The 288358-nt window shown below is 40.3% G+C and overlaps 3 protein-coding genes, 2 long non-coding RNA genes, 3 other non-coding genes and 4 pseudogenes across 16 annotated transcripts; 5 read left to right on the forward strand and 7 right to left on the reverse strand.

The window, feature by feature from the left end:
- Positions 1-11261: 11261 nt before the first annotated feature.
- Positions 11262-11364, reverse strand: LOC141569822 (U6 spliceosomal RNA). Its single transcript, XR_012493602.1, has one exon. It is a non-coding gene; the product is annotated as a U6 spliceosomal RNA (small nuclear RNA).
- Positions 11365-25483: 14119 nt separating this feature from the next.
- On the forward strand, positions 25484-121820 carry MAGED1 (MAGE family member D1). Of its 6 annotated transcripts, none has more exons than XM_074323382.1 (14): positions 25484-25606; positions 25713-26027; positions 115699-115772; positions 116478-117191; positions 117873-118541; positions 118671-118734; positions 118947-119026; positions 119195-119286; positions 119492-119571; positions 119663-119705; positions 119963-120025; positions 120667-120781; positions 121022-121407; positions 121611-121820. In XM_074323382.1, the coding sequence occupies exons 2-13, from the start codon at positions 25724-25726 to the stop codon at positions 121397-121399; spliced, it is 2676 nt and encodes an 891-aa protein (XP_074179483.1). In that variant the 5' UTR covers positions 25484-25606; positions 25713-25723; the 3' UTR covers positions 121400-121407; positions 121611-121820. The 6 variants fall into 6 exon arrangements, with proteins under 6 accessions (XP_074179483.1, XP_074179485.1, XP_074179484.1 ...); XM_074323384.1 differs by having other exon boundaries at positions 121022-121129; XM_074323383.1 differs by having other exon boundaries at positions 25599-26027.
- A 1006-nt stretch (positions 121821-122826) lies between these two features.
- Positions 122827-223594, reverse strand: LOC141569613 (uncharacterized). Of its 2 annotated transcripts, none has more exons than XR_012493302.1 (3): positions 221706-223594; positions 123243-123307; positions 122827-122893 (listed from the first exon to the last, which is right to left on the reverse strand). It is a non-coding gene; the product is annotated as an uncharacterized LOC141569613 (long non-coding RNA). The 2 variants fall into 2 exon arrangements; XR_012493303.1 differs by having other exon boundaries at positions 123243-123341.
- LOC109439103 (cold shock domain-containing protein E1) lies at positions 136293-139184 on the reverse strand (annotated as a pseudogene).
- LOC109442796 (nucleosome assembly protein 1-like 1) lies at positions 177447-178007 on the forward strand (annotated as a pseudogene).
- Positions 195677-196366, reverse strand: LOC141569665 (uncharacterized). Its single transcript, XR_012493400.1, has 2 exons — positions 196245-196366; positions 195677-196120 (listed from the first exon to the last, which is right to left on the reverse strand). It is a non-coding gene; the product is annotated as an uncharacterized LOC141569665 (long non-coding RNA).
- LOC141569664 (COP9 signalosome complex subunit 4-like) lies at positions 195982-198114 on the forward strand (annotated as a pseudogene).
- LOC141569795 (small nucleolar RNA SNORA11) lies at positions 203981-204108 on the reverse strand. Its single transcript, XR_012493590.1, has one exon. It is a non-coding gene; the product is annotated as a small nucleolar RNA SNORA11 (small nucleolar RNA).
- LOC141569706 (melanoma-associated antigen D4-like) lies at positions 205280-209807 on the reverse strand. Its single transcript, XM_074323990.1, has 8 exons — positions 209757-209807; positions 208605-208819; positions 207481-208314; positions 206899-207102; positions 206731-206794; positions 206428-206507; positions 205958-206047; positions 205280-205357 (listed from the first exon to the last, which is right to left on the reverse strand). Exons 2-8 carry the CDS (start codon positions 208809-208811, stop codon positions 205280-205282), a joined length of 1557 nt encoding a protein of 518 aa, XP_074180091.1. The 5' UTR covers positions 208812-208819; positions 209757-209807.
- LOC109439105 (melanoma-associated antigen D4) lies at positions 212690-227106 on the forward strand. Of its 3 annotated transcripts, XR_012493301.1 has the most exons (14): positions 212779-212908; positions 213851-214068; positions 214359-215192; positions 215572-215775; positions 215880-215943; positions 216167-216246; positions 216629-216720; positions 217333-217412; positions 217505-217547; positions 217958-218020; positions 218950-219064; positions 219402-219848; positions 226412-226538; positions 226663-227106. XR_012493301.1 is itself a non-coding variant. In XM_019719320.2 (13 exons), the coding sequence occupies exons 2-12, from the start codon at positions 213859-213861 to the stop codon at positions 219834-219836; spliced, it is 2220 nt and encodes a 739-aa protein (XP_019574879.2). In that variant the 5' UTR covers positions 212690-212908; positions 213851-213858; the 3' UTR covers positions 219837-219848; positions 220011-220216. The 3 variants fall into 3 exon arrangements, 2 of the variants coding, with proteins under 2 accessions (XP_019574879.2, XP_074179643.1); XM_019719320.2 differs by lacking the exons at positions 226412-226538; positions 226663-227106 and adding an exon at positions 220011-220216 and having other exon boundaries at positions 212690-212908; XM_074323542.1 differs by having other exon boundaries at positions 226412-227106.
- LOC141569794 (small nucleolar RNA SNORA11) lies at positions 218586-218715 on the forward strand. The gene has a single exon (XR_012493589.1). It is a non-coding gene; the product is annotated as a small nucleolar RNA SNORA11 (small nucleolar RNA).
- On the reverse strand, positions 224676-226801 carry LOC141569612 (COP9 signalosome complex subunit 4 pseudogene; annotated as a pseudogene).
- Positions 227107-288358: the final 61252 nt, after the last annotated feature.

A 288358-nucleotide genomic window follows, 5' to 3' on the forward strand; every position in this document is an offset into this window, starting at 1 on the left:
ATTTTGGTTGTTTCCATGTCTTGGCCACCGTAAACAAAGCTGCAATGAACATTGGAGCACATGTGTCTTTATGGATAAATGTTTTCAGATTTTTGGGGTAGATACCCAGGAGAGGGATTGCTGGGTCATATGGTAATTCTATTCGTAATTTTTTGAGGAACCTCCACACTGCCTTCCATAATGGCTGCACCAGTCTGCATTCCCACCAACAGTGTATGAGGGTTCCTTTTTTTCCACAGCCTCTCCAACACTTGTTACTATTTGTCTTGTTGAAGATAGCCATTCTGACTGGGGTGAGGTGATATCTCATTGTGGTTTCTATTTGCATTTCTCTGATGATTAGTGATGTCGAGCATTTTTTCATATGTCTATTTGCCATTTGTATGTCCTCTTTGAAGAAATGTCTCTTCAGGTCGTCTGCCCATTTTTCAACTGGGTTGTTGGTTTTTCTGTTGTTGAGTTTCATGAGTTCCTTGTATATTCTGGATATTAGCCTCTTATCGGAGGCACTGTTTGCAAAAATCTCCCATTCAGTTGATTGCCTCTTTATTTTATGGATGGTTTCTTTTGCTGTGTAGAAGCTTTTAAGTTTCATATAGTCCCATTCGTTTATTTTAGTTTTTACTTCCCTTGACTTTGGAGTCAAATTCATAAAATGCTTTTTGAACCCAAGGTCCTTAGGTTTAGTACCTATGTTTTCTTCCATGCAGTTTATTGTGTCAGATCATATGCTTAAGTCTTTGATCCATTTTGAATTAATTTTGGTACATGGTGACAGATAGCAGTCCAGTTTCATTCATTTGCACGTGGCCATCCAATTCTCCCAGCACCATTTTTGAAGAGGCTGTCTTTCCTCCATTGTATGTTTTTCGCTTCTTTGTCAAAAATTATCTGTCCATATTTATGTGGTTTTATTTCTGGGTTCTCAATTGTATTCCATTGGTCTATGTGTCTGTTTTTCTGCCAATACCATGCTGTTTTGCTTACTGGAGGTATCACACTCCCTGACTTTAGCTTGTACTACAGGGCTACAATTATCTCTCCATCTTGATTTCTTATTCCTCCTGATCCTCAGGCTACCTTCCACTCCCTCCCGACAGTCACTATTATGGTGAGCTATGCCTTTCCCAGCCAGTTTCTCCTCCATATTTCTAATCAATCCAGCCCACATTCCTATTCATGGAACAGCCTTGACAGCTTTGATGTTCTATTTCTGACCCTGTACGAAGGAAGTAGGGGGAGGGCTTGTGGGACAGTGATTATAAAGTCTGCAGGAGTGTACAGTCATGTCCTAGCCTTCACACTCACTCACTGCTCACTCACTGAGTCACCCAGAGTAGTTTCCATTCCTGCAAGTTCCATTCACAATAAGTGCCCTATACAGGTCTACCATTTTTACCTCTTATACCATATTTTTACTGTATCTTTTCATATTTTGATATGTTTAGATACACAAATACTTAACATTGTGCTATGATTGTCAATGGTATTCAGTACAGTAACATGCTGCACAGGTTTGTAGCCTAGGACCAATAGGCTGTACCATACAGCCTAGGTGTGCAATAAGTTCTACTATATACATTTGTGTAAATGTGCTCTATCATGTTTGAACGATGATTAAATCACCTAACGCCAAATATCTCAGAATGTATCCCTGCTGTTAAGCAATGCATGACTATATCTTCCAAGATAAAGAGGGCTGCCTGTAGAGCTCCACTATACAGAAGGTGAGACCTTTATTTGAAGGCTGTCGCCAGCCAGTGATGAGCTTGCAGAGAGGGACCTGAGTGGCATAAATATCACAACATCAATCTCCTACCCTCGGACGTCCATTCCAGAAAAAGAGTTCCAAACTTGCTTTGAAGGGTGGACTAGTAGCTGGTGTCAGCACATACCTTCCCAAGGGGAGTACTTCAAAGGTGACCGTAGTGATATTCAGCAATGAGGTATGTAGCACTTTTTCTAGGATGAGTTCACAAACTTAATTATCTGACCTCGTACACCACAAATATTATATAATCATTAAAAGAGTGAGTTAGAACTATACAAGTTGACTTGGAGACATTCATACAAGGTTATCATTACTTGTAATACACAAGGTACAGGGAAGTGTGATTAATATGATGCCATTTTAGTAGGAATGACAAAAACTGTATGTGTTTATATATGAGATCTGCCAATTAAGTTCGTGAACTCATCTTAGAAAAACTTCTACATGACTCATTGCTGAATATCACTACGGTCACCTTTGAAGTACTCCCCTTGGGAAGGTATGTGCTGACACCAGCTACTAGTCCACCCTTCAAAGCAATTTTGGAACTCTTTTTCTGGAATGGACGTCCGAGCTGTCGTTGTATTACCCTTGATGTCCTGAATGTCATCAAAATGTCTTCCTTTCAATATTTCCTTTATCTTTGGGTAAAGAAAGAAGTCACTGGGGGCCGGATCAGCTGAGTATGGAGAGTGTTCCAATGCAGTTATTTGTTTACTGTCTAAAAACTCCTTCACAGACAGTGCCCTGTGAGCTGGTGCATTGTCATGATGCAAGAGCCATGAATTGTTGGCAAAAAGTTCAGGTCGTTTAACTTTTTCACGCAGCCTTTTCAGCACTTTCAAATAGTAAACTTGGCTAACTGTTTGTCTGGTTGGTACACATTCATAATGAATAATCCCTCTGATATCAAAAAATAGGTTAGCAACATCGTTGCAACAAGTTCATGAACTTAATTGACAGACCTCGTAGATCAATGGAACAAAATAGAGAGCTCAGAATAGATTCACACAAATAAAGTCAAATAATCAACAAAAGTCCAAAGACAATTCAATGGAAAAAGTATAGTCTTCTCAACAAATGGCACTATAATAATTGGATGTCCATATGCAAAAAAAAAAAAAAAAATCTGGGCACAGACCTTACATCTTTCACAAAAATAAATTCAAAATGATCACAGACCTAAATGTAAAAGCAAAACTGTAAAACTTGGAAAAGATAACACAGGAGAAAATCTAGGTAACCTTGGGTTGGGTAATGACTTTTTAGATACAACACCACAGCTATCATTATAGTTAATTGTGAAAGAGTGAATGTTTTCCCTCTAATATCAGGAAAAAGATAAGAATGTCTGCTCTTGCCACTCTTTTCAACATTGTATTGGAAATTCTAGCCATGAAGATCAGGCAAGAAAAAAAAATATTGGAGTCCATGTTGGAGGAAGAACTAAAAGTTATCTCTGTTTGTAGATGGCATGGTACAATATGTTAAAAATCCTATGGTTCTCGCCTTTTTCTGTCTGGCTTATTTCGTTTAGCGTAATAATCTCAAGGTCCATCTATGTTGTCACAATGGCACTATTTCATCTTTTCTTACGGCAGAGTAATATTCCATTGTGTATATATACATCTATTGAAGAACACTTTGGTTGTTTCCAAGTCATGGCCACCATAAATAAAGCTGCAATGAACATCAGAGCACATATATCTTTATGGGTGAATATTTTCCAATTTTTTGAGTATATACCCAGGAGAGGGATTGCTGGGTTGTATGGTAATTATATTCTTAATTTTTTGAGGAACCTCCATACTGCCTTCCATAGCAGCCATATGATTTGACTGATATGTGGGAAATAAAACTGAAAGCAACAAAGGAACAAGACAAACAAATAAAGAAACAAAAACTCATAGGCACAGACAACAGTTTAGTGGTTACCAGAGGGTAAAGGGTGAGGAGGGGTGGTAGATAAGGGTAAAGGGGATCAAATATATGGTGACAAAAGGAGAACTGACTCTGGGTGGTGAAAACACAATGGGATTTATAGATGATGTAATACAGAATTGTACACCTGAAGTCTATGTAACTTTATTAACAATTGTCACCCCAATAAACTTTAATTAAAAAAACACACAAAATCAATTAGCAAAATTCAATTATATTTCTATACACTGACAATAAGCAATCTAAAAATGAAATTAAGAAAATAATTCCAAGTGTAATAGCATCAAGAAAGAATAAAATACTTGGAAGAAAATTTTGAAAAGTAGTGTAAGATCCAGCAATTGCCCTTCTTGATATTTACCTAAATGCATTGAAAATTTATGTCCACACAGAAACACTCACATGGTTTATAACAGTTTTATTCATAATTGTCAAAACTTGAAAGCAAACAAGATGTCCTTCAGTAGGTGAGTGGATAAATAAACTGTGGTATAGACAATTGAATATTATTCCACACTAAAAAGAAATGAGCTATGAAACCATGAAAAGACATGAAGGAATTTTAAATGGGTACTATAAGTGAAAGAAGCCTCCATGAAAAAGCTACAGACTGTATGATTCAACCAGTTGACATTTTGGAAAGGCAAAATTATGGAGACAATAAACATTTTCTGGTTGCCAAGGGTTGGGAAAAGGGAGGGATAAACAGGCAGAGCACAGAGAATTTTTAGGGCAGTGAAATTTTTCTGCATGATACTGTAATAGTGGATACATCTCAGTACACATTTGCGAAAACCCATAGATAGTACAACACCAAGAGTGAACACTACTGTAAACTAGAGAATATGAGTGATAATAATGTGTCAGTGTAGGTTCATCATTTGTAACAAATGTACCATTCTTTTGTGGGATGTTGATAATGGAGAGGCTGTGCATGTGTGGGAGTAGAGCTTGTATGGAAACTTCCTGTACTTTCTGCTCAATTTTGCTGTGAACTTAAAACTGCTCAAAAAATAAAGTCTATTTTTTGAAAAGTAGAGCAATACTTGTACATCAGAAACTACAAAACATTGTTGAAAGAAATTTAAGATTTAAATAAATTAAAAGGTGTTTCATGTTAATGAGCCAGAACACTAATTATTGTTAAGATGGCAATACTCCTTAAACTGATATACAGATTCAGTGTAATTCCTACCAAATTCTATCTGGTTCATAAAAAAGAAATTAATCCTAAAATTCATATATGACAAGCCGATTCTAAAATTCATATAGAAATGCAAGAGACAAAGAATAATCAAAATAATCTTGAAAAAGAACAAACTTGGAGAAGTCAGTCACACTATCTGATTTCAAAACTTACTAGAAAGCTGTAATAATCAAGAAAAAAGTTTCACTGGCATAAGAATAGACATATAGATCAATGGAATAGAATTGAGTCCAGAAATTAACCCTTTCACTTATGATCAATTGATTTTAACCAAGAAAAATCAATGAAGATAGAATAGCCTTTTCAACAAATGACAGGGACAACTGGATAGACACATACAAAAGAATGAATTGGAATACTACCTCATATCACATACAAAAATTAACTCAAAATTGATCTAAGGCTTAAGATCTAAAACTATAAAACTCTTAGAAGAAAACATTAGAGTAAATCTTTGTGACCTTATGTTAGGCAAAGACTTCTTACATATGACACGAAAGCACAAGCAAGAAAAGAAAAAAATAAGTTGGACTTTATCAAAATTAAAAACCTTTGTGCTTCAAAGGACAAAAATCAAGAAAATGAAAAGACAACTCAAAGAATATTTGCTAGTCATATATCCTACAATAGACACATCCAGAATATATAATGAATTCTTGTAACTGAATAGTAAAAAGACAAATATCTCAATTTTTTAAATGGCCAAAGAATTGAATAGACATTTTGCCAAAGAATTTATATGAATGACCAATAAGCACGTGAAAAGATGCTGAACATTATCAGACATTAAGGAAATGCAAATCAAAAGCACAATGAGATGCCACTTTACATGCACTAGGATGACTATAATAAAAAAGACATGCAATAACAATTGTTTATAAAGATGTGGAGGAATTAGAATCCTCATATATTACTAGTGGAAATAATAGTGCAGCCTCTTTTGAAGCAGTTTAGCAGTTCCTCAAAACTTGAAACATAGAGTTTTCATATGACCCAACAAGTCCACTCTTAGCCATCTACCAAAGGGAAATGAAAACATATGAGATCCAAACAAAAACTTGTGCATGAACATTCATAGCATCATTATCCATAGTGGTCAAAAGTTGTAACTGGCTCCAGTGTCCATCAGTTGATGAATGAATGGATGGATATGGCACATCCATTCAGTGGAATATTGCTCTCAGTAAAAAGGAATAAAGTACTGATACATACCGTAATGTGGATGAATTTTGAAAACATTATGCTGAGTGAAAGAAGCCAGTCACAAAAGGCCACATATTATGTGATTCTATTTGTCTGTAATGTTCAGCATAGGCAAATCTATAGGGACAGAAATTTGATTTGTGTTTGCTTAGGGAAGGGGTAAAGGATGGGAAGTGACTGCTAATGGGTGTGGGGCTTTTTTTCAGGGTGATTATAACATTCTAATATTAGATCGTAGTGATGAATGTACAACTCTGAATAATACAAAAACATTGAATTGTACACCTTAAATGGATGAAGTTTATAGTATGTGAATTATATGTCAATAAAGTTGCTTTAAAAAAGTGTTATTTATTGTCCACTAATTTGTAAAGACTTTTGAAAAACACTGGTAAACTGGTCTATTTGCGGGAGATTAAACAAAGAAAACCTCCACACTGCCTTCCATAACGGCTGCACCAGTCTGCATTCCCACCAACAGTGTATGAGGGAACAACTGTCACCCCAATAAATTTAATTAAAAAAAAAAAAAAAAAAAAGAAAACAATGGTAGTACAATATGGCAAGAGCTGTGACCACTGTGAATCTTGGTTTCCTCATTTTAAAGTAGAGGTAATTAAACATTTACCATGACATAAACATTAAATTAAATGATAAATATAAAACATCCAGCTGAGTGTCTGGCATTAATAGACAGTCCAGAAAAGGTTAACCTCATGTTACTTGTAACTTACTAGCTGTGTGACTACATAAAATTGACAGAAATTCTGTCTCAGTTGCCTCACCTCATCTCTACAAAATGTGTGTGTGTGGGGGGGTGGGGGAGGGCGGTTAATAACTGCCTTCCCTGAAGGAATGTACTGAGAATAAGAGATTTGTAGGATACAAAATGTCTGATTCTCTCTCCTACATTTTCACATTCTCCCCTTTACAGCCTCCTTCTCTTCATACTAAAAATGTATCCTAAATAACCTTCCCTTGCATCCTTTCTCTACCAAACTCTTCTCATTTTCTTTCAAATGAAGTACCAGCAAACAAAATAACCTTCCCTTCCTCACTCTTCGATTTAATTCAGTCTGGCTGCATTCCCTATGGGCCCCCAGCTGCCCCAACTGACACAGCTCTCAATAAGGTAACAAGGATGCCCCAATTAATGAATCCCAAAGGGCTCCTTTCTCAGTTCTCATCTGACCTTACCTCTTTATAGCATCAACACTCCCCCTCCTTTCTTTGTGTCTGTGATTCTACTTTTTTTTCTTGGTTACTTTACTATGCCTCTGAAATTTCTTTTTCTTTTTCTTCTTTTTTTAAATTTCTTTCTTAAGTTTATTGGGGTGACAATTGTTAGTAAAGTTACATAGATTTCAGGTGTACAGTTCTGTATTACATCCTCTATAAATCCCATTGTGTGTTCACCACCCAGAGTCAGTTGAAATTTCTTTTTCAATCTCCTAGTATTCTCTAAGTCCCATCCTTGTTCATCAGCTTTTTACATGCTGTCTTACATCCTTGGATGAATTCAGACTCACAGATTCATCTGGTACTGATAGTTGAGGTGAGTGCCAAATATACGGTGCAAAAGTAATTGTGGTTTTTGCAATTATTTTAACCTTTTAAACCACAATTACTTTTGTGCCAATCTAATATATATTTCTGGTCTGGAGCTAATTTCTGACAACCAGATTGAAATGTCAAACTGCTTCCTCTTCATCCTGGATGTTGTCATGAACACCTCAAACTCAGATCTCATCTCAATGCACTCTTCTCACCTGCAAATGTGTACACACTTCTATATTCAATTCTCCATTTAAAGTCACGAGCATTACTTAGTCACCCAACTCAGAAACTTTCCCATATCAAAGTCTGGATAAACCCAACTCTACAGTCTAGAAGCAGCCAGCTGCTGATAAAAAATCAAATGAATAGAGACACCAGTACTATCTACGATCATAGACATCAAACTCAACAGAGACAGTGTCCAGTAAATATACTAGATTTTCCCAATCAACTCTCTTTCCAATGGCCTGTAATGACCATTTCAAACTTAACAACTCCTCAAACACCTGATTTCCTTTCCTCTCACTCTCAGAAGCTGGCTATACCTCCTATTTTACTGAGTAAATAAAAGTCATCAGGAGGGACTATCTCAACCTCCTACTACCAAATCTGAAAAAGTACCTGCATCTACAGCCATAATGGTTGCCTTCCCTCTAGTTATGATAAACACGTCCCTGACCTGTTTCAGCCTATTTGACATTGTTCTTTGGTTGATTCTAAGGCACCTCAAAGTCAGCATGATATGATGTTTACTGTCCCACTCCCAACCTGTTCTTCCTCTGGTCTTAACAGATGTTATTACCATCTATCCAGCTGAGCCCTGAGAGTCATCTCTGACATCCTCTCCAACATTAAGTTCTGTTGATGTTAGCTTCTAAATATCTCTTAAGTCTCTCCACTTTTCTCCATCTCTACTACCATTATTCTAGCACAAGTGACCATAATGCCATACCTGAACTATTACGATATTCTCCTTATTGATCTACTCACATGATGCCCTACTTTCCCATCTGTCATTAATAGTGTTGACAGAATTTTCTGCAAAACTTATATCATAATCTAATTTAAAATTCTTGATTGCTCTTACTTATAGATGAAAACACCGAAATCCATAATGTGACCTATAAGCGCTACATGGCCCAATCACACAGGCCTTCTTTCTGTCTCTTAAGTTGGTCAAGGTCTCTCCCTTTCACCAGTGCCTTTATATATGCTGCTAATTCTGGAATGTTGTGCCTAGCATGATTTCCATCTCTGTTCCCTTTTCACCTAGTTAAAGTCTACTTTTTCTTTAAAGCAAGGTGTAAATCACTTTCCTTGGAGAAGTCTTCCCTGACCCCTCAGACTAGGTTACGTCACCCTGTTATAGGACTAAGTGCTTTTCCTTCATATCACATGCCACAATGAATGCACATAAAACACTTAGAACAGATCTTGACACACAACAAGCATTCAATCTATTTCACTATTATTATAATTTAAACATAATTGTGTCATTCTTTTAATTATTATTTCATTCATTTAATAAAATTAGAGCTGTTCTGGATGTTAGAGACAGAACAGTGACCAAAACAGATACAAATGTTAGTTTTGATTAATGTGTGTGTACCCTCCTGGCTGTAAGATAATGCAAGGGCAGAGACAGACACTGATTCCTTGCAGGTCATCAGAGCTTACCAGAGAGGCACTGCTAAATGTAGGCTGAAAGGGCATTGAGGGATCCATTCTAGAAGCCACCTTTTAAAGTAGGAACCTCATCTAGACAGGTGTCTATACTTCGGCCCATAGCTCAGAAAAGCCAGGTTCAGTGTGAATCCCTCCTTTCCTTATTGTTCCTCTTTGATGTGAATGAACTCTGTGAAGGAATCTGCTTTATAGAAGGGAATGTGGTGATGTCCCTGAGCTTGGTGACTACCCCTCAGGAATTACGTAAGAGTGGCCAGACAGAGAGAACTTCCAAGCGTCTGCCGCTCCCCACCCTCCTTGTCTCCAGACAAATCCTGTCCTCCATTCCAGATGCTAAATTTTATATATATATATATATATATATATATATATATATATATATATATATATACACATATATATGAGAGTGGCAGGTCACTGCTCCCAAACTCACCAGGGCTTGAGGGAAAGCTCAGCGACACCACTGGAAATGATGCCCCTCTTTCCCACCACCTCCATTTCAAAGAACTTCCAGTGTTCCTGTAGGATGCTGGGAGGTCTGGTTTTCTCAGTCTTCTTTTGGTTACCTCCTCAGATTTCTTAGAAAGCTAAAGTAGAGGAAGGACAGGCAAAATTAAAGGAATTTGGGAGTGAAGCTGAAATTCAAGAGAAATGATATGGATAATTGCAGTGATTAAGTGCATAGGCTTTGGTGTCACACTGGCATTAGCATCTTACCTTGCCACTTAGATGCAGTGTGTGGCTTTAGGCAAGTTATTTAACCTCTCCAAAAGCCCCTACTTTTTCATTTGTACAAAGAAGATAATACCTCTACCTTTGCATTGCTGTGCAGATTGAATGCCATATGTATGTAAAGCATTTGGCCCAATACCTGGCACCAGAGTAAAACCAGAGTAAATAAAATGTTGAAAATCTAAATTCGGCAAATTGTCTTTATAAATCACCCTTCTTTGAACTTACGTACCCCTCCAAAAAGTGCCTGTTCTCTCTCCCTTCCTCCATAGCAAGATGTCTTGAAAGAAATGGCTCTGTTATCATTATTCCACCCACTTCTTACCTCTCAGCCTACATGTGAGTTTCACTCCATCACTTCCTACAATATCATTCATTATTTATATAACCAATGACCTCTGCGTTCCTAAAGGCAATGAGAAATTTCCAATCTGCAATTCCCTGATATCTCCCCCCTCTGATACCCTGGAGCACTCTTCCTTCCTAGAAACAGTCTTTTCTTTTGACTTTAGTGTTACTAATTTCCCGGTGTTCTTCTTACCTTTTGTTGATTTATCTATCTCCTCTGTAAGGTCATCCTCTTCTACATAGGCCTCAAATATTTCAGTTTCCTGAGGCTTGGTTATAAGGTTTCTTATTATCACTCCATGTTCTCCCTAAGGCAATCCCAATCATACCCTCATTGTTAATCACCATCTATAAGCTACCAAGGACATTTATTTCTCAACACATGTGGTCAACAGAGCTCCAGACTAGAATAACCAACTTTCTATTCAATATATCCAATTGAGTATCTCAAAGGCACGTCAAACTCATTACCAAGGACAAATGCATGCTCTTCCTCCTAAATTTGGTTTCTTTCCAGTGTTATAATCTCTTTCAATTGTATCAGTCTATTCATTCACATGTGCCAGAAATCTATGCATCATCCTTGTCACCTCTTTTATTTTTTATTATTTTTAATTTTTAATTTTATTTTATTATTAGTTTCAGGTGTACAAAACAATGTAATAGTTAGACATTTACACCCCTCACAAAGTGACAACCCACTCCCCCTATCTACCACCTCTCCAACATCACACAGAGCAGCCACAGTACTATTGACCTGATTCCCTATGCTGTACTCCACACACCGTAGGGGGAAATATATATATTTCACTGTAAAAAAATATGGAGTGCTTCATGAATTTACGTGTCATCCTTGCGCAGGGGCCATGCTAATCTTCTCTGTATCATTCCAGTTTTAGTATTTGTGCTGCAGAAGCAAGCAACCTTGTCACCTCTTTTGCCCTTGACTTTCACATTGCCAAGTCCTATAAATTTTACTCTTAGATATTTACTAAAATTGCCCATGTCTTTCTAGCTCCACTACCACCATTGCTGTCCATGTTCTCAGCATTATCATACTTCAACTGGTTAAACTTTTTCCTAACTGGCCACTATCCACATTGACACTTGTTTCCCTCCAATCCATATTTTTTTCTAAACAATATTTTCATGTATATGTTAGAGTATGTCATATACATACCCTTCCATCTGGTTAAAACTCTCAAAATCTCCCCTTGCTATTAGGAGAAAACCAAAAAACTTTAACATGTCTGCATGATCTGATCTCTCTCTAAGGGTCAGGATTAGGTTTGGACAAGACAGGCACCAAGAATGCAAAGTGTAAGAGAATGTTCAAGAAGTAAGTGTCTCTTTTAATTTTGTAACACTGCTATCTCATCCTAGTCCCAGCCCAGCTATCCTTTCCTATCCACCATATTCATAATAATAACAGCTAACATCGAATGTTATTTGCAATCAGTTTTTATGGTCCTCTGTGCTTTATAGGCATTATGTTACTGAATTCTCATAAAACCTCTGTAAGACACTTTTAAATCATGACCCAGTATACAAATAAGATAAAAAAGAGTTCAGTAACTTCCTCCCTGTTACATAGCTAGTAAGCGAGAGAACTGAGAGCCAAATGCAGGTAGTCAGATTATACAAACCACACACGCAGCCAGTATACTTCTTTTCCTCTATATCTCACACCACTCTTCTACTTGTATTATGCACTCCAGTCATATAACCGCTTGTAAATTCCTGTTGAAATTACTCTAACCAAACGGTTCTTGCACATACTATACCAGGAGTCAAGACTGACAGGTTATTAATTAATGTTGCATTCATCCTTCAGATTTTAGCTTTAGTGCCACTCAATTGTCCCCCACCACCAAGTCTAGATTAGATTCATATTATCATAAACCCACAGGAAGTATGCTTCTTATCACAGCAATAAAGTTCTTTAAAATTATATATTCATTAATGAGATGTTGGATTTAATATTTCTTTATATGCTTACCTGTAAGCAAAGGAGAAATAGGACAGTGTGTGGCTTTTCTCCCCACTGCATTTCCTGTAACTAACACAGTGCTTGGCACATGGTAAATGTTTGATACGTATTTGCAGAATGAATGAATTAATTGTGGAGGCATTAGTGAGGTTGAGGAGGTTAGGAGAACAGTATTCTAGACAGAAAAAATACAGTATGTGCAAAGTCCCTGTGGCAGGAAAGAAATTGGCATGTTTGATAAACTGAAACAACAACTGATATTTGCCTTCCAGCCAAAAAGCACTAGGAATACACAGATAGTTAAATAACTGCGTTTCTTACTCCTTGCAGTGAATAAATGCACGGCATAGGCAACTGTGGTTGTGTTTCAGGAAGATCATATTAGAAAGAAACTATTATGGGATTTGAGTTTTGGTTGGATGATTTAGTTGTTCGTGTCCAAAGGGAGAACAACATTAACGGTGAGTAGCAAGCCATGCTACCAGCAACAGAGACCTCCTTGTAAGTGTCAGGCCAGTGCCCAGATGTCAGGCACTGCTTTTCTCTTCCATATGACTAAAGAACAGAGAGATTTTGGGGAAAGTGGCACAAGGATCCGAAGATGCAGGCAGGGCCAAGCCATGCAGGGGCTGGAAGACCATGTTAACAGAGTTGACCTTTAGGATACTAAAAGCAAAGGGAAACAGAGGAGTGATGTACTTAAATCTGTGTGTCAAGGACTGTGGAGGATCTGAGATTTTATGCTACTTGCAAGCTTACAAGGTAATTTGCCATAAATTGACAGATGCTGACAGAAGACGGAGGACTCCTGGGTGAGACACAAAGGACTTTGTTACTTGCAACAAAAGCAGTAGCCAGAGCACCATGTTGCACTGGTGGTACGTGTCCTCTAAGTCCCCTGGGACAATGAAGGTAGACTCATCTGGATGCCCGCACACGCAGAGGGTTGTGATGCAGGAGGGGAGCCCTGAGCTTGAGAGATTTGTGGCTTGGATAGTGAGCAGAAGCAATCTGCCCTTTATGGGAGGTGTTCCCACATCCCTCAGTATTGCTCAATACAAATTCAACCCGGAGAAACCTCCTGGGTAAGAGTAGTTAGGGCTTCGAATTCTTGGCTTATCCAGCAAAAACATGAACAAACACGCAGGGCCCAAAGTGAATTTCCTCTCCCGACACTGTGTATTTTTTAAAGGTCAACGTTTGGAGAACTGGTTCATTACATGGAGAAAACGAACACCGGATCATCGCATTATGAATTATTCTCATCAGCCTACAAACATGCTATAATTTCTCCCATGTTGAACCCCGCTTTCCCCTCCAGTTACTGCCCCACATTGTCACACTGTTAATGGGGGTGGGTAATGTAACACACCCTAGGAAACCTCCAGTGATAAAAGTGTGTAAAGGGATGGTGGCACTTTGACGAGTGAAAGAAGAGCCCCCAACCCCACGAGGAAGGAAGGACCGGTGGAGGAAAGTAGCACGGTGTTCTGGGCTGGCGACATGGAAGAAGCCTGGCACTGGTGCTCAATGGAAGCATGAGAACATCACCTCAAGAGGTGGTTTTGTGTGCAGACAGCGTGGGCCTGGTGTAAAGTGGACAGTACCCAGAAGAGAGGCGCGAACCCACCCACCAACGTGCAGGCTCCTCTTAGAGAAAGGCTCACCCTCCTTTTTCTATGGGCGATGGAGCTCCCTGACATACTTGGTTGCCGTGGGATCTGAGGTCCTTGCCAGCTTCTGTGAACCACCCGTGTCTCACCAGGACCAAGATGGATTCATAATGGTCAGAGGCTTTGTTCTGAACTTGCTGATATCATCTGCAGATGGGTGAACAGCTGGCATATTGGGGCTTTAGGGATGGACTGGAACACACTTCTTCATCAAAACTGTAAGAGGAAAACCCCTGTTTAATCTGTTGGAGTCCATGGTTCTATCTGTTGTGATGTTTATCTGTGTTCATGAGATACCTTTACACTATTTTAATGGAGTATTTAATAATTAGAAATCTGAGACAATATCTACTGATTGCTAATTGACAACATCCTAAAAAATACTGTCTCAATAATGATTTAGTACCTTAATATTCAGCTTGTAATGGTTAATTATATTGTGCCAGGTACAATGTTAAGCATTTAACATATAAAATCTCATTGAAGTTTCACCGGAAAAGCTATGACGGTTTTTCTAAATCTCTGTTTTACAGATGAGGAGACTGAAGCCCTAGTGAAGTTGAATAATGGCACACGGGGTCAGCTTTAAAGGCCTAACACTAGTGTAGTCCCACAGGGCCCATGCCGAGAACGGACCCCTAGGCTTGTGGGTTAATGTTGCCTTCTTGATATTCTTAACCGCTTTTCTTTGTGTTTTCGAAGTGTTGTCTGATGGGACAGTGCAGTATGTGCTGGGAACCTGGAGCCTCAGCTCTCCTCCTGTCCAGGCCCAGCAGGTCCCAGTCTCACTGGGACAGGTTCTCTGCTCCCCCAGGCCCCCGAGCCCACCCACCCACCCAGACTCCCCCTCTTCTCCTGTCAAAGTGACTGCTGCTGCACTCCACCCTGTGGCAGGAGCCTGAGTGTGGGTGCAGGAAGGGTCAGGGTTGAGAGTGCCAAGTCATGGAGTGAGCCACCTGGGCACCTGTGAGGACCTTCACGACATTAACCAGCAAAAACAAAACACTGTGACAGGTCAAAAGAAAGACTGTGGAAGGAAGGGGCGGAGGGAAGCTTTTCTCTGCTTTTTGAACGAGAAACCCCAGGTTTTCATTTTGCACTAGGACCCTCACTACATAGCAGAACCTGCATGGTGGACAGAGTCAAAAATTCCGATTGCTCATTTGTTTGTCTTGTTCTTTTGTTGTTTTTGGTTTATATACCACATATCAGTGAAATCACATGGTTCTCTGCTTTTTCTGTCTGACTTATTTTGCTTAGCATCATACTCTCAAGATCCATCCATGTTGTCACAAATGTTCCTATATCATCTTTTCTTACTAATAGTATTCCATTGTGTATATATACCACCACTTCTTTATCCATTCATCTATCAAAGGACATTTTGGTTGTTTCCATGTCTTGGCCACCATAAACAAAACTGCACTGAACATTGGAGCACACGTGTCTTTATGTATAAATGTTTTCAGACTTTTGGGTAGATACCCAGGAGAGGGATTGCTGGGTCATATGGTAATTCTATTCATAATTTTTGAGGAAACTCCACCCTGCCTTCCATAATATTGGTTGACTGAAGTCCATACCCTACCAATATGTTTCACACTGTCATTAGAAGAAAATTCCCTGAGTTAATACATGTTCAAAATTGTTTGCCTATTGCTTTCATACTTGAGCCACTGATTGGTTGTGTAAAAATATTGGCGGTCGCACATTCTTCCTTGACGATTCTGTAGGATTTGCTCCACCAATGTTTGGATTCTAAATCACAGAATTGCACTGATATCTGGTAAGACAAACCTGTGACATTAATATTTTGGTAAAAATATTTATAGCCAGTCCTGCATATTTATTTTTAAGAAATACATTTAAGAATCATGTGGGTAATTTCCACTTCCAGCTATGGCCATGGTGAAATAGCTTGTTTCAGTCCCATTATCTCATGGGAAAGAATTAAAATCTGGATAAAAGGAAAACTGTTCAGCTTGGAGTCATCAGGGAATTTCTTCTGTGTCCAGGACATCAGGGTAGAAGAATCTGAAGAGTAGGGAATCTCACTGAGAGGATTCCAACATTGTTGTGCTGCATTTTCCCTCAGGGAACTTGCTGAATCCTAAACTGCTCTGGGTGATTGGACTTCATACAAAGGCAGAACAACCACCCCACTGAGAGGCAGAGAAGGCAGCTCTTCAGAAAACGTATGGGGCTAGGGAAACAAAACTTGAGTCAGACTTACAAACCAGTCAATACTTGAGAAGTCAAGATCTTGGGAAAAAGATAAGCAGACAGAAGTGACACCGACATTGGGTAGATTTCTTTCTTGAGGCATTTGTCCAAACCTAAGTTGCTATAAGACATGTGACTAGAAAGCTAAGCAGGCAGCCGCTTTAAAAAAAAAAAAAAAAGTCTCAGCAGATTTCTCAGCAGTCCCATGGTGTAGTAGATGAGAAAACTGAGTTGGAACTCCCCAAAAGGAGGGCCCCCAGGAAACACCTCAAGCTGACATCCAGGACCCCTGGAGAGCTGCAACCTGGGGGAGGGAATCCCAGAGGCCATCCAAGCCTCAGAAAACCTGAAGCAGCCTGAGTAGGCTTAGTCCCTGACTGGAGTGACGGGACTGCACCTACACTAGCGGCCTGCCTGAGAGAGTGAAACTTCTGCGGAGGGGTAAGCATCATCCAGGGACATTTGACTGCATCTTAAACAATGCCTGACAATTAATTCAATCACCAGATGTATCGAAAACACAAGTTAAGAGAAGTAGAGAAAAGAAATTACCCAGAAGACCCAATATCGGAATGGTCAGACATGGGCAGTGAAATAATTAGGATTAATATGTTCAAGAATGTGGATGACAAAATTGAGATCTCATCAAAAAACTGGAATTTAAAAACCAGCCAATCACATGGATACACTGAAAATGGAAAACTGAAAAACACAATTCCCAACATTTAGAATTCACCATTTGCGTGTAACGACATATCAGAAGCAGCAGAATAGAGGGAAAGGGAGAGAAAGGATCCGGGAAAGGGCAAGAAAAAGGCTGACAGGTGTGTAGGGTTTGTCCCTAAGACCTCAGAGCTACAACTTCTGCATAGAAAGGACAACGGCAGGCGATGGTTTAAGTGACAGCTGATACCTATGGAGCCCTTGCTGTTTTCATGGTGGTAAAATATATGCAGCATGCAATTTGCCACGTTAGCCATTTGTAAGAATACAATCCAGTGGCATTAATTAGAGTCACAATATTGTGAAAGCATCACCACTATTTCCAAACCCTTTTCATTACCCGGAACAGAAACTCTGTACCCACTGAACCACTAACTCCCCCTCCCCACTCTCCCCTCTCACCCAGCCCCTGGTGTCCTGTAATCTACTTTCTGTCTCTATGAATTTACCTATTCTAGACATTTTCATACATGTGGAATCATCCAATATTTGTCCGTTTGTGACTGGGTTACTTCACTTAGCATAATGTTTTCAAGGTTAACCATCTTGTAGCATGTGTCCTAAAGTCACTTTAAAGGATAGAAATAATACGGTTTATGCTTCCATTTGGGTCCGTAAGAAAACATTGAAAACCAACTGTAGGCATGTGCATAGCTCTCTGTATACCCTTTCAGTCACATCTCTGATGTTTCAGGGGAATGTTGAGGCAAAGGTTAAGTAGGATTCCGCTCTCTTTTTTTCTTTTTTTAATTTTATTTTATTAAATTTATTGGGGTGACAATTGTTAGTAAAATTACATAGATTTCAGGTGCACAATTCTGTATTACATCATCTATAAATCCCATTGTGTGTTCATCACCCAGAGTCAGTACTCCTTCCATCACCATATATTCGATCCCCCTTACCCTCATCTACCACCCCTCACCCCCCGCCCCCCTTACCCTCTGGCAACCACTAAACTATTGTCTGTGTCTATGAGTTTCTGTTTCTCATTTGATAAGCCTTCCAAGTAAGAGATGTGATGTTTCAATAAATGAGTAGGTGAGATGCTCTGACTTCTACAAACAGGAGAGAGTTAAAAGGTTTTTCATCACAGACCATTTATTTTCCACTCAAGATTAAATTAAGTCAGGTAAGAAATCATCTACACTGATTTCTCAGACCTCTAATGGTGAAGTTTCTTTTATTAGTGGATGAATTATTTTGAGATCAGAACAGAGAAATTGTCACTCCTCTCCAACCGTCATCAAAGGAACTCAGCCATCTCAGGTCAGGGAGACAAAAAAAGAGGTGTTTCCAGGATCAGTCTCTGTGGACACAACCTGTTCACCGTTTCTCTCCCTTTAGGTGACCCCTCTTCTGATATACACCAAGATGATTGACAGCGGTAGCACCCAGCCACTCCATTACTTCTTAATCATTTGCGTATCTGAAGGGTTTGCTTCCTTTACTGCAAAACAGATTCTACAGCTATCAGGGAAGCATGAAACTATCAACAAGGTATAATAGAATTAACAAAGAAGGGACATTCTATTGTGTGTTCTGCTTCCTTACTCTTAACGCACCTGCAGTACCTACTGTGAGCAGACCTGTTTCTGCCTTGCAGTGCCTTGATTTTTAGGGAGAGTTTAGTAAGAGTACAGTAGGTTATCAGAAGAAATAGGAAATGTCACATGTCAACTGGTGAGTCTGCGGGATTATGATGTCTCAATCGTTGTTCACATGACATGTGAAAAAAATGATTAAAATTTAATGGTATGTTTTTAAACCATCCAAAGATTCAATCGTGAGTCGGTTGAATGATGGGAATCTCCCCCTCTTCTCGTGTTCTTCAGAACAGACTCACACAACGAGAACTGTCAGTCTATAAATAGTGTCTTACTACATGCATCTAGAAAATTAGGGGATAGGGAAGGTTCAACTGGAATGATCCACATCTGAAGCCACCCAACTCTAAAGGATGGACATTAAGGACTGCAGGGAAACGAGTCACAGAATTCTGGCATTGGGTAAAACACGGTAGCAATGCTGACATAATAAAAATCAGTTATTCACCTCTATAAAATGGCAACCTGTTATTGACATTAAGTGAAGTTATGGGGCACAAAAAAGGCCTTCTAGGAACTTTGTTTGATATTCTGGTCAGATCTGAATTGGGCTCCATAGGCGCTCATTGGACTAAATGCCCATCAGAGTCATTCTTTGTGAATAGATGATCAGACCTGCTGGCAACATGACAACATGGCAGCCACCTCTAAGTATCGTAAGATTCCCAAGTTTGACAGCTTCCCTAGTAGAGTGTAAGTCCTTGCACTCCTGTGTCAGTGCATGGCTGATTTCATGTGATCCCACTTTTCCTGTTTCGTTTGACTTTGCAGAATGGGCCACAGAGGTGGTGTGGCAGCAGTGTATTAATTTGTAAGGGCTGCCATAACCACAGACTGGGTGGCTTAAACAACAGAAATTTATTTCTCAAAGTTCTGGAGGCTGAGAGTCCAAGATTAAGGTGTCTGCAGGGTTGGTTGCCCCTGAGGCCTCTCTCCTTGGCTTGCGCATAGACACCCTCTTGCTGCCTCTTCCCATGGTCATCCCACGGTGCTCATTCACCCATGGTTTCTTTCTGTGTCCTAATCTCCTCTTATAAGAACACCAGTCAGATTGAATTAGGGCCTAACCTAACAACCTCATTTTAATTCAATTACATCTTTGAAGCCCAAATCTCAAATACAGTCATGTTCTGAAGTACTAGGGGTTAGGGCTTAGATATACAATTCATTTCATACAGGCAGGATCGTCTCTGAGCCACTCTGTCAGCCGCATGTCTTCCACCACCTCCCATCATCAGAGAAATGGCCAGAATTAAAATATGTAGGGTATCCTATGGACACGTGTCCCATTTGGGAGACCACCTCAGGGATGATGTAGATGCCTGATCTCTGCATTGTACACCTGAAGCTGAACAATAATGAATGCCAACTATAATATATATATATATATATATATATATATATATATATATATATATATATATGAAGCGGAGTACAGCATTAGGAATAGAGACAGTGGAAATGTAATGGCTCTGTGCGATGTCAGAGGGATACTGGATGGGGGGAGGGGGTTTCACACAGTGTGAGGGATATAAATGATAAAAGTCTAAGTATTGCTTTGTCTTGTGCACCTGAAACTAATAAAATTTAAAAAAAATGTGTTCCCTTCCTGTCATGAAATATGCCTAGCACTGTGCTGAGCAGATAGTAGACCTCTTTTCCTTCCCCTGTTTCTGTTTCCCATGGTAAATTTGGTAAGCTAGAGACAAGACTATCTATGATCCATGATAGAGGGAAAATAATGCACGGTGGAACCACTAATCTGAACTCTAAACAAGCCACCTCATTCCTCCTCTATGAGTCTCTGGTCCCTCATTCATAACGTGGAGATAATACCAGTTACTGCATCTATAGGATTTTTGTGAGGATTGAACGAGGTAACAGGTACAAAAGTGCCTGTAAACAGTATGTTGCTTAATCCTTGTAAATTTATTCCCTTTAGTTCATATTCAATCCTTACCTTTGACTGTTTTTTGACCCTGGAATCCTGCTTCTTATTCTCACTAGACTTATTGATTGCCAATCCAACAGCCTTTCCTACCAGTGTCCTACAGTAAGAAAAACTGACTTTGTTTTTAAAAGTACCATGTTCAGGATTCCCTCAATTCAGTCATGGCTATCCCATTCCACTTTGTCAGATTATGATTTTTCCAGCCTCCCATACACTTAATGGTGGCCATGAGACCTAGTTTTGCCCAATGAAGTGGATGGGGAATCTGTAGGGGTCTTCTCTGGAAGATTCTGTTTCTTGATAAATAGAACATACTATGTACAATCGAATATTATTCAGCCATGAGAAAGCAGGAAATCCTGCCATTTGTGACAGAAAGTTAGATATCTAGATTCTTCATCTAATTCAGTCTTCATATTTTGGCAAGAATGTCTCATGTCTCAGAGATAGTGTTGCATTAGTCTATCATAAAGCACATACTGTATGGATGTCCTTCTTTTTGTAATGGGAACAGATATCGGTGCTCATTACCTAGAGCATTTGAGTCATTTGAAGTTAAAATGGAGATGTTTTAATTCTATCTATCCTTCTTCATTTATTAGATGGAGTTATTCTCTGATGAGAAACTTCCCCCATCTACTATTTGATAACCAATGTAATAGTTCATATGCCAAACCCAGGATAATTGTTTCATTATTTGCCTCTGCTTACCTAATTTCAAAATAATGAATTAATTTCCTAGCATTTAATAATAGTGACCATGAGGTCTTTGTTCCTTTAGAACCACTATGGGCCACTATGGACTCTATATAGGGCATGTAACACAGTATTCTTAACCCTGTGTTCATTAGTCCCTTGATATTTTCCTGTTAGTCCCCTTTCAGCCTATCTGACACTACTATTCCTTAAACCAGGATGAAACTTAAAACTTTGCTTGTGCTCTAGCCACCCATTGATGCTAAGTGTATGTTGGAGGAAGAGGGGACTCTCAAAACCTGGGAGTATTATGTTTTCCAGTCTAAACTGCTTTCGTTAAATTGGATTTTTTTTTTTAAGGAGGGTTCAGCTCATAGTGGCCCATGCAGGGATTGAACTGGCAACCTTGGTGTTATTAGCAGCATGCTCTAACCAGCTGAGCTAATTGGCCACCCCAATTGGAATTCTTAAGAAAATAATTTTACTATTCCCTAAGACAGCCACCTCTCCCACACCCCAAAAGTGAATTCTAAATTTTCCCATTTCTCATTTTTCTTACTGCAATCCTCCCTCACAATCTCCACAGGGTCATCTCCTACTTTAGGAAGAAAACATAAGTCCTAAAAGAAATTCACAGAATGTCCTTTCTCTCTTAAATTCACCCATGTTTCCATTCTCTCCAGATAATCTAAGACTTTACCCTCTTCTCCCATTTGTGATTTAAACCTGCCAAATCTCCTTATACTCTCTTTAGTATATATAGATGCTACAAGCCAGTATGGCTTTAGCATTATATTCTGTGTTTGAACACCAAGTTTACTATTTATTAGCTATGTGACCTTAGATAATTCAGCCTCACTAAACATCCATTTCTTATCTGTAAAATAGAGTGATAAGATTACCTTCTTCACAAAATGGTATGGAAAATGAAATGAGAGAATTCATAGAAAATAATTGAAATGTAACCTATGCCTAAGAAACACTTAACAAAAGTGAGTTATTATCAGATAGATGCAGTTCAACTATGACATACTGCTAGAGAATATGGAGGGTTTATGAAAAAATGGTTTCTCTAATTATGTTGATGGTAGTCGTATTGAGACTACTATATGTGTAGGTGAGACAAATCAAATTAATATTTTATTTTCTAATGTTATCATTCCCTGTTGTCATTGAGAACCAGTATTCCTGGCTTGGTAGAAATGTATAAAATCGGTCTGATACATTTTGTCATACCAGATAATAAACCACCGAGGACAACTAGCATAGTCTCAAAACGATTCAGAACCCAACTTGAAGAGGCTTCCACTGGCCAATGATGGACCATCTTAACATCGATAAGTATAGTAAGGGGAATTGTTTAAAACACATCAAATATATGTAAATCCAATAATCCATAATTATTATTTTGAAATATCCTTATTTGTCATCTGCGAATGATTGTAGGCAACCAATCATTATTTTGAAAACTCTCAAATAGAGAGAAATAAGCACTTCTCTGCCTTTCCTTTACAACTTGTACTTCAAAGTAACAAAATTGTTGATGAAGGGAAATTGTTTTAAAGTAGTATTCTGGTTAATAAAGAAAGGAAGAATGACAAAGACAATATCACAGTTTTGCAATTCCTAATGATATGTGTCTACACAATTACCACTAATTACTGCTAACTGTAAAAGAAGTCACAACCTGACCTTATGTGCCTCTTTAAGTAAATACTCAAAATCCCCCTTGAAGAATTCTTGCTCAAAAAAATTGCACCTATATCTGATCAAGATCATAGATCCAATTATTGATACATAGGAAATACAGAGAAAAAAAGAAATATTCTAATCTATATCATAAGGATAGAATCAGCAAAGTCAAGAATGTAAAAAATTCTACAAGTCACACCATCCACTTTCTTCAATGAGTAAATGACATGAAAAAAGTGAACCTGTAGATTATGAGAGACTTAACAGTGTCAAAAAAGCTAGGCAAAATTGAACGGTAATATTTGAGCATACACTTATGTGCTAAAACTATACAGAAAATCATGGAAGTGATTACCATAAATGTTAAGATAGTGGTTACATTTAGGGATGGAGGGAGTGAGTTGTGATTGCGCAGGGTACAGAGAAGCCTTCTGGGTTGGCTGTCAAATTTCTAATTATTGATTTGGGTGGTGGATACAAGTGTGTTTCCCTTCTACGTCAATAAGCTATAATTTTGTTTTATGTGGTTTTCTGTATTTGTGCTACATTTTACAATAAAAATATTTTAAAGCGGAAAATTACTAAATTAAACAATAGCTCGATATTACCTACTTTTTTTTTTAAGGCTTTTGGTGAAGAGAATTCTCTTATGTACTGAATGAACTCTTTCAAAGTTCTAGGCTGATAAACTGGATACAATCACTCCATCACACAAACCAAAAAAGTTTTGTCCAAGGTTAGTCTCTGTGTACACAGCTTGGTCAATGTTTCTCTTTCTTGGGTGGACCTGCTTTTCCCCGAGCCCCAAGGAGGATGGCTTGTGAGGACATCCACTCACTATTTCTCATTTTTCCTCTAATTTCTAGAAGTGAAGCATCTTCTGTTCTTTAACAGAGTAGTCATGCTAATATTCTCGTGGTCAATGCAATTGGCCCAGACAAAGGAAACTTCCCAGGTCTTTCCTGCTTCCTTGCTATTACTAACCTTATGTAAATACAACTGCCTAAACCTGGACAAGTTCCCCCAGAGACATTTTAGTAAACCTATCCTAGGTTTACAGAATGCCCAAGAAAGGCTCCAACACATTTGTGGAGTATTGTCCAAAGATCTCCATTCAACCTTTCAGTTCTTCCTAGTCATTGTGACTAGGTGTGCACATTCTCTTTATGCGACAACAAATAATTAAGCCATTACCTGAGGCAAAAAGAATGAAGTGATTTGGTATCTAATGGCTTGGGAACGGCAAAGAGCTAGTAAAATAGTGCCAGCCCCAGAATGAAGCCATCAAGGATCCAAGTATGTTAGATATAGGACATTTTTTTTCTATCCCTAAAGTCTGGAGAACACAATTCTTAAGTCATAATTCAGTTACTAATTTTTATAATATTTTGACTTGGATTTATTTAGTATCCAACTCTATGAGTTCATCTTGTACTAGCAAATTGTATTTTCCCAGTATCCTTTTTCTTTTTCTTTTTCAGTTTGACCTACATTAAGATAATTTACAAACTAGCTCTTTCAGACTTTGGCCCAAGAGTTACAAACTCTTTCTGAGACTGAGATTCTATTGGTTAAGGTCTTATGTATTTTGTCCATTTCAGTGCTCTTAATTGGTTTAATTAGGCTGACACCCATAGCCCCATGCCATTGCCATTAACTGAGGAAGGTTCCAACATGACACTGATTGTTTCTTAGAGCAAACACATTACCAGCAGTGAGTGGGGTTCCAGGCCCCTAGAATGAGTCAGGAAAGCCTGTGGACGTAGGGTGTACTCTGAGGAGGTGCTGGCGAGTAGGGCAGGTACTCCCAGAATACAGCTGGTCAGAAGAATAAAAGTGATCTGAGTCCAGTGCCTGTCTATGTGATGCCATTGTCCAGGCACCAGCACAAATGCTGTAGGTTGGGCAGCTTCACTGGGACAAGGTTCTCCTTGGGAATTCCTTCCATGCAGGCAGCCAGAGTGCTGAACATGAAAAGATGTTACAACCCAATTCTTACACCGTAGAAGCCATCAGCAAACGTTACAGGCTTATGGGGGTTCACTGAAAAAGGGAAAATCAAAAAGACCTCTGGGTTTCAAATTAATGAGTGATCCAAAGTTGCATTTCCTAGGGTCAGATACATCTTCATGTATTTCATGAGGATGAAATACATCTTCATGATGTATGTCTTCCTTTGGTTGTTGGGTTTCTAGGTAGTTAACCCATATCTTGACTCTATTTGTTCAGTGGGATTTTTCATTTTTACTTGAATCTCTGAGCAGAATTGTAAGTCAGGTGTGCCTGTCTAGGCTTAATCTTTAAATTGTGGTAAAACTGCTGTCCCAGATCATGTGAACAAAATAACTATAAATTTTCATTTTGAAAATTATACTTTTAGACTTAGCCCAAGACTGAGAACTAAGGAGGCCGGGTGTACGGAAGGCAGTGAGGGGTCAATCCACCCCCGGCGCTGGGTCGGCTGTGGAGGAGTCGGAAGTGGTTGGGGTTTGGGGGAGGAGATCCGCTCACACACAAGAGGAGAGGCTTGAGCCGCCATATCTGCTGCCGCCGCCGCAGCTGCGAATGCAGTGTCGGGACTTAGCTGCCTCTGAGCTGCCACTAAGGTTCGTGTCGCTACCCCTAGGCCCTGCGCGCTTGCTGCCTTCCCCCTGTCGGCAGAGCCCGCTCTTTCTGTCCTGCTGACCCCGCTCCCTCCCCGCCACCCATCAGGTCCTCAGACCATGGATACGGGCAGCAGCAGCAGCAGCGACTCGGCGCCCGACTGCTGGGACCAGGTGGACATGGAAGCCCTGGGTTCAGACCCAAGCGGGGAACGAGCGTTCTCGGCGGGGGCCGAGGCCCAGCGTGAGCACCTCAGCTCGGCCTTCAGCCGTCAGCTCAACGTCAACGCCAAACCCTTCGTGCCTAATGTACATGCCGCGGAGTTTGTACCATCCTTCCTGCGGGGCCAGGCCCAGCCGCAGACCCCCGGGGCCGACACCACCAGCATCGAGGAAACCTGCGCCAGCGCGGGGGACCCTCAAGGTAAAAGGCTGGGACGGGGGGCACCTGTGGAACATTCCAAAGAGGAACAGATAGTGTTGCATGAAGGTTCCAATTCAGCCGTTAACATGGAACTTTCAGAACCTGTTGTAGAGAACGGAGAGGTGGAGATGGTCCTAGAGGAGTCGTGGGAGCACAATAAAGAAGTAAGTGAAGCTGAGCCAGGGGGTAGTTCCTTAGGAGATTCAGGGCCTCCAGAAGAAAGTGGCCAGGAAATGATGGAGAAAGAGGTAATGAGAAAATCTAAGTCTGTGGCCGTACCCTCAGGTGCTTCTAAGAAAGAACATGTAAATGTGGTATTCATTGGGCACGTAGATGCTGGCAAGTCAACCATTGGAGGACAGATAATGTTTTTGACAGGAATGGTTGACAAAAGAACACTTGAGAAATATGAAAGAGAAGCTAAAGAAAAAAACAGAGAAACTTGGTATTTGTCCTGGGCCTTAGATACAAATCAGGAAGAACGAGACAAGGGTAAAACAGTAGAAGTGGGTCGTGCCTACTTTGAAACAGAAAAGAAACATTTCACAATTTTAGATGCCCCTGGCCACAAGAGTTTTGTCCCAAATATGATTGGTGGTGCTTCTCAAGCTGATTTGGCTGTACTGGTCATTTCTGCCAGGAAAGGAGAGTTTGAAACTGGCTTTGAAAAAGGTGGACAGACAAGAGAACATGCCATGTTGGCAAAAACAGCAGGGGTAAAATATTTAATAGTGCTAATTAATAAGATGGATGATCCCACAGTAAATTGGAGCAGCGAGAGATATGAAGAATGTAAAGAAAAACTGATGCCCTTTTTGAAAAGAGTCGGCTTCAGTCCCAAAAAGGACATTCACTTTATGCCCTGCTCAGGGCTGACCGGGGCAAATATTAAAGAGCAGTCAGATTTCTGCCCTTGGTACACTGGGTTACCATTTATTCCGTATTTGGATAATATGCCAAACTTCAACAGATCAATTGATGGACCAATTAGACTGCCAATTGTGGATAAGTACAAGGATATGGGCATTGTGGTCCTGGGAAAGCTGGAATCAGGATCCATTTTTAAAGGCCAGCAGCTTGTGATGATGCCAAACAAGCACAATGTGGAAGTTCTTGGAATTCTTTCTGATGATGCTGAGACTGATTATGTAGCCCCAGGTGAAAACCTTAAAATCAGACTAAAGGGAATTGAAGAAGAAGAGATTCTTCCAGGATTCATACTTTGTGACCCTACTAATCTTTGCCATTCTGGACGCACATTTGATGTTCAGATAGTGATTATTGAGCACAAGTCCATCATCTGCCCAGGTTATAATGCAGTGCTGCACATTCATACTTGTATTGAGGAAGTTGAAATAACAGCCTTAATCTCCTTGATTGACAAAAAATCCGGAGAAAAAAGTAAGACCCGGCCCCGCTTCGTGAAACAAGATCAAGTGTGCATTGCCCGTTTAAGGACAGCAGGAACTATCTGCCTTGAGACATTCAAAGATTTTCCTCAGATGGGTCGTTTTATTTTAAGAGATGAGGGTAAGACCATTGCAATTGGAAAAGTTCTGAAGCTGGTCCCAGAGAAGGACTAAGCAGTTTTCTTGATACCCTGCACAATACTGTGAGAATTGACTACAAAAGTTCACCACCTTCTCCTATTTACTGGCCATTGACAGACTTTTCTCCATATTTTGCAAAGAGAAATTTCACAGCAAAAATCCGTGTTTTGTCAGCTTTCTCATGTTGAGATCTTAGTTATGCCACTAATGAACTTACCCACAAGTTTCCTCTTCCTATACCATTCTGCTTCCTTGGACAGAATCAGTAATAGCTTTGTAAGTGATGTGTATGTAATTGTCTGTAACAATGAAAAATTAATATATTTTTTAATTTTTCATTTCCCTTATATTTAGACAACCCTTATTCACACAGACCAGAGTGTGTCAGTGTGTGTGTAAATGTTAAAAAGACAACTAACGTGAATAAAATGTTCCATTTGAAACTCTTGTCAGTTTTTGAAATTCTTTTGAATACTTTGAAAATTTATGTATAATACTCTTCAATTAGGTTTTTTACTTTCTGAAGTAAATGAAAACATTTTATTGAGCTTTTAAAAACACCACTCATTGTTTTAAATCAGGCATTTACAAACAATGTACATGTTTGTATTAAGGAAAAAATTTAATTTTGAAAACAATTTAGTTTAGGGCTCTCTCCAATGATCGTTGTTTTCTGTGTCCAAGTCAATAAAGGAGCTCTTCTGCTTCCCCACTTAACACACCCCTTTATTTTGTTGACCTTAAGACTTGGGATGTGGGACACAACACAATAAGGGGCATGACCACTGAGGAAATAATAGGGCTGCAAGTCGTTTACTGAAAAGTAAGGGTTAGTGAGGGTCCTGAGCTGGGAAACGTGACCATTCCGCCCTTCTTCAGTGCTTGGGGGTTAGTAGGAAAGATGGAAGGTCATTTTGGCAATCAGATCACAACCCACATTTTGGGTCAGAGATAATGGACTTGTCTCTGAATAGCATATTGAAAACACCAACTGTGTATACTGAGATACTTTTATTGCCAGGAGAGTAGCCTTACAACCTGCATAACTATCAACAGCTGCAAGAACTTTTAGTCTTGGTAAGTGGGTAGTGGCCCAATGGAAACAGCTGCCGAATGGTGGGCAAAGCCAATTCCTCACACTCATGGGCTGGTTGAACAGGGGTAGAGACTGTTGCCAGAACGTCTGCAGGGGTAGAGAATGTTGCCAGAACGTCTGCAGTGTCCTCTTCGCCATGGTCCCTTTGCCCATGTGATTTCAGGACGTCTAACCTGTCTTAGATAGCCACTGGTCTTGTCAGAGCATCAGTAGAATGATTCTGTGAATCATCCATCACAGATATGTAGGGTACCCACATGGAAAATGAGGAGTTTTCTTTGGTCATATGTCAGCTAACCTAATCCACAGGGATGTGCCTTATATTGTCTTGGACCCAGTCCTTTAATAATTAGAATGTCAGTGGCAAGAGTTTCATCTTTCTTTTAGTGTTCCTTCTCTTGCCTCTGTGCTCTAAACTTGGTACAAAATACAGGCCAATCCAGTGTTTGCTAAAAGTTTTGCCCTGGAAGCCACTTTTTAAAACATGCATTTCTGATGCTGTATCAGTCTCATTGTTTGGCAATTTTAGTAATTTACCAATGGGATTATTGTGGATACCTTCCACTAATGGGCCAAAGCCACAAGGCAGGACTGAATTCTTTTTTTCTCCATCCAATTTGGATAATTTCCCATAAAAAAACTGGCTCCTAAATGTCTTTTTCATTAGCCAGTTGTATAGCAATTTCTCTACCAGGAGCTGTATTTAAAATTTTTCAGAGCAGGACATAAATCTTTGTAAATAGATTTTAGAAATCAATTCTTTTCAGTGAGAAGCTGATTATTCAGGTGGTAGGAGATGCCACATTGGCTCTTTAGAAAAGTAGATATAAACTAATGGTAGCATTTTTTCTAACTTCCTGAGTACCTTCCTTTATAGTTCTTAATGTGTGGTGGTGTTCTCCAAATACTGCAAATAGGGGTCATTCACAAGCACAGTACTAGTTTCCTCAGGGCATACAAAGTAGTGTCCCTTCAGAGGTCCCCTATTTCCTCCAATTCAGACCAATTTAACTGAACTGTCATTCATCCCAAATTCCTGGCAACCAACATAACGTAGACTCTCCTGGCTGCATGCTGTAAAATACATTATGAATTTCCTACTTCAAGCTTTCTTAACACAGTTAAGTGTTTGCCCATTGGCTCTTGGCAACTTGTCTCCTAAGGTTCTTTTATTTCTCTGGTCATTATGGGAGAAATCTGAGGAGATTTAGGGAAAGGGGCCAACTTGTTCTGTTCTTCAGCGACGACCCAAGAAGGAAAGAAAGGGGAAAGTTCGGTCTGGGTAGACGCTACAGACCTCCACATTGCTCACTCTGAGTAGCTTTCTCTGGTACCCAGTAAAAATTGCCAGTGCTTTTAATATCCACTATGGTTAATGTTCCTATCTTTCAAAGACAAATCCTTTCTCAAAATAGACCCTCCCTTCACAATATCATAATTCTGGTTTACTACAATGCAAGAACCTTCTGTTTTAAAAGTACTTGCAAACATTTTATAGTACAAATACTCAACTCACTCATTTTAGTTAAAATTAACTGTTTAACAGCAGGGAGATGATTAGTTACCACTTATTTCATGGCCATTAAAGAAGAAACTATCCAACAAGCACAGAAATTCTGCCAAAACTTGAGCGTTTGAATATGTTCACATTGATCCAGTGCCTGTTTTATGTTCAGTATGGTTCTTTCTATATTTTCTGTTAAGACTATTGGCATATTTCCATTTGTCCTAGTTTTCAGTTACAATATTTACTCATGGTTGGCCACTGGGGGGAAGAAAAATTTGACCCGAGGTTCCTAACCAGGGACACCACTAAGTCCATGGAGTGGGAAGAGAGGACTTGCCTTAGAATTCTGGAGAGGCGTTTTTCAAAACCCCCGTGTGTGTGTTTTTTAATGTTCACCAGATCACCAAAATCAACAAGGGAAAGGGGGCAGAAAAAGAGAGACAACCTACTGTGTGAATTTGCCGTGGAGGAGGAAAAAATGCTTTGTTTACATGCAAGAGGGCTTACAATTTTACACTATAGCCTGTAGAATATTGACTATTGGCTTCCCTCACAGGTCTATCCTGAATTCAACAATGCCAGATTGTTTGAGAAGAAATTTGTCTGAATTCTAGGGGGATTCTCTTTTCCTTCACTTATCCTTTAAAAAAATTGTACAGGTTTTGTTGTTGTTTTTAAGTCAGGGGATGAAAGTTTCGGGGTCTAAGAATCAGACATCAATCAAAAGAGGTTTGCAAAGCCCCTTATTTTCTACTCAGATTAACATCAAACAATCAGAATTTATACACACATATAATTTTCAGACATTTCTCAGCTTTCTAGTGAAGATTATTCTCTGAAAGCTGAACTTCTCCAAAAGTACAAGCAGAGAATATTGAGACCTGCCCCCAGTTTTAGCATGAGAAAACACAAAAAATTTGTCCAAGATTAGGCTGCTATGTGCATAACCATGTCACTGTATCTTTTTCTTGTTAACATTTTTTATTAGTTTCAGGAGTACAAAACAATGTAATAGTTAGACATTTATCATTTATATCCCTCACACAGTGATAACCCCCTCCCCCATCTACTGTACCCCTCTGACATCGCATACAGCTATTACATTTCCACTGCCTCTATTCCTAGTGCTGTACTCCGCTTCTTATAACTACATATACATATAAACTTGACGTTGACATTCATTATTGTTCAGCTTCAGCTGTACAGTGCAGTGATCAGGCATCTACATCATGTCTGAGGTGGTCTCCCTAATGAGACAACTGTCACTGAATCTTGCACTTGATATTGTATCCAATATGTATCCATTTATTTCTCTTTCACATTTAGGACAAGGCTTCTTCTAGTCTCTAACAGAGACTTAATTATCTCCTCTTGAGACTACTTTTACTAGCACTACTATGGTTTATCAGTGACTTTGGCTACACCAATAAGTTTACAGAAGAAAAAGACATTGTCACATGGCAAATGACGAACCAAAGACCCAATGGCTTCTGCAGATTGAGCAGACAGTCCCTGGATTAAAGGTTAATGTTTGATTTCTACTTTTGTATTTCTTTTTGCACCCTGCTTTAATTGATGCTTAGTAACATATATTTAGCTTTCTAAACTGCACTAGTTTATTTTTTCCAATTTGGTAGGGGATAAATGAATAGGTGAAATAAAATATGTTGATACACTTTTGAACTTCTAAAGGCTTAGCTCCTGAGTGATGCTAATGACAGAAAGCACCATTCCACCAATATTTTTCAATACATGCTAAACCAAAAAGAACTCTGGTCTGAAAGAGTAGATGAGCTGCAAGCATATGTTTCACACAGTTCAGAAGGCAACACAGAGGGTTTAAAGGGCAGAAGATACAGCTAAGGAGGCTCTAACCTTAATGGATGGGTGATTCAGGATGGATGAGAGGTGGCTTCACAAGCTCCTGGTGGTGAGTAAAACGTTGCAGTGACCAAAAGTTAATATAATTCAAGAAGAACTGTTTGCCTTTATGCATAGCACAGTATTCAAGATGTGGAGGGAAGTTGAGGGCATGAGAAAAGTCATACTGCTTTCATACCAGAATCTGAGTGGGCCTGCAGGTGGCCAGGGGACGAATACACATTAAACTCATCTGTAAGACAAAGGTCAGAACTGCTGGAAATACTGGCAGCATGGCAGCCAACTCTGAGGATGGTGACATTGCCAGCTTCACAGACCCCCAGGTATGGGTGTGAAGCTTCACACTATCTACCGATGCCTGAGTTAATGGGATCCCAGATAACACATATGACTGAGTGTGCAGACTAGTAACAGCTACAATGAAGGGAAGTTCTGCTCTTGGCCACCCTGGTGCCCCAAACTCTGCTAGAAGATCCCATCGTCAGAGAAGTGGCCAGAATCAAAATATGTCCCATTCCTGACATGGAATATGTCTAGCATTGTGCTGAGCAAATAGTGGACCTATTGTTCTTCCCCTGTTTATGTTTCAGATAGTGATCTTGGTAAGCCAAAGAAGGACTATAACCCATGACAGAGGAGTAAAGTAATGCACTGTAAAACCACTAATCAGAACCCTAAACAAGCCACCTCATCGCTCCTCTCTGAGTCTCTGGTTCCTCATGCATAACGTGGAGATAACGCCAGTTACCTCGTTTATAGGATTGTTGTGAGGACTGAACATGGTAGCAAATTCAAACGTGCCTTGAAACAGTATGTGGCTCAATCCTTGTGAGTTTACTCCCTTTCGTGCATATTCAGTTTTTACCCTTGACTGTGTTTTTGACCCTAGAAGATCTGCTGCTTCTCACTGGTCATTTTGATTGGTGACCCAACAGCATTTCTTACCAATTTCCTATGGTAAGAGAAACTGAGCATTTTAAAAAATATGTATGTCTGGTTTGGTGGGGAGGGGTGGACCTCAGGATTTCCCCAATGCAATTATGGCTATCCCATTGCCCTTTGTCAGATGATGGTTTTTCCAGCTTCCCCTATACCTGAAGGGGCCATGTGGCCCAGTTCTTCCCAATGAGATGTACAGGAAATGTGTTACGGACTTCTGCTATAGAAAAGGCTGTTTCTTAATAAGAAGAATAGATGTGAGAGAAGAGGATGATGGTACTTGGAATATGCTAGAGATGGCTGGAGCTGTTGCAGCCATGTAGAGACAAGCATGTGGTCATAGAGTCAACCTGCTGAAAATTGAGCGGGAAGATGGGAGCTGTGGTATTCTTGTGGCATCTTTGAGCACCTGAACCAGTGCAAGTACTTCCAGACTTCTTATCACAGTTAAAAAAAAAAAAAAAAGTAAGGCCCTGTTTGTTTATACTATTGTCTCTAAACATTAACTGCATAATAAACTCATTTGAAAGTAGCTTTTAGAAATACAAATGCCCCAGCTACATACCCAAAAATTCTGATTAATTAGCGTATATTGTGGCTTTGGACATTAAAAAAAAAACTTTCTGTTATAGTGTCAGACAAATGGCAAAATGTAATATTATAAAGAGCCCATGTAGATCTCACACAGCTTCAACAATTAGGAACTCTTTGTCAATCTTATTTCTTCTATACTCCCACCCACTTCTCTTCACCCACAGATTATTTGGAAGCTAGTACTAAACATCATATCACTTAATAAAAGATTATTGCCATTTGTATCTCTAAAAGACATAGACACTTTACAAATGTAAGTGCAATAACATTATCACATGTAAAAAATAATTACAATTCCTAAATATCTTCAAATATTATTCCCAGTTTTAATTTTCCAATTTTGTCATAATTTTTTTTGAAATTGATTTTCAACTCAAGATCCAGTTTATACACATGCATTATAATTTGTAAGTATGCTTATTAAGTCTTTTTGAAAATTGAGATGTTCCTACTCCATTCAATATTAGTAGAGATCAGGGACTATACTGCATTCATCTCTCCATCCACAGTGGCTAGCAGAGGGGCTAGAACAAAGTAGGTATTTATTAAATGTGTTGAATGAAGTAGTAAAGTATAGTAGTACCATATTGTGTTGATTTCTTTTAAAAATATATTATTGTGCCTGTCCCTACCTCAAATGTTTCATTCTCTGAAGGGATGGAGTGGGCATGATTCATACATTGTGCAGCAAATATTTATTTGGAGTGTGCTATGTGACCCACAGTATAGATAGGATAGAAAAATCTGTGCCCCTGTAAAGTGTGTATTTCAGTGGGGAGAGATATATTAAAGAAAATAAGAATTAAATATGAGCAGAGGAATACTGAGTACTGAGAAGGAAATTAAAGCAGTATAACAATGAATATGACAGAGATTTTAGCTGTGGTTAGACATGTCTGTACCTTTTAAGAAGCCTGAACTAAATGAAAGATGGATTGTAAAAGATGACATTTTTGAATATTTATTGAATAAATGAGTGCTATTGATTGCCAAGAGAATCTTATAACTCTGGCTCTGTACCAGCCTCCACATGAAAGCACCCCTCTCTATTTCTGTGTGCCAAGCTCCTCTCTTTTTATCCCCCTAAGGTGCCCACAAAAAGTCTGCCTGGGAAAAACTGGACCTCATTCTACATAATCAATAAGGTATAGCTCCTGGATATATATCAATTTTTACAGCTAGACAATAGAAAAATACCTTCTCAATCACATAAGGATTATTCATAAAACTTTATCACATGCTAGGTCACATAAAAAGTGTCATCAAATTAAATAAAGTAGAAATAACACAACCAGCATTTTTTCCCCACAATGCAATGAAGGTAAATTAAAAACGAGTATTTCCATCAGAAAAATTTTAAAACTCTGTTAAGGGCAGTAGAGTCACACAGCAAAATCAGGTTGATCCCACAAAAATCTCTCTTACTACTCTTGAGTGAACAGGAAAATACAAACCAAAATTGCAGCATTGAAAATATAAAACAATGATAATGGAAACCTTACATGTTGGAAATTTAGTAGTCAAATATTTATATAAATAAAATTTAAAATAAAATTAGTGGAGTTTCCAGAAAAATGGCGGCGTGAGGTGAGCCTCTGTAAAGCTTCCCTGGAATTTAAAATGAATCGAACAACAAAAACTCCACAAAGGACTCCCTGCACAGCAGACAGGCAAGACGAAGAGGCCCACTACCGACTGAAATGACCTACTGGTGGGAGATTCGTGCGAGTGAGGGGGCAGACGAGCTCAGTGCTCCGAGCTCTCTGCTTCCCGGAACTACTGCGGCTGCGGGAGAGGGAAGAACTCGGACTGCTAGGGCTCCGCTTATGGCTCACAGGGCTGAGGGTGCAGCATAAAACACGGCTGAACCCAACGCTCACTGAGGGAAGACTGAGGGAAGACTGAGGGAAGAAGGCTGAAAATGGTGGTTTAAGCCCTCACTGCCGAGCAGAGAACGGAGCCTTAGGCACTGAGACTAGCTGACCCCTCCCTACCCTCCCAGAGCTTGCCCCGCCCCACCTGCCCGGTGCTAGAAACAGAACAGTAGCAGTGTCAAAGCAAAAGAACAGAATATTTGCTGTTCTGAGAACTGTGGACGGCAGACACAAATTCGCAACCCAACTAGTTCCGGCAAAGGGGAGAGAGCTGTGGAAGCAGGATCGGCTGTGGTGGTGGTCACAGCCATTGATCTGGGCCACCTCTCACAACTCACCCTGCCCCTGGCCCCACCTATCTGGGCGGATCCCTGCAGGAGTAAACAGAACTGCTGAAACATACGGGCTCTGAATCAGGAGCTGGAAGAGCTTTGGAACATCAAAAGCTCTCCGCATACCCACCTGGACACTGCGCCGAGTGACCTAGACGAACTATTAACAAAGGAGAAGCCCGTCTCCCAGAGAATCCTCCCATTGTGTGAGAAGCTGCAATAGTGCAGAGAAAAAATACCACTACCATGTGGGAGAAGAAAAATAAGCTGCAGTTGGAGAAATAATAAAACATTCTACCAACAAGTACTGGAAAACAAAAGAAAGACCGCTTCCTATCAACCTGTTGCAGAAGCCACTCCTATAGATGTCTAGGAAGAGAAATAGTAAACCAGTAATCGCCATGAATAACCAAGGCAACAAGATAGCTCAGAAAGAAAGTGAAAAATCTCCAGAGAAGGCACTTAAAGATACAGAAATATGTGACTTAAATGACAGAGAATTCAAGATTGCAGTTCTGAAAAAACTCAACGAGATACAAGAAAACACAGATAGGCAGTTAAATAAACTTAGAAACACAATCAAAGAACAGCATGAGCATTTTACGAAAGAGAATGAAATTTTAAAAAAGAACCAAATAGAATTTCTGGAGATTAAGAACTCAATAGAAGAAATTAAGAATGAAATAACCAGCTTAGGTAGTAGAGTTGACCAGATGGAGGAAAGAATCAGTGACATCGAAGATAGAAACCTGGAAATTACACACATGGAAGAAGAAAGAGACTTGAGACTTAAAAGAAATGAAAGAACTCTACAAGAACTTTCTGACTCCATCAGAAAGAGCAATATAAGAATAATGGGCATACCAGAAGGAGAAGAAAGAGAAAAGGAACAGAGAATATATTCAAACAAATTGTCGATGAGAACTTCCCAAATTTGTGGACAGAACTGGACCCTCGAATCCAAGAAGCAAATAGAACACCTAATTACCTCAATCCCAACAGGCCTTCTCCAAGGCACATTGTATTGAAGCTGTCTAAAATCAACGACAAAGAAAGAATCCTCAAGGCAGCCAGGGAAAAGAAGACGGTAACTTACAAAGGAAAGCCCATTAGATTATCATCAGATTTTTCAGCAGAAACTCTACAAGCCAGGAGGGAGTGGAACCAAATATTCAAACTATTGAAAGAGAGAAATCATGAGCCAAGAATAATATATCCAGCAAAGATATCCTTTAGATATGAAGGAGGAATAAAGACCTTTCCAGACATACAGAAGCTGAGGGAATTTTCTAATACACGACCTGCACTACAAGAAATACTAAAGGAGGCTATTCGACCACCATCAACAGGGACAATTTGTGGCAACCAAAACTAAAAAGGGGAGAGTAAAGGCCTGAACCGAATATGGGAATGGAGAAAGTAAGCATGCTGAAGATAATGGAACACTCTAAATATCAAAATTTCATTTGCATAAACTTAAGGGTAACCACTCAAAAAAATGCAGAATTGAAACATACACTGAATAAAAGAAGAAACAGAGGGAAACATCATAAAATACCACCACAGAGAAATAATAGACAACAACAAAAAGGCAAAGAAACAATGGAGACACAGCCTTACCAGAAAACTAAAGATAGAATGACAGGAAATCCTCACATATCAATAATCACCCTAAATGTAAATGGACTGAACTCACCAATAAAAATGCACAGAGTAGCAGATTGGATCAAAAAACTAAACCCAACCATATGCTGTCTCCAAGAGACACATCTCAGCTACAAGGACAAGCATAGACTCAAAGTGAAAGGGTGGAAATTGACACTCCAAGCAAATGGTACCCAGAGAAAATCAGGTGTAGCCATAATGATATCAGATGAAACAGACTTCAAGGTGAAAAAGATAACAAGAGACAAAGATGGACATTTCATAATGGTGAAGGGACTGTACAACAAGAAGACATAACAGTCATCAATATTTATGCCCCCAATCAGGGAGCACCGAAATACACCAAGCAACTACTAACAGAACTAAAGGGAGAAATTGACCAAAACACAATTATACTAGGGGACTTAAATACATCATTGACAGCTATGGATAGATCATCCAAACAGAAAATAAATAACGAAATAGTAGCCCTAAATGACACATTAGATGAAATGGACATAATTGACATTTATAGAGCACTTCATCCTAAAACATCAGACTATACATTCTTTTCTAGTGTACATGGAACATTCTCAAGGATAGACCATATATTGGGACATAAAATCAGTCTCAACAAATTTAAGAAGATTGAAATCATACCATGCATATTCTCTGATCACAAGGCTTTGAAATTGATATCAACTGCAAAAAGAAAGCAGGAAAATAAACAAATACATGGAGATTAAACAACATACTTTTAAAGAAGGACTGGGTCAAAGAAGAAATTAGAGGAGAGATCAAAAGATACATAGAAACAAATGACAATGAAAATACATCCTACCAAAATTTTTGGGATGCAGCAAAACAGTTTTAAGAGGGAAATTTATCTCATTACAGGCCTATCTCAAGAAACAAGAAAACTCCCAAATAAATAACCTCATGTTACACCTTAAAGAACTAGAAAAAGAAGAAGTAAAACCAAGGTCAGCAGAAGAAAGGAAATAACAAAAATTAGAGCAGAACTAAATGAAATAGAGAACAAAAAGACAATAGAAAAAATTAATGTGACAAAGAGCTGGTTCTTTGAGAAGATTAACAAAATTGACAAACCCTTGGCTAGACTTACTAAGATAAAAAGAGAGAAGACACTGATTAACAAAATCAGAAACGAAAAAGGGGAAGTTATCACGGACACCACAGAAATACAAAGGATCATCCAAGAATACTATGAAGGACTATATGCCACCAAATTCAACAACCTAGAAGAAATGGACAAGTTCTTAGAAACATATAGCCTTCCAAGGCTGAACCATGAAGAACTGGAAAATCTAAACAGACCGATCACCAGTAACGAAATTGAATCAGTCATCCAAAACCTTCCCAAAAGCAAAAGTCCGGGACCAGATGGCTTCACTAGTGAATTCTACCAAACCTTCAAAGAGGATCTAATACCAATCCTGCTCAAACTCTTCCAAAAAATTGAAGAAGAGACAGTACTCCCTAACTCACTTTATGAGGCCAACATTACCCTGATACCAAAACCTGGTAAGGACAGCACAAAAAAAAAAAATACAGACCAATATCTCTGATGAATACTGATGCAAAAATCCTAAATAAAATTCTAGCAAATCGAATACAACAATACATTTAAAAGATTATTCATCACGACCAAGTGGGGTTCATCCCCGGGCACAAGGATGGTTCAACATCCAAGAATCCATCAATGTGATACATCACATAAACAAAATAAAGGACAAAAATCATATGATTATATCAATTGATGCAGAAAAGCATTTGACAAGATACAACATCCATTTATGATTAAAACACTTAATAAAATGGGTATAGAAGGAAAATACCTTAACATAATAAAGGCCATATATGACAAGCCCTCTGCTAATCTCATAATTAATGGAGAAAACTGAAGCCCTTTGCTCTACGTTCAGGAACACGACAGGGATGTCCCCTATCACCTCTGCTTTTCAACATAGTGTTGGAAGTCCTTGCCAGAGCAATCAGGCAAGAGAAAGAAATAAAAGGCATCCAAATTGGGAATGAAGAAGTTAAATTATCACTCTTTGCAGATGACATGATGCTATATATAGAAAACCCTAAAGACTCCACCAAAAAGCTATTAGAAACAATCAACGAATACAGTAAAGTTGCCGGCTACAAAATCAACGTACAAAAGTCCATTGCTTTCCTATATACTAACAATGAAATCTCAGAAAAAGAAATACAAAAAACAATTCCTTTTGCAGTTGCAGCAAAAAGAATAAAATACCTAGGAATAAACTTAACCAAGGATGTGAAAGACCTATATGCTGAAAACTATAAGACATTTTTGAAAGAAATTGAAGAAGACACAAAGAAATGGAAAGACATTCCGTGCTCATGGATTGGAAGAATCAACATAGTTAAAATGGCCATATTACCCAAAGCAATATAGAGATTCAATGCAATCCCCATCAAATTCCAATGGCATATTTTAAAGAAATAGAACAAAAAATCATCAGATTTGTTTGGAACCACAAAAGACCCGAATAGCCAAAGCAATCTTAAGAAAAAGAACAATAATGGAGGTATCACACTTCCTGACTTTGGCTTGTACTACAGGGCTACAATAATCAAAACAGCATGGTATTGGCAGAAAAACAGACACATAGACCAATGGAATAGAATTGAGAACCCAGAAATAAAACCACATAAATATGGACAGATAATTTTTGACAAAGAAGCTAAAAACATACAATGGAGCAAAGACAGCCTCTTCAATAAATGGTGCTGGGAGAATTGATAGCCACGTGCAAAAGAATGAAACTGGACTGCGCTTTGTCACCATGTACCAAAGTTAATTCAAAATGGATCAAAGACTTAAGCATAAGACCTGACACAATAAACTGCATAGAAGAAAACATAGGTACTAAACTTATGGATCTTGGGTTCAAAGAGCATTTTATGAATTTGACTCCAAAGGCAATGGAAGTAAAAGCTAAAATAAACGAATGGGACTATATGAAACTTAAAAGCTTCTGCACAGCAAAAGAAACCATTGACAAAATAAAGAGGCCACCAACTGAATGGGAGAAGATTTTTGCAAACAGTGCCTCCGATAAGGGGCTAGTATCCAGAATATACAAGGAACTCATGCAACTCAACAACAAAAACAAACAACCCAATTGAAAAATGGGCAGAGGACTTGAAGAGACATTTCTCCAAAGAGGACATACAAATGGCAAATAGACATATGAAAAATGCTCAACATCACTAATCATCAGAGAAATGCAAATCAAAACCACAATGAGATATCACCTCACCCCAGTCAGAATGGCTATCATCAACAAGACAAATAGTAACAAATGTTGGAGAGGCTGTGGAGAAAAGGAACCCTCATACACTGTTGGTGGGAATGCAGACTGGTGCAGCCATTATGGAAGGCAGTGTGGAGGTTCCTCAAAAATTACGAATAGAATTGCCATATGACCCAGCAATCCTTCTCCTGGGTATCTACCCAAAAATCTGAAAACATTTATCCATAAAGACACGTGTGCTCCAATGTTCATTGCAGCTTTGTTTACGGTGGCCAAGACATGGAAACAACCAAAATGTCCTTCGATAGATGGATATATAAAGAAGTTGTGGTATATATGCACAATGGAATACTATTCGGCGGTTAGAAAAGATGATATAGGAACATTTGTGACAACATGGATGGATCTTGAGAGTGTAATGCTGAGCGAAATAAGTCAGACAGAAAAAGCAGAGAACCATGTGATTTCACTGATATGTGGTATATAAACCAAAAACAACAAAAGAACAAGACAAACAAATGAGAAACAGAAACTCATAGACACAGACAATAGTTCAGTGGTTACCAGAGGGTAAGGGGGTGGGGGGTTGGAGATGAGGGTAAGGGGGATCAAATATATGGTGATGGAAGTAAAACTGACTCTGTGTGGTGAACACACAATGGGATTTATAGATGATATAATACAGAATTGTACACCTGAAATCTACGTAATTTTACTAACAATTGTCACCCCAATAAATTAAAAAATAAATTATAAAAAACAACAACCAGTGAGCCCAAGGTTCAGTCCCTCATGTTGTTGTGCAATTATCACCCAAGGCTCAACTACAAGAAGAGGGCACACACAACCCACACAAAGGACACACCTGGAGCGTGTGGCTCAGGTGACCAGAAAGACGGCACCACTGAGCCCCACAGCACACCTACTACGTAAGGCCACTCTACTAAAACTGGGAGACATAGCAGTCCTACCTAACATATTGAAACAAACACAGGGAGGAAGCCAAAATGGGGAGACAAAGAAACATGTCCCTAATGAAAGAACAGAACAAAGCTCCACAAAAAGAACTAAAAGAAATGGACATAAGCAATCTATCTGATGCAGAGTTCCAAATATTGGCTATAGGAATGCTCAAGGATTTCATAAAAATGGAGATGGAATCCTTGAAAACCATAAGAAAGAACGAGTTAGAAATAAAGGATGCAGTAATGGAAATGAAGAATATATTACAGGGAATCAACAGTAGATTAGATGAATAAGAGGATCCAACCAGCGATGCAGAATATAAGGTAGCAGGGAACACACAACCAGAACAGCAAAAAGAAAACAGAATCCAAAAAATTGAGGAGCGTTTAAGGGCCTCCAGGACAATATCAAGCATACCAACATTTGCATTATAGGGGTACCAGAAGGAGAAGAGAGAGAGCAAGGAATTGAAAACCTTTTTGAGGAAATAATGACAGAAAACTTCCCTAACCTGGTGAAGGAAATGGACATATAAGTCCGGGAAGCACAGAGAGTCCCAAACAGATAAAACCAAAGAGGCCAACACCAAGACACATCATAATTAAAATGCCAAAGTTAAATACAAAGACAGAATCTTAAAAGCAGCAAGAGAAAAGCAGTTAGTTACCTACAAGGGAGCCCCTCCCCCCCATAAGACTGTCAACTGATTTCTTACCAGAATCCTTGCGGGCAAGAAGGGAGTGGCAGGAAATAGTCCAAGTGGTGAAAAGCAATGACATACAACCAAGATTGCTCTACCCAGCAAGGCTGTCATTTAGAATTGAAGGACAGATAAGAAGCTTCCCAGACAAGAAAAAGCTGAAGGAGTTCATCACCACCAAACCAGTATTACAAGGACTGTTAGAGGGACTTCTCTAAGATGGGAGGGGGGTTAAGGATGGGTGAAAGGGGAAGGGATTAAGAAGAACAAATTGGGTGTTATACAGTAGTCATGGGGATGTAGGGTATAGCATAAGGAATATAGCTAACAATATTGTAATAACTAGGTATGGTGCCAGATAGGTACTAGATCTATCAGGGTGATGATAGATGGAATGGGGATGGGGGCAGGGTGAAAAGGTGACGTCATTAAGAATACAAATTGGTAGTTAATACAGTATATGGGGAATATTATCAACACTGTTGTAAAGATCATGTAAGGTGCCAGATGGGCACTGGACTTATCAGGGGGATCACGTCATAGACTGTGTAGATGCCTGACCAATGCACTATACACCTGAAGACCTGAAGTAGAATAATATTGAATGTCAACTCTAATTAAATATATAGGTATATATAGTCGCAGAATGTGGAGTACAGCATAGGGAAGATAGTCAATGGTATTGTAACAGCTATATAAGATGTCAGAGGGGTAATAGCTTGTGGGTTGGGTTATCACTTTATGAGGGGGTCTAAATGTCTAACAATTACGTTGCTTTGTATGCCTGAAACTAATAAAACAAAAGAGAAATTTAAACTATTTTTATGAATGGCTGTAACATTGATACCGAAACCTGATAAAGACAGTATAATAAAAGAAAGTTATAGAACAATTTCCATTATGAATATTGATGCAAAGCTCCTAAATTTAACATCAGTGGACAGAATCTAACACCACATTAAGAAAATAATACAGCATGAACAAGTGGGTTTCATTCTAGACAATCAGGGATGATTCAATAATTAAGAAATCTATTAATATAATACATGTTATGATAGAGCTAAGGAGAAAAATCATATGAAAATCTCTAGAAATCCTGAAAAAGAATTCAATGAAATTCAACACTCATTAAAAAAAAAAATCGTAACAAAACAAAATGAAAAAAAAGCTCAACAAAATAGGAAATCATGGGTGCCTTCTATGTATGCACACATATACTTTATATAATATTTGTGTGGGTTTCTAGAGGTCTAGATACAGAAACACATACACACACAAAACTGTCATATATATATATATATATATATATATATATATATATATATATATATATATATATATATATTTAAATTTCTAATGGGAAACAAAGAGGCATTCCTACTAAGGTCAAGAACAAGGAAATGTTGTCCATGCTCTGACTATTCAAACTTGTCGTGGGAATATTAGCCAACACAATTAGAAAACAAACACTATAAAAAAATAATTATAGGTATAAGCATTGAAAAAAATTGAATCTCTATTTGTAGATTATATATTTTACTTGAATAAGTTGAGAAATACAGTGGTAAGACTAACACAAACAATAAACGATTTTGTAAATTTAAGAGGATATGAACTGGTATACAAAAAAATATATATATATAATAACCATAAACAAGATATTATGGAAGAGAGAATCTCATTTATAATAGCAACAAATAAGATAACATTCTTAGGAATAAACTTGACAAGAAATGTGGAAAAGCTATATGAGGAAAAGTTTAAAGACTCCTGAAAGCTATAAAAAGTAAGGAAATATTTTCTGGCCTTGGATGAGAAGGCTCAATAACATTAAGATATATTCGGTTCACAAATTTAATGCATTCTTAATATAAAACATGTACTAGCAAGTTGTTTTCTATTTCCTAGAGGAAGACAGGTTAATTCTCAAGTTCCTTTGGAAAAAAAAAAAAACAAACTACACAAGATAGCTATAATACACTATGAAAAAATATATAGCATTCCATGAGGCGAGACTAACCTAACCAGGAATAAAACATACTATAAAGTCTTAATAATTCAAACCATGTAGTACCGGCACTTAAATGAAACAGAATAGAGAGATTTGAAATACACCCATGTACATATTGAAACTTAATATACAATATAGGTGACATTACATATGACTAGGGAAAAATAAACATTTTAATAAACATTGCTGGGACTGGATAACCATTTAATAAAAGATAAAATTCAATCCATAATTCACATCATAAAAAATACAATGTCCAACTGGTTTAGAGAGGTGTATGTAGAAGTGAAGCTCTTCAATACTAGAAGAGAATACAAGTAGATTCTCTAATAATCTAAGAGTGTGGAAAGGACTTCTGTCCAGGAATCAAAATCCAAACACAAAGGAAAATTGACAAATGATCTACTTACAAATAAAGAAGAGGGAATATTTTGGTCTGGCAAAGCACAAAAACAAAAAGACAAGCAAATAAAAATTAAATAACCAATCTGGAAAGCATATTTTCAAAATATATAAAAGATGAAAAGCTAATGTCCCAATTAAATGCAAAGTAATGTTTAAAGTCAAGTAAAAAAGACCATAAATCCATTACATAAAATGGCAAAAACCTAAACAAATAGTTTCTAAAAAGACATGAATTGTCCTTAAATATATGAAAAGATGATCATATCTACTTATAGTAACTGAAAGCTAAATTAAAACCACTTTGAAAAACCATTTGTCACCTATCAGATTGTTTGTTCTCTGTTCCTATCTGTTGTGATTCATGCACCATTATCTCATGCATTGATTATTTTAGGATTATACATTGAATAATAAGCTAGTACTAATCAAGCTACCTACAAAGACAAGTAGAGCCTTGTAGATAGAAAGTTCTCAATAAGCTCTAGCTATCTTTATTCTAGTTCATTCCAATCATGAATAATATATGATCCGCATGCTCCTCCAGCATTGGGGAGCAATTGGTGTGCTCCATGCAGTACACCATTATACAAATAATCTATATGCTCATATACCTGCTAACAATAATAAAAATTCCAGAAATAATCCTTTTCCAATTATGGAGGCAAATAACTTATAGGATGGTGAATATCTTTGGGAAAATATTTCTGTTGGCTCTATTTTCTCATTCTGATCTAACAAAGGAGATGATGCTGGCTGCTGAGGAAAAGCTGCCTTTGGTGTGTCAAGTCTGAACAAGATTTGGTCAAGTGCATGAGTTACCATGGCAACAACACAATCAGGATGCATCATCTCCCTTAGCAACTGCATTGAGGGGGCCTAGCGTCTGAGTAAAACGTTTTTCTCACCGTCAGGCCTTGTTTGAATCCTCGTCTACAGCTACACCCTCATCTACAGTTGTAAGGATGCAAAGAGGCCACAAAGAACCATGAAGGCTGGAATTATAAGTCACTTCTGTAGCTTCATCATTTCTCAGACACCATTGCTCACCACTATCACCTAAGGTATGGGAGAGCAACATCAGTCCGGGCTGAAATGCCCGATAGCCAAATGTGGGAATAGCTCACTCAGAAAATAGCCTAACTTTTGGGATTAAACAGGAAAAATATAAGTCCACTCAAGGCAATGCCCATTACCTGCAATGTCCACACCATACTGTGGGAAGTTACTCATCCAATGTTTCCAGTGCTAGATGAGGATGGAACTACAAAACCAACCCTGACACTATTATCCTGTTGCTTTCAAACTAATTCACACAAAATTCACGTGGGAAATACGAAGAACTCTGAAAACTGGGATCACTAGTCACTCAGTCTTGTTCATTTTCTACCACTATCCACAATTGCTACTAAAAAAAATTGAATTGCCTGATAGCCAAGTGCTGGAGTAGCCCACCCAGAAAGTAATCTAATTCAGGAGTTAAAAGGCAGAAAGTATCTCTACACATTAACATAATAGCCAACCAATTCCTGTGTATATCTTAGTAATCCTTGTGTAGATATTACTGTGTTCTCTCAGAGTAATGGGATAAATTCAAGGGGTTGTCTAATTCCCCTACATTTAATTCAACACTTCTTATACAGCAGCCTGTATTCAAGTAATCATGGGTACAAATGTTTTACACATCCTGGACTTTGTATGCTTCCTAATGTTCTAATGACCTTTTGCAGAGCTCTTTTCACAATGACACAGAAGAGGTAGTTCTTAGCCCCATGTTAGAAATCAGAAAATTGATGTTTGGGGAAAAGGAGGGCTGGTCACCAAAGGGTCTTTGATATGACCAAGGCACAAACACTCAGCTCTCAAAATGCACACTCATGATTGGAAAAACCATTGAGATGAAGAAGCAGAGTAAAGACCCTTGGTGATTTATTGACAAACTACTTTCATAGGAGTGCTGAAACAATGATAAGGAGGAGATGTGTTGGGGAAAGAGGAAATTTGAGCTGTGTAAGTTTCTGGGAAGTAGAGCAGTAGCAGCTGATGGCACAGATGAGCACGGTGTAAAGAGTATTGAGTGAGAATTAATGGTAATGTGGGGAAATAGATTTTTTAAGCCACAATGTAACCAAATCCATGAGCTTGGTTGAGGTAACTCGTCCCCCTAAACAAGTAGAAAGATCCAATGAAGGAGACTAAGTCTTAATTTTTCTGTCTCCAAACATAGTGATACTTGAATAACACCAAAGACAGTAAAAGGTTTCACACATCTGGTGAAAGGATGGGCACAGTAATATAATGTTACAATAAAACAATTAAGTATGATGTCAATATGCCTCACTCTGTTATTTGACATACTTCAGCACACATTTACTAAACACCTGCTTTGTACTCTCCCCTGTGTAGGCAGGTTCAGATTATGAGTCTGTACCATATAGGGACAAATTGAGTGTCAATAAGAATAATAACTAAAATGGATTAAAACATCATTATTGGGTCCATAGTAGCTTTAAAGAAACAAAGACCTCATAGTCACCATTATTAAATCCTAGGAAATTAATTCATTATTTTGAAATTGAGTAAGCAGAAGCAAATAATGAAGCAATTATCCTGGGCTTGGCCTATGAATGATAAAATTGGTTACCGAATAGTGGATGAGGGAAGTTTCTCATCAAAGAAGAATTCCACCTAATAAATGAAGACGAATAGATAGAATTAAAACATCTCAATTTTAAGCCTTAAAATGACACAAGCGCTTTAGGCAATGAACACCAATATCTGCTCCCATTACAAAAAGAAGGACATCCATACAGTATGTGCTTTCTAATGGACTAATGCAACACTATCTCTGAGATATTCTTGCCAAAATACGAAGACTGAGTCAAAAGAAGACTCTAGATCTAAACCCCAAATTACAAGAAAGACAGGAGACAGAGGAGTGTGTTAAATGATGCCAATGAAATGAAATTAACAAATCCTACACATGGATAACTCTATAAAACAAATGATTCACTTCTCACAAGAAGAGAGAGAGAGAGAGAGAGAGAGAGAGAGAGAGAGAGAGAGAGAGAGAGAGAGAGAGAGAGAGAGAGAGAGAGAGAGAGAGAGAGAGAGAGAGAGAGAGAGAGAGAGAGAGGAAGAGAGAGAGAGAATTTTACAAAGAATTAATAGATATTTTGAGAAATTGCAATGCATGAGACTAACTGGGATCCAGAGTTGAAGAAAACAAAGTGAAAAATATTACCATTTACGAGAGAGTAAGGGAAACTTTATCTGTGAATGAATATTGAAGATATTAAATTATTAATTATTGTTTAGGCATAATAATGGCATATTACACTACTAAAGTAGTATTTTCAAGGCATCTTTATCTTTGAGAGTTATATTCTGATATATGTGCTGATAAAATGTCTGGGATTTTCCTGAAAAAAACCTGGAGGGGTAGAAGTAGTTAGTAGATGTAGATAAAAGAAAATTGACAAAGAGTTCATGATTGTTGAAGTTGGGTGGAATTTAAATGTGGGTTCTTTATTATATTTAACTTGTCATTTATCAGTTTGAAAGTATTTATAACAAAGTTTTACAAAATATCCAAGGTCACAATGTAAACTAATGAAGTCAGAATTTCTGGATATAGGGCTGGTATTAGTATTTGTAAAAGTTAACTTCAAATGAGTTTAAGCTGAAGTTTGGAACCAAAAGTATAAACAAAATAGGCCATAACTATTTTGTGTGTATGTGTGATAAGAAGTCTGTAAGTACCCATTCAAAGATGACACAAGGACACCATGACTTCCATCCTCTGGCTCCACTATTTTCAGCAGGTTGAGAGTGTCACCTCATGCTGTCACACAGGCTGCAAAAGCTCCAGGCATCTCTATATTATATTAAGTACCATCCTCCGCTTGTCCCACATCTGTCCTTCTTATTAAAAAATGGCATATAACACAGAAGTCCCCAAAACATTCCCCATACATCTAATTGGGAAGAAATGGGTCGCATGGCTAACTTTACCTATCGAGGAGGCTGGAAAAATTATTATCTGACAAAAAGGAGTGGGGTAACCATGACTGGATTGGGGAAATCCTGAGTCCCATCCTGGGACTGGACATAGTTCTTTGAACATAATCAGTTTTTATTATCATAGAGCATTGGTAGGAAAGATTATTGAGTCAGAAACCAACAAATCCAGCAAGAAAGAAGTAGCAGAGCTTCTTGGATCAAAACAAAATCAGGGGTAAAGATTGAATAAGCAATGAAGGGAATAAACTTACATGATTGAGTCACATACTCTAGCCAAGCACTTTCACATCTGCTATTTGCTACCTTCTTTAATCCTTACAATAATCCTATAAATGAGGTAACCATCATTATCTCCATGTTATGCATGAGGAGCCAGAGACTCATAGAGAGGGGGTGAGGTGGCTAGTTGGGGTTCTGATTAGTGGCTCTACAACATATTACTTTACCCCTCTCCCATGGCTGATAACAGCCACTTCTCTGGCTTACCAAAATCGCTGTGGGAAATATTAACAGGAGAAGGGAAAGAAGTCTACTGTTGGCTCAGCACAGTGCTAAACAAATTCCAATGCAAGAAGGGGACATGTTTTGATTCTGGCTACTACTATAATGGCATATGATGCCTGCAGAGTTAGGGCTCAGATGATGGCTCAGAACTGATCCTGTCCCACACTATATATTCTGCACACCAGTGTCACATATCATAACTGGGATCACACGAACTCAGTTATGCACTGATAAAGGAGTGCAGGGCCTAATGCTAGGCATGATGCTCTCACCATACTCAGAGGTGCTGCCACACTGATCAAATTGTCAGTAGGTCTGATCTCCTATTCACAGGAAATGAGCCTGAGGTGCATTTATCTGATTAATTACTGCAGGGTCAACTCAGGTCCTGTCAGAACATTAAGGAGAGTTCCTACAAAGCCTTTCTTATGACACACAATTTATCTTCATGCCAATAACACATTGCTGTCCATAGAGGCAAGTGTTCTTTCGTTATAGCAGTTTGGGTCTCATACCATGTTACATGCAATACCAGAATATTGTGACTCATTCTTCCCTGTCCTTAAACTCGATCCTTTAAGACTTGGGTCTCTTGAGTTATAAAACTGTGCAATTGAACCCTCCTCTCTATCCCCTAATTAAGTAGATACATGTAGATAGACACTATTTATAGACTGACAAGTTCTTATTGCGTGAATCAATAACAGGTTGCCATTCATGGAGGTGAATAACTGATTTTTATTATGTCAGCATTGCTACCGTGTTTTACCCAATGCCAGAATTCTGTGACTCATTTCCCTGCAGTCCTTAATGTCCATCCTTTAGAGTTGGGTGGCTTCAGATGTGGATCATTCCAGTTGAACCTTCCCTATCCCCTAATTTTCTAGATGCATGTAGTAAGACACTATTTATAGACTGACAGTTCTCGTTGTGTGAGTCTGTTCTGAAGAACACGAGAAGAGGGGGAGATTCCCATCATTCAACCGACTCACGATTGAATCTTTGGATGGTTTAAAAACATACCATTAAATTTTAATCATTTTTTTTACATGTCATGTGAACAACGATTGAGACATCATAATCCCGCAGACTCACCAGTTGACATGTGACATTTCCTATTTCTTCTGATAACCTACTGTACTCTTACTAAACTCTCCCTAAAAAATCAAGGCACTGCAAGGCAGAAACATGTCTGCTCACAGTAGGTACTGCAGGTGCATTAAGAGCAAGGAAGCAGAACACACAATAGAATGTCCCCTCTTTATTAATTCTATTATACCTTGTTGATAGTTTCATGCTTCCCTGATAGCTGTAGAATCTGTTTTGCAGTAAAGGAAGCAAACCCTTCAGATACGCAAATGATTAAGAAGTAATGGAGTGGCTGGGTGCTACCGCTGTCAATCATCTTGGTGTATATCAGAAGAGGGGTCACCTAAAGGGAGAGAAACGGTGAACAGGTTGTGTCCACAGAGACTGATCCTGGAAACACCTCTTTTTTTGTCTCCCTGACCTGAGATGGCTGAGTTCCTTTGATGACGGTTGGAGAGGAGTGACAATTTCTCTGTTCTGATCTCAAAATAATTCATCCACTAATAAAAGAAACTTCACCATTAGAGGTCTGAGAAATCAGTGTAGATGATTTCTTACCTGACTTAATTTAATCTTGAGTGGAAAATAAATGGTCTGTGATGAAAAACCTTTTAACTCTCTCCTGTTTGTAGAAGTCAGAGCATCTCACCTACTCATTTATTGAAACATCACATCTCTTACTTGGAAGGCTTATCAAATGAGAAACAGAAACTCATAGACACAGACAATAGTTTAGTGGTTGCCAGAGGGTAAGGGGGGCGGGGGGTGAGGGGTGGTAGATGAGGGTAAGGGGATCGAATATATGGTGATGGAAGGAGTACTGACTCTGGGTGATGAACACACAATGGGATTTATAGATGATGTAATACAGAATTGTGCACCTGAAATCTATGTAATTTTACTAACAATTGTCACCCCAATAAATTTAATAAAATAAAATTAAAAAAAGAAAAAAAGAGAGCGGAATCCTACTTAACCTTTGCCTCAACATTCCCCTGAAACATCAGAGATGTGACTGAAAGGGTATACAGAGAGCTATGCACATGCCTACAGTTGGTTTTCAATGTTTTCTTACGGACCCAAATGGAAACGCAAACCGTATTATTTCTATCCTTTAAAGTGACTTTAGGACACATGCTACAAGATGGTTAACCTTGAAAACATTATGCTAAGTGAAGTAACCCAGTCACAAACGGACAAATATTGGATGATTCCACATGTATGAAAATGTCTAGAATAGGTAAATTCATAGAGACAGAAAGTAGATTACAGGACACCAGGGGCTGGGTGAGAGGGGAGAGTGGGGAGGGGGGAGTTAGTGGTTCAGTGGGTACAGAGTTTCTGTTCCGGGTAATGAAAAGGGTTTGGAAATAGTGGTGATGCTTTCACAATATTGTGACTCTAATTAATGCCACTGGATTGTATTCTTACAAATGGCTAACGTGGCAAATTGCATGCTGCATATATTTTACCACCATGAAAACAGCAAGGGCTCCATAGGTATCAGCTGTCACTTAAACCATCGCCTGCCGTTGTCCTTTCTATGCAGAAGTTGTAGCTCTGAGGTCTTAGGGACAAACCCTACACACCTGTCAGCCTTTTTCTTGCCCTTTCCGGATCCTTTCTCTCCCTTTCCTCTATTCTGCTGCTTCTGATATGTCGTTACAAAATGGTGAATTCTAAATGTTGGGAATTGTGTTTTCAGTTTTCCATTTTCAGTGTATCCATGTGATTGGCTGGTTTTAAATTCCAGTTTTTGATGAGATCTCAATTTTGTCATCCACATTCTTGAACATATTAATCCTAATTATTTCACTGCCCATGTCTGACCATTCCGATATTGGGTCTTCTGGGTAATTTCTTTTCTCTACTTCTCTTAACTTGTGTTTTCGATACATCTGGTGATTGAATTAATTGTCAGGCATTGTTTAAGATGCAGTCAAATGTCCCTGGATGATGCTTACCCTCCGCAGAAGTTTCACTCTCTCAGGCAGGCTGCTAGTGTAGGTGCAGTCCCGTCACTCCAGTCAGGGACTAAGCCTACTCAGGCTGCTTCAGGTTTTCTGAGGCTTGGATGGCCTCTGGGATTCCCTCCCCCAGGTTGCAGCTCTCCAGGGGTCCTGGATGTCAGCTTGAGGTGTTTCCTGGGGGCCCTCCTTTTGGGGAGTTCCAACTCAGTTTTCTCATCTACTACACCATGGGACTGCTGAGAAATCTGCTGAGACTTTTTTTTTTTTTTTTAAAGCGGCTGCCTGCTTAGCTTTCTAGTCACATGTCTTATAGCAACTTAGGTTTGGACAAATGCCTCAAGAAAGAAATCTACCCAATGTCGGTGTCACTTCTGTCTGCTTATCTTTTTCCCAAGATCTTGACTTCTCAAGTATTGACTGGTTTGTAAGTCTGACTCCAAGTTTTGTTTCCCTAGCCCCATACGTTTTCTGAAGAGCTGCCTTCTCTGCCTCTCAGTGGGGTGGTTGTTCTGCCTTTTGTATGAAGTCCAATCACCCAGAGCAGTTTAGGATTCAGCAAGTTCCCTGAGGGAAAATGCAGCACAAAAATGTTGGATTCCCCTCAGTGAGATTCCCTACTCTTCAGATTCTTCTACCCTGATGTCCTGGACACAGAAGAAATTCCCTGATGACTCCAAGCTGAACAGTTTTCCTTTTATCCAGATTTTAATTCTTTCCCATGAGATAATGGGACTGAAACAAGCTATTTCACCATGGCCATAGCTGGAAGTGGGAAATTACCCACACATGATTCTTAAATGTATTTCTTAAAAATAAATATGCAGGACTGGCTATAAATATTTTCGCCCAAAATATTAATGTCACAGGTTTGTCTTACCAGATATCAGTGCAATTCTGTGATTTAGAATCCAAACATTGGTGGAGCAAATCCTACAGAATCGTCAAGGAAGAATGTGCGACCGCCAATATTTTTACACAACCAATCAGTGGCTCAAGTATGAAAGCAATAGGCAAACAATTTTGAACATGTATTAACTCAGGGAATTTTCTTCTAATGACAGTGTGAAACATATTGGTAGGGTATGGACTTCAGTCAACCAATATTATGGAAGGCAGGGTGGAGTTTCCTCAAAAATTATGAATAGAATTACCATATGACCCAGCAATCCCTCTCCTGGGTATCTACCCAAAAAGTCTGAAAACATTTATACATAAAGACACGTGTGCTCCAATGTTCAGTGCAGTTTTGTTTATGGTGGCCAAGACATGGAAACAACCAAAATGTCCTTTGATAGATGAATGGATAAAGAAGTGGTGGTATATATACACAATGGAATACTATTCAAGGTAAGAAAAGATGATATAGGAACATTTGTGACAACATGGATGGATCTTGAGAGTATGATGCTAAGCAAAATAAGTCAGACAGAAAAAGCAGAGAACCATGTGATTTCACTGATATGTGGTATATAAACCAAAAACAACAAAAGAACAAGACAAACAAATGAGCAATCGGAATTTTTGACTCTGTCCACCATGCAGGTTCTGCTATGTAGTGAGGGTCCTAGTGCAAAATGAAAACCTGGGGTTTCTCGTTCAAAAAGCAGAGAAAAGCTTCCCTCCGCCCCTTCCTTCCACAGTCTTTCTTTTGACCTGTCACAGTGTTTTGTTTTTGCTGGTTAATGTCGTGAAGGTCCTCACAGGTGCCCAGGTGGCTCACTCCATGACTTGGCACTCTCAACCCTGACCCTTCCTGCACCCACACTCAGGCTCCTGCCACAGGGTGGAGTGCAGCAGCAGTCACTTTGACAGGAGAAGAGGGGGAGTCTGGGTGGGTGGGTGGGCTCGGGGGCCTGGGGGAGCAGAGAACCTGTCCCAGTGAGACTGGGACCTGCTGGGCCTGGACAGGAGGAGAGCTGAGGCTCCAGGTTCCCAGCACATACTGCACTGTCCCATCAGACAACACTTCGAAAACACAAAGAAAAGCGGTTAAGAATATCAAGAAGGCAACATTAACCCACAAGCCTAGGGGTCCGTTCTCGGCATGGGCCCTGTGGGACTACACTAGTGTTAGGCCTTTAAAGCTGACCCCGTGCCATTATTCAACTTCACTAGGGCTTCAGTCTCCTCATCTGTAAAACAGAGATTTAGAAAAACCGTCATAGCTTTTCCGGTGAAACTTCAATGAGATTTTATATGTTAAATGCTTAACATTGTACCTGGCACAATATAATTAACCATTACAAGCTGAATATTAAGGTACTAAATCATTATTGAGACAGTATTTTTTAGGATGTTGTCAATTAGCAATCAGTAGATATTGTCTCAGATTTCTAATTATTAAATACTCCATTAAAATAGTGTAAAGGTATCTCATGAACACAGATAAACATCACAACAGATAGAACCATGGACTCCAACAGATTAAACAGGGGTTTTCCTCTTACAGTTTTGATGAAGAAGTGTGTTCCAGTCCATCCCTAAAGCCCCAATATGCCAGCTGTTCACCCATCTGCAGATGATATCAGCAAGTTCAGAACAAAGCCTCTGACCATTATGAATCCATCTTGGTCCTGGTGAGACACGGTGGTTCACAGAAGCTGGCAAGGACCTCAGATCCCACGGCAACCAAGTATGTCAGGGAGCTCCATCGCCCATAGAAAAGGAGGGTGAGCCTTTCTCTAAGAGGAGCCTGCACGTTGGTGGGTGGGTTCGCCTCTCTTCTGGGTACTGTCCACTTTACACCAGGCCCACGCTGTCTGCACACAAAACCACCTCTTGAGGTGATGTTCTCATGCTTCCATTGAGCACCAGTGCCAGGCTTCTTCCATGTCGCCAGCCCAGAACACCGTGCTACTTTCCTCCACCGGTCCTTCCTTCCTCGTGGGGTTGGGGGCTCTTCTTTCACTCGTCAAAGTGCCACCATCCCTTTACACACTTTTATCACTGGAGGTTTCCTAGGGTGTGTTACATTACCCACCTCCATTAACAGTGTGACAATGTGGGGCAGTAACTGGAGGGGAAAGCGGGGTTCAACATGGGAGAAATTATAGCATGTTTGTAGGCTGATGAGAATAATTCATAATGCGATGATCCGTGTTCGTTTTCTCCATGTAATGAACCAGTTCTCCAAACGTTGACCTTTAAAAATACACAGTGTCGGAGAGGAAATCCACTTTGGGCCCTGCGTGTTTGTTCATGTTTTTGCTGGATAAGCCAAGAATTGAAGCCCTAACTACTCTTACCCAGGAGGTTTCTCCGGGTTGAATTTGTATTGAGCAATACTGAGGGATGTGGGAACACCTCCCATAAAGGGCAGATTGCTTCTGCTCACTATCCAAGCCACAAATCTCTCAAGCTCAGGGCTCCCCTCCTGCATCACAACCCTCTGCGTCTGCGGGCATCCAGATGAGTCTACCTTCATTGTCCCAGGGGACTTAGAGGACACGTACCACCAGTGCAACATGGTGCTCTGGCTACTGCTTTTGTTGCAAGTAACAAAGTCCTTTGTGTCTCACCCAGGAGTCCTCCGTCTTCTGTCAGCATCTGTCAATTTATGGCAAATTAACTTGTAAGCTTGCAAGTAGCATAAAATCTCAGATCCTCCACAGTCCTTGACACACAGATTTAAGTACATCACTCCTCTGTTTCCCTTTGCTTTTAGTATCCTAAAGGTCAACTCTGTTAACATGGTCTTCCAGCCCCTGCATGGCTTGGCCCTGCCTGCATCTTCGGATCCTTGTGCCACTTTCCCCAAAATCTCTCTGTTCTTTAGTCATATGGAAGAGAAAAGCAGTGCCTGACATCTGGGCACTGGCCTGACACTTACAAGGAGGTCTCTGTTGCTGGTAGCATGGCTTACTACTCACGGTTTATGTTGTTCTCCCTTTGGACACGAACAACTAAATCATCCAACCAAAACTCAAATCCCATAATAGTTTTTTTCTGATATGATCTTCCTGAAACACAACCACAGTTGCCTATGCCGTGCATTTATTCACTGCAAGGAGTAATAAACGCAGTTATTTAACTACCTGTGTATTCCTAGTGCTTTTTGGCTGGAAGGCAAATATCAGTTGTTGTTTCAGTTTATCAAACATGCCAATTTCTTTCCTGCCACAGGGACTTTGCACACACTGTTTTGTCTGTCTAGAACCCTGCTTTTCTCACCTCTTTTCCCTTACTCACCCCTCCTCATTCTGAGTTTTTCAGCATAAACACCACTCTCTGTACTATGTTTTCCTGACTCTCTGAGCAAAATTCAGGGTTATATTCAATAATGCCATGTAATTTTTAATTGATATACACTTTCACAATTTATAATATATATGGTTAGTCTTACTCTGTATGTATTTATTTGTATCTAAAGGACCTTACTACATTTTCCTGGCTTATCATGATTGCTCAATATCCATCATTAAGCCTAGAACATTTTGGGACTCAGTAGTCATCATTTACTCATTCTACAAATAATTACTTATGTTTATTATGTACCAGTCACTAGTCCATGAACTGAAGATCCAAAAGTTAAATAGACCAAGTCCTGGGCCACATGGAGATTATTTTTCATCAGGGAAGGAAAGAAGATAAGAATTAGAAATGTCCCTCAACATATATTTATTAAACACCTACTAGATAATACACAGTTCTAGAAACTAGGGATGCATAGAAGACAATATCAATAAAATTCGTGCCCTCAAGTCCTTATGTTCTAGTGTACATATGTCTGTATATATGTATATTTTACATTAATAAATACATATGAGCTTCAGTATAGTAAGATTTGGCATGAAATAAAACACGATATATTGATAAAGATTGGAGAGGTGCTATTTTTGTTGTAGTGATCATGAAGGTCTCCCTGAAATGGTGATATGTGTTATTTTTTTCCCTGAGCAGATGGAGAGCAATGGAAGGTTGTAGAGCAGAGTAGGGGATTTAGCTTATACTTCAACCAGATTTCTCTGGTGTTGTGTGGACTATTGGCTCAGGAGCTGGATGTGGGGAAAAAGAGTGGTAACAAGGAAATTAGTTAAGAGACTACTGAAATTATTTAAGTGAGAAATTATGATGACTTAGATTATAATGGAGTGGAACATATATCTGAGATGCACCTCTCAGATCTGTCTTCACTATGGGTCTTGTCATCCAATAAAGAGGAATGTGTTTAATGACAACCTCCAGCTGCTAGCTCCTTCAGACTCTGCCTTTGCTTTCCAACTGAAGTCCTCATCTTCTTTTGTGGCCCCCACCCAATAAATGAACAAGATGGGGGTTGCCAAGATCAAGGTTTTTACTGGGTAACTCCTAGCCAATGTCTGAGCAAAGTGGTCAGACAAGGGCCTAACCATTTCCACTCAACATGGGGTCCTCTAAAGACAATATTTTCTCTAGAGCTCTTCACTGGGCTGAGAAAGACTTTTCCAGTTCTGCATCATGATCTGATGGCTCCCTCTGCTGAATCTTTCTTTTTCCCTTTAAGTTCACAGGTGTTAGTCTCTGTGATGGTTAACTTTAATGTCAACTTGACTAGGCCATGGGGTACCCAGACATTTGGTCAAACATTTTTCCTGGGTGTGCCTGTGAGAGTGTTTCTGGATGAGGTTAACATTTGAATTGGTGAACTGAATAAAGCAGGATGCCCTCCTTAATATGGATTGGCCTCTTCCAATCAGTTGAAGATCTGAATAGAATAAATGGTGGAGTAAAAGGGAACTCCTCCTGCCTGACTGATTGGGCTGAGATATCAGTCTTTTCCAGCCTTGAGACTCAAAACTGGAAAATCAGCTTTCCTTCGGTCTTCAGACTGCCAGCTTTTAAACTGGAACTTACACCATCATCTCTCCTGGTTCTCAGAGGCCTTTGGGCTCAGACTGGAACTATACCATCAGCTCTCCTGGGTCTCCAGCTTGCTGATTGAAGATGTTGGCACTAATTGTGTGAGCCAATTCCTTCCAATAAATCTCTGGTTTTGTTTCTTGGAGAACCCTTACAAATATACTCCCCAATATAATTTTTGCACTCCTAACTCAATCTCAGCATATGCTTTCTGGAAATCCCAATCCATTGCAGAGATCAATATTGTAGGAGATAAGAAGTGGAAATGATACATTCTGAAAATAGAGTTGACAGGATTTGCTGATGGATCATATATGTCACGTGAGACAAACATTTATTAATATGTAAGTAAATTTGTGGTAAATATTACTACTCTTCATCAATTTTGAATGTAGGAAATTCTGTGCAATGGGGAGTGTCACACTTCCTTGTCCTCTTAAAGTTAGGCATAGCTATGTCCCTCTCTGTGATAAATAAAATATGAGTGGAAGTAAAATTGTCACTTACTTTTGGGAGCAATTAAGAACAAATGACTGTTTCTCCATGCTTTTTACTTCCTACTGCTGTGAAGGTCCAGAGCGTGTATCACTTCCATCATCTTGTGTTCTTGAGTGAGAATAATATCCCATCTGATCCATGACATACATGTATAATGAGCAGGAAATAAATGTTGATGTGTCAAATCACTGAGATTTTGGTGTATTTTATTACAACAGCCTAATCTCGCTTAACCTGACTGAAATAGCTATGGTACAGTAAGTGGAGTGCTGCAGAAACAAATCCCATAAAACCCTGAAATATATGACATTGACGTACCAGTGAGGCAGATGGCAAGGAAAAGTTCTTTGGAAGGTCAGAGGAGTTAAGAAACGTGTTTCTGTTCACACATCTGATAAATGGCAAAGCTGAATTTAAATGTGATTCTATTTGACTCCAAAGTCTATGCCATTTACCACTCTGGCCTTTCCATTTTGGCTTAGATTGTTGGATAGTGGTGGCCTGTCTTTAACTGATACATTTATTCTTTCAGTAAATATTGATTATTTGTCATATTATTGAGTATGTTCCAGGCATTGTGTTTAGTGGGAATAACATATAAATTAATAAGTCAATTTTTCGTCATGTTGTATTTGAGCTGACTATGGGACTGCTGGGTGGAAAGAATGGTTCAATAAGATTTAATTAATTAATCCATTCATTCATCCTAATAAATCAGTGTCAAACATTTGCAACGTGTCAAGAACTGTGATACATGGTGAGACTGTAGTGATGAACAAATTCTACTTTATCATTGGGTGTAATTCAGTTTTTGCATTTTATTTTTAATATTTTGTTGTTTTGTTACATTTTAAGTTCATGAGAAATAATGATCTGTAGCTTTCTCTTTTTTCGTATTGGTTTTGTCTGGCTTTGGAATTTGGGTAATATTTAAATCATAAAATAATACAAGAAGTGTTCTCCTCTCTTCTATTTTCTGGAAGAGATTGCGTAAGTTGGTGCTAATTATTCTTTAAATGTTTGGTAGACTTGTCTAGTGAAACCATCTCAGCATGACGATTTCTTTTTTGAGAGCTTTTAAATCACAAATTTAATACTTTTCATGATTATAGTACTAATTAGATTATCATATTATGTATATTATCTTGGTTGAGTTTTGTCAGGTTGTGGTTTTTGAGGAATGTGTTTGTTTCTTCTAAAATGTCATATTTATAATTGTAAATTTCATTCCTTGTATTCATGATTTGTGAGTTCTCTTGCTTTATTTTTGCTCTTTTAGCAAAAGGTTTATTAGTGTTATTGACTTTTTTTTGAAGAACTTCCTTTTGTTAATGCTTGCATTGTGTATTTTTTCTATGCTTTCAAGTTGCAATCTACTTATGATTGAATTTAAAATGAGTTTTTTTTTGTAAACAGCAGCATACAGTTAGATATTTTTGTTATTTTGCCACAGGTTCTTGAGGCTCTGGTTTGTTGTTTTGTTTTTAGTCTATTTCTATGTTCAGATTGGATAAATTCTATTGATATGTCCTCAGTTCACTGATTCTATGCTGTCTTTTCCACTCTACTATTGAGCCTATCCTGATAGAGTTTCCTTATTTCAGTTATTATATTATTTCTTACTGAGTGTTTCTAATTTTTTCATTTGTTTTAGGAGAATTTTAAATTGCTTGGTGAAGCATTTTTATGGCTGCTTTAAAATTCTTCTCAAGGGTGTCTCAGGCCCTAGGGATGAAGAAGCTTCCTGGGTGGAGCTGCTTGTTGTGGTAAGAACACCATGGACCCTGCCACCCCTTGCCCCTTATCTCTGGTGAGGGAAGGCAGCCCAGCAGGGAAGCAATGCACTTCCCCTGACTGCTTATTAGCAACAGGTCTCCTGATAGATCCTCCCAACCATCACCACCAGGTTATAGTTGGTGTTTGTGATAGTTGGTGTTTGTGATACTTCGATTTAATCCAGGGGACAAGTGAGCCTACCTGGGCTTTCTGCTATTAATAGGTTGGTGTTTGGGAAATGCCAGGCCTGGGTTGCCTTATTCTATTGAGCCGAGGTGGGTCAAAAGACTCTCTATACTATGTTGTTCCTATAGTTCCTACAGTTAGGGGTCCCTAACAAGTTTGTCTTCCTCTTTCCACCTTTCAGAGTTCTTTTTTGGTGGCATCTTGCATTATTTCCAGAGTTTATACTTGTACTTAAAAGGGAAGGATAGGGACAAATGAGTCCGTGGACTGGATATTCACTTGTATCATTTTTAGAATTCCATTTTTATTTATCTATAGTGTTTTTGAGTATATCTCTTTGTATTAGATTTTTAAGTTATTGTTCTAAGTATTATGCATATTATTACATCATGCATACATTACTTATCACAGTCTACCCATGTCTTCATTTTGTCAGTTCAGTAAAGTGTAGAAAACTTTCCTGCCTTTAATTTCCTTTGCTCTTCTCTATTTACAATATAATTATCTTAAATATTCTCTGCATACTTTGTGAACCACAAAAGAGAATGCTATAATTTTTCTTTCAATTCTCAAACATAATTTAGAAAACTAAAAAGAAGGAAAGTCTACTGTATTTACCCTTAATTTTCTCCTTTTTGTTGTTTTTTTATTCCTTTCTGGCATTCCAAGACTCATTGTCTAACTATTACACTGTTTTGTACACCAGAAGCTAATAAAAAAATAAAAATAAAAGCAACAAAAACAAAAGAATATTTTTCTAGCCATTTTTTTAAGATAGGTCTGCGGGGACAAATTCTCTTAGTTTTCCTTCATCTGAGAATGTCTTGATCTTCTTTTCTGAAAGATGTTTTCTCTGGATGTAGATTCCTAGGTTAACAGCTCTTTTCTCGCAGCACTTGAAAAAAGTTTTGCCATTTCTAGCCTTCTTGACTTCTGATGAAAAATTCATTGTCAACCTAATTGTTTCCTCTTTACATAATGTGCGTCACTTCTCTCTTGCTGCTTTCAAGAATTTCTCCCCCAAATTTGGGAAATTTTCTTCTAGTATTTCTTCAAATACACTTACAGCACCACCATATTCCTATCTCCTTATGAGGCTATGATGACAGAAATGTTAGGTGTTTTGTAATAGTCCAAGTTCCTGAGGCTCTGTTCTTTTTATTTTATTCAGTCTGTTTTCTCTTCTTGTTCACATTAGGTAATTTTTATTGTTCTATATTCAAGTTCACTTATTCAATCCTCTGTCTTCTCTATTTTGCTTTTGAGTCTATCCAGTGATTTTTTGTTTATTTCAGTTTTTGTATCTTTAGTTCTAAAATTTATACTTGAGCCTCCTTTATGTCTTTTATTTATTTGCTGAGATGTTCTACTTTTTATTTGTTTCAAGTATGTTTGTAAATGCACATTGAAACGTTTATATCATGGCAGTTTTGAAATATTTGTCAGATAATTTCAACATCTGTGTCATCACAGTGTTGCACACATACATAGCTTTTTCTTATTCAAGTTGAGATTTTCCTCGTTCTTTGTATAATGAGTGATTTGTGTTGTATTTTGGACATTTCTTGCATCACATTATGAGACTCTGGATCTTATTTAAGTCTTTCATTTTAGCAGAACTTGTCTGACACCATACTCATGGAAGAAGGGGAAATGCTGCCTTATAACTGCCAGGTGAATGTGGAAGTCTAGGTTCCTCACTCAGCTTCCCTTAATATCCAGGAAAGGATGGGTTCCTCATTACTGCCGTTAGATCAGTGGGAGTTCAGGCTATCCACTAGGCCAGCACAGATATTAAAACTACCCTGTCTGGATGTTGTAGGGGGCACCTCTACTGTCCCCTATGTGGCCTCTACTAATGGAATGGAATGCTTCATTATCACTGGGTGAGGATGAACGTCCCAGATCCCCACTTGGCTTCCTCTGAAACCACTCTGATACAGGAAAAGTAGTGCCTTGTTACAGCTGGGTGAGAATGGAAGTCTAAGCTCTCCACACAGCCTTTGTTGACCAAGGGATGGGGTAAGGAAAGCCACATTCTTTTCCATGATGTTTGGTTGGAGTAAGGCAATAATTACCTATAGTTTTATATTATGTTATGATGATGATTGTTAATTTTTCCTGGTCTTTTGGCTAGAGAAAGGGGTTTTTCTTGAATAGGTACCCATTGACATTTCTGGGATGCCAGATTCCATAGCATCCAGTCTTGCACATATGAGGCAAAGAGAAAATCCAGGAACTCACTGCTGTGTTGTATCTCATGTTCTGAAGTTCCTAGTGGTCTGATTTCTTCTTTCCACCTTTCAGAGTCTTTTTGTGTATTTTATATATCGTGTGTAGAGTTTTTAGTTGTACTTAGTGGGAAGAATAGGGAGAAGTGTATCTACTCTATCTTGTCCCAGAATCATAAACTGAAAGGCAATTTTTAATGAGAATTTTAGTTTGCAAGTGGACCAACGATTTGTCTCTTTGCATCAGCCTGTTCACTTTCTTTTTGCACTGGAAAAAAAATCCTAATGAGAAGGTTCCTTGGTGTGAAAATAAAAGTCAAAGATCTTATGGGTTATGATTCTTATGGATTATGCCAATGAGCCTAACATATATATCACTCATATCAAAAGGAATTAAATCTTCACATTTTCTTCTTATGTACTATTTTGTGGGCTCCATACTGACATACTACGCCCTCTTTGTTTACTAGTTTTTCTACAGTATGTGCCCAATATAGTCGATTAAGTTTCAACTTTCTTGGATCCCATCCTACCCCTTACAATATTACACTTTTGTAATTTATACGGATCTAGACATTGTTAAGTTACCTCAGACACAAATTTGCAAACATGACCTATGTACATGGTAGTCCATGGTATGTTACATAAGAGCATTTGGTATCTAAATAATATATGATAAAATTGTTAAAGTGAAGTTTACATACTTTAGTGGTGTTATAAAATGACTTTATAAGTTTAGTGAGAGATAGAACTAAATTATCTAAAGTTTTTTATCACTAGTTTTAAAATATTATAACATATTGAAGACATACAAAGGTACATGGAATTGTACAGTATAGGCTCATGCACCCACCATTCAGCCTAATAAATTAAACTATACTAATGCTAATGTTTTGTTCTTCTTTGAATCATTAATATGTTCTGCCAATTTTGAGTATAAAGAACATGGGAGTTGATGTCAGGCATAGGTTCTAGTCCAAGCTTTACTCTTTACTAATAAATTGACCTGAGCAAGTCATTTAACCTCTTTGAGATTCAGTTACCTTATCTGTAAAAGGGGTAGTGATAGTGCCTATTATACAAGGTAGTTGTGACAGTTAAATAAGATTATTTTGTTAATTAAGATGGCTTATCACAGTTCCTGGCACCCAATAAATGTAGTTTCTATTCTCATTTTTGTGTCATCCAAAGTAGTGCAATGGAAGCAGAAGTGAGTAATCAAGTATTCTTGTCTTCAAGGAGCTTGTCAAAAAGTAAGAAGTATAAAGTGAATACATAAATAGCTACTATAAGGCTGTAATAAGAAAAATTCAAAAAATAAAAATAAAATAAATTGTTGTAAGACATATAGGACAGTTGTTATGACAGTAGATCCTAAGAGGCATGTCTAATCCCAAGGAGAAATTTTTTTTTCTTTTCTTTTTATTGTATCTTCGAGGTGAGACAGTTAAGTTTGCAAACTCATCCTAGAAAAAGTGCTACATACCTCATTGCTGAATATCACTACGGTCACCTTTGAAGTACTCCCCTTGGGAAGGTATGCACCTATGCCAGTGCCTAGTCTACCCTTCAAAGCAATTTTGGAACTCTTTCTGGAATGACCATCAGAGCTGTCATTATTTACCTTTGATGTCCTGAATGTCATCAAAATTTCTTCCTTTCAGTAATTCCTTTATCTTCGGTTAAAGAAAGAAGCCATTGGGAGCCAGATCAGGTGAGTGTGTGGGGGGGTGGTGTTCCAATACAGTTATTTGTTTACTGGCTAAAAACTCCCTCACAGACAGTGCCGTGTGAGCTGGTGCATTGTCGTGATGCATGAGCCATGCATGAGTTGTTGGTGAAAAGTTCAGGTCATCTAAATTTTTCACACAGCCTTTTCAGCACTTCTAAATAGTAAACTTGGTTAACTATTTGTTCAGTTGGTACAAATTCATAATGAATAATCCTGCTGATATCAAAAAAAGGTTAGCAGGGCCGGCCCGGTGGCTCAGGCGGTTAGAGCTCCATGCTCCTAACTCCAAAAGCTGCCGGTTAGATTCCCACATGGGCCAGTGGACTCTCAACCACAAGGTTGCCGGTTCAACTCCTCGAGTCCCACAAGGGATGGTGGGCTCCGCCCCCTGCAACAAAGGTTGAACACGGCACCTTGAGCTGAGCTGCCGCTGAGCTCCCGGATGGCTCAGTTGGTTGGAGCGCATCCTCTCAACCACAAGGTTGCCAGTTTGACTCCCGCAAGGGATGGTGGGCTGTGACCCCTGCAACTAGCAATGGCAACTGGACACAGAAATACAAAGGATTATTCAAGAATACTATGAATGACTATATGCCACCAAATTCAACAACCTAGAAGAAATTGACAAGTCTTAGAAACATATAGCCTTCCAAGGCTGAACCATGAAGAACTGGAAAATCTAAACAGACCGATCACCAGTAAGTAAATTGAATCAGTCATCCAAAACCTTCCCAAAAGCAAAAGTCCGGGACCAGATGGCTTCACTAGTGAATTCTACCAAACCTTCAAAGAGGATGTAATACCAAACCTGCTCAAACTCTTCCAAAAAATTGAAGAAGAGAGAGTACTCCCTAACTCATTTTATGAGGTCAACATTACTCTGATACCAAAACCTGGTAAGGACAACACAAAAAAGAAAACTACAGATCAATATCTCTAATGAATACCGATGCAAAAATCCTAAATAAAATTCTAGCAAATCGAATACAACAATGCATTAAAAAGATTATTCATCACGAGCAAGTGGGGTTCATCCCCGGGGCACAAGGATGGTTCAACATCCGCAAATCCATCAATGTGATACATCACATAAACAAAATAAAGGACAAAAATCATATGATTTTATCAGTTGATGCAGAAAAAGCATTTGACAAGATACAACATCCATTTATGATTAAAACACTTAACAAAATAGGTATCGAAGGAAAATACCTTACCATGCTAAAGGCCATATATGACAAGCCCTCTGCGAATCTCATAATTAATGGTGAAAAACTGAAGCCCTTTGCTCTATGTTCAGGAACACGACAGCACTGTCCCCTACCACCTTTGCTTTTCCACATAGTGTTGGAAGTCCTTGCCAGAGCAATCAGGTAAGAGAAAGAAATAAAAGGCATCCAAATTGGGAATGAAGAAGTTAAATTATCTCTCTTTGCAGATGACATGATGTTATATATAGAAAACCCTAAAGACTCCACCAAAAAGCTATTAGAAACAATCAACGAATACAGTAAACTTGCCGGCTACAAAATCAATGTACAAAAGTCGATTGCTTTCCTATATACTAACAATGAAATCTCAGAAAAAGAAATACGAAAAACAATTCCTTTTGCAATCGCAGCAAAAAGAATAAAATACCTAGGAATACACTTAACCAAGGATGTGAAGGACCTATATGCTGAAAACTATGAGACATTTTTGAAAGAAACTGAAGAAGACACAAAGAAATGGAAAGACATTCCGTGCTCATGGATTGGAAGAATCAACATAGTTAAAATGGCCATATTACCCAAAGCAATATACAGATTCAATGCAATCCCCATCAAAATCCCAATGGCATATTTTAAAGAAATAGAACAAAAAATCATCAGATTTGTTTGGAACCACAAAAGACCCGAATAGCCAAAGCAATCTTAAGAAAAAGAACAATAATGGAGGTATCACACTTCCTGACTTTGGCTTGTACTACAGGGCTACAATAATCAAAACAGCATGGTATTGGCAGAAAAACAGACACATAGACCAATGGAATAGAATTGAGAACCCAGAAATAAAACCACATAAATATGGACAGATAATTTTTGACAAAGAAGCTAAAACATACAATGGAGCAAAGACAGCCTCTTCAATAAATGGTGCTGGGAGAATTGGATAGCCACGTGCAAAAGAATGAAACTGGACTGCTATTTGTCACCATGTACCAAAGTTAATTCAAAATGGATCAAAGACTTAAGCATAAGACCTGACACAATAAACTGCATAGAAGAAAACATAGGTACTAAACTTATGGACCTTGGGTTCAAAGAGCATTTTATGAATTTGACTCCAAAGGCAATGGAAGTAAAAGCTAAAATAAATGAATGGGACTATATGAAACTTAAAAGCTTCTGCACAGCAAAAGAAACCATTGACAAAATAAAGAGGCCACCAACTGAATGGGAGAAGATTTTTGCAAACAGTGCCTCCGATAAGGGCTAATATCCAGAATATACAAGGAACTCATGCAACTCAACAACAAAAAACAAACAACCCAATTGAAAAATGGGCAGAGGACTTGAAGAGACATTTCTCCAAAGAGGACATACAAATGGCAAATAGACATCTGATTAAATGCTCAACATCACTAATCATCAGAGAAATGCAAATCAAAACCACAATGAGATATCACCTCACCCCAGTCAGAATGGCTATCATCAACAAGACAAATAGTAACAAGTGTTGGAGAGGCAGTGGAGAAAAAGGAACCCTCATACACTGTTGGTGGGAATGCAGACTGGTGCAGCCGTTATGGAAGGCAGTGTGGAGGTTCCTCAAAAAATTACGAATAGAATTACCATATGACCCAGCAATCCTTCTCCTGGGTATCTACCCAAAAAATCTGAAAACATTTATCCATAAAGACACGTGTGCTCCAATGTTCATTGCAGCTTTGTTTACGGTGGCCAAGACATGGAAACAACCAAAATGTCCTTCGATAGATGAATGGATGAAGAAGTTGTGGTATATATACCCAATGGAATACTATTCGGCGGTAAGAAAAGATGATATAGGAACATTTGTGACAACATGGATGGATCTTGAGAGTGTAATTCTGAGCGAAACAAGTCAGACAGAAAAAGCAGAGAACCATGTGATTTCACTGATATGTGGTATATGAACAAAAAACAACAAAAGAACAAGACAAACAAGTGAGAAACAGAAACTCATAGACACAGACAATAATTTAGTGGTTACCAGAGGGTAAGGGGGGTGGGGGGTGGGGGGTGGGAGATGAAGGTAAGGGGGATCAAATATATGGTGATGGAAGGAGAACTGACTCTGGGTGATGAACACACAATGGGATTTATAGATGATGTAATACAGAATTGTACACCTGAAATCTATGTAATTTTACTAACAATAGTCACCCCCATAAATTTAATTTAAAAAAAGAATAAAATACCTAGGAATAAACTTAACGAAGGATGTGAAGGACCTATATGCTGAAAACTATAAGACATTTTTGAAAGAAATTGAAGAAGACACAATGAAATGGAAACACATTCCATGCTGAAGGATTGGAAGAGTCAACATAGTTAAAATGGCCATATTACCCAAAGCAATATACAGATTCAATGCAATCCCCATCAAAATCCCAAAGACATTTTTAAAAGAAATAGAACAAAAAATCATCAGATTTGTTTGGAACCACAAAAGACCCCGAATAGCCAAAGCAATCCTAAGAAAAAAGAACAATACCGGAGGTATCACACTCCCTGACAAATGGCAAATAGACATATGAAAAAATGCTCAACACCACTAATCATCAGAGAAATGCAAATAAAAACCACAGTGAGATATCACCTCACCCCAGTCAGAATGGCTATCATGAATAAGACAAATAGTAACATGTGTTGGAGAGGCTGTGGAGAAAAAGGAACCCTCATACACTGTTGGAGGGAATGCAGACTGGTGCAGCCGTTATGGAAGGCAGTGTGGAGGTTCCTCAACAACTTACAATTAGAATTACCATATGACCCAACAATCCCTCTCCTGGGTATCTACCCAAAAAGTCTGAAAACATTTATCCATAAATACACGTGTGCTCCAATCTTTATTGCAGCTTTGTTTACGGTGGCCAAGACATGGAAACAACCAAAATGTCCTTCGATAGATGAATGGATAAAGAAGTTGTGGTATATGTACACAATGGAATACTATTCGGCGGTAAGAAAAGATGATACAGGAACATTTGTGACCACATGGTTGGATCTTGAGAGTATAATGCTAAGCGAAATAAGTCACACAGCAAAAGCAGAGAACCATATGATTTCACTGATATGTGGTCTATAAACCAAAATGAACAAAATAACAAGACAAACAAATGAGAAACAAAAAGTCATAGACATAGACAATAGTTTAGTGGTTACCAGAGGGTAAGGGGGGTTGGGGGTGGGAGATGAGGGTAAGGGGGATCAAATATATGGTGATGGAAGGAGAACTGACTCTGGATGGTGAACACACCATGGGATTTATAGATGATGTGATACAGAATTGTATACCTGAAATCTATGTAATTTTACTAACAATTGTCTCCCCAATAAATTTTTTAAAAAAAGAAAAAGAACAAAGCTGGAGGTATTAAAGTCCCTGACTTTAGCTTGTACTACAGGGTAATAATAATCAAAACAGCATGGTATTGGCAGAAAAACACACACATAGACCAAAGGAATAGAATTGAGAACCCAGAAATAAACCACATAAATATTGACAGATAATTTATGACAAAGAAGCAAAAAACATACAATGGAGAAAAGACAGCCTCTTCAATAAATGGTGCTGGGAGAATTGGAAAGCCACGGGAAAAGAATGAAACTGGACTGCTATCTCTCACCATGTAACAAAATTAATTCAAAATGTATCAAAGCCTTAAGCATAAGACCTGAAATAATAAACTGCATTGAAGAAAACAGAGGTACTAAACTTATGGATCTTAGGTTCAAAGAGTATTTTATGAATTTGACTCCAAAGGCAAGGGAAGTAAAAGCTGAAATAAATTAATGGGACTATATCAAAGTTAGAAGCTTCTGCACAGCAAAAGAAATCAGCGACAAAATGAAGAGGCAACCAACTGAATGGGAGATGATTTTTGCAAACAGTGCCTCTGATAAGGGGCTAATATCAAAAATATACAAGGAACTCATGCAATGCACAGCAAAAAAACGAACAACCCAATTGAAAAATGGGCAGAGGACCTGAAGAGTCATCTCTCCAGGGACGACATACAAATGGCAAAGAGACATATGAAAAAATGCTCAGCATCACTAATCATCTGAGAAATGCAGATAAAAACCGCAATGAGATATCACTTCACCCCAGTTAGAATGGCTGTCATCAACAAGACAAATAGTAACAAGCGTTGGAGTGGCTGTGGAGAAAAAGGAACCCTCATACACTGTTGGTGGGAATGCAGACTGGTGCAGCCTCTATGGAAGGCAGTGTGGAGGTTTCTCAAAAAATTACGAATAGAATACTGTATGACCCAGCAATCCCTCTTCTGGGTATCTACCCAAAAAATCTGAAAACATTTATACATAAAGACAAGTGTGCTCCAATGTTCATGGCAGCTTTATTTACGGTACCAAGACATGGAAACAACCAAAATTTACTTCGATAGATTAATGGATAAAAAAGTTGTGGTATATGTACACAATGGAATACTATTCGGTGGTAAGAAAAGATGAAATAGGACCATTTGTGACAACATGGATGGATCTTGAGAGTATAATGCTGAGTGAAATAAGTCAGACAGCAAAAGCAGAGAACCGTATGATTTCACTGATATGTGGTATATAAATCAAAAACAACAAAATAACAAGACTAACAAATGAGAAACAAGAACTCATAGACACAGACAATAGTTTAATGGTTACCAGAGGGTAAGGGGGGAGGGGGTTGGTAGATGAGGGTAAAGGGGATCAAATATATGGTGATGGAAGGAGAACTGACTGGGTGGTGGACACACAATGGGATTTATAGATTATGTAACACAGAATTGTACACTTGAAATGTATGTAACTTTACTAACAATTGTTATCCCAATAAGCTTTAATTAAAAAAAAAAAGGAAACTTAAAGTCTCTTAGGAAAGAAATCTTGGCCCGTATCAAAATAACCACACACACAAAAAAATAACCACAAAAGAGAAGAACTGGAGTCCAGATATTGAGCAGAATTGGTTTTTGTTGGTAGTGGCAACAGGTAATTAATTCAATATTGAACTTTTAACCAGAGGAAGGATTATTCTCATTATTGTATTGTACTGGAACTTTTTTTAAGCTGTCATTTTCTTCATTTTTTTTCTTTGGGGGGGGGGGGGTATGTAAGTATCCAAGAATGTTTTCTAAATGAGTTCACATTTATTTATTTGGAATTTTGAGTATGGCATGTAACTCTTTGGATACCGTTCCAAAACAAAAATGATTCAGATTTAAGATTTTAAAAAAAAAACTTGAAATCAAAGTATGCTACTAATAAAAGTTAACTTTATTTCCCAAAATTGTCCAGAAAACAGTGAACCGGTATGGTAAATATGAAACTGCAGACATTCAAGAGTTAAGGGACTAAGGGTAAGGGAGGTATTTAAAAAGCTGATTCACAAGGACAGGTGACAAATTGGATAGGTGGGGTTTGACAGAGATACTGCAAAGCGCTCGGATTTGAAAAAAGTTGACTGATTTCTAGGCGGTTTACATCTCTATCCAGGTTCTGATCTAGTGAGAGAACCAATGAGATAAAGTCTTGCAAGAGCTTGCTAGAGAGGCACAGGAAACGGCCTGGAGTGAAAGTGCGGGTGTAGGGGTGGGGGGTGAGGGGTGAGGGGTGAGGGGTGGGGGTTGGGTGGGTGGCAGCAGAAGCTAAAGCTTCCGCCAAACAAAAGAAAATACCACTTCCGGTCATACTGTAGGCGCGTCGCTGGCTTTCTTCATCAAGGTGAGTGTAAAGGAAGGGACTGGTAATTCTCACAGTGAATGCTCAAACATGCCAGGGAAGCTTTCCTCCTTGCTTCAACATGGGGTGGAAAGAATTCATCCCCACAGTATGGAGGATATTTCTGATGGTTGTGGTTCTGATCGCCTCCCTATCTCCTCTCCAAATCCGCGGGAGATGGCAGGCCATTATCCCCTCCCTCTTCTGACTTTTGTGGTACTTTTATCCCTCGTCACTCTTCACATCTCCTCTTTATCCTGGATCATCTTCCAGATCTTTCTGAGCCTGGTTCATTCCCTCTACCACAGATTTCTTTCCTGTCACTCCTACCTTCTAGTCAGTCCCCTTTAAGCCTCAGAACTTTTGCAACCCCTACCCCCACTCTGAACCTACAGTCTTCCCGTTTTTCCCCTTCTGACCCAGTATTTTATCCCACTGAAGGCTTCTGGTCTCTCCTGAATCTGCCCTGCAGAGGCAAGTGAATTATATACTGTAGAAATCGGGTGTGATTTCAATTTCAAGGTCAAGGCTATTTTCTTTAAAAAAATACGCAAAGAAACAGATTTTAGAGCCCTAAGAGACAAAGGGGACGAGTTCAAATTTCTGTGACCTTTTATTTATATTTTTACTCTAAAAAAAATACACATCAGATATTGCACAGGTTTCAGCTGTCTAGCCATGACTTTTTTAAAAAATGTAAAATTTTGGCATAGAACTGAATCCCCAGATTTTTATGGTATTGCAAACATAGCGTGTTTTGCCTAAAACCTGGTGTCAGCTTTAGAAGATGGAAGATTTCCCACCCCTTTTATAACCTCTCATAGAGCAGAAATGGTTGACAGATATGACATCCAATTACACATGTATTATTTCATGAGTTGGGTTTATTATGCAAATCCTTTTCTGGTCTCTGGTAGTAACATTGAGCAGCAAACTGGCATATTTTTCAAGTATTTTTTTCCCTAAGAGTTTTGCAAGTATTATCTGTTTTGTTGCATTGTGAGCTGTCTTTTTTCCCCCATTTGTTGCAATGTGAAATGTATTTTTCTGTTTCATTTACCATATGTAATTTATCTGATGAGATCCCTAGTTAATAATCACAGTTTATTATTTCAATTCTTTACCCAAGAGAAGGGAAATAATCATTAAATTTATAATGATGTTCAGGGTTTTTTCAGGCTCTAAAGGAGAATTGAACCAAGTATCTCCTTGAACAAGCATTTATTCCTCCTCTTCTAACTAGTGTGTTGTGTTTGCCAAATAAAGAGGTGATTCTTTTTTCTAGGCCAGGTATAGTTTTCAGTTCCTTTAGAATAAACAATGAGGCAGAGATTTTATGACACCAAAACACTTAGGAACTTTTTCAAAGGGTATTGCTGATGTCTCTTTATTCTCTATTGAAGTCATAATTATACAGTTTTAGATATCATCATCACATGGGCTGCAACCCACTGTGCATGCATCCACCTATTCATTCAGTAATTTTTTTATTGAATAACTTATGTGCCAGACAGTGTTCTAAGCATTGAGGCTGCAATGTGGAAAATAAAAACAAAAGTACCCCATAAATTTGGAAAAGTTTTGTTTTCATTTTCATTTGTTTCAAGGTAGTTTTTGATTTCCTGTTTTTATTTTCTCTTTGACCTATTGGTCATTTAGTCTCTACATATTTGTGTGTGTTTTTCCAGTTTTCTTCCTTTAGAATTTATTTCTAGCTTCGTGGCATTGTGGTCAGAAAAGATTTCAGTCTTTAATTTATTGAGGTTTGTTTTGTGGCTTAATATATGATCTATCCTGGAGAATGGGCCCTTGAAAAATCTGCATCCTGCACTTTTTGGATGAAATGTTCTGTAAATGTTTATGAAGTTGATCTTGCCTAATGTGACATTTAAGGCCATTATTTCCTTATTAATTTTCTGTCTGGATGATCTACCATTCATATGAGTGAGGTATTAAAATCCCCTGCTATTATTGTATTACTGTGAATTTCTCCCTTTATGCCCATTAACATTAGCTTTATATATTTAGGTGATCCTATATGGGATGTGTAGATATTTATGATTGTTAAATCCTCTTCTTGGATTGACCCCTGAAAACAAAGTTTTCAAACTATAGCTGAGAGACAGATAATAAATGAATATATATTAAATATGTAATAGGTTGTGATGAGGAGGGGCTGTCCTATTTTAGATAGGATGGTCAGGAAGGCCTCCTGGTTAGGTGACATTTGAGCAGAATACTAAAGGAAGTGAGGGCATGAACTATACAGATATTAATAGGAAAACAGGATATGTCTATGCCAGTGTCTCTGCATTTGTTGTTCACTTTGCTTCCTGCACTCCCCACTCCTCCATAGTCAGTCACTTTTCTGCATAGTGTGAAGCAACACTCTGCATAATCAACTAATCTAATCCACCCACATAATTTCCCCATATTTTCTTTTTCCTAGTTAGCTTCTTGCTACCATTTAGGTGAATAGTGAGTTACCAGCCCCAGTAAGAAGACATGTATCTACCTCCATCCTCAGTCTGTTTCTTTGTGGCACACTGTGTGCTATCCTGCAGCATATTTACTTAGCCTCTCTCATTGCTCTTATCACTGTGTGTTCATTATATGTTGCCCATTAATGCTTGGTATGGTAAATGGAAAAATGAATTCAGTGCTTGTTTGTAACAGACAAGCTTTTAAATATAGTTGGTCACCTAATGTTAAAAACCACCCTCTGAGGTCAGTATTATCCTGGTCATTTTACTGATAAAAACAAGACTCAGGTGGATAGTAACTTGCTAAATAGTGGTAGAATTCGTGGAGTTAGGGTCTGTAAGATACTCATTCCTGGCCTGGTTCTTTCTTTCTATCTGTCTTTCTGTTTATTAATAACAAATAGAAAACATATAGACTATTTTATTTTATTATTTTATAAAACATAATCTGGGTATAGAAATTTCGGTTTTTTTTCTTTTTTAAAAAAATTTATTGGGGTGACAATTGTTAGTAAAATTACATAGATTTCAGGTGTACAATTCTGTATTACATCATCGATAAATCCCATTGTGTGTTCACCACCCAGAGTCAGTTCTCCTTCCATCACCATATATTTGACCCCTCTTACCCTCATCTTCCATCCACCACTCCCCTTACCCTCGAAATTTCGTTTTTTAAAGTTTGCTTTCACAAGTCAGATTATATCAAGTGTATTAATTACTTCCTAGTTATAAATATTAAGAGTTGAGAGGAATGATGACTCTTTTCACTTGAACATTTACTAATCAAAAATATAAACAAACATAAGTTGAACAAAGAGTACAATGAATACTTTTATTCTCTGAACCTAGATTCAACAGTTGTTAACTTTTGTCATATTAGCTCAGTTGTTCACTTACTGCTCCCTCTATCCACCTATTCCTTTTTAATTGAGGTATAATTTTTATCTGTTTTTTGATCTATCTATTTTGGCTGAACCATTTGAGATTTGCAGGCATTTTTTTTTAAGTGAACTTAAATACACATAGAATGGTGCACAAATCATAAGTATACAGCTCAAAGCATTTTTACAATGTAAACACACCTGAATAACCACCAGGAGATTAAGAAATAGAACATGATTAGTATCTGAAAAACCTTGAATGTATCCTTTCCTAGTCACAACTAAACTCCAAATTAATCACAATTCTGGCTTCTATCACTGTATAATAATTTTCCCTGTTTTTGGATTTTATAAAACTACAATAGCATAGTATGCAGTGTGTGTGTGTGTGTGTGTGTGTGTGTGTGTGTGTGTGTGTCTGACTTCTTTAGCTTAAGATTTTGTTTCTGAGATTCATCTGTTATTGGGTGAATCTATTCCTTTATTCTCATTGATAATGTATTCTGTGTAAATATACCACCGTCGGTGGGCATTTTGGTTGCTTCCGTTTTTTGGCCTGCAAATAGTATTATGAACATTTTACTAATACATGTCTTTTGGTGATATATGTACACATTTATGTTGGTCATATACCTAAGAGTAGAATTGCTGAATATAGGTTATATGTATGATTAACTTTAGTAGATATTGTCAACCAGTTTTCCGGTTGTACCAAAAAATTCCCAAGAGACATGTTTAAGATTTCCAGTTCCTCTAGAATATTGCCAAAACTTGTCATAGTCTTTTCTTTTTAAAAAGAAAATGTATCCATTCTAATGGTTATAATGGTATCTCATTGTGGTTTAATTTACATACCACTGATGATATATGCACATCTTTCCATGTTTGTTGGCCAGGATATTTTTTTATGAGGTGCTTGTTCAAGTTTTTTAACTGCTTTTTCTCTTGGACTATCTTTTTCTTATTGATTTTTAGGTGATCTTTCTATATTACTTTGAAAGATGTGAATACTTTGTTAGATTATTTCTTGCAAGTTTCAGTTGCTTGTATTTTTAACCTTTTAATGGTGTCTTTCGATGAAGTGAATATCTCAATTTTGATATTGTTCAATTCATAATTTCCCCCTTTGTGGCCAGTGCATGTTTGACCTGGTTAAGAAATCTTTGTCTTTCTCAAGGTCATGAAGGTATTTTATTCTATGTTGTGTTATTGTTTAGTCTCTCATTTGTATTTACAATTGCGTTTTGTGTATGTTGCCAGTATGAGTTATGGGTATGGCTTAAAGGCTCATTTTTGTTTGTGTGTGTCAAAATGGACACCAGTCAACCCCATCCCACTTACTGAAAAGATCACTCTTTCCCTCCTATAGTGTCATCTTTTTCATAAATCAAATTATTAGGTTACATGTGTGGATTTGTTTCTGAATTCTGTTCCATTTGGTTTATTTTTCTATCCTTGTATGAGTACCACTGTCATAATTAATATAACTTTATAGTAAACCTTACATATGGTCATTAAGTCCATTGAAGAAGTCTTTCTTCAATAATGCCTTGATTATTGTTGGTCTTTTGAATCTCCATTCCCATTTTAGAATCAGCTTGTCAATTTCTACAAAAATTCTTCTTGGCTTTTTTTTAAATTAGTTTCATGTGTACAAAACAATGTAATAGTTAGACATTTCACCCCTCACAAAGTGATAACCTCCATCCCCCAATCTATTGCCCCTCTGACATCATATATATCTATTACAATTCCACTGACTCTAATCCCTATGGTGTACTCCATATCCCGTGACTATATATATATATATATAAATATAGTTGACATACAATATTATTCACCTTCAGCTTCATACCACTTAATAGATCAACTTGAGGAGCACATATCATGGTACTTCACTCCTAAATATCTCAGCAGTCATCTCCTAATCTTAGGAACATTTTGTAAATAATTTAATTACTATTATCTCACCAAGAAAAATTAACAATAATTCCCTAATATCATCTAATATGTCATCCATTTTGAAATTTCTTCTTTTCCCAAACAAACCTTATATAGCTTGTGTTTAAAACCATCATCCAACCTAGACTAATGTATTTTATATTTGAGATTTTATTGTTGTTTTCTCTATTTTGTTGAGCTTGTGGATATTTATATATTTAGTACTTTTCAATTCATTTCAGTCATTATTTCTTCTGTAGCTCAAACTTTCCAGTTTGAAAGGGACCAGTTGGACCCCCTGCACATTGGACTCTGTCTTTTTTCTTTTATTACTGAAATTTTCAAATATATTTTAACTAGAAACTAGTAAAATAAACATGCATGTATCCATTCCCCAGCTTCAAGAATTAATACTATTTTGGCAATTTTGTTTGATCTTTTCTCCTCACCCACTTTTTTCACTGCTGTTATTTTAAAGCAATCCCAGGCATCATGACATTACACAGATAAATAACTCATTGTGTATCCCTAGTTCACAGGTGCATTATATTAAGTAACCACTAGGCATTTATACGTAATAAGATTAACAGTCACTCCTTATATCATTTAATACTCAGTTCATTTTCATATTTCCATGATTTTCTTAAAGATGTCTTTTTACAGTAGCTTTGTTAAATCTGTATCCAAACAAGGGCTGTTTATTGCCACTGGATATTTTTCTCTTAAGTCTCTTTTCCTATGAAACCCTCTATAGCACCTTCTATTTTGAACACCATTGATTTATTAAAGAAAGTAAAGTCATTTGTCCCATTGACAAATGGATTTGGATGATTGCTTCCTTGAGGAGACGTTTGTTTTCCCATCCCCTTGTTTCCTGTTCAACTGGGATTTAGAGCTAGAGGCTGATTCACTTTCCATTGTTTTTTAAGGAAAAGCATCATCTCAGGCAGTGATATGCTCTTTGTATGCATTTCATCGTGTCTGGTTTTACCTTTTTAACTGGTGCTGGGATTGATTTGTGTTTTCAGGTGTTATTCAGCCTGATCCTCCATTGTAGCATTTCCTACCAAACTTTCTCCTGTTCAATTTAACAGCCATTGAAGATAATTGTCTAAGTTTGTTATGTCAATAGTGGTTGAAAAACAGTGGTCTAATTCTATCAATCCTTCTAGCTGGAATTATTTTGTAAAAGATACCTTTTTCCTTATAGCTATTTTTATTGTCCTGAAATATATTTCATAAAAACAAAGTCAGGATACATGTTTCTTTTTTTCATTTATCTGTTTTCAGAGTAATGAGTTGGTTTCCTAAAGACCTTCGTCGTTTTCTTTAATAGCATTAGGAATTCATGAACTTTTATGTATTTTATATGTGTCTATTGTGATTTTTTTTAATTGGGGAAGGGGAACAGGACTTTATTAGGGAACAGTGTGTACTTCCAGGCCTTTTTTCCAAGTCAAGTTGTCCTTTCAGTCTTAGTTGTGGAGGGTGCCATTCAGCTTCAAGTTGTCCTTTCAGTCTTAGTTGTGGAGGGCGCAGCTCAGCTCCAGGTCCAGTTGCCGTTGCTAGTTGCAGGGGGCGCAGCCCACCATCCCTTGTGGGAGTCGAGGAATTGAACTGTCAACCTTGTAGTTGAGAGCCCACTGACCCATGTGTGAATTGAACCGACAGCCTTCGGAGTTAGGAGCATGGAGCTCTAACCAGCTGAGCCACCAGGCCAGCCCTCTATTGTGATTTTTTAAAAATGCTCAAACTGTGTCATCTTAGAAATTAGGAGCCCTTTCTTTTTGCTTCCTGTATCCTTTTTACATGATCTCATTAGGTCTTGGCTTCTTTGCTTTCTGACACAAGATATTTTAGGCTCAACATGTATACTCCTTGCCCCTGCCCTGGAATCAGCCATTTTGTGAGGAATCATGTATTCTTTCAGTAGGGATTGGTACTTAGAAACCAAGATGTGAGTGCTCAGGAATTATTGCTATTTTTGGTGTCCTGTAGTGCCCTTTTCCTCACTATTTTGAATACATATGAATGACTCTACCAGCATTCCATTGACAATAAGCATGGCTTTCATTTGTTTCTGCAGTCATTCATTTAGCAAAAATTTATAGAACAATTAATACCATGTATTTGGTCTTATGCTGGGTACAGGGGATGTGAAGGTGAACCTGACTGGTTTCCTATCTTTGAAGATTCATTATAGTGAAGATATGAGTAAGTAAACAGACAATGTCTAAAGAGTATGATCAGTACTATGGTGCACATAGGTAAGTGGGGGGTGACAGGCTGTGGGAGCACACAGGGGGCATCTGAAATTGCTTTGGAAAGGGGAGCTAATGCTTGATATTGAGTGAGTAGAGGTGGTGTGCAGGTAGAGGACCTATGAAGGGTGTTCCAGTCAGAGGAAACTGGAAGAGGGAGGGAGGTATCTTGATGAATTCAAGGGAAGGCATCTATGTAGTTGATTGTGACTGGAACAAAAGTTTTATGTAGGGAAGGAGAGATAAAACTGATGCATGGATAGGGGCCAGGATGTTGAGAGCCCCAAAGGTCAGGTCAGAGAACTGGGATTTCACTCTGAAGGCTATGAGGGAGAAGTAATGATGTTGTCTTAAGCAGGTGATATATATAGTCCCCCCTGTAATGTACTGATGAGGCACTGGGTGAGTGGATATGAGTGGGGCAGTAGGAGACTGGTAAGGAGGACAGAGGTATAGCTGTCCAGGAGAGATACTGTCACGTTGCCCTGCACCCTGTGTGTGTGAGCGATGTGTGAGAGAGGGGTGTGTGTGTGTGTGTGTATGTGTGTGTGTATTATAATGTTATAATACATGCAAATTATATATATTTATACACACAACTCTCACACACCACATGACTTTCCTACACACATACATAAGGTGCAGTGTAATACGACATTATATACATATAATATCTATCTATCTATCTATCTATCTATCTATCTATCTATCCATCCATCTATCAAATAGATCTGTGCATACACATGTACATAGTGTTGCGTGTGTATAATTCTGTATGTGCTTGTGTATTCAGGGGCCGTCTCATTGCCATAGGTCTAAAATAGAGAATATTTCAGTGGAGAAACATTTCCCAAGGAAAGCTGAAGAATAGAAAAGCGTTAACCATGGCTCTCTCCTTAACCAAACTTTAGTCATGTTCCCCTGAGCCCTCTTTTCAACTAGAGCTTACCCCTGGGCACTGTCTTTGGCCTGCCTAACCCAGTTTGAGAAAGAATCCTGCTAAGTCAATTTACCAAGAATCCCCCCCACCCTTGATCTCTGATCACCCTGGTCTCCCGTCAGCAAGAATCCTAAGTTGGTTTAGCAAGAATCCTCCTATCCTTGATGGCTCCTCTTGTAATTTTCTATGCCTTCCCGACACAGTCTGCTTCTTGGGTATAAATCCCCATCTCTTTACTGTATTCTGAGTTGAGTCCAATCTCTCTCCCCTTTTTGCAATAGTCTTGACACATCACAATAGTCCTTAATAAAGTCTTTCCTATCATTTTAACAAGTATCGGAATATTCTTTTTCTTTAATAGAACACATCAAAACTTTTGATTATTGTGCTCTTCTTCTTCAAAACTCCACCAGTTGGCAATGAGGTCCAGTTGTGTACCTTTGAGTCATCTGAGAATTATTTCTTCTCTTAGTCCTGGGATTTAATGGTATGGGGCCGGGGTGGGGGTGGAGGGCAGGTGAGATGATTGCTCAGCTTCTTCCACAGTTTAGAATGTAGCTTTAACAGTTGTCTCTGGGAGGGTGGAATGATGATTGAAGATGCTTATCTCTTTTTGTGTGTTTCTCTGTGCCAGGTTTTGTATACTCATCAGCATGCACTGCATTTGTGGCTTTTTTTGAAACTAGTGTCTTAAGCTTTCTAATATAAAATATGAAATTTCTCTACATGGTTATATAAGATATAGACTGAGAGGGTTCTGTTAGATTAGGGATTTAGGAGAAACCAGGGCAGTGAGTGTTTATGGATCAGTGTTGGTGAAGGCTAAAGTGTAGAGGGCCAATAATGTAATTGGTGAAGTGTTGATGGAGTGTAGACTATTGTGTCCAGGATCTCATCTGTGAAAAGTAGATTAGACAACAGGTGGTACATGTATGTTTTTAAGATGAGAAATTTGAACATGTTTACTCGTATATGTTCTACAGGGGAGGAGATGATAAAAACAGGTTGAAAATTTGGAGAGAAAGGGGATAATGGAGAGGCAAGATGTGGAAAAGATGTGTTGTAGAGAATATGTGGAAGGACTGGCCATGAACAAGAGAAAGGGCATCATTTTTTATTTATTTATTTTTTATTAGTTTCCAGAGCACAAAACAATGTAATAGTTATACATTTATCATTTATATCCCTCATACTGTGTCAACCCCCCTCCCCCCATCCACTATCCCTCTGACATCGCACACAGCCATTACATTTCCACTGTCTCTATTCCTAATGCTGTACTCCGCTTCTTGTAACGATATACATACATATACATATACATATACATATACATATACATATACATATACATATACATATACATATATATATATATATATATATATATATATATAAACTTGTAGTTGACATTCATTATTGCTCAGCTTCAGCTTCAGGTGTACAATGCAGTGATCAGGCATCTACATCATCCCTGAGGTGGTCTCCCTAATGAGACAAGTGTCCATCGGATACCCTACAAAATCTTTACAAGATTATTGATTACATTTGAATGGGCATCATTTTTGACATTGAAGTTAAGGAGGGTCAGAAAGGTGTTTTTGTTGTTGTTGTTTTTTTAGATTTTGGAAAGGCAAGAGACTGAGGGAGTTTCTTTCTTGGTGCTTCTATATTCCCTGTGAATAAGGTAGTAAGGGCATTCTGGAGTGTGAGAGGAGATGGCCAAAAGCCAGAGGAAAAAAGAAGGTTGCAATCTTATTTAGGAAATGAGAGAATATCCATGGGCAGTAATGAACACCTACCTGAGAAGGAAATGAAGTGTTTTTAGTTTTTTTCCCAGGTATGCTCAGATGCCAAGAAGGCAAACAAGGGAACAAGGAAGGCAAACATTGGGTTTGATTTTAGACTTGTGAATATAATGGTGATGATTGTGGGTAGTCGACGGTTTGAGGGCCTAAGTGGGTTGTTGAGGTTCCTGATGCAATTTGATCAGGTTATAGAACATGAGATCTAGTCTCATCAGGGAAGAGTGTATTCTCAGGAGGATTGTAAGAAACCAGAGAAAGAAGCTGTGCAAATATGTGGGTGGGTGTGGGCAAAGTTGTACAGAGGCTTCAAAGCCCAAAGAGTAGATATTAAAAAGGTAGAATGGCAGACAAGAAATTCTAGTTAGAGTAGAATATTAGAGTTTAAGATTCAGAGGAAAAGTAGTTCTGGATGATGACAAGGTTCAGTGGGTAGATGAGTTGGAGTACAAGAGGTCCAGGAAATGTGAAGTTGGGGTGATGGACAAGTTAGACATGGGATCATCAAAGACAGTGGGAAAGACAGGGTATGTAAGAGTGGAGAGGAAGGAGAGGAAGATGCTATATTTTGTAAAAGAAGGAGTGAGTGTAGCTGAGAGATAGATTGGCATGACAATCAAAAGAACAGAGTTTCACAGAAGGGAGGAAGATTTAAGGAATGGAAGCAGCAATGGCCAGCATGAGTGGTTACCTTTAACCAGCTTTGCAGCAGATCCCTTGATGGCCCTAGCTTGGTTTCAACTTTGTCTTTGCTTCACACACTTTTTTTTGCCATTAACCAGGGCCAGGAAACGACTGGACTGGTACTAAAATCTTGAATGTAAGGGGAACCTAAGATAGCATTCTATATTGATTCCTATACTTGGAGGGACGTAAACAATTGCCCTTAGCAACTTTAAGGGAAATGGTAATATTTATAGGACCGTGGTTTGCCCAGGTGTCCCTTTCCAAGAATCCTATTGCAAATAAATGTGTATAGCCAGTCCCATACCTTTTAAAGGAAGGAGTAGATGCTTTTTGTATTACATCATTCCTCATTTCAGAAAGGTTGAAAGCATACGAGTATGCTATTAGGGAATGCTTTAAGGGAGTTCCATAGGAAGGCCCTGGATTCTTTCTTTCTTTTAAAAATGTTTTAAATTGTGCAATATAACAAAAATACCAAAATTTGCATAAATATAAATGTATACTAAATGAATAATTATAAAGTAAACATCCATGAAAGACCCTTCCAGGAACAAAAATAGAACATTGCGAGTTACCCAGAAGCCTCCAGTCTTAACCCTTATCTCTCTCCCAGAACTAACCATTTATCCTGACTTGACTGTTATGGTAATCACTTCTTTGTCTGAGTATACAGACATGCGTGCACATACCTATTTATACACTCTACTGTTTATGGACGTTTGGATTTCTTTCCGTTTTTGACTATTGTGAGCAGTGCTGCTAAGAACATTCTTGTACATGTCTCCTGTTGCACATGTGCATGAGTTTCTCTAAAATATATATCTGGGAGAGGGATTACTTGGTAATAGTTGATGCATATATTCAACTTTACTAGCTAATGGAAAATTGATTTCCAAAAGGATTGCTCCAGTTTTCACTCCCACTAAAAGCGTATGAGGATTCATACGTTGGTTCTTTCTTCCCCACAGTCTTGAGGCCAGAAAACTATGGGTTGGAGATGATCGGGGGTAGCCAGGACCTGTGATTTGCTGTGGATATGGGGGACTTGGTTACTATTTCTCATTTATCCTGGAACAATTGCCCTTAGCCACTTCAAGGGGCTTCCATAGGAGAACCTTGGTTTGGTACTATCTTTCCCAGAATCTCAAGGCCCAAGAATTGGGCCCCAGAATTAAGTGTGGCTGCCCAGCCTCTGAGACCATTTGAGAATGAACGGGGCAGGGTTAGCATCCTACAGTGCTCCCCTTTCTTGGAAACTCCAAACAATGGAATTTAGCAATTAGCCAGGGTTTCTGTAGGTGGGCTCTGACTCAGTTATCTCTTTCCCAGATTCAAGGGTCAAGAACCACAACCAGGAAGTGATCAGAGATAACCAGCATCTGTGGATGGCAGAGTATGAAGACTGGGGTAGTGGCTTAGAAGATCATGTGTCTTTGAAGGGTTCTTGAACAACCATCGTTAGCCAGCTCCAAGGAGAGCTGGCTTGTTGCTTTCTTTCCCAGAGTCTGTCCCTTAGGGAGTCTTTTCCTTAGGGAGGTCCCTGGCTTATTTCTTTCCCAGAGTCTCAAAGACTGAGAACCTTGGTTAGTTTATTTATATGGCCAGCCAGAAGTGAAGATGTTTGGGTTAGCCTCCTAGAGTCTCACCTGATATTTGTTTGTTTATGGCACACTGTTAATTACCTGAATTTTGTAGAAGTACACTTGCAGTGATTAAAAGTTGTATATGACTTCATCAATTTTCAGAAAATTGACAAAATGTTCTATATGCAGATGTGAAAGGAGTCTAGGTAGGAAGGAGAGCAGTGAACCAATAGCTTCAAGGGGAATTGGATGTGGCTTGCTACTTTTCATTCCCTCTGTTTGTCTTCTTGGTTATCACAAAAATATTTTCTTAGGATCCTGGCAGAAAAGAAGTGTAAGTGAACAAAATGGGAAGTCAGAGGTGAGAGAGGCAAATGTACAGTCTGAGACTGTCAGAAGTGCTAAGATACCAGTGGGCAAGATAGATTGATTGGAAGCCTAGAAAATTTAGATAGACCATTAATTAATCAATCAATCAATTAAGTAAAATGTAGTGATCTAGTCTCTTTGTTGGATAATGAGAACATATAGTTGGATTAGATGTATTTTCTACTGACTCTGGTTGGTGAGTCATTGTAGCAGGGAGTGCTATGATGGAGAAACCAGGGTGTGGTGCTGTCTGTAGAAATATGGAGGAGGGTCCTCTAACTCGTCCTCAAGGCTCAGGGAAGGCTTCCTGGAAGGTACCATGTTATGAATTTTGCATAGAAGTAGCCATCAATCTGGCAGTGGATGAGTGGGGACCACAGAGCAAATGGTCTTTAGACCATGTATAATGGAAGCCTAGGTATGTCATCTAGCCTTTAGCTAGGGAAGTACCTGAAGAAATGGGCAGTTGAGAGGCCACTCTGTGATCTAGTAGAGATAGGGAAAGTGGGCAAGTAGAAGGGAATAATTTCATAAATGGTTAAATCTATGCTATAATATTGATCACCTTAGCCCTCATGGAATAGCAGCCTCTTCCATTTTCCCCAGTATGCCATGAAATTACTGTCATTTTCTATATATGCCATGTGTTTTTCATCTTGTTTAAGGAATTCTTTCTTACCTTGATTTCATAAAGATATTCCATATTCTCCTGTAAAACTTTCATAATTTTCTTTCCACAATTAAGTTTATGATCCACTTGGAATTTATTTTTGTTTATGGTATGATGTAGATATCTTACTTAATTTTCTTCTGAATAATTAATCAGTAGCTCCAGGACTCTTTACTGACTATTCTTTCTCCACAGATTTCTAATGCTGTGTCTGTAATATACCAAGTTGTAATATATGAGGTGTGATCAAAAACTATGGTGCATGTTAAATTAAAAAAAATTATTACAGTAAAAGACACATTGCCATTAATCCCCCTCAAAATACTCCCCCTCACTTCAAACACACTTATCTCATCATTCTACCACTTTCTGAAGCAGTTCTGGAGGTCCTCTTTTGTAAGTGTCTTTAGTTGCGCTGTCCTGGCTGCCTTGATGTCCTGAATCGATTCAAAACATTTACCTTTCATGGTCATTTTGACCTTAGGCAATAGCCAGAGTTGCATGGTGCCAGATCCGGTGAATAAGGTGGATGAGGACACCCCGTAATGTTTTTATTTGACAGAAATTGCCATATACCAGAAGTGATGTGTGACAGGAGCCTTTCCGTTGTGATCAAAAGATACGGTGAATGCTGTTGCGGAGTGCCATCCAATGGAAAGGCAGAGATCTTCAATACGGGAAGCAGTATGTCGAATCTAGGTAACAATGTGTGACAAGTTTCAACTTGTTTGGTGGTCACTTGGGTGTGAGCTACGGTTGAGAGAAGGTGTGTTTTAAAATGTGCAGTAAATCATCCTCCATCATGACAACACTCCATGTCACACATTGCTTCTGGCATATGGTAATTTCTGTCAAATAAAAACATTACGGTGTGTCCTCATCCACCTTATTCACCAGATCTGTTACTGTACAACTTCTGGCTCTTCCCCCAAATCAAAATAATTTAGGACATCGAGGCAGCCACGACAGCGCAACTAAAGACACTCATGAAAGAGGACTTCCAGAACTGCTTCAGAAACTAGCAAGAATGATGGGTAAGTGTATTCTAAGTAAGGGGGAGTATTTTGAGGGGGATTAATGGCAATGTGTCTTTTACTGTAATGTATTTTGTTTTTAAAGTTTAAACATTCACTGTATTGTTTGAACACACCTCATATGTGTCTGCTTCTAGGGTTTCTATTCTGTTCCATTGTCTATTTGTCTATTTCTATACTAATACTGTACTGTTAACTACTATAGCTTTGTAATGCATTTTAATATTTGATAGGGAAAGACTCCTTTCTTATTCCTCTTCTTCAAAAGTATATTCTTTGCCTTTTATTTTTCCATATGAATCTTAAGATAAGTTTAACATGGTCTGTAAGAAACATTGAAATTTTGATTAGAACTGCATTTTATTGATAGATTATAGACAGAAATGGCACCTTCACAACAATGAAGGAGGCTCATCTCTCCTTTAGGTATTTTTTGTCTTTGAAAAAAGTTCTATAATTTTCTACATAAGGGTCTTATGCATATTTTGTTAGATATATTTTTGTGTACCTGATAGTTTTTGTTGCTATTACTAATATTTTTAAATTACATTTTGTAATTGATTGTGACTGGTGTATGGGAATACTTGATTCTGGTGTATTTTTATTTATTTTTATTTATTTTTTCTATTTTTTATACTTAATCTGCAATATTATATTATTTTCAGATGTACAACATAGTTATTCAACATTTATATACCTAACGAAATAATCACTATAAGTCTAGTAACCACCTGATACCATACAAGGTTATTACCATGTTATTGACTGCTTTCCCTGTACTGTACATTACATCCCTGTGCCTTATTTATTTTATAACTGGAGGTTTGTACCTCTTATTCTCCTTCACATTTTTCACTGATCCCCCAACCCCCTTCCCCTCTGGCAACCATCAGTTTGTCCTCTAAATCTAAGAGTCTGTTTCTGTTTTGTTTTGTTTGTTTGTTATTTTTTTTAGATTCCACATATAAGTGAAATCATATGGAATTTGTCCTTCTCTGTCTGACTTATTTCACTTAGCATAATGTTCTCTAGGTCCATCCATGTTGTTGGAAATGGCATGGTTTCATTCTTTTTTATGGCTGAGTAATATTTCATTGTATTTATGTACATCTTCTTTATCCATTTGTCTATCTGTAGACACTTAGGTTGCTTCTGTGTCTTAGCTATTGTAAATAATGCTGGAATGAACATTGGTGTATTGTATTTAGATCCATTCACCTTGCTAACTTTTCTCTAGGTCCAATTGTTTGTTTATAGATTTTATTAAGTTTTTATGTAAACTTTGTATAAAACATATTTAAAAGTGCATGAATCATAATTATAGAGCTCAATGATTTATCATAATCTTTTTGATTTGTTAATGTAACTTGTGAATAATTGTAATTTTACCTTTTAGTCCTTTTATCTCCATTATTTGATGTCATTCTGTATAAAATAAAATAGAATTTTTTTCCCTAAACGATTTTACTTGAACATCTCTGAGGCCTCATGCTCTAATTAGCTGTGTTTGATGTGTAAATACTTTTGAAGTTATCAAAGAAAGGAAATTACCTTTATTTGGAAGTTCCAACAGAACTCAATAAAAAAACCTGCAGGGTGGTGATTTTTCAGTCCAGGATTTGGTCTTTAGCATTTATGAAATGATGAAATGAAGTTTGGTGATAAACCAATACAAATTAATTTACTGAGAGTAAAGTAGATATACAGAGAAAAATACACATTTTACACTAATATATTCCTTCCAGTGACCAGAACATTCCGGGCCTCTCTCTTCAGGGCATGTCAGTTCTGGTATCTGGGTATTTGGGAAGTGAAACTAAAAAAAACTAGCTTTTGTTGCTTACTGTTAGTGTGGAATTAAAGCAAAGAAGGTAGAGAATCTCACAAACATTGAGTCTTTCTGCAGATATGGGCTATTTAAGGAATACATTTGGATGGTCTACCCTCATTACATCACACCCCAAGCAGTTTGAGAGGCAGCAAGTTGTAGTAGAAAAATATTGGCCTTTGTAGCCAGTTACCTTCAGGCAAGTTACTTCTTGAGAGTTCCATTTTTCTTACTGGTGAAATAGAAATCATGACACTGTTAATTTAAAAGAAATGTATCATCTCAAAGTATTTGTTGCACTGTAAACCCAGCAGAAGGGGTTTGTATTTGTTTATCCAGGCCTGCAGGTGAAAAGGAAAGTGCCAATGATCCTTTCCTAATTTGTCAGAATGATCTTGGAAGTATTAATCTGTTTCTACATATAGAGATGGTGATTACAAATTCATCACCAGATGTATTAATTTCCTATTGCTGCAGTAATAAGTTATGACAAACATAGATAATAAACACAAATTTATCATCTTACCATTCTGGAGGTCAGCAGTCCTAAAATCAAGGTGTTGGCTCCCTCCAGAGCCTCTAGGGGGAGATTGTTTCCTTGCTTTTTCAGCTCTTGGAGGCTGCCTGCATTCTTTGGTTCATAGGCCTTTTCTCCATCTTCAGATCCAACAGTATAGCATGTTAAACTCTTTGACTCTGACCTTCTACTTTCATTGTCATCTTTTTTTCTCTGACTCTGAGCCTCCTGCTTTCTTATTATAAGGGCTCTTGTACTTACACTCAACCCATTAGTGTAACCCACTATAACTTACTCGTCTATTGATCCTTAATCACATATACAAAGTCCCATTTGCCAGTGAAGGTAACATTCACAGGATCAGGATGTGGACATTTTGGGGTTGCCATTATTCTGTCTACCAATGCCAGGTTAATGAATTACCAAGTAAGATATCTAATTATAATTACACATTTCTTTTGTAGGTTATTTTCATAGAACAAAGCATCAATTTCCAAAGTTGTGGGAGTCTTATAAAATGCCTTTCTTTAAATAATACTTACAAGGAAAAATTTATATTAACAGAGTAGAACCAGTTGGTAACAATTATGAATAGTCAAGAGCCTCCATATTGTAAAAGAGAACAAGATTGACATTCTTAATAAATTATCAATTCAATATCTTTTAAATTTAGATTACTTGAAGTAATTGTGAAGGAAAATCATTTCCACCCCTCCACAGCTGCAGGGAAGAGAATACAGAGCCTTCCCTTTTTTTCAGTTTCTTTTGTTGATTGTGAAGATCTGCATTTGTAAAGTTAGGCTCTGGAATTTTATTAGCTAGTTTTAAACAAAAAGCAGGTCTGGAACTCAATTTTGCTTATAGAAATGGAGAAAGGACTGAAAAGGATTTTCTTCACTATCAGTGAAATTCTGTATTTTGTGCCTTATACAGTAGCTGTTAAGATTTGGTGTGATTACTTTGACAAGGCTGTGACAACGTGATTGCTGAACAAGAGCAGTTTGAGTCTGTTACACTCTTTTCTGTTCGTTCCACCTTTTTGTCTCTTTTTATTGTACTCTAATAATTTCCTTTGACCTGCCTTAAATTTTCACAGATTATTTCCTTTTTTTATTGAGGTAACATTGGTTAATAACATTATACATCTCAAGTGCCTAGAACAATGCCAGACACATAATAGGTCCTTATTAAATGTATTAATTAAGTTAATGCATGGAAACATAAAGTAATGAAGGGATGGATGACTGGATAAATGAATCAGTCATTGAATCAATTTTGTCTGGAATTCAGAGAGCCCATCCCTTAACTCAGGGAAATTTTCTTCCATCATGTATTTAAGTATTGTCTCCTTTCCTTCTGTTTATTTTCTCTTTTAACTCCCCATCCACCCACCCATATCACATGGACGGTCCCTTGGAACTATCTAAATCTCTCAATGTGTCCCTCATTGAATCTATTACTTTATTATTATTATGATCACTTCTTTTTGCTTAGTGCTTTGATATAAATCTTGCACTTGATTTTCTAGTCCAGTAATTCAGGGTTCATCAGTGACCATAATCTTTCATTTTATTGTTTAACTGGAATTATTTTTTAAGTTTTGAGCTCCAGAAAATTTTCGGTTTTTCTGTGCTGTACTCGACTTTCCTTAGGTGTTCTTATGCTCATTTTTTAAATTAAATTTATTGGGGTAACATTGGTTAGTAAAATTATATAGGTTTCAAGTATACAATTCTATATTACCCTTTAGTCAGGGTTTTACATATCTTGTCCAGTAGTTTTGTTTCATTTCTCTTTGACTGCTGAGACGTAGTTTGTTTGTATGTGTTTTTATGAATGATCACTTTGTGAGCTCTCATGTAGGTTAGACAAGGTGTATTTGGGTCAGTACCACCAGAACACCAACTATGTATAGGTATGAAAAGTGCTCCTATGCAAAAGAGGTTACATGTGAAGTCGAATCAACACTGCTTTATTTCCAGAGAATAGTTGACATTTCTTTACAACACTGTCCTACGGTAAAACTGCGAAAATTCCAATATTTGGGCTTACTCACACAAACTGTACTCTGAAATGGTGTTCTTTCACTGAGAGCAGACAAGCATAGTATTTAAGTTTATATGGAAGGGCTCAGAAGCAAGCACAAAGCTAGCTAGCAAAAAGGAAAAAAGAGAGCTAAAGTGACTGTTATATCTAAATTTCCAAAGAACTTGTTAACAAGAACATCTTATCAGACTAAATTTTAGGGTTTATTTTTATTACAAAGCTGTTTTTTTTTTAACCTTTAAGAAATGGTTCACTGATATGTCTTTCTTTAATAAGTCTTCCATACATCTGGATGAATATCTAAACCCCTTTCTGATAGTTCATATAAAGGTTTGTCACCCCATCCCATGAAAGAGTGCTTTTGTTATGCCCTCCTAGGACTCATCAGTATGACCAAGGAAAATAGATGGTGCCTGCTCTCTACCATCCTGATTAATTAAGTACCACTTACTGTACTATGGTAACTCTATCTCTTCAGAATTTGGACGCCCTAATCCAGGGGAATCAGGAGTCTAGGGGTGGCAGACATACAACTTCCTTATTTAGACCTAACCTTAATTGCTGCCAAGTGTTTGTCTTGAGTGTTAATCAGTACCAAACGCTACCTAGGAACTTCTCTGTATTAAAACATGGATAAAGCCAATAAAGAGAATTGACATGATTTCAATGATCCAAATCATATGGGAATTGTAAGGGATCAATAAATACTTATCTTTCCTGCCTATATTCAGAACTAACTGAAATATAAATTTAGGAATCAGATAAATGGAGACCAGAAAATCATGATCGTTACTAAGAAAGCTGATTGTAGAAGATAGTTTTAGTGTGGATTTGCTAATACTGGACCACGGAATTAGGCAAACTTACCCAGACAATTGTAAGCAGTGCTGAAAAACTGCAAGACTCCAGGGAAAAAATGGGTCTCACTTCACAGCAAGGAGCCAGTGAGAAATCATGTTTTCTATAGGCATACAGACCCCTGAGAGAAAAGCAAAGGGCAAGTGCTTAAACCAAACACACTCAGATATTTTTCCCAAGCATACTAGTCATATAACTCATTCCTCCTTCCATGGGAAGAAAAGCAGGAGTGTTAGTCTAGTTGAAGTTCTTCCACATGGAAACCTGAGAAGTAAAGATTAAGTGTTCTCTCTAACACAGTTCAGTGATATATTCAGTATTGCCATTTGCTTGAACCTGTCTATCTCTTCAGGATCAAAAATATCACACTTTTGCTGTAACAAAGAAGCTATTAGGATATTTTAGGAAGACTTAAGTATAGTGCAAATAGATTAACTGCATACTATCATATTAAAGACATATCAATGGAATATTTAAAAACCTCACCTAAATGCTGTAACAAAACATGAAGAAAAGCTTCTTAAAGGCAAATTTACCAAAAGGAATCCATTCACAACTATCTACCAAGTGGGAACATTCCATATTGTACTTTTTGAGCATATGTTCCTCCACTTGCTGGAGCTTTTAAATAAAGCTTCAAGTAAGAACTTTCTCTATTATATCTGGGTTCATGTAATATCCACATATTGGGAAAGTGTGTGGTATGGGGGTGGGGAGAGAAGAGAAGAAAAGGAAAGGAGAAAAGAGAAAATGAGAGGGAGATTGCAGGGCATAGGCACCATGTGTAAAATTGTAGATGATCTTGGCCATGTGTTTGATGCAGAGAAGGGGAAAGTAATGAGTGACAGTGGGATGGGGGGCTGATGTGAGCAAGGTATGTATGATAATGGTGACAATGGGGACAGTGTGAGTAATAGTGTAGGATGGTATGAAATCACTGTGAAAACGAAGGCAGGGGCAATGTAAATGATAGTGACAGGACAAGATCAGAATGCATGGACACAGTGTGTGTCATATCGTGGAAGATGAGAATTGTGTATGTGCATGTATATGGTTGTGCGGGAGACTGGGAAGGGAGAGAGACTAGTGGGAAAGGACACAATGATAATGAGACACTGAGATCATTGTGTGTGTGAAAATGTGAATGGGGCATTTCAGGTAATAAGAGGCGGATGTAGACAGTGGGTAGAATGGGGAAAGTGTAATATGATGATACAAGATAAGTACATGGTGGAAGTGACAGGGTTAGTGTGTTTGTGTGTGTGTGTGATGCTGGGGGAAATAAGTGTGTATATTTGTGGTGGCAGATAGGTACAGTAAGCATGCGTGATAATGGTGAATGGAAAATTGTACACGTATGACAATTTGGAGTGTGGAAATCATGAATATCTGAGTGGAGTTGTTGAGTAAAGTGTATGATGGGAAAATGCAGAGTTTCCGAGTGTCATTTAGGAATGGGAAAAGTATGTGTGTGAGCTTGGAAGTGATGTGGATGTCGGTTGTGAGTGGGTATGATATACAGATGTCATGAGCATATGGGAAAGGAATTTTGGAGGGCGTTGACGGTTTTATAGTGGGGATGTGGACTGTATGTATGATAGTGGATATGGTTAGACACTGTGATAGTGTAGGGATTGAATAATTGTAGGTGTTACCATGAGTGATGGAGATGGTGTGTGTGATAGTGAGGATTAGAGCTAGTTGCATTTGACAGTGAGTGTCACGGCACTGTATGGACTTTGTGTGTTTACAGTATAGAATAAGACAGTGTGTGTGCAGAAATGGGTGTAATAGAGACAATGTGTGTGTGTGTGTGTGTGTGTTACAGAAATAGTTTGGAGAATTGAGGCAGTGTGTGGAGATCACAAGTCAAATAATAGTCATTATCATATAAGTCATAGAAAGAATTATGTATGAATGAGATAGTGTGTTAAACATGCACACACACACACACACACACACAGAGGTTTCATGTTTTGTGATGGGCATTTGGAATTGTATTTGGCTATGAATAACAGATCTGAAAATGAGTTGCTTAAAATAATGAGGGGATATCTTTATCTTACCCAAAACAAATCCAAATCCAGGACCTTCAGGATTTTATCAATGTTTCAGGCCCCTCATGTATTTTTTTGTTGTTGTTGTTCCATGATCCTTAGCATGTGGCTTCAATCTGTCAGGTGCCTCAAGGCTTCCAGATGCCTGCTGCAACTCTAGCCATCATTTCTGTGTTCCAGGTAGGGAGATGAGGAAGAGGAGATGGCAAAATACCTTGTCAGTAGAATTAGTCTCCTTTATGTGGAGCTTTCCTGAAAATCTTACCCAATAATTTCCACCTACATCCATTGGATAAAACTGTGACACGTGGCCTCCACTTTCTTCAAGGGTGTCTGGGAAATAAAAATTTACAGCTGGGAACATTGTCACCCATAATAAAAATCAAGATTAATTTAGTAAGGAAGATGGGATGTTGTGTGGGATACAGCCAGTAGAGAAGGAGAAGTTGAAGATATAGAAAGGGTATAATTAATACATCAAAATCCCAGAGGTAACAGATACAGACAGGATTCAGGGTGCAAGGGCACTTATGACTGGCACAGTTGGAGATGCTGGGGATATCATGGTAAACAAAAATAGACATGTTTTCTCTGCCCTCATGGAGATTATTGTCTTGTGAAGAAGACAGACATTAATCACAGACCCAAATATTTGTGAAGTTGACACTGTCGTAAGTACTGTGGAGGGGAAGTACAGAGTTCTGTGAATAGGTTTAAAGAGGGTTTGACCTATTCAGGGAGGTCAAGGAAGGAGGAAGTAATGATTAAGCTCAAACTAGAAAGCAGATTAAGAAATAACTGGTTGATGGGTGGATGGATGGTTAGGATGAGGGGGGCGGATGTTCCCAGAAAAGGAAATAGCATGAACAAAGACACTTATGCTTTGTTTAAAAAATTCATTTTATTTTTATTTCATGTAGAATATTTGCTATTGTTATATCTTCAAGTTTACTAACCTTTACTAGTTAATTCCATTTGGGGTACTTTTCATCTCAAATATTATGATTTTTATCACTAGATATGATTTGTACCTTATTAAATATGTCTCATTTCTTTACTTAACATGGCCATTTTTTTATTTTTTTATTTTATTAAATTTATTGGGGGTGACAATTGTTAGTAAAATTACGTAGATTTCAGGTGTACAATTCTGTATTACATCATCTATAAATCCAATTGTGTGTGATATAGGAACATTTGTGACAACATGGATGGATCTTGAGAGTGTAATGCTGAGCGAAATAAGTCAGACAGAAAAAGCAGAGAACCATGTGATTTCACTGATATGTGGTATATAAACCAAAAGCAACAAAAGAACAAGACAAACAAATGAGAAACAGAAACTCATAGACATGGCCATTTTTTCTAGCTTTTTGGACACATGGAATAGAGATTTACAATAACTTTTTAAATGTGCTTTCTGCTAAATGTAGTATCTATGTAAGATGAGTTTTTATCCTCATGATGGGTCACATTTTTCTGCTTCTTCACATGCCTGATTATTTTTTTATTGTATTCCAGGCATTATGATCTTTACCTTTTGGTAGAATTTTGGTTATTTCTACCTTTTGTTGCTAGATATTTTGTATTTTTATGCATTTACTTACTTGAGCTTTATTATGAGATAAAGTTACGAGTATGTGGAAGCTGAGTCTTGCTGTTAAGATTTGTTAGGCAGGACCACAGCAGTGTTTTGCATAAAGCTAATTATCCCAGACTGCCGAGGTAAGGCCCATCTGAATACCTCATGCTTCATGAATTATGAGTTTTTCTGCACTGGATGTTGGGAACAGGCATGATTCCCAGACCTGTTTGAGCTTCTGACACTTCTTCCCTCTAATCCTTTCAGGAGGTTCTTTCCCCAGCCTTCGCTAATTTCCTTATGTGCATTCACTGATCAGTACTCTGCTGAAAATGGAAATCCTTCAAAGATCTCCAGGGTTCTCCCGAAGTGCAGCTCTCTTTTTGGTGTCTGTTCCCTTGATCTTTCCGGTCTCTCATCTCTGTCACCTCAACTAAGGGAATCCTCTGGGCTCTGACTACGTTCTACCTCACTGAACCATGAACTAGAAACTCCCAAGTAGTAAAGGCTCACCTCATTCCCTCCCCCAATCTCTTAGGGATTACTATTCTTCATGGCCTAATGTTTTGAAAACCATTATTCCGTATTTCCCTCCCCACCTTTTTTAGTGTTTTTGTCAGGGTGGAGGGTAAATCCAATCCCCAGCTTGCCTCCTAGGAAGCTATATGAGTATGGTGGAGACTTGTTAGGTAATTCTTTCGTTTTCCTTTTCCTTTTCCTTTTTCTTTTCTCTCCTCCTCTCTTTTGAGCTGGTTGGATTCCTCACTGCTTCCAAGTATCATTTATAAGTGACAGTTTTACTTTTTAAATTTTGTTACCAAATGAGAAAGAGCCTGAACAAAAATAAGAAATGTATTCAAAATCAGGGATCTGAGGAAGAATTTGGATTACAGGGAATGTGACCACGTATTCCAAGGGTAACTCTTGATGGCTCTGAACTTAAGAAAATTCTGGGTGTAAAGACAAGTTAAAGAAGCAGATTAACCTCCCTTCAAAGGATAGATGTTTAAGGCTTGGAGTGGATACTCACAGGGTTGGGTTTGAGTCTCAGCCAGGGAACTTCCAAGACTAATAAGTATTAGAGTAACTGTGCCATAATCTCAGACACTGTCCTACATGAGAATGAACCAATACACAGGATGGGCAGCCCATGGAGTGGGTCACATGATCATAGCTTCAGCCCAGTTTCAGAGATTATAAGTCACCAAGGTCATGATGCTGAGAAACATGTGAAGAGCATTGAAGAGCCTTTATCCAGGCTTCAGATTTTGTTAACATCAGAAATTTCATCAGCAGAGATAAACTCTATGATTGTAGTGATCATGAGTGATCTTTCAAATCAGAGTTCGAATGTTATTCAGTATAATGGATTACATAATGAAGACAAGCTGTAGGAATGTAGTCAATGCAGAAAAGCCTTTAGGAGCAAGTCAAACCAGAGTGATCATCAGAAATTTCTATCTGAAAATAAACTATTGGACATCCAAAATGTGATAAAATACTTCCCTCTGTTCTTATCCTGTGCACATTTCCCAAGTCTTTATAAGTGATTCTTTGGATCCCTGCTTACATGGCTTTGGCAAGGGAGTTGCATGCCCCCCACCTCCTCAAAGGAGGGGAAAACACTCTTTCCCAAGCCAAGGACTCACAAACACTATAAATTCTTGCCTAATTCTTTCTAGTCTCTAAGTAAATTTAGGCTGAGAAGGAATGGAATGAGTAATCAAGAGTGACTAGTCTGCTGCCCCTTGCATAAGCCCTATAGGATTGTGTTCAGAGCTCCTTGGTGGCTGGCTCTCTTTAGAATACGGGGACACCTGGGAATGTTTTTTTAGCTATGTGGCTTTAACCAAAATTCTGAAGCCACTGTAAAGTCCCATTCAATAATCTGTTAAATTTGTATTGTGTTTTCTTACTTCATACGGCAAAAGAAGAATGCTTCTGTCATTAAAAACACCAAAATAATTCAGATTTTAGAATTCCCCGCTTAGAACATAATCTCCAAAGGTAAATTACTGAAAAAGTATAGGTATTTTTAGGTCCTGAATACACATTTCCAAATTACTTTCTAGAAAAGTGAATATTCATTTGGCTTTTGGGTGGGGAAGGACATCCCTAGCGTTAAAAAAAAAAAAAATGGAAGAAATGACAATGGAAAAGAAAGTAATGGTTTATATTTTTTCCTAGATCATGAATATATAAACAAAATTAAGAGGCAAGACACAAACAAAAAATGTATTTGCGACAAACTTCATAGACATAGGTTAATATCCTTAATATTTAAATAACTCTTATTGTAGAAGTACAGATGACTAACAAACAGCAAGTTTGTTTCCCTTTTTTAATCATAAAAGAAATATAATTTAAATCAATTAAATATTTTGTTTAGCAAATTGGAAAAGATGTTTTTAAAGCAGATTCTCAATACCATCAAGGGTACATGAGAACTCTTCTACATTACTACTGTTGATAAAAATCTTTCTGGAAAGCATTTTGGTATTATTGAATAATGGCCTTAAAATAGTTCATACCCGTTTGACCTAGTAACTCCATTTCTAATAACATACTATAAGGAAATAATTGGAGATATGCTCAGAAGTTTGTCGCAGGGGGGGGAGGGGGCGATCACAATGATGATCTAATGAACAAAAAAAATGGAAACAGCACTTTTGTTAATTAGTCAAGTAGGTAAATTTATATCATGGGATATTACATAGTTATTATAAATAAATTTGCAAAGGCTTTTTAACATGATAGAAAATGTTATGTCAAAATACAGATGATGTAATACAGAATTGTACACCTAAAATCTATGTAATTTCACTAACAATTGTCACCCCAATAAATTTAAAAAAATTTAAAAAAATAATAATAAAAAATAAATAAATAAAAAATGTAGTGTAGCATTATGTGCTAAAAACAGTCTCAGATGGAGTATATTAATTACCATTGTGCCTGTGGGTGGGTGGGTGGGTGCGATGTTGGAGTTGGTATGGACCATTTCTCCAATGTTTTTGAGATGATCCTTGTTTTGTAAATGAAACAGAAAATGTTGTAAGCTTAAGTATATGATCACTTGTTTAAGTCCAGTTCCATGTCTGGTATAGTTGTTAATGCTTCATGATTCTCAAATTAGGCAGTTGATAAGTTTTATATTGATGCTGAAACTTGAGGACACATATGGAGCTAAATTACATCCCAGGTATATGACAACATTCAGATATACCTGTGAATTTTCCAGTGTAAATGACAGAGGTGTATGATTCCAGAGGCAAATGATATCTGATGAGATGTCAAACAAACATCCTTACACTGAACTTTGGAGGTGCTACTTGCAGGTGTCCTTCTCTTGTCTTCTCTGATAACCTTCTGCTTATTAATGAAATGTTCATTGCTTTGGTGATGAGAGTGAAGAATTAACTGGAAGGGAATTGTACAGTGTGAAGGAAGGTGTAACATATAAGTTTATATCAAAATCATTTGATGTAATCTTTTTTTTTAATTTATTGGGGTGACAATTGTTAGTAAAATTACATCGATTTCAGGTGTACAATTCTGTATTACATCATCTATAAATCCCATTGTGTGTTCATCACCCAGAGTCAGTTCTCCTTCCATCACCATATATTCGATCCCCCTTACCCTCATCTCCCACCCCCCACCCCCCGCCCCCCTTACCCTGATGTAATCTTGAGATGTCAGTTTGCCTGATCTCATGATGCAAATTATCAACAAAAAGTCAGTACTCTTAAAACTTTTAAAACTGTGCAGATCTGACTGGACTTATGTTTATTTACATTAGACTTAGATCCATCAGTCCTTGAATGCAGGTAATACACGTGTTTTTGCTCATTATTATTTCCCCAGCACTTATCATAATACATAATACCAAGTAGGCATACTTCAAAATTTATTTTAAAATTCTTACCCATGTGTAAATAAGGAGATGAAAAATCAAGTTAGCTCCAGTGTAGAAAACATAGAAGAGGGATGTAAGAATTCTGTAGTGCTCATGTTTCTTTTTTATGATTTTTCTTTCTTTTTTTTTTAAATTAAAGTTTCTTGGAGTGCCAATTGTTAGTAAAGTTACATAGATTTCAGGTGTACAATTCTGGAATACATCATCTATATATCACATTGTGTGCTTACCACCCAGAGTCAGTTCTCCTTCCATCACCATATATTTGATCCTCTTTACCCTCATCTACCACCCCCCACCCCCTTAATCTCTGGTAACCACTAAACTATTGTCTGTGTCTATGAGTTTTTGTTCCTTTATTTGTTTATCTTGTTCCTTTGTTGCTTTCAGCTTTATATCCCACATATCAGTGAAATCATATGGTTCTTGACTTTTTCTGTCTGACTTATTTTGCTTAACATTATGATCTCAAGATCCATCCGTGTTGTTGGAAATGGCAATATTTCATATTTTCTTATGGCAGAATAGTATTCCCTTGTGCATATATACTACAGCTTCTTTATTAAAAAATCTGTCGAAGGACACTTTGGTTGTTTCCATGTCTTGGCCACAGTAAATAAAGCTGCAATTAACATTGGAGAACATATACCTTTACGGATACATGTTTTCAGATTTTTTGGGTAGATACCCAGGAGAGGGATTGCTGAGTCATATAGTAATTCTATTCATAATTTTTTGAGGAACCTCCACACTGCCTTCCATAATGGCTGCACCAGTCTGCATTCCCACCAACAGTGTATGAGGGTTCCTTTTTCTCCACAGCCTCTCCAAAACTTGTTACTGTTTGTCTTGTTGATAACAGCTATTCTAACTCTTATGAGGTGATATCTCATTGTGGTTTTTATTTTCATTTCTCTGATGATTAGTGATGTTGAGCATCTTTTCATATGTCTATTGGCCTTCTGTATGTCTTCTTTGGAGAAATGTCTATTCAGGTCCTCTGCCCGTTTTTAAATTGGATTGCTTGTTTTTTTGTTGTTGAGTTGTATGAGTTCCTTATATATTTTTATATTAGACCCTTATCGGAGATGTTGTTTGCAAAAATTTTCTCTCATTCGGTTGGTTGCCTCTTTATTTGATCGATGGTTTCTTTTGCTGTGCAGAAGTTTTTTAGTTTGATATAGTCCCATTCATTTATTTTAGCTTTTACTTCCCTTGCCTTTGAGGTCAAATTCATAAAGTCCTCTTTGAACCCAGGGTCCATAAGTTTAGTACCTATGTTTTCTTGAGGCACCATAATAGTTTATGTTTGGGCCTCAGTGTATAGTATCTATGTAGAAGTTTCAAGAAGAGCCCATTATTTTGTATAATTATTCTATCATTCACTTAGAAAGGAGTATTATAATATCATGCTACGATTTTGGTTTTATTTCATTTTGCCCTTCTGTTAAATTAGGATTTGTATGTTATCTTATTTACATCATGCAGTGAAATGTTTATCTAAAAACATTTCACCTTAAAGTATTATATGTCTGATATTAATACAGTTTCTTTTGTTTGTTAGTTGTTTGCCATAACTTATTCCATCTTTTTATTTTTATCTTTGATATATGTTGATGTTTGAGAATTGCTTGTAGTTGTTTAATAATGGAAAAATATATTACACAAACTTCCTTTGATTAAAGCATCCCAAAATATCTATAATTGCAGTTTTGCTTTCTTCTTTGAAAGAAAGCTTCATTTTCCCCTTTCAGTGCTCTTCCTGTTTTTCTGTAGTTCCAAAGTTTCTGCCCTGTATCATTTTCCTTCTGCCCGAAGAAAATCTTTTAACACCTCTTGCAGGGCAGATCTATTGGTGATGAATTTCTTCAGTTTTTGTTTGTTTAAGAAAGTCTTCATTTCTCTTCACTTTTAAAGGATATTTTTAGTAGGTATAAATATCTAGTTGGTGGACTTTTTTTCAATATTTTAAATATTTTACACCACTTTCTTTTTGCTTGCATGATTTCCAATGAGAAGTCTTCTGTGATTCTTACCCTTGTTCTGCTATAAGTAAGACCTTGTTTTCCTCTGGCTTTTTTCAAGATTTTGTCTTTGTATTTGGTTTTCTACAGTTTGATTATGATGTGCCTCAGTGTAAATTTTGTAGTATTTACCTACTTGGTGTTCTATGAGCTTTTTCGGTCTGTGATTTATCTTCATTAATTCTGGAACATTTTTAGCTATTATTATTTGTAATATTTCTTCTGTTCCATTTTCTGTCTTCTCCTTCTGGTGATCCAGTTATATATAGGTTGCATTTTTTGAAATTGTCCCACAGTTCTTGAATATCCTGCTCTGCTTTTTACATTCTTTTCCCTAGGTCTCTCGTATGGAGATATACATTCATCTTGCTAGCACTTGGCCTTGTTTAAAGTTTCCTTTAGCAATAGGTGCCAGAGGCTCCCCATTCCTCTCATGTCCTTAATTTTATATCCTCTCTTGGTTTGGGGCTTCCTTATGTATTCTTCCTTAGAGAGTCTTTGTCTTGCAGTTCATTCAGCTGTAATCCTCTCTCTCTCTCTCTCTCTCTCTCTCTCTCTCTCTCTCTCTCTCTCTCTCTCTCTCTCTGTCTCTGTCTCTCCATCTCTCTCTTTTTTGACTTTTTTCTCTTCATTTCTCCCTCTCTGCATACTCCCCCTAACAGCAAGCTGGTAAAAGGTAAGAGAACAGAATGGAATCAAGGTGTACTTAAAATGGTAGAATCAAGAGAATAATCAACAGAATAATCTATTGTTATACTGGAGCCCTATTGTTATGGTGGTATGGTATGGGGAAAAGGAGTGTTTTGTAATATTCCAATTAAATCTCAGTGTTTTAGTGGGCTTGTGATCTTTACAGGTATTTCTTCTTGTATAGCCCCCTGTCCCTGTCCCCCACCTTAGGTGAGATAGGAAAGCTAGTGAGAAGAATGTCTTTCTTGCATGACTCTAAGACAAGGCTCTGGTAGTATTTCTTCCTGGAAAGTAGGTCTATGGCGAAGACCTTGGGCATATTTCACAAGGATGTTCACAAGGCCTCTTCCCCTTGTCCTGCCAGCACCACAAGGGTATCTTTCTTTGAATCTTTACTGTGAGAACCTGGTAATATTCCTGAAATAAAGCCCATGAAAGTGTGCTTCCACCCCTAGACTACCTACCACTCCCAGGAGTTTCTCATTCTCATTCTAGTCTACACTTAGCCTCCAGCAGTTTGTCAAAATTATCATTTAAGTGTCCCTACAAGTTCATGGCTCTAATGGCTTCTGCGTCAAGTAAGCAGATCTCATCTGTGACTCTGGATTTGCCTGTCCCCCAAAAAATTCAGTAAGGTGGTTTGCTCTAAAACCTCATTTCTCTGTTGGGTCCAAGAAAAGTCATTAATTTTTAGTTTGTCCAGCTTTTTCTTCTTGTTGGTGCTTTTTGTGAAGGCTGTATCTCCAGCCTTACATTGATTCTATTGGGAAGAAAAGCAGAGGGAAAAGCAAGGAGTCAGTAGATATTGTGGGCTTCTGAAAAAAAAGAGAGAAATCTAGGTCCTATATTCCAGGTATGGGAAGAAACCCCAGATAGTTCTGTAAGCTCTTCTAGCAATGTGGCCTTGTGCCTCACTTCCTGAGTAAGACAAGGAGAGGACAAGACTACAAAATAAAAATGGTTATGTGGTATCTATAGGCATTCTTAACCTTAGGCCTCCTTACATAGTTTCCTTCCACTCTGGGTATCATGGGAGTATAAGAATATGTTAGGCAAAGACAGCCTCACAGAGATGAACAAGGCCCAGCATATGGTAGGAGCAACAGAATATTTTCCATGTGTATGAGTGGTATATGGCACACTCAGAGAGAATCAGGCCCCAAAGGGACTTTGTAGTAAAGAATGAGTCTCAACTCAACAGCTACCTGCTTGGACAGACATTGGTGAACTAGATAGGGCGTGAATGCCAGCATGGATATATGATACTCAACAGTATCACCCATCATAATGTTTTGACACTAAGATCCCATAACTTAGACACAACCTCAAAAAAAGAGGGTGAGAGAAATTCTATACTGCTGGAGATTTGAGTTTCAACTGCTCAGTAGATTGGGAACTTGACATCAAATTTAATTTGAGTTGCAAGAAAAAGAAAACTTACATTTCCTGAATACCTGAATTTGTCAGATAATATCAACACCTGATGAACAACCAGCAGCAGAAAGTATATGATAAATGCTGTGTATTACAAACAAATTTATCTGTTCAAAACATGGGTCACATGGCTCTTACTAGTTGAAAACCACAATGGTCTTACCTCAGGGCAAGAGTGACATCATGTGAGAAATGACCTCTGGTACTTTGCTGGGTACCAAATATAAAGGGAACTGGGTATTTGAGGAGAAAAGGGGAATTTCTGACATTCAACATTCTTTCTGCAGAATGAAATCTGCCATTAGTAAGGTGATTTTACATCATTTCTTCTCCTCTTCTTCCTCTACCTCCTGCTCCTCCCCTCAACCGTCCCTATCTCTCTTACTTCAAACACTTCTCTTTTCTCCCTAGTGATTTCCTCTACTCCCGTCTTCTTTTTGTTTCTTTTATGTTTATTTTCCTATCTTCTTCATCTACTCCTTAACCTCTGTCTCCTCCCACCTCCCTGTCACACTCTTCCATCCTATGTCTCTTCTTCCTTCTGCATTCTACTTCCTTATTCTCTTTCCTCCTGTTTTTTCCATTTCAACTTAGTATTCATTCTTTCATCACTCTCTTATTTCTCCTTACCTTAATAATTCCATTTACTTGCAACAGCTATTTTCCATTCATCCTTTCCATTATCCCTATTTTCTACTTTCCTTCTCTCTCTCTCTCTCTCTCTCTCTCTCTCTCTGTCTCTCTCTCTCCATCTCTCTCTTTTTGACTTTTTTCTCTTCATTTCTCCCTCTCTTCATACTCCCCCTAACAGCAAGATGGTAAAAGGTAAGAGAACAGAATGTAATCAAGGTGTACTTAAAATGGTAGAATCAACAGAAATAGGTGATGGAGATTAGATTGGGAATACGGCAGAAGGAGGCATTATGAATAATTATAAGTAAAATAGGAAGAGAATGAAACTACTAAATAAGATTTTTTAAACTCATTATAAAAAGGCAACAAACATTCTTTTTTCCCCCCCTTCTTCTGCCTCCCCCCCACACTCTGGTTCAAGCAGCTGTTTCTCAGTCTAGTTGTGTAGGACACAGCTCCCTGGCCCATGCTGGTATTATGAGCCTTGTGCTCCTCCCGCTCCCTCCCTCTGAGGCACTGGTCGCTCATGGCAGCCTACGACAACCTCCGGCTGCTCGCCACAGCCCAGCTCCAGGGAGAGCCATTGTTCACAATCTTAGCTGCAGAGGGTGCAGATCACTGGCCCATGTAGGAATTGAACCGGCGACCTAAGCGTTAGGAGTACAGCGCTGCAACCACCTGAGCCACCAGGCCAGCCCACAACAAACATTCTTAATATGAAATGAAATGGTGAAGTCATTTTAGGAAAAAGAAAGGGATGTTATTTACTTACCCAATGTTTTAATTGATGTCTCAACAAATCATTTAACACAATAAAATAAGTGCCATATATATTGTAAAAGAAGCGATCATATTATTTCTTTTTCTTACAGTAAGATTGTCCATTAGAAATCCCAGTAGTTATAATGTTTTTTTAAAAAAGCACTGAAATTGGGGACTTATGCTTCTAGTAGGAAGGGGTAAATAGTGTAGATGTACTTTTCCCTATTCATCCATGGGCATCATATATATATATATTACATATATTATATATATATTACTTGAGAAAACCCTGAAAGTTGGAGATAAGATGGCACATTGTCTAGGGAACTTGTATCCCAAGTCACAAAATGGTGGTGAATTCCCTGGGTTTTCTTTTTGACACATATATCCCAGACCAGGTACTGGTGAAGTTGGCAAACTGGAAACACCAAAGGGCACAAACGGAAAAAAAAAAAAAAAAAGCCCCAACGTAAGTCTGGTCTTTCTATATCCAAATGACAAAGACAGCATAGCAAGACAAAATAAAAATTAGACAGTAACTGCTTTACTGTAGCTAAATACCAGAGGAAAAACAATGGCCCCACCCTACCAGCAAACGCCAGCTACAGACGCCATACTGCCACTCTTGTCAGTCTGTAATGACGTCTCCAATCCCTTGACATAGTGTCAGAGAAGGGCGAAGAGGGAGTGGGAACAGCCCAATACTCACGATGTCATACAGCAGTGGAGAGCCTGGATCTCCATTTCCAATGGATGATAAGGAGATGCTCCTTCCCCTAACCAGTGGAGTGGTGTCAAAAGAAGGCCTAGTGGACAGTAAAAACTTTTATCACCACCCAGCACTAACAATGACACCCATTCACTATGTAATTAGGTACCCAGGTCTCTCCCAGTCAGAGTGGTATTAGTAAAAGCTTAACATGGAGCTAGAACTCTTACTTAGCCTTCAATAACAAGGAGCCTGTCCCTCCCAAGTGTCGATGGAAGCTGAGTGGGAATGTGGACTTCCACCCACATATAATAAAACAGAAGATTTAAATAAGATCCAGATTCTCATAATATAATAAGCAAATTATCTAAGATTCAATAAAAAAAAACACCACTTATATCAAGAACTATGATAATCACAATTGAATGAGAAAAGACAGTCAACAAACACCAACACCAAATGACACAGATATTAGAATTATCTAACAAGGAGTTTTAAACAGCAATCATAACAATGTTTTAATGAGCAATTGTGAGCATTCGTAGAAAAAATAGGAAGGCTCAGCAAAGAAGTAGAAAATCTCCAAAAGAAAGAGAAGACATAAGAATCAAAAAGAAATTTAAGAACTGAAAAACCCAATACATGAACTTAGGAAAAAAATAAAACAAAACAAAAAACCTCAGTGGATGAAGTGGATGAGCTCAGCAGCTGAACAAGATGGCAGAAGAATGAATCAGTGACGTCAAGATAGAACAATAGAAATGATCCAATCTGACCAAAAGAGAAAAATATAGACTGAAAAACAAAAATGAACAGAGCGTTGGGTACTCAGACTATTATGAAATATTTAACATAGGTGTCATACTAGTCACAGAAGAAGACAGAAGGATGAAGGACGGAAAAAGTGGGTGAAATTTCCCCAAATTTGGAAAAAACATACCAAAGATTCAAGAAGGTGAGCAGACTCCAAACAAGATACAGTCAAGGAAATTCACACCAAGACACATCACTTTCAAACTTCTGAAAGCTAAAGACAGAAATAAAAAGTCTTGAAAGCCACCAGAGAGAGAAATGACACGTTACTTATAGGAGAACACCAAACCCATGACAGCAGGTTTCTCATATAGAGGCCACAACAATTTTGAAGTGTGCAAGAAAAGGACTGTCAACCTGGAATTATATACTCAGTGAAAATATTCTTTAGTAGTGAAGAGGAAATCAAGACATTTAAAGAAGAAGGAAAACTAAGAGAATTTGTCATCAACTTACCTATCCTGAAAGAATGGCTAAAGGAAGTTCTTGAAAAAGCAAGGAAATGACAAAAGAAAGAATGTTGGACCATCAGTAAGAAAAGAACAACAGAATGAGTAAAATATGGGTAAACACAACAGACTTTCCTTTTCCTCGAGTTCTCAAGATTATATTTTATGATTCAAGCAAGAATTAATACATATGTCAGTGTATATATACAGGAAATATTTAAGACAATTTACATATATACATTATAAATATACATAAATTTAAAATGTAAATACAGTATAAACATAAATTCTATTACAAATGATGATTAAAACATGTAAGCAGAGTTAAGGTTTCTGTATTTCACTAAACTGGTAAAATGTTGACACAAGTGGACTGTTATACATTACATACAGAGGGTGCCAAAAAATGTATACACATTTTAAGAAAGGGAAACTGTATTAAAATTGTAATACTCAATATATACTGATAACAAAAGATGAATACAAGTCATGTTTGACTTCTGCAATTGCAAGAGGTGCTCATAGTGGTTACCATCAGCATCCAGGCATTTCTGATTATGGCGAACTACTGCTTGGGCAATATTGACCAAAGTGTTCACTTGTACACAATTTTTGGTACCCCCATATAATACTGTGGTACCTATAGCAACCACTACAAAAGTCTATGCAAAGTTACATACTCGAAAACATTATAGATAAATCAATTTATCTTAGTCTATTTGGGTAACAAAATACCACAGACTGTAGTTTATAAACAATGGAAGTTAATTTCTCATAGTTCTGGAGGCTGAGAAGTCCACAATCAAGGCACCAGTGTGGTCACATTTCGTGAGGGCCCTCTTCCTGGTTCATAGCTGGTACCTTCTTGCTGTGTCCTCACATGGTAAAAAGGGCTAGAGATCTCTCTGAAGCCTCTTTTATAAGTCACTGATTCCATTCATGAGGGATCCACCCTAATGACCTAAGCACTTCCCAAAAGCCCAACTCCTAGATTATCATCTTTGGGGGTTAGGATTTCAACATATGAATTTTGGAGGGACACAAACATTCAGACCATAGCAGAATTCTACATAAAATGTTTAACTAACTTACAGGCAGTCGAGAGAAATGGAAAATAGAGGAAAAAAACATAAAACAAAACATAAAAAGGAGAACTAAGCCCTAATACATCAATAATTAAACTCTATGTAAATGGTTTAAACACACCAATTAGAAGACAGAGATTGGCAGAGTGAATAAACAAACATTACCCAATTATATGCTGTCTGTAAGAAACTCAATTCAAATATAATAATGAAAGTAGGTTGAAAATAAAAGGATGTTAAAATATATACCATGCAAATATTAATAAAAAGAAAGCAGAAGTGGTGATAGTAATAACAACATAGACTTCAACGTAGACTTCAGAGCAAAGACATTTACCATGGATAGAGAAGGATATTACATAATCATGAAAGGATCAATTTACCAACAATGCATATCAATCCTAAATGTGTAAACAGCAAACAACAGAGATGCAAAATATCCAAAAGAAAAACTGATAGAACTGACAGTAAAAATAGACAAACCTACATTTGCATAGTTGGAAACTTCAACATCCATCTCTCAACAACGGATAGAACAACTAGAGAGAAAATCAGCAAACATCATCGACCAATAGGATCTATTAGATATTTATAGAATACTCAACCCAGCAACAGCAGAATATGCAAAACTGATGAAGAAATCAAAGAAGGTCAAAACAAAAGGAGAGACATGCTGTATTCATGGATTAGAAGAATCAACACAGAAAAGATGTTAATTCTCCCTAAATTGACACACAGGTTGAATGCAATTGCTATCAAAATCCCAGCAAGAGGTTTTGTAGATACAGATTATTCCACAGTATGTGGAAAAAGCAAAAGAACTAGAATAACAAAATAATTCTGAAAAAGAGGAATAAAATTGTACTCAATTTCAAGACTATTGTATAGCTACAGTAATCAAGACTGTCGTATTGGTGGATGAATAGACATATAGATCAATGGAATAGAATAGAGAACCCAGAAATAGGCCTCACACAAGTACAGTCAACTGATTTGTTACAAAGGTACAAAATAATTCAATGAAAGTATTGTCTTTTTAAATAAATTGTGCTAGAATGGTTGGATATCCATAGTCCTGCCACCCCAATCCCCCGCAAATGTACCTTGACCTAAAGCTCACATCTCATTCAAAATTTAAATAGAAATGGATGACAGACTTCTATATATAAGTTATATAAGTTAAAATAATAAAACTTTTAGAATATAACATAGGATAAAACTTTCAGGTCCTAGGTCTTGTTGAAGAGTTCTTAGAAATGATACAAAAACCAGTCTTTAAAAGGAAAAAAAAACCTCAATAAATTGGACTTCCTCAAAATGTAGCTTTATAACTCTGTTAAGAGGATGAAAAGACAAACTACAAACTAGGAGAAAATATTTGCAAACCATATATCTGACAAAGGACTCATACATAAAATATGTAAACTCAAGATTCAACACACACACACACACAAAACACGCACAAAAAACCCCCCAAAAAGCCCACAATCCAATTAGACAATGGGCATGAAGAGACATTTCACCAAAGAGCATATATGGATGGTAAATAAGCATATATAAAAATGTTGAACATCATTGGCCATTAGAGAAATGCAAATTAGAACCAAAATGAGTTATTGCACATTTATCAGAATGGCTAAAAAGTACAACAGATGCTGGCAAGGATTGGAGATAATGGATCACTCACACATTGCTGGTGGGAATGTAAAATGATACAACCACTCTAGGAAAGTTTGGCAGTTTCTTATAACACTAACACATTCTACAAGCCAGCATATTGCACTTTTAGGCATTTATCCCAGAGAAATGAGAACTTATGTTCACAGAAATAATTGTAAACAAATATTTATAGCAGCTTTATTCATAATAGCCCCAAACTGGAAATCACTCAGATGTCCTTCAGTGGATGAATGATTAAGCCAGCTGTGGCACAGCTATACCATGGAATAGTACTCAGCAATAAAAAGGAACAAATGATTGATACACAAAATAACTTGGATGTATCTCACAGGCATTATGCTGAGTGGGGGGAAAAATGAGACTCAAAATGTGGCATACTATATGATTCCAATTTTATAACTTTGAAATGTTAAAATCACAAAGACGGAAAACACACTAATGGCTGCCATGGGTTAGTGATAGTGGAGGGAAAGGTGGTGAATGTGACTATAAAGGGGTAGTACAGGAAAATCTTTGTGGTGATGGAATACTTCTGTATTTTGATTGCTGTGGTGATTACCATAGAAACCTCCATATGGGATAAAGTGATATAGAACTATACACATGTCATACCAATGTCAATTTCCTGGCTTTGATATTGTATTATAGTTACATAGATGTACCCATTGGGGGAAGCTGCTGAAAGGTACATAGGACCTCTCTGTACAATGTTTGCAATTTCCTGTGTACTTATTATTTCAAAATAAAAAGTTCCTAAAAATTGTTTAAAGTAGTAGAATTAATAAACTAATTTGCTAAGAGCATCTGGCCCAGCTGTATTTAGAAAAAATCATGCCACAAGTATTAGCTGGTTGTATGCCATTACTGCCACCACTGAACACTGGATAGTAGATGCTGCCCTTGGCCCTGCTACCAGTGCTGCTCCTAGAAACTGGATTTTTCTAGTGGCTGCTGCTCCGACGCTCATAGATACGGCATTGAATCCCATCTTTGAATAACTGCTTTCTAACCAAGTATCAGGTTGGAGTTGTAACTGTTCATGCAGTAAAGAGTTGACTCAGCAGGTTTGGGGTGTTCAAATCCTATGCATTCCACATAAAGGTTTGCACATTCCAAAGAAAGGTCTGGCTCTTGACAAAGTCCAGGGAGATAAACTCTAAGTCCTTGGAATATCCTACCTGATTAGTGTCTTTGCTCACCTGGGGCTTTGAACCACAGGAGATAGTTTACATTTATGTTAACAGTGCGTTTTATAGTGGGGCCTTGGACCTTGTGGTATTAGTTTGACCTCTGCATAGGCTGGTAACTGAGTGACTAAGGTCAGCCACACAGGTGTTCCAGGCCTACGTGACTGATCCCCAGTAAAATCCTGGGCACCAAGACTCAGGTGAGCTTCCATGTTTGTCACACATCTTGCTGGGAGAATTAAACACTAGCCACACAACTCCACTGAGAGAGGACAACTAGAAGCTCATGCCTGGTCTTGTCCCAGACTCTGCCCCATTGTGCCTTTTAACTTTGCTAATTTAAATCAGTATCCTTTCACACTAATAAACCATAGCCGTGAGTATAACACCTTTTCTGAGTTCTGTGAGTCCTAGCAAATGATTGACCCCGAGTGTGGTCTTCAGGACCTGCCATAGTGGTAAATCCTAGATCATATTCTGTTAGTTGCTAAGGGAATGTAAAAAAGTAAATATCTGGCCTTTGTGGCTTTTGCAGTTGGAACTATTATGTAATAGAGTATACATACTGTATTACCTTACTAAAATGTGAAAAAATTGAAATACATCTAGCCCTAAGGATTTTCAATAAGCATTTGTACAACTGTATAAAGAAGTCTTAAAAGTCAGTAAGACTAAGAAAGACACACAAGAAAAATAGATAAAAGATTTACACAAGTACTTTACAAAATAAATTTAATAAGTCTATTAATATATGAATATGTGTTCTACTTATTTATCAGAAATGTAAATTAAAACCACAGGGAGATACCAGTAAAACACACATCACATTGGCAAAGAAATTGGAAAGATTATAATACCAAGGGCTATAGAGTATGTCAGTCTTACTCCCAGGCATCTGGTGTCATAGGAATAAAAACACATTAAGCATTAAAATATAAGGATATATGTACATGTATTTTATCACAATGTTGTTTGTATGTACAAAAAACCCAAAAAAAACCTTAAACTGAAATGAATGACCATAAGTGGGGAGAAATGATTGAATACATTGTGGTACATCCCTATTATGGAATATTATGCATCTATGTAAAAGAATCTATCAGCGGTAGGCTAGCATTAACTAAGAAATAAGATGCGTTAAAGTGCGTATAATCATAATTTTTATAAAATAATAAAAACATGACTTTTTGAACATGGAAGGATACAAAAATGTTAAAAATTCATGTCTAGCAGATGAGGGTAGAAGTGAAAGAAAGAAGTGGGAGGCAGTAAGAAAAAGTGCAATTTAAATATTTATGGCATATATAATATAATCCCATTTATGGAAGAATATATATACATTAAAAGGTAGCATCAGAATCTTAATAGTAGTTATCAAGGTGGTGGGATTTGGAGTGATCTTCACTTAATTTCTAAAATATTTGGGTAATGTTTGAATTTTTAATGATTAATATGCATTATTTGTGTAATGAGGAAAAATAAGTGAATTCATCACAGGAAAGGAAAAAAGTGTGTCTCTCAGGTTTCTTGCTTGAGGAACAGAATGGATGGTGGGAATAATTCATTCATTAAACTAGTATTTTTTGACCATATAAAATACACCAGGCATTGTTCTAGGTCTTGGGGATACAGCAGTTAATAAAACAAACAAAAATCCATCTCCCTAATTTGTATTTCTTAATCCTTTCACCTTTTTCACCCAGCTCCCCATATCCCCTCCCCTCTGGTAACCATCAGTTTGTTCTCTATATCTATGAGTCTGTTTCTGCTTTGTTTGTTCATTCGTTTATTTTGTTCTTCAGATTCCATATATAAGTAGTCACGGGGATGTAAAGTACAGCGTAGAGAATATAGTCAGTAATGTTGCAACAACTACATATAGTGCCAGGTGGGTACTAGACTAAGTGGGGGATCGCTGCATAAATTATATAAATATCTAACGACTGCACTGTACACCTGAAACTAATATAAAATAATACTGAATGTCAATTGTAACTGAAAAAGAGAACAAAACAAAAAAATAAAATAAAATCAACAAACTGAACTTCCACTTTAAGAACCTATGGAAAGAAGAGCAGTTTCAACCTAAAGTAATAAGAAAAACAAACAAGTAATCAGAAAAAAACAAATAAAAGAAAAAAAAATCTATCTCCCCAAAAGGCTTTTATTCTAATGGGAAGGGAAGGACATAACTAAAGGAGAAACACAAAGTTGGTGAAGAGGAGGATATATACAAAAAATCAGTTTATTACCTGTTAATTTTGAAAATACTACCTGAAATTTATATAATGTTATCAACCAATGTTACCCCAATAAATTTATTCTGTTTGTTTTTTTAATATGGAGACATATCCAATTGGAGAATTGAGGTAAGGCAGACAGTTGGATTATGGATGTAGAATTCATAGGCCAAGTCAAGACTGGAGATACAGATATGTAAGCAAATAGCATATAAAATGGTGTTTCAGACCTCCTTTACTGAGTCTGATCACGTCCCACTGCAGACACTTTACAGAGGAAGTGCTGAGGAAAAACAGGCAGCTGACAGAGGAGGTTGCTATGCAACAGATGAGGAAAGTCATCCAGCCAGGCAGAATTGATGTTGGCCCTTGGGGACCAAATGCTGCGATCCTTCCTAGCATTAGCTTCCTTTCATATGCAGACTACTGGCAGGAGCTGATGCCAGAACAAATGTGAAATATATAAATATCTGCTTTGGATTTTTGGAAAATACCCATTCAATCTGGGTTATCTCACATCTGTATATCATTTTCTGCCTTTTCAAGACTCTCCAGTCATTCTAGAAGCACAGCAGCATGTGTGTCCTTGGGTAGGACCCCAGTAAGTGCTCGTTGCACTATCCATTTTGCATATTGAGAGCTTGGCTCAGAGAAGTGGAGTGACCTGAGTGGGCTCACACAGCTAGTGATAGACTGGCCCAGCACTTTATCCGAGGAATTGAGGCCCAGCCCTGGAGGGAACCAAGACAAACATTTACTCTGAATCAGGGCTTGCCATGGCTCAGACACACAAGTGATTGTCCTAGCTCCTCCAGCGGGCACCAGGAAGGCCTCAGGAGGAGCGTGTTTGTGCCACTCTCTGCGAAGAGGCCATTCAGAGCGGGGAGTGGACTCTAAGGAGCAATGGTCCCACCCCTTACATTACACACCAGCTCCCTACCTTTTCCACAATGCGTTTCTTTTCTATCCTTCCCCTCTCATGGCCCCTCCCGTCAGGTTGGCAAGCGTCTCCGCCCCCTTGCCTAGCACCACATAAGGAAGTCTCTGCGTGGGGTCTCTGAGTGCAATAAGCGCTAGGTTCCTGCTAAGCTCATCTATAATACTTTGGGGCCCAGGAAAAGGAATGGCCAGAGAGGATACACTATTGGAGAAAGAAAAAGTCTACTGAAGTGGACCCTACTCAGTGTAGGATGGACTTGCGTAGAGTAGGCAGAGGAGGGGCTAGGGGTCTCTACCTGTATCTTCCCTGGTGCAGAGCAAGAGCTTAGGTCTCAAAGAACACACACCTTGCTTGTTTGGGACAGTCATTGATTGGGCAGGAGAGGTGGGGAGCGGAGTTGTCACTCCAACAAGAGGGGAGGGTGCCTCAGTCCCCAGGCCAACTCTAATGGAACATGGGTTTTGGAGTCAGGAAGACTCAGGCCCACATTTTTCATTTTCTGTTCACTGGATCTGTGGTCTTGTCTAGTCCGTGCAATGTGTCTTTGCCTCAGCGTCTTGATCTGTAAAATGGGAGACATTCACCTCCCAGGGCGGCTGTAAGAGGACAAGCTCCAGCACAAATCGTGCTGTGATGTAGAAGCTGTGCTCTTCCTTTCCTTCCCTCTTCCCTACCTCCACATGTAAAATAAGCCCATGGCGGGGCTGCATAAAGGGCAGGAAAGAATCTAATGTTCTTGAGTCTGGGAGCTGTTGGGTATCATGTAGAGTCTCATGGTGTGCAGATGTTTTCTACCTCCAATGGTGTATCCTCTTTGGCCATTCCTTTTCCTAAGTCCCAAAGTAGCCTTGCACTTGTTGCAGAGACCTCCTTAATGTGACCTAAGTGGTGCTAGACAAGGAGGTGAAGATGCTTGCCGACCTGTCAGAAGGGGCCATAAGAGGGGAGGGATGGATCAGAGACGCATTGCGGAAAAGGTAGGGGGCTGGTGTGTGGGGCAAGGGGTGGGACCTAGAGGCACAGCGCATCTGTTTTGGGGAGGGGATATAAAGTAAGGGGAGGAACCGTTGTATACTGTGGACCTGGTTGGTGGTGGGGTGGTGTGTTGGCAAAGGGGCGGCACTGCCTGGCGTTGCGCATGCGCACCATGATGTTCAGGAGGAGGCTTTTGTTGGGAAAGCGGTGAGACTCTTATTTGGTCGGTCAGCTCTTGCGCATGCGCACAATCATGTGAGGCGGTGGGTGGTATATTAGGCGAAGAGGCGGGGTCGTCCTAGCTGCCGCGCTGGCATTTTCTCCGGGACAAGGAGAGGGTGCGGCTGCTGTGGGCCGAGCACTGCAATCCCGATCCTCTGAGTCGTGAAGAAGGGAGGCAACGAGGGGGTTGGGGTTGGGGCCTGAGGCAAGGTGAGAATTAGCCCCCAGACAGGGCATCTGCCCCCTGGTGCGGGCCTCCCATTTTTTTCATCCCGATCCCTTTACCTCGGATTCTGATCCCCCTTCCACTCCCCAAACCCCGATTCACACCCCTCATCCGATCTTCCCTTATTCAGAACCCCTGTTCGCTCTCTGAACCCTTCCCCATCGTTCAAAATCTCCAGATTTCTCGACCTCGATCTGTACTGTTATACGATTGATTCCTCCTTATTCGAAACCTCCATTCAATTTTCCAAATGCGACTCCCAACCCAATCCCCCTAGATTCAGAACTCTTATCTGCTTTCCTAACCCAGATTGGAAGCTTCTCCTCGTCAGTAGCTTCTCGGGATTCAGAACCTCCTTCTGGGCACCCATTCACTTTTCCCATATCGATGCAGCGCGTTCCCCTCACATTCAGCACATCATCCGTCCCCACAATCAAATCTCAACACCCTACCCCCAAATTTGATTCTTCGTATTTGCCTCCCTAGTATAACGCCCGGCTCCTCCCCCACACCCCCTAGGCTCTGCTCTTGCCAGAGGGACAGGAGCCATGGCTCAGAAAATGGACTGTGGTGCGGGCCTCCTCGGCTTCCAGGTGAGATTTCCACTCCTCCCCCATCCCATTTCCCCAGCCGACAGTTCCCCCTGGGCCCCTTTGGCCTCCCAAACGCCTGGATCCGATTTGCCCTCTTCGTGCCTTGACTCTGTCGTCTTTCAAATTCCCAGGGTTTATCGGGGGGGAGGGGCTTCTCTTTCCAGCCATCAGTCCCTGCTCTGAGAAAGAGGAGACCCTGTTAGTAGTCAGGGCAATCTGCCCAGAGAATGCGGGTTGGATAAGGAACCATTTCTCCCCCCATAGTCCTGAGGATTGTAGAGCAGTCGGCCGCTCCCTCCCCCAACCTCCCGCCTCCACCCTCCCGCTCTCCTGCATTCCCCACTCCCTGCGACCCCCCCCCTTATTCTCCTCAACTCCTCGCGGGGGCACCCTCGCACCGCCCAGATCCAGCGCTCCTACCGCGCACTGCTCTGCTCTAACCTCACTCCTTGATCACCTTGCTGTTGAACTTCACCCCCACTCCTCTTTCCACCCCACCCTGCTTTTAGCTCCTGGCCGCTCATCCCCTACCTGACGTTTTCTTACCACTGTGCCTCCCATTGTCCCTAGCCTGTGGTCTAGATTTCTGCCTCAGCCTGCATTTTGCTCCAACCACCCACTTGCACCTCCCTTGTGCTGCTCCCCCTACCCCTTCGTTCTCGCTTCGGAGGCCCAGAGATTTAATTTTCCCCCCTGTATTTGCAGGCTGAGGCCTCCGTAGAAGACAGCACCTTGCTTATGCAGACTCTGATGGAGGCCATCCAGATCTCGGAGGCTCCACCTACCAGCCAGGCCCCAGCAGCTGCCTGCGGGCCGAATTCTAGCCCCCAGAGTTCACAGCCCCCAGCAGCCAGTGAGATGGCTGATAATCAGGTTTCAGCAGCTGCAGCTAAGCCTAAAACGACCTTTAAGGCCCAGAATGCCACCACAAAAGGCCCAAATGGTGCCTATGATTTCTCTCAGGCTCTTACTGCCAAGGAGACACCGCCTAAGGCAGCCTTTATGCCCCAGAATGCCACCCCAAAGGGCCCAAATGCTGCCTATGATTTTTCCCAGGCAGCAACCACCAGTGAGTTAACTGCCAACAAGTCCGAGATGGCCTTTAAGGCCCAAAATACCACTACTAAGGTGGGCCCAAATGCCACTTATAATTTTTCTCAGTCTCTCAATGCCAGTGAGATGGTGAACACTCAGTCTAAGACAGCCTTCAAGGCTTGGAATGAAACCACTAAGTCCCCAACAGCTGATACCCAAACCCAGAATGTTAACCAGGCCAAGATTGCCGCTTCCCAGGCTGACATAGAGGCGGACCCAGGTATCTCTGAATCTGATGGTGCAGCTGCACGGACATCAGCAGATGGTTCCCCGGCTCAGAATCTGGAGTCCAGGACTATAATTCGGGGCAAGAGGACCCGCAAGGTGAGATCCATGCTAGCTCCACTTTGCTTTGGGCTCTTTCCTTTCTTCTCTGAGATTGTTACTTGTTCTAAAAACTAAATATAGAGATATCTATGTCTATATTTATGTCTATATCTGCCTGTATTCAGCTACATAGATTATAGGGGATGGTAAGGTAAATGTGATAAATCCTGCCCTCTGAATGTCCACAGACTGATGGGGAGATGAGACATAATATATACAACCCGTATGTAATTCAGTTTATATTTTGATAGCAGCCATGATGTGTTAGGTCTTGAGCTAGGCACATTTACACAGGTTATCTCACTTATTAAATCTTCACGGTACTTCATACCAGTTAGGAATCATAGTCTCAGTTTTACAGAGAAGGAAACTAAGTAAGTCTCAGAGAGGTGAAGTGACTTGAGTGATTTGTCCAGGGTGGTACAAGCAGAGCCACTGATGGACATAGGAAGAGGAGCAGCTTCAGGCCCCACCCTTGGGTTGCTCCTGGCCTGGTTCAGAGATGAAACTCCTGCCTGGAAGACAGTGAAAGACAAGCCCAGGACTCAGGGTGACCATTGGCTAGTGGGTCAGGCTGTCACTACAGGTGAGGGTTTTAGGGGGCCTTCCTGGAATAGATAGGGTGAGGACACAGAAACAACTGGTGACGCTGGATCTTCCTTCTCTTTGATAATGCAGATTAATAACTTGAGTGTGGAAGAGAACAGCAGTGGGGATCAGAGGCGGGCCCCACTGGCTGCAGGGACCTGGCGGTCTGCACCAGTTCCAGTTACCACTCAGAACCCACCTGGCGCACCTCCCAATGTGCTCTGGCAGACCCCATTGGCCTGGCAGAACCCATCAGGCTGGCAAAACCAGCCAGCCAGGCAGACACCACCAGCACGTCAGAGCCCCCCAGCTAGGCAGACCCCACCAGCCTGGCAGAACCCAGTTGCTTGGCAGAACCCAGTGATCTGGCCGAACCCAGTGATCTGGCAGAACCCAGTGATCTGGCCAAATCCCATTGTCTGGCCTGGTCCAGTTGTATGGCCAAACCCACTGGCCTGGCAGAATCCACCTGGATGGCAGACCCCACCTGGATGGCAGACCCCATCAGGCTGGCAGGGTCCTCCAGATTGGCAAGGCCCTCCCGACTGGCCACTACCACCCGACTGGCCACTGCCACCTGATTGGCCACTTCCCACTGACTGGCCACTACCACCTGACTGGATCCCCACCGATTGGCCAGTTCCACCTGATTGGCAGAACTTACGACCCTCACCAAATCTGCGCCCCTCTCCCAACTCGCGTGCCTCACAGAACCTGGGTGCCTCACAGCCCCGAGACGTGGCCCTTCTTCAGGAAAGAGTAAGCACTATAACCCTGCAGTCACTTCTCCCCTCTCTTGCTCTTTTCTTTGTTATCCTTTCATCTATAACTCAACCAAGTTTTCTGTAAATATCTTATAACTTTAAAGATCTCTTTTTCCCCTCCCAGGCGAACAAGTTGGTCAAGTACCTAATGCTTAAAGATTACACAAAGGTGCCCATCAAGCGCTCAGGTAGGCATCCAGTGCCCTCTCCCATGGCTCCGCCCTTACCCTCACCCCATGTTCTGTGGACATCCCTTTGCTAATATGTACCCTCCCTTCAATTCCCTCCTTCCATGGCTGATTCTTCCTTTTTCACCCTTGAGGACCCTGACTGTGCTCTCCTCAGTGGGGCTGGCAAAGGGCCCCTGCTCAGCCAAGGTGCTCCCTTCTCTCTCCTACAGAAATGCTGAGGGATATCATCCGTGAATACACTGATGTTTATCCAGAAATTATTGAACGTGCATGCTTTGTCCTGGAGAAGGTAAGAAGGCAGCCCTAAAGGACAAGAATGATGGGAAATATCTTGATTTCAAATATTCATGGGATTCCTATTGGGAGTTTAGGGCAAATCTCACAGGAAGGTGAGCGACTGAGTATGGGTAACTTATGCTAGATTTTATAATTTCATAGTGTCTTCCTTTCCCTGTAGAAATTTGGGATTCAGCTGAAGGAAATTGACAAGGAAGAACATCTATATATTCTCATCAGTACTCCTGAGTCCCTGGCCGGCATACTGGGAACGTAAGATGGGAAAGGAGGTGGAACATAGCCTTTCTCAGTAGTGCTTTTTTCAAGGAGTAGGTCAGGGTCCGAGATTCAGGGTCACAGCAGAGCTGGGGTAGAATTATCCCCTAGCCGAGGAATACTGGGAAAGCTATATGGGTAAGCTGCCTGGGGTGTCTTGTGAAAATGTCTGCTGAAAGCATATTGTTTTTGTACTATTTAGGACCAAAGACACACCCAAGCTGGGTCTCCTCTTAGTGATTCTGGGCATCATCTTCATGAATGGCAACCGTGCCAGTGAAGGTGAGTGGCTGGACCTGCAGCTGGGGGTTGGCTACTGCCTGATTTCCATGCTCATTTTCCGTCCCTTGTCTCCCCTTGCCTCCCATTGCAGCTGTCCTCTGGGAGGCACTACGCAAGATGGGACTGCGTCCTGGGTATGACTGGGCTCTCTCATCTCTTGCCTATTTACACCATCCTCTGACAACAGAGGATGGTCCCAGGATTGAATCAGCCTGGTGGTCTAGGGGATTTGGGGAGGTATAGTCCCCAAGAATGTGACCTGGGAGGATGGGGAAATAGTCCTGAATTCTTTGCCTTTTCTCTCATCTCTGATCTCTGTGCTGGAAAGCTCTTTTTTCTTCTTTGGGCAATGTCATAGTCTCTGATTATGGGTTCCTTTTTTTACTATCAGGGTGAGACATCCCCTCCTTGGAGATCTGAGGAAACTTCTCACTTATGAGTTTGTAAAACAGAAGTAAGTGATGCCTAAGGGAATTTGTCTGGTCCTCTTGAGTTCTGTGTGCTGATCAGCCTCAGAAAGTCCTTTCCATGCTCATTTCTTACACTAACTATACACACACACACACACACACACACACAGAGAGAGAGAGAGAGAGAGAGAGAGAGAGAGAGAGAAACACATGTGCACTCAGAGTATTTATTGAGTATACTTCTTGTGGTTGAATTTTTCTACAGTACAGTTATCTTGCAAGTGAAGCTTGTCCACCATCCCCACAGTAGACATCTCTAAGACTGGGCCTGATTGAGGCTTTTGTACTGGAGTGTAATCATTGTCGTGGGCCTATCTGTGGTTCACTGACAAGACTGCAAGAACCTGGAGCTAGAGTTTTGACATAGGGGGTGAAATTAAGTGTTGTCCTTTCTATGACCCTATGCAAGCCTCCCCTGCAGCTCTAGGTGACTGCTTAGTCTACAAACACTGATGCAGGAATTCAAAGGCCTGATTATTAGAGGATAAATACTCTGTTTGTGTTTAAGAATGAGGCTGGGGGCACTTGCTACCTGAGATCTGGGATTTAAAGTCTAGGGTTATGATGCATTAATGGACTACCATTCTACCTTGATATAAACAAAGATCTTTTTGCTCTTTTTAAGGTACCTGGACTATAGGCGAGTGCCCAACAGCAACCCTCCTGAGTATGAGTTCCTCTGGGGCCTCCGTTCCTACCATGAGACTAGCAAGATGAAAGTGCTGAGATTTATTGCAGAGGTAATAGAGGAAATTCTCCAGACTTGATAGGTCAAGGGGTGAGGTGTGACTGGCTGGGAATGGTCCAGAGCAGGAATGAAATCTAAGGTATTGCACATGGTAGGTGCTGCATTACTAGTGGTATTTGTTGTTATTAAGCAAACAGTAGCACGAAGTAGGGCATAAATATATAGTAGGTGCTTCATAAATATTAACTAATACTATTATGGGTTTTGTTTTATTTTCTATTCCTCATCTTAGGTTCAGAAGAGAGACCCTCGCGACTGGACTGCACAGTTCATGGAGGCCGCAGATGAGGCCTTGGATGCGCTGGATGCTGCTGCAGCTGAGGCCGAGGCCCGGGCTGAGGCGAGAACCCGCATGGGGATTGGAGATGAGGCCGTATCTGGGCCCTGGAGCTGGGATGACATTGAGTTTGAGCTGCTGACCTGGGATGAGGAAGGAGATTTTGGAGATCCTTGGTCCAGAATCCCATTTACCTTCTGGGCCAGATACCACCAGAATGCCCGCTCCAGATTTCCTCAGACCTTTGCCGGCCCCATTATTGGCCCTGGTGGTACAGCCACTGCCAACTTTGCTGCCAACTTTGGTGCCATTGGTTTCTTCTGGGTTGAGTGAGATGTTGGGTAGGTATATCACTTTGGATTGGGCAGCTACAGTCATTGGGAGATGTAGGGACTATAGGAATGTTTTTATGTTCACAAGCTGGGAATCATAGGAAACCCATGGCGGGGAGATAAGAGAAGTATGGGGAAGCACTGTTTCGTATTTATATTTCTTATTATTTGACATACATCATTGATTTTAAATTTTTTTCTTATGTTTACAGATATTGCTAATCAGTTCCAATAGTCTTTCCCCTGAGTGAGGCTGAAACCTCAGATTCCTTCTAAACACAGCTATCTAGAGAGCCACAACCTGTTGACATGCAAGTGGCATGCAAGATAAATTTATTTGCTGTTCCTTGTCTATTGCTTTTTTCCCCTTGTGTGCTGTCAAGTTTTGTTATCAGAAATAAACATTGAAACTGCAAAATGAATTAGACGTGCTCCCATTGTTTTCTTAAGTTTGAGGAGAGATCAACATGTTTATATGGGAGAGATGGGGGCCTCAGTTCTAGCCTGAGGGGTGTATCAGCTTTCAATGGGTGGAAATGTGAGTAGATTGGCTAATGAGAAACAAGGAAGGAATTGATGAACATGAGTGTTAATGAGGTCCAAGAACTAATATGGTTTATTTAATAAATATCACTTAAGTGATTCATATGTGAAAGATATGCTGTTAAGTGTCCTAGAGTGACACTAAAAGCGATGACATAATGAAAAAGGGTGTAGATGGTCAGACAATTGCATTTAAGGAGACAGGAGGTAAGATTCCAGGTAAGGAGAAGGTCTAGAGAATGGATGGTTGAAGGGGAGAGAAGATAACTGTTCCTGGATATGATGTTCCTGGGACTCTAGGGTGTGGGTTGTATTTGTATTATCCATGTGGAAAGTGAAATAACTCCAGAACCGGGGCAGGAGTAGAAGCAGACAACACTATAAGCCAGGTACCAAAGTCTCCAGTATGAGAAGGAAGATCTTATACCTCTCTAGCCACATTGCCCATAAAGGGACTGGCTCACAGGCCACGCCCCTTCTCAGCTCTGGAAATGCTGCCCAGGAGCCTCTTACTCTAGAAAAACCTCACAATCCCCACCACCATAGGACCAGGGCTGCAACTCAGACAAGGTCTTATGGACAGTGAAGGCCTCACAATGATCTCTTCTCCCCTTCTGTGGGAAAAAGAGGAAACTTGCTTACAGAGCAAGAATTGAGAAAGTAATACAAAGCTCCGTGCAGAGCTAGACAGCCTTTTAGCTGTGACTGTAAACAGGCTTGAGATGCTGAGATCTTTGTTGGAAACGGCTTTCTTGCCGAGAATGAAATTAGACCTAGGCCATAACTTCCTCAGAGGCATGGTGGTACCTAAGCCTGTACGTAAGGGCAGAAGTGGGAGTTCCTGGGGTAGAAGAAAGCAAAAGCAAAGGCAATTTAGCCTTCTGGGAAGGACTCAGTAGTGGGCAGGGACGGTGTCCAGGAGTTCCTCAGGTTCTCGGGTGATGTCCACATTCTGAGAGGAGATAGCCCAGGGTTAATATAAAGAAGACAGCAGTGTGGAGCCCCAGCCCCTTCCCTGTCTGTTGTCCTCACTGCCAGGCTCCCCTCCTTCAGCCAGGCCTGGATCCTGACCTTTTCTCAGACAAGCCTGGGGGAATCTCAGCCAGAGGCCTTTTGGCAGGGGTTGCTCTAGCCCCACGTCTCTTGTGGTGCCTCCAACACTGTGGTTCCAGTATTCCTGGGTGCTGGTTATTCTACGTGATGGTGTGAAACACCCAAGGTCTGAGACACTGGTGTGGCTTTTCTGTGGAAACAGGTGCTTTCGCCATGTGCCTGCTTAGGCCATGGAGTCCCTCACCTACCTCAGGCTTCTCCCGGTGTGTGTTCACGGCCTCCACGTTCAGGTAGATGGACTCCACTTTGCAGCCTCAAAAAGAACAACCAATCCATCCATAAACCCCCTAGGAAAGCACAGGTCTTCCCTAAGATGTCATTCCCTTCCCCACCCATCACCACCCACATCCCCAGCGCCACGCTGTGTGCAGTTGTGACTGCCCTGTACTGAGGGGAATTTACACCAGCTCTGATATGTGTGGAGGAAAACAGGCCTAAGAAGCAGCCAATGGGATGACCTCCCAGCTCTTCCTCTAATAGTCTCAGCATTCTCTGAGCCTCAGTTGTTCAACTGTCAATGGGAAGGAGATAAAAGGAGCTGATCTCTGTGTCCTCCCTCAACTCTTGTGGACAGCAATCTAATCTATATAATAATGATGGAGCTCTGCAGATCCTCAGAGCTGTGTCAGATGGTGAAATGCTGGAAGAGTCCTGGGCCACTGCCTTGGGGCCATCAGTCCCAGGTAAAGTTTATTTAGAGGACAATGGTTATGGGTGTGGAAGGTCACAAGGGAGTTCTGGGGAGCCTGAAGAAGGAGGGGGATGGTATCACTGGGGCCTGGGGCTGGCAGAGGAAGCCCAATGCCTGTGAAAACTCCCTTAGTTCCATCCCTGTGGATGGCACTCTACTCCGTGCTTCAGTACACCATCCGCCATGTTCACACCCCAGAAGAGATTTGAGTCTGTCTCTTCCCTGCTCATGGAATTCAGGTGCAATTTGGACAGTTGGCAAAATCTGAATAAGGTCTTTAAATTAGGCAATAGTATATCAATGTTAGTGGTCTGATTTTGATTATTATACTGTTTCCTGTAAGAAAATGTCTTTGTTACTTAATTTCAAAATATTTTATTTTAAAATTTTATTATTTTTTATTTTTCAACATTAACAGTGTGAGAAAGAAGGAAGTTTTGCTCTCAAAGCCCCATTAACTTTTATTTGTTTTCTGTCTTTAACTTAATTTTTGTATTAAAGTATAGTTGACATATAATACTATATTAGTTCCAGTGTACAACATAGTGATAGTGATTCGATATTTATGTTCTTTATGATGTGATTGCCACACTAATTCTAGTAACCATGTCACCATGCAAAGTTATTATTATATAGTCATTACAATATTATTGACAATTTTCCCTATGCTGTACAATACATCCCCATGACTTACTGTTTTTATAACTGGAGATTTGTACCTCTTATTCCCCTTCACCTTTTTCACCCACCCTCCAACCCCCTCCCCTCTGGCAACCATCATTTTGTTCTCTGTATCTACGAGTTTGTTTCTGTTTTGTTTTTTTAGATTCTACATATAGTGAAATCATACAGAACTTGTCTTTCTGCCTGACTTATTTCATTTAACATAATACACTCTAGGTCCATCCATGTTGTGCTCTCAAATTATTTTAAAAATTGTGTGTGGGAGGGGCTAAAAAGAAACAGGGAGGATAGAACAAATATAGTAAAATGTTAACGTTGGAGAATCGAGGTTAAGCATATACAGGAATTCTTTTTACTATTGAAACTTTTTTGTAAGTCTTAAATAAGAATAAAAAGTAAAAAATAAAAATGATTTTTATTCAGATATTCACTAAAGTTCACTGACCCAATATCTACACACACTTGTTAGCATTGCAGCCTTTGGAAAAGGACACTCTGTAACATAATACAGTTATTCTTCATACAAATGAAAGTACATTCACTCTTCTCCAAAGAGAAAAATCTTAGTCTCATAACTTGTTGCATTCAGATCCAAGTCCAGGGATAATGGTTCATCCTAATTAACGGAATTTTGAATGAGGACATTTGGGGAAATAGACACAAAACATATTTAGGGATATTGTATATGGACTTCTTGAGATTGGTCAGGAGCATAAGACTACTAGTATTAGATATGAATGCTCACCAATAGGCTCTCAGTAATCAAGTGGCAATATGACCCACTCAGTGGAGGTCAATAAGCTTCTTTTCTCAGCGACTCCTGTGCTTGCTCAGTAGGCACCTATATAAAGTGGCCATGGTGGCATGAACAGAGGCTATGCATGGCCTCAGCAGCATGGTTTCCCTTCGCAAAGGCTGATGTGACCACCCCCACTGCTGAATGCCCAATTTCCCAGCACTATACTGAGTTCCTGATACATACCAATCTCAAGGGGACCAACCAAGAATCTGGAGGACAGTTAATTAATTTGGACCCATTATATCATGGAGGAGTTAGTTGGTTTTATGATTTTTCTGGCATAAATGTGTATTCTAGACATGGATTTGCCTTCCCTGACTGTAGTACTTCTGTCAGCACCATCATCTGTAATCTTACAGAATGCCTCATTCACAGTTGTAAAATTCTATGCAGCATCACTTCTCATCAAGGGACTTGTTTTTAAACTAAAACAGTGTGGTGACTGGCTTATGCCCATGGAATTCGCTGGTTTTATCATGCACTCCATCACTCAGAAAAGAAAAGTCCTTATGCAATGGAAAAAATGACTGTACAGAAGACAGCTATGACACCAGTTCACAGACAACACGTGTTTCAGAGGTGCTGTCTTACAATATATGGTATATGTTCTGAACTAATAACCAATATACATGATGGCATCTAGTCAACAACCAGAATTCCTAGGCCTAAGAACAAAAGGATGGAAGTTAGAGTTATCCCTAAAGACTTATTCACAAAATGGTTGTTTCTGATCCCTGCAAATCTGGGCTATACTGGTTTAAAAATTTTAGTACCCCAAAAAGTATGTTTCTCTCAGGTTACTCAACAATGATTCTGCTGATTTGAGATAGCTACCTGGCGATTTTGCAACCTTAATACCAATGGGAAAATAGGCACAAATGGGGCTTTTGTGCTGGTTAAATGAGTTCAATTTTCAAGGGGAAGTAGGGTTGCTGCTACATAATGGGGGCAGAAAGGAGTGTGTCTGTAGACGTGAACATCTTCTAGGTGACTTATCGTATCCCAGAGTGGTTAAAATTATGAGATAACTACAGCAACCTCATACAGGCAAGACTACTAATCACTCAGCTCCACATAAATAAATGTTTGGATCATTCCTATCGGTGAAGAACCCATCTAATGGATATACTGACTGGATGAAAGGAAACATGACATGAAGAGTAAGAAAAGAAAGTTTATATCTAGTTGGACCTTGTTAACAGTTTTAGAAATGTAGAATTCAGTAGTTATCAATATTTTAATCTTTGCAACCGTATGCATATATTTATATATTTTATTTTATTTACTTATTTTTTAAATTTTTTTTAAATTTATTGGGGTGACAATTGTTAGTAAAATTACATAGATTTCAGGTGTACAATTCCGTATTACATCATCTATAAATCCCATTGTGTGTTCACCACCCAGAGTCAGTTCTGCTTCCATCACCATATATTTGATCCCCCTTACAATCATCTCTCACCCCACACCCCCCTTACCCTCTGGTAACCATTAAACTATTGTCTGTGTCTATGAGTTTCTGTTTCTCATTTGTTTGTCTTGTTCTTTTGTTGTTTTTGGTTTATATACCACAAATCAGTGAAATCACATGGTTCTCTACTTTTTCTGTCTGACTTATTTCTCTCAGCATTACACTCTTAAGACCCATCCATGTTGTCACAAATGTTCCTATATCATCTTTTCTTACCGCCGAATAGTATTCCATTGTGTATATATACCACAACTTCTTCATCCATTCATCTATCGAAGGACATTGTGGTTGTTTCCATGTCTTGGCCACCATAAACAAAGCTGCAATGAACATTGGGCACACGTGTCTTTATCTATATATGTTTTCAGATTTTTTGGGTAGATACCCAGGAGAGGGATTGCTGGGTCATATGGCAATTCTATTCGTAATATTTTGAGGAACCTCCACAATGCCATCCATAACGGCTGCACCAGTCTGCATTCCCACCAACAGTGTATGAGGGTTCCTTTATCTCCACAGCCTCTCCAACACTTGTTACTATTTGTCTTGTTGATGACAGCCATTCTGACTGGGGTGAGGTGATATCTCATTGTGGTTTTGATTTGCATTTCTCTAATGATTAGTGATGTTGAGCATTTTTTGATATGTCTATTTGCCATTTGTATGTCCTCTTTGGAGAAATGTCTCTTCAAGTCCTCTGCCCATTTTTCAATTCGGTTGTTTGGTTTTTTTGTTGTTGAGTTGCATGAGTTCCTTGTATATTCTGGATTAGCCCCTTATCGGAGGCCCTGTTTGCAAAAATCTTCTCCCATTCAGTTGGTGGCCTCTTTGTTTGGTCAATGGTTTCTTTTGCTGTGCAGAAGCTTTTAAGTTTCATATAGTCCCATTCATTTATTTTAGCTTTTACTTCCATTGCCTTTGGAGTCAAATTCATAAAATGCTCTTTGAACCCAAGGTCCATAAGTTTAGTACCTATGTTTTCTTCTATGCAGTTTATTGTGTCAGGTCTTATGCTTAAGTCTTTGATCCATTTTGAATTAACTTTGGTACATGGTGACAAATAGCAGTCCAGTTTCATTCTTTTGCACGTGGCTATCCAATTCTCCCAGCACCATTTATTGAAGAGGCTGTCTTTCTTCCATTGTATGTTTTTAGCTTCTTTGTCAAAAATTATCTGTCCATATTTATGTGGTTTTATTTCTGGGTTCTCAATTCTATTCCATTGGTCTATGTGTCTGTTTTTCTGCCAATACCATGCTGTTTTGATTATTGTAGCCCTGTAGTACAAGCCAAAGTCAGGGAGTGTGATACCTCCATTATTGTTCTTTTTCTTAAGATTGCTTTGGCTATTCGGGTCTTTTGTGGTTCCAAACAAATCTGATGATTTTTGTTCTATTTCTTTAAAATATGCCATTGGGATTTTGATGGGGATTGCATTGAATCTGTATATTGCTTTGGGTAATATGGCCATTTTAACTATGTTGATTCTTCCAATCCATGAGCACGGAATGTCTTTCCATTTCTTTGTGTCTTCTTCAATTTCTTTCAAAAATGTCTTATAGTTTTCAGCATATAGGTCTTTCACATCCTTGGTTAAGTTTATTCCTAGGTATTTTATTCTTTTGCTGCAATTGCAAAAGGAATTGTTTTTGTATTTCTTTTTCTGAGATTTCATTGTTAGTATATAGGAAGGCAATGGACTTTTGTACGTTGATTTTGTAGCCAGCAACTTTACTGTATTCGTTGATTGTTTCTAATAGCTTTTTGGTGGAGTCTTTAGGGTTTTCTATATATAGCATCATGTCATCTGCAAAGAGTGATAATTTAACTTCTTCATTCCCAATTTAGATGCCTTTTATTTCTTTCTCTTGCCTGATTGCTCTGGCAAGGACTTCCAACACTATGTTGAAAAGCAGAGGTGATAGGGGACAGCCCTGTCGTGTTCCTGAACGTAGAGCAAAGGGCTTCAGTTTTTCACCATTAATTATGAGATTAGCTGAGGGCTTGTCATATATGGCCTTTATTATGTTAAGGTATTTTCCTTCTATACCCATTTTATTAAGTGTTTTAATCATAAATGGATGTTGTATCTTGTCAAATGCTTTTTCTGCATCAATTGATATAATCATATGATTTTTGTCCTTTATTTTGTTTATGTGATGTATCACATTGATGGATTTGCATATGTTGAACCATCCTTGTGCCCCTGGGATGAACCCCACTTGGTCGTGATGAATAATCTTTTTAATGCATTGTTGTATTCGATTTGCTAGAATTTTGTTTAGGATTTTTGCATCTGTATTCATCAGAGATATTGGTCTGTAGTTTTTTTTGTGTTGTCCTTACCAGGTTTTGGTATCAGGGTAATGTTGGCCTCATAAAATGAGTTAGGGAGTACTGTCTCTTCTTCAATTTTTTGGAAGAGTTTGAGCAGGATTGGTATTAGATCCTCTTTGAAGGTTTGGTAGAATTCACTAGTGAAGCCATCTGGTCCCGGACTTTTGCTTTTGGGAAGGTTTTGGATGACTGATTCAATTTCCTTACTGGTGATCGGTCTGTTTAGATTTTCCAGTTCTTCATGGTTCAGCCTTGGAAGGCTATATGTTTCTAAGAACTTGTCCATTTCTTCTAGGTTATTGAATTTGGTGGCATATAGTCCTTCATAGTATTCTTGGATGATCCTTTGTATTTCTGTGGTGTCCGTGATAACTTCCCCTTTTTCATTTCTGATTTTGTTTATTAGTGTCTTCTCTCTTTTTATCTTAGTGAGTCTAGCCAAGGGTTTGTCAATTTTGTTAATCTTTTCAAAGAACCAGCTCTTTGTCACATTAATTTTTTCTATTGTCTTTTTGTTCTCTATTTCATTTAGTTCTGCTCTGATTTTTATTATTTCCTTTCTTCTGCTGACCTTGGGTTTCATTTGTTCTTCTTTTTCTAGTTCTTTAAGGTGTAACATGAGGTTATTTATTTGGGATTTTTCTTGTTTCTTGAGATAGGCCTGTAATGATATAAATTTCGATCTTAAAATTGCTTTCGCATCCCAAAAATTTTGGTAGGATGTATTTTCATTGTCATTTGTTTCTATGTGTCTTTTGATCCCTCCTCTTATTTCTTCTTTGACCCGGTCATTCTTTAAAAGTATGTTGTTTAATCTCCACATAACTGTGTTTTTACCTGCTTTCTTTTTGCAGTTGATATCCAATTTCAAAGCCTTGTGATCAGAGAATATGCTTGGTATGATTTCAATCTTCTTAAATTTGCTGAGGCTAGTTTTATGTCCCAATATATGGTCTATCCTTGAGAATGTTCCATGTACACTAGAAAAGAATGTATAGTCTGATGTTTTAGGATGAAGTGCTCTATAAATGTCAATTATGTCCATTTCATCTAATGTGTCATTTAGGGCTGCTATTTCATTATTTATTTTCTGTTTGGATGATCTATCCATAGCTGTCAATGATGTATTTAAGTCCCCTAGTATAATTGTGTTTTGGTCAATTTCTCCCTTTAGTTCTGTTAGTAGTTGCTTGGTATATTTTGGTGCTCCCTGATTGGGGGCATAAATATTGATGACTGTTATGTCTTCTTGTTGTATAGTCCCTTTATCATTATTAAATATCCATCTTTGTCTCTTGTTACCTTTTTTATCCTGAAGTCTGTTTCATCTGATATCAGTATGGCTACATGTGATTTTCTCTGGATACCATTTGCTTGGAGTGTCAATTTCCACACTTTCACTTTGAGTCTGTGATCGTCCTTGTAGCTGAGATATGTCTCTTAGAGGCAACATGTTTTGGGTTTAGTTTTTAATCCATTTTGCTACTCTGTGCCTGTTTATTGGTGAGTTCAGTCCATTTCCATTTAGGGTGATTATTGATATGTGAGGATTTCCTATCATTTTATCTTTGGTTTTCTGGTAAGACTGTGTCTCCATTGTTTCTTTGCCTTTTGTTGTTGTCTATTATTTCTGTGTGATCGTATTATATTATTTTCCCCTCTGTTTTTTCTTTTACAACGTTATGTATTTCCGTTCTGGATTTTTTATTTTTTTTTTGAGGGTTTACCATTACGTTTATGTAAAAGGAAGTTTCACATTTAGAGTATTCCATTTTTTTCAGCCTGCTTTCTTTTTTCATTCCCTTGTGCTGGTTCTGACCTTTATTCTCTCCCCTTTTATGCTTTTGTTGTCACAAAGTATTCCTATTTATGCTGTTAGTTTCTGTGGTGCAGTAGCAAGCTGTCTTTTTCCTCCTTTTTTAAGTGTTCTTTTTCTTTTTTTTTTTTTTCCTTTCCTTTCCTTACCCTGTATGTTATGTTTAAGTGTATAGTGTCCTATTTGATGTAGGGATTGCCATTTCCTGCTTCTGTCTGTTCATAATACTACTCATGGTTTTGTATTCTTTGCTTTTTTTTTCCAGGTCAAATAGCTTCCTTAGTGTTTCTTGTAGTTCAGGTCATGTGTTAGAGAATTCCCTCAGCTTCTGTATGTCTGGAAAAGTCTATATTCCTTTTTCATATGTAAAGGATATCTTTGCTGAATATATTATTCTTCTCTCATTATTTTTCTCTTTCAATAGTTCGAATATTTGATTCCACTCACTCCTGGTTTTTAGAATTTCTGCTGAAAATTCTGATTATAACCTAATGGACTTTGCTTTGTAGGTTATCATCTTCTTTTCCCTGGCTGCCTTGAGGATTCTTTCTTTGTCGTTGATTTTAGACAGCTTCAATACAATGTGACTTGGAGAAGGCCTGTTGGGATTGAGGTAATTAGGTGTTCTATTTGCTTCTTGGATTCAAAGACCCATTTCTTGCCACAAGTTTGGGAAGTTCTCGTCGACTGTTTTTTTAATATACTCTCTGTTCCCTTCTCTCTTTCTTCTCCTTCTGGTATGCTCATTATTCTTATGTTGGTCTTTCTGATGGAGTCAGAAAGTTCTTTTAGAGTTCTTACATTTCTTTTAAGTCTCAAGTCTCTCTCTTCTTCCATCTGTCTCTTATCTAGATTTTTATCTTGGTGTCACTGTTTCTTTCCTCCATCTGGTCAGGTTTATTACATAAGCTGTCTATTTCATTCATTTCTTTTATTGAGTTCTTAATCTCCAGAAATTCTCTTTGGCTCCTTTTAAAATTTCAATATCTTTGGTAAAATGTTGAGTTTGTTCTTTGATTGTGTTTCTGAGTTCATTAAACTGCCTGTCTATGTTTTCTTGCATCTCATTGAGTTTTTTCACAACTGTAATCTTGAATTCTCTGTCATTTATGTCACGTATTTCTAAGTCTTTAAGTTCATTTTCTGAAGACTTTTCATTTTCTTTCTGAGCTGCCTTGCTACTTTGGTTATTCGTGGCAATTAATGAATTAGTACTTCTTTTCCTAGGCATCTACAGGAGTGGTTTCTGTAACAAGTTGATAGGTAGTAGTCTTTCTTCTGCTTTCCTGTAGGTGTTGGTGGAATGTTTTATTTTCTTTCTGACTGCAGCCTTTTATTCTCTGTTATGCTGTAATGTTATATTTTCTCTGTCTTGTTCTGACTTCTCACACAATATGGGATCTTTGGAAGGTGGGCTTCTCCTCTGTGAGCAGGTCACCTGGGTCACCTGGCACCACCTCTGTGGGGGGATATGGAGAGCTTCTGAAGTTCCAAAGCTCTTCCTGCACTAGTCAGAGCCTGTGTGTTTCAGCGGCTCTGTTTACCCCTGCAGGCCTCCGTCCATATAGGTGGGGGCAGGTTCGGGGTGGGTTGTGAGAGGTGGCTCTGAGCAATGGGGGCAACCACAAGAACAGCATCCAAGATTTCCTCTCCTTTGCCAGAAATAATTGGGTTGAGAGCCTGTGGCTGCAGGGCCGCAGCTCTCAGAACTACAAATATTCTGTTCTGATGTGACACTGATGTGACACTGCTACCAATTCCACTCCTAGCACTGGACGGTTGGGTTGGTGTGAGCCCTGTGAGCGTAAGGAGGGGTCAGCTAGGCTCTGTGTCTGGCCTTCCATCCTCTGCTTGGCAGTGAGAGCTTAAATTGCCATTTCCACCCTCATTCCCTCCATTTTTGCCATGAGGTTTCTTCCGTGAGTGTTGAGTTCAGCTGTGTTATATGCTGATCCCTCAGGCAGGACTGTGGGTCATAAGCGGAGCACTAGCAGTCCAAATTCTTCCCTCTCCTGTGACTGCGGTAGCTCCGGAAAGCAGGGAGCTCGGAGTTCTGAGCTCTGGTCCATGTACGACCCTTGTCTGTGCACTTCCCTTTCCCTTCCTCTCCCGCTTGCCCAGTTTATCCACCTTTAGATGATTTTAATTGCTTGTCTCTTAGTCTTGCCTGTGTGCTGCACAGGGAGTCCTTTGTGAAATTATAGCTGTTCAATTGGGTGTAAATTCCAGAGATTTCAAGAGGCTCACCTCATGCCGCCATTTCTATGACATAATAATGCAAGTTTCCTGTAAAGTTAAACATACATTTGCTATATAACTGAGCAATTACTCTTCTCGGTATTTACCCTTCACAAATAAATTTATGTAAACAGAACCCTGTATACAAATGTTTCTACCTTCTCTATTCAAAATCCGGAAACCAACCAAATGTATTTCAATAGGTAAGTTGGTTAAAAATCTTGGGTACAGCCAATAAATAGGACATACTTTGGCAATAAAAAGAAATGAACTATTGATAGATGTGATAATTAGGATGAATCTCAAAAGCATGCTTACTCAAAGAAGGCAGTCTCAAAGAGTTACATAATACATTGTTTTTTATATGATATTCTCAAAAAGATAAAAGTGTGATGTAGAACACATAGTTATCATTGTCAGGGCAAAGGCTGGAAGAGGGTGTGACTATAAAACAACTGGGGGAGATTTTGTCTCCTCCCAAGGGTCCACTTGCCAATGACTTCAGACAGTTCTGGTTGTCACAATTAGAGGGGACTGCTGCTGGCCCCTCTTGGACAGAGGCCAGGGATGCTTCTAAGCATCCTACAATGCACAGAACAGCGTCTCCCAACACAGAGTTTTCTATCCTAATATGTCAATAGTGCCAAGGTTGAAATATCCTGCTATAAAGACAGCACAAGAGAGTTTGTGAAATGGTGAAACTATCCTGACTTTGATAGTGGTTACATAAATGAGTGCATGTGTTGAAATTCATAAGACCAAGGGAAAAATGCATTTTAACATATGATTATTTTAAAAATAAAATAAATTAAAATGTTTATGCCACCTGAGTTGTAGCCCCAAATAAAACAGATGCAAGCTATTCAACACTGGTTTAAATATATAATAGCAATAATCAGAGGGGCAAGTCAGAGAGCACAGAATGCTGTGAAGGTATGCACAATGTTCTATAGCCCCAATTCAATGTTTGTATACACAATAAACTGAGAAATATTGAGCACTAGCATACAAATTCATATCCAATGGCTTCAAACCAATAGTATCCTGAAAACCTTTTGTTTTCCAAACTTACAGAACTCTTTCAAGAACTGATATCTCCCAAGTTAAAAAGTATTTAAACAAATTTCTCTTCTCTTTTGTTTCACTTCCATTTATTTTGATAGTCTAAAAAAGTTAATTTATTCCTTTTGATTCTGAATAGAATATAGGGTATAAGCCTATTGTTGTCAAATTTATTTCTGTCAAGTTCTCTTTCTTTCTAACTAACCATGTACTAATCTATCCTTTTATTTAACAAGCGAATAGAAATATGTATCAGTGAAATTTTTTAGTGTCTCAAAAATCAGTAAAGCTTTCTTTGCTTCCATCTTTTGCCATTAACAGGAAACTGGAGAAAGCAAAAATGTTTTGTGTTTATAAAGGTAAATGACCTATTTACCCAGAGAAGATCAAACCTCAAATGACAAAAGGGAAGATAAAAGCGCCTGCTGGCTCATCCCCTGAGCTGACCCCTGTCATCTGAGACACTGACCAGGGACCTTATATGTGGTCAATGCAAGATGAGGGCCAAGAAATCATACCAACTTGTTCTGGTGATATAAAGTTGAACAGAAGCTACACCAAGGTTCAGGTGCCTGTATTTTACTATTTATAAAGTAACAAGATTCATTTGAGGCACAACTTTTAAATTTTGTTTTGTTTTGTTTTTAAATCTAAAAACAACAACAACAACAACAACAACAAAAAACTGGATCCTAGACGCTGCAGTGACCTAGTGCAGCAAGTTTGAGCATTCATCCTTTGTTGTTTTGTTGAAATATGTTTAAATTATCACATTGCTGGCTCACCTCATTTGAATGAAATTCTGTACCATACATACTAATTGTAGTAAAGTTTACCTGCCCCCCATCCAAGGGGAACAAAAACTACTCTGGAAGATAATTTTCATTGAAATTTGACCAAACTTCATTAAGTGGACTGTAACAAGATTATAAATGATATGAAAAATAACATTTTAACATTTGGCAATTAACTTAAAGAAATGGTTTGCCTATACAAATTTTTGTACTTTTTGGTATATTCTACCCTCATATGATACTCAGAATTAAAGCATAATGAACAGACTGCAACTGAGTGCTAAGGTTGCACTCATTAGTATCTTGCCAGAAGTAATGAAGGTGCATAATATCAAGTGCAGAATTTCATAGGGGCAAAAAGATTCCAGTCTACATTTTTCACTTATATAGGCAAAGTGGATTTTGCAATTACTGGTTGCATTAAATGCACCAAATAAAGCTCCTAAAATTGATACTACAAGATGCCACCTTAAGTTCTCCAGGCTGCAACTGTGCATAATTTTAAAATAGTTTTCTTATGCTAAGTGAAATAAGTCAGACTGAGAAAGTCAAATACCATATGATCTCGCTTATATGTGGAATCTAGAAATCAAAATAAATGAACAAACAGAACAGAAACAGACTCATCAATACAGAGAACAAACTGATGGTTACTAGATGGAAGCGGTGATGGGGGCTGGGTGAGAAAGGTGAAGGGATTAAGAAGTACAAATTGGTAGTTACAAAAGAGTCAGAGGATATAAAGTGCAGCATAGGGAATATAGTCAATAATATTATAAAAAATATGTACAGATGGGTACTAGACTTATCTGGGGGATCACTTTATAAATTATATAAATGTCTAACCACTATGCTATACACCTGAAACTAATATAAAATAATATTGAATGTCAACTATAGCTAAAAAATAGTCTTGGAGACATATGGTACAGTGTAGTGAGTATAGTCAATAATATTTTAATAACTATGTATAGTGTCAGATGGGTACTAGACTTATTAGGGTTATCACTTTGTGAGGTATATAAATGTCTAATCACTATGTTGTTTTGTACACCTGAAACTAATATAAATACATAAATACATAAAATATCACATATAAAAACATGAAAAAATAAAAGTAAATTAAAAAATAGTAAAATGTTTTTCTTAAATGTATTTATTTTTTTAAACATAACACGAGGAAGGTGTTAAAACTGGTATAATTTTACTAACCATTGTCACTCCAATAAATTTAATTTAAAAACCTGTTATAATAGGTCAATAGAATAAGTATTTCATATTTTGGGAGGAAGGAAGAGGGAGATATTCAGAACCGTTTACCAGAATCCCAACTTGATCATAGTGGATTAATGCTGTGCTTTGTGCATGTAGTTAGTGAATGACACCCGCCTGATGGATATTTTTTCTGCACCAAATCCCATTGAGCTATCTGGTCCCCTTGGCTGACAAAGAACAGTTAGGCCAGGAGCACTGGTATCATTCAGGTTGATGTTCTCCAAGCAATTGACCAACCTATCAGGTGATGGAGCTGTTATAGTCTTGGGACCCTCACAGACTCGCCAAACATTACAATCACTGCCCTTGCTAGTGTGCTGATTAAGAATCACTGAGAATTCCACCTCATCTTCAGCCATCTTGAACTGCTTTCACATAGTAAAAGAGCTTCTTGCTATCTCCTACTTTATAGTTAATGAGGCTGAACTGATCTTTCACACACTCCACTGTGGCCCTCCGCAGGGGTGTGATGTTGTAGGCCAAAGTCTGTGCATTTTGGCTCAGGACACACAATTGTAACTTGACAGTCTCCCCTTTCTGTAGGCAATCCCATTTATTGGTTATTCCAACTATGCCAAATGGATAGACCTAACTTTTCATATCACCATTCTCCATGATCTCAATCATTCCTTGGTACTCGGTCTGTGTTGGATCAACACTCCTCAAGGGGCGAATGGCTTCTCCTAAGTAGATGACAGGATCAGCTTCCTCAGTAATGCCATTCACTGAGTGTGTTTTGTTGACTTTTTCTACACTGACTTTGTTGCCTTTCCCTTTGGACATGCTGTACTCGTCCATGACCCCAATTCCAGGCTATCGACATCACCAGAGAACTCACTGTAATGGAAACAGATTTCCATATCATGATTGTCTGTTTCAATTAATCCAAGATTATCCTTCAGAGGCGCCACATAACTCAAGTATCTGGGAGTTAGAATTATGACCTAAAAGTTGCACACAAGTTGCAATCAGCTGTCCAGGCCTCTGTTTGTCACTAATTCTAAGTTCAACCTTATCTCCTATTTGAGGAGAAGTAGATCCTCCCAAATCCTTGGCTTGAAAAGCAATAGTCAATTTCACCCACAATCGTTATAAGCAATAACACCAGCCTTAGCCTCCTTTTCTTTGCCTTTATTTGGGCTAGTGGTTTTATGATGGGAAAAAGTGGCTTCTTTTTCTACAGTGCCCAGAAAACGATGATCTGAATGGAAATGGAACAAAACTGTGCCCTTGGGAAGATTTTAAATCCTAATAGCAGAGAGCACATCAGGAAACACAGTAAACTCTACTTTATCTGCAATATGGAGCTGGTTTCCATCCAGAACCTCACTATAGTGGAAGAACACACGAACATCATGGTTCACACACTTGATGAAACCAAAGCCATCTCTCACGTCAGCAATCACACCCATTCCACTGGCTTCATAGTGAACCAAAGTGTGTTTGATAGAATTTCTAGGTTGGTTGTTCATCCTAATTTGTCACGTCATTGTTGAAATATTAAACCTCACATGGTAGCCTTCCATCAGGGTCACCTTAGATTTTGTATCTTTGACTCCAAAGGGAAGTTCTTCAAGAATTACAAAATCAACTTCGATGAGTCCTGGCAATGAATGGGTCATTCTGATTTTTACTGGGTACTTTTGGGATAACTTTGGTTACAGTTCCTTCAAAATACTTAATGCTTGGGCAGCCCAGTCAGGCGGTTAGAGCACCGTGCTCCTAACGCCAAAGGCTGCTTGTTCGATTCCCACACTAGCCAGCTAAGACTGTGAATAACCACTCTCCCTGGAGCTGGGCTCTCCCTGGAGCTGGGCTGCCATGAACAGCTGGAGGTTGGTGTGTGCTGCTGTGTGCTGCTATCGGCTGCTGTGAGCTTTCGTGGGCTGCTGTGAGCGGCCAACCAATCACTGGCGACTGACTGCCTCAGCTGGGTGGAGCGCAAGACTCATAATAAGAGCATGGGCCAGGGAGCTGCACCCTACAACTAGACTGAGAAACAATGGCTTTAAAACCGGGGGGTGGGGGCAAAAAAAACGTTCAATGCTGATATCTTGAAAAATTACTGTTCCTTGAGGAAATAGTCTGACATCTGTAGCAACTTCTTTACCATTTCTGTACTTGATTGTGAATTGCACCTCATCGCCAGGCTGTAAGGCTTCTAAGTCACCCTTAAATTCATTATAGTGAAAGAACATCTCTTTTACACCATCACCTCTTTCAATAAAGCCAAACACCTTCTTCATGTCACAAACTATTCCCTGACAGTGGGCTTGTTTCTTTTTCAACAGCACAATATTTCAAGCGCTTACAGCACCAGTATGTTTCTTGTTATTAATTTCAAAGTTTATTTTAACTCTTGTTTCCAGCAGAATGTTCCCTTCCACAGCTTCAGGGGTTTAAATCAGATAAAAAAAAATTTTAAATGAGTAATAAACTTGACCACATACAAATTAAAACAAAAACTACTTCCCCATTATGTTTGTAGCATACACTCCATGTTGGATTCTGACCTAGGGCAGCTGGAGATTTGCTCTCTAAGTAGTAAGGAACAGCGCACACAACTTGTCCATTCATTCTTCACAGAGGATTTCTGGTTTTATCTTCACCAGTTCAACAGCAATGGCTTTCCCAGTCTGCTGGTCAGATGATGCTTTGAATTCATCATCATCTCCTACTTTTAAGTTCTGCAGGTCGCCATTATGCTGTGAGCAGTGGAAGAAAAGTCAAGCTTGACGTTCTGAACACTGAATAAATCTATAAGAGGTTAGCAGTTTTTCAATAACTCCAGTTTCATGCAGTGCTGCTGAAATACTATTGTGGTACCCATTGTGTCCATTGTTATGGATAAGGTTTAGATCAAAGCTCTTCTCACAGTGATAATCAAATATTGCACTTTCAGTAGTATTTGCTGATTCTTCTTTTTCAGCACACATTTCAAAGGATGAAAGTTGCTAGTATTAAAAAAAACAGCAAGAGAAAATGATCTATCAAGCTAATAAAGAATACCAACTACTAATGCACTGGGGAATCTCATAGTACAGTACTGAAGAAAACAAAGACTACTAGCAGCATTGGGAACTGCTCTTTCAAAGTTGAGTATGCACAAACTTCTTGTTTCAGATCAAGTGCTGTGTCTTCAACTTAAGTGTACTTTTCTTTGATCTTGTTGGTTGTTTTGAGGTTTGAAGCAGCACTTTCTGATGGTAGTCTGTTCTGGTACACTTCAGCCCCAAGAGTTCAGTGTACCCTCTCCAGTGCGTCCATTATGAGTACAGCCTGGTACATGGGAATAAATCTGTATCAGTAAAAAATTTAAATTAAAATTTTTGATTTTGAGATAACTATAGATTCTCATAAAGTATGTCAGATTTGGAGATTGACTTTTTAAAACCTCAGCATAATGCTTTTAAGATTTATACATGTTGTTGCTTATCAATTGTTAGCTCCTTTTTATTGCTTAGTAGTATTCCATGGTATGGATGTACTACAATTTGTTTACCCATTCATTCATTGGAGGACATCAGAGTTATGCCCAGTTTTTAGCTATTATACATAATATGCTTTGAACACCCATGAACAACATAGAACACGAAGAAAATTAGAACTCTAATTGCGTTAGACTGCCATCATGTAATCACAAAGTCCTCCTGCTAAGGAAAATTAAGACAATAAAAAGACAAGAAAGGGAAATCACAGGCCAGTATCTACATCCAGTGAAGATACCCTTAAGGAATAAGACATTATAAGATGAAGAAAAACTAAGAGAATTTTCCACTGGTAGACCTATTCTGTGCCTAAAGTAAGTTCTTTTTTTTTTAACCTTTTCTTTTTTAATTTCTTGGGGTGACAATTGTTAGTAAAGTTACATAGATTTCAGGTGTACAATTCTGTATTACATAATCTATAAATCCCACTGTGTATTCACCACCCAGAGTCAGTTCTCCTTCCATCACCATATATTTGATCCCCCTTACCCTCATCTACCACCCCCCTCCCCCCTTACCCTCTGGTAACCACTGAACTATTGTCTGTGTCTATGAGTTTTTGTTTCTCATTTGTTTGTCTTGTTCTTTTGTTGTTTTTGGTTTATATAGCACATATCAGTGAAATCATATGGTTCTCTGCTTTTTCTGTCTGACTTATTTCACTTAGCATTATAATATCAAGATCCAGCCATGTTGTTACAAATGTTCCTATATCATCTTTTCTTACTGCCGAATAGTATTCCATGGTGTATATATACCACAACTTCTTTATCCATTCATCTATCGAAGGACATTTTGGTTGTTTCCATGTCTTGGCCACCGTAAACAAAGCTGCAATGAACATTGGAGCACACGTGTCTTTATCTATAAATGTTGTCAGATTTCTTGGGTGGATACCCAGGAGAGGGATTGCTGGGTCATATGGCAATTCTATTCATAATTGTTTTGAAGAACCTCCACACTGCCTTCCATAACGGCTGCACCAATCTGCATTCCCATCAACAGTGTACGAAGGTTCCTTTTTCTCCACAGCCTCTCCAACACTTGTTACTATTTGTCTTCTTGATGACAGCCATTCTAACTGGGGTGAGGTGATATCTCATTGTGGTTTTGATTTGCATTTCTCTGATGATTAGTGATGTTGAGCATTTTTTCATATGTCTATTTGCTATTTGTATGTCCTCTTTGGAGAAATGTCTCTTCAAGTCCTCTGCCCATTTTTCAATTTGGTTGTTTGTTTTTTTGTTGTTGAGTTGCATGAGTTCCTTGTATATTCTGGATATTAGCCCCTTATCGGAGGCACTATTTGCAAAAATCTTCTCGTATTCAGTTGGTGGCCTCTTTGTTTTGTCAATGGTTTCTTTTGCTGTGCAGAAGCTTTTAAGTTTCATATAGTCTCATTCGTTTATTTTAGCTTTTACTTCCATTGCCTTTGGAGTCAAATTCATGAAATGCTCTTTGAACCCATGGTCCATAAGTGTAGTACCTATGTTTTCTTCTATGCAGTTTATTGTGTCAGGTCTTATGCTTAAGTCTTTGATCCATTTTGAATTAACTTTGGTACATGGTGACAAAAAGCAGTCCAGTTTCATTCTTTTGCACGTGGCTACTGGATTTTTTTTTTTTTTTGAGTGGTTATCCTTAACTTTATGTGAAAGACAGTTTAATATTTAGAGCATTCCATTTTCTTCAGCATGCTTACATTCTCCATTCCCATATTCCGGTCAGGCCTTTACTCTCCCCCGTTTTATGTTTTGGTTGGCACAAATTGTCCCTGTTGATGGTGGTCGAATAGCCTCCTTTAGTATTTCTTGTAGTGCAGGTCATGTATTAGAAAATTCCCTCAGCTTCTGTATGTCTGGAAAGATCTTTATTCCTCCTTCAAATCTAAAGGATATCTTTGCTGGATGTATTATTCTAGGCTCATAATTTCTCTCTTTCAATAGTTTGAATATTTGGTTCCACTCCCTCCTGGCTTGTGTTTCTGCTGAAAAATTGGATGATAATCTAATGGGCTTTCTTTGGTAGGTTACCGTCTTCTTTTCCCTGGCTGCCTTGAGGATTCTTTCTTTGTCGTTGATTTTAGACAGCTTCAATACAATGTGCCTTGGAGAAGGCCTGTTGGGATTGAGGTAATTAGGTGTTCTATTTGCTTCTTGGATTCGAGGGTCCAGTTCTGTCCACAAGTTTGGGAAGTTCTCATCAACAATTTGTTTGAATATATTCTCTGTTCCCTTCTCTCTTTCTTCTCCTTCTGGTATGCCCATTATTCTTATATTACTCTTTCTGATGGAGTCAGAAAGGTCTTGTAGAATTCTTTCATTTCTTTTAAGTCTCAAGTCTCTTTCTTCTTCCATCTGTGTAATTTCCAGGTTTCTATCTTCGATGTCACTGATTCTTTCCTCCATCTGGTCAACTCTACTACCTAAGCTGGTTATTTCATTCTTAATTTCTTCTATTGAGTTCTTAATCTCCAGAAATTCTATTTGGTTCTTTTTAAAATTTCAATCTCTTTCGTAAAATGCTCATGTTGTTCTTTGATTGTGTTTCTGAGTTCATTAAACTGCCTTTCTGTGTTTTCTTGCATCTCGTTGAGTTTTTTCAGAACTGCAATCTTGAATTCTCTGTCATTTAAGTCACATATTTCCATATCTTTAAGTTCCTTTTCTGGAGACTTTTCACTTTCTTTCTGAGCTGTCTTGTTGCCTTGGTTATTCATGGCAATTACTGATTTATTATTTCTCTTCCTAGACATCTACAGGAGTGGCTTCTGCATCAGGTTGATAGGAAGAGGTGTTTCTTTTGTTTTCCAGTACTTGTTGGTAGAATGTTTCATTTTCTCTCCCACTGCAGCCTTTTTTTTTTCTTCTCTCACACAGTAGTGCTATGTTTTCTCTGCACTATTCCAGCCTCTCACACAATGGGGGGATTCCCTGGGACATGGGCTTCTCCTCTGCTAATAGTTCGCCTGGGTCACAAGGCGCAGTGTCCGTGTGGGTATGCGGAGAGCTTTTGATGTTCCAAAGCTCTACCTGCACCAGATTCAGAGTCCGTATGTTTCAGCAGTTCTGTTTACTCCTGCAGGGATCCGCCCAGATAGGTGAGGCCAGGGGAGGGGTGAGTTGTGAGAGGTGGCCCAGAGCAATGGCGGTGACCACCACCACAGCCGGTCCTGTTTCCACAGCTACATCCCCTTTGCCGGAACTAGTTGGGCTGCGAATCTGTGTCTGTGGTCCACCATTCTCAGAACAGCAAATATTCTGTTGTTTTGATCTGACACTGCTACTGTTCCGCTTCTAGCACCGGGCAGGTGGGGTGGGGCGAGCGCTGGGAGGGTAGGGAGGGGGTGGCTAGTCTCAGTGCCTAAGGCTTCTGTTCTCTGCGGCAGTGAGGGCTTAAACCACCGTTTTCAGTCTTCTTCCCTCAGTCTTTGCTCCGAGGTCTCTGCCGTGAGCATTGGGTTCAGCCGTGTTATATGCTGCCCCCTCAGCCCTGTGGGCCATAAACTGAACCCTAGGAGTCTGAGTTCTTCCCTCTCCCGCAGCTGCGGTAGCATCAGTATGCAGCGACCTCAGAGCACTCAGCTAGTTCTGCGTCCTGCGCCCGCATGGCTCTGTCTCTGCACTTCTCCCTTCCATCCTCCCCCATCTCACGCAATTCACCCACCTTTAGGTGAATTCAGTAGTGGTCCTCTTCGTCTTGCCTGTCTGCTGTACAGGGAGTCCTTTGTGGAGTTATAGTTGTTCGATTACTTGTAAATTCAGGGGGAGTTTTACAGAGGCTTACCTCACGTCGGCATTTTGATCACGTCTCTGCCATGTAATTTAACATTTCCTTTTGAGACTTCTTTTTTTTTAATTTTATTAGTTTCAGGTGCACAAGACAAAACAAAACTTAGACGTTTATCATTTATATCCCTCACACTGTGTGAACCCCCCTCCCCCTATCCACTATCCCTCTGACATCGCACACAGCCATTGCATTTCCACTGTCTCTATCCCTAATGCTGTACTCCGCTTCCTGTAAAAATATACATACAAATATATATATATATATATATATATATATATATATATATATATATATTTATAGTTGGCATTCAGTATTGTTCAGCTTCAGGTGTACTGTGCAGAGATCAGGCATCTACATCATCCCTGAGGTGGTCTCCCAAATGAGACACGTGTCCATCGGATACCCTACAACATCTTGACATTATTGATTACGTTCCCCAAATTAATTTTCAAAACCCCGTGGCCATCTTGTGGTTACCGACTATGTTCTAAACCCCTCACCTTCCCCCTTATCCCCACCCCCCCACCCATCTAGCAACCCTCAGTTTTTCCTCTATGTCTCCAAAACTGTTTCTGATTAGTTCATTCACTTATTCTTTTCTTTAGATTCCGCATATAAGTGAGACCATATGGTATTTGTCTTTCTCTGTCTGACTTATTTCACTTAACATAATGTTCTCTAGGTCCATCCATGTTGTTGCAAATGGTAAGATTTCTTTCTTCTTTATGGCTGCGTAATACTCCATTGTATAAATGTACTACAGTTTCTTAATCCAGTCATCTACCGATGGGCATTTCGGTTGTTTCCATGTCTTGGCTATTGTGTATAGTGCTGCAATAAACATAGGAGTGCATAAAGATTTTTGAATTGGAGTTTTGGATTTCTCCGGAGTAGATACCTAGGAGTGGGATTGCTGGATCATAAGGTAGTTCCATTTTCAGATTTTTGAGATACCTCCATACTGTTTTCCATAGTGGCTGCACCAATCTGCATTCCCACCAACAGTGCACAAGCGTTCCCTTTTCTCCACATCTGCGCCAGCACTTGTTGTTTGTTGATTTATTGATGATAGCCATCTTGACTGGGGTGAGGTGGTATCTCATTGTGGTTTTTATTTGCATTTCTCTGATGGTTAGTGAGGTTGAGCATTTCTTCATATGTCTGTTTGCCATCTGTATGTCCTTTTTAGAAAAATGTCTCTTCATGTCCTCTGCCCATTTTTTAATTGGGTTGTTTGTTTTTTTGGAGTTGAGTTGAGTGAGTTTTTTATAAATTTGTGATATTAACCCCTTATCAGATATATCATTGGCAAATATCTTTTCCCATTCAGTAGGATCCCTTTTGTTTTATTGATGGTTTCCTTTGCTGTGAAAAAGCTTTTTAGTTTGATGTAATCCCACATGTTTATTTTTTCTCTTACTTCCCTCGCGCAAGGGGATATATCAGTAAAAATCTTACTCCGAGTAATGTCTGTGAAGTTTCTTCCTATATTTTCTTCTAGGAATTTTATGGTTTCAGATCTTACATTTAAGTCTTTAAGCCATTTTGAATTTATTTTTGTATATGGTGTAAGGAGGTGGTCCAGCTTCATTTTTGCATGTGTCTGTCCAGGTTTCCCAGCACCATTTATTGAATAGACTGTCTTTACCCCACCGTACATTCTTGCTTCCATTGTCATAGATTAAATGGCCATATAGGCATGGATTTATTTCTGGACTCTCTATTCTGTTCCATTGATCTATGTGTCTGTTTTTATGCCAGTACCATGCTGTTTTGATTACTGTAGCCTTGTAGTATAATTTGATGTCAGGTATTGTTATACCTCCCACTTTGTTCTTATTTCTCAAGATTGCTGAGGATATCTGGGGTCTTTTATGGTCCCATATAAATTTAGGATTATATGTTCTATTTCTGTGAAAAATGTCATGGGTAATTTGATAGGAATTGCATTGAATATGTATATTGCCTTAGGCAGTATGGACATTTTAACTGTATTAATTCTTCCTATCCATGAACATGGTATGTGTTTCCATCTATTTGTATCTTCTTTCATTGAGACTTCTTTTTGATCCATGGATTATTTAGAAGTATGTTTTTTGATTTGTAAGTATATGCTTATTTTCTGTTGTTTTTCTTTTACTGATTACATATTTAATTTCTTTATGGCTAGAGAAGTTACTATGATGTCAGTTCTTTCAATGTTGTTGAAGTTTGTCTCTAAGGTATGGGATAACTTGTTAAATGTTCCATAGATGTTTGAAAACAATGTGTTTTGTACTGTTGTTAGGTGGAAAGTTCTCTCTATACACTTCAATTACAGCATATTGGGTTATTGTATTGTTCAACTCTTTTGTGTTCTTGAAGATATTCTGTCTCATAGTTTTGTCACTTGCTGAGAGTGTGGTGTTGAAGTCCTCTATTATAGTTTTGTATTTGTGTATTTCTCTCTTCATTGCTGTCAGTTTTTCCTTCATAAATTTTGAAGCTTTGTTGTTAGATACATTTGCATTTAAGATAATGTTTTTGATCTGGTAATTGAACCTTGTCATTATGTAGTGTCCCCCTTTGTCTTCACATTTGAAAATACACATTTTTTCTCAACAGTCTCATATTTTAACAGTTTCAATAATTGGTACATTTGAGATTAAACAGAAAAATCAAATTTTACACATGACCTACTGTTTCTATGATCAAAACAGTTTATATGTATGGTTCTAAGTCACTGGGGTGTGAGGTCAGGTTTCTCTTTCCACTACACCTCTATCCAAGGAAAGCCCCCTTCTCTAAAACGCTTTCCTCAACTCCTTCCTTTGAAGAAAGACTGTTGTGATGGGCCAGTTTTCAGAGCACTGTGAGCCGTACCACTGTGCACTGTGAGGTGACACCGATGAATGTAGGTCATGTCTATGCTCTTCTTTCTCCCTTACGATACTAAGCAGTAAACTGAATTGGTGCCTTCTTGTGAAGGCTGGGAGCTGCCATATTACCTTCTCTTCTGTTCTTCTCACAGCAGATTTTGGGGTCTGCCATCCTTGATCATTAGAAGTCAGATGGTGGTAAGATGCATAATTAGAGTCAAATAGATTCTACTTCATTCTTGAACCCATGCCTATGCTTCAACCCAACTCAATCAGAATGCTCTACACTGAGGCGTACCGGAAACTGACCCAGTGAATTATATCCTGCATACTTGTGTATATGTCCCCTTTAGGGAAAACTCTGGGAGAGGGCAGGGTGGCAATGTAGGGTAGGAGAAGGCCATTATTGTGTCCTCTGAAAAAATAGTAGTCCTATATTATCAGATTCTCACCAGGAACCTCACATTCTACTGCAGGTGGTAAACACCCCTACCCAAATACCATAACCCACATTAAAATGTCACATGTACCCATTCAAATAGACATGTCCTCATATATTGCCGTGTTCTCATCCAGAAGTCAGCACTTGGTGTTTGCAGGCCTGGTTGTTGGACTCCTTATAAAAGACAAGGCACGTTTTTGCAGTTAATTGTTTCAACTATTTGCAAAGTCATCATTTCCTCCCTGTTCTCCTTTCTTCTTCTTCCCTATTCATTCCTTAGAGGATTCTATCCTACTTGGCCTTTTGGGCACCTGCTCTCAATTTTGGGTTCAGTGCAGTATTTCACCAGTGCCTTTCTGCCTTCCTAAAACTTATGATAATGCAAAAACAGTTCTACAGTGGTACCTCGGTTTTTCAACATAATCCGTTCCAGAAGACCATTTGAGTTCTGAAACGTTGGAAAACCGAGGCGTGGTTGCCTATAGAAAGTAATGCAGAATGGATTAATCTGGTTTAGACCTTGAAAGTCAAACCCTAAAACAGCAATTTAGCATGAATTTTACTATCTAATGATATGATAGATCCATAAAATGATACACAATGAAAGTAATAAACACAATATAGTGCACTGTAAAAGCAATAATAAACACAATGTAAAAACAGTACTGTAGATGATAAAAATGAAAATGTAATTTTTTCTTACGTGCAATGATGATAGTCATGGTTTGGATGGGGGGGGGGGTCCCCTTCAATAATCACAACAGGTGACTGTTGCTCAGGTGTTCTGTGGCCCTCTTCCAGAATCACTGTAGGTGACTCTTCTCCTGCCATTCCTTCCCTTGATTTTTTTTACACCACTGACACCTGGTTTAGACTCACTCGATCTTTTCCTCACTAAAAATTTTTCAATTGACACTTGCATTTTCTGATGTTTTAAAATTTGTCTCAAGTGAGACATAGCATTGTCATTGAAAGTGTTAGTGACATGACTTACAGCAGCTTTATCAGGGTGATATTTTTCAACAAAAATTTGCACTTCAACCCAATTTGCACACATTTCTTTGATCAGTTCAGTAAAAACACTTTCTCTTCCCTCCTCCTCTGAAGACAATTCCTCAGTTGCCACCTGTTGCTGCTCCGTCAGAACGTGCTAAAGTTCTTCTGTGGTGAGTTCAGTCCTGTGGTCCTCCACTAACTCCTCCACATCATCACTACTCACTTCCCAGCCCATGGACTTTCTCAGAGACACAATATCCTCAACAATAGGAGCATCCTCTTCAACATCCTCAAATACGTGTTCAGGGACAGCGTCTGGCCACAATTTCTCCCGTGCTGACATCATTGTTCTGTGAGACACATCCCTCCATGCTTTCTCTATGAGGGCATAGCTATGTAGGACATTGACATGATTCTTCCAGAACTCTCTGAGTGTTAGCTCTTTGTCTGAGGTCACCTCAAAGCACCTTTGGAACAGTGCTTTGGTGTAAAGATTCTTAAAATTAGATATGACCTGCTGGTCCATGGGCTGGATGAGAGGACTTGTGTTGGGGGGCAAAAACTTTACATTGAACTAAAACTGAACTCCTCCATCAACTCGTCCTCCATGTCTGGGGGTTGATCTAGAGCATTATCCATAACAAGCAGGCATTTCATTGGAAGATTTTTGTCGTGGAGGTTTTTTATACTTGGCCCGAACACTTCATGAACCCACTCAACACAAAATTGCCTGATTGCACAAGCTTTGCTGTTTGCCCTTCACATGACATGCAACTTGCTTTTTATTACATTGTTTTTCTTAAATACCCTGGGGTTCTCAGAATGGTAGACTAGCAAAGGCTTCAACTTAAAATCCCCACTTGCATTCCCACAAAATAAAAGGGTTAGCCTGTCTTTCATGGGCTTGTGTCCTGGCAATGATTTCTCCTCCTTTGTTTGTAGGTCCTCTTTGGCATTTTCTTCCAAAAGAGGCCTGTCTCATCACAGTTGAAAACTGGTTGGGGAAGGATACCCTCTGCCTCTACATAATCTTTAAATTCCAAAGCAAATTGGTCAGCGTCTTCTTTGTTGGCACTGGCCGCTTCACCATGTGTCACCACATTGTGTTTGCCACTTCTCCTCTTAAACTTTTCAAACCACCCTCTACTTGCCTTGAAACTATCACTCTCAGCACTTGTTCCAGGGGTGTTTTTGATGAGGTCAGCATGCAAATGTAAAGCTTTTTCACAAATTATGATCTCAGAAATGCTGTCAGCGGCCAACTGTTTTTCATTTATCCATATGAAAAGCAATTTTTCCACTTCTTCAATTGCCTGTCTTCTTTGTCTTGTAAGTGTTTTAACACCTCTTGAAACATTGGCTCCTTCAATGACTTTATTTTTTAAGATGGTACAATTTGTAGATTTGGCAATACCAAACTGTGTTGCCAGATCACATACATAGACACCACTTTCATATTTAGAAATAATTTCCTTCTTCACCTCTATTGTTGTTCCGTTAATCATTCTCTTGGTTTTGCAGCTTTTATCCATTTCTCACAGCAAGGGGTGATTGGCAGAGTGCTCCTGAGATGACATGAACACAGATTGATTACACACAGTCACAAAAACAAATTGGTTGCAAGAGTGCTCCTGAGATGAGATGAGCACAGATTGATTGCACACAGTCACCAAATAAGCCCAAATATCACCTCTGTGTTGCACGGGTGCTCAGGACTCAACAGCTGACAGCTAGGCCTCAGGATCTTGCACTCAGCGGAAGCTGCGTGACATGTTCAATTTCCGAGGAGTGTTAGAAAACCGAAGCATTTACTCCGAGGTTTGCAGCATTCGTAAACCCAAATATTTGTCAACGGAGATGTTCGAAAACTGAGGTACTGCTGTACTGATAACCTGAATGTGAGGGTTGGCTTATAGGAGGGAAGACTGGTCAAGGCCTCTTGAACTCTGGCTTTTATTCCGTTCTCACAATAAGAAGATTGTCTCATTTGAATATCATTTTATATCTTGCCGCGTCCCACAGGACAAAAATTGTGGGGAGCGAGGAGGGCAGCACAGGGTTAAGAAATACAGTAGCCAAGAATAGAGTGCAAGTGGAGCCAAGGGACTCCAGCCTCAAGGACTGAGCCCTGAATTGGGCCAACACACAGATTTTATTAGTTAGGTGTGGAAGTAAAGGAGATAAAGCTTGTCAATCTCAAGATCTGTGAATCCCATACATTATAATAGGAAACTGATTCAAGCCAATCACCCTTGCCTGCAGGCAGCAGAACCGTAAGTCTCAGGATGTATGTACTTCCCCAAGGGACAAAACCTTTATGCATATGAATAGATGGAGAGCACATCATTGAATCTCTTCTCCTGCAGGTTGTGAGAAGGAATGTAGCCACAGAGGCAGAGGCTTTCCTTAGCCGGGGGAAAGTGGGGGGCTGTGCCCACCTCAATTGACCCTGCGAGTTCCCCAGATGGTCCCCACGTGGCTTTGTCTGGCTTGGGTTGCACCCCCCCCCCGTGGGGGAATCTTACGCTTCATTGACTAGGCAGCCATCTTTCTGGAGCTAAACAAGGAGACAAAAAGTGTAAGCACAAAGTTGAAGCTAAGTCCCTGAAAGGATCCGTCTCACAGACTCTCCTTTCTTTAGGGACAGGTACGAGGAGACAGACAGGTAGGCTGCTGCGTGGCAACAATCTCTCAGTAATTTTACCTTGACATATAGCTTGCCCAAACAAGCAGACATATTCCAGGCCATCTTATTGGTTTCTGCTGTTTCTTAGTTGTCTCAATTACAGTTAAAATTGGACACTTCAGTGCATCTTCAGTAATTACTCTCCCATACTCAACTAATTATTGTCTTTCCTTGCATACAATGTTAATTTTATGTAACTCAGATTTTATAATTTCCTTGACAAAATAAATGGAGAAATGCCTTTCAGCTTTCACTAATTCATAGGTTTTAAATTTTGTCCTGCAGCATTGTTACCACTTTGTAATGTATATACTTTCCCTTGCACAATAATCTCACACTTACAGGCTCCTATCAACTATTAATATAAGCATAGTCAAAATGGGATGAAATACATTTCTCTTTGGTGATCAGTGGCCAAATATGCCTCCACATAAACAGGTGTAGACTGCTCTACAGCCTCTATAATCCATCTAAACTGCCTGTTCCACAAGTTTCTCCAACACTGGAAAATTAATTCTCTGTTACTACCCTGTTTCCCCAAAAATAAGACCTAGCTACACAATCAGCTCTAATGTGTTTTTTGGAGCAAAACTTAATATGAGACCCACTATTATATTATATTATATTATATTATATTATATTATATTATATTATATTATATTATATTATATTGCATTATATTATATTATTATATAAGACCCAGTCTTATATTACAGTAAAATAAGACCAGATCTTATATTAATTTTTGCTCCAAAAGACACAATAGAGCTGATTGTCTGGCTAGGTCATATTTTCAGGGAACAACAGTATAGGCTCTGGTCATGCTCACATTCCTCTGCCATCCCAAAATAAATCCACTAGTGAAATCATACCCATATCACATGATGCCATCACTCAAATTGAGCCCAAGAGGAGTGGTCATACACTAAGTACTCCCTAATACATTTTCAGCAAAGGGGAATGAAAGATGTCATGACAAAGCTAAGATTGATACAGTAAAGTGGTTTCAGAATGGGGAGAACTTTTCCATTTCAGTTCATCTGAATAGTGAAAATCTTGGCTAAAAGACTCCTTATCACCTTGTGTTAACAATATTGGCTCATAGTGAATTATGACACAACATATAACTTGAGAAATATATAACACCACAGCTTTGCACCAAGATTATCTTGATGTTCAATTGCTATAGTTCCCTATTTAGTAGACTTATTTTTATCTAATGAATTAAAAATATCAGCGTGAGTATTTTGCTAAGAAAAAGGATTAGATAACATCCCAGTGTCCCAAAAAGGGGAATGGATACTTCATCATGAAATATTCAAAATATTCCCAAGAGAAACATTTTAACAACAAATGCAGCAGTTTATGGTATTAATTCTGTGAGAGAGGAGGCCTCCACCACTGTTGCCCATTCCTTATAATTGCTGCTAGCATGAGTTTTGCAAAAACACATGCATGTTAAAATTCTCTCAACTATCACCTGTAGGATAAAGATAAATCATCTTGGCATGTGACTTTGAAAGACTTTCTGTGTTTTCACCAAATTGCCTTAGAAGCCCCACTTCTCTCTCCATTCTCCAGAGTGTCACCACCCTCTCTTACTTAGTGCCCACAGCAACATAGAACTCACTGTCCTTTTCTAAGTCACTAATGTATTCTCCCTTAAGGGTCCTGGGTCATGCCTTCTTTTTGATGACTGTCTTCCTTAAAGCTGCTACAGTTTGGTGCTTTCCTACGCTAAATTGTCGGTGCTCCTTGGTTGTTTACCTTGGAACCTGTGGGGAAGAATTATGCTGTTCTTGGGTCAGGAAGGAAAGGGAGCCCTCTGATGAAGTAGTGTTGCTCTGGGCAGAGTTAGGGGCTAAGCAATGGAACTTTTCCCTTCTGTTTTTGTGTGGGTTCTCTCTTGAGAAACATTATATCTCTGTCTTTTAAATAGTTTAACTTTGGGAAAACTGGATACATTACAACACTACAATCATGAAAGACTTTATCAGAAACTTTCCAAGCTAAAATCCTCCCAGCCTGATCATTCTGACCTAATATAAATTTATTCTTGCTGTGTGTGTTTTTAATCTTCTTTCTTTCCTTGAGGCTCCCAAATACTCTGTGATAGGTGTTGGGGTACAAAGGAGTAAACAAAAATAAGTCAAGGTACCAGGCAGGTGACATCAGTTCCCCACATAACAATATGTGTGTTAGATGAGAGGTGAATCCACTTCCTCTTCCTTTTCCATCTCCATGGCCCTTGGCTCTTCTATAATCTACACTACCTTTTAATCTCATAATTGGACGACAAGAGAGGTGCCAGAGCTGCCTCAGAGTTACTAGATTCCCTTGTTTTTGGTGAACTGTTGTTTTACACCTAGAAACCACTAATACTTCAGTTTTTAATCCCAGCAAGGTTTTTATTTTCTTTTAATCATAAAAAGTAGAACTAACTCCTTAAAGCAAAAAATTCATTATGGGGTCTACAATGAATGTTGAAATAAAATATATGACTACAAACAAACACCCAATGGAGAGGAATGAATAGAATTATACTATTTTAAATTTATTATGTTTATGTAAAATGGTAAATATTAATTTTAACATCCTGAGATAAGTTAAATATGTATATTGTAACACTTGATCAACCACTAAAAATAATACAAAAATGTATAGCAAAAAATAAAGTAGAGGTATTAAAATAAGATAACAAAATGCTTAGTTATCCTCGATGAGTTAAGAATGTGAAGCAAAGCAATAATAAACAAATAGGACAAATAGAAAACAAATAGCAAATGATACTCAATTACACACATAATTATATTAAATAGAAATAGACTAAACACTCCAATAAAAAGGCAGAGGTTATTAGACAAGATAAGAAGACACAATCAAGACCCAACAGTTTGCTGACAAAAAGAGATGCACTTAAATATAAAGACTCAAATAGGTTGGAAATAAAAGGATACAAAACAATATATCATGAAAAATGTAAAATTAAGAACACTCTGTGACTATAAAAATATCAAACAAAGAGGACTTAAAGAAAAATATCATGTGAAATAAAGTGATAAATTTTATAAAGATAGTGAATTAATACATAATAATGCTAAATATGTATACATCTACCGTGTTTCACCCCAAAATAAGACCGGGTCTTATTTTGCTCCAAAGGACGCATTAGGGCTTATGTTCAGGGGATGTCATCCTGAAAAATCATGCTAGGGTTTGTTGTCTGGTTAGGTCTTATTTTTGGGTAAACACGGTAATAACAGAGCTTCAAAATGCATGAGAAAAATGCAGACAGCTTTAAAGGGAGAAAGAGACATATCCACAATTATAATTGGTGATCTTTATCACTACTCTTTCAATAATTAATAGAAGAATGACATAAAAAATCAATAAGGATTTAGAAGATTTTAATACCAGTGTCATCCAAGTTAATGTAATTTACATTTTATAGAACACAGCATATAATAACTGCAGAATTCATATTAATTTCAAGGGCACATGAAATGTTCACCAAGGTAGACTATATTCTGGGCCATAAAATATTCCTATACAATTTGAATATATACACACATATACACATATTTGTCAATAAATATCAAAAGTTTGAAATCTTAGAGTATTTTCTCTGACTATGACACAATTATTAGAAATCAATAACCATGAAATAGCTAGCAGATATCTAGAAATGCCCCCCAAATTTACAAAGGAAATAACAAATTCCTAAATAAACAATCAAAGATGAAAACACAAGGGAAATTAGAAGATATTTTAAATTGAGTATTATGTAATCCCACATATCAAAATGTGTGGGATATATCAGGCTTAAAACCAAGACAATTGTACCCAGCAAGGCTATCATTTAAAACTGAAGGAGAGAAAAAGAGCTTCCCAGACAAGAAAAAGCTAAAGGAATTCATTGTCACCAAGTCATTATTACAAGAAATGTTAAAAGGATTTCTTTAAGCAGAAGAAAGGACAAAACAAACAAATAAAGACCAAAAATTATGAATAATAAAATGGCAATAACTATGTACTTAACAATGTACTTAACAATAATCACTAAAATGTAAATTGATTAAATGCTCCAATCGAAAGATATAGGGTAGCTGAATGCATAAGAAAAAAAGACCCATGCATATGCTGTCGAAAAGTGACCGACCTCAAGTTGACAGACACACAGACTGAAAGTTTCCATACAAGGGATGGAAAAAGATATTTCATGCAAAATGAAATGAGAAAAAAGCTTGGGTACCAATAATTATATTGGAAAAAATAGACTTTAAAACGAAGACCATAATAAAAGACAAAGTAGGACATTACATACTAATAGAGAGATCAATCCAGCAAGAGGGCATAACCCTAGTAAACATCTATGCATCCAACAAAGGAGCACCTAAATATATTTTTAAAATATTGACTGACAAAAGAGAGAGATTAACAGTAACACAACCATAGTGGGAGACTTTAACATTCCACTGATACCAATGGACAGATTGTCCAGACAGAAAATCAAAAACGAAAAAGTAGCCTTAAATGACACACTAGACCAAATGGATCTTATTGATATTTTTAGAGCATTTCATCCCAAAGCGGCAGAATATACATTTTTATCAAGTGCACATGGAACATTTTCCAGGCTATATTACATGTTGGGCCACAAAATAAGTCTCAATAAATTTAAGAAGACTGAAATCATATCAAGCATCTTGCCTGACCACAATGGTATGAAAGTATAAATCAATTACAAAAAAGCAAAACAAACAAAAATCCCTGAAAAACATACATACACATGGAGGCTAAATAACATGCTACTAAATAATAAGTGGGTCAATAATGAAATCAAGGAACAAATAAAAAGATACCTTGAGACAAACAAAAATGAAAACAAACTGATCCAAATCTATGGGACACAGCAAAAGCCTTAAGGAGAGAAATTCATAGCAATGCAGGCCTGCCTCAAGAAACAAGAAAAATCTCAAATAAACAGTCTGACTTTACACACTAAGGAACTGGAAAAAGAACAGCAAACAAAACCCGAAGTGAGTGGAAGGAAGGAAATTATAAAGACTAGAGTGGAAATAAATGGAATAAAGTCTATAAAAATAATACAAAAGCAGAGGGTAAGGGGGGTGGGGAGTGGGGAGTGGGGAGTGGGAGATGAGGGTAAGGGGGATCGAATATATGGTGATGGAAGGAGAACTGACTCTGGGTGATGAACACACAATGGGATTTATAGATGATGTAATACAGAATTGTACACCTGAAATCTATGTAATTTTACTAACAATTGTCACCCCAATAAATTTAATAAAATAAAATTTAAAAAAATAATAATAATACAAAAGATCAATCAGACCTAGAGCTGGTTCTTTGAAAAGATAAACAAAGTGGACAAAACTTTAACCAGACTCATCAAGAAAAAACAAGAGAGGACCCAAATAAATAAAATCAAAAATGAAAGAGGAGAAGTGACAACTGACACCACAGAAATACAAAAAAAAAAGAAAAGAAAATACTATGAGCAATGATATGCCAACAAATTGGACAACCTGGAAGAAGTGAATAAATTCCTAGAAGCATACAATCTTCCAAGGATGAATCAAGAAGTAACAGAAAATCTGAACCGATCAAATACTACCAACAAAATTTAATAAATTATCAACAAACTCCCAACAAACAAAAGTCCTGAACCAACGGGCTTCCCAGGTGAGTTTTGTCAAACATTCACAAACAGAACTAACATATATTCTTCTCAAACTATTGCAAAAAGTTCAAAAGTAAGAAAGGCTCTCAAGCTCATTTTATGAGACAACAATTATCCTGTTTCCAAAACCAGACAAACACATTACCATAAAAGAAAACTATAGTAATGAACAGAGACAGAAAAATTCTCAACAAAATATTAGCAAATCAAATTCAGCAATACATTAAAAAGATCATACACCACGATTAAGTGGGATTCATTCCTGGTATGCAAGGTTTGTTCAATACCCGCAAATCAATTAATGTGATATACCACATTAACAAAATGAAAACCAAAAATCATAGGGTCATATCAATAGATGCAGAAAAAGTATTTGACAAAATCCAGCACCAGATTATGATAAATACTCTCAGCAAAGTGGGAATAGAGGGAACATATCTCAACATAATGAAAACCACGTATGACAAACCTACAACTAACATCATACTCAATGGAAAAAGCTAAAAGCATACACCTTAAGATCAGGAACAAGACAAGGATGGCCACTTTCACCACTTTTATTCAACACAGTACTGGAAGTCCTAACCACAGCAATCAGACAAGAAAAGGAAATAAAAGGCATCCAACTGGGAAACAAAGAAGTAAAACTGCCATCATTCACAGATGACATGATACTCTATCGAGAGAACCCAAAAAATTCCACCAAAAGACTATTAGTACTAATAAATAAATTTAGTAAAGTAGAAGGATACAAAATTAGTATTCAGAAATTGGTTGCATTTTTATACACCAATAATGAACTACCAGAAAAAGAAATTAAGAAAACAATCCTATTTACAATTTCATTTAAAAAAATACCTAGGAATAAATTTAAACAAGGAAGTAAAAGACCTGTACTCAAAAATTATAAGACATTGAAAAGAGAAATTAAAGGAGATACAAATAAATGGAAACATATACCATGCTCATGGATTGGAAGAATTAATATACCATATTTTGCCATGTATAATGCACACCCATGTTTTTGGCCCAAACTTTCAGGAAAACAAATCTTTCGTTTTAATTTTTTAATTCAAATTTTTATCTCTTTACATTTAGGTACTTGTGTTTTGCATTAAAAAGGAATTTTAACATTTAGTTTTTAACATATTATGGTACAAGAAATTTTATGTAACAAATAATTACAAAACACAAGAACAGATACAAGGTACAAAAAATTTTACATACTGGTAACACATTTATGACATTTATGCATCATAGATGGCCAAGAATCTTTGTTATTGCAAGTTTGTCGTAAGTTCAACAAAACCAATGATCCTATTCCAGGGTATTATTTTGCACACGGATATCATTATTGATTTCTAGAGTTACACTTTTAACTCATAAGTATAAATAAAAGAATTAAAAACATTTACATAGATATGGAATTAGTACTACTTATGTATAATGCACAGCCTTATTTTTCCCTCACAAATTCAGGCAAAACATGTGCATTATACATGGCAAATAATGGTAATCAAAATGTACGTACTACCAAAATCAATCTACAGATTCAATGCAATCCCTATCAAAATACCAATGGCATTTTTTCACAGAACTAGAACAAATAATCCTAAAATTTATGTGGAACCACAAAAGACCCCAAATAGCCATGGCAATCTTGAGAAATAAGAGCAAAGCTGGAGGTATCATGCTACCTGATATCAAATTATACTACAAGGCTATAGTATTCAAACAGCATGGTATTGGCATAAAGACAGACACATAGATCAATGGAACAGAATAGAGAGCCCAGAAATAAATCCATGCCTATATGGTCATTTAATCTATGATAAATGTAGCAAGAATTTACATTGGGGTAAAGACAATTTGTTCAATAAATGGTGCTGGGAAAACTGGACAGATACATACAAGAAAATGAAACTGGATCACCTTATGCCACATACAAGAATAAACTCAAAATGGTTTAAAGAATTAAATGTAAGATCCAAAACCATAAAACTCCTAGAAAAAATATAGAAAGTAAACTCTCAGACATTACCATCAGTAATATTTTTACTGATATATCTCCTTGGGCAATGGAAACAAAAGAAAAAGATAAACAAATAGGACTATATCAAACTAAAAAGCTTTTTTTTTCTCCACAGCAAAGGAAACCATCAAGAAAGAGAAAAACCATCCTACTGAATGGGAGAAGATATTTGCTGATGATGCATCTGATAGGGCATGAAAATCTATTAAAAAAAGTCATACAACTCAACATGAAAAACAAATAAACAATCCAGTTAAAAAATGGGCAGAGGACCTGAACAGATATTTCTCCAAACAGGATTTACAGATGGGCAATAGACATATGAAAAGATGTTCAGTATCACTAATTGTCAGAGAAATGCAAATAAAAACCACAAAGATATATCACTGAACTCCTGTCAGAATGGCTACCATTAATTACTCAACAAACAACAAGTATCGGTGAGAATGTGGGCAAAAGGGAACCCTTTGTGCACTGTTGTTGAGATTGTAAATTGGTGCAACACTATAGAAAACAGTATGGGGGTTCTTCAAAAAATTAAAAATAGAACTGCCCTATGACCTAGGAACTCCATTCCTGGGTGTTAATCCAAAGAAATCCAAAACACTAATTCAAAAAATATATACGCAGTTCTATGTTTACTGCAACACTAATCACAATAGCCAAGATATGCAAACAATCAAAATGCCCATCAACTGATGATTGGATGAAGAAATAGTGGTACATTTATACAGTGGAGTATTACTCTGCCATAAAAAGAATAAAATCTTACCATTTGCAACAATGTGGATGGATCTAGAGGATATTATGCTAAGTGAAATAAGTCAGACTGAGAAAGAAAAATACTATACGATCTCACTTATATGTGGAATCTAAAGAGCAGAATAAATGAACAATTAAAACAGAAATAGACTAATAGATACAGGGAATAAACTGATGGTTTCTAGATGGGAGGGGTGTCAGACAGGTGGGTGAAAAGGTGAAGGCATTAGAAAAAAATGGTTGGGCTATAGCTAGAACAGTGCATAAAGAGAAATTCATAGTTTTAAATGTTTATATTGAAAAAGCAGGGAATCTTAAATATCAGTCATCTAAATTTCCATCTTTAAAAGCTGGCAAAAGAAAAAAGAGCGAATTAAATCCAAAGTAAGTAGAAGGAAGGAAAATAATCAAGAGAATAGAAACAATTTCAATAGAAAACAGACCAACAATAGAGAAAATAAAGTAAAAAGTGTGTTCTTTGAAAATATTTAAAAATTTATAAATTCCTAGTGAGACTGACTAAGGAACAAGGAGAAAAGTCAAAATGTCAATTATCAGAAATAAAAGTGTACATCACCAGTCTTATAAATATTGAAAGTTTAATAAGAATATGTTCTCTGGCCATACAAAATTAAATTAGAAATCAATATTATTAGTAGTAACTAAGATTTCCTCTATGAATGGGAGACATATTACCTTCTTCAGTTGTATGCCTGATTATACTATGTATTTCTTGATCTGATCCCACATTACCACATTATAGTGGGAAAGAGAATTGAGGAAAGATGGCGTGTGGGACTTGTATGTTAGAGAGGGGTTTAGGACTATCATAGCATCAGTGACAGAAAAGTTGAGATTGAGGACTAAAGTCCTTCTAGTACTGCCACAATATGTGGGTGGGTAGCCAAGAGGTACACATACTAGAGGGATGCTATATGAAAGCCATCAGTTGGAAGTCAATGGGGAGTTGTGACCAAATTTCCCAAGGAACTTTTGATAATTTAAGGGAATTGCACTGGAGCGAGACCTTTGTCAATAAGGCATTGGTATAGTTACAACCCATTTTCATTAAGCTCTTGAAAGGAGTTACATCAATCACAGATGTAACTCTGCCAATTGAGTAAAGAGTTGCTTGTCCTTTTATTTCTACCATTTTCTATCCTACCACATCTTGGAGGAGAAAATAAGTGCCTCAAAGGGAGGATGACAAGGAGAGGGAATGTGCAATCCTTGGCTTCTCCACCTCTTCCTACACACTATACATGAGGTTGAAGTCACAGCGTGGTCTAGCATGACCTGGGATGGGCAAAGAGATCCAAGATTTAAATTAAGTTCAAAAATCAAATTATAGAGTAAGGAGAGGAGACCCAAGGTGGTGGAGTAGAAAAACACTGTGCGTGCCTCACCCCATGAACACATCAAAATTACAACTAAATTATAGAACAATCAGCCTGGAGAACCATCTGAAGTCTAGCTGAACAGAAGTTTTATAACTAAGGATATAAAGAATAAGCCACTTCAAGACTGGTAGGAGCAGCACAGATGCAAAATGGGCAGGCCCTAAACATCCATGTGGCAGATTAAAATTGTTTGGGATATCTCAGCCACAGTTTTCCCATGGATGAGCAAGGGACAAGCTCCCCACACCAGGTTCCCCAGCCTGAAGTACTGACGCTGGGAAGAGGAACCCCCAAAACTTCCAGCTGTGAAATACAGTGGGGATTCTGACCTTACAGGTGGGATGGAAGGCCGCGGTAAAACCACGACATCCTCTGAAAGGGCCCGCACAGGCACTCACCCTAGGCTCTGGCAGAGAGATAGTGACTCTGGCAGCATCGGAGACAAATGGAGAAAGACTGAGTTGTGTAACTTCTGGGTGAGGACTGGAGGGACAGTTTGAATTTTCCCTGTATGAGGACCTTCTCCTGTGCAGTCTGCAGGTCGGCACCACCTTTTCTGTGTTGAGCCCACCTCCACAGGCCATAGGGATACCAGAAGAAGGCCAACTCTAAATCTGATTGCCCTGGTGAGCTCTGCTGCTCTACCCTGCTGACTCACTGAGACCCTGCCTCACCCAACTTGTGTAAAGCAGGTTTTATCAGTAGCTGAATCTTACAGGAGATGGCAGGTGGCAGCAGGCCTTGGAGTGCCCTGGCTTTTTACCGAGCTACCCCTGGTGGCAGTCATCCTCAGTTCGCAGTGTGGCCTCTCTCACACACCTCCAGGTACAGCACAGGCAGTGACCAACTTTGGATCACTTTGTAGCTGCTACCAGGTACTCCCCAGCCAGTCACAGGCAGTGGCTGACCTGGGCCTGCACAGGAGCCCCTCCCAAGAGGTCCCAAAACCAACATACATGGAGGTGGGATCCAGACCACAGCAGAGCACCACATAATTAGCCCCACAGCAGCACATACAAAGGGTGGTCTCAACAGGCACCAGAGCCCTCCAGGATGAATTCTGCTCAGTGTGGTTATCCCCCTGCACAGCACCCCATAAGCTGTGGACATGGTCAAACCCCACAGCCACTCAGCCCGCGGGTCAATACCACTGACTGATATGCCAACATCAATCAAGTCTCAACAATAATAGGAGGGCACACACAACCCACACAAGGGACACTCCTGGAGCACCCAGCTCAGGTGACTAAGGAGACTGCCGCTGGGCTTCACAGGCCCCCTACTACATAAGGCCACCTGGCAAGACTGGGAGACATAGCAGCCTTACCTAATATATAGAAATAAACACAGAGAGGCAGCCAAAATGAGGAAATACTTCATTTCCCAAATGAAAGAACAGGAGAAAACTCCAGAAAAAGAACTAAACAAAATGGAGGCAAGTAACCTGCCAGATACAGAGTTCAAAACAATGGTTATAGGGATGCTCAAGGAACTTACTGAGAACTTTGACAAAGAGATAGCAAGCATTAAAAAGACATAGAAACCATAAAGAATCAGTCAGAAGTGAAGAAAACAATAACCGAAATGAACAATACACTAGAATGAATCACCAGCAGATTCAATGGAGCAGAGGATCGAATTGGCAATTTGGAATACAAGATAGCAAAAAACACCCAATTGGAGCAGCAAAAAGAAAAAGAATCCAAAAAAATGAAGATGGGTTAAGAGATCTCTGGGACAACATCAAGTGTAACATCATTCACATCATAGGGATACCAGAAGAAGAGAGAAAGCAATGGATTGAGAATCTATTTGAAGAAATAATGACTGAAGCCTTTCTTAACCTGGTGAAAGAAATAGGCATACAAACCCAGGAAGTGCAGAGAGTCCCAAACAGGAAGAACCCAAACAGGCCCACACCAAGATACATTATAATTAAAGTTGCAAAGATTAAAGACAAAGAGAGAATCCTAAAAGCAGCAAGAGGAAAGTAGTTAGTTACCTACACAGGGGCTCCCATAAGACTGTCAGCTGATTTCTCAACACAAGCTTTCAGGCCAGAAAGGACTGACAGGAAATATTTAGGCCAGAAGGGATTGGCAGGAAATATCCAAAATGATGAAAAACAAGGACATACAACCAAGGATATTCTACCCATCAAAGCTATCATTTAAAATTGAAGGACAGATAAAGAGAGTCCCAGACAAGAAAAAGCTAAAGGAGTCCATCATCACCAATCCAGTATAACAAGGAATGTTAGAGGGACTTCTTTAAGATGGAAAAAAAAAGATAAAAAATATGAATAATAAAATGGCAGTAGCTACATATCTATCAACAATTACTTTCAATGTAAGTGGATTAAATGCTCCCGTCAAAAACATAGGGTGTCTGAATGGATAAGAAAACAAAATCCTTACATATGCTGCCTACAAGAGACTCACTCTAGGTTGAAAGACACACAGAGACTGAAAGTAAAGAGATGGAAAAATTTATTTCATGAAAATGGAAAGAACAGCAACAAAAAGCTGGGGCATTAATATTAATACCAGACAAAGTAGACTTTAAAACAAAGGCTATAACATGACACAAAGAACGACCCAGTCATCCCACTCCTGATATTTACTAATAGAAACCCAAAATGCTACTTTGAGGGGATATGTGCATCCATATGGTCATTGCAGCATTGTTTATAATAGCCAAGATGTGGAGGCAGCCTGGGTGTCCACTGATAGAGGAATGGATAAAGAGTAGGTGGTACATATACACAGTGGAATATTGCTTGGCGAGGGAAGGAAATGGGTTCTTGCCATCTGCAGCAGCATGAATGGACATGGAGGATATTGTGCTGAGTGGAGTATGCCAGTGAAAAACAGATGCAATGTGATTTCACTTGTATGTGGAATCTAAAGAGCAAAATAAACAAACAATACAGAAACAAACTCACAGATATAGAGAACTTTTTAATGGTTGCCAGATGGGAGGGAGGTTGGGGGTAGCGTGAAAAAGGGGAAGGGATTAAGAAGTACAAATTTGTTGTTACAAAGTAGTCATGAGGATGTAGGGTATGTAGGGTATAGCATAAGGAATATAATCAATAATGTTGTAATAACTACATATGGTGTCGGATGGGTACTGGATTTATCGAGATGATAGATGGGAGGGGCAGGGTGAAAAAGGTGAAGAGATTAAGAAATACAAATTGGTAGTTGCAAAATAATCCTGGGGATGTAAAGTAAAGCATAGGGAATATAGTCAATAATACATGGTAATAACTACAAATAGTGTCAGGTGAGTACTAGACTAGTTAGGGGAATCAGTTCTTAAATTATATAAATGTCTAGCCATATACTGTACTCCTGAAATTAATATAAAATAATATTGAATTTCAACTGTAACTGAAAAATTAAAAAGGGGGAGGTGAAGGGCAATAAGTGGTCCAAATTTCCAGGTATAAAACAAATAAGTCATGAGGATGTAATGTACAGCACAGGGAATATAGTCAATAATAATATTGTGAGAGCATTGTACCATGTCAGGTGGTTGCTGGACTTATGGTGATGACTTCTTTAGGTATATAAATGTTGAACTATTGTGTACCCCTGAAACTAATATAATATTGTATGCTAACTATATTTTTGATAAAAATCTTTAAAAAACAAAACAAAAATCAAATTATAAAATCAATGGGATAATATCATAATATCAATATGAGATCATTCTAGTAACTTAATATCACCAGCAAGTTATGGAATTTGGCCAATCCATACAAGTGTAAAAGGAATATTTTCAACTTTGCTAGATAGAGAGTAGTTACTGGTAAAAGTAAAATCATTTCATGTTTGCACTTCAAAGAGTTAAGAATCCTTAATATACTTACTTAGTGTTGAGACATGACTTTATCTCAGTCATTATTCCTCTTTTTGTCCCTCAGTTTCTCTGTATTTATTCCTTCAGCCCCCTTTCTCAATTTTTATTATCCTTCATAGTCACTTCTCTCTCTTCATATATGCTCCCACTCTTCTTACTCTTAAACTTTTATTTCATTCTTGTATCATCCCTTTCCCTCTTCTCTCCTACCTTATTCTGATCCCTTCTTGGGGTATGTTGCATCTCTACTTGGAGTTGAATACTTTTTCAGCCAAGTTGTGTCACTTTTGAGAGTAAATGAGGGTGTCATTTATAATTTTGCTAAGGCAACAGGCATAAAATAGTACAGTCCTAGGAAATTTGGGAGGTAGAGTCACACTATGTGTAACAAAGCCCCAATTTAGATAGGTCAAGGTGGTCAGAGAAGGCTATATGAGAAAAAGATATTAAGTTGATTTCTGTAGGATGTATAAGTGCTAGCTAGGTGAAGACGGGAGAAGTAGTTTACGGACAAAACATGAAAATGTAGAAGCCCTGAGGAATGAAGTTCAGAGGGACTAGAGAATGAAAAGAGATGGGAAGAGAGGCATAGACTGAGGCTGCAGGCAAAGATAGTAGTAAACCATATCAGAGCAGAGGAAGTAAACAAAGGGGTTTCCAGAATTTCTACATGGTGGGTGATTAGATGAGGCTTTCTGTTTGGAATAAGGGGGTAGTGTTAGATTACTTGTCACCAACCTGAATTTTTATAGCAAGTACAAGAATTCTATTTAGAATTGCATGTTACAGGTCAATAAAATCCACAAATTTCATGAACCAGAGACACATGAATTTTTATTTGATTGTAGTAGGAAAAAGATTTGAAGCAGGGAGCCATTGAAAGGTTCCAAAAAAAAAAAAAAAAAAAGAAAAAAGAAAGAAAGGTTCCTTCAGTAGGCCAGGTTAGAGAGATGATAGTGGTCTAGTCTAAGATGGTGAAAGGGGAGAGAAATTGTTATACATTGGAAGAAGAATATTCAGGATTTGGTGATTGTTTGAATATAGGAAAGGAAATGAGGGAAAAGGAGTGGTGATGGAAGATGGTATATACTGAGATGGAAAATTCAAGTGAAGAAATACTTGATGATGGTTAAGAAGAAGGATACAAAAGTCAGTTTGGGACATGTTAATGTTGAAATACCAAGAGATATTCAATTGGAGAAGTGAGACATGCATTTGGATTAAGGATCTAGAATTCATAGGCTAGGTCAAAGCTGTAGATACAGATATGGAAGCAAATAGCATATAAAATGGTGTTTCAAACCTCCTTTACAAAGTCTGATCACGTCCCACTGCAGACACTTTACAGAGGAAGTGCTGAGGGAAAACAAGCTGCAGACAGAGGAGGTTGCTATGCAACAGAAGAGTAAAGTCATCAGCCAGACAGAATTGATGTTGGCCCTTGGGAACCAAATGCAGAGCTCCTTCGTAACATTATCTTTCTTTCATACACAGACTCCTGGCAGGAGATGATGCCAAAACAAATGTAAAATGCACAAAGATCTGCCTTGGATTTTTGGAAAGTACCTGTTCATTTTGAGTCATCTCACATCTGTAAATCATTTTCTGCCTTTTTTAGTCTCTCCAGTCATTCTGGAAGCACAGCAGCACGTGTGTCCTTGAGTAGGACCCCAGTAAGTGCTCCTTGCACTTGCCATTTTGCATATCGAGAAACCAGACTCAGAGATGTCCATTGACCCGAGCGGGCTCACACAGCTAGCGACAGACTGGCCCAGCACTCCATCCCTGGAATTCCGAAGCCCGGCCCAGCTTCTTCTCGCAAGACCACAGCTGCCCCAGGCCCCAGCCCCGGAAGGCACCAGGACAAACATTTACTCTGAATCAGGACTTGCCATGGCGCAGACACACAAGTGCCTGATTGTCCTGGCCACTGCAGTGGGCACCGGAAAGGCCTCAGGGACAGCGTGTTTGTGCCACTCTCTGCGAAGAGGCCTGACAGTCGGGGAGTGGACCCCAAGGAGCAATTCCCACACCTGGATGGACCCACGTAGAGCAGGCAGGGGGTGGGGCTGGGGGCCTCCACCTGGGTCCTCCCAGGTGCAGAGCATGAGCTTAGGTCTCAGAGAACACAAAACTCACTTGTTTGGGACAGATGTGTACAGGGCAGGGGATGGAGGTGGGGGATGGAGCTCTCACTCAAACTGAAGAGGGGAGGGTGCCTCTTTCCCCAGCCCGCACTAGTAGAACATGGGTTTTGGAGTCAGAAAGAACCAGGCCCCAATTCTGCATTTTCTGTTTACTGACTCGGTGGCCTTGTGTAGTTAGTTCATGCAATGTGTCTGTGCCTCAGGTTCCTGATCTGTAAAATGAGGGAGCTGACATCCACCACCAGGCAGCTGTGAGAGGAAGACAAGTCATGACACAGATCTGGCTGTGATGTATAATCTGTGTCCTTCCTCAGCCCTCTACCTCAATATACACTAAATGAGTCCATGGCTGGACCTGCACAAAGACCAAGGGAGAAGAATACAGGCAATTTATGAGTAAGAGGCTTATGATGAGCCAGTTGGTGGTCACTGAGGTATCTGCCATCCCTATGAGTGTATTTTCCATAGGTTACTTTTTTTCCTTAACCCTAAAACTGAGGAATGCTCAGGAGGTATTTGGTGTAACATTTGTACACTCATAGAGATCTCTTTCAGAAAGGCAGATGGCTTCTTGATCTGGCCACCTTTATGGCTCCTGTTAGTCAACATGTTTCAAGTTGCAGGCATTATCAAAGATCCAGCCTGGGCAGGCCGAACCATGACAGTCAAACTCACAGGAGACTAGTACATAAAACAAAACCAACACATTAACATAAACTCGTTTTGACTGACTGGTGTTCCCTCATGTGCACCTTCCTTCTCTCAAGGGAAAATAGTCACAGGGAACTTGCAGTCTTCAGCATCAGAGTGAGAACAGTTGGTTGATCATCTCAGTGGTTGGAATTCTTGACTTGGGATTCTCCACGCATCCATAGCCTATATAAGGAATTTCTGGTCACAAATTCCAACGATCCTGCCAGCAGTAGGGTAAATCTAGGACAGACTGCCTCACACGGAGACACAGCTTTTCTGCTACTTGGATGACCCCTCCACAGATTCCATGCAGACCACCTCCGTTCTATATAAACAGTTCTTTGTCACACAGGACACAATGTGACTAATTAGGTATTAATATCACACTGTGTCCTGTGTGACAAAGAACTATTAATTAGGTATTAATATCAAAGTAGCACTGCCTGCTTCACATGACACGCATGCCAATTGCTGGGAGGAATGTACCTGGCTTCTCAAATCTACAGATGGTCTCTGGGGTCAACACTAAAAGCTCTTTTTCACTCTTTAAATGGTGTATGAGTGTGTAAGAGTAAGTGTAAGTGTGTTTGTGTGTTCAGAGAGGAGAGGAGGCATGGATTAAGAGAAAAAGGGAGAAAAAGGAAATCATTGTTAAGGAAAAGGAAATCCCAACAATGAAGCAGATTAATGGTGGGGACTTTCTCATTTTCATGGTGGGGGGAGAAAAGGGCAGTTAGAGACAGAGAAGAAAAGCTAGAAACAGGGATCAACCCAGAATGGAATCTCCCAGGAAGGCCTTCACTTTCTTCTAAGGGGGAGAGAGGAGAAGAAGATGGGCTATTTCCCCTGCACTCTAAAAAGAGTGATATTTAGCCCATTCTAGCCACCTTTCATCTGTAATTAAAATCTGCTGTTCTCATAGAGTCTAAGAGTGGTGTTTAGGGGGACTTAAGGAGCAGGGCTCTAAGCAAAGCATTTCCTTCCTTGCATTACTGTTCCTCTAGGTCCTACTCCAAGGGACTCTCCTCCTGGACATTTAGACAGAGACCAGCACCCAAGCAGATCTGGGATCCCCTGAAAGGGGTGTGAGACATAGAGAAGTGTCTGGCAGGTGGATTCTGGCAGTGGGTATGAGGTAAACTCCCTTTACAAACATAGACTGAATGTCTCAAAAAGACCCTGAGATCAGGAGAGTGGGCAAGACTTTGCGTTCTGTCCACTGTGGGATTTTCAACTGAAGGGGAGATGAGATTGCTTCAATTATTTTGGATGGAGCGGTTCCGGAATATGAGACACGTGGGCAGCTGGGACCCAGGAAGAGAGTGAGGCTGCACAAATGGACGTCCAGAAACATCTTACAATCAGGAAGAGAAGAGAAGAATAGATGGGGACATAATCCCAACTTTTGTGCTGCCCTTACTCACAAAACAAGGGTGTCCTGGGAAGTCCCACATCCTGACTGGTACCTTGCTTGTCTGGCCTCTGAAATTGGGAGCAAATGCAAAGGAGGTAGTTGGCTACGTAGAATACAGGGTAGGGAAGAGCTATCTTCTTAGTTCTGCTGTTTGTTTGTTTTTTCTACAAAATCAGAAGACTGGCAGAGACGTCCCTCCTCTGAGTCTCCCCAAGCCCCTGGTAGAACAGGGGTAGGGCCGGAAGTGAAAGCCCCATCAACTGTTCTCATGGTCTGGGTAGAGATCTCCCAGGCCTAAGAGGAGAGGACAGAGTTGTCTGTATTGAGTGACTCCCCTACTGGGGATCATGGAACTGTTCTGGGAGCAGTACTTCTGAAATCTGGCTGGAATAGAGGTTTGTGTCAGGAAATTGGGGCTAGTAGAAACCTCTATAACATGATAGAGGCTACGGGGTGGGAACAGGGGAAGTGGGTTGGGTGGCAGTAATCCTGGACTCCACGGGCAAGGTTTGGAGGTAAAACAAATTGTTGGTAAGAAGGTGGCTAGGGGACAAGGAACCTAGGTCTCCCAACCATGTAAGTGGATTTGAAGACTTAGAAATTCTAGGTTCGTGTTGGGCTGCTCTACATTTTCTATCCTCCTCCACCAGGCATTGGGTACAGGGCAAGATGGAACTAAATAGAATGTGCTTTTTAAATCCCTGAATAGGGTCTGTGTACCTCAGAGGAGGACAGAGCACAGACATGTCTCTGCCTTTCTGTTTGTCTCATCCATTGTCCCTAGACATCACAGGACATAGAGACCTTGGTTACCATGGAAACTGAAGCTAAGTGATGCATTAGATCCTGGGAGAAAAGCAGAGGTGGTTCTGCTACAAAGGCCCTTGGGAAAATACATTTGAGCAAAGAACTCACATTGAAAGAACTCAGCATTTCCACAGGTACATTGATCCCTGTGATTATTATTACACTCAGAACACAAAGGTGCATGCATATACACAGATGGGTGCACGGGTGTGCACACGCACACGTTTCATTCTCTGTATCGTGCTGGTTGGCCCATGGGATTCTTGTGGGTCAGGCTGTGCCATGACCACTTCAACATGTATCATCACCCTCTCATCTTTCCACTTTCCCTCATCCCTCCCTCACGCATACCTGCATTGTCTTTCAGTTTCTCCTCCCTCTTCACTTCCCTATCCTTCACTTCTCTCCCTCCTTAGTTTTTTATTCTGCCCCTCCATTGTTCTGCCCTCTTTTTCCTTCTGCTTTCTCTTTATACTTTGTTCTTGCTCTCATCCTCCCTTCCCTGCCCCTATTCAGTTACTTAATGGAGTGAATTAATTCATTCAATTACGATCGGCCTCTTATGTATGGGCCATGTATGTCGAGCTTTCAGCCACGTAAATCAGTACAATCACAAAATTAATCTCAGACATCACTGTTTTATTGCAAATTATGATACGTGATGTGAGATTAAATGACAAGGAGCTGAGTATGAACAATAAGGGGGCAAATTTCCATGCTGGGCTCAGTGAAGCAAATGTTATTGGCATTTGGTTTCCTGCCATCCAGCATCTTCTTCTTGCCTTTTTGGGTAACTGCCTTCCCTTTTACTTTGGGGGCAACCACCCTCTTCCATTTTTGCAGCATGATGGGACTATCACCCATGGTGTCCTGCCATCCACTAACCAAGGTGTGAACGTTAAGTACCCCACGTTCCCCAGATGCCCACACCTTGGGATCTAACAGACAACAACAGAGTGAGGTGCTGTTTTGTCTTGTCAGTGGACCATTCGTCCTGCTACCAAGTTTCCCAGAGGCATCTTTTTCATGGCATTCATGCATTCTCTTTGTCATTCATTCTGCTTTCCTCTCTTCCTCTTCCCTCACTCCTGCTAGATCCTTTTGTTGTAGGCGTAACCCCACAAGGACAAAAAGGATGGGTGAGGAGACAATACTAATAAAGCATTAGAATATGGAAAGCAGACAGATGAGTGACCTAAGAGCACTTAATCCAGCAGTGCAGAAAGTCCAGATGCAGACGTCTTTAACACCCCTCACAAGACCCTCAAACTGTCTGTGAGCTTGGCAGTGGCATGCACCCCTGCAAACTAGGGTTAATGGTGGGGTTGTAAATTGCATGATTGCTCCAAAGTAGAATTAAGAAATATTTAGACACCCAGAACCCCTCTCACTTCCCAGTAGCTGGGCAAACTGCTTTCTCCAAACCCTTGGGGCTGTGAAGAGAAACTTACTCTCTGCAGGGGATGAGGCAGCAGATTTACGGACTTTGGAACCTCAGGCATCGGAACCCACTATAGGAATTTAAGTGAAAATCTACGTGAAAGCTCAATCCCTAGCTTCATTCCCAATTAGGTGTGCAAACTGCTTGCATTTTGCCTTTTCCCATAGATGCAAGAGACTCTTTCCTGGGTGATCTACCATCATAAGTGGAGAGGTTAATAATCTTAGCAGGCAAAGGACTCCTAAGTTTTCAACATTAGTCAGTTCAAAACATTTTCCAATTTCAATGAGAATTCTTCTTAGAGCCATGGGTTAATTAGGAGGTACGTTTTCATTTACAAACATATGAGGGATTTCCTAATGCTCTTTATTATTAATTGATAGCTTATATGTACAAATCCACAAAGAACAGTGCTTTATGTACACTCCTGGGAGTCTATTTATTTAAAATTATTTATGTAACTTTTCAGTGGGATACAACACAAAAATGGAATTGCACGACACAAAAATGTACCGCTCAGTAACTTATTACATGACAAACATATGACTAGGTACAATACAGGTCCAGTGATTGGGCATTGCCCGCAACCCAAAAGCACCCTCACTCCCTTTCTGGATCACACCATCTGCCACCTCGGCAAATCTAACCAGTGTTTTGACTTTTTAAAATTAAATATATTGGGCTGACATTGGTTATTAAAATTATGTAGGTTTCAAGTGTACATTTCTATAACACATCATCTATATATTGCATTGTGTATTCACCACCCAGAGTCAGTTCTCCTTCCATCACCATATATTTGGTCCCCCTTACCCTCATCTCCCACCGCCCAACCCCCTTACCCTTTGGTAACCACTAAACTATTGTTTGTGTCTATGAGTTTTTGTTTCTCATTTGTTTGTCTTGTTCTTTTGTTGTTTTGGTTTATATACCACATATCAGTGAAATCATATGGTTCTCTGCTTTTTCTGTCTGACTTATTTCGCCTAGCATTATACTCTCAAGATCCATCCATGTTTTCACAAATGGTCCTGTTTCATCTTTTCTTACCGCCGAATAGTATTCTACTGTGTATATATACCACCACTTCTTTATCCATTCCTCTATCAAAGGACATTTTGGTTGTTTCCACGTCTTGGCCACTGTAAACAAACCTGCAATGAACATTGGAGCACACGTGTCTTTATGTATAAATGTTTTCAGATTTTTTGGGTAGATACCCAGGAGAAGGATTGCTGGGTCATATGGTAATTCTATTCGTAGTTTTTTTAGGAACCGCCACACTGCCTTCCATAGCGGCTGCACCAGTCTGCATTCCCACCAAGAGTGTATGAGGGTTCTTTTTTCTCCACAGCCTCTCCAACACTTGTTACTATTTGTCTTGTTGATGATTGACTGGGGTGAGGTGATATCTCATTGTGGTTTTTATTTGCATTTCTCTGATGATTATTGCTGTTGAGCATTTTTGATATGTCTATTTGCCATTTGTATGTCCTCTTTGGAGAAATGTCTCTTAAAGTCCTCTGCCCATTTTTCAATTGGGTTGTTTGTTTTTCATTGTTGAGTTTCATGAATTCCTTGCATATTTTGGATATTAGCCCCTTATTTTAGGCACTGTTTGCAAAAATCTTCTCCCATTCAGTTGGTTGCCTCTTTATTTTGTCGATGGTTTCTTTTGCTGGCATAAGCTTTTAAGTTTCATATAGTCCCATTGGTTTATTTTAGCTTTTACTTCCCTTGCCTTTGGAGTCAAATTCATAAAATGCTCTTTGAACCCAAGGTCCATAAGTTTAGTACCTATGTTTTCTTCTGTGCAGTTTATTGTGTCAGGGTTAATGCTTAAGTCTTTAATCCATTTTGAATTAATTTTGGTACATGGTGACAGATAGCAGTCCAGTTTCATTCTTTTGCACATGGCTTTCCCATTCTCCCAGCACCATTTATTGAAGAGGCTGTCTATTCTCTATTGTATGCTTTTTGCATCTTTGTCAAAAATTATCTGTCCATATTTATGGGGAATTATTTCTGGGTTCTCAATTCTATTCCATTGGTCTACGTGTCTGTTTTTCTGCCAATACCATGCTGTTTTGATTATTGTTGCCCTGTAGTACAAGCTAAAGTCAGGGAGAGTGATACCTCCAGCATTGTTCTTTTTTCTTAAGATTGCTTTGGCTATTCAGGGTCTTTTTTGGTTCCAAAATATCTGATGATTTTTTGTTCTATTTCTTTAAAAAATGCCATTGGGATTTTGATGGGAATTGCATTAAATCTGTATATTGCTTTGGGTAATATGGCCATTTTCACTATCTAGACTCTTCCAATCCATGAGCACGGAATGTCTTTCCCTCTCTTTGTGTCTTCTTCAATTTCTTTTTAAAATGTCTTCTAGTTTTAAGCATATAGGTCTTTCACATCCTTGGTTAAGTTTATCCCTAGGTATTTTATTCTTTTTGCTATGACTGCAAAAGGAATTGTTTTTTTATTTATTTATTTTTCTGAGATTTCATTGTTAGTATACAGGAATGCAATGGACTTTTGCACATTGATTTTGTATCCGGCCACATTTCTGTATTCGTTGATCATTCCTCAACGAAGAGCAAAGGGTTTCAATTTTTCACCATTAATTATGAGATTAGCTAAGGGTTTGCCATATATGGCCTTTATTATATAAGGTATTTTCCTTCTATACCTATTTCATTAAGTGTTTTAATCATAAATGGATGTTGCATCTTGTCAAATGTTCTTTCTGCATGAATTGATATAATCATATGATTTTTGTCCTTTATTTTGTTTATGTGATGTATCACATTGATGGATTTGCGGATGTTGAACCATCCTTGTGCCCCGGGGATGAACCCCACTTGGTCGTGATGAATAATCTTTTTAATGCATTGTTGTATTCGATTTGCTAGAATTTTGTTTAGGATTTTTGCATCTGTATTCATCAGAGATATTGGTCTGTAGTTTTCTTTTTTTGTGCTGTCCTTACCAGGTTTTGGTATCAGGGTAATGTTGGCCTCATAAAATGAGTTAGGGAGTACTGTCTCTTCTTCAATTTTTTGGAAGAGTTTGAGCAGGATTGGTATTAGATCCTCTTTGAAGGTTTGGTAGAATTCACTAGTGAAGCCATCTGGTCCCGGACTTTTGCTTTTGGGAAGGTTTTGGATGACTGATTCAATTCCATTACTGGTGATCGGTCTGTTTAGATTTTCCAGTTCTTCATGGTTCAGCCTTGGAAGGCTATATGTTTCTAAGAACTTGTCCATTTCTTCTAGGTTATTGAATTTGGTGGCATATAGTCCTTCATAGTATTCTTGGATGATCCTTTGTATTTCTGTGGTGTCCGTGATAACTTCCCTTTTTCATTTTTGATTTTGTTAATTAGTGTCTTCTCTCTTTTTATCTTAGTGAGTCTAGCCAAGGGTTTGTCAATTTTGTTAATCTTTTCAAAGAACCAGCTCTTTGTCACATTAATTTTTTCTATTGTCTTTTTGTTCTCTATTTCATTTAGTTCTGCTCTAATTTTTGTTATTTCCTTTCTTCTGCTGACCTTGGGTTTCACTTGTTCTTCTTTTTCTAGTTCTTTAAGGTGTAACATGAGGTTATTTATTTGGGAGTTTTCTTGTTTCTTGAGATAGGCCTGTAATGATATAAATTTCCCTCTTAAAACTGCTTTCACTGCATCCCAAAAATTTTGGTAGGATGTATTTTCATTGTCATGTGTTTCTATGTATCTTTTGATCTCTCCTCGAATTTCTTCTTTGACCCAGTCCTTCTTTAAAAGTATGTTGTTTAATCTCCATGTATTTGTGTTTTTTCCTGCTTTCTTTTTGCAGTTGATATCCAATTTCAAAGGCTTGTGATCAGAGAATATGCTTGGTATGATTTCAATATTCTTAAATTTGCTGAGGCTGATTTTATGTACCAATACATGGTCTCCTTGAGAACGTTCCGTGTACACTTTAAAAGAATGTATAGTCTCATGTTTTAGGATAAAGTGCTCTACAAATGTCAATTATGTTCATTTCATCTAATGTGCCATTTAGGGCTGCTATTTCCTTATTTATTTTCTGTTTGGATGATCTATCCATAGGTGTCAATGATGTATTTAAGTCTCCTAGTATAATTGTGTTTTGGTCAATTTCTCCCTTGAGTTCTGTTAGTAGTTGCTTGGTATATTTTGGTGCTCCCTGATTGGGGGCATAAATATTGATGACTGTTATGTCTTCTTGTTGTATAGTCCCCTTCACCATTATGAAATGTCCATCTTTGTCTCTTGTTATCTTTTTCGCCCTGAAGTCTGTTTCATCTGATATCATTATGGCTACACCTGATTTTCTCTGGGTAACATTTGCTTGGAGTGTCAATTTCCACCCTTTCACTTTGAGTCTATGCTTGTCCTTGAAGCTGAGATGTGTTTCTTGGAAACAGCATATGGTTGCGTTTAGTTTTTTGATCCAATCTGCTACTCTGTGCCTTTTTAAGGGTGAGTTCAGTCCATTTATTTAGGGTGATTATTGATATGTGAGGATTTCCTGTCATTCTATCTTTAGTTTTCTGGTAAGGCTGTGTCTCCATTGTTTCTTTGCCTTTTTGTTGTTGTCTATTATTTCTGTGTGGTGGTATTCTGTGATGTTTCACTATGTTTCTTCTTTTGTTACAGTATATATTTCAGTTCTAGATGTTTTTTGAGTGGTTACACTTAAGTTTATGCAAAAGAAAGTATGATATTTAGAGTATTCCATTTTCTTCTGCATGCCTACTTTCTCCATTCCCATATTCTGGTTCAGGCCTTTACTCTCCCCCTTTTTCAGTTTTGGTTGCCACAAATTGTCCCTGTTGATGGTGGTCGAATAGCCTCCTTTAGTATTTCTTGTAGTGCAGGTCATGTATTAGAAAATTCTCTCAGCTTCTATATGTCTGGAGAAGTCTTTATTTGTTTGTCGTTGATTTTAGACAACTTCAATACAATGTGCCTTGGAGAAGGCCTGTTGGGATTGAGGTAATTAGGTGTTCTATTTGCTTCTTGGATTCGAGGATCCAGTTTTGTCCACAAGTTTGGGAAGTTCTCATCAACAATTTGTTTGAATATATTCTCTGTTCCCTTCTCTCTTTCTTCTCCTTCTGGTATGCCCATTATTCTTATATTGCTTTTTCTGATGGAGTCAGAAAGCTCTTGTAGAGTTCTTTCATTTCTTTTAAGAGTCGTGTCTCTTTCTTCTTCCATCTGTGTCATTTCCAGGTTTCTATCTTCGATGTCACTGATTATTTCCTCCATCTGGTCAACTCTACTACCTCAGCTGGCTATTTCATTCTTAATTTCTTCTGTTGAGTTCTTAATCTCCAGAAATTCTATTTGGTTCTTTTTTAAAATTTCAATCTCTTTCGTAAAATGCTCATGTTGTTCTTTGATTGTCTTTCTGAGTTCATTAAACTGCCATTCTGTGTTTTCTTGCATCTCTTTGAGTTTTTTCAGAACTGCAATCTTGAATTCTCTGTCATTTAAGTCACATATTTCCATATCTTTAAGTTCGTTTTCTGAAGACTTTTCACTTTCTTTCTGAGCTGTCTTGTTACGTTGATTATTCTTGGGAATTACTGATTTATTATTTCTCTTCCTAGACATCTACAGGCATGGCTTCTGCAATAGGTTGATAGGAAGAGGTCTTTCTTCTGTTTTCCAGTTCTTGTTGGTGTAATGTTTTATTTTCTCTCCGACTGCAGCTTTTTTTCTCTCTCTGACAAAATAGTGCTATGTTTTCTCTGCACTATTCCGGCTTCTCACACAATGGAGGGATTCCCTGGGAGACAGGCTGCTCCTCTGTTAATAGGTACCTGGGTCACAGGGCGCAGTGTCCATGTGGGTATGCGGAGAGTTTTTGAAGTTCCAAAGCTCTTTCTGTACCAGATTCAGAGCCCGTATGTTTCAGCAGTTCTGTTTACTCCTGCAGGGATTCCCCCAGATAGGTGGGCCAGGGCAGGGGCAGGGTGAATTGTGAGAGGTAGCCCAGAGCAATGGCAGCGACCACCAGCACAGCCGGTCCTAGTTCCACAGCTCTGTCCCCTTTGCCGGAAGCAGTTGTGCTGCGAATCTGTGTCTGCGGTCCACAGTTCTCAGAACAGCAAATATTCTGTTCTTTTGATCTGACACTGCTACTGTTCTGCTTCTAGCACCAAGCAGGTGGTGGACAGGGCGAGCTCTGCAATGGTAGGGAGGGGCCGGCTAGTCTCAGTGCCTAAAACTTCCATTCTGTGCTCGGCAGTGAGGGCTTAAACCACCGTTTTCAGCCTTCTTCCCTCAGTCTTTTCTCCGAGGTCTCTGCCATGAGCGTTGAATTCAGCTGTGTTATATGCTGTCCCCTCAGCCCTGTGGGCCATAAGCGGAGCCCTAGCAGTCCGAGTTCTTCCCTCTCCGCAGCTGCGGTAGTTCCGGGATGCAGCGAGCTCGGAGCACTGAGCTAGGTCTGCGTCCTGCGCCCGCGCGTCTCCGTCTCTGCACTTCTCCCTTCCCTCCTCCCCCGCTCACGTGATTCGCCCACCTTTAGGTGAATTCAGTAGTGGGCCTCTTCGTCTTGCCTATCTGCTGTGCAGGGAGTCCTTTGTGGAGTTATTGTTGTTCGATTAGTTGTAAATTCCAGGGGAGCTTTACAGAGGCTCACCTCACGCCGCCGTTTTTTGGTTGCCTATTTTTAACATGTTGACTTGCTCAGTGATAGGGTTCAGGAACATGAAGAACCTATTTTCAAGCACTTGAAAGATAGTAAAGTGAAGTTCTCAGACGCTGGCCAGCCAGTTTTGTTTTAGAACTTCACTTTGATCCCAGAAATATTTCACAAATGAAATGTTGACAAAGACGTACAGGGTGAGATTGGAACTAGATGATTCTGATTCCTTTTGTTTTGATGAGCCATAATTATGCTTTGTCCAGGGTGCCGGATAGATTGGAAAAAAGGGAAGAATATCACTTTGAAAACCATTAAAAAGAAGTAGAAACGCAAGGGGAGTGGGACAGTTCATAATGTGACCTAAAGAGTTTCCAGTGATTCTCTCTTTAATTTTCTTGCCGCTCCTGAAGTTTCTGAGAATGGGGATCTGGATGATGATGCTAAAGCGATCTTTGCTGCAGACTTTGAAGTTGGTCACTTTTTATGTGAGCGTATAATCCCAAGATCAGTGCTATACTTTACTGGAGAAGCGATTGAAGATGATGATGATGATGAAGGTGAAGAAGTGGAAGAGGTAATGTTTACCAAATGAGCAAATAATTCTGTTTAACACATTGAGTAGCAAATTGATTGACTTATGTATTCCTTTGCTGTAATCATTATTCTGTGATATGGGATAAAAAACATTTCGGGGAAAGAAATTATAGTTTTAGAATTCTACAGTCAAACAATCCATGCATAAGGTTTCAATAAATGAATTTCAAAACTCAAAAAAAAAAAAAAGGGATCCTACTGAATGGGAGTAGATTTTTGCCAATGATATATCCGATAAGGGGTTAATATCCAAAGTTTATAACAAACTCACTCAACTCCAAAAAAACAAACAACTCAATTAAAAAGTGGGCAGAGGACATGAAGAGACATTTTTCTAAAAAGGACATACAGACGGCAAACAGACATACGAAAAATGCTCAACCTCACTAATCATTAGAGAAATGCAAATAAAAAGCACAATGAGATACCACCTCACCCCAGTCAAAATGGCTATCACCAATAAATCAGCAAACGACAAGTGCTGGCGAGGATGTGGAGAAAAGGGAACCCTCATGCACTGTTGGTGGGTTTGCAGATTGATGCAGCCACTATGGAAAACAGTGTGGATGTATCTCAAAAATCTGAAAATGGAACTACCTCATGATGCAGCAATTCCACTCATAGGTATCTATCTGGAGAAATCCAAAACTCTAATTCAAAAAAATGTATGCTCCCCTGTTTATTGCAGCACTATATGTAATAGCCAAGACACGGAAACAACCGAAATGCTCATTGCTAGACGACTAGATTAAGAAACTGTGATACATTTATATAATGGAGTATTACACAGCAATAAAGAAGAATGAAATCTTACTATTTGCAACAATATAGATGGACCTAGAGAACATTATATTAAGTAAAACTAGTCGGACAGAGAAAGACAAATACCATATGATCTCACTTATATGTGGAATCTAATGAAAACAATAAATGAATGAACTAATCAGAAACAGTCTCAGAGACATACAGGAAAACCTGAGGGTTGCTAGATGGGAGGGGGGTGGGGATGAGGGGGAAGGTGAGGGGATTAGGAAGCACAGTCGGTAACCACAAGATTGCCACGGGGGTACGAAAGTTGATTTGGGGAATGTGATCGATAATGTTGTAAAGATTTTGTAGGGTATCCGATGGACACTTGTTTCATTTAGGGAGACCACCTCAGGGATGATGTAGATGCCTGATCACTGCACTGTACACCTGAAGCTGAAGCTGAACAATAACGAATGTCAACTACAATTTTATATATATATATATATATATATATATATATATATATATATATATATATGAATTGGAGTAGAGCATTAGGAAGAGAGACAGTGGAAATGTAATGGCTGTGTGTGATGTCAGAGGGGTAGTGGGTGGGGAGAGGGTGGTTGTCACTGTGTGAGGGATATAAATGAGAAACGTCTAACTGTTACATCGTTTTGTGCACCTGAAACTAATTAAAAAAAAGTGTTTAAAAACACACACATCGGGGATTTTCTAGTTATCATGGGTTATTAATTTATAGCATAATAGCATTGTGGTCAGGGAATATCCTCTTAATTATTTCATTGTCTCCAACTTTGCCGAGACTTGCTTTATGGTCGAAATGTGGTCTCTTTTGGTAAATGTCAATAGCACTTGAAAAGGCTATGTATCCTGTAGGTGTTGAGTGTACCGATATAAATGTATAAATATATACTGCCGAGTTTGTTCATTGCATTTATCAAATCTTTTACATCATTCCAATGTTTTTATCTCTATGTTCCATTGGTTACTGAATGCAGGGTTTTTAAATCTCCCACTATGATTATGGATTCATGTATATGTCCCTGCAGTTCTGTCAAGGTTTACATTATATTTTGAGACGATGTTATTCAGTGCAAACAAACTAATAACTCTTATTTTCCTGGTGAGTTTGGCCTGTCGTGATTATTCAGCATCCCTCTTTACCTATAGTAATGCTCTTTTGGCCGAAAAGACCTAAATTTCTTGCCTCCTTTCAGAGCCTTCCTTCCAAGACGTGAATACCCTCAAGAGGGTAAATAATCTTAACCATCCTGTAATACAGTCCCTGCCTTGCTTTCTCCCACACTCATGTAATCTTCCTTACATCCCTTCCTTAAAGTCAAAAGCATAAATGAAACTGCAAAACTGTTACTCTGCAGAGAGGTTGAGATCTTGCTCCCTGGCATATGGTGTCAGTTTGGCTCAAATAAACTCTTATAAAAATTAAAAGAAAAAGATCTATGTTTCTGATATAAAAAAGGTACACCAACTTGTTTTGATGAATGTTATTAAGGTATACGTTTTTCTAATTTGTAACATTCAACTTTTCTATATACCTGTATTTGAAGTATGTCTTTGTAAGCAGATTATTGGAGGTTTCTGTCTTCTTTCTCTTCTTCCTCGTCTGCTTCCTCCCCTGCCTGCTTCTCTCCCTTTTCTACTGTCCTTCGTCCTCCTCTTCCTCCACCTCCTCTTTTTTACTCCGGCCTGTTAACCTCTGTCTTTACTGCAGTATTTACCTTTGAAGCGATTATTGATATATTGGGTTTATATCCACCATCTTACAGCCTTTGATTTCTCCCGCTTGTCTATGTTCGTTTATCTCTTAGATTTTGCCCTCTTTGAGATCAGTTTTTTAAAGTTTTCTATTTTCCACCTCTATCGACATGATAGGTATTCACTCTTTCCTTATTCTTTTAACGGTTATTTGGAGACTACAACTTGAATTCCTAACTTCTCAAAGTCTAAAGTAAATTTGTCCTTTCATCTCATCACAGAAAGTGTAACTACCTTAGAACACTTAGCCTACACTTACCTTCTCCTTACTTATTATTATAATATCCTTACTTATTAATATAGTATATAATGTACTTTAATACTATTGCTGCCAGGTATTGTAATCACGCATAGATACACACACACAAAACAAAACACATGGTTTTAACTTCAAAAGACGTTATTTTTAGGAGTGACGTCATCAAAATTGTGGCATAAGGTGAGCCTCTGTAAAGCTCCCCTGGAGTTTACAATGAATGCAACAACAATAACTCCACAAAAGGCTCCCTGCACAGCAGACAGGCAAGACGAAGAGGCCCACTACTGAATTCACCTAAAGGTAGGCGAATCATGCCAGCCGCGGAGTAGGGAAGGGAGAAGTGCGGAGACGGAGCCGTGGGGGCACAGGACACAGACCTAGCTCAGTGCTCCGAGCTCGCTGCTTCCCAGAACTACCGCAGCTGCGGGAGAGGGAAGAACTCGGACTGCTAGGGCTCCGCTTATGGCCCACGGGGCTGAGGGTGCAGCATACAACACGGCTGAACCCAATGCTCACGGCAGAGACCTCGGAGAATAGACTGAAGGAAGAAGTCTGAAAACGGTGGTTTAAGCCCTCACTGCTGAGCAGAGAATGGAAGACTTAGGCACTGAGACTAGCCCCCACTCCCTTCCTTCCCAGAGCTCGCCCCGTCCCCACCTGCCAGGTGCTAGAAGTGGAACAATAGCAGTGTCAGATCAAAAGAACAGAATATTTGCTCTTCTGCGAACTGTGGAACGCAGACAGATTCATAGCCCAACTAGTACTTTTTTTTTTTTTAATTTTATTTTATTAAATTTATTGGGGTGACAATTGTTAGTAAAATTACATAGATTTCAGGTGTACAATTCTGTATTACATCATCTATAAATCCCATTGTGTGTTCATCACCCAGATGAGGGTAAGGAGGATCGAATATATGGTGATGGAAGGAGAGCCCAACTAGTTCTGACAGAAGGGAGGGAGCTGTGGAAGCAGGACTGGCTATGGCGGTGGTCGCCGCCTTGCTCTGGGCCACCTCTCACAACTCACCCCGCCACTGGCCCCACCTATCTGGGAGGATCCCTGCAGGAGTAAACAGAACTGCTGAAACATACAGGCTCTGAATCTAGTGCAGGAAGAACTTTGGAACTTCAAAAGCTCCCAGCACACCCACACGGACACTGCTCCCTGCGACCCAGGGGAACTACAAACAGAGGAGAAGCCCGTTTCCCAGGGAATCCCCCCATTGTGTGTGAAGCTGGAGTAGTGCAGAGAAAACATAGCACTACCGTGTGAGAGAGAAAATAAAGGCTGCAGTCGGAGAGAAAATAAAACATTCTACTGGAAAACAAAAGAAAGATCTCTTCCTATTAACCTGTTGTAGAAGCCACTCCTGTAGATGTCTAGGAAGAGAAATAATAAATCAGTAATTCCCATGAATAGCCAAGGCAACAGGACAGCTCAGAAAGAAAGTGAAAAGTCTCCAGAAAAGAACTTAAAGATATGGAAATATGTGACTTAAATGACAGAGAATTCAAGATTGCAGTTCTGAAAAAACTCAACGAGATGCAAGAAAACACAGAAAGGCAGTTTAATGAACTCAGAAACACAATCAAAGAACAACATGAGCATTTTACGAAAGAGATTGAAATTTTAAAAAAGAACCAAATAGAATTTCTGGAGATTAAGAACTCAATAGAAGAAATTAAGAATGAAATAACCAGCTTAGGTAGTAGAGTTGACCAGATGGAGGAAAGAATCAGTGACATCGAAGATAGAAACCTGGAAATTACACAGATGGAAGAAGAAAGACTTGAGACTTAAAAGAAATGAAAGAACTCTACAAGAACTTTCTGACTCCATCAGAAAGAGCAATATAAGAATAATGGGCATACCAGAAGGAGAAGAAAAGAGAAAAGGGAACAGAGAATATATTCAAACAAATTGTTGATGAGAACTTCCCAAACTTGTGGACAGAACTGGATCCTCGTATCCAAGAAGCAAATAGAACACCTAATTACCTCAATCCCAACAGGTCTTCTCCAAGGCACATCGTATTGAAGCTGTCTAAAATCAACGATAAAGAATGAATCCTCAAGGCAGCCAGGGAAAAGAAGACGGTGACCTACAAAGGAAAGTCCATTAGATTATCAGATTTTCAGCAAAAACTCTACAAGCCAGGAGGGAATGTAACCAAATATTCAAACTGTTGAAAGAGAGAATTTATGAGCCGAGAATAACGTATCCAGCAAAGATATCCTTTAGATATGAAGGAGGAATAAAGACCTTTCCAGACATACAGAAGCTGAGGACATTTCTAATACACGACCTGCACTACAAGAAATACTAAAGGAGGCTATTCGACCACCATCAACAGGGACAATTTGTGGCAACCAAAACTCAAAAAGGGGGAGAGTAAAGGCCTGAACCAGAATACGGGAATGGAGAAAGTAAGCGTGCTGAAGAAAATGGAATACTCTAAATATCAAACTTTCTTTTACATAAACTTAAGGGTAACCACTCAAAAAAAATCCAGAACTGAAATATATACTGTAATAAAAGAAGAAACAGAGGGAAACATCATAGAATACCACCACACAGAAATAATAGACAACAACAAAAAGGCAAAGAAACAATGGAGACACAGCCTTACCAGAAAACTAAAGATAGAATGACAGGAAATCCTCACATATCAATAATCACCCTAAATGTAAATGGACTGAACTCACCAATAAAAAGGCACAGAGTAGCAGATTGGATCAAAAAACTAAACCCAACCATATGCTGTCTCCAAGAGACACATCTCAGCTACAAGGACAAGCATAGACTCAAAGTGAAAGGGTGGAAATTGACACTCCAAGCAAATGGTACCCAGAGAAAATCAGGTGTAGCCATAATGATATCAGATGAAACAGACTTCAGGATGAAAAAGATAACAAGAGACAAAGATGGACATTTCATAATGGTGAAGGGGACTATACAACAAGAAGACATAACAGTCATCAATATTTATGCCCCCAATCAGGGAGCACCAAAATATACCAAGCAACTACTAACAGAACTAAAGGGAGAAATTGACCAAAACACAATTATACTAGGGGACTTAAATACATCATTGACAGCTATGGATAGATCATCCAAACAGAAAATAAATAACGAAATAGCAGCCCTAAATGACACATTAGATGAAATGGACATAATTGACATTTATAGAGCACTTCATCCTAAAACATCAGACTATACATTCTTTTCTAGTGTACATGGAACATTCTCAAGGATAGACCATATATTGGGACATAAAATCAGCCTCAGCAAATTTAAGAAGACTGAAATCATACCAAGCATATTCTCTGATCACAAGGCTTTGAAATTGGATATCAACTGCAAAAAGAAAGCAGGAAAAACACAAATACATGGAGATTAAACAACATACTTTTAAAGAACGACTGGGTCAAAGAAGAAATTAGAGGAGAGATCAAAAGATACATAGAAACAAATGACAATGAAAATACATCCTACCAAAATTTTTGGGATGCAGCGAAAGCAGTTTTAAGAGGGAAATTTATATCATTACAGGCCTATCTCAAGAAACAAGAAAATCCCAAATAAATAACCTCATGTTACACCTTAAAGAACTAGAAAAAGAAGAACAAGTGAAACCCAAGGTCAGCAGAAGAAAGGAAATAACAAAAATCAGAGCAGAACTAAATGAAATAGAGAACAAAAAGACAATAGAAAAAATTAATGTGACAAAGAGCTGGTTCTTTGAAAAGATTAACAAAATTGACAAACCCTTGGCTAGACTCACTAAGATAAAAAGAGAGAAGACACTAACTAACAAAATCAGAAATGAAAAAGGGGAAGTTATCCCGGACACAATAGAAATACAAAGGATCATCCAAGAATACTATGAAGAACTGTAAGCCACCAAATTCAATAACCTAGAAGAAATGGACAAGTTCTTAGAAACATATAGCCTTCCAAGGCTAAACCATGAAGAACTGGAAAATCTAAACAGAGCGATCACCCGTAACGAAATTGAATCAGTCATCCAAAACCTTCCCAAAAGCAAAAGTCCAGGACCAGATGGCTTCACTAGTGAATTCTACCAAACATTCAAAGAGGATCTAATGCCAATCCTGCTCAAACTCTTCCAAAAATTGAAAGAAGAGACAGTACTCCCTAACTCATTTTATGAGGCCAACATTACCCTGATACCAAAACCTGGTAAGGACAGCACAAAAAAGAAAACTACAGACCAATATCTCTGATGAATACAGATGCAAAAATCCTAAATAAAATTCTAGCAAATCGAATACAACAATGCATTAAAAGATTATTCATCACGACCAAGTGGGGTTCATCCCAGGGCACAAGGATGGTTCAACATCCACAAATCCATCAATGTGATACATCACATAAACAAAATAAAGGACAAAAATCATATGATTATATCAATTGATGCAGAAAAAGCATTTGACAAGATACAACATCCATTTATGATTAAAACACTTAATAAAATAGTTATAGAAGGAAAATACCTTAACATAATAAACGCCATATATGACAAGCCCTCTGCTAATCTCATAATTAATGGTGAAAAACGGAAGCCCTTTGCTTTACGTTCAGGAACACGACAGGGCTGTCCCCTATCACCTCTGCTTTTCAACATAGTGTTGGAAGTCCTTGCCAGAGCAATCAGGCAAGAGAAAGAAATAAAAGGCCTCCAAATTGGAAATGAAGAAGTTAAATTGTCAGTCTACGCAGATGACATGATGCTATATAGAAAACCCTAAAGACTCTACCAAAAAGCTATTAGAAACAATCACGAATACAGTAAAGTTGCTGGCTACAAAATCAACGTACAAAAGTCCATTGCATTCCTATATACTAACAATGAAATTTCAGAAAGAGAAATACAGAAAACAATTTCTTTTGCAAATGCAGCAAAAACAATAAAATACCTAGGGATAAACTTAACCAAGGATGTGAAAGACCTATATGCTGAAAACTGTAAGACATTTTTGAAAACAATTGAAGAAGACACAAAGAAAGGGAAAGACATTCCGTGCTCATGGATTGGAAGAATCAACATAGTTAAAATGGCCATATTACCCAAAGCAATATACAGATTCAATGCAATCCTCATCAAAATTCCAATGGCATTTTGTAAAGAAATAGTACAAAAAACCATCAGATTTGTTTGGAACCACTAAAGACTCGAATATCCAAAGCAATCTTAAATAAAAGAACAATACTGGAGGTATCACACCCCCTGTCTATAGCTTGTGCAACAGGGCAACAATAATCAAAATAGCATGGTATTGGCAGAAAAACAGACACATAGGACAATGGAATAGTATTGAGAACCCAGATATAAAACCACATAAATATGGACAGATAATTTTTGACAAAGAAGCTAGAAAAATACAATGGAGGAAAGACAGCCTCTTCAATAAATGGTGCTGGGAGAATTGGAAAGCCACGTGCAAAAGAATGAAACTGGACTGCTATCTGTCACCATGTACCAAAATTAATTCAAAATGGATCAAAGACTTAAGCATAAGACCTGACACAATAAACTGCATAGAAGAAAACATAGGTACTAAACTTATGGACCTTGGGTTCAAAGAGCATTTTATGAATTTGACTCCAAAGGCAATGGAAGTAAAAGCTAAAATAAACGAATGGGACTATATGAAACTTAAAAGCTTCTGCACAGCAAAAGAAACCATCGACAAAATAAAGAGGCAACCAACTGAATGGGAGAAGGTTTTTGCAAACAGTGCCTCCGATAAGGGCTAATATCCAAAATATACAAGGAACTCATGCAACTCAACAACAAAAAACAAACAACCCAATTGAAAAATGGGCAGAGGACCTGAAGAGACATTTCTCCAAAGAGGACATACAAATGGCAAATAGACATATGAAAAATGCTCAACATCACTAATCATCAGAGAAATGCAAATCAAAACCACAATGAGATATCACCTCACCCCAGTCAGAATGGCTATCATCAACAAGACAAATAGTAACAAGTGTTGGAGAGGCTGTGGAGAAAAAGGAACCCTCATACACTGTTGGTGGGAATGCAGACTGGTGCAGCCGTTATGGAAGGCAGTGTGGAGGTTCCTCAAAAATTACAAATAGAATTACCATATGACCCAGCAATCCCTCTCCTGGGTATCTACCCAAAAAATCTGAAAACATTTATACATAAAGACACATGTGCTCCAATGTTCATTGCAGCTTTGTTTACGGTGGCCAAGACATGGAAACAACCAAAATGTCCTTCGATAGATGAATGGATAAAGAAGTTGTGGCATATATACACAATGGAATACTATTCAATGGTAAGAAAAGATGAAATAGGACCATTTGTGACAAGATCTGTCACCATGTACCAAATTAATTCAAAATGGATCAAAGACTTAAGCATAAGACCTGACACAATAAACTGCATAGAAGAAAACATAGGTACTAAACTTATGGACCTTGGGTTCAAAGAGCATTTTATGAATTTGACTCCAAAGGCAATGGAAGTAAAAGCTAAAATAAACGAATGGGACTATATGAAACTTAAAAGCTTCTGCACAGCAAAAGAAACCATTGACAAAATAAAGAGGCCACCAACTGAATGGGAGAAGATTTTTGCAAACAGTGCCTCCGACTGTGGAGAAAAAGGAAACCTCATACACTGTTGGTGGGAATGCAGACTGGTGCAGCCGTTATGGAAGGCAGTGTGGAGGTTCCTCAAAAAATTACCAATAGAATTACCATATGACCCAGGAATCGTTCTCCTGGGTATCTACCAAAAAAATCTGAAAGTATTTATACATAAAGACACATGTGCTCCAATGTTCATTGCAGCTTTGTTTACGGTGGCCAAGACATGGAATCAACCAAAATGTCCTTCGATAGATGAATAGATAAAGAAGTTGTGGTATGTATACACAATGGAATACTATTCGGTGGTAAGAAAAGATGATATAGGAACATTTGTGACAACATGGATGGATCTTGAGAGTATGATGCTAAGAGAAATAAGTCAGACAGAAAAAGCAGAGAACCATATGACTTCACTGATATGTGTTATATAAACCAAAAAGAAGAGAACAAGACAAACAAATGAGAAAAAAGAAACTCATAGACACAGACAATAGTTTAGTGGTTACCAGAGGGTAAGGAGGTGGGGGGGGGGAGATGAGGGTAAGGGGGATCAAATATATGGTGATGGAAGGAGAACTGACTCGGGGTGTTGAACACACAATGGGATTTATAGGTGATGTAATACAGAATTGTATACCTGAAATCTATGTAATTTTACTAACAATTGTCACCCCAAGAAATTGTAAAAAAAAAAAAAAAAAGGAAAAAAGACATTATTTTTAGTATTACTTTATAACACCAATATCATTTCAATATACCCACATATTTATGTGATAGGTCACTCTTCATTACTTCCATATCTTTGAGTTTCATCAGGGATCTTACTCTTTCTCTTAAAAGAACACACGTAAGTATTTCCTTTAGTGTGGATGTGCTTGTGAAATATTTTTTTTCTAATTTAAATTAATAGATTTTTTTAGAGCAGTTTTATGCTTACAGTAAAATTGATTGGAAAATACAGAGAGTTCCCACATACTCGTTCACCTCGCCACCTGTACCCCGCTCTAGGTTTCCCGTATCATTTACATCTTGTATTATTGTGGTCCATCTCTTACAATTGATGAATCAATATTGATACATGCCTATTGACTGAAGTCCATAGTTTTGCATTCGGGTCCACTCTTTGCATTGTACTTTTGAAAAGTATAATGACATGTGTCCATCATTATTGCAACATAGAGAATACATTCACTGTCCTAAAACTCCCTTTTGCTCCACCTCGTCTTCCTTCCTTCGATGCCCACAAATCCTGGCAACCATTGATCTTTCAACTGTCTCCATACTTCTGCCTTTTCCAAAATCACACTGTTGGAATTATACACTAGGTAACCTTTTCATGTAGTCGCTTTTCATGTATCAACGTACTTTGAGTTTTTCAAATGTCTCTTGTGGCTTGATAGCTCATTTCTCTTTAGTGTTGAAAATATTGCATTGTATGCGTGTACCACGGTTTCCCCACTCACGTACTGCAGATCATTTTTTTTTTGTTTCGGGTTTATTGAGGTACGATTGACAAAAAAAATGTATACATTTAGGTTCTACAACGTGATGTTTTGATATATGTATTCATGATGAAATGACTGCCATGATCAAGATAATTAACATATCCATCATGTCACATAGATACTCTTCTGTGTGTGTGTGTGTGTGTGTGTGTGTGAGAGAGAGAGAGAGAGAGAGAGAGAGAGAGAGAGGAGTACAGTTGAGGTCTACTCTTTCAGCAAATTTTAGGTATGCAATACATTATTATTAAGTGTAGTCACCATGCTGAACAACTGCTTCCAAGTTTTGGCAATTATGAATAAAGCTGTTATAAACTCCGGTTTTTGTGCAGACAAAAGTTTTCAATTCATTTAGGTAAATGATTTAGGCAAGGAGCATGCATGATTGCTGGATCGTATGGTAAGAATATGAAACATTCACTTTTTTGTCTGAAAATGCCTTTATTTCACCTTCATCTTAAAGGCCGTTTTCCTGGTTATAGGGCTCTCAGTTGGTTATTATAGTCTTTCATCACTTTGAAGATATCATTCTACAGACTTCTGCCTCCCTTGTTTACGTTGAAAGTCAACTGTCAGTCTCATCATCCTGTTTTCAAGACTATGGCTCGAGTTTTCCCCAGTTGCTTTGATGATGTTCTCTTTGTTTGCTCTTCAGAGGTTCGGCTATAGAAGTTTAAGAGAGATTTACTTCAGAATTATCCTGCTCGGGATTCTCAGTGTTTCTTGAGTGTAAGGCGAGGTGTTATTCAGCAGCTTTGGAAACACCCAGGCCCCTCTCTGTTCCAATATCACCTAGGCACTTTTCTCTTTGTCATCTCTTCATGGAACTCCAACTAAAATACGTTAGGCCTCTGCATCCAATATATCCCTCCCTAACCCATTCTGCATTTTTCATCCTTTTGTCCCTGTACATTTTATGCTAGATATTTTTACCTGACCCATCATCGAGTACACTCATTCTCTCTTCACCATTGTCTTACCTGTTGAAAATGTACCCCTTCGGTTCTTGCTTTCAGATACTTTGTTTTTCTATATGTAAAACATCTGTCCCGTTTCTTTCTTGGTTTTGTTGGGGCATAATTTATATTTTATACCCATTTAAGTGTCCAGTTTGATGAGTTCTGACAAGTTGAAACATCTGTGTAACCACCACCAATATCAAGGGAGAGAACATTTCCAGTGTCCCACAAAACTCCCTCATGTGCCTTTGCGGTCGTTCTCCTCAGTCACCTCCAGCCGTGGGCAACCACAAACCTTCCTTCTCTCATTTCAGTTTTGACTTCTCAAGAATTCCATGTGAAATGAATCAGGCAGTATGAAGTAATCTGTTTCTGGTCTTCCACTTAATGCTTTTGATAATCCCATGCATTGTGAATGCCGGTAGTTTGTTCCTTTTGATCTTTGTATGGATATGTGACAATTGGATAATCCATTCACCAATCGATGGACATCTGGGATGTTTTCAGTTTGGGGACATTATGAATAAAGCCGCTACCATCATTCGTGTTCAAGTTTGGTGTGGACATTAGGTTTATTTCTTGTGTTAAATCATGTATGCTTATTATCCATGTTAGACTATGTTTGTATGTGATTTGAAGTAATGTGAAAGTTGCATTTGTTTTCATCTGCATATTCAACGCTTGTCCAATATTTGTAGAAAGCATGTTTCCCCCCATTGGATTCCATTAGCACCGCTGTCAAACACCAATCGCCCCTACATGTGTATGTCTATTTCTGGACTTCCTATTTGTTTTCCATATATTTATATGTCTATACTTATACTACTACCACACTGTCTTGATGACTGTAGCTTTATAGTAACTTACGAAGTTGGGCAGGGTGAGAATTTCAAACATGTATTTCTTGTTCTGAATTTTGCTGGCTATTCCAATCTTTGGTATGGCAGTAAAAGTTGTATAATCACCTTGTTGCTTTCTAGTCTTTTGAATTTCCGCGACTCAAAAGATCAATAGGGGAAGAATTTACATCTTGGCAATATTGAGTCTTAACATGCGTACACGTCATCTACCTCTCCATTCATTTATATCGTGTGAATGTGGATTCTACTGCTATTGGGTGGAATGTACTATTGTTAGGCCAAATTAGTTGATGCTGTTGTTAAAGTCTTCTTCATCTTCATTGACCTTCTATCTATTTGCTATATCAAAATCTCAGAGATAATTTTTGAAATTTCCAACTGTTAAATAGATTTATGTGCCCTATCTCTTTTAAGTTATGTCAGTTTTCACTTTATGTAATTTAAAGCTCTTTGATCCAGTGCACTGAGGATTGTTATGCTTTCTTGATTAAGTGTCACTTTCATTATCACTAACTGTCCCTGTTTCTCACTAATAATGCTCCTGGTCCTGAAAGTACCTTATCCGTTTTTATACCTTTTCATTTTTCCTACAATTCATTTTCACATGGTGTATCTTTTTCAGCCCTTCCACACTGAACCTGTCTCTGTGTCTATATTAAAGTGAGTTTCCATTCAACAGCATATTGTAGTATCTTGCAGCTATCCTGCCTCGAAATCGCTGCCTTTTGTTTGAGAGTTTAGAATGTTTACATTTAGTTTAAGTATAAATATGACTGGCTTTAAATCCACCGCCTTATTTTGTGTAGATTGCTTCCTTGCGTCCTTCCTTCCCTCCTTCGTTCCTACTTTCCTTCATTTGTCTTCTCATTCTTTCACCTAATTCCTGTGTCATCCTGTGCATTACTGAGCTATTTTTCAGTATTCCATTTTCAATCTGTGAATTGGATTTTACCTGTTTCTTTGTTTTATATTTCAATTGTCCCTGTAAGATTACACTGTACATATTTCATTTAGATATTTCACTGACAAATAACTTCACTGCATGTGCAAGGCAAAAACCTTAAAAGTATGCCTTTATTTCTCTATTCCCGTCCGTTAGCTTCTGTTTCCATGCATTATATATATATATATGTATATATGCATATATATACATATATATACATGTATGTATATATATACACATATATATGTATAGATGCATATATATACATGTATATGTATACACACACACACACAAACCCACACGAGGTCTGACAATTAAGTTCGTGAACTTGTTGCAACGCTATTGCTAACCTTTTTGATATCTAAAGGAGGAAGACGTTTTGATGATATTCAGGATATCAAGGGTAATACGATGACAGCTCTGATGGCCATTCCAGAAAAAGAGTTCCAAAACTGCTTTGAAGGGTGGACTAGGCACTGGCCTCGGTGCATAGCTTCCCAAGGGGAGTGTTTTAAAGGTGACCGTAGTGATGTTCAGCAATGAGGTATTTAGCACTTTTTCTAGGATGTGTTCACGAATTTAATTGTCTGACCTCGTATATGATATCCCCCATGATGCATTTTTATTGGTTTTGAAAACATTCAGTTACCATTTAAGGACAGTCATTGTTAAAATATTTTTTTCACGTATTTACCATGTCTATAGCTGCTCATTCCTTTGTGTTGATCTGGGTTTATATTTGTCATGGTTTCCCTTCATCAGTCAATGTTTTTCTATAGTTCAGGCCACTGGTGTACAGTTCTAATATTCATTTTTGTTTGATTGGAAAAAAACTATTTCACCATTATTTCTTTAACTTTGTATTTAAATTAACATTCAGTGACATAGACTTCTTTTGGACATCCAGTTGCAGGAATTTTAACACATGTATATAGATGCTTGTAACGGTCACCACAATCGGTATTGAGAACATTTCCATACTCCCATGAAGTCCTTTTGTAGTCACACTCACTCCACACCTAAACATGGCACCACAGACCTGCTCTCAGTCAGGATTGTTTTATCTTTACAAGAAGGTCATATAAATGGAACCCTTTAAAATGCAACGTTCTGAGACGGGCTTCTAACACTACGCATGATGATTGGGAGTTTCATCCAAATAGTTGATTGTATCAATAGTTCATTCCTTTCTGCCACTGAATAGTATTCAACTGTGTAGAAATAATACACTTTGTTGAAGGGCATGTGGATTGTTTCAAGTTTGGGTTAATTATGAACAGAGCTGCTCTAAACATCGTGTACAGGATTTTGTGTGAACTCAAGTTAAAACTCCTCTAGGGGAAATCCTTCGGGGTGAGCCTGCTGGCTCATATGTCTAAGTGTATGTTTAATTTCATAGGAAGCAACAAAACTGTTTTCCAGAGAGGCTGTACACTTTATATTTCCTCCAGCAACATGTGATAAATCCAGGTGCTGCCCATCCTAAACATCATTTGTTATTGTCAGATGGGTTTTTGTTTATCTGCTTGGTTTTCTTTCTTCCTCTTTCTTTCTTTCTTTTTCTTTCTTTCTTTCTTTCTTTCTTTCTTTCTTTCTTTCTTTCTTTCTTTCTTTCTTTCTTTCTTTCTTTCTTTCTTTCTTTCTCTCTCTCTCTCTCTCTCTCTCTCCTCTCTCACATTTAACAATTTTAATACAGTAATACTGGTATCTCACCTTAATTTTTCTTTATATTTGGTTCTCTCTATACATCTATACTTATATCTATATTTAGATCATCTATATTTATATCTATATCTATAACTCATCTCCTTTGCGTTGAAGTATCTGTTCAAATATTTTGTCCATTCTTTTCTTAATGTTGAGTTTCAACAGTTCTTTACATATTCTGGTTACAAGGACTTCGTTGGATATGTAATTTGCAAATATATTCTCCCAGCTTGGGATTTGTATTTTCACATCGTTAACAGTATCATTCACAGAGGAAAAAGGGTTTTTTGGCGTCATGCCTAAAACATCTTTGCCAAACTCCGGGTCGAAGTTTTTCTGTTGTTTCCTTCTAAACGTTTTATAGTTTTATGTTCTTGATTTATGTCTAAGATTTATTTTTAGCGGTTTTAGTATGAGATGTGAGGTCCCTTTACTTTTAGATGGACATCTGGTTGTTTCCACACATTTGTTGACAAGACAGTCCTCTCTTCATTGCATTGTTTTGGTGCCTCATCCGAAAAGAATTGGTCATGTTTTGTGCGACTAGTTCTGGATTCTCTCCTCTGGTCCATTTATTTCTTTGTCTACCCCTTCACCATTGTCAAGCTGACTTTTGTTTACTGTAACTTTATAAGTTTTAAATGAGGTGATGTGATTCCTCCAACTTTGTTCTTCTTTTCACAATTGATTTGGCTCTTCTGGTTTCTTTCACTTTCCATAAAAGCTTTAGAATCCACTTGTCTATCTACAAAACATCCTGCTGAGAGTTTTATTGGAATTGCATTAAATCTATAGATAAATTTCAGGAATATTGACATTGTCACTATGTCAAGTATTGCAACCCATGACCATTTAGTGTGTTCCTCCATTTATTTGAGTCTTCTCTTATTTCTTTCTTCGCTGTTTTGCTGTTTTCAGCATACAAATACGGTGCATCATTTGTTAGATTCAGAACTAAGACTTGCCCTTCTTTTTGAGTAGTAAGTAAGTAGTAGTATTCTCTTAAATTTCATTTCCCAATTCTTTGTCAGTATATAGAAATAGAAATAGGATATATGTATATATGCATATTTAAATATATACATGTATATATGACATACACACACACACACACACACACACACACACACACACACACACACACACCTGTGTGATTTCAAGGGAATCAATCAGGTGGTCCGTGAATAGGAACAATTTTAACATAACCTACGGATTCATGCCACAATGTGGAAGAATTTCCTGAGCATTCAAGCAGCGAAAAAGGAGGACAGACAGCAAAGATTACATAGTGCATGTTTATGTTTTACAACAGGCCCTAGGAGAGAGAATTCTAATCTACAGCGATATAGAAAAAAGATCAGTGATTGCATAAGCCTGGATGTCGATAGTAGTCATTCACTGGGAAGGGCCGCAAGGGAACTTTATTAGGTTTTGAAAATGTTCTCTTTCTTGATTTGGGTGGCAGTTACATCGATTGTAGCATTTGTCAAAGTCCATGGAACTGTACACTTAAAAATGGTCACATTTTTTACTTGTAAATTAAAGCTGGTAAAGAGAAACCCTGACCGTGTGAGGTGATATCTCATTGTGGATGTCATTTGCCTTTCCCTGATGATTAGTGATGTTGAGCATCTTCCCATGTGCCTGTTGACCAATTTGATGTCTTCTTTGGAGAACTGTCTATTTAGTTCTTCTGCCCATTTTAATCACATTGTTTATTTATTATTATTATTTTTATTCAGTTGTGTAAGTTTTTTTGTGTTTTTTTTCCTACATATTTTGGATATCAATCCCTTATCAAGTGTATGGTTTGCAAAAATGTTCTCCCGTTCCGTGGGCTGTCTTTTCATTGTGTTAATTGTTTGTTTTGATCTGCAGAGCTTTTGAGTTTGATGTGTGTAGTCCCATTTGTTGATTTTTGCTTTTTATGTTTGCGCTTTTGGCATCGTGTCCAAAAAAGGTCATTGCCAGACCAATATCATTGAGCTTCTTGCCTACATTTTCTTCTAGGAGTTGTGTGGTATCAGCTCTTATGTTTACGTCTTTGATCCATGTTGAGTTAATTTTTGTGAGTGGTGTGAGATAGGCATCCAATTTCATTTTTCTGCATCTTTTTCTCCAACCACTGCAGGAAACAATATGGAGGTTCCTCAAAAAATTAAAAATAGATCTATCTTATGATCCAGCTATTCCACTGCTGGATGTATACCCTCAGGAATGAAAACAGGAGTTTGACTAGATATATGCACTTTAATGCTTATCACAGCATTATTCACAGAAACCAAGATACGGAAAGCACCCAAATGCCCATCAATGGATGAAAGGATAAAAAACGTGTGGTATATATACAGAATGGAATATTATTCAGCCAAGAGAAAGGATGATATCCTGCCATTTGTGGCAACATGGGTGAACCTTGAGCACATCATGCTAAACTAGACAAGTCAAAGAAAGACGAGTACTATATGATATCAATTACATGTGGAATCTGAAAATCTCAACCGTGTAAAGAAGAAACAAACAGTAGGAGCTGGAAGAAAGATGGCGGCAGCCGTGCGACAGTATTTGGCCCAGCTCATGAATTCGAGCGGTTCTCATAAAGATCTGGCGGGCAAGTATCTTCAGATCCTGGGAAAAGCCGTTCCGTTATCTGGGGCAGAACAACTAGAAGCGTTGAAAGCTTTTGCGGAAACAATGGTAAATGAGAATGTCAGCCTCATGATCTCTCGACAGTTGCTGACTGATTTCTGCACACATCTCCCTAACCTGCCTGATAGCACAGCCAAAGAAATCTATCATTTTACCTTGGAAAAGATCCAGCCTAGAGTCATTTCATTTGAGGAGCAGGTTGCTTCCATAAGACAGCATCTTGATCCATATACGAGAAAGAAGAAGGTTGGTGAAATGCAGCCCAAGTGTTGGTGGTAGTTCCTTTGGAAAAAGGACAAAAACAGTACAAGGTAGATTATACACTGGAGACTCATCCGAAGACTGCTCGGCTACATCTAGAGGATGATGATCCCGTCCAGGCAGAGGCTTACATACATTGAGCATCATTGCTTCAGAATGAACCAACCGATGAACAGTTACAGATACATTATAAGGTATGCTGTGCACGTGTTCTTGATTATAGAAGAAAATTCATCGAAGCTGCACAAAAGTACAATGAGCTCTCTTACAAGACAATAGTGCACGAAAGAGAAAGACTAGAGGCCTTAAAACATGCTTTGCACTGTACCACCTTAGCATCAGCAGGACAGCAGCGTTCTCAAATGCTAGCTATTCCTTCTAAGGAACAAAGGTGCCAGCAACTTGCTGCTTATGGGATCCTAGAGAACATGTACCTGGATAGGCTCATCAGAGGAAATCAACTGCAAGAATTTGCTGCCATGCTGATGCCCACCAAAAAGCAACTACAGCGGATGGTTCTAGCATCTTGGACAGAGCTGTCATTGAACACAATTTGTTGTCTGCAAGTAAGTTGTATAATAATATCACCCTTGAAGAACTTGGAGCTCTTTTAGAGATCCCTGCAGCTAAGGCAGAAAAGATAGCATCGCAAATGATAGCACAAGGACTTAAGACTAGATTTATTTATTTTTATTTTTTTGATCAGATTGAGGGAATAGTTCATTTTGAAACACGAGAAGCCCTGCCAACATGAGGCAAACAGATCCAATTGCTTTGTTTCCAAGTGAATAACCTTTTGGAGAAAATTAGTCAGACAGCACCAGAATGGACGGCACAAGACATGGAAGCCCAGATGGCTCAGTGCATCCTTCTAGAACTTCTGTGCACACTATATCTTTTCCCATGTTGTACAGATTAATCTCACTATCTCCAAAGCATTTGCATCATAACCTTGCATATTTCAATCCCTTTTGTGCTGGGTTCTATTTAAAGAGGACATTATTAAAGCGGGAAATACAGGCATTTAAAAATATGTAGTTCCCGTATATTCAGGGTCTCTGTGTATCAAGCTAACTCAGATGTTTTGAAAGCTTTTCTTTAAGCGGAGTAAGGGAAATATCTGTGACTAAAAAGTTTCGGATTTGTGATAACTTTGTAGTCATGTAAAACTAAAGTGCTTTGTGCCTCTCCAAATGTAGTTCTTCTAATAAATGGAGAAGTGAGCAAAAAAAAATAAATAAATAAAATAAAATTAAAAAAAAAAAAAAAACACGCCAAAAGATCAACAAACAAAAACCGTAAAATGGGGGTTACCAGGGAATGAAGGTGGGGGGTCAGGCAGGGGATGAGGTTGATGGTGTTTAAGGGTACAAACTTGTAATGAGTACTAAAGGAGCCGTAGAGATCTAATGTATAGTATATTGAATGTAGACAACAACATCGTACTGTAAGTATGCAGTGTGATAAATATTATTACAATGGCAACAATATTACAATATATAACATATGAAAGTACCATGCTGTACACCTTAGATTTACACAGTGTTACCTGTCCAACTTATTCAATATAGAAAGAAAAATAAACCTTGACTATTAGTTTCATTTGGAGGAACTGAGTTTGCTAAGCAACACCCAAAACGTAGACCTCTTATAATGAATATATGGTGATGGAAGGAGAACTGACTCTGGGTGATGAACACACAGTGGGATTTATAGATGATGTAATACAGAATTGTACACCTGAAATCTATGTAATTTTACTAACAATTGTCACCCCAATAAATTTAATAAAATTAAAAAAAAAAACAAAACAAAAAAAACACGTTCGGGGCTTTATCATTCATTAAAGGATTTTACTTACGAGCAGCAAGCTGGGGGTTCTAGCCAGCCTCTCCTGCCCTCCCCACCCCACCCCCAAGCAGATGAACAAAGTGTGTTTCAGGACAAGAATTCGAAACTACGGCTGAGGTTGGACTCCATCTCCTGGGGAATGTCCTTCTACAATGACGCTTGCTCTTGCCCTTGCCCTTGCTCCTGCTGCATCCCAACCTTGTGCCTTGTGCCCTTTTTCCATATGGAGGGAAGGAAGCAAGAGGAGGATATTTGAGGTGACCTGGTCCTAGGGCTCCTCCCTTTGTCCCCGTTCCAATTGCCAGGACCCCACGTTTGCCTAGTTACTTTCAGAAGCAGGCTAAAGCATAATGTGAAGCTGCTGTCATCCCATCAGGCACATGAATCTCTGGCTCTCACCTGTCTCACATTCGTGGCTAAAAGCAACGGGTAACTCGTAGTAGAGTTACATCTTCCCACTTCTTCCCTGTCTGCCTTCAGCACATTCACTTTTGCCTAGACTTTGTGTCTGATAGCTCCTCCTTCAAGGCCGCCTGAAATATCAACATGCTCTAATCCCGAATGTTTCCCAAAGCCCTCGTACGAATTAAGACTTCCATGGACAGTGTAGGGGAGTTCTTTGCTCCACATCTTCATCAAGTCTTAGCACCTACAGGGTTTTTAATTTTCTTCTATGTGGCCATTGAGTGTGTACACCTCACTTCGTTTCTCAGACTTTGTAACCTGTGGATATGTCAACTATTTCAAAGAAAATTACCTACATTTGCTGAACCACATAGTATGGCAGGTGGCCTGGCAAGGGACGGTTGTGTCACCTTCGAGTGCGAGAGTCCATTTCTGACGTAGATGCTGAAGTGATGGCATCTCCGGAATACTGTGAGGGTGTGTGAGGACAGTGAGTGCAAAGTTGTATTTGAAGTGTGCAATGTCCTGCAGACTTGTATCATTTCTACCTTGCTAGTTTCACAATCAACGGCACTTGTAAGATGGAGTCATGCAGAATTGAAACCTGGGGCACTTGAGAACTTGACATTGGACAAGTCATTTCCTCTGCCGGGTCCTCAATCGCCTCTCTGGAAAAAGGTGACAAGGGTTGGAATGGGGGTCCTTGTGTTGCTAGATTTCTGACACCGTCCACATCTCCGCTGCTCAGTGCTGTAAGGCGGGCACTGTGACCCAACTGTGCAGGTGAGGAAATGGAGGCTCTGAGAGGTGAACTGACTGGCCCAAGGTCACGGGGCTCAGGGGGTCAGGGAGGGATGTCGATCCCAGATGCATTCCAGGTGCCCTGCCCTCTCAGACACACATGGAGTGTGTGGGCAGCACGTGCACGTCCTGTTTGCACCCTGCTTTTCCTACTTCCTACCTGCTTTGCACAGACTGCACCAGCTGCTCACAGCTGGGAGCTATGGCAGGCAGGGCTGGGGACAGGCTCCTACCCCCATTACTCAGGTGAGGAAACTGAGGTCCAGAGATGATGCGACTAAGAATGCAGATCTCAGAGCTGGGGCACCCTCAGAGTACAACCTAGTCCAATCCTGTGCCTGAGAGATGGGAACTCTGAGGGCCAGAGAGAGGAAAAGTGGGGCCAAGATCATTTGTGGAGGCGGTGGCAGAGCTGGGTCAGAGACCTCAGGCAGGTAGCTTCCCGTCTCTGAGTCTGAGCTGTTGTGTGTTCCATGAGGAACAGTAACCCCTGCAGAGTATCAGTGAGGTTGGAAGGAGATAGTGCACCAAAGTGCTGGGGCCGGGCCAGGGCCTGACAGGTTGTGATGGTGACAATGATACAAGGAAGAGCAGGATGGAAGCCCAGGAAATCACCAAAATGGATGTCTCAGGGGATTGGAGGGCACTGGCAGGCACCTTAAAGCCCAGGATAAACCTCAGGGGTGGGAAGCCCTGGGGGTGGGGTTCTGGGAGCAGTATGAGCAGCCTGGGAGGGCAGGAGGGTAGATGTCATCAAGAGTGGTGAGAAGTGGGGTGTTGCCCCAGGATCCTCTGAGCCCCTTGAAGGTGTTGGCAGCAGACTGCAGTGGGCAGAGCACACATTCGAACTCAGAGGGTTCTGGGTTCAAAGCCCAGTGCTGTCACTTCCTAGCTGTGTGCCTTAGGGCGAGTGTCTTCCCTCTCAGAGCCTCATTTTCCTCATCTCTGGAATGTACCTGATCATCCCCTCCCCTCAGGGCTGTCTGGTAAATAAGACCTAGGCCCATACAAAACATGGTAAGTGAACATTCAGAAAACGTAATGCGTAGTAGTCAATAACTGGAAACAAGTGAATCGAGGAACGCTCATCCATCAACAAGACTGAGAGGAGTCAGAAGGTGCAGGCCCGGGTGGGAGAAAGCTGTGGGGCTGCCCGGGTGCGTGCACACCTCAACCAAGGGCCCTGGCGCTCAGCAGTGTGTCAGAAAACACTTGCTCAGGTGTACCGTGAGCCTGTGTGGTGGGGAGCCTGTGGAAGGCCCGACCCGAGGCTGCGGCGGGAGGAAGGCCTGCCTTGGCGTCATGGTTGCACTGTGAGTGAGGAGCTAGGCCACCTCCAAGGTGGTCAGCCCGACCCTCCTGGGGGACCCACAGTCTGTCTGCATTCCCTAGGGCCCTCCTGCCTCCTCTCTGCCCCCTTCCTCTCTGACCACCCTGCTCTCAGCACTGCCCCCTGCAGGGTCGGGGGAGTGGGATCCTGGGGAGGCCCTCCCTGGGGAAGGGGTGTGGACAGGGGAGAGTGCTCTAAACCTGCAGGCCTGGGGACTTGGTGACCTCCCCAGCACCCTGTCTCTGACGGCTGCTTTCTCCTCCTTTCCAGATGAGCTGCCATATCTCAAGTGCCCTTTGCACACTGTGCTCAAACTCACACCTGTGGCTTACGGTGAGAGCCTCACATCCATCCATGTAAAGGCATGTTTTCTTTACTGTGCGCACAACAGGGTCCTGGGAGGTTGCCAGGGTGAGGGTACCAGAAACGTCATGTATCATTCACCACACCAGGGCTGGTGTCCCAGGCATCATTCATCCGTCCCCTGCCCACCCACACACACACACATAAACACAGACACCAGGCACACGCACATCTCAGGCCACGTGCCTGGAAACTTAAAGGCAAGGGGGCTCCATTTCTGTCAGAATCTCAGAATGTCCTTGTGGCCAGGCAGGGACCCAGCAGGCAGGGAGGCAGAGATGATAGCACCAGGCAACAAGGCAGAAGACCCACCTGAAGCCTGTCTTTAGGGGAGGGGTGCAGACAGAGCCAGTTTCCTGGGGGTGAGACCTACACACTGCCACAGGACCCTCCACTCAGAAGGGCTCCACATGTGTGGCTCAATGCTCTACTGTTGTTCTCTTGGAATTCTTACTGATTTTTGAGCAAAGGGGCCTGCGTTTTCATTTTCCACTGGGCCCGGCAAATTATGCAGCTGGGTCTACGTCAGGATCCAGGTCTGGCTGAGAGAGGAGAACCTCTTCTCAGGGAAAAGAGGCAATGGGGACAATGGCCCTTAACTACTCTTAATCTGGGGCCTTGTCCTCCCAAGGTGTGAATATCACTGCCAAGGAGAGCCTCAGGACACTGTCCCTGCCTGCTACTGAGCACTGTCCAGGGGCCCTGGTGTCTCCGCCTCAGCTGCATCCACTACCCCCATTGCAGAACTAACTGCCACCCTTTGCCCCAAACCCCGTTAGCCTTGCCCCAGTGGGGACAGACACCAGGACTGGCCTTGGCCTCAGCCCCCAAGCCCTGCTTCCAAGGAAGCCACAGGCAGCCCCAAACAGGCCTCAGGTCCCAGCCATGTTTTCCTTAAATTCAAGGTCTGCATGCAGCTATTCCTCCTTAAATCTGGGAGGGAGAATAACGATCCTCGAGGCCTACCTCATTGTCCTTAAGGCCCTGTCTGAGGGATGAGGTCCTAAAATTGTGTGGATGATGAGGGAGGGATGAGGTCCTGTGTGCCTGAAGAGGTGGGGGGAAGAGTTCCAGGGCCGGAAGGTCCAAAGGTGGGGGCCCCCTGGTGGTGAGGGACAGGTGTCTCCCACCAGTGTCCCTTAGTGGGGAGGACAGTGGTCCTCTCCACCCCACCCCACCCATCCTGCTTCCTCCCCCCACCCACCCCGTTAGGGGTCTAACTGGGCTGCACCGTGTGAAACCACATAACTACATGGACCGGAACACTCAAACCCACCTCTCGTCTCCTCACAGGCACCTCTCTCTTAGGCAGTGCCCCACCTCCACCCCAGGCAGACAGTGGCCCACCCCCACACCACGGGCCACCAGATGCAACACTGCGGGCCACTCAGAGCAACACGTGCACCAATTTTGAGGAAACATCCCAATTCATTTGCAAAAAACATGACACACTGACACAAAAAAAACATGGCAGCACAAGGAACAGCAAGGCTTGCATGCCAGGGCAAAGAGAGCTCGGAGGCTGCATAGAGCCTTCCGTGCAATGAGAGGCTGCCTAGAGTGCTATGTGAACATGGAGGTGAGTGAGGCACATGGGCTGGGTGAGATCGCTGCAGACACAGGAGCACAAGGCACAAACAGAATACAAAAGGCACAGACAGAAAATAGAATACAAAGAACACAGTGAGGGATATGTAAGAACAAAACAAGGGTCTGCTGACCTCATAGCTTCCCACCCCCCACTTCCCACCTCCCCCCCACTTCCCACTTGAACTTCCCACTGCCCACTGGATCCAGGAGAAGAAGTTGGCACTCGTTCTTGCAGCATTTGGTGCGGATGGTGGGTGCGGCATCCATCTAGGATAGGATGGTTGTGTTGGCGGGCCCATCGGTGCCGCTGACGCCCAGCTCTGGGTGTGGCTGTGGCCTTGGCGTTGCTATTCAGAATGTACTGATGGTATCTGGCCCAGAAAGCAAAGGGATCCTGGCCCAGGCGTCGCCAAAATCTCCATCTTCATCCCAGGACAGGAGCTCCACCTGTATGTCGTCCCAGCTCCACCGTCCAATCAGAGCTTCATCCCGATGTTCATCTGGGCCCTCATCTGGGCCCTGGCATGTTCCTCAGCCATATCCACATCCATTGTCTTGAAAGCATCATCCACAGCCTCCAAGAAATGAGCCTTCCATTCCTGGGGTCTCGGTTCTGATTCTGTGATGGAATAACAACAACCGTCCTGACAGCTACCCCACGTCCACTGAGCACCTGTTCCCGCTGTTCACCCTCCTCTGTGCTGTGCATAATCACTATAAAAATAAAGACCACTGAGTCGGGCCCCTCTCATTCTGGGCCAGACCTGAGGTTTCGCCCATCCTCACACGTGACGTTCTACGTTGTGAACACGGGTGAGTTACCTAGGAACCTTTCTGAGCCTCAGTGTCCTCACTGGACAGACAGACAAACAGCCTAAGGAGGCTGTGACGACAGACAAGGTATGGGAAAGGCCAGCCCCTGGGCCTGGCCCCCAGCAGGGGCTCTCCGTTACCTGGGCAATGAATCTCAGCACCCTCATCTTGCTGGTCTCGTGGGCCCGCAGGCCCCAGAGGAATTCATACTCAGGTGGGCTGCTATTGGGGATCTTCTTGTATTCAGGTACCTCAGTGGACAGGAAAAGAAACTTTGCCTCCAGCCAGGCAGACCTGTTGTTGTTGTGCTAATGGCTCCCAGGTGGCCCCTTCCCAGCCCGGATTCTGAGAATCCGTACCCAACTCCCAGGGTTTCCACCTCCAATACTGAGACCTTCAAAGCCCTGGGCCATGGGTCAGGACCAGCAGCCATGGGGGAGGTGCGGGGGCGGGGGGGTAGGTGGGTGGGGTGGGGGCATGTGTAGGGTGTTTGTTCATGGGAAGGCCACAAGTTTTGTGCCCTTGTCACAATGACCCCGGATTCCTGTCGGGTGTGTTGTAAACAGAGGAGCCATTTCTTCAGGCCCCTGCTCTGAGCACACCCCACCACAGGGTCTCGTCCGTGGTCAGGCTGAGCCCTGGGACAGTCCACCATAGAAACGACTGTGAAGGGAAGAAATAGCCCAAGAGCAGCAGCGTGCTCCGTGTACACTCCTGACCGTGTGTGTGCTCACAGGTGCTAGTGCACCTGTGTGAGTCTTGCCACATGTTCTCCGAGGACCGAGGACAGGGTGCGCCCTGGCCAGAAAGTCAGGAGGGCTGGGCTTCAGGCCCAAATGGGCCCCTTAGCAGCAGGGCCATGCTCAGACTTCCACTCTCTGAGCCCCAGGTTCCTGAGATGTAAAGCAGGGAAATTCTCCTACAGCCTGCAGGGCAGGTGCTGAACGATGTGATGGTCATAACACACCCCGCACTGTGTTCTCAGTCAACGTGCACCCCTTCCTCCCCACCCCCCGAAGACTGCCCTGGAATTCTAATCCCACCCACACTCACCCAAGAGCCCCCATCCCCCTATTGTTAAGATACAGGACGGGGAACGGCTTCCTCAGCCAGACCAGCACACGAGGAAGGCATGTGTGTGAGACAAAGTTACCTCGGTAATTACTTACTTCTGCTTCACAAAGTCATCTGTAATGAGCTTCCTCAGATCGCCAAGGAATGGGTGCCTCATCCTGAGGGCAAGGAAAGGAGTCCATAACTAGAGGCGGTGGCAGTGCCCGGATGTGGGCAGGAGCACTCCCTAACAGGATTGAGAGCATCCGGCCTGAGGGACAGCCCCATGAGGCCTGGGCATGCAGCAGAGGTGAGACAGCCTCTTGTCAGTGATGGCCTACATATGGGTTTCATGGAGCCCCCAATTCTGATGGTTTCTTTTAGATCTCCTCTGGGGATAGAGAAGAGACATGGAGCAGACAGAGGGCTGAGAGTTCAGGACCATTTCCCCATGCACCCTGGTGAGACCCTCTGCGCTCTGCCTGGTCCAGGACGCCAACTCCCTGCACCAGACCACCAGGCTGTGGCTATCCTGGGGCCTCTTGTGCCCCAGGACAATGCTGAGGGGCAGTGAGAGCCCAATCATACCCAGGGCGCAGTCCCATCTTGCGTAATGCCTCCCAGAGGACAGCTGTGGGGAGATGAGGAACAAGAATTTAGAACATGTGGGTGAGACTGGGGCAGGCTCCCCCACCCCCAGCTACAGGTCCAGCCACTCACCCCTCACTGGCACGGTTGCCATTCATGAAGATGACTCCCAGAATCACCAAGAGGAGACTCAGCCTGGGAGTGTCCTTGGTCCTAAAAAGTGTAGAAAGAGGATCCTGTCCAGCAGCCATTTGCCCAAGAGACTATTGCGGCTCACCCAACTAGCCTTGCCCAGATGCTCCCCTACTGGGCATGGCTTCCAACTCTGCGCATGGCTTGCTACCTGATCCAGACAATTCATGCCTCCGCTTGAGACTACATCGCTTCATCCATCAGATGCGGATGCTAACACGCCCGCCCACGATTCTGCTGAGGGAGGCGTTAGGCGGGAGCAAACACTTGCCAAAGGTGTGTCCAGAGGCACATCCACACCTTCCCTTCCCTTTTGCCCATGGGAGCTACACTAGACAGGAAGCTCCCAGAACCAACCACTCTGCCACGCCTGGGCCAGGCACTTAGCAGGAAGAGGAAAGCAGCAAAGCCTGCTTTCTTGGAAGGAGGAATGAGGTGAGCGGGGTGAAACACTGACCCGTGTAAGGCCTTGCCCTGGCTACTACCCCTTTCATCTGGTAATCATTTGGCACCACTAACTGTGGGTGGGCATTGTGCTAGGCCCTCAGGCCTGTTTTCCCGTTCTCTGAGAGGAGGGAAGGCACCGCCTAGGAAGGCCACGACTCCCCTGCCCTTTCTCACTTTCCCAGGAGGCGAGCTGAAGAATCCAGTGCAGACAAGAATGTACAGGTGTTCTTCCTTGTCAATCTCCTTCAGGTGGATCCCGAACTTCTACGGGGAGAAAACAGAATGTGAGGTCAAAAATCTGTGCTTGGTGTCCTGCAAGCAGTCACTCCATTATTCCCTGTCACAACATTTCCTAGGCAGGGAGCCCAAAGTCATGGGGGAGGACAGAAAAAGAGAGGCTGCAGAGGAACTGGACTGTGGGAGCTCTGGCACTAGCTGAGGCAATGGGACCCACTTCAGGAGACAACAGACGCTCAGAGAGCATGAGGGAGAGGAACCCAGGGGAGTTCAGTGTGCAGTGGAAGCTTCCAGGTGGAGAAGCTAGGCAAGGCTTCCGGAGGAGGCTGTACTAACACTGGGCCTCCAAGGCTTCCCTGCCGCCGCTTTTTGTTCCACAGAGTTTTCCCCACCCCTCGCCCACCCACCTTTTCCAGGGTGTATGTTGCTCGCTCAATGATCTCAGGGAAATGTTCGTCGTATTCTCGGATGACATCCTTCAGCATGTCTACAGGCGGCAGGAGGTGAAGAGAGAACCTGGGCTGAGTAGGGGCCACAGAGCTGCAGCCCCTCGGTCAGCCCTGCTGAGGGGAGCACAGTCAGGACCTGGTACTGTGCACATGGAGCCATCAGCCAAGGCCTGATGGGTGGGGGCATGTGATGGGGGGCCCCCTGGGGAGGGTTGGGGGAGGAGGGAGGGCAGAGCTCAGGGAGGGGCCACAGTTGTCCACCTGAGCGCTTGATGGGGATCTTCTTGTAGTCCTTAATCATCAGATATTTCACCAACTTATTTGCCTGGAGAAGGAGGAGCACATGGGGAGGTAAAGGCATGGGTGAGCCCACAAAGAGCTGACCCACAAGGGAGGAGGAGAGAGAGGGGTTAAGGGCAGACTTCTTACCCTCTCTTGCAGAAGGGTCACGTTGCGGGGTGGCAAGCACAGTATGTGCCTTGAGGGTACCTGGGACCTCAGGGCCATCGGGGGCCGAGGGGCCATCTGAGCCCGCACCGTCAATGAGGGCTGCGATGCTCTCCAGGTTGGTGGAACCATGGGAGGCTCTCTCTCCTCCTCGCTGCTCTCATACTCATCATCCAGGTGCTTGGACTGTAGCATTGGGGAGAAGAGAGACCCAGGGCTACCAAGCTTACTGGGCCAAAGCCCTGGCAACATCTTCACCAGAGCAGGTACTTGGAAATAAGAGTAGTGGGAACAGTGGATGACACGTGCAGAGTGCATACTAAGTGCCAGGCACTGAGCCAACCTCTTCGCCCTCCAGGCCTGAGGGTAGGGACTAGGTAGAGTAACAACATGCTAGCACACTTGTGTTAGAGAAACTTGGACAAGCTGAGAGAAGAAGAGGGAAGGGGAGAGGAAAGGGAAGGGAAGGGAGAGGAGGGGAGGAGACAGGAGGGGTGAAGAGGAGCGGAGAGGGAAGAGAAAGGAGAAGAGCAAGGGGGTTTGGAGAGGGCAGGGAGGTCTCACCTTCTTAGTCCTCTTGCCTCCCATCCTGGCCCAGGGCTCAGCACTGTTCTGAGCAGCGGCAGCTGCACCCTCAGGCTCAGGGGCACTGGTGGCCATGTTGGCCTTGGTAGCAGCTGCTGCCGCAACATTCTGAGGCTCCACCCAGCGAGTCTTAGCAAGAGCCTTCCCAGACTTGGTCGTCTTGGGCCGGGTGGCTGCCCCCTCTCCGGCATATGCTGCTGCCTGGGGCATCCCGGAGGCAGCGCTGGGGCCCTCTGCAGCGGCCTCTTGGGCGGGGGCGGGTCTCTTGGGGCGTGGGAAAGCCATGCCACTGACACCTGCCGGCTGGGCAAAATCAAAGACATCGTTCTGACCCAGGAAGGCTGTCTTGGGCCGGGTGGCATCCACCTCACTGGCACATGGAGCCTGAGAGGAAGCGCAGGCAGTACTAGGACCCTCAGTAGCAGCTTCCTGGGCCTGGGAGGATGGCTGGGACTGTAAGGAGGTTGCTGGAGCCCCAGAGGCGGCCATCTCACTGCTGACTGGCATCTGGGAGCTGCGCAGAGAAGCAAGGGTTGTGTCAGGGGTGCCTCCTTGAGCCTCAGCCACGTATGTCCTGGGCTGGGTATCTTCTCGTGAGGCCTGGTCTGTGGCCAGCGGGTAGCTAGCGACCACCTCATTGTAGGCGGCTCGCGCAACAGCAGCAGCAGCCCGAGCGGCACGGTTGGAGGCGGCTGCGCGGGCTACGTTGGCAGCACGGTCGGCCGCCTCATTGGCAAGTGTTTCCGGATCCAACTGAAATGCCTCCATCAGAGTCTGGGCCAGCATAGGGTTTTCCAGTTCCCAGGGCTCATTCTGCAAGGCCGGAGAGAAGGGTAAAGGTAAGGCAGACAACTCTGCACACTAGCATCATGGTTCCATGTGCTGTCCAGCCTCTTCCAGGCAGCCAGCCAGCCTCCACTATCCCTCAGAGCCTCCCCAACCCCCTTTCTCTCAGCAGGAGAGAGAAGGTTTGGTTTGGGGAGCCTGGGCAGTCCGGTCCCGTCAACCCTCCCCTTCATCCACACCCCTCTGCAACCACCACCCGCCCCAGCCCCACCGCCATTTAGCAGGGCCAGCAGGTGGCCAAGAAGAGGGGGCCTCACCGTCAAAATGCGAAGGCCTGGACCCAAGCTCCCAAAGGCTCTGAGGAGACAGATGTCAAAGCTGGTGAGGGTGCCATAGCCTCCAGCACCAAATTCTTCATAGTCGTTTCCTTCAACCATCTCTTCCTCCCCGACTTCATCGCTACCCTCATCCATGTCTTCAGCGTTGTAGCTTTCCGATTCCATGCGGAAGCTTCCCTCAGCCATGCTCGGTCCTGAGGAGAAGAGAGCTCAGCCTGAGAGGGAGGGTGAGGCCTCTTCAGGGGAGGGCGGGATCCAGTGGAGGCAGGATCTCTCAGGAGGTGGGGTGGGGGCATCATCCGTAACTAGGCAGTAGGGCTTGGGGGAGGCAGGAGGTCTGTTGGGGGTAGAGTCTACCAGAGACAGAGCCCAAGGAGAGGGACAGAAGAGGTCGGAGGACACCCCGCACTGGATGGGGGGTTGTGGTCAGGCAGGCTCCCATCCCGGCATCTCGATTTGCATAGAGAGGTGGACTGGCAGGTTTGGGTCTGAAAGAGCCCCAAAGGGGATGGATGCATTGAGAGAGGGAGAAACAAAGGCCCTGAATTTAAGGGCTGGAGCAGGGGGCCAGGATGAAGGGAGAGCAGATGAGATGTGAGGGCTCAGACACACAGGGACCATGGAAAGCTCTGGGAAACTGAATCCCAGGGACCCTTTGGTTAGGTCCGGGCAGGGGTGTGTGGGGGGATTCAGGGGATTCCGGTGAGGTTGGACTCATACTGGCACGATAAGGGTGGATGGGGTGGGGGCCTCGGACTAGGCGAGGCTCCAACTGGAGCGCTGGAGGTCTCAAAACCCAGGATTGCAACTCCAGGACAGGGGCAAAGCGGTCAGCTGGGTGGGAGTGATCTAGGAGTGGTTGGGTGGGGATGGGGCCTGGGTCTAAGGCCGCTCAGCCCGGAGCACACGGGTGTGCTAAATCGGTTCGGATCGTGGGCTCTGGTGTCAGCAAGGCTCGGATCCGGAAGCCTGGGTCTGGTGGCAGGGGTGGACGGGGCTCCTATCTAGACCGCGGGTCTAATGGGGTTCGGTTTCTGAGTGCTTGGGCTTTGTTCAGTTCCAGGGGTTGTGGTCGCGGCGTACGGGGTTCCACTCGCCCTCTCCCGGTCCTGTCTGGGGCTGGGTCCTTACCTTCCCTGGGGCTCCAATGGCGTCGGTCCTCAGCACCAGTAACCCCGCAGCCGCGCCTCGCCTACTGCTGCCAGCACAGCAGCTCCGACCACCCGCCCCTTTTCTCCGCGTACCCCCCCTGCGGCTGGGCAGCCTGCGCGTGCGCGGACCCCTCCAGCCCGCCGGCGTTCCCAACAAAGCCAGTTCCACCAGGTCCCCAGTGCGCATGCGATTCCGTGGGTAGGTGGGCGGGGTGGGGGCGTTTCTCCTTCCCGCCAGGTTCCCTCCCCCTCCCCACTGCAGGCGCCTGCACTCAACACCCTGTGGTGCAGTTCAACCCACCCAATCATCTACCCTCAGCCCCCACCTTTGCAGCCCTGGCCTCCCCCTTCCCCTTAAGCTCCTCCAGTGTGTTCTGGCATCCACTATGCCCACCTTCCCCAGCATGACCCCTAGGTCACAAATACAGAGGTCTCTAGCTGAGTCTCTAACTGCCACAAACGAAAGGCAAATGGCCCGAGGATGCCAGTTCCCTCTGTGTTCCCTTCCACTATACATTTCTGTGGCCGCCAGGCACACTGGGAACATCTGCTTCCTCAACCATTCTTTATGCAGCTTGTACATCACAGCCAGATCTTCCCTGGGAAGTGGATGTCAGCACCCCCATTTTACAGATCAGGAACCTGAGGCACAGACACATTGCATGAACTAACTACACAAGGCCACCGAGTCAGTGAACAGAATATGCAGAATTGGGGCCTGGTTCTTTCTGACTCCAAAACCCATGTTCTACTAGTGCGGGCTGGGGAAAGAGGCACCCTCCCCTCTTCAGTTTGAGTGAGAGCTCCATCCCCCACCTCCATCCCCTGCCCTGTACACATCTGTCCCAAACAAGCCAGTTTTGTGTTCTCTGAGACCTAAGCTCATGCTCTGCACCTGGGAGGACCCAGGTGGAGGCCCCCAGCCCCACCCCCTGCCTGCTCTACGTGGATCCATCCAGGTGTGGGAATTGCTCCTTGGGGTCCACTCCCCGACTGTCAGGCCTCTTCGCAGAGAGTGGCACAAACACGCTGTCCCTGAGGCCTTTCCGGTGCCCACTGCAGTGGCCAGGACAATCAGGCACTTGTGTGTCTGCGCCATGGCAAGTCCTGATTCAGAGTAAATGTTTGTCCTGGTGCCTTCCGGGGCTGGGGCCTGGGGCAGCTGTGGTCTTGCGAGAAGAAGCTGGGCCGGGCTTCGGAATTCCAGGGATGGAGTGCTGGGCCAGTCTGTCGCTAGCTGTGTGAGCCCGCTCGGGTCAATGGACATCTCTGAGTCTTCCAGAATGACTGGAGAGTCTGCTTTGGAGGCAGAAAGTGCTATGTTCTCATCTTTTACATATACCATAGAGGACTTTTATATTTGCTTTTATCCAGGCAAGAAGCTGGGAGAACTGGGTAAGCCGAGGTCTCACCTTGTTAGTTTCCCTTCTCTCTGGATAGAGTTTACAGGTTGTAGCACAAGGAGACTGAAAACGAACAGAGACCAATGGATAATCTGAGTGAAGGAGACAGAGCTGAGAATTCCAGGAGGCCAATGTAACTAGAATTTGCTGGGAATGATGGAGAGGAGAGAGCTGCACAGAGAGGTTTCTCACCTGAGTGCAGTGTATAAAAAGGCAGGAATGGTGGTTGTTGACTTCCGTTACCTGGAGTGAGTAGTTATGTGGATAATGGTGCCATTTAGTGAACTTGTTAAGATGGAGTTTTAAAAACAAGAGGGATGTAAAAGATTCCAGTCATTCTGGAAGCACAGCGACACGTGTGTCCTTGAGTAGGACCCCAGTAAGTGCTCCTTGCACTTGCCATTTTGCATATCGAGAAACCAGACTCAGAGATGTCCATTGACCCGAGCGGGCTCACACAGCTAGCGACAGACTGGCCCAGCACTCCATCCCTGGAATTCCGAAGCCCGGCCCAGCTTCTTCACGCAAGACCACAGCTGCCCCAGGCCCCAGCCCCGGAAGGCACCAGGACAAACATTTACTCTGAATCAGGACTTGCCATGGCGCAGACACACAAGTGCCTGATTGTCCTGGCCACTGCAGTGGGCACCGGGAAGGCCTCAGGGACAGCGTGTTTGTGCCACTCTCTGCGAAGAGGCCTGACAGTCGGGGAGTGGACCCCAAGGAGCAATTCCCACACCTGGATGGATCCACGAGAGCAGGCAGGGGTGGGGCTGGGGCCTCCACCTGGGTCCTCCCAGGTGCAGAGCATGAGCTTAGGTCTCAGAGAACACAAAACTGGCTTGTTTGGGACAGATGTGTACAGGGCAGGGGATGGAGGTGGGGGATGGAGCTCTCACTCAAACTGAAGAGGGGAGGGTGCCTCTTTCCCCAGCCCGCACTAGTAGAACATGGGTTTTGGAGTCAGAAAGAACCAGGCCCCAATTCTGCATATTCTGTTCACTGACTCGGTGGCCTTGTGTAGTTAGTTCATGCAATGTGTCTGTGCCTCAGGTTCCTGATCTGTAAAATGGGGGTGCTGACATCCACTTCCCAGGGAAGATCTGGCTGTGATGTACAAGCTGCATAAAGAATGGTTGAGGAAGCAGATGTTCCCAGTGTGCCTGGCGGCCACAGAAATGTATAGTGGAAGGGAACACAGAGGGAACTGGCATCCTCGGGCCATTTGCCTTTCGTTTGTGGCAGTTAGAGACTCAGCTAGAGACCTCTGTATTTGTGACCTAGGGGTCATGCTGGGGAAGGTGGGCATAGTGGATGCCAGAACACACTGGAGGAGCTTAAGGGGAAGGGGGAGGCCAGGGCTGCAAAGGTGGGGGGCTGAGGGTAGATGATTGGGTGGGTTGAACTGCACCACAGGGTGTTGAGTGCAGGCGCCTGCGGTGGGGAGGGGGGAGGGGAACCTGGCGGGAAGGAGAAAACGCCCCCCCACCCCGCCCACCTACCCACGGAATCGCATGCGCACTGGGGACCTGGTGGAACTGGCTTTTGTTGGGAACGCCGGCGGGCTGGAGGGGTCCGCGCACGCGCAGGCTGCCCAGCCGCGGGGAGGGGGGGGTACGCGGAGAAAAGGGGCGGGGTGGTCGGAGCTGCTGTGCTGGCAGCAGTAGGCGAGGGCGCGGCTGCGGGGTTACTGGTGCTGAGGACCGACGCCATTGGAGCCCCAGGGAAGGTAAGGACCCAGCCCCAGACAGGACCGGGAGAGGGCGAGTGGAACCCCGTACGCCGCGACCACAACCCCTGGAACTGAACAAAGCCCAAGCACTCAGAAACCGAACCCCATTAGACCCGCGGTCTAGATAGGAGCCCCGTCCACCCCTGCCACCAGACCCAGGCTTCCGGATCCGAGCCTTGCTGACACCAGAGCCCACGATCCGAACCGATTTAGCACACCCGTGTGCTCCGGGCTGAGCGGCCTTAGACCCAGGCCCCATCCCCACCCAACCACTCCTAGATCACTCCCACCCAGCTGACCGCTTTGCCCCCGTCCTGGAGTTGCAATCCTGGGTTTTGAGACCTCCAGCGCTCCAGTTGGAGCCTCGCCTAGTCCGAGGCCCCCACCCCATCCACCCTTATCGTGCCAGTATGAGTCCAACCTCACCGGAATCCCCTGAATCCCCCCACACACCCCCGCCCGGACCTAACCAAAGGGTCCCTGGGATTCAGTTTCCCAGAGCTTTCCGCGGTCCCTGTGTGTCTGAGCCCTCACATCTCATCTGCTCTCCCTTCATCCTGGCCCCCTGCTCCAGCCCTTAAATTCAGGGCCTTTGTTTCTCCCTCTCTCAATGCATCCATCCCCTTTGGGGCTCTTTCAGACCCAAACCTGCCAGTCCACCTCTCTATGCAAATCGAGATGCCGGGATGGGGAGCCTGCCCGACCACAACCCCCCATCCAGTGCGGGGTGTCCTCCGACCTCTTCTGTCCCTCTCCTTGGGCTCTGTCTCTGGTAGACTCTACCCCCAACAGACCTCCCGCCTCCCCCCAAGCCCTACTGCCTAGTTACGGATGATGCCCCCCACCCCACCTCCTGAGAGATCCCGCCTCCACTGGATCCCGCCCCTCCCCCTGAAGAGGCCTCACCCTCCCTCTCAGGCTGAGCTCTCTTCTCCTCAGGACCGAGCATGGCTGAGGGAAGCTTCCGCATGGAATCGGAAAGCTACAACGCTGAAGACATGGATGAGGGTAGCGATGAAGTCGGGGAGGAAGAGATGGTTGAAGGAAACGACTATGAAGAATTTGGTGCTTTCGGAGGCTATGGCACCCTCACCAGCTTTGACATTCGTCTCCTCAGAGCCTTTGGGAGCTTGGGTCCAGGCCTTCGCATTTTGACGGTGAGGCCCCCTCTTCTTGGCCACCTGCTGGCCCTGCTAAATGGCGGTGGGGCTGGGGCGGGTGGTGGTTGCAGAGGGGTGTGGATGAAGGGGAGGGTTGACGGGACCGGACTGCCCAGGCTCCCCAAACCAAACCTTCTCTCTCCTGCTGAGAGAAAGGGGGTTGGGGAGGCTCTGAGGGATAGTGGAGGCTGGCTGGCTGCCTGGAAGAGGCTGGACAGCACATGGAACCATGATGCTAGTGTGCAGAGTTGTCTGCCTTACCTTTACCCTTCTCTCCGGCCTTGCAGAATGAGCCCTGGGAACTGGAAAACCCTATGCTGGCCCAGACTCTGATGGAGGCATTTCAGTTGGATCCGGAAACACTTGCCAATGAGGCGGCCGACCGTGCTGCCAACGTAGCCCGCGCAGCCGCCTCCAACCGTGCCGCTCGGGCTGCTGCTGCTGTTGCGCGAGCCGCCTACAATGAGGTGGTCGCTAGCTACCCGCTGGCCACAGACCAGGCCTCACGAGAAGATACCCAGCCCAGGACATACGTGGCTGAGGCTCAAGGAGGCACCCCTGACACAACCCTTGCTTCTCTGCGCAGCTCCCAGATGCCAGTCAGCAGTGAGATGGCCGCCTCTGGGGCTCCAGCAACCTCCTTACAGTCCCAGCCATCCTCCCAGGCCCAGGAAGCTGCTACTGAGGGTCCTAGTACTGCCTGCGCTTCCTCTCAGGCTCCATGTGCCAGTGAGGTGGATGCCACCCGGCCCAAGACAGCCTTCCTGGGTCAGAACGATGTCTTTGATTTTGCCCAGCCGGCAGGTGTCAGTGGCATGGCTTTCCCACGCCCCAAGAGACCCGCCCCCGCCCAAGAGGCCGCTGCAGAGGGCCCCAGCGCTGCCTCCGGGATGCCCCAGGCAGCAGCATATGCCGGAGAGGGGGCAGCCACCCGGCCCAAGACGACCAAGTCTGGGAAGGCTCTTGCTAAGACTCGCTGGGTGGAGCCTCAGAATGTTGCGGCAGCAGCTGCTACCAAGGCCAACATGGCCACCAGTGCCCCTGAGCCTGAGGGTGCAGCTGCCGCTGCTCAGAACAGTGCTGAGCCCTGGGCCAGGATGGGAGGCAAGAGGACTAAGAAGGTGAGACCTCCCTGCCCTCTCCAAACCCCCTTGCTCTTCTCCTTTCTCTTCCCTCTCCGCTCCTCTTCACCCCTCCTGTCTCCTCCCCTCCTCTCCCTTCCCTTCCCTTTCCTCTCCCCTTCCCTCTTCTTCTCTCAGCTTGTCCAAGTTTCTCTAACACAAGTGTGCTAGCATGTTGTTACTCTACCTAGTCCCTACCCTCAGGCCTGGAGGGCGAAGAGGTTGGCTCAGTGCCTGGCACTTAGTATGCACTCTGCACGTGTCATCCACTGTTCCCACTACTCTTATTTCCAAGTACCTGCTCTGGTGAAGATGTTGCCAGGGGCTTTGGCCCAGTAAGCTTGGTAGCCCTGGGTCTCTCTTCTCCCCAATGCTACAGTCCAAGCACCTGGATGATGAGTATGAGAGCAGCGAGGAGGAGAGAGAGCCTCCCGCGGTTCCACCAACCTGGAGAGCATCGCAGCCCTCATTGACGGTGCGGGCTCAGATGGCCCCTCGGCCCCCGATGGCCCTGAGGTCCCAGGTACCCTCAAGGCACATACTGTGCTTGCCACCCCGCAACGTGACCCTTCTGCAAGAGAGGGTAAGAAGTCTGCCCTTAACCCCTCTCTCTCCTCCTCCCTTGTGGGTCAGCTCTTTGTGGGCTCACCCATGCCTTTACCTCCCCATGTGCTCCTCCTTCTCCAGGCAAATAAGTTGGTGAAATATCTGATGATTAAGGACTACAAGAAGATCCCCATCAAGCGCTCAGGTGGACAACTGTGGCCCCTCCCTGAGCTCTGCCCTCCCTCCTCCCCCAACCCTCCCCAGGGGGCCCCCCATCACATGCCCCCACCCATCAGGCCTTGGCTGATGGCTCCATGTGCACAGTACCAGGTCCTGACTGTGCTCCCCTCAGCAGGGCTGACCGAGGGGCTGCAGCTCTGTGGCCCCTACTCAGCCCAGGTTCTCTCTTCACCTCCTGCCGCCTGTAGACATGCTGAAGGATGTCATCCGAGAATACGACGAACATTTCCCTGAGATCATTGAGCGAGCAACATACACCCTGGAAAAGGTGGGTGGGCGCAGGGGTGGGGAAAACTCTGTGGAACAAAAGCGGCGGCAGGGAAGCCTTGGAGGCCCAGTGTTAGTACAGCCTCCTCCGGAAGCCTTGCCTAGCTTCTCCACCTGGAAGCTTCCACTGCACACTGAACTCCCCTGGGTTCCTCTCCCTCATGCTCTCTGAGCGTCTGTTGTCTCCTGAAGTGGGTCCCATTGCCTCAGCTAGTGCCAGAGCTCCCACAGTCCAGTTCCTCTGCAGCCTCTCTTTTTCTGTCCTCCCCCATGACTTTGGGCTCCCTGCCTAGGAAATGTTGTGACAGGGAATAATGGAGTGACTGCTTGCAGGACACCAAGCACAGATTTTTGACCTCACATTCTGTTTTCTCCCCGTGTAGAAGTTCGGGATCCACCTGAAGGAGATTGACAAGGAAGAACACCTGTACATTCTTGTCTGCACTCGGGATTCTTCAGCTCGCCTCCTGGGAAAGTGAGAAAGGGCAGGGGAGTCGTGGCCTTCCTAGGCGGTGCCTTCCCCTCCTCTCAGAGAAACGGGAAAACAGGCCTGGAGGGCCTAGCACAATGCCCACCCACAGTTAGTGGTGCCAAATGATTACCAGATGAAAGGGGTAGTAGCCAGGGCAAGGCCTTGCTACGGTCAGTGTTTCACCCCCGCTCACCTCATTCCCCTCCTTCCAAGAAAGCAGGCTTCTTGCTGCTTTCCTCTTCCTGCTAAGTGCCTGGCCCAGGCGTGGCAGAGTGGTTGGTTCTGGGGGAGCTTCCTGTCTAGTGTAGCTCCCATGGGCAAAAGGGAAGGGAAGGTGTGGATGTGCCTCTGGACACACCTTTGGCAAGTGTTTGCTCCCCGCCTAACGCCTCCCTCAGCAGAATCGTGGGCGGGCGTGTTAGCATCCGCATCTGATGGATGAAGCGATGTAGTCTCAAGCGGAGGCATGAATTGTCTGGATCAGGTAGCAAGCCATGCGCAGAGTTGGAAGCCATGCCCAGTAGGGGAGCATCTGGGCAAGGCTAGTTGGGTGAGCCGGCAATAGTCTCTTGGGCAAATGGCTGCTGGACAGGATCCCTCTTTCTACACTTTTAGGACCAAGGACACTCCCAGGCTGAGTCTCCTCTTGGTGATTCTGGGAGTCATCTTCATGAATGGCAACCGTGCCAGTGAGGGTGAGTGGCTGGACCTGCAGCTGGGGGTGGGGGAGCCTGCCCCCAGTCTCACCCACATGTTCTAAATTCTTGTTCCTCATCTCCCCCCACAGCTGTCCTCTGGGAGGCATTACGCAAGATGGGACTGCGCCCTGGGTATGATTGGGCTCTCACTGCCCCTCAGCATTGTCCTGGGGCACAAGAGGCCCCGGGATAGCCACAGCCTGGTGGTCTGGTGCAGGGGAGTTGGCGTCCTGGACCAGGCAGAGCGCAGAGGGTCTCACCAGGGTGCATGGGGAAATGGTCCTGAACTCTCAGCCCTCTGTCTGCTCCATGTCTCTTCTCTATCCCCAGAGGAGATCTAAAAGAAACCATCAGAATTGGGGGCTCCATGAAACCCATATGTAGGCCATCACTGACAAGAGGCTGTCTCACCTCTGCTGCATGCCCAGGCCTCATGGGGCTGTCCCTCAGGCCGGATGCTCTCAATCCTGTTAGGGAGTGCTCCTGCCCACATCCGGGCACTGCCACCACCTCTAGTTATGGACTCCTTTCCTTGCCCTCAGGATGAGGCACCCATTCCTTGGCGATCTGAGGAAGCTCATTACAGATGACTTTGTGAAGCAGAAGTAAGTAATTACCGAGGTAACTTTGTCTCACACACATGCCTTCCTCGTGTGCTGGTCTGGCTGAGGAAGCCGTTCCCCGTCCTGTATCTTAACAATAGGGGGATGGGGGCTCTTGGGTGAGTGTGGGTGGGATTAGAATTCCAGGGCAGTCTTCGGGGGGTGGGGAGGAAGGGGTGCACGTTGACTGAGAACACAGTGCGGGGTGTGTTATGACCATCACATCGTTCAGCACCTGCCCTGCAGGCTGTAGGAGAATTTCCCCTGCTTTACATCTCAGGAACCTGGGGCTCAGAGAGTGGAAGTCTGAGCATGGCCCCGGCTGCTAAGGGGCCCATTTGGGCCTGAAGCCCAGCCCTCCTGACTTTCTGGCCAGGGCGCACCCTGTCCTCGGTCCTCGGAGAACATGTGCGCACTCACACAGGTGCACTAGCACCTGTGAGCACACACACGGTCAGGAGTGTACACGGAGCACGCTGCTGCTCTTGGGCTATTTCTTCCCTTCACAGTCGTTTTCTATGGTGGACTGTCCCAGGGCTCAGCCTGACCACGGACGAGACCCTGTGGTGGGGTGTGCTCAGAGCAGGGGGCCTGAAGAAATGGCTCCTCTGTTTACAACACACCCGACAGGAATCCGGGGTCATTGTGACAAGGGGCACAAAACTTGTGGCCTTCCTATGAACAAACACCCTACACATGCCCCCACCCCCACCCACCTACCCCCCCCCCCCGCCCCCGCACCTCCCCCATGGCTGCTGGTCCTGACCCATGGCCCAGGGCTTTGAAGGTCTCAGTATTGGAGGTGGAAACCCTGGGAGTTGGGTACGGATTCTCAGAATCCGGGCTGGGAAGGGGCCACCTGGGAGCCATTAGCACAACAACAACAGGTCTGCCTGGCTGGAGGCAAAAGTTTTCTTTTCCTGTCCACTGAGGTACCTGGAATACAAGAAGATCCCCAATAGCAGCCCACCTGAGTATGAATTCCTCTGGGGCCTGCGGGCCCGCCACGAGACCAGCAAGATGAGGGTGCTGAGATTCATTGCCCAGGTAACGGAGAGCCCCTGCTGGGGGCCAGGCCCAGGGGCTGGCCTTTCCCATACCTTGTCTGTCGGTCACAGCCTCCTTAGGCTGTTTGTCTGTCTGTCCAGTGAGGACACTGAGGCTCAGAAAGGTTCCTAGGTAACTCACCCGTGTTCACAACGTAGAACGTACGTGTGAGGGATGGGGCGAAACCTCAGGTCTGGCCCAGAATGAGAGGGGCCCGACTCCAGTGGTCTTTATTTTTATAGTGATTATGCACAGCACAGAGGAGGGTGAACAGCGGGAACAGGTGCTCAGTGGACGTGGGGTAGCTGTCAGGACGGTTGCTGTTATTCCATCACAGAATCAGAACCGAGACCCCCAGGAATGGAAGGCTCATTTCTTGGAGGCTGTGGATGATGCTTTCAAGACAATGGATGTGGATATGGCTGAGGAACATGCCAGGGCCCAGATGAGGGCCCAGATGAACATCGGGGATGAAGCTCTGATTGGACGGTGGAGCTGGGACGACATACAGGTGGAGCTCCTGTCCTGGGATGAAGATGGAGATTTTGGCGACGCCTGGGCCAGGATCCCTTTTGCTTTCTGGGCCAGATACCATCAGTACATTCTGAATAGCAACCGTGCCAACAGGAGGGCCACTTGGAGAGCTGGCGTCAGCAGTGGCACCGATGGTGGGGCCAACACCACCATCCTAGATGGCCCTAGCACCAGCTCCACCATCCGCACCAGAAATGCTGCCAGAACGAGTGCCAACTTCTTCTCCTGGATCCAGTAGGATTTTCAGGTGGTAAGTGAGACTGAGGGGGGGCTGTGGGAAGTCAGGGGGAAGGTCTGGCGTGGGGAGTGGGAACGATGAGTGTGCGGCAGACCCTTGTTTTGTTCTTTATATCCCTCACTGTTTCACTTGTATTTCTATTTCTGTCTGTGCCTTTGTGTCCTGTGTTTATAGACAATGCTGATGAACTGCAGCGATCACTCACCCAGCCAGAGTGCCTCCTCAGACTCCATGTTCACATAGCACTCTAGGCAGCCTCTGCTTGCCGACGGAAGATGGCATGCAAGACTAAGCTCTCTTTGCCCTCCTGCTTTCATTGTGTGCTGTTGTCGTGCTGTCATGTTTTTGGTATCAGTGTTACATTAAAGTTGCAAAATGAATTGGGATGTTTCCTCCGTTACCGGTGCACGTGTTGCTCTGAGTGGCCCGTGGTCCACTGTCTGGGATTGGTGGTGGTGGGGTGGGAGGCTCGCCTCTGCCTAAGAGGCGGTCAGGGCACTGGGAGACGCAGAGGTGCCTGTGAGTGTTGAGATCATGGGTTTCGAGAAGCTCCGGTCCATGTAGTTATGTGGTTTCCTACACGGTGCCGCCCCAGTTAGACCCCAACGGGGTGGGGTGGGGAGGGAGGAAGCAGGGGACGGGATGCAGTGGAGGCTGTGGGTTGGTGCCACTGTCCCTCCCACCAAGGGACAGGGTCCACAGACACCCACCAGGGCCCACCTCCCCGTCCCCACCTTTGGAGGCACCGTCCTGGAACCCTTCCCTCATCATCCACACAATTTTAGGACCTCATCCCTCAGACAGGGCCTTAAGGACAATGAGGTAGGCCTCGCGGTGACATTCTCTCCCCTCCAGCAGGCAGAAGGAAGATCGTTATTGCTGAGAGTAGATTTAAGGAAAACATAGCTGCATGCAGACCTTGAAAGCCCATTGCCTGTGGCTGTGACCTGAGGCCTGTTTGGGGCTCTGGAGCCCTTCATTGGAAGCAGGGCTGTCCCAGTGAGGCCAAGGCCAGTCCTGGTGTCTTCAAGGACTGGGTGATCCTTGCGGGTTTGGGGCGAGGGGGTGGCAGCTAGTTCTGCAATTCCTCCAGTGGATGACAGTGAGGGCGGAGACACTTAGGGCCCCTGGGAAAGGCTCAGTAGCAGGCAGGGACAGTGTCCGGAGCTTCCTTGGGTCCCCCAGTGATATTCACACCTTGGGAGGACAAGGCCCCAGATTAAGAGTAGTTAAGGGCCATTGTCCCCATTGCCTCTTTTCCCTGAGAAGAGGTTCTCCTCTCTCAGCCAGACCTGGATCCTGACGTAGACCCAGCTGCATAATTTGCCGGGCCCAGTGGAAAATGAAAACGCAGGCCCCTTTGCTCAAAAATCAGTAAGAATTCCAAGAGAACAACAGTAGAGCATTGAGCCACACATGTGGAGCCCTTCTGAGTGGAGGGTCCTGTGGCAGTGTGTAGGTCTCACCCCCAGGAAACTGGCTCTGTCTGCACCCCTCCCCTAAAGACAGGCTTCAGGTGGGTCTTCTGCCTTGTTGCCTGGTGCTATCATCTCTGCCTCCCTGCCTGCTGGGTCCCTGCCTGGCCACAAGGACATTCTGAGATTCTGACAGAAATGGAGCCCCCTTGCCTTTAAGTTTCCAGGCACGTGGCCTGAGATGTGCGTGTGCCTGTGTGTGTGTGTGTGTCTGTGTTTATGTGTGTGTGTGTGGGTGGGCAGGGGACGGATGAATGATGCCTGGGACACCAGCCCTGGTGTGGTGAATGATACATGACGTTTCTGGTACCCTCACCCTGGCAACCTCCCAGGACCCTGTTGTGCGCACAGTAAAGAAAACATGCCTTTACATGGATGGATGTGAGGCTCTCACCGTAAGCCACAGGTGTGAGTTTGAGCACAGTGTGCAAAGGGCACTTGAGATATGGCAGCTCATCTGGAAAGGAGGAGAAAGCAGCCGTCAGAGACAGGGTGCTGGGGAGGTCACCAAGTCCCCAGGCCTGCAGGTTTAGAGCACTCTCCCCTGTCCACACCCCTTCCCCAGGGAGGGCCTCCCCAGGATCCCACTCCCCCGACCCTGCAGGGGGCAGTGCTGAGAGCAGGGTGGTCAGAGAGGAAGGGGGCAGAGAGGAGGCAGGAGGGCCCTAGGGAATGCAGACAGACTGTGGGTCCCCCAGGAGGGTCGGGCTGACCACCTTGGAGGTGGCCTAGCTCCTCACTCACAGTGCAACCATGACGCCAAGGCAGGCCTTCCTCCCGCCGCAGCCTCGGTCGGGCCTTCCACAGGCTCCCCCACCACACAGGCTCACGGTACACCTGAGCAAGTGTTTTCTGACACACTGCTGAGCGCCAGGGCCCTTGGTTGAGGTGTGCACGCACCCGGGCAGCCCCCACAGCTTTCTCCCCACCCGGGCCTGCACCTTCTGACTCCTCTCAGTCTTGTTGATGGATGAGCGTTCCTCGATTCACTTGTTTCCAGTTATTGACTACTACGCATTACGTTTTCTGAATGTTCACTTACCATGTTTTGTATGGGCCTAGGTCTTATTTACCAGACAGCCCTGAGGGGAGGGGATGATCAGGTACATTCCAGAGATGAGGAAAATGAGGCTCTGAGAGGGAAGACACTCGCCCTAAGGCACACAGCTAGGAAGTGACAGCACTGGGCTTTGAACCCAGACCCTCGGAGTTCGAATGTGTGCTCTGCCCACTGCAGTCTGCTGCCAACACCTTCGAGGGGCTCAGAGGATCCTGGGGGCAACACCCCCACTTCTCACCACTCTCTGATGACATCTACCCTCCTGCCCTCCCAGGCTGCTCATACTGCTCCCCATCTCCCTTCACTGAGCTAGAACCCCAGGGGCTTCCCACCCCTGAGGTTTATCCTAGTCTTTAAGGGGCCTGCCAGTGCCCTCCAAGCCCCCTGAGATATCCATTTTGGTGATTTCCTGGGCTTCCATCCTGCTCTTCCTCATCATTGTCACCATCACTGTCAGGCCCTGGGCCTGGCACTTTGGTGCACTATCTCCTTCCAACCTCGCTGATACTCTGTGGGGGGTTACTGTTCTCCCTGGTACTCATGACTAAAGAGACTCAGAGACGGGAAGCTACCTGCCTGAGGTCTCACCCAGCTCTGCCACCACCTCCACAAATGATCTTGGCCCTGCCTTTCCTCTCTCTGGCCCTTAGAGTTCCCATCTCTCAGGCACAGGATTGGACTAGGTGTACTCTGAGGGTGCCCCAGCTCTGAGATCTGCATTCTTAGTCGCATCATCTCTCTGGACCTCAGTTTCTTCACCTGAGTAATGGGGGTAGGAGCCTGTCCCCAGCCCTGCCTGCCATAGCTCCCAGCTGTGAGCAGCTGGTGCGGTCTGTGCACGAAAGCAGGTAGGAAGTAGGAAAAGCAGGGTGCAAACAGGACGTGCACGTGCTGCCCACACACTCCATGTGTGTCTGAGAGGGCAGGGCACCTGGAATGCATCTGGGATCGACATCCCTCCCTGACCCCCTGAGCCCCGTGACCTTGGGCCAGTCAGTTCACCTCTCAGAGCCTCCATTTCCTCACCTGCACAGTTGGGTCACAGTGCCCGCCTTACAGCACCGAGCAGTGGAGATGTGGATGGTGTCAGAAATCTAGCAACACAAGGACCCCCATTCCAACCCTTGTCACCTTTTTCCAGAGAGGCGATTGAGGACCCGGCAGAGGAAATGACTTGTCCAATGTCAAGTTCTCAAGTGCCCCAGGTTTCAATTCTGCATGACTCCATCTTACAAGTGCCGTTGATTGTGAAACTAGCAAGGTAGAAATGATACAAGTCTGCAGGACATTGCACACTTCAAATACAACTTTGCACTCACTGTCCTCACACACCCTCACAGTATTCCGGAGATGCCATCACTTCAGCATCTACGTCAGAAATGGACTCTCGCACTCGAAGGTGACACAACCGTCCCTTGCCAGGCCACCTGCCATACTATGTGGTTCAGCAAATGTAGGTAATTTTCTTTGAAATAGTTGACATATCCACAGGTTACAAAGTCTGAGAAACGAAGTGAGGTGTACACACTCAATGGCCACATAGAAGAAAATTAAAAACCCTGTAGGTGCTAAGACTTGATGAAGATGTGGAGCAAAGAACTCCCCTACACTGTCCATGGAAGTCTTAATTCGTACGAGGGCTTTGGGAAACATTCGGGATTAGAGCATGTTGATATTTCAGGCGGCCTTGAAGGAGGAGCTATCAGACACAAAGTCTAGGCAAAAGTGAATGTGCTGAAGGCAGACAGGGAAGAAGTGGGAAGATGTAACTCTACTACGAGTTACCCGTTGCTTTTAGCCACGAATGTGAGACAGGTGAGAGCCAGAGATTCATGTGCCTGATGGGATGACAGCAGCTTCACATTATGCTTTAGCCTGCTTCTGAAAGTAACTAGGCAAACGTGGGGTCCTGGCAATTGGAACGGGGACAAAGGGAGGAGCCCTAGGACCAGGTCACCCTCGCAAATATCCTCCTCTTGCTTCCTTCCCTCCATATGGAAAAAGGGCACAAGGCACAAGGTTGGGATGCAGCAGGAGCAAGGGCAAGGGCAAGAGCAAGCGTCATTGTAGAAGGACATTCCCCAGGAGATGGAGTCCAACCTCAGCCGTAGTTTCGAATTCTTGTCCTGAAACACACTTTGTTCATCTGCTTGGGGGTGGGGTGGGGAGGGCAGGAGAGGCTGGCTAGAACCCCCAGCTTGCTGCTCGTAAGTAAAATCCTTTAATGAATGATAAAGCCCCGAACGTGTTTTTTTTGTTTTGTTTTTTTTTTTAATTTTATTAAATTTATTGGGGTGACAATTGTTAGTAAAATTACATAGATTTCAGGTGTACAATTCTGTATTACATCATCTATAAATCCCACTGTGTGTTCATCACCCAGAGTCAGTTCTCCTTCCATCACCATATATTCATTATAAGAGGTCTACGTTTTGGGTGTTGCTTAGCAAACTCAGTTCCTCCAAATGAAACTAATAGTCAAGGTTTATTTTTCTTTCTATATTGAATAAGTTGGACAGGTAACACTGTGTAAATCTAAGGTGTACAGCATGGTACTTTCATATGTTATATATTGTAATATTGTTGCCATTGTAATAATATTTATCACACTGCATACTTACAGTACGATGTTGTTGTCTACATTCAATATACTATACATTAGATCTCTACGGCTCCTTTAGTACTCATTACAAGTTTGTACCCTTAAACACCATCAACCTCATCCCCTGCCTGACCCCCCACCTTCATTCCCTGGTAACCCCCATTTTACGGTTTTTGTTTGTTGATCTTTTGGCGTGTTTTTTTTTTTTTTTTAATTTTATTTTATTTATTTATTTTTTTTTGCTCACTTCTCCATTTATTAGAAGAACTACATTTGGAGAGGCACAAAGCACTTTAGTTTTACATGACTACAAAGTTATCACAAATCCGAAACTTTTTAGTCACAGATATTTCCCTTACTCCGCTTAAAGAAAAGCTTTCAAAACATCTGAGTTAGCTTGATACACAGAGACCCTGAATATACGGGAACTACATATTTTTAAATGCCTGTATTTCCCGCTTTAATAATGTCCTCTTTAAATAGAACCCAGCACAAAAGGGATTGAAATATGCAAGGTTATGATGCAAATGCTTTGGAGATAGTGAGATTAATCTGTACAACATGGGAAAAGATATAGTGTGCACAGAAGTTCTAGAAGGATGCACTGAGCCATCTGGGCTTCCATGTCTTGTGCCGTCCATTCTGGTGCTGTCTGACTAATTTTCTCCAAAAGGTTATTCACTTGGAAACAAAGCAATTGGATCTGTTTGCCCCATGTTGGCAGGGCTTCTCGTGTTTCAAAATGAACTATTCCTCAATCTGATCAAAAAATAAAATAAATAAATCTAGTCTTAAGTCCTTGTGCTATCATTTGCGATGCTATCTTTTCTGCCTTAGCTGCAGGGATCTCTAAAAGAGCTCCAAGTTCTTCAAGGGTGATATTATTATACAACTTACTTGCAGACAACAAATTGTGTTCAATGACAGCTCTGTCCAAGATGCTAGAACCATCCGCTGTAGTTGCTTTTTGGTGGGCATCAGCATGGCAGCAAATTCTTGCAGTTGATTTCCTCTGATGAGCCTATCCAGGTACATGTTCTCTAGGATCCCATAAGCAGCAAGTTGCTGGCACCTTTGTTCCTTAGAAGGAATAGCTAGCATTTGAGAACGCTGCTGTCCTGCTGATGCTAAGGTGGTACAGTGCAAAGCATGTTTTAAGGCCTCTAGTCTTTCTCTTTCATGCACTATTGTCTTGTAAGAGAGCTCATTGTACTTTTGTGCAGCTTCAGTGAATTTTCTTCTATAATCAAGAACACGTAGCATACCTTATAATGTATCTGTAACTGTTCATCGGTTGGTTCATTCTGAAGCAATGATGCTCAATGTATGTAAGCCTCTGCCTGGACTGGATCATCATCCTCTAGATGTAGCCGAGCAGTCTTCGGATGAGTCTCCAGTGTATAATCTACCTTGTACTGTTTTTGTCCTGTTTCCAAAGGAACTACCACCAACACTTGGGCTGCATTTCACCAACCTTCTTCTTTCTCATATATGGATCAAGATGCTGTCTTATGGAAGCAACCTGCTCCTCAAATGAAATGACTCTAGGCTGGATCTTTTCCAAGGTAAAATGATAGATTTCTTTGGCTGTGCTATCAGGCAGGTTAGGGAGATGTGTGCAGAAATCAGTCAGCAACTGTCGAGAGATCATGAGGCTGACATTCTCATTTACCATTGTTTCCGCAAAAGCTTTCAACGCTTCTAGTTGTTCTGCCCCAGATAACGGAACGGCTTTTCCCAGGATCTGAAGATACTTGCCCGCCAGATCTTTATGAGAACCGCTCGAATTCATGAGCTGGGCCAAATACTGTCGCACGGCTGCCGCCATCTTTCTTCCAGCTCCTACTGTTTGTTTCTTCTTTACACGGTTGAGATTTTCAGATTCCACATGTAATTGATATCATATAGTACTCGTCTTTCTTTGACTTGTCTAGTTTAGCATGATGTGCTCAAGGTTCACCCATGTTGCCACAAATGGCAGGATATCATCCTTTCTCTTGGCTGAATAATATTCCATTCTGTATATATACCACACGTTTTTTATCCTTTCATCCATTGATGGGCATTTGGGTGCTTTCCGTATCTTGGTTTCTGTGAATAATGCTGTGATAAGCATTAAAGTGCATATATCTAGTCAAACTCCTGTTTTCATTCCTGAGGGTATACATCCAGCAGTGGAATAGCTGGATCATAAGATAGATCTATTTTTAATTTTTTGAGGAACCTCCATATTGTTTCCTGCAGTGGTTGGAGAAAAAGATGCAGAAAAATGAAATTGGATGCCTATCTCACACCACTCACAAAAATTAACTCAACATGGATCAAAGACGTAAACATAAGAGCTGATACCACACAACTCCTAGAAGAAAATGTAGGCAAGAAGCTCAATGATATTGGTCTGGCAATGACCTTTTTTGGACACGATGCCAAAAGCGCAAACATAAAAAGCAAAAATCAACAAATGGGACTACACACATCAAACTCAAAAGCTCTGCAGATCAAAACAAACAATTAACACAATGAAAAGACAGCCCACGGAACGGGAGAACATTTTTGCAAACCATACACTTGATAAGGGATTGATATCCAAAATATGTAGGAAAAAAAACACAAAAAAACTTACACAACTGAATAAAAATAATAATAATAAATAAACAATGTGATTAAAAATGGGCAGAAGAACTAAATAGACAGTTCTCCAAAGAAGACATCAAATTGGTCAACAGGCACATGGGAAGATGCTCAACATCACTAATCATCAGGGAAAGGCAAATGACATCCACAATGAGATATCACCTCACACCGGTCAGGGTTTCTCTTTACCAGCTTTAATTTACAAGTAAAAAAATGTGACCATTTTTAAGTGTACAGTTCCATGGACTTTGACAAATGCTACAATCGATGTAACTGCCACCCAAATCAAGAAAGAGAACATTTTCAAAACCTAATAAAGTTCCCTTGCGGCCCTTCCCAGTGAATGACTACTATCGACATCCAGGCTTATGCAATCACTGATCTTTTTTCTATATCGCTGTAGATTAGAATTCTCTCTCCTAGGGCCTGTTGTAAAACATAAACATGCACTATGTAATCTTTGCTGTCTGTCCTCCTTTTTCGCTGCTTGAATGCTCAGGAAATTCTTCCACATTGTGGCATGAATCCGTAGGTTATGTTAAAATTGTTCCTATTCACGGACCACCTGATTGATTCCCTTGAAATCACACAGGTGTGTGTGTGTGTGTGTGTGTGTGTGTGTGTGTGTGTGTATGTCATATATACATGTATATATTTAAATATGCATATATACATATATCCTATTTCTATTTCTATATACTGACAAAGAATTGGGAAATGAAATTTAAGAGAATACTACTACTTACTTACTACTCAAAAAGAAGGGCAAGTCTTAGTTCTGAATCTAACAAATGATGCACCGTATTTGTATGCTGAAAACAGCAAAACAGCGAAGAAAGAAATAAGAGAAGACTCAAATAAATGGAGGAACACACTAAATGGTCATGGGTTGCAATACTTGACATAGTGACAATGTCAATATTCCTGAAATTTATCTATAGATTTAATGCAATTCCAATAAAACTCTCAGCAGGATGTTTTGTAGATAGACAAGTGGATTCTAAAGCTTTTATGGAAAGTGAAAGAAACCAGAAGAGCCAAATCAATTGTGAAAAGAAGAACAAAGTTGGAGGAATCACATCACCTCATTTAAAACTTATAAAGTTACAGTAAACAAAAGTCAGCTTGACAATGGTGAAGGGGTAGACAAAGAAATAAATGGACCAGAGGAGAGAATCCAGAACTAGTCGCACAAAACATGACCAATTCTTTTCGGATGAGGCACCAAAACAATGCAATGAAGAGAGGACTGTCTTGTCAACAAATGTGTGGAAACAACCAGATGTCCATCTAAAAGTAAAGGGACCTCACATCTCATACTAAAACCGCTAAAAATAAATCTTAGACATAAATCAAGAACATAAAACTATAAAACGTTTAGAAGGAAACAACAGAAAAACTTCGACCGGAGTTTGGCAAAGATGTTTTAGGCATGACGCCAAAAAACCCTTTTTCCTCTGTGAATGATACTGTTAACGATGTGAAAATACAAATCCCAAGCTGGGAGAATATATTTGCAAATTACATATCCAACGAAGTCCTTGTAACCAGAATATGTAAAGAACTGTTGAAACTCAACATTAAGAAAAGAATGGACAAAATATTTGAACAGATACTTCAACGCAAAGGAGATGAGTTATAGATATAGATATAAATATAGATGATCTAAATATAGATATAAGTATAGATGTATAGAGAGAACCAAATATAAAGAAAAATTAAGGTGAGATACCAGTATTACTGTATTAAAATTGTTAAATGTGAGAGAGGAGAGAGAGAGAGAGAGAGAGAGAGAGAGGAAGAAGAGAAAGAAAGAAAGAAAGAAAGAAAGAAAGAAAGAAAGAAAGAAAGAAAGAAAGAAAGAAAGAAAGAAAAAGAAAGAAAGAAAGAGGAAGAAAGAAAACCAAGCAGATAAACAAAAACCCATCTGACAATAACAAATGATGTTTAGGATGGGCAGCACCTGGATTTATCACATGTTGCTGGAGGAAATATAAAGTGTACAGCCTCTCTGGAAAACAGTTTTGTTGCTTCCTATGAAATTAAACATACACTTAGACATATGAGCCAGCAGGCTCACCCCGAAGGATTTCCCCTAGAGGAGTTTTAACTTGAGTTCACACAAAATCCTGTACACGATGTTTAGAGCAGCTCTGTTCATAATTAACCCAAACTTGAAACAATCCACATGCCCTTCAACAAAGTGTATTATTTCTACACAGTTGAATACTATTCAGTGGCAGAAAGGAATGAACTATTGATACAATCAACTATTTGGATGAAACTCCCAATCATCATGCGTAGTGTTAGAAGCCCGTCTCAGAACGTTGCATTTTAAAGGGTTCCATTTATATGACCTTCTTGTAAAGATAAAACAATCCTGACTGAGAGCAGGTCTGTGGTGCCATGTTTAGGTGTGGAGTGAGTGTGACTACAAAAGGACTTCATGGGAGTATGGAAATGTTCTCAATACCGATTGTGGTGACCGTTACAAGCATCTATATACATGTGTTAAAATTCCTGCAACTGGATGTCCAAAAGAAGTCTATGTCACTGAATGTTAATTTAAATACAAAGTTAAAGAAATAATGGTGAAATAGTTTTTTTCCAATCAAACAAAAATGAATATTAGAACTGTACACCAGTGGCCTGAACTATAGAAAAACATTGACTGATGAAGGGAAACCATGACAAATATAAACCCAGATCAACACAAAGGAATGAGCAGCTATAGACATGGTAAATACGTGAAAAAAATATTTTAACAATGACTGTCCTTAAATGGTAACTGAATGTTTTCAAAACCAATAAAAATGCATCATGGGGGATATCATATACGAGGTCAGACAATTAAATTCGTGAACACATCCTAGAAAAAGTGCTAAATACCTCATTGCTGAACATCACTACGGTCACCTTTAAAACACTCCCCTTGGGAAGCTATGCACCGAGGCCAGTGCCTAGTCCACCCTTCAAAGCAGTTTTGGAACTCTTTTTCTGGAATGGCCATCAGAGCTGTCATCGTATTACCCTTGATATCCTGAATATCATCAAAACGTCTTCCTCCTTTAGATATCAAAAAGGTTAGCAATAGCGTTGCAACAAGTTCACGAACTTAATTGTCAGACCTCGTGTGGGTTTGTGTGTGTGTGTGTATACATATACATGTATATATATGCATCTATACATATATATGTGTATATATATACATACATGTATATATATGTATATATATGCATATATACATATATATATATATAATGCATGGAAACAGAAGCTAACGGACGGGAATAGAGAAATAAAGGCATACTTTTAAGGTTTTTGCCTTGCACATGCAGTGAAGTTATTTGTCAGTGAAATATCTAAATGAAATATGTACAGTGTAATCTTACAGGGACAATTGAAATATAAAACAAAGAAACAGGTAAAATCCAATTCACAGATTGAAAATGGAATACTGAAAAATAGCTCAGTAATGCACAGGATGACACAGGAATTAGGTGAAAGAATGAGAAGACAAATGAAGGAAAGTAGGAACGAAGGAGGGAAGGAAGGACGCAAGGAAGCAATCTACACAAAATAAGGCGGTGGATTTAAAGCCAGTCATATTTATACTTAAACTAAATGTAAACATTCTAAACTCTCAAACAAAAGGCAGCGATTTCGAGGCAGGATAGCTGCAAGATACTACAATATGCTGTTGAATGGAAACTCACTTTAATATAGACACAGAGACAGGTTCAGTGTGGAAGGGCTGAAAAAGATACACCATGTGAAAATGAATTGTAGGAAAAATGAAAAGGTATAAAAACGGATAAGGTACTTTCAGGACCAGGAGCATTATTAGTGAGAAACAGGGACAGTTAGTGATAATGAAAGTGACACTTAATCAAGAAAGCATAACAATCCTCAGTGCACTGGATCAAAGAGCTTTAAATTACATAAAGTGAAAACTGACATAACTTAAAAGAGATAGGGCACATAAATCTATTTAACAGTTGGAAATTTCAAAAATTATCTCTGAGATTTTGATATAGCAAATAGATAGAAGGTCAATGAAGATGAAGAAGACTTTAACAACAGCATCAACTAATTTGGCCTAACGATAGTACATTCCACCCAATAGCAGTAGAATCCACATTCACACGATATAAATGAATGGAGAGGTAGATGACGTGTACGCATGTTAAGACTCAATATTGCCAAGATGTAAATTCTTCCCCTATTGATCTTTTGAGTCGCGGAAATTCAAAAGACTAGAAAGCAACAAGGTGATTATACAACTTTTACTGCCATACCAAAGATTGGAATAGCCAGCAAAATTCAGAACAAGAAATACATGTTTGAAATTCTCACCCTGCCCAACTTCGTAAGTTACTATAAAGCTACAGTCATCAAGACAGTGTGGTAGTAGTATAAGTATAGACATATAAATATATGGAAAACAAATAGGAAGTCCAGAAATAGACATACACATGTAGGGGCGATTGGTGTTTGACAGCGGTGCTAATGGAATCCAATGGGGGGAAACATGCTTTCTACAAATATTGGACAAGCGTTGAATATGCAGATGAAAACAAATGCAACTTTCACATTACTTCAAATCACATACAAACATAGTCTAACATGGATAATAAGCATACATGATTTAACACAAGAAATAAACCAAATGTCCACACCAAACTTGAACACGAATGATGGTAGCGGCTTTATTCATAATGTCCCCAAACTGAAAACATCCCAGATGTCCATCGATTGGTGAATGGATTATCCAATTGTCACATATCCATACAAAGATCAAAAGGAACAAACTACCGGCATTCACAATGCATGGGATTATCAAAAGCATTAAGTGGAAGACCAGAAACAGATTACTTCATACTGCCTGATTCATTTCACATGGAATTCTTGAGAAGTCAAAACTGAAATGAGAGAAGGAAGGTTTGTGGTTGCCCACGGCTGGAGGTGACTGAGGAGAACGACCGCAAAGGCACATGAGGGAGTTTTGTGGGACACTGGAAATGTTCTCTCCCTTGATATTGGTGGTGGTTACACAGATGTTTCAACTTGTCAGAACTCATCAAACTGGACACTTAAATGGGTATAAAATATAAATTATGCCCCAACAAAACCAAGAAAGAAACGGGACAGATGTTTTACATATAGAAAAACAAAGTATCTGAAAGCAAGAACCGAAGGGGTACATTTTCAACAGGTAAGACAATGGTGAAGAGAGAATGAGTGTACTCGATGATGGGTCAGGTAAAAATATCTAGCATAAAATGTACAGGGACAAAAGGATGAAAAATGCAGAATGGGTTAGGGAGGGATATATTGGATGCAGAGGCCTAACGTATTTTAGTTGGAGTTCCATGAAGAGATGACAAAGAGAAAAGTGCCTAGGTGATATTGGAACAGAGAGGGGCCTGGGTGTTTCCAAAGCTGCTGAATAACACCTCGCCTTACACTCAAGAAACACTGAGAATCCCGAGCAGGATAATTCTGAAGTAAATCTCTCTTAAACTTCTATAGCCGAACCTCTGAAGAGCAAACAAAGAGAACATCATCAAAGCAACTGGGGAAAACTCGAGCCATAGTCTTGAAAACAGGATGATGAGACTGACAGTTGACTTTCAACGTAAACAAGGGAGGCAGAAGTCTGTAGAATGATATCTTCAAAGTGATGAAAGACTATAATAACCAACTGAGAGCCCTATAACCAGGAAAAACGGCCTTTAAGATGAAGGTGAAATAAAGGCATTTTCAGACAAAAAAGTGAATGTTTCATATTCTTACCATACGATCCAGCAATCATGCATGCTCCTTGCCTAAATCATTTACCTAAATGAATTGAAAACTTTTGTCTGCACAAAAACCGGAGTTTATAACAGCTTTATTCATAATTGCCAAAACTTGGAAGCAGTTGTTCAGCATGGTGACTACACTTAATAATAATGTATTGCATACCTAAAATTTGCTGAAAGAGTAGACCTCAACTGTACTCTCTCTCTCTCTCTCTCTCTCTCTCACACACACACACACACACACACACAGAAGAGTAACTATGTGACATGATGGATATGTTAATTATCTTGATCATGGCACTCATTTCATCATGAATACATATATCAAAACATCACGTTGTAGAACCTAAATATATACATTTTTTTTTGTCAATCGTACCTCAATAAACCCGAAACAAAAAAATGATCTGCAGTACGTGAGTGGGTAAACCGTGGTACACACATACAATGCAATATTTTCAACACTAAAGAGAAATGAGCTATCAAGCCACAAGAGACATTTGAAAAACTCAAAGTACGTTGATACATGAAAAACGACTATATGAAAAGGTTACCTAGTGTATAATTCCAACAGTGTGATTTTGGAAAAGGCAGAACTATGGGGACAGTTGAAAGATCAATGGTTGCCAGGATTTGTGGGCACCGAAGGAAGGAAGACGAGGTGGAGCAAAAGGGAGTTTTAGGACAGTGAATGTATTCTCTATGTTGCAATAATGATGGACACATGTCATTATACTTTTCAAAAGTACAATGCAAAGAGTGGACCCGAATGCAAAACTATGGACTTTAGTCAATAGGCATGTATCAATATTGATTCATCTATTGTAAGAGATGGACCACAATAATACAAGATGTAAATGATACGGGAAACCTAGAGCGGGGTACAGGTGGCGAGGTGAACGAGTATGTGGGAACCCTCTGCATTTTCCAATCAATTTTACTGTAAGCATAAAACTGCTCTAAAAAAATCTATTAATTTAAATTAGAAAAAAATGTTTCACAAGCACATCCACACTAAAGGAAATACTTACGTGTGTTCTTTTAAGAGAAAGAGTAAGATCCCTGATGAAACTCAAGATATGGAAGTAATGAAGAGTGACCTATCACATAAATATGTGGGTATATTGAAATGATATTGGTGTTATAAAGTAATACTAAAAATAATGTCTTTTTTCTTTTTTTTTTTTTTTTACAATTTCTTGGGGTGACAATTGTTAGTAAAATTACATAGATTTCAGGTGAACAATTCTGTATTACATCACCTATAAATCCCATTGTGTGTTCAACACCCAGAGTCAGTTCTCCTTCCATCACCATATAATCGATCCCCCTTACCCTCATCTCCCACCCCCACCCCCCGCCCCCCTTACCCTCTGGCAACCACCAAACCATTGTCTGTGTCTATGAGTTTCTGTTTCTCATTTGTTTGTCTTGTTCTCTTCTTTTTGGTTTATATACCACATATCAGTGAAGTCATATGGTTCTCTTTTTTTTCTGTCTGACTTATTTCTCTTAGCATCATACTCTCAAGATGCATCCATGTTGTCACAAATGTTCCTACATCTTCTTTTCTTACCACCGAATAGTATTCCATTGTGTATATATACCACAACTTCTTTATCCATTCATCTATCGAAGGACATTTTGGTTGATTCCATGTCTTGGCCACCGTAAACAAAGCTGCAATGAACATTGGAGCACATGTGTCTTTATGTATAAATACTTTCAGATTTTTTGGGTAGATACCCAGGAGAGGGATTGCTGGGTCATATGGCAATTCTATTCGTAATTTTCTGAGGAACCTCCACACTGCCTTCCATAACGGCTGCACGAGTCTGCATTCCCACCAACAGTGTATGAGGGTTCCTTTTTCTCCACAGCCTCTCCAACACTTGTTACTATTTGTCTTGTTGATGATAGCCATTCTGACTGGGGTGAGGTGATATCTCATTGTGGTTTTGATTTGCATTTCTCTGATGATTAGTGATGTTGAGCATTTTTTCATATGTCTATTTGCCATTTGTATGTCCTCTTTGGAGAAATGTCTCTTCAGGTCTTCTGCCCATTTTTCAATTGGGTTGTTTGTAAAAAAACAATTTCTTTTGCATTTGCAGCAAAAAGAATAAAATACCTAGGAATAAACTTAACCAAGGATGTGAAGGACCTATGTGCTGAAAACCATTAAGACATTTTTAAAAGAAATTGAAGACGACACAAAGAAATGGAAAGACATTCCACGCTCATGGACTGGAAGAATCAACATAGTTAAAATGGCCATATTACTCAAAGCAATATACAGATTTAATGCAATCCCCTTGAAAATCCCAACGGCATCTTTTAAAGGAATAGAACAAAAAATCATATTTGTTTGGGACCACAAAAGACCCAAATAGCCAAAGCAATCTTAAGAAAAAAGAACAATACTGGAGGCATCACACTCCCTGACGTTAGCTTGTACTACAGGGCTACAATAATCAACACAGCATGGTATTGCCAGAAAAACAGACACATAGACCAATGGAATAGAATTGACAACCCAGAAATAAAACCACATACATATGGACAGATAATTTTTGACAAAGAAGCTGAAAACATGCAAGGGAGGAAAGACAGCCTCTTCAATAAATGGTGCTGGGACAATTGGATAGCCACATGCAAAATAATGAAACTGGGCTGCTATCTGTCACCATGTATAAAAATTAATTCAAAATGGATCAAAGACTTAAGCATTAGCCCTGACACAATAAACTGCATAGAAGAAAACATAGGTACTAAATTTATGGACCTTGGGTTCAAAGAAAATTTTATGAATTTGACTCCAAAGGCAAGGGAAGTAAAAGCTAAAATAAAAGAATGGGACTATATGAAACTTAAAAGTTTCTGCACAGCAAAAGAAACCATCGCCAAATAAAGAGGCAACCATCTGAATGGGAGAAGATTTTTGCAAACAGTGCCTCCAATAAGGGGCTAATATCCAAAATATGCAAGGAATTCATGAAACTCAACAACGAAAAACAAACAACCCAATTGAAAAATGGGCAGAGGACATGAAGAGACATTTCTCCAAAGAGGACACACAAATGGGAAATAGACATGAAAAAATGCTCAACACCACTAATCATCAGAGAAATGCAAATAAAAACCACAATGAGATATCACCTCACCCCAGTCAGTCATCAACAAGACAAATAGTAACAAGTGTTGGAGAGGCTGTGGAGAGAAAGGAACCCTCATACACTGTTGGTGGGAATGCAGACTGGTGCAGCCGTTATGGAAGGCAGTGTGGAGGTTCTCAAATAATTACGAATAGAATTGCCATATGACCCAGCAATCCCTCTCCTGGGTATCTACCCAAAAAATCTGAAAACATTTATCAATAAAGACACGTGTGCTCCAATGTTCATTGCAGCTTTTTTTTACGGTGGCCAAGACATGGAAACAACCAAAATGTCTTTCAATAGATGAATTGATAAAGTAGTTGTGGTATATATACACAATGGAATACTATTCGGCGATAAGAAAATGTGATATGGGAACATTTGTGACAACATGGATGGATCTTGAGAGTATAATGCTAAGCGAAATAAGTCAGACAGAAAAAGCAGAGAACCATATGATTTCACTGATATGTGGTATATAAACCAAAAACAACAAAAGAACAAGTCAAACAAATGAGAAACAAAAACTCATAGACACAGACAATAGTTTAGTGGTTACCAGAGGGTAAGGTGGGTGTGGAGTGGGAGATGAGGGTAAGGGGGGTCGAATATATCGTGATGGAAGGAGAACTGACTCTGGGTGGTGAACACACAATGGGATTTATAGATAATGTAATACAGAATTATACACCTGAAATCTATGTAATTTTACTTAATAACAATTGTCACCCCAATAAATTTTTTTTTAAAAAGAAGAGCAAATGAAACCCAAGGTCAGCAGAAGAAAGGCAATAACAAAAATCAAAGTGGTACTAAATGAAATAGTGAAGAGAAAGAGAATAGAAGAAATAAATGTGACAAATAGCTTGTTCTTTGAAAAGATTAACAAAATTGACATACCTTTGGCTAGGCTCACTAAGAGAAAAAGAGAGAAGACACTAATTGTCATCCCAATAAACTTTAATTAAAAAAAATAAATGGTGCATTTGAGATTTTAACAGAAAAATAAATTTTTACATATGAGCTACTTTTTCTATGATCAAATCAGTTTATGTTCATGGTTCTTGGTCACTGGGGGTAGGTTCACGTTTCTTTCTACTACACCTCTCTCCAGGGAAAGCCTCCTTCTCCAAAAGCCTTTCCTCACTCTTTTCTTAGAAGAAAGACTGTTGTGATGGGCCAGTTTTCAGAGCACTGTGAGCCGTACCCCTGTGCACTGTGAGGTGACACTGATGCATGTAGGTCATGTCTATGCTCTTCTCTCTTTTACGATACTAAGCAGTAAGCTGAGTCGGTGCCTACCTGTGAAGGCTGGGAGCTGCCATATTACTCTCTCTTCCATTCTTCTCACTGTAGATTTTAGGTTCTGCCATCTTTGAACTTTATGAGTCAACTGGTTGTAAGATGCATAATTAGAGTCAAATAGATCCGACTTCATTCTTGAACCCATGCCTGTGTTTCAACCCAACTCAACCAGAAGGCTCTACAATGAGGGGTACCAGAAAGTGACCCAGTGAATGATATTCTGCATACTCGTGTGTATGTCCCCTTTAGGGAAAGCTCCGGGAGAGGGCAGAGTGGCAATGTAGGGTAAGAGGATGGCATTGTTGTGTCCTGTGAAAAAATACTAGTCCCATACTGTCAGATTCTCACCAGGAACTCGACACTTTCATATGTCTCTCACTCAACTGCAGATGGTGAACACATGTACCCAAATGTCATAACCCACCTTGAAATGTCACATGTACCCATTCAAATAGACATGCCATTAGGTATTGCCATGTTCTCATCCAGAGGTCAGCACTTTGTTATTTGCAGGCATGGTTATTGGACTCAGTAACCTTGAAAAGACAAGGTACATTTCTGCAGTTCTTAGTTGTTTTAATAATTTGCAATGTCATCATTCCTCCCTGTTCTCCTTTCTGCTTCTCCCCCATGCATTCTTTAGGGAATTTTATCCTACTTGGCCTTTTGGGCACCTGCTCTCAACTTTGAGTTCATATCAGGATGTCACCAGCGCCCTTGAGCTTTCCTGAGACTCATGGTAATGCAAAAATATGTCCACTGATAACCTGGATGTGAGGATTGTTTGATAGCAGGACTGGTCAAGGCCTCCTGAATTCTGGTTTTTAATTTGTTTTCATAATAAGAGGATTGTCTCATTTGGATGTCATTTTATCTCTCAGTAATTTGACCTTAACATTTAGATTGCCCAAACTGGGAAACATTCCCAGTCCAACTTACTGTTTTCTGCTGTTTCTCAGTTGCCTCAATTAAAGTTAAAATTGGACACTTCAGTTCATGTTCAGTAACTATTCCCACACACCCAACTAATTATTGTCTTTTCTTGCATACAATTTTATTTTTATGCACCTCACATTGTATAATTGCCTCACATTTTAAAATAGCAAGACATATTGAGAAATGCCTTTCAGTTTTCACTAAGTCATGTATTTTAAATTTTGTCATACAGCATTACTATCAGTTTCCAATATATATTTTCCCTTGCACAATAATTTCACACTTACGGGCTCATATCAACTATTAATATAACCATAGTCAAAATGAGGTGAGATAAATTTCTGTTTGGTGATCAGTTGCCAAATATGCTTCCACATAAGCAGGTGGAGACTTTTCCATAGTCTCTATAATCCATCTAAATTGCCTGTTCCACAACAGTTTCTCCAACACTGGAAAATCAATTCTCTGTTCCCATAGGCTCTGGTCATGCCCACATTCCTCTGCCATCCCAAAATAAATACACTACTGAGATCACACTCATTTCACGTGGTGCTATCACTCAAATTGAATCCTAGTAAAAAATGGTCATACATGAAGTACTCCATAATACACTTTCAGGAAAGGGGAATGAGAATTGTCATGGCAAAGTTAAAATAAATATGGTAAAGTGGTGTTAGGATGGAAGAGACTCTTATTTCAGTTCATCTGAATACTGAATATCTTGGCTAAAAGACTCAGTAATACACAATGTGAACAATAGTGGATCACAGTGAATTATAATCAAAATATAACTTGAGAACATTTTTAAAATTTGCAACTTATTAACACTCGCCTGCTGTTTAATGGTCATAGTTGACAACATTTATTTGTGCCAGGAAACTAACTTATTCATGGCTTCTGAATTTAAGTTCCTTACTTAGTAAATTTATTTTTATTTAACATATTAAAAATACCAGCATGAGTAATTTTGCTTAGAGAGAGGATTAGGTAATATCCCAGTGTCTCAGAAAGGGGCATGGATACTTCATCATAAGCTATTTAAAGAATTCTCAAGATAAACATTTTAACAATGACAAATGCAACCGTTTATGCTATTCATTATAGAGAAAGGAGACCTCCACCTGTCTTGTCTGTTCCTTATAGTGCTTCTATTAGGAATTTTCTAAAACATTCCTGCCAAAATTCTTTGAACCATCAACTACATCAAAAGTTAAAACTCCTTGACATGTGAGCTTTTAAAAAATAGATGTTATATTTTAGAGAAGTTTTAGTTTCATAGCGAAATTGAGTGGAAAGTACAGAGATTTCCAATACACACCCTGCTTCTACACATGCCTAGCTTCCCACATTAATAACATCCTACATCAGAGGAGTACATATGTTATACTCAGTGTAAGTACTGTGACGTATTAGGCTCATTCTTGGTATTGTACATTCTATGGGTTTTGGCAAGTGTATAATGACATGTATCCATCATGGTAGTATCATACAGAGTAGTTTCATTGCTCTAAAAACTTCTGTGCTCTGCTTATTCTTCCCTCCCTCATTCCTAATCCCTGCTAACTACTACTGATTCTTTTCTTTTCTGCATAGTATTGCCTTTGCCCGAATATTTTCCAGTTGGAATCATACAGTGTATATAGCCTTTTCAGATCATTTGAGTTTTATCCATGTCTTTCATGGCTTGAAACCTCACTTATTTTAAGCACCGAATAACATTCCATTGTCTGGATGACCAAAGGTTTTCTTTTTTTATTAAAATTTATTGGGGTGACAATAGTCAACAAAACTACGTAGGTTTCAAGTGTACAATTTACAATTCATCATCCATATATTGCATTATGTGTTCACCACCCAGAGTCAGTTCTCCTTCCATCACCGTATGTTTGATCCCTTTTATCCTCGTCTACCATCTCCCCCTTCCCCCTTACCCTCTTGTAACCACTAAACTATTGTCTGTGTCTATGAGTTTTTGTTTCCATATTTGCTTGTCTTGTTCCTATGTTGCCTTCAGTTTTATATCTCACATATGAGGGAAGTCATATGGTTCTCGACTTTTTCTGCCTAATTTTACTTAGCATAATGATCACAAGATCCATCCATGTTGTCACAAATGGCACTATTTCATCTTTTCTTATAGCAGAATAGTATTCTATGGTGTATATATACCAGATCGTCTTTATCCAATCATCTATGGAAGGATACTTTGGTTGTTTCTTGGTCAACATAAATAATGCTGCAATGAACATCGGAGTACACATATATTTATGGATAAGTGTTTTCAGGTTTTTGGGGTAGATACTCAGGAGAGGGATTGCTGGGTCATATTGTAACTCTACTCCTAATTTTTTGAAGAATCTCTATAATGTTTTCCATAGTGGATGTACCAATTTTCATTCCCACCAACAGAATATGAGTGTTCCTTTTCCTCCACAGCCTCTCCAACACTTATGATTTGTCTTGATGATCGTCATTCTAACAGGTGTGAGGTGATTTCTCATTGTTGTTTTGATTTGCATTTCCCTGATAGCTAGTGAAGTTGAGCATTTTTTCATATGTCTGTTGGTCATTTGTATGCCTTCTTGGGATAATATTCTCTTCATATTCTCCACCCATTTTTTAATTGGATTGTTTACCTTTTTATTTTTGAGATATATGAGATCCTTATGTATTTTGGATATTAGGGCCTAATTGGAAGCTTGTTTGCAAACATCTTCTCCCATTCAGTTGGTTGCCTCTTTGTTTTGCCAAGAGTTTCTTTTGATGTGCAGAAGCTTTTTAGTTTGATATGGTCCCATTGATTTATTTTAGCTTTTACTTCCCTTGTCTTTGAAGTCAAAATCATAAAAGCCTCTTTGAACCTAAGGTCCAAAAGTTTAGTACCTATGTTCTATTATATACAGTTTACTGTTTCAGGACTTATCTTTCGGTCTTTGATCCATTTTGAGTTAATTTTGGTACACATTGACAGGTAGCAGTCTAGTTTTATTTTTTGGCAAGTGGCTTTCTAATTTTTCCAGTAGTGTTTATTGAAGAGGCTTTCTTTATCCCATTACATGTTTTTCACTCCTTTGTCAAAAATTATCTGTCCATATTTATGTGTGTTTATTTCTGGTTTTCAATTCTATTACATTGGTCTGTGTGTCTGTCTTTCTGCCAATACCATGCTGTTTTGATTATTGTAGCCCTGTAGTACAAGCTGAAGTCAGGAAGTGTGATACCTCCAGTATTGTTCTTTTCCTTAAGACTGCTTTGGCTATTTGGGGTCTTTTGTGGTTCCAAACAAATCTGATGATTTTTTGTTCTATTTCTTTAAACTATGCCATTGGGATTTTGATGGGGATTGCATTAAATCTGTATATTGCTTAGGGTAATATGGCCATTTTAACTATGTTGATTCTTCCGATCCATGAGCACGGAATGTCTTTCCCTTTCTTTGTGTCTTCTTCAATTTCCTTTTGAAATGTCTTATAGTTTTCAGTGTATAGGTCCTTCACATCCTTTGTTAAGTTTATTCCTAGATATTTCATTCTTTTTGTTGCAATTGCAAAAAGAATTTTTTTTCCTGAAATGTCATTGCTAGTATACAGGAATGAAACGGATTTTTCTACGTTGATATTGTAGCTAGCAACTTTACTGTATTCATTTATTGTTTCTAACAGCTTTTTGGTAGAAACTTTTGGGTTTTCTATATAAACAATCATGTCATCTGCAAAAAGTGACAAATCACCTTCTTCATTCCAAATTCGGATGACTTTTATTTCTTTTTCTTGCCTGATTGCTCTGGCTAGGACTTCCAATACTATGTCGAATAAAAGTGGTGATAGGGGAAAATACTGTCTAGTTCCTGAATGTACAGCAAAAGGATTCAGTTTTTGACCATTAATTATGATATTAGCTAAGGGCTTGTCATATATATGGCCTTTATTATGTTCAGGTATTTTCCTTCTATACTTATTTTATTAAGTGTCTTAATCATAAATCAATGTTGTATCTTGTCAAATGCTTTTTCTGCATCTACTGATATAATAGCATAATTTTTATCTTTTATTTTGTTCATGTGGCATATCACATTGATTGATCTGCATATGTTGAACCATCCTTGTGCCCCTGGGATGAATCCCACTTGGTCGTGATGTGTGTTTTTTTTAATGCATTGTTGTATACAATTTGCTAGAATTTTGTTTAGGATTTTTGCATCCGTATTTATCACAGATATTGGTCTGTTATCTTTTTTTCATGTTATCCTTACCACGTTTTTGTATCATGGTAATGTTGGCCTCATAAAATGAGTTAGGAAGTACTGCCTCTTTGTCAATTATTTGGAAAAATTTCAGAAGGACAGGTATTAGATCCTCCTTGAATGTTCGGTAGAATTCACAGCTGAAGCCATATAGTCATGGATTTTTGCTTTTGGAAAAGTTTTGGATGACTGATTCAATTTCCTTACTGTTGATTAGTCTATTTAGATTTTCCAGTTCTTCCTGATTCAGGGTAGAAAGGCTACATGTTTCTAAGAACTTGTCCATTTTTTCCAAGGTTATTGAATTTGGTGGCATATAGTCCTTCATAGAATTCTTGGATGATCATTTGTATTTCTATGGCATCTGTGATAATTTCCCTCTTTCATTTCTCATTTTGTTTATTAGTGTCTTTTCTCTTTTTATCTTAGTGAGTCTAGCCAAGGGTTTGTCAATTTTGTTAATTTTTTCAAAGAACCAGCTTTTGCTTGTACTATTTTTTTCTATTGTCTTTTTGTTCGCTATTTCATTTAGTTCTGCCCTGATTTTTACCATTTCCTTCTCTCTGCTGACTTTGGGTTTCATTTTTTCTTCTTTTTCTACTTCTTCATGGGGTAATGTTAGGTTGCTTCTCTGGGATTTTACTGTTTGTTGAGATAAGCCTGTAATGATATAAATCTCCCTCCTATTACTGCTTTTGCTGGATCCTAATAATTTTGGTAGGATGTATTTTCATTCTCATTTATTTCTATGTATCTTTTGATCTCTTATTTCTTCTTTGACCAAGTCATTCTTTAAAAGCACGTTGTTTAAATTCCACATATTTGTTGTTTTCCCTGCATTCTTTTTGCAATTGAAATCCAATTTCAAAGTCTTGTGCTCAGAGAATGGTTTGATTTCAGTCTAAAATTTGATCAGACTAATTTTATGTCCCAATATATGGTCTATACTCAAGAATGTTTCATGCATGCTAGAAAAGAATATATATATATATATATATATATATATATATATATATATATATATATATATACACACACATATATATAAAGAATACTATATATACCCTCCTTCAGTATTTCTTGTAATGTAGGTTGTGTGTTACAAATTTCCCTCAGTTTCTGTATGTCTGATGACCTAGGATGAAGTGCCCTATAAATGTCAATTATGTCCATTTGATCTAATGTGTCATTTGGGGCTGATACTTCCTTATTTATTTTCTGTTTGGATGATCTATCTATAGCTGTCAATGATGTATTTAGGTCCCCTACTATAATTGTGTTTTGGTCAATTTCCCCTTTTAGCTCCGTTAGCAGTTGCTTTGCATATTTTTGTGCTCCTTAATTGGGTGCATAAAAATTTATGACTGTTATGTCTTCTTGTGGTATAGTCCCCTTTATCATAATGAAAGGTCCATCTTTGTCTCTTGTTACCTTTTTCATCCTAAAGTCTGTTTCATCTGACATCACTATGGTAACAGCTGCTTTTCTCTGAGTACCATTTGCTTGGAGTATCAATTTGCACCCTTTCACTTTGAGTCTATATTTGTCCTTCTAGCTGAGTTCTGTCTCTTGAAGGCAGCATATGGTTGGATTTTGTTTTTTTTGATCCGATCTACTACTCTGTGCCTTCTTATTGGTGAATTCAGTCTATTTGTATTTAAGATGATTATTGATATATGAAGATTTCCTATCATTCTATTTTTTGTTTTCTGGTGGCTCAGGGTCTCCATTTTTTCCTTTTTGAAAAAAAAATTTATTGCAGTGCCAATTCTTAGTAAAGTTATTTAGATTTCAAGTGTGCAATTCTGTACTACATCATCTATATATCCCATTGTGTGTTCACCACCCAGAGTCAGTTCTCCTTCCATTGCCTTTGGAGTCAAATTCATAAAATGCTCTTTGAACCCAAGGTCCATAAGTTTAGTACCTATGTTTTCTTCTATGCAGTTTATTGTGTCAGGTCTTATGCTTAAGTCTTTGATCCATTTTGAATTAATTTTGGTACATGGTGACAGATAGCAGTCCAGTTTCATTCTTTTGCACGTGGCTATCCAATTCTCCCAGCACCATTTATTGAAGAGGCTGTCTTTTCTCCATTGTATGTTTTTTGCTTCTTTGTCAAAAATTATCTGTCCATATTTATGTGGTTTTATTTCTGGGTTCTCAATTCTATTCCATTGGTCTATGTGTCTGTTTTTCTGCCAATACCATGCTGTTTTGATTATTGTAGCCCTGTAGTACAAGCTAAAGTCAGGAAGTGTGATACCTCCATTATTGTTCTTTTTTCTTAAGATTGCTTTGGCTATTCAGGGTCTTTTGTGGTTCCAAACAAATCTGATGATTTTTGTTCTATTTCTTTAAAAATGCCATTGGGATTTTGATGGGGATTGCATTAAATCTGTATATTGCTTTGGGTAATATGGCCATTTTAACTATGTTGATTCTTCCAATCCATGAGCACGGAATGTCTTTCCATTTCTTTGTGTCTTCTTCAATTTCTTTCAAAAATGTCTTATAGTTTTCAGCATATAGGTCTTTCACATCCTTGGTTAAGTTTATTCCTAGGTATTTTATTCTTTTTGCTGCAATTGCAAAAGGAATTGTTTTTTATTTCTTTTCTGAGATTTCATTGTTAGTATATAGGAATGCAATGGACTTCTGTACGTTGATTTTGTAGCCAGCAACTTTACTGTATTCGTTGATTGTTTCTAATAGCTTTTTGGTGGAGTCTTTAGGGTTTTCTATATATAGCATCATGTCATCTGCAAAGAGTGATAATTTAACTTCTTCATTCCCAATTTGGATGCCTTTTATTTCTTTCTCTTGCCTGATTGCTCTGGCAAGGATTTCCAACACTATGTTGAAAAGCAGCAGTGATAGGGGACAGCCCGGTCGTGTTCCTGAACGTAGAGCAAAGGGCTTCAGTTTTCACCATTAATTATGAGATTAGCTGAGGGCTTGTCATATATATTGCCTTTATTATGTTAAGGTATTTTCCTTCTATACCTATTTTATTAAGTGTTTTAATCATAAATGGATGTTGTATCTTGTCAAATGCTTTTCTGCATCAATTGATATAATCATATGATTTTTGTCCTTTATTTTGTTTATGTGATGTATCACATTGATGGATTTGCGGATGTTGAACCATCCTTGTGCCCCGGGGATGAACCCCACTTGGTCGTGATGAATAATCTTTTTAATGCATTGTTGTATTCGATTTGCTAGAATTTTGTTTAGGATTTTTGCATCTGTATTCATCAGAGATATTGGTCTGTAGTTTTCTTTTTTGTGTTGTCCTTACCAGGTTTTGGTATCAGGGTAATGTTGGCCTCATAAAATGAGTTAGGAAGTACTGTCTCTTCTTCAATTTTTTGGAAGAGTTTGAGCAGGATTGGTATTAGATCCTCTTTGAAGGTTTGGTAGAATTCACTAGTGAAGCCATCTGGTCCCGGACTTTTGCTTTTGGGAAGGTTTTGGATGACTGATTCAATTTCGTTACTGGTGATCGGTCTGTTTAGATTTTCCAGTTCTTCATGGTTCAGCCTAGGAAGGCTATGTGTTTCTAAGAACTTGTCCATTTCTTCTAGGTTATTTAATTTGGTGGCATATAGTCCTTCATAGTATTCTTGGATGATCCTTTGTATTTCTGTGGTGTCTGGATAACTTCCCCTTTTTCATTTCTGATTTTGTTTATTAGTGTCATCTCTTTTTATCTTAATGAATCTAGCCAAGGGTTTGTCAATTTTGTTAATGTTTTCAAAGAACCAGCTCTTTGTCACATTAATTTTTTCTATTGTCTTTTTGTTCTCTATTTCATTTAGTTCTGCTCTGATTTTTTAAATTTCCTTTCTTCTGCTGACCTTGGGTTTCACTTGTTCTTCTTTTTCTAGTTCTTTAAGGTGTAGCATGAGGTTATTTATTTGGTATTTTTCTTGTTTCTTGAGATAGGCCTATAATGATATAAATTTCCCTCTTAACACGGCTTTCGCTGCATCCCAAAAATTTTGGAAGGATGTGTTTTCATTGTCATTTGTTTCTATGTATCTTTTGATCTCTCCTCTAATTTCTTCTTTGACCCAGTCATTCTTTAAGAGTATGTTGTTTAATCTCCATGTGTTTGTGTTTTTCCTGCTTTCTTTTGCAGTTGATATCCAATTTCAAAGCCTTGTGATCAGAGAATATGCTTGGTATGATTTCAATCTTCTTAAATTTGCTGAGACTGATTTTATGTCCCAATATATGGTCTATCCTTGAGAATGTTCCATGTACACTAGAGAAGTCTGATGTTTTAGGATGAAGGGCTCTATAAATGTCAATTATGTCCATTTCATCTAATGTGTCATTTAGGGCTGCTATTTCATTATTTATTTTCTGTTTGGATGATCTATCCATAGCTGTCAATGATGTATTTAAGTCCCCTAGTATAATTGTGTTTTGGTCAATTTCTCCCTTTAGTTCTGTTAGTAGTTGCTTGGTATATTTTGGTGCTCCCTGATTGGGGGCATAAATATTGATGACTGTTATGTCTTCTTGTTGTATAGTCCCTTTACCATTATGAAATGTCCATCTTTGTCTCTTGTTATCTTTTTCACCCTGAAGTCTGTTTCATCTGATATCATTATGGCTACACCTGATTTTCTCTGGATACCATTTGCTTGGAGTGTCAATTTCCACCCTTTCACTTTGAGTCTATGCTTGTCCTTGTAGCTGAGATGTGTCTCTTGGAGACAGCATATGGTTGGGTTTAGTTTTTTGATCCAATCTGCTACTCTGTGCCTTTTTATTGGTGAGTTCAGTCCATTTACATTTAGGGTGATTATTGATATGTGAGGATTTCCTGTCATTCTATCTTTAGTTTTCTGGTAAGGCTGTGTCTCCATTGTCTCTTTGCTTTTTGTTGTTGTCTATTATTTCTGTGGGTGGTATTCTATGATTTTTCCCTCTGTTTCTTCTTTTATTACAGTATATATTTCAGTTCTGGATTTTTTTTGAGTGGTTACCCTTAAGTTTATGTAAAAGAAAGTTTGATATTTAGAGTATTCCATTTTCTTCAGCATGCTTACTTTCTCCATTCCCATATTCCTGTTCTGGCCTTTACTCCCCACCCCCTTTTATGTTTTGGTTGCCACAAATTGTCACTGTTGATGGTGGTCGAATAGCCTCCTTTAGTATTTCTTGTAGTGCAGGTCGTGTATTAGAAAATTCCCTCAGCTTCTGTATGTCTGGAAATGTCTTTATTCCTCCTTCATATCTAAAGGATATATTTGCTGGGTATATTATTCTTGGCTCATAATTTCTCTGTTTCATTAGTTTGAATATTTGTTTTCATTCTTCCTGGCTTGTAGAGTTTCGTTTGAAAAATCTGTTGATAATCTAATGGGCTTTCCTTTGTAGGTTACCGTCTTCTTTTCCCTGGCTGCCTTGAGGATTCTTTCTTTGTCGTTGATTTTAGACAGCTTCAATACAATGTGCCTTGGAGAAGGCCTATTGGGATTGAGGTAATTAGGTGTTCTATTTGCTTCTTGGATTCGAGGATCCAGTTCTGTCCACAAGTTTGGGAAGTTTTCATCGACAATTTGTTTGAATATATTCTCTGTTCCCTTCTCTCTTTCTTCTTTCCTTGGTATGCCCATTATTCTTATATTGCTCTTTCTGATGGAGTCAGAAAGTTCTTGTAGTTCTTTCATTTCTTTTAAGTCTCAAGTCTCTTTCTTCTTCCATCTGTGTCATTTCCAGGTTTCTATCTTCGATGTCACTGATTCTTTCCTCCATCTGGTCAACTCTACTACCTAAGCTGGTTATTTTATTCTTAATTTCTTCTATTGAGCTCTTAATCTCCAGAAATTCTGTTTGGTTCTTTTTTAAAATTTCAATCTCTTTCGTAAAATGCTCATGTTGTTCTTTGATTATGTTTCTGAGTTCATTAAACTGCCTTTCTGTGTTTTCTTGCATCTCGTTGAGTTTTTTCAGAACTGCAATCTTGAATTCTCGGTCATTTAAGTCACATATTTCCATATCTTTAAGTTCCTTTTCTGGAGACTTTTCACTTTCTTTCTGAGCTGTCTTGTTGCCTTGGTTATTCATGGCAATTACTGATTTATTATTTCTCTTCCTAGACGTCTATAGGAGTGGCTTCTGCAACAGGTTGATAGGAAGAGGTCTTTCTTTTGTTTTCCAGTACTTGTTGGTAGAATGTTTTATTTTCTCTCCAACTGCAGCCTTTTTTCGCTCTTTCACACTGTAGTGCTATGTTTTCTCTGCACTATTCAGCTTCTCACACAATGGGGGATTCCTGGAATGCAGGCTTCTCCTCTGTTAATAGTTTGCCTGGGTCACAGGGCAGTGTCCTGTGGGTATGCGGAGAGCTTTTGAAGTTCCAAAGCTCTTCCTGCACCAGATTCAGAGTCCGTATATTTCAGCAGTTCTGTCTACTCCTGCAGGGATCCGCCCAGATAGGTGGGGCCAGGGGCGGGGTGAGCTGTGAGAGGTGGTCCAGAGCAATGGCGGCGACCACCACCACAGCTGGTCCTGCTTCCACAGCTCCCTCCCCTTTGCCGGAACTAGTGGGCTGCGAATCTGTGTCTGTGGACCACAGTTCTCAGAACAGCAAATATTCTGTTCTTTTGATCTGACACTGCTACTGTACCGCATCTAGCACTGAGCAGGTGGGGGTGGGGCGAACTTTTGGAGGGTAAGGAGGGGGAGGCTAGTCTCAGTGCCTAAGGCTTCCGTTCTCTGCTCGGCAGTGAGGGCTTAAACCACCGTTTTCAGCTTTCTTCCCTCAGTCTTTGCTCTGAGGTCTCTGCCGTGAGCGTTTCGTTCAGTCGTGTTATATGCTGTCCCCTCAGCTCTGTGGGCCATCAATGGAGCCCTAGCAGTTCGAGTTCTTCCCTCTCCTGCAGCTGCGGTAGTTCCGGGATGCATCAAGCTCGTAGCACTGAGCTAGGTTTGCATCCTCCGCCCGCGCAGCTCCATCTCCACACTTCTCCCTTCCCTCCTTCCCTGCTCGTGCAATTTGCCCACCTTTAGGTGAATTCAGTAATGAGCCTCTTTTTCTTGCCTTTCTGCTGTGCAGGGAGTCCTTTGTAGAGTTATAGTTGTTTAGTTTGTTGTAAATTCCAGGGGAGATTTCCAGAGGTTTACCTCACGCCACCATTTTGATGACCTCCTCCAGGTTTCTATTTCTAACTGAGGCTTGGCTGTGACCCCATAAAAGTCTTCTTGGCTTTCCTTTCCCTAATTCTGTTAAACTTCTGATTTTTCTGCCGTTTCTCTTGTTTCTACTAGTATGATGGAGCTGTGAGCACTATCTTAATTGTTTTATAGGAAGATCTCCATTGTTTTTTGACAACATCCTTAGGGATGAAATTATCCATACTCTGTTCCAAATAAAGTTAGTCTCCTTAGGTGGAACTACAGAGTTCTTCATCTGTGTGGTGTGCCTCTCTCCTAGCACATAATGACACTCCTGTTCTATGAGTGGGCACTGAGGCAGTAGAAGCCCCTATTCTTCTTGGCTTGCAACTCTTGGCACATAGCTTCCACCCTACCAACAATATTGAGTGGGATTGATTGGACCTGTGTTCTCAGCCTGCTCCATCTGGAATAGACCTCCTACCTTATGAGTAGGTGGAGGAAGAGTACTCACTCAGTCCTCTTAGCAAAGCCTATCAGGAATAGAGCTTCTGCAACACAAGGTTGATGGAGATAAGCAACGCTCACCTGGGGTGAAACCATTGCCCTAGGCTGAGAAGGAGCCCTAATCTTCTTGGGCACATCTATTAGGAGCAGTAGGCCCAGGTTGGTTTCCATGAGACATAGGTGGAAGGGAAGGTGGGAGTAGGATGTGACTCAAGTGTAGCCACAGACTATCACTGTTCTTGCCTCACTTTAGTGTATTTTCTTGAATGTTTCTCCATTTGTTGTATGTCCTTAGGACCATTGCCAGAGACTTTCAAAAATTTGAGCTTTTAAAAATAAATTTCTCCAGTTATATGGTTGTTTTGGGGGAAGAGTTCTGCCATGTTCCTCACTCTACCATTCTGTAAGTCAGTCTCTAAATTGTATTTTGGAAATGAGGTAAGAGAAATATAGAATGGCTGTCACTCTGTCTGGTGATAGAATAAATTATAATTCCTGGGCAGACAGGTGGCTCAGTTGGTTAGAGCGCCAACTCTGGTTAACGGGGCTGCCGGTTCAATTCAGACATGGACCAGTGAGCTGTGCACTCCGCAACTAGAATGAAGTCAAATGAGCTGCCCCTCAGCTCCCAGGTGGCCAGAGGGCTCAGTTGTTTGGAGCATGGGCTCTCAACCACAAGGTTGCCGAGTTTGACTCTGCCAAGGGATGGTGGGCTGCTCCCCTACAAGTAACAATGGCAACTGGACATGGAGCTGAGCTGCACCCTCCACAACTAAGATTGAAAGGACAACCACTTGATTTGGAAAAGTCCTGGAAGTATACTCTGTTCCCCAATAAATTCCTGTTCCCCTTCCCCAATAAAAATCTTTTAAAATAATAATAATAATTTCTCCTCTGTTGAGAGGTCTTAACCTTCTTGGAATAGATAAACAGCAAATTTGGGCCTGACAAAATAGTAATTTGTCTTTAGAAAGTATATTTCATTTTATAACCAAATTTTCCAAGAGCTAGAGTTCTCTTGATAAGAGGTAAGACCAGGTGAACTTTAACAGGAAGTCATCTACATATTGGATCAAGGTGAACAAAATGAGGAAATTACAAAGCTTGAAAATTATACTTTAGACCTTTAGAGAAATATGAGAGGACTTCGGTAAATCCTTGAGGCATCACAGCCCAAGTATATTGGCATTTATTCCATGTGAAAGTAAAAAGACCATGTGAGTCAAGATAAGAGAATACTAAAGAAGGCTGAACAGAGACCTCCTGAGGCTGTGGTTCGAGGTACAGAAGTGATGATTATATTTGGGATGGGCATCACAGGGAAACCCATTATGTGATTTATGTCCCTTAAGACTTATACATAGAGTTATCTACATCCACTTGGGTTTTTCACCTGGATGATAGAAGGGCTTCAGGGACTGGTACAAGGAATAAATAAGCCCTTAGTTATGAAATCTGCAACAATGGTTGTTGTCCCTTTAATGCCTAGGGCTTAATGGGAAACTGTACTGTTTTTGGATACCCCTGGTCATTCACAGAATGTGAAAGCATTCACGAGACTCAGAAAAGTAGGAAAGCAAGAAAAGATTTATTGAAAGATGGGCAGTGAGGATGCCTGTGGCAGTATCTAGAGAACATGGCTGCACCCAGATAGAGGAGATGAAGTTAGAGAGAAGCACCAGCAGAGAAGTTGCTGGGGGCAGAGTCTAGAATAGACAGCTGCAGCAGGTTTCTGTTTAGCTGGTGTTTTATATTTTTCTATGCAGGACGTAAGGTGCTTGTCAGCTTGAAGGGGGTCTGTCTGTCATTACAAATGGCCTCCTCTGTGAAGTGTCACATTCCCATTCATCATGGATGGAGGGCACTTGTCAGCTTGCAGGGAGCTTCTTCTGTGAAGATTCTGTTCCCAATCTCTGATGGGTATTTATTAGCTTTCAGGGAGTTTCTATTGCAGTTGGCCTCCCCTGGAAACTGTTCTGTTCCCATCTATAATGGATGTAAGGTGTTTGTCAGCTAGCAGGGGATTCAGAGACAAGAGGTTAATTTTTAAGCTCATTCTGCTAACTCACCACTCACTCCTGTTAACTCTTTTTCTGTTAACCCACAAGCTCACTCCTGTTAACTCTTTACCTGTCTCATCAGATACAAGGGGCAATTTAGGCAAATAATGTGTGTTAACATTGAATTGTAAGGCTTCCATATTACTTATTCACCCCATGTCTGTAGATGACATAGATCAGAGAATATGGGGTACTGAAATCAATAAATCAGAACATTATGATAATTCTAAGCGTAAGAGACTTGAGGACACAAAAGTGCAGAGTAGTCAAGGGAAGCCACCATAAGATGGTGTACTGGGTCATCCAACTCTGTGAAATCAAGAAAAAGTCTTTCAGATGTGCACCTAACAGTGGTTCCTCATTGAGCCAAATGGCCCCATCTTAATAGGTTAGTAAGGGTGAAAGGACTGAGAAGAAAGTCATGCTGAGAATTAAGGGACCCAAAGAGATGGGTAGAGAGAATGTATTCAATTGGTAAATCCCATCACTAAAATCTTTGTTACTTCAATGAAAGCTGGAAGGAAATTGGAAGGAATTTCTTGTGGAGGCTATGGCTCCAGTGTCCAGAAAATATTAGGTTGATAGCTGTGATGGTTAATTTTATGTGTCAACTTGTCTAGGCTGTAGAAATACCAGTTTAATTATTTCTGTGAATGTATTTTTTAGATGAGATTAACATTTAAATCAGTAGACTTTGAGTAAAGCAGATTGGCCTCCATAATGTGGTTGGGCATCATCCAATTGCCTGAAGGCCTTAAGAGAAAAAAGACTGATATCCCATGAAGAAGAAATTCTAACAGCAGACTAACTTCAGACTCACTGCAAGATCAACTCTACCAGCCTACTTGCCAACCTCCACAACTGGATGTGCCAATTCCTGAAAAACACACACAAACAACATATTGGTTCTGTTTCTCTGGAGAACTCAGACTAATACAATGATCATTTGCTAATAGGGTTATTTCTTTTTGCTGAAGGTTATTTCTTTTTGCTGAACCAAAGTCACTTGGGGACACTGAAAGATGACTTCCTTGGAAGGGAGTCAGTTTGTTTGAGTGAGCAGCTTATTTGGCTGCCTGGGACCTGGCCAAAGCAATACAATTCAGGCCCAGTGTGTGAAAGTCTCCTCATCTGTCTGTGTTGTATTTGTGGAGGGCCTTTTGTTTCCCTCCAGTTGTTTAAGGTGTAGTACAAGTTTGTGTGTATAGTTTTCACCTTGTTTATCAGACTATCCCCAAAATGCTATAGTAATTGGTTTCTTTTAGTATTTTTATATTTTTAAATTTATTGGGGTAACATTGTTTAATAACATTATATACTGTGTTTCCCCAAAAATAAGACCTAGCCAGACCATCAGCTCTAATGCATCTTTTGGAGCAAAAATTAATATGAGACCCAGTTTTATTTTAATATAATAAGACCTGGTATAATATAATATAATGTAATATAATATAATATAATATAATATAATATAATATAATATAATATAACCGGGTATAATATAATATAATATAATACCAGGTCTTACATTAATTTTTGCTCCAAAAGACGCGTGAGAGCTGATGGTCCAGCTAGGTCTTATTTTCGGGGAAACAACGGTAATTTTCAGGTATACAATTCTATAATACATCATCTGTATAGTGCATTGTATGTTCACCACCCAACAGTATCATGCTAAGTGAAATAAGTCAGATGGAAAAGGACAGGAACCATATGATTTCACTCATATGTGGGGTATAAAATGGAAAGCAACAAATAAACAAACAGAACAAACTCATAGACACAGATCACAGTATGATGGTTATCAGGGGGAAGGGGTGGAGGGAGGATGAATAGGTAAAGGGCATCAAATACATGGTGACAAAAGGAGACTAGACTTTGGGGGCTGGGACGATTGTTGTAACCCATGGATGGGCAAAATCTGACAGCTGATTTTCTGCTTCTGAATAGCAGTTGATAATTCAGGCTTCAGTCCATCAACAAAAAATGGTAGAGATCTCTGTGGTAGTGTTGACACCGGAGGCTCCCAGGGATGTCCCAAAGTGGACTCAATCTGGAGCAGAAACCAGGTTCTTGTCTTCACATGAGCGAGAATTCAAAAGCGACACAAATGTAGGAAAGTACAGCGAGTTTATTAAAGCAAAAACACTTGAGAAGGAAGTGCGGGTGAACTCAGAGATTGAGTAGCCCTTAGAAGGTATTCATTAGGGTTTTTATCTCTCTTAGGGACAGGAGTTTAGGAACATCACCACGTCTCCTCCTCTCTAGGGGTGGGATCTGTTTCCCTTATTTTTGTTTTTATTTGGTTCCTCTGGAACTGTCATGGCATCAGATGCACGATGGGAGTTGTGGTAACCACAATGTAAATGAGATTAAAATTAGCTAAAGGCCAGGCCCTGGTCATGGATACTGGCCCTGCCAGATGAAACTAGTTTTTGTTTATCTCTAGTCGCAGGTATTGGGTGTTGTTCCTTGTCTTACTTCCTGGAAAGGAGGTACCTCCTTTGGTACTCTGGAGGAGGGGTCCATACACTGGTCTATCTATCCTGCCTCAATGTTAGCATTAATGCACAACCCCCAGTCCCCAGCATTCCTGAGACTGGTGTCTATTAGTCTCTGTTTGGACAGAGTCTGAGTTGTTCCAAGATTTGTGCCTGAGAAGCTGCAAGCTCAAAGAACACACCAGGTGGCTGAGTGTGGGACATACCTTTATTCAGACTGACAAACATGGGAGAGTCTCCAGTGGTGGCCAACCAGAGGAGTAGTACTCCACACTCAGGCAGAGGAGCAGCAAGGTTATACAGGTACAGCAAAACAAAGAACATTCCATGGGAGAAATCATATAGCAGGCCCTGCAGGCCTGCTCTCATGCACACAGCATCCCATGCGTACAGAACTGGCTGTCAGATAAGCAGCGTTGCCATGGAGCTGAGAGACCTTAACTGCTTGCTAGCTTACCTGGCTGTGGGCCAGGTCCCTAAAGTCTCTATAGTTAAAGACATATTCATCAGCTCCTGTCAACAGGATTGAATTGTGCCCTTGGAAATGCTAGGGGCAAGTGGGGGCTAAGGGGTGGGGAAGGGGAATGTTGTTGGTGGTGATAATGATGGTAAAGTTGAAGGATACAATTTTTAAAAAATTTTTACCTTAAATATTTTATTTTAAATTAAATAATGCATATTCATTTACAAATCTTTTGATGTAGGCCCAAAGCCTTTTCTTTAAATATAGAATCATTGTTTGGTGTTCAGCTTCATATTGCTTGCCTAAACCACATCCATTTTTTATGATCTCCAGATTTGGTTTAATTAAAGTGGAGTGAACATTTATAGACTCTTATGAAATAGATTTAGTACAAAACACTAGATCTTTACTAATTTTCTCTCTTTTTCCAGAACGGTTTTTAAGTATGGTTGGTGTACAATATTATATCGCTTATTTTAGTTCAGGTGTACAATATAGTGATTCAAGATTTTTATGCCTTACAATGTGATCAACCCACTACTTCTAGCAGTCATCTGTCATTTGTACACTGTTGCTGGGACTGCAAATTGGTGCAGCCACTATGGAAAACAGCATGGAGATTCCTCAAAAAATTAAAAACAGAACTATTTATGACCCAGAAATTCCACTTCTGGGCATTTCTCTGAAGAAAATGAAAACACTAATTCAAAAAATTATATGCACTCTGCTGTTCATTACAGCATTATTTACAATAGCCAAGATATGGAAGCAATCTAGGTGTCCATTTACAGATGAATGGATAAAGATGTGGTACATACATGTTGTCATGCAGCAGCCTACCCATCTGTCCCCTCGTACCTACTCCTCAAGAAAGGAGAGTCTGTGAGACTGATCCTTTCAGGGACTTTACTTTTGTGCTTACACCTTATGTCTCCCTGTTTGGCCCCAAAGGATGGCTGCTTAGTCAATGACAGGTAAGATTCCTCACAGGAGGAACAACCTAAGACAGGCACAGTCACATAGGAGCCATCAGGTGAACTCACACGGTTGACAGATGTGGGCATAGTCCCCCACCTTCCCCCGTCTAAGGAGAGCTTCTGTCTCTGTGGCTATATTCCTTCCCACAACTTGCTTGGGAAATGATTCAATGATGTGATAACATCAGTTCTCCATCTATTCTTATCAGTAAGTTTCAGCATAAAGGTTTTGTCCCTTGGGGAGGTACATACAACAATTACTAATACATCATGGGACTTTCTGTATTGGTTGCTTGCAGACAATGGTGATTGGTTTGAATCAGTTTCCTAGTATAATGTACGAAATTCACAGACCGTGGAGAAAACAATGTTACTTCCTCGTGTGTACCTCAATAAAAGCCACAAGGTGGCCCAATTCGGGGCTCTCAGTCCTTTGAGGCTGTGAAACCCTTGGCCCCTAGTGCATAAATCTCTTGACTTCTGTTTCTTTCTTAACCCTTCGCCATCCCTTCTCGTTCTCTTACTGCCCGTGTCGTGCTGGAGGCGACACATACATACAATGGAATATTACACAGCAATAAAAAAGTATACCATTTAAAAGACATTCTCTTTTCTCTAGGGTTATAGCATATGTAAAGGTGGGAGAGTGTTTTTTCTATCAGGGTTAGCTAAATTCTGGTTACCCACATGGTTACCCATATGGCCTTGTCAAAGCAGGCTCTGGCAATTCCTGGTCCTACGAAAAGGTGGGCTGAGATAGATCAGAGAACTATTTCAGTCAACCTTTTAGTGAGAAATTTCTCTAAGTAGTTGAGGATAATTCCTAATTCTCTGTGGTTACTGTGAATTTTCATTTGTTTTGGGTCTTCAAGGCATTTTAGTGGGGAGTTTAGTCAGGTGAGTGGAATCACAAAGAACAGGGATGAAAACAATAGGACAGGTGGATTAGGAAGGGCTTTTTCAGCTTTGTACCAAACAGTAAAGCCATTCAAGAATAAAATGATAACTCTAGATGTGACTACATAAAAATAAATGCATCTATGCTTCTGAAAGCCACAAACACAATTAAAAAACAAAAAACAGGAAAAGCATTTGCAATATATATGACAGAATGGGGGTCCATTTCTGTACATACAATTATTAAAATCAATAAGCTAATTATTTTAAAGACATGAACTAAGTGCTGGTGAGTGTATGAATAAACGAGAATTCCCATAGAATACTGGTGGCAAAACAAATGGATATTATGTTTCTTGCAAGGTGCACCAAGGGCGGTAAAAGTGTTCATGACTTTCAATCCAGTAAATCTACTTCTGAAAATCTATTATAAACTATCAGAGATGTTCAAAATATGTATGTAGAAAAATATTCTTTTCATTTTCTGGGGGGATAATCATTGAGGGATGTATCAATGTGCTTTCCTATGTATATTTTCTTGATTGAATTTCCCTAAAAATCAGTAGTGTGAATATTCCACAAGAAAGCAGGAATGGATATTGGGACGGATAACTGCTATGAGTAAATTTAAAGAGTACCTTTTATCACTCTTGGTCTTGGGGCTGGAAAATCTGTATCTACTACACACATTACAGGAATTAGAAATAACACCAACAGTGATAACATGATATCTACAAGTGCCCAGCTAACAATCTGTTGGGTGATTTATGCTGGCCACCACCCCATGAAGCAGAAGCTGTTACTGCCCTCATTTTAAATCTGTGGAAACTGTGGCATATAGGAGGAGTCACTTGTTAAGAGTCTCAGGGCGCCTCACAGAGGATTCCAATGTTGAGGTCCCAAGTCTGTCAGATCTCTGTACAGTGTACACTGGTTTGCAGGAAGCTTTCCTGCCCCCAATACAAGAATGAAATAAAAGACTCACTGGGGAAGAGGGTAAAAGAGCCAGCAAAACTTAAAAATGTGTAATAACACAGTTATTGCTCACAATAAAGTGCTAAATGGAAGAAAATTAAAAGCAGTGTAGAAAATTGTTCATAGAGTACCATTCCAGTATTATAAAAAGATAAATTATATTTTCAAGGAAAAGCATAGGGAAGAAATTCAGTACTTGTTCATTTATTCAACAAATATTTATTGAGAACTCACTGCTAGGCACTGTAGTATTGATGCACTGAAAATACAATGGTGAACAAAAACAAAGCAAAATAACTCCTCTCCTTAGGAAGATTACATTATATTTTCCTTTGAGATGGAGGTCACAGGTTATTTCTGCTTTCCATCTCAGGTATTAATTTTTTTTCACTCTTTTAGAACAGTATCCTTTTAGGAATACAAGTGAATAAAAATTCGAAGTCTTTTTCAAATGATTGTTACAATGCAGGTAAACATGCTAAAATTGTGAGTTTAAAAAGTGAGATGTTCAAGTCACTCAATATGATCCTCATGTTTAAAGTTCACTTTTATGAATGAAAAACCGATAAGAATATTTATCATGAAATATTAGTAGTCATCACTGGATAATGGAATTATGGTTAAGATTAGTTTTCTTTATAACGCTTTCTCGTCTTCCAAATTTTATATAGTGAGGTTGACGCATTCCTATAACAAGATAATGTATTTTACCATATGTAAAACCCAAGTGCATAAAACTCAGGACAATGCAGGAAAAGACCATAACAAGATCATTCAGAAGAGGTCCAAGATGGTGGACTAGGTAAACGCTATGCCTACTGCATTCCAGGATCACACCAAAATTACAAATAAAGGATAGACCTCAAGAATCATCTGAAGGCTAGCTGAACAGAACTCCTATAACTAAGGATATAAAGAAGAGGCCATATCAAGACTGATAGGAGTGGAGGAGATGTAAAGTGAGCTAACCCCAAGCCCACAGATAGTGGCTGAACACCAGGACAGACACCTCAGAGGCAGAAGTCCCCCCTCAATAGGGAGGGGCCCCAGTCCCACACCAGACTCCCAAGCGCAGGGGTCCTGTGCGAGGAAGAGGAGGTCCCATTGCATCTTGCAATGAAAATCAGTGAGGACTCTGTCTGTCCTTCGCACTGGGGTGGAGGGCAGTTGGAAACCCAGATGCCCCTCTTGTAGAGCTGGTGCACGGATTTGCTCATTTGCAGGCACTAACCTGGTCACTGGTGGAAAGGCAACAGATCAAGAGGCCCAGGGATGTGTGGGGAAGAACTGAATTTTGTGGCTTCAGGGAGGGACCTGGAAGGACAGGAGCCACTGTTGTCCCTATGTGGAGCCTGACACACATGTGGTTTACATCAGGGAGCCATCTTTACAGTGTTAATCCTCCCACTAAGGGCCAAGTCTGGGACTGCATTGGTCTGGTGGAGTCCATGTGTGCCCCACCCATCGGTGACTGGGCACACGTGGTGATGGCCTGGGGCCCCACCCCTGCACAGCTGGTGCTACCTTGCCTGAGACACCCTTGACTGCTGGGCTGCTGGCCCCACCCCACAGGCTGTGGAGGCCTTTTTGCAGCATGTGAATGGCCCACAGCAGCCCAGGAAATGTTTGCTGTTAGGTAGTAACCCAAGAACTGTGCCCCAGCATCTTCTGGGAGGCTCTCAGGAACCTGTGAGCCTGAGATGGGCAGTGGCTGACTGTGGTGTTCTTGGGGTGGTCGCAGGCCCAGCACCGGTGAAGAAGCCAAGACTACATTGACTTTATACAAACCCTTGACCACAACCTTTAGCTTCCTGGAACCCAGACCCACAAACCTAGAGCTGCATTGCCAGGGGCACTCTGGGTGCCTGCGTGGCTAGCCCCACTTCACTAGCTATGAAGGCCTTTTGCAGCAGTGAATGGCCTGCTGCAGCCCAGAGAGATTCTAGTGGTGGACAGATACCCGAAACTTGGTTGCAGCCACTCTTGGGCAGCTCTCAGGGATTTGTGAGCCTGAGGCAAGTGGTGGCTGGCTGCGGTGTTTCAAGGGCATTTTAAGAAGTTGTCACAAAAAAATGGCGGAGTGAGGTGAGCCTCTGTAAAGCTCCCCTGGAATTTACAAAGAATCGAACAACAAAAACTCCACAAAGGACTCCCTGCACAGCACACAGGCAACACGAAGAGGCCCACTACCGACTGAAATCACCTACAGGTGGGAGATTCGCACGAGTGGAGGGAGGAGGAAAGGGAGAAGTGCGCGGAGCCGGAGCCGCGCGGGCACAGGACGCAGACCTCGCTCAGTGCGCCGAGCTCGCTGCTTCCCGGAACTACCGCAGCTGCGGGAGATTTGACTGCTAGGGCTCCGCCTGGGCTCCACAGGGCTGAGGGAACAGCATATAACACGGCTGAACCCAACGCTCACGGCAGAGACCTCGGAATAAAGACTGAGGGAAAAAGGCTGAAAACGGTGGTTTAAGCCCGCACTGCAGAGCAGAGAACGGAGCCTTAGGCACTGAGACTAGCCGCCCCCTCCCTCCCCTCCCAGAGCTCGCCCCGCCCCCACCTGCCCGGTGCTAGAAGCGAAACAGTAGCACTGTCAGATCAAAACAACAGAAAATTTGCTATTTTGAGAACTGTGGACCGCAGACAAAAATTCAAAGCCCAACTAGTTCCAGCATAGGGGAGAGAGCTGTGGAAGCAGGACCGGCTGTGGTGGTGGTGGCTGCCATTGCTCTGGGCCACCTCTCACAACTCACCCCGCCCCTGACCCCACCTATCTGGGCGGATCCCTGCAGGAGTAAACAGAACTGCTGAAACATACGGGCTCTGAATCAGGAGCTGGAAGAGCTTTGGAACATCAAAAGCTCTCGGCATACCCACAGGGACACTGCGCCCTGTGACCTAGACGAACTATTAACAGAGGAGAAGCCCGTCTCCCAGGGAATCCCCCCACTGTGTGAGAAGTTGGAATAGTGCAGAGAAAACATAGCACTACTGTGTAGGAGAAGAAATATAAGCTGCAGTTGGAGAAATAATAAAACATTCTACCAACAAGTACTGACAAACAAAAGAAAGCCCGCTTTCTATCAAACTGTTGCAGAAGTCACTCCTTTAGATGTCTAGGAAGAGAAATAGTAAACCAGTAATCGCCATGAATAACCAAGGCAACAAGACAGCTCAGAAAGAAAGTGAAAAATCTCCAGAGAAGGCACTTAAAGATACAGAAATATGTGACTTAAATGACAGAGAATTCAAGATTGCAGTTCTGAAAAAACTCAACGAGATACAAGAAAACACAGATAGACAGTTAAATGAACTCAGAAACTCAATCAAAGAACAGCATGAGCATTTTACAAAAGAGATTGAAATTTTAAAAAAGAACCAAATAGAATTTCTGGAGATTAAGAACTCAATAGAAGAAATTAAGAATGAAATAAACACTTCCGGAAAAATGGCGGCGTGAGGTGAGCCTCTGTAAAGCTCCCCTGGAATTTACAACGAATCGAACAACAAAAACTCCACAAAGGACTCCCTGCACAGCACACAGGCAACACGAAGAGGCCCACTACCGACTGAAATCACCTACAGGTGAGAGATTCGCGCGAGTGGAGGGAGGAGGAAAGGGAGAAGTGCGCGGAGACGGAGCAGCGGGCACAGGACGCAGACCTAGCTCAGTGCGCCGAGCTCGCTGCTCCCGGAACTACCGCAGCTGCGGCAGATCAGACTGCTAGGGCTCCGCCAGGGCTCCACAGGGCTGAGGGGGCAGCATATAACACGGCTGAACCCAACGCTCACGGCAGAGACCTCGGAGAAAAGACTGAGGGAAAAAGGCTGAAAACGGTGGTTTAAGCCCACACTGCCGAGCAGAGAACGGAGCCTTAGGCACTGAGACTAGCCGCCCCCTCCCTCCCCTCCCAGAGCTCGCCCCGCCCCCACCTGCCCGGTGCTAGAAGTGAAACAGTAGCAGTGTCAGATCAAAACAACAGAAAATTTGCTATTTTGAGAACTGTGTACTGCAGACACAAATTCACAGCCCTACTAGTTCCGGCAAAGGGGAGAGATCTGTGGAAGCAGGATCGGCTGTGGTAGTGGTCGCCGCCATTACTCTGGGCCACCTCTCACAACTCACCCCGCCCTTGACCCCACCTATCTGGGCGGATCCCTGCAGGAGTAAACAGAACTGCTGAAATATATGGGCACTGAATCAGCAGCTGGAAGAGCTTTCGAACATCAAAAGCTCTCCGCATACCCACTGGGACACTGCGCCCTGTGACCTAGACGAACTATTAATAGAGGAGAAGCCCGTCTCCCAGGGAATCCCCCCATTGTGTGAGAAGTTGGAATAGTGCAGAGAAAACATAGCACTACCGTGTGGGAGAAGAAAAATAAGTTGCAGTTGGAGAAATAATAAAACATTCTACCAACAAGTACTGGCAAACAAAAGAAAGACCGCTTTCTATCAACCTGTTGCAGAAGTCACTCCTGTAGATGTCTAGGAAGAGAAATAGTAAACCAGTAATCGCCATGAATAACCAAGGCAACAAGATAGCTCAGAAAGAAAGTGAAAAATCTCCAGAGAAGGCACTTAAAGATACAGAAATATGTGACTTAAATGACAGAGAATTCAAGATTGCAGTTCTGAAAAAACTCAACGAGATACAAGAAAACACAGATAGGCAGTTAAAGGAACTCAGAAACTCAATCAAAGAACAGCATGAGCATTTTACGAAAGAGATTGAAATCTTAAAAAAGAACCAAATAGAATTTCTGGAGATTAAGAACTCAATAGAAGAAATTAAGAATGAAATAACCAGCTTAGGTAGTAGAGTTGACCAGATGGAGGAAAGAATCAGTGACATCGAAGATAGAAACCTGGAAATGACACAGATGGAAGAAGAAAGAGACTTGAGACTTAAAAGAAATGAAAGAACTCTACAAGAACTTTCTGACTCCATCAGAAAGAGCAATATAAGAATAATGGGCATACCAGAAGGAGAAGAAAGACAGAAGGGAACAGAGAATATATTCAAACAAATTGTCGATGAGAACTTCCCAAATTTGTGGACAGAACTGGACCCTCGAATCCAAGAAGCAAATAGAACACCTAGTTACCTCAATCCCAACAGGCCTTCTCCAAGGCACATTGTATTGAAGCTGTCTAAAATCAACGACAAAGAAAGAATCCTCAAGGCAGCCAGGGAAAAGAAGGCGGTAACTTACAAAGGAAAGCCCATTAGATTATCATCAGATTTTTCAGCAGAAACTCTACAAGCCAGGAGGAGTGGAACCAAATATTCAAACTATTGAAGAGAGAAATCATGAGCCAAGAATAATATATCCAGCAAAGATATCCTTTAGATATGAAGGAGGAATAAAGACCTTTCCAGACATACAGAAGCTGAGGGAATTTTCTAATACACGACCTGCACTACAAGAAATACTAAAGGAGGCTATTCGACCACCATCAACAGGGACAATTTGTGGCAACCAAAACTCAAAAAGGGGAGAGTAAAGGCCTGAACGGAATATGGGAATGGAGAAAGTAAGCGTGCTGAAGAAAATGGAATACTCTAAATATCAAACTTTCTTTTACATAAACTTAAGGGTAACCACTCAAAATAAATCCAGAATTGAAATATATACTGAAATAAAAGAAGAAACAGAGGAAACATCATAGAATACCACCACACAGAAATAATAGACAACAACAAAAGGCAAAGAAACAATGGAGACACAGCCTTACCAGAAAACTAAAGATAGAATGACAGGAAATCCTCACATATCAATAATCACCCTAAATGTAAATGGACTGAACTCACCAATAAAAAGGCACAGAGTAGCAGATTGGATCAAAAAACTAAACCCAACCATATGCTGTCTCCAAGAGACACATCTCAGCTACAAGGGCAAGCATAGACTCAAAGTGAAAGGGTGGAAATTGACACTCCAAGCAAATGGTACCCAGAGAAAATCAGGTGTGGCCATAATGATATCAGATGAAACAGACTTCAAGGTAAAAAAGATAACAAGAGACAAAGATGGACATTTCATAATGGTGAAGGGGACTGTACAACAAGAAGACATAACAGTCATCAATATTTATGCCCCCAATCAGGGAGCACCGAAATACACCAAGCAACTACTAACAGAACTAAAGGGAGAAATTGACCAAAACACAATTATACTAGGGGACTTAAATACATCATTGACAGCTATGGATAGATCATCCAAACAGAAAATAAATAACGAAATAGTAGCCCTAAATGACACATTAGATGAAATGGACATAATTGACATTTATAGAGCACTTCATCCTAAAACATCAGACTATACATTCTTTTCTAGTGTACATGGAACATTCTCAAGGATAGACCATATATTGGGACATAAAATCAGTCTCAACAAATTTAAGAAGATTGAAATCATACCATGCATATTCTCTGATCACAAGGCTTTGAAATTGGATATCAACTGTAAAAAGAAAGCGGAAAAACACAAATACATGGAGATTAAACAACATACTTTTAAAGAAGGACTGGGTCAAAGAAGAAATTAGAGGAGAGATCAAAAGATACATAGAAACAAATGACAATGAAAATACATCCTACCAAAATTTTGGGATGCAGCGAAAGCAGTTTTAAGAGGAAATTTATCTCATTACAGGCCTATCTCAAGAAACAAGAAAACTCCCAAATAAATAACCTCATGTTACACCTTAAAGAACTAGAAAAAGAAGAACAAGTAAAACCCAAGGTCAGCAGAAGAAAGGAAATAACAAAAATTAGAGCAGAACTAAATGAAATAGAGAACAAAAAGACAATAGAAAAAATTAATGTGACAAAGAGCTGGTTCTTTGAAAAGATTAACAAAATTGACAAACCCTTGGCTAGACTTACTAAGATAAAAAGAGAGAAGACACTGATTAACAAAATCAGAAACGTAAAAGGGGAAGTTATCACGGACACCACAGTAATACAAAGGATCATACAAGAATACTATGAAGGACTATATGCCACCAAATTCAACAACCTAGAAGAAATAGACAAGTTCTTAGAAACATACAGCCTTCCAAGGCTGAACCATGAAGAACTGGAAAATCTAAACAGACCGATCACCAGTAACGAAATTGAATCAGTCATCCAAAACCTTCCCAAAAGCAAAAGTCCGGGACCAGATGGCTTCACTAGTGAATTCTACCAAACCATCGACAAAATAAAGAGGCCACCAACTGAATGGGAGAAGATTTTTGCAAACAGTGCCTCCGATAAGGGGCTAGTATCCAGAATATACAAGGAACTCATGCAACTCAACAACAAAAAAACAAACAACCCAATTGAAAAATGGGCAGAGGACTTGAAGAGACATTTCTCCAGAGAGGACATACAAATGGCAAATAGACATATGAAAAAATGCTCAACATCACTAATCATCAGAGAAATGCAAATCAAAACCACAATGAGATATCACCTCACCCCAGTCAGAATGGCTATCATCAACAAGACACATAATAACAAATGTTGGAGAGGCTGTGGAGAAAAAGGAACCCTCGTACACTGTTGGTGCGAATGCAGACTGGTGCAGCCATTATGGAAGGCAGTGTGGAGGTTCCTCAAAGAATTACGAATAGAATTGCCATATGACCCAGCAATCCCTCTCCTGGGTATCTACCCAAAAAATCTGAAAACATTTAGAAATAAAGACACGTGTGCTCCAATGTTCATTGCAGCTTTGTTTACGGTGGCCAAGACATGGAAACAACCAAAATGTCCTTCGATAGATGAATGGATAAAGAATTGTGGTGTATATACACAATGGAATACTATTCGGCAGTAAGAAAAGATGATATAGGAACATTTGTGACACCATGGATGGATCTTGAGAGAGTAATGCTGAGCGAAACAAGTCAGACAGAAAAAGCAGAGAACCATGTGATTTCACTGATATGTGGTATATAAACCAAAAACAACACAAGAACAAGACAAACAAATGAGAAACAGAAACTCATAGACACAGACAATAGTTTAGTGGTTGCCAGAGGGTAAGGGGGGCAGGGGGCGGGGGGTGGGAGATGAGTGTAAGGGGGATCGAATATATGGTGATGGAAGGAGAACTGACTCTGGGTGATGAACACACAATGGGATTTATAGATGATGTAATACAGAATTGTACACCTGAAATCTATGTAATTTTACTAACAATTGTCACCCCAATAAATTTAATAAAATAAAATTTAAAAAAAATACGAAAAGATCAATGAGACCAATAGCTGATTCTTTGAAAAGATAAACAAAATTGACAAACCTTTAACCTGATTCATCAAGAAAAAAGGAGAGACGACCCCAACAAATAAAATCAGAAATGAAAGAGGAGAAGTGACAACTACCACAGAAATACAAAAAATTTTAAGGAAATACTATGAGCAACTACACCAAGAAATTGGACAATCTAGAAGAAATAAATAAATTCCTAGAAGCGTATAATCTCCAAGGTTGAATCAAGAAGAAACAGAAAATCTGAACTGATTACTACCAACAAAATTGAATCAGAAATCAACAAGTTCCCAACAAACAAAAAGTCCTGGACCAGATGGCTTCACAGGTGAATTTTACAAAACATTCAAAAAAGAATTAACACCCATTCTCCTCAAACCATTCCAAAAAATCCAAAAGGAAGGAAAGATTCCAAGCTCATTTTACGAGGCCACCATTACCCAAATTCCAAAACCAGACAAAGACGTTTAAAAAGAAAGAAAACTATAGTCTGATATCCTTAATGGACATAGATGCAAAAATCCTCAACAAAATATTAGCAAACAGAATTCAGCAATACATTAAAGTATCATACAACATCATAAAGTGGGATTCATTGCTTGTGTGCAAGGTTGGTTCAACATCTGCAAATCAACTAAAGTGACACACCACATAAACAAAATGAAAAATAAAAATCATGGTTTTATCAATTGATGCAGAAAAAGCACTTGACAAAATCCAGCATTCATTTATGATAAAAACAGCCAGCAAAGTGGGAATAGAGGGAGCATATCTCAACATAATAAAAGCCATATATGAGAAACCCACAACTAATACCATATTCAATGGGGAAAAGCTAAAAACATTCCCCTTAAGATCAGAAACAAGACAAGGATGTCCACGTTCACACATTTCATTCAAGATAGTCCTGCATGTTCTAGCCACAGCAATCAGACAAGAAAAAGAAATAAAAGGCATCCAAATTGGAAAGAAGGAAGTAAAATTGTCATTATTTGCAGGTAACATGATACTGTTTATAGAGAACCCCAAAGATTCCATCAAAAAATATTAGAACTGATAAGTGAATTTAGTAAAGTAGCAGGATACAAAATTTAAATTCAGTAATCTATTGCATTTTTTAAACACCAATAATGAACTATCACAAAGAGAAATTAAGAAAACAACCCACTTACAATTGCCTACAAATAAATAAAATACCCAGGAATAAATTGAACCACGGATATAAAAGATCTGTACTCAGAAAATTACAAGATATTGAAGAGAAAAATTAAAGAAGCCACAAATAAATGGAAACATATACATGCTCATGGATAGAAAGAATTAATGTAGTTAAAATGTCCATATTACCCAAGGCAAAACATAGATTCAATGCAATCCCTTTCAAAATACCAATGGCATTTTACAGAGAACCAGGACAAATAATCCTAAAATTTATATGGAACCATAAAGAACACCGAATAGCCACAGCAATCCTGAGAAAGAAGAACCAAGCTGGAGGTATCATGCTACTTGATATTAAATTATACCACAAGGCTATTATAATCAAAACAGCATGGTATGGGCATAAAAACAGACACATAGATCAATGGAAAAGAATAGATAACCCCAAAATAAATCTATGTCTGCATAGTAATTTAATCTATGACAAAGGAAGCAAGAGGTAACATTGGGGTAAAGACAGTCTATTCAATAAATGGTGCTTGGAAAACTGGACAGATACATGCAAAAAAAATGAAACTGGACCACTTTCTTACTCATATACAAAAAAATAAACTCAAAATGGATTAAAGACTTAAATGTAAGATCTGAAACCATAAAGCCTCTAGAAGAAAATATAGGAAGTAAATTCTCAGACATTACCCTTAGAAATATTTTTTCTGATAAATCTCCTCAAGCAAGGGAAACAAAAGAAAAAATAAACAAATGGGACTACATAAAAACTAAAAAGTTTTTTCACAGCAAAGGAAACCACCAACAAAACGAAAATACATCCTACTGAATGGGAGAAAATATTTGCCAATGATACATCTAATAAGGGATTAATACCAGCAAAAAAGAAAGAAAAAAGAAAACTCACACAACCCAACACCAAAAAATCAAACAATCCAATTGAAAAATGGGCAGAGGACCTGAATAAACATTTCTCCAAAGAGGACATACACATGGCCAATAGACATGAAAACATGCTCAACGTCACTAATCATCAACAAAATGAAAATAAAAACCACAATGAGATACCATCTCACTCCTGTCAGGATGGTCATCATCAATAAATCAACAAACAACAAGTGTTGGTGAGGATGTGGAGAAAAGGGAACCCTCGTGCACTTGTTGTGGGATTGCAAATTAGTGCAACCACTATGGAAATCAGTATGGTTCCCTCAAAAAAAAAAAAAAAATAGAACTACCTTATGACCCAGGAATTCCACTCCTGGGTATTAATTCAAAGAAATGCAAAGCACTAATGCGAAAAAATATTTGCACCCCTATGATTACTGCAGTGCTAATCACAATAGCCAAGATATGGAAACAACTGAAAAGCCCATTAGTAGATGACTGGATTAAGAAATAGTGGTACATTTATACAATGGAGTATTACTCTGCCATAGAAAAGAATGAAATCTTACCATTTGCAACAACATGGATGGACCTAGAGGATATGATGCTAAGTGAAAGAAGTCAGACTGAGAAAGACGAATACTATATGATCGCACTTATATGTGGAATCTAAACAACCGAATAAATGAGCAAACAAAACAGAAATAGACTCAGAGATATGGAGAAAAAAACTGATGGTTGCTAGATGGGAGGGAAATTGGAGAATGGGTGAGAAAGGTGAAGGGATTGGGAAGTACAAATTGGTAGTCACAGAATAGTCACAGGGATATGAAATACAGTATGGGGAATATAATCAATAATGTTGTAAAGACTATTTAGGGTGTCAGATGGGTACTGGACTTATCGATTGGATAACTTCATAGATTATGTAAATGCCTAACCACTGAACTGTACACCTGAAACTAATATAAAATAATACTGAATATCAACTATAAATAAACAAATACACACACACACACACACACACACACACACACACACACACACACAGATGGTGCCAAAAAATGTATACATATTTTAAGAAAGGAAAACTGTATTAAAATTGTAATACTCAATATATACTGATAAGAAAAGATGAATACAAGTCACGATTGACTGCTGCAATTACAAAAGGTGCTCAAAGTGGTTACCATCAGCATAATTTTTAAATAGTTTTTCCTTTCTTAAAATGTGTATACAGTTTTTTGGCACCCTCTGTGTGTGTGTGTGTGTGTGTGTGTGTGTGTGTGTGTGTGTGTGTGTGTAGTCACAGGATGTAAAGTACAGCATAAGGAATATAGTCAATGGTATTGTAATAGCTATGTACAGTTTCAGAGGGGTAGTAGGCTTCGTGGGGGTTATCACTTTCTGAGGGGTGTAAATATTTAATCATTATGTTGTTTTGTACACCTGAAACTAATAGAAAATAAAAATAGAATAAAAATTTTAAAAAGATCACTCTGAGAAGCAGAAGTACAAGTTGCTAAGGAATCTAGGCAGCTCCACCAGGAGCAAGGCCAATTTGAAAAGCAAAATGGTTTTTGTCCCTGGACAGTAAATTTTCACAAGGGACCCCACTGAAGGGAGCAGATCCAGCCTCGGGATCTGCCTAGTCCACATAGACGCAGAAAGACTCTGCATTTGGGGGTGGAGGGGGTGGAAGGCTCCAGCGAATTTTTTCAAGCACCAAGGGCAGCTTCTGAGGCTGGCGAGCAGAGCTACGGTTAAACACAGCCATCTAATGGCAAGGGAGACCAAGCGCCACCAATCCATGATAAAAATATACCTTTTCTCCTGGTTTTCTGCACAGAACTCAGGCGACATTGGCTGAGGAACCAAGGACGACGGTGGTGAGAGGCAGAACAGAAGAGAACCAGCAAAAGTGAACCTGGCCATCCGCAGCACCGCAGCTTCCCTCTTCCCTATTTCCCCCTCGGAACCATAGCAACAATGGCCGGAAGTCCGCCGTCTGGGGAAAGACGTGTGGGGAGACAAGGCTACGCTCCGATTGGTGGGTTCTGGGCCTGCGTGCCTGGTGGTTGAGGTCGGCGCTAGTTTCCGTGCTGGGGTCAGCTAAAGGTTTCTTTCAGGAGCCTGGTGGGACCTCCAGGCTAACGAATCAGTCTGGTGTTGACCTAAGATGACGGGTTAATTTATTCTCCCTGGGCTATCTAATTTTCATCATGTTGCCCATTTTCTGGATTGGATAGGAAGGGGCAAAAAAAAACCCACTGAATTTGTTCAGGTCCTTTTGCCCGATTGCCCCAGCAGCCCCTCCCCTCCAAGTGCGGGACTTGTATCAATACCCTGGTCATCCTCCTCCCAACCCCCAGTCTGTGAACATGCTGGTCTCCTGGCACACTTACCATCTTCCTCTCGCCTCTCACTCCTTGGATCCCTCTCGGTGACCTCAGGGCACAGGAACCTGACACGGTCAACACAGAGCCTCTCTGTCTTCAGGGATGTTCTCCTACACACTCTAGCAACCCCCTGCCCAAGGTCTTGCTCTGGACATCAGGAAACCTCGCGCTCCTCCATGGTGACTTTTCTAACTTTCCACACTCTCATCACCCCCAACCTGATGCCCTGGTGGTCCAGCTGCCTCCCTCTAATGCCTCTGATTACATAGCCTTCAGTTTCTTGGGGGCCACCAGTGTGGACCCCACAGCCTTCTTCACCTTCCAACAGGCCCCTCGTTACCCAGCTCTTAGGACTATAACGTCCTCCCCCCAAACATTCTTTTGCCCCTTTCTCCATCCTCTTTCATCTCCTGCGGTACTGCAATAAAGGACAAAGCTCTGCATCCCCCACACCTGTATCTTCTCTCTTCTCTACCTACAATAGCCTTCCACAAGACTCACACCCACTCTTCCGATGAGTCAACCTACAATTTATTGAGAAAAAAGAAGGGATTACATAAGAACTCTAACCACTTCCCAGGAACGTTGGGTCTGCACTTGTTTTCTTAGCTGCTCCTCTGGTGGAAGTGACCTGATCCCATTAAAGCAAGGTCCTTCACATGGATCCCCTGCCCATCCTCTGGAGGAGTAGGGCTTTGCAATGATCATTCCTGAGCCCTGAACTGTCGTGTTTACCATTGTTTTCTGGATCATTCTATTATATACAAACATGCTGGTATTTCTCACCCTGTATACAAAATAAACTAAAACATAAAGCCATTCCCTATCTTATATACTTTCAAGGTACTGACAGATTTCCCTGATGCTCCAAACAGCAAGTCTTAGTCCCCTGTTCTATAACCATTTTATTGTTAACCATATCAATCCAGCATCTGCCAGCCAGCCCCTCAAAAGAAACCTGATTTTGCCAGAAGCACCAATGACCCTCATATTACCTGATCATATGATCATATTCACATCCTCAACCCAGTATGTAACTCAGATGCCTTTGCTACATTTAACAATTCCCACCTTTTTGAAACTGTCCCTCCTTCCTACCTTCCCTCCCTTCTTCCCTCCCTCTGTTTTTATTTTTTTTATTTTTGGATATTGGACAATATACTCTCCAGGTGTTGTTTCTTCAACCACCATAGCCACTCCACTTCTTCTCAGCATCCATTGGTTACTCCTCGGTCTTTTCATATGAAGTTCAACAGGGCCCCTTTTCATGTAAACCCTCTCCCTGGGTTGTTTAATTTATTTTGCCATCATAGTGCATGTATATAAAGTGACCTCCTACGTTTGTATTTCATGCATCAACCTGTTATCTGAGATCCAGATTTGTTTGTCTCTTTGAATGACAAGGAGGCATCATAAACTTAACATGTCCGAAACATATCTTTTATATCTGTTGCATTTTTTTCTTTGCTCTGCAGTCCAACACCAAGTCCTCTAGATTTGATCCTCTTAATATTAGGATGGTGCAAAAGTAATTGCAGTTTAAAAGGTTAAAAATAATTGCAAAAACAGCAATTACTTTTGCACCAGCCTAGTATATCTGGTATCCATCCTCTTCTTTGCCTATCTGCTGCTAATGTTTTAGTATCCACACATTCTCATCATCTCCTGCCTTCACTGCAGTAACTCTGGCCTACTTCTATTACTTGAATATATTAAGCTTATTTCCTCATTAAGATATTGGTAATCACAGTTCTCTTTGTCTGGAAGAGTCTACACCCAGATTTTTACGTGGCCACTTTCTTCTCAACCTTGGGGTTTCTGTACCATTATTGCCTTCTCAGAGAGACTCTCCCTGCCCAGTCTACGTGAAGTGGTTAGTTCCTGGTCTAGGAACTGGATTATTTTCCTTCTAACTCTTACCACACTAACTTATTTATTCATTGGTTGGTTGCTATTCTCTCACTCCCCCAGCTAAGTGCTAAATAACCAGCTCCTTCAAAAGTAGCAAACACCTATTAAGATAGGTTCCATTAATACTGTTAAATGCTGAATAAAAGGTCACCTGAATCCTACTGTTGCTTTCTGCAGGTTGGTAAGGGGGTCAGCTCAGGGCGGTGTTACTGGAGAATCACTCTTGAAATCTACAGCTAATCTGCAATGCATGAGTGCCCCCACATTAACTCCTTGAGGTTTCTAGGCATGCATATTGAAACCACAAGGAATACCTTGCCTTGCCTTGCTTTTCTTCTAAATCACTATTTTATTGTTATTTTAAATGACATACCCATGATAAATGACAGGGAGAAAGAGGATCCCACATAGTCAAAAATCTACCCCTACCACCATCTGACTTCTTTCTGTCTTCTCCAAAAAAGACACTATGTTGCAGACCCCTGGTAGTCTTGCATCTTCCAGAAATGTGTTAGTTCGGGCTGCTGTAACAAAATGTCACAGACTGGGTGGCTTGTAAACAACAGATATTTATTTCTCACAGTTCTGGGGGCTGGAAGTCTGAGATCAAGGTGCCAGCATAGTAGGGTGAGGGTCCTCTTCTGGGTCACAAATTTCTTATTGTATATATATTTTTTGCCCAGATCAACAAACTTTTATTGCAATTTCTGGCTTCTCTAGCCCCAGCAAGATCCCTGCTTCTTACGCTGTGGAAATATTGAGCTCTGGTGCAGGGGAATAGGGGTGTTACCTTGCCTCCTTGGCACATTGCCAAAGTTAAAGAAACCTCACTTGCTGGAGAAGGAGAGCCAGACAGGGGAGAAATTCAAAGGTGTATATGATTCAGTCTCATCTCTGTTGCCTGTAGAATATAGAGACCATAGTTACAAATACTTTTCAAAGAGAGGGGAGGGATTAATTTGGTTGCTGTTTTACCTCTACCCCTTTAATGCCATGTTGGCATGAAAATGAGGGAGGGGCAGGATGTAGCTCACTCTGACTACCTGGGAGGATGGCACAGCTAGCATTTAGTAAATATATCCTCTTCCACTCTTACCCAACACATACAACATGAGGAAGGAGGCAAGGAAGCTCTCTTGGGCCTCTTATAAGGACATGAATCACATTCATTAGGGCTCCTCCTTCATGACCTAGTCACCTTCCAAAGCACTTGTTTCTTAATACTATAACATTAGGCATTAGGATTTGGTGCATTTTGGAGGGCATACAAATATTCAGACCATAGCAACAGGTCTACTTCTGTCATGAAAATGTCCCTTTCTTCTATTTCACTAATTCTCACCTGGAGCTAGTGGAGCCAGAACAATATTATCAATCTATACTTCCCAGGACCAACTCCTGCTCAGAGTTATCACATGCCCCCAATGTCAGACATGCCATTTTCAGGGGTTGTATCACCACACCCTCCTCAGTGAGAATCATTTATGATAAAAAGGGAATATAAATAGTATCTATTTCAAAGGAATACAGGAAGATTAAATGAAATCAATCATATAAATCATATCATAAAAAGTTAAGCTATTTAAATAATAATTTTGCTACATAATCACATATCAAACATGGTTTGAGAATCTCAAGGAAGAATGGGAAATAACTGTGTTTGCAGCTCTGATAGGAGTAACAGTACCATGAACTTAATAGGATGATGTGATGGCCTAGTAAAGACTAAGCTCAGGTCCCATTTAGGAAAACACACCCTGAAAGGAGGGGTTTTGTCCAAGGCTGTGTGTACACTTAATCACAGTAAAGAATACAGGGCAAAGGAGGGGAGGGAGGAATTGGGAATATACTGTTGCAAGGTCCGTATACAACATGTGAAGAGGCATAATATTATTGGAAGTTGGATTCCAATTAATTAAAGTTTTATATTGGAAAATCATTTTTAAAACTTTTTAAAAGACAAAAATGATTAACCAATAGGGATGACAAAATGAAATTACAAAAATAGTCAATTAATCCAAGGAACAGTAAATGGGGCTACCTCTCCCACTGGAGAAAAATCAAGTAGGAGAAGCAAAAGGTAGAGGTGGGGAATTGGTAGAACCATTCTCAAAACATTTCATTCTAATCCCCATGATAGTGGGCTCTGCTTAGGTCTTTTTATCTAAGGGGTCAAAGTTTCCACCAGATAATTTGGTAATGGGTTCACTGAACTGGAAGATGAGCCTGTGCCACCAGGCAGTTAGGGTTCCTCCTGCTAGCAGGCAAGCGAGAAAGGAGTTCATACCTTTGGCTGATGTGTTGACCTGACTATCCAAGAAAACAGGATTGCTGCTACAAAGTTTGATTCACCTCCTCCTAGTTAGTATCTTCCACCCACCCCCATTTTTACAAACTTTAAAAAGGTTTTATAATTTTCAGGACAAAGACTTCCACTTCTGGAAATAAATGTATTTTTCCCTATCCCTCCCATGAAGTACAACTAAAAATGCTGGCCATTATATACAAAATACCCATGAGAAGAATCTGAAAGGTTAAGGGAAGAAAGCAGGCTGACTATGGTTCTTAGGAGCCAATGATCAACATGGTGATAAGTTCCCTAGGTTTTCTTTTTGGCTCACATATCCTGTTCTGGGTACAGGGGAAGACAAAGGAGAAGTGAAAAGTCAGCTTAGCAAGAAAGAAAACTTTTAGATAGTAAACAGCTTTACTCCAACCAAACACTACAAAAAAGGACAAAAAACTGAAAAGGAAAGCCCTGCCATGTATCCCCACCTCTGCAAAGCCAAGTGGAGAACCTAGACATCCATACCAAGCTGGCATTAATGAAACAGCAACCCGCTAAAGCTCCAGATTTAAATAAATCTGGACTCTCGTACCATAATACCCCAAATGTCCAGGTTCCTGTTGAAAATCCCTCATCATACTAAGGATTAATGAGTACAAAGATACAACTTGAGATGACAAAAAATTCTTGAAATGGAGAGTGGTGATAGTCGCACAACAATGTAATTATACTTAATGCCACCAATTGTTCAATGAAACATGCTGAAAATGGTACATTTTATGTTATGTATATTTTACCACAATAGAAAAAATGAGAAAAGAAACCTTCTTGGTAAAGATGACTTATCATAGAGTTTGTTCTAAATAAGTGTTTCACAAATGGATCTAAATAAAATTTAAATGTTAAAATAAGCCTTCAAAGAATGCGTAGGTAATAATTGAAGAAAATAAAAGTCTCTCCTGCCTTTCACAATCTGGTTTCTGCCTACATACTGACCTCATCATTGTAACCTTTGTCTCCCCTGTGTGTACCTTATACCACAGTCACTGTGCTGTTCTGCGCTGGAAGGAGTGCTCCTGAGTACACACGTGTGCACACACTGTGCATGCACAGGACACTTGCGACAAGCACATTTATTGAGAGTCACAATTCCATGTCTGTGTGTGGCCTCCCAAAATGTATTCTGTGTCTTAGTTTTCACTCCTTTGTTTGTTTGTTTTTCTCTTGAGTCAGATGAACTAAGCTTCAGTTTCCCTGGTAACCAACTTTGGGTTTCCCCCCCCACACACCTCAACCTCTGGTAACAGAAAGAAAGTGAGATGGCGAGAAGAGTTTTCCATCTGTCCTGGCCCTTCCAGTTGGCCTGATGCTTCAGCTGAGTGACCCAGAGAGGATGAGCAGCAGACTGTTGCCAAGACAACAGAATCCCATACCTATTTTCAGCACTGATGTCTTTCTGCCTGCTCCTTCTAGCCTGCTTGGATCTCACCTGAAAATGGGAATGTGCTTTGACTAAGAGTGAAGGGATAGATGTATGGTAGAGGATGTGAGGAGAGTTAAAATCTTGGAACGCCTTCATAAGGGATTGGGGAGGGACCAGAGTCACAAAGAAAGCATTCTGTACAGCACTGAGATCTCAGGGGATGATGAAAGCATGATGGCTCTAACATGGGGCTTTCTCCAGCAGTACACAGGACGACAACCATTTTCTGAAGCCAAGCTCTATGGCTCAGGCCCTTGAAATGGGGTCTGTGTTGTTAATGGAGGTTGTAGCCTCTCATCACTTGTGGAGACCAAGGAGGTTCTTGAGGAGGACCTGCTCACCTCAATGACTGCTCTCATCAGTTACTCCCCGCTGTGTGTCTGTTTATCTGGTCCACTCTTCTTTCTGTGCTCCATTTTGGGGTTCCATTTATGGGATGAAAAATGTTGTTCTGGGTTAAAGGATAAGACAAAGCACAGATGCCCCAATTTCCTCTAACATGGACTGATTATATTGTAGGTAAAGGAGGAGCTGGTGAAGCATTTTTGTAATATTTAATAAAGATTCAGATAAACATACACACCAACTGGACAATTCCATTTATAGAACATTTTACACTTGTTCACAAGAAGACAAGTACAAGATAATTTAGTGGAACATTGGTGGTAATTTAACTCTATTCCTCAATAGAAAAATGGAAAACTGTAGTATTCGGAGAATATATATTATATCATAGTTAAGGTGCATGGACTAGGTCCACATATATTAGCATGGATAAATCTAAAGAACAAAATGTTGAATGAAAGGAGCAAGGCATATGGTATGCATCATTGTATCATTTATGTAAAAATGAAAAACAAAAGAAAACAATGGAATTTGCTTATGGATCTACCCTTATGTTGTTAAAGTTAACATACATGGGATGCACATCAACTTCAGGCAGAGGCCAAATGGATAGAGTAGCCACAGCTCTATATGAAGCACTTTATTTAAAAAAATAGATGAAATAATTGTAAAACATTTCAATCTATTTAATCTTGGTGTAGGAACAAAGGTACTTTTATGATTTCCTATATTTTAACTATATGTTTGAAAATGTTTTATACTTCCAGACAAAATAAGACCCATATGTTCTTAAAAATCATGAAAGTATTTTTCCTAGACATTATTACATTCTTATTATTATTATTTTTTTTATTATTAAATTTATTGGGGTGACAATTGTTAGTAAAATTACATAGATTTCAGGTGTACAATTCTGTATTACATCATCTATATATCCCATTGTGTGTTCATCACCCAGAGTCAGTTCTCCTTCCATCACCATATATTCGATCCCCTTACCTCATCTCCCACCCCCCACCCCCGCCCCGTTACCTCTGGCAACCACTAAACTATTGTCTGTGTCTATGAGTTTCTGTTTCTCATTTGTTTGTCTTGTTCTTTTGTTGTTTTTGGTTTATATACCACATATCAGTGAAATCACATGGTTCTCTGCTTTTTCTGTCTGACTTGTTTTGCTCAGCATTACTCTCTCAAGATCCATCCATGTTGTCACAAATGTTCCTATATCATCTTTTCTTACAGCCGAATAGTATTCCATTGTGTATATATACCACAACTTCTTTATCCATTCATCTATCGAAGGACATTTTGGTTGTTTCCATGTCTTGGCCACCGTAAACAAAGCGGCAATGAACATTGGAGCACACGTGTCTTTATGGATAAATGTTTTCAGATTTTTTGTGTAGATACCCAGGAGAGGGATTGCTGGGTCATATGGCAATTCTATTCGTAATTTTTTGAGGAACCTCCACACTGCCTTCCATAATGGCCGCACCAGTCTGCATTTCCACCAACAGTGTCTGAGGGTTCCTTTCTCTCCACAGCCTCTCCAACACTTGTCACTATTTGTCTTGTTGATGATAGCCATTCTGACTGGGGTGAGGTGATATCTCATGGTGGTTTTTATTTGCATTTCTCAGATGATTAGTGATGTTGAGCATTTTTTCGTATGTCTATTTGCCATTTGTATTTCCTCTTTGGAGAAATGTCTCTCCAGGTCCTCTGCCCATTTTTCAATTGGGTTGTTTGTTTTTTCGTTGTTGAGTTGCATGAGTTCCTTGTATATTTTTCATATTAGCCTCTTATCGGAGGCACTGTTTGAAAAAATATTCTCCCATTCAGTTGGTTACCTCTTTATTTTGTCGATGGTTTCTTTTGCTGTGCAGAACTGTTTAAGTTTCATATAGTCTCATTTGTTTATTTTAGCTTTTACTTCCATTGCCTTTGGAGTCAAATTCATAAAACGCTCTTTGAACCCAAGGTCGATGAGTTTAGTACCTATGTTTTCTTCTATGCAGTTTATTGTGTCAGGTCTTATGCTTAAGTCTTTGATCCATTTTGAATTAATTTTGGTACATGGTGACAAACAGCAGTCCAGTTTATTCTTTTGCATGTCGTTATCCAAGAAGAAAGAGACTTGAGACTTAAAAGAAATGAAAGAACTCTACAAGAACTTTCTGACTCCATCAGAAAGAGCAATATAAGAATAATGGGCTTACCAGAAGGAGAAGAAAGAGAGAGGGGAACAGAGAGCATATGCAAACAAATTGTCCATGAGAACTTCCCAAACTTGTGGACAGAACTGGAACCTTGAATCCAAGAAGCAAATAGAACACCTAATTGCCTCAGTCCAAATAGGCCTTCTCCAAGGCACATTTCATTGAAGCTGTCTAAAATCAACGACAAAGAAAGAATCCTCAAGGCAGCCAGGGCAAAGAAGACGGTGACCTACAAAGGAAAGTCCATTAGATTATCATCCGATTTATCAGCAGAAACTCTACAAGCTAGGAGGAAGTGGAACCAAATATTCAAACTATTCAAAGAGAGAAATTATGAGCCAAGAATAATATATCCAAGAAAGGTATACTTTAGATATGAAGGAGGAATAAAGACCTTTCCAGACATACAGAAGCTGAGGAAATTCTCTAATACACGACCTGCACTAGAAGAAATACTAAAGGAGGCTATTCGACCACCATCAACAGGGACAATTTGTGGCAACCAAAACTCAAAAAGGGGAGAGTAAAGGCCTGAACCGAATATGGAATGGAGAAAGTAAGCATGCTGAAGAAAATGGAATACTCTAAATATCAAACTTTCTTTTACATAAACTTAAGGGTAACCACTCAAAAAAATCCAGAACTGAAATATATACTGTAATAAAAGAAGAAACAGAGGGAAACATCATAGAATACCACCACACAGAAATAATAGACAACAACAAAAAGGCAAAGAAACAATGGAGACACAGCCTTACCAGAAAACTAAAGATAGAATGACAGGAAATCCTCACATATCAATAATCACCCTAAATGTAAATGGACTGAACTCACCAATAAAAAGGCACAGAGTAGCAGATTGGATCAAAAAACTAAACCCTACCATATGCTGTCTCCAAGAGACACATCTCAGCTACACGGACAAACATAGACTCAAAGTGAAAGGGTGGAAATTGACACTCCAAGCAAATGGTACCCAGAGAAAATCAGGTGTAGCCATAATGATATCAGATGAAAGAGACTTCAAGGTGAAAAAGATAACAAGAGACAAAGATGGACATTTCATAATGGTGAAGGGGACTGTACAACAAGAAGACATAACAGTCATCAATATTTATGCCCCCAATCAGGGAGCACCGAAATATACCAAGCAACTACTAACAGAACTAAAGGGAGAAATTGACCAAAACACAATTATACTAGGGGACTTAAATACATCATTGACAGCTATGGATAGATCATCCAAACAGAAAATAAATAACGAAATAGTAGCCCTAAATGACACATTAGATGAAATGGACATAATTGACATTTATAGAGCACTTCATCCTAAAACATCAGACTATACATTCTTTTCTAGTGTACATGGAACATTCTCAAGGATAGACCATATATTGGGACATAAAATCAGTCTCAACAAATTTAAGAAGATTGAAATCATACCATGCATATTCTCTGATCACAAGGCTTTGAAATTGGATATCAACTGCAAAAGAAAGCAGGAAATAACACAAATACATGGAGATTAAACAACATACTTTTAAAGAAGGACTGGGTCAAAGAAGAAATTAGAGGAGAGATCAAAAGATACATAGAAACAAATGACAATGAAAATACATCCTACCAAAATTTTTGGGATGCAGCGAAAGCAGTTTTAAGAGGGAAATTTATCTCATTACAGGCCTATCTCAAGAAACAAGAAAACTCCCAAATAAATAACCTCATGTTACACCTTAAAGAACTAGAAAAAGAAGAACAAGTAAAACCCAAGGTCAGCAGAAGAAAGGAAATAACAAAAATTAGAGCAGAACTAAATGAAATAGAGAACAAAAAGACAGTAGAAAAAATTAATGTGACAAAGAGCTGGTTCTTTGAAAGATTAACAAAATTGACAAACCCTTGGCTAGACTTACTAAGATAAAAAGAGAGAAGACACTAATTAACAAAATTAGAAATGAAAAAGGGGAAGTTATCACGAACACCACAGAAATACAAAGGATCATCCAAGAATACTCTGAAGGACTATATGCCACCAAATTCAACAACCTAGAAGAAATGGACAAGTTCTTAGAAACATAGTGCCTCTCCAGGCTGAACCATGAACTGGAGAATCTAATCAGACTGATCACCAATAACGAAATTGAATCAGTCATCCAAAACCCTCCCAAAGTCCGGGACCAGATGGCTTCACTAGTGAATTCTATCAAACCTTCAAAGACTATCTAATACCAATCCTGCTCAAACTCTTCCAAAAAATTGAAGGAGCGACAGTACTCCCTAACTCATTTTATGAGGCCAACATTACCCTAATACCAAAACCTGGTAAGGACAGCACAAACAAAGAAAACTACAGACCAATATCTCTGATGAATACAGATGCAAAAATCCTAAATAAAATTCTAGCAAATCGAATGCAACAATGCATTAAAAAGATTATTCATCACGACCAAGTGGGGTTCATCCCCGGGGCACAAGGATGGTTCAACATCCGCAAATCCATCAATGTGATACATCACATAAACAAAATAAAGGACAGAAATCATATGATTATATCAATTGATGCAGAAAAAGCATTTGACAAGATACAACATCCATTTATGATTAAAACACTTAATAAAATAGGTATAGAAGGAAAATACCTTAACATAATAAAGGCCATATATAACAAGCCCTCTGATATCCAATTTCAAAGCCTTGTGATCAGAAAACATGCTTTGTATGATTTCAATCTTCTTAAATTTGCTGAGGCTAGTGTTATGTCCCAATATATGGTCTATCCTTGAGAACGTTCCAGGCACACTAGAAAAAAAAATGTATACTCTGATGTTTTAGGACAACATGCTCTATAAAGGTCAATTATGTCCATTTCATCTAATGGCTCATTTAGGGCTGCTATTTCATTATTTATTTTCTGTTTGAATGACCTATCCATAGCTGTCAATGATGTATTTAGGGCCTCTAGTATAATTGTGTTTTGGTCTATTTCTCCCTTTAGTTCTGTTAGTAGTTGCTTGATAATTCGGGTGCTCCCTGATTGGGGGCATAAATATTGATGACTGTTACGTCTTCTTGTTGTATAGTCCCCTTTACCGTTATGAAATGTGCATCTTTGTCTCTTGTTAACTTTTTCACCCTGAAGTCTGTTTCATTTGATATCAGTTTGGTTACACCTGATTTTCTCTGGATACCATTTGCGTGGAGTGTCAATTTGCACCCTTTCACTTTGAGACTATGCTTGCCCTATAGCTGAGATGTGTCTCTTGGAGGCAGCCTATGGTTGGGTTTACTTTTTTGATCCAATCTGCTACTCTGTGCCTTTTTATTGGTGAGTTCAATCCATTTACATTTAGAGTGATTATAGATATATGAGGATTTCCTCTCATTCTCTTTGATTTTCTGTTAGGAATATATCTCCATTGTTTCTTTTCCTTTTTGTTGCTGTGTATAATTTCTTGTGGTGGTATTCTATGATTCTTCCTTCTGTTTCTTCTTTTGCTATGTTATATATTTAAGTTCTGGATTTTTTTTTTTTTTTGAGTGTTTACCATTAAGTTTATGTAAAAGAAAGTTTTTTTTTAGAATATTCCATTTTCTTCAGCATGCTTACTTTCTCCATTCCCATATTCTGGTTCAGGCCTTTACTCTCCCTCCTTTTATGTTTTTGTTGTTACAAATGACCCCTATTCATGCTAGTTGAATAACCTTCTTCAATATTTATTGTAGTGCAGGTCATGTGTTAGAAAATTCCTTCAGCTTCTGTATGTCTGGAAACGTCTTTATTCCTCCTTCATATCTAAAGGATATCTTTGCTGGATGTATTATTCTTGGCTAATAATTTCTCTCTTTCAATAGTTCAAATATTTGGTACCACCCCTCCTGGCTTGTAGGGTTTCTGTTGAAAAATCTGATGATAACCTAATGGGCTTTCCTTTGTAGGTTACCATCTTCTTTTCCCTGGCTGCCTTGAGGATTCTTTCTTTGTCGTTGATTTTTGACAGCTTCAATACAATGTGCCTTGGAGAAGGCCTGTTGGGTTGAGGTGATTAGGTGTTCTATTTGTTTCTTGGATTCGAGGATCCAGTTCTTTCCACAAGATTGGGAAGTTCTCATCGAGTATTAGTTTGAATGTACTCTCTGTTCCCTTCTCTCTTTCTTCCCCTTCTGGTATGCTATTATTCTTATATTGCTCTTTTTCTTGGAGTCAGAAAGTTCTTGTAGAACTTTCTTTTAAGTCTCAAGTCTCTCTCTTCTTCTATCTATGTAATTTCCAGATTCCTATCTTTGATGTCACTGATTCTTTCCTCAATCTGGTCAACTCTACTACCTAAACTGGTTGTTTCATTCTTCATTTCTTTTACTGAGTTCTTAATCTCCAGAAATTCCATTTAGTTCTTTTTTAAAATTTCAATCTTTTTGGTAAAATATTCATTTTGTTCTTTGATTGTGTTTCTATGTTCAATTGCCTGACTATGTTTTCCTGTATCTTGTTGAGTATTTTTGAACTGCAATCTTTAATTCTCTGTCATTCGAGTCACATAGTTCAATATCTCTAAGTTCAGTTTCTGGAGACTTTTCATTTTCTTTCTGAGCTATTTTCTTACCTTGGTTATTCATTGCAATTAATGAGTTATTATTCTCTTCATACGCATCTACAGGAGTGGTTTCTGCAACAGGTTGATAGAAAGAGGTCTTTCTTTTGTTTTCCAGTAGGTGTTGGCAGAATGCTTTATTTTCTTTCCAACTACAGCCTTTTAGCTCTCTGAGACTGTAGTGTTATATTTTCTCTGCACTGTTACAGCTTCTCACACAATGGGGTGATTCCCTGGAAGGTGGGTTTCTCCTCTTTAAACAGTTTGCCTGGGTCATAGGGCGCTGCCTCCGTGGGGACATGTGGAGAGGCTCTGAAGTTCCAAAGTTCTTCCTGCACCAGATTCAGACCTTGGGTGCACAGTGGCTCTGTTTATTCCTGTGGGGATCTGCCCAGATAGGTGGGGATCAGGGCGGGGTGAGTTGTGAGAGGTGGTCCAGAGCAATGGGGGTGACCACCACCACCACCACAGCCAGTCCTGCACCGAAGGCTCTCTCCCCTTCTCCAGAACTATTTGGGCTGCAAGTCCGTGTCTGTGGTCCACAGTTGTCAGAACTGCAAACATTCTGTTTTTTTATCTGACACTGCTACCATTGGGCTTCTAGCATTGGGGTGGTGGGGGTGGGGTGAGCTCTGGGAAGGTAGGGAGAGAAGGGCTAGGCCCTGTGCCTATGCATTCCATTCTCTGCCAGGCAGTGAGGGCTTAATCTTCTGTTTTCACCCTTCTTCCCTCAGTCTTTTCTCCAAGGTCTCTGCCGTGAGTGTTAGGTTCTGCCTTGTTATATGCTTGACCCCTCAGGCGGGACTGTGGACCAAAAGAGGAGCGCTAGCAGTCTGAATTCTTCCCTCTCCCGTAGCTGCAGTAGTTCCAGAATGCAGTGAGCTAGGAAATCTGAACTCTGGTCTGCGTCCTACACCTGTGCTGCCCATGTCTCCACACTTACCGCTTCCCTCCTCCCCTGCTCGCCCAATTTGCCCACCTTTAGGTGAATTCAGTAGTGAGCCTCTTAGTCTTACCTGTCTGCTGTGTAGTGAGTCCTTTGTGGAGTTATAGTTGTTCAATTTGTTGTAAATTCCAGGGGAAATTTCAAGAGGCTCTCCACTCACTGTCATATTTATAATGTAATCTTCTTCTTCTTCTTCTTCTTCTTCTTCTTCTTCTTCTTCTTCTTCTTCTTCTTCTTCTTCTCCTCCTCCTCCTCCTCCTCCTCCTCCTCCTCTTCCTCCTCCTCCTCTTCCTTCTTCTTCTTTTTATTATTCTAGAAGAGCCTCTAATATTTGATGAGTACTGGTTTAGTGTTGATGAACTCCTTTAGCTTTTACTGGCCAGGGAAGCTCTTTATCTGTCCTTTCATTCCAAACAATAGCTTCACTGGGTAGAGTAATCTTGGTGGTAGGACTTTTCTTTTCATCACTTAAATATTTTGTGCCAATTACTTGTGGCCTGCAAAGTTCGTGTTGAGAAATCAGCTGACAGTATCATGGGAGCTCTCTTGCAGTTAACAAACTGCTTTCTCTTGCTGCTTTTGAGATTCTCTCTTTTTCTTTAACTGTTGGAATTTTAAAGACAATGTGTCTTGCTGTGGGCCTCTTTCGCTTGATCTTGTTTGGGACTCTCTGAACTTCCTGGGCTTGTATATCTATTTCCTTCACCAGGTTAAGGAAGTTTTTCATTATTGCTTCTTTAAATAAGTTTTCAATTCCTTGCTGTCTCTCTCTTCTCCTTCTGGTACTCTTATGATAGAAATGTTGGTACTCTTGTTGTCACAGAGACCCCTTTAACTGCCCTTATGTTTTTGGATTGTTTTTTCTTTTTGCTGTTTTGATAGGGTGTTTTCTGCAACCTTAACTTCTAAATAGTTGATTCAATCCTCTGCTTCATCTAATCTACTGTTGATTCCCTCTAATGTATTCTACATTATAGTCGTTGTATTTGTCATTTCTTATTGATTCTTTTTTATATTTTCTGTCTCCAGTGATATGTTTCATATCACTTTCTTAAAGTTTTAACTAAGTTCATGTACTCGTCCCCTAAGTTCATTGAGCATCCTTATAGCCAGTGTTTTGAAATCTGTGTCTGGTAGATGGCTGTTCCATTTTGTTTAGTTGTTGTTGTTTTTTTTGAGTTGGGCACCATACTAAAAGATTTTTTCAAACTTTTTTTGTTAGTTTCAGGTGCACAAAAACAATGTAATAGTTAGACATTTATCATTCATATCCCTCACACAGTGACAACCTCTCTCTCCCATCCACTATCCTTGTGACATCACACACCCATTATATTTCCACTGTCTCTATTCCTAATGCTGTGCTCTGCTTCATATATATATATATATATATATATATATATATATATATATATGTGTGTGTGTGTGTGTGTGTGTGTTTGTATGTGTGTGTGTGTGTGTGTGTATATATATATATATATAAAATTGTAGTTGACATTCATTATTGTTCAGCTTCGGGTGTACAGTGCAGTGATCAGGCATCTACATCAGCCCTAAGGTGATCTCCCTAATGAGACAAGTGTCCATCGGATACACTTCAAAATCTTTATGACATTATTGATTACATTCCAAAAATTGACTTTAGTATCTCCATGGCAATCTTGTGATTACTGCCTGTGCTTTCTCATCCCCTCTGTACCACATCTTTACACCATATACAAGAATACATTCAAAATGGATTAAAGACATTTTTGAAAGAAATTGAAGAAGATACAAAGAAATGGACAGACATTCCGTGCTCATGGATTGAAAGAATCAACATAGTTAAAATGGCCATATTACCCAAAGCAATATACAGATTTAATGCAATCCCCATCAAAATCCCAATGGCATTTTTAAAAGAAATAGAGCAAAAAATCATCAGATTTATTTGGAACCACAAAAGACCTCGAATAGCCAAAGCAATCTTAAGAAAAAAGAACAATACTGGAGGTATCACACTCCCTGACTTTAGCTTGTACTACAGGGCTACAATAATCGAAACAGCATGGTATTGGCAGAAAACCAGACACATAGACCAATGGAATAGAATTGAGAACCCAGAAATAAAACCACATAAATTTGGAGAGACAATTTTTGACAAAGAAGCTAAAAACATACAATGGAGGAAAGACAGCCTCTGCAATAAATGGTGCTGGGAGAATTAGATAGCCACGTGCAAAAGAGTGAAACTGGATTGCTGTCTGTCACCGTGTACCAAAATTAATTCAAAATAGATCAAAGACTTAAGCATAAGACCTGACACAATAAACTGCATAGAAGAAAACATAGGTACTAAACTTATGGACCTTGGGTTCAAAGAGCATTTTACGAATTTGACTCTAAAGGCAATGGAAGTAAAAGCTAAAATAAACGAATGGGACTATATGAAACTTAAAAGCTTCTTCACAGCAAAAGAAACCATCGACAAAATAAAGAGGCAACCAACTGAATGGGAGAAGATTTTTGCAAACAGTGCCTCCGATAAGGGGCTAATATCCAAAATATACAAGGAACACATGCAACTCAACAACGAAAAAACAAACAACCCAATTGAAAAATGGACAGAGGACCTGAAGAGACATTTCTCCAAAAAGGACATACAAATGGCAAATAGACCTATGAAAAAATGCTCAACATCACTAATCATCAGAGAAATGCAAATCAAAACCACAATGAGATATCACCTCACCCCAGTCAGAATGGCTATCATCAACAAGACAAATAGTAACAAGTGTTGGAGAGGCTGTGGAGAAAAAGGAACCCTCAGACCCTGTTGGTGGGAATGCAGACTGGTGCTGCCGTTATGGAAGGCAGTGTGGAGTTTCCTCAAAAAATTACGAATACAATTACCACATGACCCAGCAATCCTTCTCCTGGGTATCTACCCAAAAAATCTGAAAACATTTATCCATAAAGACACGTGTGCTCCAATGTTCATTGCAGCTTTGTTTACAGTGGCCAAGACATGGAAACAACCAAAATGTCCTTCGATAGATGAATGGATAAAGAAGTTGTGGTATATATACACAATGGAATACTATTCGGCGGTAAGAAAAGATGATATAGGAACATTTGTGACAGCATGGATGGATAAGTCATTTTTGCTTACCAAGTTGTTAGGATGGTATTTGGGAAGTACAGTGTATGATGAGACTAGTCACCACTGCTGTACACCATGTGACACTGGACTGAGCATAGATCCAAGGACCATTATCTAAGTGTTTTTCTGAACCATACACTGA

The sequence above is a fragment of the Rhinolophus sinicus genome, chromosome X (assembly GCF_036562045.2).
Source record: "Rhinolophus sinicus isolate RSC01 chromosome X, ASM3656204v1, whole genome shotgun sequence".
Lineage (NCBI taxonomy): Eukaryota > Metazoa > Chordata > Mammalia > Chiroptera > Rhinolophidae > Rhinolophus > Rhinolophus sinicus.

Coding starts and splice junctions, on each gene's coding strand:
- LOC109439105 (XM_019719320.2), top strand. CDS start 213,859: ATGGCTGAGGGAAGCTTCCGCATGGAATCGGAAAGCTACAACGCTGAA. Junction 215,776..215,879: donor TGACCCTTCTGCAAGAGAGG/GTAAGAAGTCTG, acceptor CTCCTTCTCCAG/GCAAATAAGTTGGTGAAATA. Junction 216,247..216,628: donor CAACATACACCCTGGAAAAG/GTGGGTGGGCGC, acceptor CTCCCCGTGTAG/AAGTTCGGGATCCACCTGAA.
- LOC141569706 (XM_074323990.1), bottom strand. CDS start 208,811: ATGGCTGAGGGAAGCTTCCGCATGGAATCGGAAAGCTACAACGCTGAA. Junction 206,795..206,898: donor TGACCCTTCTGCAAGAGAGG/GTAAGAAGTCTG, acceptor CTCCTTCTCCAG/GCAAATAAGTTGGTGAAATA. Junction 206,048..206,427: donor CAACATACACCCTGGAAAAG/GTGGGTGGGCGA, acceptor TTCTCCCCGTAG/AAGTTCGGGATCCACCTGAA.
- MAGED1 (XM_074323382.1), top strand. CDS start 25,724: ATGGATACGGGCAGCAGCAGCAGCAGCGACTCGGCGCCCGACTGCTGG. Junction 117,192..117,872: donor GGGGCAAGAGGACCCGCAAG/GTGAGATCCATG, acceptor TTGATAATGCAG/ATTAATAACTTGAGTGTGGA. Junction 120,026..120,666: donor TATGAGTTTGTAAAACAGAA/GTAAGTGATGCC, acceptor GCTCTTTTTAAG/GTACCTGGACTATAGGCGAG.